Source organism: Amblyomma maculatum, chromosome 5 (assembly GCF_055883805.1).
Source record: "Amblyomma maculatum isolate TAMU_Amacu chromosome 5, ASM5588380v1, whole genome shotgun sequence".
Classification (NCBI taxonomy): Eukaryota; Metazoa; Arthropoda; class Arachnida; order Ixodida; family Ixodidae; genus Amblyomma; species Amblyomma maculatum.
The window spans coordinates 30226690-30515047 of NC_139348.1; the positions used below are offsets into that span (position 1 = coordinate 30226690).

Below are 288358 nucleotides of genomic sequence, written 5' to 3' on the forward strand. Positions count from 1 at the left end.
AATAGCAAGCCATCCGAAACCGCGCAGCCCGCTTATTTCCTCCAGCTATGACACCCGCTCTAGCATTACCAGTATACAATTATCTGTCGACATTGAGCCTCTTGCTCAAAGGCGTAAAATTGCCCGTTTATCGTTGTTTCATAAACTGTACCATTGTTTTCCCTCACTTCGAGACTCCCTTTTGATCCCTCCCCTCCGAACATCGCGCCGTCTTTTCAACTCTATGAGCATTTTAACACTCCATGGCTCCTCAATCGCATTTAACAAGTCATTCCTGCCTATTGTCATTGAAGGAAGGAATTCATTACCCGAATGTATTGCAATTGAACGAGATGCTTTCAAATTCCGGCAGATGCTGCTTTTACACTTACAATCCTAATGTGGTAACTGATGCCTTTCCGTTTTGTCATTGTATGATTCACTGTACCTGTCTGCTTGATTGATACACATGTATTTTTTTCCCCTTTGCATTGAAGCCTGCCTCACAACGATTCTTTCAACTATTTTGTTTGCTTTGACCTAAAATGTCATATCTTGTTCTGAGGTCTCGCTCCCCCCCCCCCCCTCCCTTATGTAATATCCTTCTAGGGGTCCTTAAGGGTCAATAAATGATGATGATGAGTAGAAATTACATGGGAAGGGATAAGTACGGAAGGATCTCCCCTGATGGGGCTGGTACAGGTGGGTAACCGCCGCTTGCGGCGGGCGCTACGCGCGTCTCTTTCCCTCTTCCTTTTCTTTCTTCTCTATTTTCTCTTCTGTCTGCACGAGGCAGCGGAGGTGGCTCAGCTACAGAGCCAGTAGCAAGCCCGTGTATTTTCTTTTCTTTCTTCCTACAGCCGCAACAACAACGGAAGCTGTTAAGGTATGCAAAATATTAAGACAAGGTTGTCCATCACCGCTGCTGTTCATGCTTTATATGATAAATATGGAACGGAGGATACAAGAACGTAACCTAGGTTTTAACCTGTCATATAGATTAGGCGTAAAGGTGGTAGAGCAGCGCCTCCCCTGTTTAATGTACGCAGACGATATTGTGCTGTTAGCAAATAGCCAGGAAGACTTGCAAACTCTAGTTAAGCATTGCGGAGACGAAGGGTATGCTCTAGGCTGCAGCTTAAGCGCAGTTAGGTCCGGTCTGATGATCTTCAACGGCTCTACTGATCAGAGTCTTCAAATGCAAGACCATGGAATAACCGAAATGGCAGAATATAAATATCTTGGAGTATGGGTAAACGAAGGATTGGCATGCATTGAAAAGCATGAACAATCACTTAGGCCAAAAGGGCGAAGAAATGCCGGGATGAAGCATAGAGCATTGTAGGGATACAACAGGTATCTAGTGTTGAAGGATACTAGGAAAGGAATTATGGTGCCCGGGCTTATACTTTCGGAAATGCTGTTTTGCGCCTAAAATCACAGGTACAGTCGACATTAGAAATAAATCACGAGAGCCGTCGTACGATCAGCACTGGGTGCCCACGGCAAAACTACAAATGAGGCGGTACAGGGAGATATGGGCTGGGCATCTTTAGAAGTAGGGGAAGCTCAGAGTAAAATATCATATGAGGAACGCCTGAGGAAATTGGACACTAACAGATAGGCAGCTAAAGTATTTAAATACCTATACCTAAAAAGCGTTGACTCACAATGGAGGAAAAGAACTAGGAAACTAACTAGTAAGTATGCTAGTCACAAGGAGGAGAAATAAAGAGCGCTTAGCAAAAGGTGAAAAACAAAGAAAATAAAAATTGGATAAATTCGATAGAAAAGAAACAGAGTGTGGAATTATACCAAAAGTGGAAAAGGCAGATCACGAAGGAGGCTTTCTTTGCTAACTGAAGAGGCAGTGCCCTACTTTTTGAAGCTAGATCACGGTGCCTTAGAACACGCAGCTACAAAAAGAAATTGAACTGTGAAGATGACACATGCGCAGTATGTGGTTAATCTATAGAAACAATTAACCATCCTATTTCAAATTAAAGGCGCCAAAACAGCACGCACACACACAAGAAAAGAACGGGACAGGGCGCCACTCACAACTGATTTCTTGTGTGTGTGCGTGTTGTTTTGGCGCCTTTAATTTATAATTAATAGACACCAACTAGCCTAACAAGACGTTCTCTTAACCATCTTATACTCGAATGTGATGCTATTCATCCGGAAGTCGATGCAGGCGCAGTAACTCTTCCTGAGGCCCAGGGTTTGAGATACCGGTGGCCGGGTGAATGAGCCTGCGATGGAAGCTAGCAAAAAAACGATTGGAAGATGGGTGGCTTAAAAGCAGAAAAGTAGGTAACGTAATGTTAGTACTGTAGAAACAAAAATTCAAAAAATGGAATTAGTTAACCGATCTAAAGCAGTAATTAATATATATAGGGAAAAAAACGAGCATGATAGCAACTGCTACAACCCCGTTTCAAAGGGGACGCTCATATATTCCATCCATCCATCCAATCCGTCTGCTATTGCGAATGGTGCGCCGGGATTTCTCGGCTCAGCGCCTTCCGCGAGATGCTTGACCAAGAAAAGGCAGGCCGCGCTTCCGCACCGGGTGCTTGTGACACTAGCGTTGCCACTGGAAATGAGAAAATTCCGCCTAAGGGAACGGATTGCTCGCAGCTAGTGAAAGCCACATGTGTGCAACAGACGGTTGCCGCAAGTGCCTCCGTGCAGCTGGCGGCGCCGTCTCCACGGGATGGCAGCTAGACAGAACAGCTGTGAGGCGCACGTTGCTATTCCTACCCAGTGGGTGTCGCGTCGGAAAACTGAAGCCGCAGCTGCTACAGAACCTGCATTCGCGATTGAATAGCAAGTACAAGACAGCTTACCTTCAGCCCATCCGCCTTCCTGGCAGGCAGCTTGGCGTGCTGGCACTCCTCATCGCAGAAGGCTTCCCCGTCCAACGGACAGAGGGATTCGCCATCTCGGACGCTGCCCCCTCGACAAGGCTCGCAGAGGATGTGCGAACAAGGCAGTAACACCGAACTCATGGCTACCACTCGGCACAGCGAGCACACACTCCACGGCGGCACATCATCAGCGAAACGCGTCGGCCTCCAGTTGACGCCGGCAACAAATTCCCGCGTCCGGTACGCCGACGCTCTCTCAGCCCCAGCCATACCTCTCCAATAACACAAGCGGCGACTAGAAATCCTCGATGAAAACTGAGCAAGCGCTCGAGAGGCTCGAGCGAGGGAACGCGTCATCGCATGACGCATGCGCAGATGAGTTTGTTTTTGATGCGGTCCTTGCATCTTGCTTCTTTCTGTCCCAGCTGGCTGCTTTCGCTCGCAACGTGATTCTGAACTTCACCGAGAAGTGTCTGCGCTTTAAAATATCTCTAACGGCAGTTAACACCGAAGCTTCTAAGGACCCGCACATTTCAGGACTCTCCTCCGCCGGCCAATGCCCGTGAACGCGGGCTCGACTGTGTATACAAAGCGCGCGTCCCGCCGTGTTTTGAGAGGAACGCTTGCATTCGACGAGTGTTTACAGTTCGCGAGGCAACTCCGCGTTGCTTCAGGAAACGCGCGTTCACATACGTTTCACTTGCAATAGGAATTTTCACAGTGGTGCAGGGAACGCATCCGGCCCCAATAGCATTGCTACATGTCATTGAAGGGTGTTCCACGTAAGATCGAACAAAGCATGGTCGGGTGATCTTTTATACTGACTTCAAAATTTTATGTATTGTTGCCTGATGACTGGAAAGAAGAAATATGAAATTAGTTTGGCTGGCAAAATGTCTTTCGAGGCGCAGGGAATTATTAACGATGAGGAGGTGGAATGCAGCGCTTATCTTCTTTTCTGTTTTGACCAAGTTTTATTATGAATTACTCAAAATTCATTGTTGTTACGTATCTCAAAATTGTCTTATCGCCTGAAAAGTATATTCAGGTAATTTTCGCTTTTCTGCATAGTTTAGATGTCCTAATAAAATTTCTCAAAACCGGCCAAAGGAGCCGAAATTTTACCAAGTTTGCAGGCCTTTCTCTAAAGAAAAAAAAATTATGGTAGAGCAGTAATAATTCCACACTATGTTTTCAGAATACTTTTCGATCAGAGTGCTAAATCTCATATTTATATAAAATTTCAATACAGAGATGAGATTGCGCTAATTTCAAGAAAACAGCGAACAATGAAAATTTCTGAGCACAATCAAAAAAAAACAATTTTTGATACTCTTTAAACTTTTGCCACTTATTCTCCTCTACCTCACCTTTCAGGATCATTAAAACACGGTACATAATTTTGTTGGATATCTAATTACGACCACCTCAATAGAGAGCTTTAGTTTAGCGTCAGCGTAAGTAGCGGTGCTAACGGAAATAAAGTTAGCGTGCCGCAAGACTCACCATCAGATTTAGTTTTAGTATAACGTTTAGCAAACGGCACACAAACATGAGGTATCAGCTATTGAGGATATATTGGATAGATGGATGGAATATAGGAGCGTCCCCTTTGGAACGGGCTGGTAGCAGTAGCTATCGTGTTCATTTTTCTCCCTATATCCTGATTATTGTTTTGGTTAACTATACCATCATTCTATTTATAGAATTTTTGTTCCTACATTATTAACATTAGGTCACTTTTCGGCTTTTCAGCCACCAATCTTCCAGTCGTTTTTTCCTACCTTCCACCGCCGGTTTATTCACCTGGCCATTGGTATCTCTAAACCCCAGAGCTTCATGAAGAGTGACTGCGCCTGCATCGACTTCCGGATGGATACCATTACATTCGAGTATATTATGGTCAATTGTTTCACTGGAGTTGCCACATACAGCACGTGCGTCATCTTCATTGTTAAATTTCTTTTTGTAGCTGCGTGTTCTAAGGCACCCTGATCTAGCTTCAAAAAGAAGGGCAAGATCAAGGTTTCAACGGAACAAATTTCGCACATGATCAGAAGAGTAACGAACAGAAAAAGAGGATTCAAGGAAGACGATGCACTGACGTTCGCCCAGGAGGAGGGAGGAGGAAACAACTTTAATTAACGCATTACATTAAGCGTTAAGAATGTCCTGGGCCAGGGTCACCAAGGCCAACTGATCTTGCAGCTGGTCAGAGGCTAACCAAGCCCGCCACGTTGGGGGAGGAGGGTGTGGAAAGTGAGGACATTGGAGGGCGACAGGGCATGAAAAGATGCAATGCTCCAAGTTTGCATAGTGTTCTGGGCAATTTGGGCATGCAGGGGAATGTATGATTCTGTATAGAAAACATCGGGCAGGAGTAAGCAGTGTATTTAGTTGTATGCGTCTAAGAATGCGGATTTGCGTGGTAGTGAGAGACTTATCTGGAAGAGGAAGTGTACGGAGAGTTTCTCTAATGTTGTCGTAGTGAACGTTGATTTCTTTTTTGTAGTGAAGAGTAGTGTCCCACGTTGGTGGATAAGGCCAGGGAATCCCAGGCGCCCGGTGTTGAAGTTCGCGGGCGAGGCGATTCACTACCTCATTGCCTGGGATTCCAGCGTGACCAGGAATCCACCTCAGTGTTACAGTGTGGGGACGTAGTTTGGTAAGAGCTCTGTGTAGATCATCGTGTAGTTCTTCAGGAATGCGACCCGTGTGAATGGCGCGTATAGCTTGTATTGAATCAGTGTATATGGTATATCCTGAAGGGTTAGGGGGTGCTTGTGCGAGGTCTTGAATACTGGTAACTATTGGTAGGGTCTCGAGAGTCGCTGTAGGAGGAGGATCTATGTATGGACCGAGGGTATGCGTCACTACATCGCTACAGCTCTGAATTGAGTAAGCAGCCGCTCCGACGTTAGTTCGTGATGCATCTGTGTAGATGATCGTGGAATCTGTTGGGTGAACATGGTTGGAAACGCGAGCGGAACGTCTGCCTGTGTTAGTGTCGGGTGCAACGTTTTTTGGAATGGGGATTATTCTGAGGTTATCCGGGAGCGAAGAAGGAAGGGTAATTATAGGGAGGTCTATAGATTTGAGTGCAACCTGCTGTAGTATCCAATGTCCTTGTTTGGTGCTAGAAAGACGTGCCATTTGCCGGTCGCGATGTTGTTGTATGAGGTCTCCCAGGGGCAAGAACAGCCCCGTAGAGTATAGGCGCTCCGTGGACGTATGTACAGGGACGTTAAGGGCGGCCTTGTACAATATGTGAAGCGCAACCTCAATCTGATGTCTTTGGCGACAAGTTAGTGTAAGGTAAGGAATCGTATATAAAATTTTGCTAAGTGCTAATGCGTGGACAAGCTGCCTGACTTGACCTTCGCGTAGCCCGGCGTGCTTATTGACTATGCGGCGAACTAGATGCGTAAGCTGATTGCAAACTTTAACGGTTGTAGATACATTGACCTGATTGGTTGACTCATGGATATGAAGTCCGAGGATCCGGCAGGATGATACACGAGGGATGGGGTGACCTGCCATTGTGAGATTGATCAGCTGGTTATGTTGGCGTTGATAGCGAGTTTTTGCAATCAGCAGCAATTCGGATTTTTCAGGTGCGGGAGATAGCCCTACTTTATCAAGGTAACTAGCGACTGCATCGATACCTTGCTGTAGGGTCTCCTCTACTGCTCCAGGAGACCCAGAAGTGCACCAAAGAGTAAGGTCGTCTGCATAGAATGTGTGTTTTAGGTTTGGGATAGACGCTAAAGTACGAGATAGGGGAGCCATTGCAAGGTTAAAAAGGGTGGGTGACAGAATAGCGCTCCGAGGAAGTACCACGTGTGAGGGGGAAAGGATCAGATATCGAATCGGGGAGACGGAACTTGGCCGTACGGTCGCGGAGAAATGCTGTGAGGTATACCCATACATCTTTGGACAACAGCCAGTAGAGGCAAGGATGTTTAATAGAGGATCGTGGGCAAGGTTATCAAAAGCTTTTCGCACATCAAGGGCCACTATTGCTTGGATCTGGGAAGTGGGCGGAGGGTCAAATTCGTGCATGAGGAGAAAAAATAGGTCCTGAGTAGACACACCTTTTCGGAAGCCAATTTGTTGAGGGGGAAAGAAATCTATGGATTCAAGATGAGTCTCGAGTCGATTGAGCACCATCCGCTCCATGGTTTTTCCCAGGCATGATGTTAAAGAAACTGGGCAGAGGTTTTGAAGCGCAGGTTTTTTGCCTGGCTTTGGAAGTAGGGTTATAAGTGATTGTTTCCAAGATGCTGGGAGTGTGCTTTCTTCCCAATGTAAGTTTATAATGCTCAGAAAATGTTCTTTGTCCTTGTCAGAGAGATTTCGAATGAGTGAGTATGTAATCTGGTCTTCACCTGGGACTGACTTCCGCTTTAGCTGTTTTAGCGCCCAGTCGAGATCCCAGAGGGTAAACGGCTGATCGATTTCTACATTGGAAGCACCAGTGTACGGAGTATAAAGGCTGGGTAGGGGAGGAGGAATGTAGGGATCGCGGAGTTGGGCTGTTAAGGCATCCGCGCCTAGTTGAGAATAGTGCTTCTCGAGAGTGGGAACAGGCGCCGGTTGAGGCCCGAGTAGTTCTCTGAGTAAATGCCAGGTTCTTTTTTGATTTAGTGAGCCGTTAATGGTGTTACAAATTTTGTTCCATTGATTGGTGTCAAGTGTAACGCAGTGTTCTTTAAACTGTCGCGTCAATTCGGTGACTCGGTCGGAGAGGCGAGCATTGTTGGGCTGAGTGCGAAGAGTGCGCAAGAGTCGTTTCCGCCTCTTCCAGATGCGTACAAGGTAAGGGTCCGGATTATCTGACGGGGCTGAAGTGGAACTCTCCTGCGTAGCTTGTTTCTGAGCATGTTTGAGTGCTTTTGTCCAGCTCTGAAGACTGCCAGTAGTATGAGAGGTGTCGCGTATAGTGCGAAAGGTATTACAGTTTGTGTGGGAAATTTTACGTTTACGCGGACGGGTACGGCTAGGGACAGTGATGTTAATAATGTAATGGTCGCTGAGCAATTTTTCATCTGTAACTTGCCAGGTGACCTCTCGCAGTCCGCGGCCCACTGTGAGGTCTGGCATGGTGGATTGTTGGTTCCTGTAACCTTCCCGGGTAATGGAGTTTGGAGTGTTATAAACAGCTAATTGAGCTCCGTTTAATGCGTCGTTGAGTATACGTCCAGGTCGGAAGGTGTGTGGGTAACCCCAGATAACGTGCGGGGCATTAAAATCCCCACCTATCAAGAAGTCGGAGTCTCGAAACAATCTTGAAGTAAAGTGCATTAGCGGTTTGAAAAGCGTGTACTCTGTAGGAGGGTTATAAAAATTTAGAATGGATAAAGGCGAGATAAGTGATCAGAATACAGTGTAAATGCAATAAGGTGACGTTCAAGACGACTGGGGACCTCAGTGGCCTCAAATCGGATGTCCCGACGAATATAAGTACTCACTAATGGGGCATAGTCGCTGTCATGCGCTGCATGCAGGGCATGGTAGCCCGGAATACCATTAAGAGCACGCGATTCTTGAATGAGAATGACGTGGGGCTGCGAGGGTAAAGTCAGGAGCCATTGGATAAAGAGTGTTCGATTGGTACGCAGGTTTCTGCTATTCCACTGTACAATGTGTATGTGATTGTTCCCTGCCATTCTTAAGCTACGTTAGCGCGCTTCTCGGGAGGGACAGAAGAGGATGCAGTAGTTGCTTCAGGGGATTTAGATGGACGGGGCCGTTTAAGAGAATGATTTAGGAAATCCATGCGTTCGTCATCCTGCAGGAGATTGCTAAGGAGGGTATGCATGAGTTCGAATGCTTGGCGAATGGTGGAAATTTCTTCTGCAGGTACCAGATAATAGGGTCATTTCGATCTTTTATGTGGCGCATATAATTCTCAGATGTGATAACTGGTGTGGAATCGGAAGATGTATAAGAGAAAGGTTTGGGAGGGGAAATGGGAAGTGGCGGGCTCGGCTTACCCGGTGGTGGGAGCGTAGCTGGCTTGAGAAGCGGACGTGGGGCAGCTGGCAGTTCTTGAACTTCTTGATGCCAGACATTGGTCCGAGGGGGTGGTGCCGTCTCTTTATTTGCATGTGACAGAGGGGGGAAGTCCTCGCGAGTCGGGGGCTGATGGGGTGGCGTATTCTTCTTGCCAGGGTGACCAGACATTTTTTGTCGTGTAGTCAATAGTCGCTTTGTAGTGGGACGCTGGGAATTAGATGGCTTTTTCTGTTCTTGGACAGAAGGTTCCAGCTGTTCCCTGAGACTCTTCCTTCGGTCATATTGTAGCATGCGTTGTAGCATGCATTATAGCATGGCAGAGTAGTTTGTCTCAGCCCTAGACAAAGCCCGACTAGCGTAGGCGATCACACGTTGTTCACTGTTCCGTATCTGTACTATGACAGCGCCCAAGCCGACATTGCTTGCATCCGTGTGGAGTTCGGTGTCTGCGATTTCATCGAAATGTGCTAGAACTGGAGGTGACTGCAGGCGACGTTGAAGCTCCTGAAATGCGTCCATTTGCTGGTCGCCCCATGTGCACGGCATATCAGCCTTAGTAAGAAGTGTAAGGGGGGCGGCTATTTTAGAAAAGTTTTTCACGAAACGTCGATAATATGCACATAGCCCAAGAAAGCGTCGCACCTCTTTCTGGTCCCGCGGCTTCGGAAAATTGGCGATGGCAACTGTTTTTTCAGGATCCGGCAGAACTCCCGCTTGGTTCACGACATGGCCCAAAAACTTCAGCTCTTCATACGCAAAATGGCATTTTTCGGCTTTCAGAGTGAGGCCCGACGTTTGGATGGCGTCTAGTACTGCGTCTAGACGACGGAGGTGCTCCTCGAAATTCGGGGCAAATACAATTACGTCGTCCAAGTATACAAGACATGTCGCCCACTTCAGATCTCCAAGAACGCTGTCCATGAGTCTCTGAAAGGTTGCGGGCGCGGAGCAAAGGCCGAAGGGCATGACTTGGAATTCGTATAGCCCGTCAGGTGTAATGAAAGCAGTCTTTTCGCAGTCCCTCTCATCGACCTCTATCTGCCAGTATCCAGACTTGAGATCCATGGAGGAGAAGTATCTTGTGTTGCACAGACGATCTAAGGCGTCATCTATTCTGGGCAAAGGGTAAACATCTTGTTTCGTAACGTTGTTCAGTCGGCGATAGTCTACGCAGAAACGAAGTGTGCCATCTTTTTTCTTCACAAGTACCACAGGTGCAGCCCAGGGGCTGCGGGAAGGGCGAATGACATCGTTATCGAGCATTTCCTTCACTTGGTCTCGGATGGCAGTACGTTCTTTAGGGGAAACTCGATAAGGCGACTGGCGGAGTGGTCGAACAGCTGCGTCTGTAATGACGCGGTGCTTTGCAAGGTGGGTTCGACCGACGCGTGATGATCTGGCAAATGCATTAGAGTAGCGACGGAGCAGGTGCCGTAGTTTCTCTTGGTACTTTCGAGGTAAGGCCGGGTTTATATCGTACAGAGGTTCAGTGTTGTCGGAGGGTTCTGTTGCTGAAGCGCTGGTGAAATTGCATTCATAACTAGTGTCAGTTATGGCGTCGAGATATGCGACAGTTGTCCCTCTGTTCAGATGTTGATGTTCATTGCTGAAGTTCGTGAGAAGAACATCAACTTTGCCATTTTCAACAAAAACAACTGCCCTGGCAACGGCGATGCCTCTTTCAATAAGCAGTTTCTGTTTTGTCTCGACGACACCTTCTGTATCTTGCATTGGGAGGGAACCCACGGAGATCATGATGCTTGAACGTGGGGGCACACTAACATGGTCATCAATAATGTGGAGTGCAGCGGGGAGCATGCTGTTGGATTCGATAGCATTCTCAACTGAGAATCTTACGGACTTATTCTGCCGATCGATAATGGCGCCATTTTCGGTTAAAAAGTCCATACCGAGGATGACGTCACGGGAACACTGAGCCAATACGATGAATGTCGCCAGAAAAGTTTGCCCTTGTACAGTGATCCTCGACGTGCACACTCCCGTGGGCATAATTAAATGTCCGCCAGCTGTGCGTATTTGCGGGCCACCCCATGATGTTGTGACCTTTCTGAGAGCTTTGGCGAAGTGTGCACTTAGAATTGAATAATCAGCGCCAGTGTCGACTAGAGCAGTGACGTCTACGCCATCAACGGAGATCTGCAGGTCGGCAGTTTGTTGTGTCGGGCGGCGACAGCTTCGTGGGGTTCGGTCTCGACTTTGATGCTCTGGAGGAGTGGTGGGGCGAATGTCGGCGTCGTGGTTACGTTGAGGATCAGCGGAATTTCGTAGCGGCGTCGATTCTGCTGGTGGCCGTATGTAACGAACTGTAGTTTGCAGTGAAGGACTTTCGTGGGTCTGTGGAGGATCTTGAAATTTTCGCACTGCAGCAGCCGCACCTCCAGAGGCTGCTGCATCTAGTTTCCCCTATGGGGACTTTGGAGTTGCTCCTGGCGTTCAGGAGAGCTGTAACGGCGAGGCGACGGCGATCGGAGGCGGCTTGGGCCTGTGTTGGAACGCGAAATGTATTCTGCGATTTCGCGTGGCTGCTGACCAGGCAACGGACGACGGGCATCAAAAGAAAACCCACGGAGGCCGAGTTCCCTGTAGGGGCAGCGGCGACACAGGTGTCCAGCTTCGCCGCAATGGTAGCACAACGGTTGGTGATCGGGCGTTCGCCAGATATCGGTCCTTCGGCGGCGTACGCTCGTCCGTGAAGACACATGGGCGACCGGTGCGCGAGGCTCGTAGGATGCTGTCGAAGGCGGCAGGTAGCGGCTGGTGACCGCGGCGTAGCTCAGGGTCTGGGGCAGCGGTGTTGCTACGACGGGTTCAGGCGCGGCGACGGGTGCGGGCCCGGTGACGGGTGCGGGCACGGTGACGGGTGCGGGAACGCCCAGCGCCTGTTGTACTTCCTCACGGATGATATCGGAAACTGTGGCAACCTGTGGCTGTGGAGGAATCCGCAGGTATTTGGCCACCTCTTCCCGGACTATCGCCCGGATCGTATCACGCAACGATTCTGACGAAAACTGTATGGCTTCACCTGCACTCGCGGCGTTCATAGACACTGCAGTGCGCTGGTATTGCCGGGCGCGCATGTCAAGTGCCTTCTCGATGGTAGACGCCTCACTTACGAATTCGGCGACAGTTGTTGGTGGACTTCGCACCAGGCCTGCAAATAACTGCTCTTTAACACCTTGCATCAAAAAGCGCACTTTTTTTTCTTCCGACATGGTTGGGTCCGCGCGTCGAAAGAGTCGCTTCATCTCTTCGGCGTAGGCCGTAACAGTTTCATTCGGATGTTATATACGGCTATTTAAAAGCAGTTGCGCTTTCTCCTTGCGAAGCGTGTTGGTAAACATACGCAAGAATTCTGCCTTGAATGTGTCCCACGTTCGGAGTCCGGCTTCTTGATTTTCGAACCATTCCTCGCAGAATCCTCCAGTGCGAAGTAGACATGGCGAAGCTTCGAGTCAGCGTTCCAGGCGTTGAAGGCAGCCACCCGGTCGAACTGCTCCAGCCAGTCTTCAGCGTCCTCATGGGGCAGGCCGTGGAAATGTGGTGGATCCCGCTGGTGGTTGAGCAGGACAGGAGTTGTCGATACCGGGGGATTCATCGCGCTGACAGAAGCGCTCCTTGTTGGTCTGTGGTCAGGGAGAGGACCACACTCGGGAGGCAGACCTTGCAGTCGGCGGCTGCTCTGGTGTACTGGGGTCTCCACCTTAGGGGTGCGTCCTGGGCTTGTAGGGGGCGTCCGGCTCATGAAAATCGTACCCCGCACCTCCACCAGATGTCGCGTAAACAGCGACCCTTACAGTTGCGTCCGAGGTCCAAGGCGTGGCAAAGGTTCTACGAACAGCGTCAGAGTTCAGGCTCGAGGTTAGCACACTTCTTCCTCTCACACTTCTGCGCTTCTTTGTCGTCAACGCATGCTATAATATGCAGCCTTGTGGCTCTTTTGGTCTTGTTGTTTCTGTACAGGGCAGGTGAGGTCAAAAGTTGGGTGGGTTCCACCGCAGTGGAAGCAATAGGCGGAGCAACGATGTGGTTCATCTTGTTGGCTGAGCTGGGCTGAGCAGGTGGGGCAGCGTTGATATGTCGGAGGGTGAGGGCAGTTCAGCAGCCGATGACCATATTCACGGCACCTGCTGCACTTCAAAGCATTTGGTCTTTCAGGCTTGCATCTGTACAAGACGCGGCGGAACAGAATGTGTCGAGGTACATGGGTGCCTTCAAAAGTTATTAATACAGACTCGGTCTGTCCCATCATACGAGCGGACAGGATCGTCGCATGCCACGATTCAAGGCTTTCTAAAAGTTCGGCTTCTGAGAGACCTTTCTCGATACCATGAATTACGCCCCGGCACGATGCCACCGGGGCCGTCATGTAAGATTGGATGTTATGAGTTTTGGCTTTGATGGAAAGCGAGGAAAGTGCTGCTACCTTTCGGGCGGTCAATTCGTTGGTGGTCTTCAGAAGGATGACATTCTGGTGGTATTTGATTTGTAGAGTCAGAGCCTGTCGCTCATGTGGCGCCAAGTCTGCTGCTGAGGAAATTTCTTGAAGAATTTCGTAGGGTTTAACCTGGGAGATATTGAACGTACTTGGTGCCCTGATTACGACAGTTTTCAGCGTTGAGAAATGTGTCGCCAGAATCTTTTGTTTGCCTTTCCTCTTTGGGGTAATCCAGTCGGACGCATCGAAATCTTCAGAGGTATGAGCGCGTTCTTCTCTGGCGTCTGAGGCATTGGCGCGTGCTTCGGCAGCGTGAGCACGTGTTTCTCCAGGAAATTCATCGACGGCACGTGGCGGCGGTGGTGCCGTTGCCATGGTAACACAATCGAGATCCGTGGCAAGGCTTAGCGAGCCTCGGGCATCATCGGAACCTATATATGGTCGGTTCTTAGCCAAAAAGCTATCAAATTCAGCACATGAGGAGTCAGAATGATCCCAGGTACTTGCCGAATGACGTGAGTTGGGCGATGGAGGTCCCAGGGTTGATGGTCTGGCAAAAAGACGGTAAATTCCGGAGCTCGATGTTCCGCCGTCTGTTCTAGGCGACGACACCTAGCGTCCTCCCTCGCCCAGGCCTTCGTGACGTCGCGCATCGTTTACGCGGCGTCGTACCTGAAGTTACTCAAGAAAGACAGGGACCAGTTGAACATCATTATATGCAAGGCAACCAAGATGGCGCTGGGCATACCGACGTATTCTTCGACCGACAAGCTTCTCGGCATGGCCAAGCACAACGACGTTGAAGAGTTAATAGAAGCTCATCTGTCTAATCAAAGAGTCTGGCTCAGTCAAACTTCGGCTGGACGTCGCGTTTTTGCCAAGTTGGCTGGCAAGAGGCAGACCGGAAGGAAACGGGACCGTTGCCCAGGTTGTGGGCGCATAAAATCGTGAGTAAGCCGCTGCCTCGAAACATGAGGCCGGGTCGTAACGACGGCCGCAGAACGGCTCGCATAGCGGCCTTGACAGATACATTAGAGAAAATAGAAGAAGAGGAACAGGGTGCCACTCTCTTCACAGACGCTTCGTTACCCATGTTTTCATCGAAAGCCACGCTGGCAGTTACGACGCATGCTCGTAACCTGCGCCTCTATTGAGACGTCTTTTCCAGAGGTGGCAGAAGAGGCCGCGATAGCGCTTGCACTCGCGCAGCCCAAAGTGGGAAGAATTGTCACCGACTCGCAAAGAGCGTATAACAATTACAGAAAGGGATGGGTGTCTCTTGCGGCACTAAGAATTCTCGAAAGTAAACGCGACTTTCCTGAAAGGAAAGTTGAGTTGATATGGACACCGGCTCACTGTGGGCTGGAGGGCAACGAGCTCGCCCACCAGTTCGCCCGAGAGATGGAACACCGGGCAGAGGAAGGTGAGCCATAGTCCACTACTAGTAATAAGGAAATTACGAACTATTACAAGACGGAGAGGCGACGTTACCCCGACCCTCACAAATCGCTTACCAGAGAACAGCAAGCGATCTACAGGCAGATAAGGCAGGATCCTTCCCGCACCCTTACCTTCAACGCAAACACAAGATGTACCCGGAAAGGTACCAGAGGGAATGTGATTTCTGCAAGACTGAGATAGGCATGCTCCAACATGTCATTGGAGTATGCAACTTCATCAAGGAAATCTCCGCACCTCTTACCTGCCCCACTACCCCACCACCCAATCCCTCATCCTCCCTTACCGAGCGATGGGAGACCTTGCTAACCAGCCCCGCCGTAGAAGACCAGCTCGTCCTGATCTCCAGGGGCCAGGCAGCCAGGGATGCATGTGGGTCCCGTGAAGAGGGAACCACTCCCATCGACGGCGTCTAAGCAGACGTCGTATTTAGCTCGAGCAAATAAAGTTGTTTCTCTCTCTCTCTCTCTCTCTGCCTCTTGAGTTATCAAAGAAAGCTTTCTTCCTGATCTGCCTTTTCCACTTTCGGTATAATTCCACACTCTGCTTCTTTTCCATCGAATTAATCCAATTTTTACCTTCTGTGTTCTTCACCAGTTGCTTAACGCTCTTTATTTCTTCGTCCTTGTGACCGGCATACTTACTGGTTAGTTTCCTAGTTCTTTTCCTCCATTGTGAGTCAACGCTGTTTAGGTATAGGTATTTAAATACTTTAGCTGCCCATCTGTTGCTGTCCAATTTCCTCAGGCGTTCCTCATATAATACTTTACTCTGTGCTTCCCGTACTTCGAAAGATGCCCAGCCCATATCTCCCTGTACTGCCTCATTTGTGGCTTTGCCGTGGCCCCCTTGTGCTAATCGTCCGACGGGTGTCTGATTTATTTTTAATGTCGACTGTATACCTCTGATTGTAGGCACAAAAGCGCATTTCCGAAAGTAAGCCCGGGCACCATAATTCCTTTCCAAGTACCCCTCAAAACCTCTCACCTGTTGTATCCCCACAATGCCCGATGCTTCATTATCCCGGCATTCCTTCTCCCTTTGGCCTCAAGTGATTGCTCATGCTTTAAAATGTATGCCAATCCTTCGTTTACCCATTCCGAGAGATATTTATATTCTGCTACTGCGGGTATTCCATGGCTTTGTAATTTAATACCCTGATCAGTTTCGCCGTTGAAAATCATCAGATCCGACTCAACTGCGCTAAAACTGAAGCCTGCAGCGTCCCCTTCGTCTCCGCAATACTTAACTAGAGTTTGCAATTCTTCCAGACTCTCAGCTAGCAGCACAATATCGTCTGCATATATCAAACCGGCGAGGCGCTGCTCTACCGCCTTTCCACCTAATCTATATGACAGGTTAAAACCTGGGTTACTTTCTTGCATCCTCAGTTCCAGGTTTATCATATAAAGCATGAACAGCACCGGTGATAGAGGACAGCCTTGTCTTAATCCTTTGCATTATACTTTGACATCTTCCGTACTTCTTATCCCTTCCCATGTAATTTGTTATCCCGGTATATTTCCTGTGGGAACTCCATTATCTCATAACCGATACCTTCTTCTTTTAAAATGTTCCACAGCAGTTCCCTGTTTACGTTGTCGTATACGCCCCGCTTATGTCCAGGAAGGCCAAATACAAAGGTCTATTTTCCACTCTAGATATGTCGATACACTGGGTAAGCACGAACAGGCTATCATCAAAGCGCCTACCATTTCTAAAGCCGTTCTGAAGTTCTCCGAGTATCTTGTTACTTTCTACCCATGCTTCCATCTTTAATTTCACCGCCTGCTTGGCCAACCTGTATATAACAGATGTTATGGTAATCGGCCTGTAGGATTTTATGTGCATCATTTCTCCTTTCCCTTAAAAATCAAATTCATTTTACTCTGCCGCCAGCTGTCAGGAATTTGCTTATTCGTTATGACTGTTTCCAGAGCTTTTAACAACGTTTCCTTACTTCTTGGACCAAGTTCATTATTCAGCTTGATCGGAATTCCATATATTCCTGTAGATGTGTTTTAAGGAATATTTTATTCTGCCTTTTTCCAGTTTAAATTGGTCAGTTCTAAGCTTCTTTGTATTCTGCTATCTTGTGCTGCTTCCTTATTTGCGGAAATTAACCTATCGTCGCTCTTAAATGACTCGGCTATAACTGATGTAATGTAGTTCACTGCGTTGTCTCCCTTTAAACAATTTCCCTCGTTATCTTGAATCCGATCCTGTGATCTTTGATTCTTTTTCCCTAGCCACCTTATATGGTTCCAGAATTTTCTTGCTCCGCCTGTAGAGGCCTCGTGTATATCAGCCATCCAGCGATCGGTGCACTGCTTTATTCTACTTTGGACGAGGGCCTGTATCTCAAGTTTCTTTTGTCGATATGATTCCCATTTTTAGTCGATTTCCTCCTGAGATACATGTGCTTTCTTTGCCTCTCGGTGTTCCCTTGAAGCAGCCCGTCGTTGTTCAATAGCTTCCCTGATTTACTTATTCCACTAGCTCCGTGGCTTCCTCTTTCTATTCCAGCGGCTTGCTACTTTAACCTCCTTAATTTTCCTCCTCATGAGTAGTTCTACCTGTTCATAATGAAAGTCTTCCAAAGGGGTTTTCTCTATTGCTTCCTCTATGTCTGCTGTTATCTGCGCTATTTGATCGTCGTTTAATTTTGCGTTTACTTTTTGTCTAAGTTCCATTTCTCATTTCATCAAGAGCCCCATCTGCAGACTAGTACGTTTATGATCACTTTTCAGACTATACTCCCCTTCTTCGTCTATTTCCATTTTTGTGACCTTGCTATAAATTCCCTGCGACATTAGACAGTAGTCAATGGTCGTCTGCCTGTTGCAGAATTCCCACGTGATTTTTCCCGAACATTTTGCTTCTCTATCTACAATAACTAGGTCGTGTCGCTCACAGAAATTTAGCATTAGCTTCCCGTTACAATCCGTGTATCCATCCAGATCGTTGATGTGGCCGTTCATGTCCCCCAGCAGCATGATATTGCCCCCGTCTTCAAACGTGCTCATATCGTCACTGAGACATTCAAAGAGATCCTTGTTTTCTTGCCTGCATTGGTGTTCTGTTCTTAAATAAACTACCCCTAGCCATGTCCTTATGCCGGCGATTGTTCCTGATACCCAGATATGTTCTTTACAAGATGATTTTATTCTTTGCCAATTTGTTTCTTTCTAGTGTATGAATGCGAGAGTTGGACTGTGAAGAAGGCTGATCGCCGAAGGATTTACGCGTTTGAATTGTGGTGCTGGCGGAGACTCTTGGGAGTTCCTTGGACTGCCAGAAGATCAAATCAGCCGATATTGTCGACCATAAACCCTGACTGGGTGACAAGACGCGTGTGTTTCGGCTCCGCCAATTTGCGGCTGGGGCCGCGTCTCAAATCATCCTACCCCGGCAAAAATGGCATCGATCGATCCGAAAAACCAAGCGGAACAACTGGATGCAAAAGTCGTCCAGGTAGGCCGATTTTCTTTAAATCTACGGCCATTTTTCGACCGACCACGTTGGCGCCGTCGTTAAGTCTAACGGCGCCGCCGACGCCTGGCCTGGCCGAATCGGCCCTCCGAGGACAAAATGGCGACTTCCGCGGATCAAATACGCGGCTATGACCCTGAGGCAATGTTGTGGACCTCGGTACCCACCACCGGAGACACAAATTCGACGGTTATCTTGAAAATTCGGAGTCAAGCTTTACTTCAAGCGGCTGCATGCCACTCCCAAGACAAAGCCCAGATGGCGGCGTTCGGCGCCGCCCCGGCCGCCATTTCGTTGGTCGGAAACATGAACGCTCTCGCGACGCGCGCCACGGGAAGCAAGGACAAAGCGTTCTCGAAGTGGAAGCCGCGTCCAATGCCCAAACCGACTCCCGAAGACTACGTTATAGTCATAAAGCCCAGAGAAAGTGTTTCTCTTCACGAGGCGTTCACGGAAACCGGCTACGGCACTGCCATTCCGGCGTACCTCGGGCTGAAACGGGCCCGCGCCCCCGTCTCCGTTCTACCCTCACGAGAACAAATCATCATCATTGTGCATACCCCGGACATCGAGGCGGCCGACCAGCTCATCGGGGACTTCGCAGTAAACACCGAGAAGCGGTCGGTCCCGATTCGGGGTTACCTGAGACAAGACGGCAGCAATATATGCCACGGCGTGATCGTAGTCCGTAACTCGGACACCACAGAAACTCTCCAAGACCGAGTGTGCTGGCGCGCCGGCACCAGCCTGGAAATCCGGAACATCCAACAAGGCATGCATCACTTTCGCGGGTAAAGAGAAGCCCCGTTACGTGCACTATGACAACATGCTCGTCTCTGTGCGAAATTAATACATAAACTATTCCTGCGTGCAGCCAGTGTGGGGCCGTCGGGCATCGCGCGGATGCATGTCCAAACTTGCAGTCGAACACCTGTGGACTCTGCGGATTCCAAGCTCCGTTAGTGGAGGGGGTGCGGGCTCCTCACAACTGTGTTCCGCGGTGTTCTGTGGGCGGTGGCTCTCATGCCACCAACTCTCGCGACTGTGCGGCAAAATTCCGCACACCCAAAATAAAAAGAAAAAAAATGGCGCCCAAGAAGAAACGCCGCCATGTTGGGCCTCCCGGCGATCAGCCTCGGCAGGAAATCTCCAACATCGAGAACTCATCTACAGGAGGTGCTGAAAAATGACCATCGAAGGTGTCGCCACCACACGGCGGACTGGCGAAACAAGCGACGGAAACGCGCGGTGATACCAGGGCCTGGGTCAACGCAGTCAAGAACGGACACCAGGTGAGCGATTCGGATGGGGCTGCTTCTCTCTCCTCCCTTTCCACTCCCTTCCCAAGGGCGCGTAGCGCCGAGCAAGATCAAATAGCAGCACTCAGGGCCCAAAACGAGATGCTGCTTAAGAAAATTAACGAATTGGAATCCAAAATTACCCAGTCTTCTCCGCCCTCGCCACCCGCGACTGAGGTAATGGAGAGTGAGCTCGTGGTGCCAAAGGCGGTAACAAGCTTGGAGGCAGCATTCGAGGCCCACTTCGGGGCCACGGAGGCACGATTCATTGCCATAGAAAATCAAATCTCAATGATGGTCAACGCCATCTCCAAATTGCAAGAGACCCCCGCGATGATTGCCAAACAAATTGCGCATTCCTAGCGCTCCTCGCGCAGGCCCAGCGGTCCCTTACCCGGTCGTCCTAACAAAACTTCTAGACGCACCCCTGAGGTAGACGATGACGACAACTGCTCGCTCTCCGGTATGGGGATGCCCCCCTTCCCGCGAGTGTTAGCTCCGGAGCAGCGTCACTACAACTCCTCCTCAGCCTAAATGACCATGGCGAGCAGCCCTAAGATCAGGCGCTCCCCAAGAACCAATTTGGCCACCCCCGTCCAAATTGTCCAATGGAACTGTCGGGGCTTCCGTTCCCGCGCAAAGAGGGCGGATCTCCGACTTTACCTTTAACTTTCGACTCTCTTCCCGCGGTGGTTGCCCTCCAGGAGCCAGGGAATGGCGTCACCCTCACAAATCACATCACCTTTCAGCAGGACCCCTCTTCCTGCGTCTGCGTGCATAAAAATTATACGGCTACTCTAGTTGACTTAGAACTTCACACTGAATATTCCTACGTGATGGTGACACTTCTTCCGCTCAAGAAACAAGATGCACCACTCCACGTACTCAACATCTACTGTTCCCCCAGACTCAAAAATGTAACGTTCGCAGCACTCTTTAGCCGCGCTCTAAAGGCTGCGGGCAGGGACTCCCTGGTGATTGTGGGTGATTTCAACGCCCACAGTACACTCTGGGGATACGTGCGTGAAGAGAAGCGGGGACGCAAGCTAGCGGAACTCGCGTCCACGCTGGGCCTGACTCTTCACACTGACCCTGCATATCCAACGCGGATGGGTAATTCAGTGACCCGGGATACATGCCCGGATCTCACCTTTACTAAAACATTGTACACGCAGAATGGATCAACACCGAGGAAACCCTCGGTAATGACCACTGCCTTATCAATACCACTGTAACAACTAAACCATTGGCAAGATTTCGCGCACAAGCTCGGCTACCCGACTGGAATAAGTTCCGGCAAAGCTACATCAATTCGGCCTCTATCCACGAACAAGGATACCACGCGTGGGCACAAGAATTGTTTACACATCTTCGTTTGTTGGAAACACAAATTCAGCTCTCGGTGGCCACTCCCGAGGTGGACAACCACCTTCTGCACCTTTGGGAAGCGTGGCACAGCCTCGTCCGCAGATGGCGCCGCCAAAAACATAACAGAAAGCTCAAAATTCGTATCGCCGAGCTCACTCAGCGAGCGGCAGAGTATGCGGCCCAACTCGCCGACTCGAACTGGGTAGACCGCTGCAACACGGCGGCCAGACAAATGTCGAGCCGGAGCACGTGGCGCCTTTTCCGTGCCCTAATTGACCCGACTCAAACCCGCGGCGAGACACAAAAACATCTCCAACGAGCTATTCATAGCTTCGATGGAAATACATCAAAATTAGCATGCAAACTGCGCGACCGGTATCTCTGCCCTAAGCAGGACCCCGGAGGACCCGCGTACTCGCATGCAGGTTCAGAGAACGCGGATCTGGATCAACCGTTCCAGTTACACGACCTGAAGGCGGCCCTGGCTAAAATGAAACGAGGAACGGCACCGGGCCGGGACAAGATAACTGTGAAACTGCTTGCCAATCTTCCCGACCCCGCCTACGAAACCCTCCTCGCTTTCATCAACTCGATCTGGCTTGGTGAGGCACCTCTACCAATTGAATGGAAGACCGCCCCGGTAACTTTTATTCCGAAAGCAGGCAAAGCCATAAACACAGACACCCTCCGCCCCATGTCCCTCACGTCTTGTGCGGGAAAGCTGATGGAGATCATGGTGCGGGACGGGCTGTCTGGGTTTCTGGAAAATAAACATACATTCGCAGACACCATGTTCGGTTCCCGCCCGCAAAGGTCCGCTCAGGCCAGCGGTCCGATACCCGTACACGATGAGATTAGAGTACTTGGTCTCCTTATCCACAAACATCGGCTGGCTGATACAACACTAGCAAAACTGCGCAAGGTGGGGGACCAGGTGGGCCGGATGGTGCGCCGGGTTTCCAACAAACACGGGGGGTTACGGTGCACAGACGCTTTGCGGCTGGCGCATGCATTCGTAACCAATCGAGTACTCTACTCGACTCCTTACCTCCGCCTGCGCAGGTTTGATGAGAACGCCCTCGAAGTGATTCTCAGAAAGATGTACAAGCGTGCCCTCGATCTCCCGATCAACACATCCAACCAGCGTCTTATGGGCCTGGGGATGATAAACACATTCGCGGAGCTCCGAGAGGCGCACTTGACTAATCAATACACAAGACTTTCAAAAACGCCGTCGCGACGCCGCCTATTAGCCCGACTGCACATCCACCACCCAACATTTACGGAAGAGCGCGTACGCATTCCTGAAATCTGGAGATACGCCCTGCACGTATGTCCTCTTCCGGCCAACATGACACGGGACGACCACGGTGGCAGGCGCCTTGCGCGGGCGGAGGCACTGGTCCGTCACTATGGGAACAAACACGGAATTTTCTACGTGGACGCCTCCGGCCCTCACCATGGGGGTTGGTACACAGCCGCAGTCGTCCATCAAAAAATCACGGTGAATGGCCTAACGTTCCGAGCTCATGACATAACACATGCGGAAGAAGTTGCCATCGCGTTAGCCGCCGCAGACAGGGACTCAGGAGTCATCATCACCGACTCGAGAGGGGCCTGCAGAAATATTAAACAGGGGTACATTCCTGTCTTTGCGCACCGCATCCTTCAAAACAGTGACTACCTCGGGGCCCCCGCGTCTCGAACGATTGTATGGGCTCCAGCTCACATGGGCCTCGAAGGCAATGAAACGACCGACGCCGCCGTCCGCGCGCTTACTCTCCGGGCAACGCCTTCAGACCCTTATGATACGGATCTGGAACTCAATCCGGCTCTCACTTTTCGAGAAATTAATGAATTATTTCATTTCGGCCATGCAATTTATCCTAAGCCTTGTAAGGGCCTTACAAAGGTGGAGGAACGCACACTCCTCCGTCTTTACACCAAAACGCTGCTGTGCCCGGCAGTTTTAAAACACTTTGATCCTGGCTGTACAGGAAAGTGCCCGCACTGTGCGGAGAAGCCTTCGGACATCTTCCACATGGTGTGGGCATGTCAGTTAACCCCGAACCTCACCCCCAAACCCAACCCCACCCGGGAGGACTGGGAGGCAGCCCTGCTCGGCTGCTCCGACCTGGCAAGCCAGGCCTGGCAAGCCGAGCCCGAGCCGCAGCGGTCGCCAATGGGCTCCTGTAATAAGGAGGCCACCTAGTGTTTGCGTCAGGTTGCCCCGGCTACCTCAAGCTTCCTACGAATAAAGTTTTTACACACACACACACACACACACACACACACACACACACACACACACACACACACACACACACACACACACACACACACACACACACACACACACACACACACACACACACACACACACACACACACACACACACACACACACACACACACACACACACACACACACACACACACACACACACACACACACACACACACACACACACACACACACACACACACACACACACACACACACACACACACACACACACACACACACACACACACACACACACACACACACACACACACACACACACACACGCACGCGCACACACACACACACACACACACACACACACACACACACACACACACACACACACACACACAACCCTGACTGCTCATTGGAGGGTCAAATTCTAAAGTTAAAGCTCAGCTACTTTGGTCATCTGATGAGAAGAGAGGAGTCGCTGGAGAAATATTTGATATTGGGAAAGGTTGAGGGTCACCGGAGAAGGGGTAGGCAGCGAACGCGGTGGTTAGATGGCATCCTCGAGGCGCTGCAGATGAAGTTATGTGATGTTAGAAAGATAGAGAGAGACCGGGAAGCGTGGCGTGATATGGTCCATAGGGTCACGAAGAGTCGGATACGACTGAACGACTGAACTGAACTGATATCAACATACCTACCCCTCTCCTCTTTTTTTCCGTTCTCGTTCTGTTGCACCCTTCCAAGACGTAGCCTTCTATTAATGGCAGACCTTCTAGATCCCTGCGATGAGTCTCGCGTAGAGCGTACATACCTATTTTGTCAACCTTCAACTGCTGTTCTATCTCTAGTCATTTCGCTCTTTTTCTACCTCCTTGCATGTTTATGTAGCTGATCCTAGCGTTAAATCTATTTTTTTACTTTTTTTTCTCGACCTCCTCCTCGCCATTTTTTTGGGCTGAGCCTCCGTTATTACGTTTTTTTCTGCTTCACGTCCAACTACCCCTGCACACGGAGCCCTTGCGGACGTCCTAAAAAAGCTACAGCAATGCCTGCCAGGCGCCATTAAAATGGATGCCATTTCACTGAAGAGCCCTGCCAAAACCTGCTCTATGCACCTCCCAGTTTACCTCAACCACTTCAAAACGCTTCTCCAGGCTTAATGTTCTTATGTCCTGATTAACTGTCACCACGTCCTCCTCAAGCTTTCCGTTCGTTCCCAGCACCTCCGGTACTGTGCATACAACTATCTGCGCTTGCTGTGTTATCGCCCTGATATCAACTCTCTTGGCTAAACTTTCCACCACTCCTACAGCTTTTTTTTCATCAGCCCGCCCCCTACCGGGAATAATAGAAAACGGACACCACTCTAATGCCATTTACAGGAGCTTTGTGTAGTTGTCGAACAGCGAGACGTTGCAGGGATAATCTGAAACCCAGCTGGCGAGAAGAATTAAGGTAGGTTATGGGAAACATTTTTGAGTTTTAAGCCAGGTTTGCACATAGGGATAGAGCGAAAGCTCGGAGTGTTGCAGTGATAGCTTTTAACAGCTTATCATTCCATGGTCTTTAATTTTCGTTAATAACAATCATTGCTTCACCAATTATTATTATTGTTGTTATTTTTATTATTTCTCGTATATTGTACATTGGTTTATAAGAAAAGAAAGGCGCCGTAACCTGCCTGACTTTTGTAAATTAGGTTTTGGGGACAGAAAGAAACCTTCTACTCTTGAGTATACGCCATGGAATTGTGGACATCTACACCTAACCAGGTCATCATGTTTTCATATTTTGTTTTCTTGCATAATGTACATTGGTTTATAAGAAAAGAAAGGCGCAATATCTGGCTGACCTTCGAGGCTGTTTATGGTGACATCCCACAATGCAGGGCTACCTCTCTGTTATACTAGGTTTTGGCACAACCAGTACTCCCCATATGGGGCTGGGACAGGTAGGTCCAACGTTACTATACCTAGTCTAGTAACGTTGGCACCGGCCACGCCGCGTTGGGTCACCGCTGCTTGCGGCGGGGGCTAGCCTGCCACCGAATTTTTATCTGTTGTAGGTCGTCATTGCACCCGCCATCGTTTCGGTGGTAGACGACTGCTGTTGTTGCAGCGCGCGTCTTTCGCTCCCTCTTCCTTTTCTTTCTTCTCTATTTTCTCTTCTGTCTGCGCGAGGCAGCGGAGGTAACGTGCGCTGACATCGCACAGCACACGACGCCTCTTCGTTTCGCTTCGATGGAGGCGAAACGAAGAAGCGTCGTGTGCTGTGCGATGTCAGCGCACGTTAAAGATCCCCAGGTGGTCGAAATTACTCCGTAGCCCTCTACTACAGCTCCTCTTTCTCTCTTTCCACTCTCCCTTCCCTTACGGTGCGGTTGCGGTGTCCACATAAAACAAGTGAGGCAGGTCCCCCCCCCCCCCGCTCGTAGAACGTTTCACATTCCCAATTTCATGCCCTTTGAACGTTACAGTACTACAGTATAATTCTGTCTGAGCTACTGATCACACTTTTTATCCCGGTAATGCGAACAGCTTAACAATAATATATGTTACGGAAGAAACCTGAGCCCGTATTCTGAGTTTAGGTCGTTATCGAAGCGTCGCTACACCGCGTGACCTCGAGTCATCTGATTGATGGAAACGCAAGAACATGATGCTGCTACCTACTCCGGTTCCGTACTGGCAACACCAGGTTTTCGGCGTTTCGACCAATCAGATGACTCGAGGAGGTCACTTGAGATAGCGGCACTTCGATAACGACGCAGACTCGAATACAGACCCTTATTTTGCAGCGAGTTTTGTCGCCCCTAGGATGGTCATCATCCACCAGTGTTCGTGAATCGGCTTAAAAAAAATAGTAGGACACTGGCTCTGCCATTAGAGACATTTAGTATTGCACACGACTTCTTCCCCCGTGGTAAAGCATAAGCAAACACATACAGAGAAATAGAGCGCGCCAAAGATATCGCGATGCGCAATGCGCTTCCGCTATACGATAGCCGGGCCTGAGCTCGGGTGTATGAGCGGCCTGTGCACGCCGAAAGTTGAGTTCATAGTAGCAGGGTTTAAATTGGTTCACAGGAAGGGAAAGGCGCAGTAACTGTCACACTTGCTCTGTGGACACCCGAACCGCACCGTAAGGGAAGGGAGGAGGGTGGGAATGAAAGTGGAAAGAGAGAAAGAGGAGCCGTAGTGGAGGGCTACGGAGTAATTTCGACCACCTGGGGATCTTTAACGTGCGCTGACATCGCACAGCACACGACGCCTCTTCGTTTCGCCTCCATCGAAACGCAGGGTACTTGATGCGTTGCAGGAAGCGATTGGACGCACCTTGATGGGCCCCGGCAACTTCGACCATGTACGGTGGGAAATCTACGAAACGAGATGAGAGGGAGACGCGGATACCATTTTCCCGAAGGTGGGAACCTTTTCTCGTCTTTTTGTGGCGAAAGCTACACTGGCCGCTGTTGGGCTCGACTGGTCAGGAATTTGGACAGTTGGCGCCAAACCGACTGAGTTATGGGAAAAACGGCCTGTTGCTGCAGAACAGAGTGTGTGTGCGTGTTTACTCGCCAGCATCCCGTTCGGAGAAGTGTTTTCGTCGCGCTAACGTATTCCCGAATGACGGCCCGTTTCTTTGAGGTCCGGACGCCGCCTGCGCACTCCCCCTTCTTGCGGTCCGGAAGCGGCCGGCGCCCCTTTTGCGGCAGCGAAACCGTCGCCGCCCGATCGGGAGACACTGCTCGCGGACTTGGAAAACGGCGGGGGCGTAAAAAGAAGTGGCCTACATGACCGCGAGGCCGGAGGATCATAAATCGACAGTCTGCTAAGACGCGGCCGTTTGAACGCTCAAGTTCACTTGGACAGCTGGCTGACAGCGCAGGAGCATGGATCACTTTCGTTGGCTCCGAAGAGCTTGCCAGTCCAAGGAGTGATGTTACATCAATCGACCTGCCGCGTGGTGGGAGGACCGGCGAGAGTGTGAAGGCGCCGCCTTATCGGGGGTGGGCTTTCATAAACGGGTGTGATTGATTGATAGAAAACAGTCAAATTTTCCCTTTTTTTTTTCCTGCTCCATTATTCGGTGTGCCTGTTTGCATACGCGTCCCAGGAGGAAGGCACGACAGGCCTTTTGGGAATCGCTGAGTGTTATGTGTTTTCTACCTTGGCTGCTGGCGTGTTTAACTGCAAAGGCGATTGCAACTTCCTCTGCATCTTCTATGTAGTTGTTGATCTTGATCGATGAGCTGGTCAGCTCTCTTCCGGTGTGGTCAACTGTGGTGGCTACCGCCACTTTTCTCCCCTGATAAGTACTGGCGTCTACATAGAGTATGTCGCATGTTGTTTCTGATGACGTTGTTTTGTATGTGGCGACTTCTGGCTTTTCGTCTTTCGCTGTTGCGTAGGGGGTTCATGTTTTTGGGAATTGGAAAGACCTGGTATTCAGCTCTGCTTTCGGGAGTGAGTGTTTCTTTTAGAGGGTTAGTTTTCTCGTCGGTGGGCCGTCCCATGATGATTGCTTGATTAAATGTCCTTTATTGAATGGGAAGACTCATGGCCATAGATGGGGATAAAGGGGAGTAGACAAAATCTTCATTGTTTAGGTCGTCACTCAAATCGCATTGCTCTAACCAGGCCACTAAGCGAATCATACCTGGCAAATATCTGTGTGTTAGCATCAGTTTCTAGAAGGGAACGGTAGTTCAAGCGGTAGGGTGTATCTCGGAGCGATATGTTCAGTAGGTGTCTACCAGTCCGACTTTGTTCTAGTCTCCGTTCTTAGCAGACCAGGATTTCTTCTTTGTGTTCTTCGTAGGTGGCCGAGATGCCCATTGCCATTAAAGCCTCATTCGATGCATGACTTGGTAATCCGAGTGCTAGTTTATAAGCTTTCCGAAACTGCGCATCAATTTTCTGTGATTCCGTTCTGGTGACGTTGTGGTACGGGAGGCTATAGGTCCCGCGGGGGACTATCATTGCCGTTACTATTCTGATCGTGTCCTTCTACTTTAACCCTCCGTTTCTGTTTGCTATTCTTCGAATCATGCCGCAGACCAGACTGGTTGCCCGAGTCAGTAGCTTGATTGTGTGCGTTCTTTGCCCGTGGCTCTGTAGCCACATACCTAGTATCGTCAGGTTTTTACTTCTCTGATTTCTGGGTTTTGAAGTCGGATTTGAATCGGCTCTGCCTTGAAGTTTTTCTTGTGGATTCTAATGAACTCGGTTTTTTCAGGGGCGCATTGCATGCCGTTTCTTCTTGCAATTTCTTCAATGCCATCCAGGGCTCTTTGCAATTTGTATTCCTTTTCTCCCGCTGATCCTGTCGTCGTCCGCACCGTAATGTCGTCGGCGTAGAGTGCGTGACGAATTCCAGGTATGCTTTCCAATTTCCTCGCTATCGGCACCATGGCCAGATTAAGGAGAAGGGGCGAGGTGATGGATTCCTGCGGGGTTCCTTTCCCGACAGTTGCTCTTTCGTTGGTCCTGATACCGCCGACACTTATCGTTACACTTAAGTCCCGGACGTAAGTGTACGTTCTCTCCCCGCACCCGGTTTCCGATATGCTATCGAGAATTGCTTTGTGGCTGAAGTCAAAGGCACCTTTTAGGTCCACCGCGAGGAGGATACCTTCGTTTTTGGCTGATATTCTGTCCAAGATGTCGAGCTTGATTTGCAGCATCACGTCCTGTGTTGACAGATTCTTCCTGAAGCCGAACATCGAGTTTGGCAGTAGTTTTTCGTCTTCCAGGTAGTCTGTGAGTCGGATATTGATGATTCTTTCGAGCCAATTTCCTATGCAAGATGTAAGCGAAATAGAGCGTAAGTTGTCCAGGCCTAGCTTCTTCCCAGGTTTGGGAATAGTTATAATTTCCGCATGTTTCCATTCTTTCGGTATATTTCCGCTAGACCAGATTTGATCGAAGAACTTCGTTATTTCCTCCATTTTCTGCTCGCTAAGGTTTCTAATGACTGTGTTGCTGACTTGGTCTTTACCGGGTGCAATGTTTTTGACGAAGGATCTAGTCGCTGCGTATACTTCCGCTACTGTAATGTCCGCGTCCAGCTTTGGGTTGGGCATTCCTGCGTATTTCTGATTGATGTTGACTGTTCCGTCTGGCTCTCCGATGTACCTATTCCAGATCTCATCTGCGATCTCAGAGTCTGTCGATTGGTTCAGGGGAAGCATCCCCTCTATTACCTTGCCATTTTCGTTCCTGCTTTGACTTGGGTCAATTAGGTGTCTAATTAGTTTTCAGCTCTTAGCATTGCCTAGATTTCCGTTGACTTCATTGCAGATTTGGTTCTAGTTGTTGCTGGCCACCGTCTGCGCGTAGCTTTGAAAGGTTTGCGATCCGAATTTTGAGTTTCCTGTTATGTTTTTGGTTTTTCCATCGTTTGGTCAGCCCTCTTCTCGCATCCCATAGGTTGAGTAGGGGTCGGTCTACTTCCTGTACGTGGTCTTGGGCTGAGGTCGTTTCAGTGTGTTTTTTATGTTTGGCTCTAATCTGATCTGTCCATTGGGTTAGGTTTTCTGCACTTAGTTTTTCTAGGTCTTTCCTGAACTCGTGCCGGTCCGTTACTTTGGATTTCCTTAGTGCACTGTGCAGCCTTCCTGAGTTCACCAGTGTCTCGCATATGAAGTGGTCACTCCCGAAGTTGAGGATCGTGTTGGTCCACTCCGCTTCTATTTCTTCGGTTACGTATGCGAGGTCTGGGCACGTATCTTTGTTTGCGCTGTTGCCCTGTTGTGTCGGGGTGCCGCAGTCGGTTAGCAACTTCAGGTTGGCCCTTTCCGTTGCTTTTAGTAGGAGAGTTCCTTTCGCGGCATTTTGTCGGTATCCCCATGTCTGATGTGGCGCGTTGAAGTCCCCCGTTATAACAGCCTGTTCTTTCCTGCAATCTTCCGAGTCTGCTCAATAATTGATCCGAAGTCCGTTATCCTGTCCGTTGGAGGGCTGTATATATTGAGTATAAATAGGCTTTTATCCTTTCTTTTTCTGGGAAGGACCTCTACTATTATGTGCTCTGCGTCTTGCGTTAACTTGTCGTGTTTAATCGCTGTGACTGTTTTTCTCGTGAGTGTAGTCACTGTGTCTGGTTTTCCTCTGCATGAGAGTCGTATCCTGGAGTCTTTGGAGTAATTAAGGTTTCCTGTAGAAGTATCACATGAGGCTTTTGGCTGCTGCCCAATTATGCAAGCTGAAGTCTTTCTTGTTCCTGAAACCTCTACAGTTCCACTGCCAGATGCGACACTTGCCTTTCCTCCTGGTGGTTACGCTGTTAGTGGCGTGAGAAATGTTGGTCTTCAGTTCTCGTTGGTCTGACTTTGTTCTTATTGTTTGGTATATTTTCTTGCGAACTTTCTCTTTTGGTTGCTGCGTTAGGTTGTAGCATTCGATCTTCTTCTATCTTCGTCAAACGTTGCCCGAGTTTCTCCAGAACGGCGACTATATGATTCAGCTTAGCACCAATTGCTGCGTGTCTCGCGTCGTGTACTGTGGCTACGTTGTTCAATTTTTCGTCTTGCTTTTAACTAATATTTCGGGTTTCTCGTCTACCGTTTCGAAATCATCCGTGCGCTCGGCTCTTCTGTTTTCTACCTCCATCTGTGTGCTTGAGCTGAGTTTTTCTCGCTCAATTTTTCTCATTAGATCTTCGAATCTGCCTCTCCACTCGTCCCTGTCTATCGCTATTACTCTAATTTGTAGTTTGTACTCCGCAAATAGCGTGCTCTTTTATTCTCATTTTGATTAATGCAGGCTGCGGGGGCACGGCCTGCGCTGCAGCGCATTACAGTGAAAACTAAATGCATAACTGCCCCTGTACAATGTGATAATCGCCCAAAATCTCGAGCTTGAAAGTGGTTGTGTACCACTAAATAAACAATATTTCAGATGCGATTGCCTCATCTACGTTTGAAATTATTGAAGCGCGTGTTATTATCAGCACATTTTAATTCGGGTATGGCCTTTATGATACTACATTCTGAATTGTTTACCTTATTTTTCTTTCGCAGAGTAACAAAAGTTCATTTACTGTTTGGATTTGGTTGTCATAGAGCTGCTTTCTCTAAAGAAGACAAGTATAGTTCCCTTGTAAGTAATTATTTGCCTTGTTTCCTTTTTAGGTCTGGGAATAAGGCCAAGGACTGCTGACGCCGAGGGCTCATATTTGTAGCTCTATTAATTCTGTTAATAAATTATTTCACTTTATTTTGTGAAAAGTTTCTTTTGTGATTGTTTCTGCACCAATTACATAACCATTGTAATAGGGCGTTTACTGACGCTCAGATGGGGAGCTGTGAGGAGAGGACCTTGCAACGGCGAGCCCAGCGTACTTCTTCTTTGTCTTCGTCGCACAACGCACTGGTACATGTCGATGGCTGAAGTGCTGACTATCACAGTACATTTTCCCCCCGGGTAAAAAAAAAGGAGCCATCCTGGCGACTTATGGCGCGGAAAGCACAGCGGGGTCATAGAATGGCTTCAATCGGTTCACGTGAACTGTTTCACGACCATGGCGACGCAAGTTCGCAGAGGGCGTGACGGGCTCAACTACGTAGTTGACTGCAGATGTTTGCTGGAGGACCCTATATGGCCCGTGGTAGCGAGCAAGAAACTTCTTTGAAAGGCCAGGGGTTGTGGAGGGCACCCAGAGCCACACCAGACAGTTCGTGAGATATGACGAAGTTTCGCCGGTGTCACGGAGGTACTTTTGTTGCCACTGATTTTCTGTTGTGAGAGAGCGGGCGAGCTGACGGCATTCTTCTGCGTACGTGCGTATGTGACGGCATCGGATAGCGGGGAAGATTCGGAAACGTCAGGGCGGTAGGGAAAAAGTGTGTCCATAGTACAGGGTGTCTCGCGCCCGTAAAGGAGAAAGAATGGAGAGAACCCAGTAGTGGTCTGTGTCGCGGTTTTATATGCGTAAGTTACAAACAGTAGAACTTGGTCCCAATTGGAATGGTCGGCGTTTACGTACATAGCCAGCATGTCACCGAGAGTGCGGTTGAAACGTTCTGTCAATCCATTCGTCTGAGGGTGGTACGAGGTAGCGGTGCGGTGTATGATGCGGCATTCTTTCAGGAGAGCCTCAAGAGCGTCTGATAAGAAAACGCGTCCGCGGTCACTGAGCAGTTCGCGAGGGGCACCATGGCGAAGAACCAGGTTTTTCAGAATAAAGGCAGCCACGTCGCGTGCGGAAGCAGAGGGCAATGATGATGTCTCAGTGTAGCGGGTTAGATGATCCACTGCCACGATAATCCAGCGGTTGCCAGCTGAAGTTGTAGGAAAAGGACCGTATAGATCTATGCCAACACGATCAAACGGACGGGCAGGACAGAGCAACGGCTGCAACGAAGCAGGAGACCTCAGAGGAGTTTTTCGACGTTGACAAGACTGGCAAGAGCGGACAAAATGGCGGACAATGCGGTACATTCCACGCCAGAAGAAGCGTAGACGCAAGCGCGTGTAGGTTTTCAACACTCCGCCGTGGGCGCACTGGGGATCAGTATGGAAAGCAGCACAAATTTCGGCGCGGAGATGACGGGGGATGACTAAAAGCCACTTCCTTCCGTCGTGAAAATAAGAGCAGCCCGTCACGAATTGAAAAATGGTGAGCTTGGCGGGCAAGCGCCCTAGACAAACGACCTGGAGAGTGACTTGAAAGAAAGTCCATAAGTGTAGATATCCACGGGTCGCGCCGCTGTTCCGTGGGCATGTCGATAGTGGCAAGCGAAGACAAATCGTAGGCGCAGATCTCATCAGACAACGAAGAGGGAGGCAGCGGTGAGCGCGAAAGAGCGTCCGCGTCAGTATACTTGAGGCCTGAGCGATATATGACACGAATGTCATACTCTTGGAGGCGAAGAGCCCAGCGAGCAAGGCGGCCGGAGGGGTCCTTGAGGGACGCCAGCCAGCACAGAGCGTGATGATCAGTGACCACATAAAATGGTCGGCCATAGACATACGGACGGAATTTGCCGATGGCCCAAATAATGGCCAAGCATTCTCTTTCCGTAACAGAATAATTGGACTCTGCCTTGGTCAAGGTGCGGCTTGCGTACGCCACCACATAGTCTCGGATACCAGGTTTGCGTTGGGTGAGAACGGCGCCTATCCCAATACCGCTAGCGTCAGTGTGAATCTCGGCGCATTCGGCTCGAAGTGGCGGAAGATGGGAGGCGAAACCAAAAGACGGCATAAAGTGTTGAAGGCGTCATCACAAGCAGGTGTCCATGCGGGGAGGTCGGAGCTGCCGGAGAGGAGCTGGATGAGAGGAGCAATAATAGAGGCGAAATTTAAGATGAAGCGGCGAAAGTAGGAGCACAGGCCGATGAAACTTCGTAGCTGCTTCACTGATTTTGGGCGTGGGAATTCGGCAACTGCACGAAGTTTGGTGGGACCGGGAAGAATGCCATTCTTAGAAACGACATGACCTAGAATAGTTAGTCGGCGAGCAGCAAAGCGGCACTTCTTCAAATTCAGTTGGAGGCCGGCGGTAGCGAGACAAGTGAGAACGTCCTTCAGTCGGAGCAGGTGGGATTGAAAATCGGTAGAAAAGACTACGATATCATCGAGATAGCAAAGACAGGTTCGCCACTTGAATCCACGAAGCACAGTGTCCATGAGGCGTTCAAATGTGGCCGGGGCGTTGAAAAGCCCTAAGGGCATGACGTTGAATTCATATAATCCATCTGGTGTGATGAAGGCAGTTTTAGAGCGGTCAGCGTCATCCATTGGCACCTGGCAATAGCCAGATCGTAAATCCAACGAGGAGAAAAACTCGGCGCCCTGCAAGCAGTCCAGTGCGTCATCGATGCGTGGCAGAGGATAGACGTCCTTGCGCGTGATCTTGTTGAGCCGGCGGTAGTCGACACAAAACCGGAAGGAGCCATCTTTTTTAGGTACCAACACAACTGGAGACGCCCAGGGACTGTGGGATGACCGAATGACACCACGACGGAGCATGTCGTCCACATGATCAGCAATTACTTGGCGCTCCGAAGCCGACACGCGATAGGGGCGCTGGCGCAAAGATGCGGTTTTACCGGTGTCGATGGTGTGCTCTTCGACAGACCTGCGGCCCAAGTCAGTTTGAGGTAGGTCGAATGAAGAAGCGAAGTTCTGCAAGAGGGCGACAAGTTGATCACATTGCGCAGGTGGAAGATCAGCATCAATAGCACGTTGTAAAACGTCGGAGGGCGTCGAAGCGGTCGCAACATCGCAAGAGCACAGACTAACGTCGAAGGAGGGGGTTGAGTCAGCAAGAGGGGTGATATGACCGGGATCAAGCTCTTCAAGACGTCCAATGCATTCGCCACGGAGCAGGACTGCTGGGCAAGAAAATGGGTTCGAGGCGTAAAGTGCACTCTTGCCGTCTTGAATTTCGAGAACTGCGAACGGAAAAAAGAGGCAGGGATGACGGGAGGCGGCTTCGCAGTTCCAGTTTTGATGGGATCGTTTCCGGCACCTCCACCAATTGTAATAGGGCGTTTATTGACGCTGTTGTGCCGGTGGGGTTATCACACAGTAGCCCACCGTCAACAGGGTTGTGCCAAGGATTTGGTAACGCAGCGCTCGTCACCCGTTTCGTGAACGAGGGCTGTCAGCTCCCTGGGCGGTAGCGATGAATCCGAGTCGGCGTTGGTGAGATGAAGAAAAGGCTTTATACACTATTTACATGTATTTACACAACAAGATCGGCTCTGGGGCCGAAAGCTAACATAGCCATACGCGACTGTTCTCGCGCAGCGACGGCCGGGGAGATTCCGCCGCGTCCGCACTGTCAGGGGGCGAACTGCTCCCGATGGACGCTCGTGACGAACTCACACTCGGAGTCTCGAACGGAAGCACTTGAGACTCCGTTGCCGAGAACCGTTGACGCTCAAAATGGTCCAATCCGATGGCAGCACTTTCGCAGGGCCAATGGGAGAGCTTGCCGCGCTCTCGCTTCAAATATGCCGCGGGGCGAGAAGGGGTTCACCGTCAGGGCCACGGCGCGCCGTGTTGTCTGGACGTTCAGCGCATGTTAAAACACGTCGCTTCTGTCCCTTTGGTACGGCTCGCCTCCAGTGCATTGGTGCTTTGCAGAGAAGTATCCAAAGTTTGTGAAGGAGGCGTTGGCCGAAGAAGTTTGGCGTCCGGCTGAATTTCTAGGCGGCTTTGGCCAGGCACAACAGCACCCCCGCCATCAGACAATGCGCCGGGAAGACGAGCTGCTCGCATGTGGCTCGGATGCCGGGCGCGCTCGTTCGCCAGGTTCCTCCAAGCTCACGTACAGTGTCCGGGCGCCAGGTAGCCTCACGTGCCTTGGGTTTCACTCGCCAGGTCAGGATCTTTGCCGACAGCCTTGTTGCCGGGGCACGCCGATCAACTTCGCTCGGGTCGCTCCGATGCCCTTGCCACTCGCCACTGGTAACGGTAGACTTTTCTGCGGCTTGCAAAACCGACCGACAACAGGCAACACCCAACACAAGCAAGTACCCTCGGTCACCCGTCAAACACCAGACAGAGGCAAAATTTCAAATTCAATTAGCTAAATTGTTGTCCCCTTTTTGCTCCCATTACAACAAGAGACAAGTGTATAGGATGCAGTACACAAGGTTCAAACAACAATTTTGCATATTAAAGATACATTAAGTAGCAAGGAAAATTATCAATCAGTAATGGAAAAGAGTCTCCTTGAAATCGCTTGGACCGTAGACCATAACTGAGGAAGTAAGGAGGTCCTTTAATTTTTCCCAGTCTGCCCGCGAACATAACAGTCTGTCGCGAAGCAAGAGAAGGTAAGCAACGCGGAGTCACTGCAGGAAGCGCGGCCTAGAAGGCCCGACTTAGAGCGTCTGCGTTCGCGTTCAACCTCCCCTTTTTATAGCGGACAACGAGATTGTGCTGCTGGAGTGTCATGCTCCACCTCAGCAAACGGCCGCTTTTAGATGACATGTTACTTAACCATGTCAGCGGGCAGTGATCCGTTTCCACAATAAACTTAGAACCGGAGACATAGCAGGCGAGCCTTTGAACGGCCCACACCAGGCAGGCGCACTCTTTTTCAGAGGTGCTGTACGCCTCTTCTCTACAACTGAGTTTGCGGCTCAAGAATAAAACTGGTCGTTCATGACCATTAGCATCTTCTTGGCATAGCACCGCTCCCATGCCGCGATCACTCGCGTCACACTGAATAATGAAGCCCTTGGAAAAGTCTGGCGCCGTTAGAACTGGCTTGTTGCTCAAGGCTTGTTTCAGCCTCTGAAACGCGTTCTCTTTCTCTGAGTCCCACGTCACTTTGACGGGCTCAGATTTCCGGAGTGCGTCTGTTAGCGGGCTGGCAAGGTCAGAGTAGTCCCTCACATAGTGTTGGTAATAACCAGCTAAACCCAAAAAGGCCCTTATCTCAGTCTTAGTGGTTGGCCGGGGATAGTTCACAATAGCTGCTACCTTGATGTCTGAAGGTCTACGCAGGCCGCGCCCCACCACATGGCCCAGATAAGTCACTTCCGCACAACCTAGGTGACATTTAGCCGGTTTCGCAGTAAGACCCGCCTCTTTCAACCTGCTCAACACGATTCGCAAGTGCTCCACATGTTCCTCCCAAGTATCTGAAAATATGGCCACATCGTCGAGGTATGGTAACGCGAAATCGCCCAAGCCATGAAGCACTCGATCCATCAGACTGGAAAAACAATACGGCGCGTTTTTGAGTCCAAAACTCAACATAACTGGGCGGAACGTTCCGAATGGAGAAACAAATGCGGCGTAACGGCTAGCTTGTTCTGTAAGAGGTACTTGCCAATAGCCTCTCACTAGGTCTAGCGTAGAGATGTAATTTGCCTTCGACACTGTCTCCACCCTTTCTTCCAGGTTCGGTATTGGATATGTCTGATCTCGGGTTATCGCGTTCAGACGCCGATAATCGACGCATGGCCTCGGATCTTTTCCTGGAACCTGGACTAGTATTAGGGGCGATGTGTAGTCGCTCTCACTTGGTACTATAACCCCCAAGTCACGCATGCGCTGGATCTCTTCAGCCATGATTTTCTTTTGCACAGGTGACCATCGATACGGTTTACTACGAATCGGTTCCTGCGATGTCAGCTCGATGTCGTGCTCTACGACCGTTGTTTTTCCGGGACGGTTCGAAAAAACCTCTTGAAATTCTGAAACGATTCCCTTTAAATCTTCCTTTTGGGTGGCGCCTAGACGTGCATCCAACATCAACTCATCCAACATTACCTCTAAACCACACGCTTTCATGTCGGCCGTCGTCAGGATTTCCTCCCCTTCCTCATCGGCCGCGTTCAAAGTCAAGTTTACAATTGCCTGACGCTGAATGTATGGTTTCATCAGGTTGCTGTGATAAATTTTGTTGGGCCGTCTTCCCAATTTCACTTCATAGTTAGTATCAGAAAGCTTCGATACAATCTTTGCGGGCCCTTCCCATTGAACTTCGAGCTTGTTTTTCTTTGATGGCCGAAGAAGCATCACTTGGCTGCCTACCTCAAAGGTGCGTTTTTTTGCCGACTTGTCGTAGTACTCCTTCGACAAGATTTTCGCCGCCTTCATATGGCTTTCTACAATATCCTTTGTTTTCCCCAGCCTCTGAAGTACGTTGAGGACGTATGAGACAACATTTGAGTCTTCATCGCCGCCTTCCCAAGACTCTCGCAGCATGCGTAGCGGAGTTCTCAAGCTTCGGCCATACACAAGCTCTGCTGGGCTAAAACCTGTGGTCTCGTGGGGAGCAGATCTCAAGGCGAACATAGCGGCGGGAATGCAGGCCTCCCAATCACACTTGCGCTCAAAACACAGGGCTCTCAATATTCGCTTGAGTACCGAGTGCATTCGTTCCACTGGGTTAGACTGCGGGTGATGGATCGAACTGTGCACCACTTTGATTCCGCATTTATCCAAAAAGGTGGAAGTTAGGCAGCTGGTGAATACGCTGCCGTTGTCACACTGAATCTCGGAAGGGAACCCTACGCGTGCGAAAATTGAGAGCAGAGCGTCCACGACCTGGGGAGAATTTAGCTCCTTAAGTGGTACCGCCTCTGGGAACCTGGTCGCGACACACAGGGCAGTCAGAACATACCGGCAACCGTTCGTTGATCCCGGCAGAGGACCTACAATATCGATTACCAGTCGCCGAAAGGGTTCTGTTATGACTGGCACCAACTTCATTGGCGCCTTCCATTTGTCAGTGGATTTGCCCACTTTCTGGCAGGTGTCACAAGAGCGCACGAATTGTTCAACATCTTTCCAACAATACGGCCAATAAAACTCCTGAGCAATTCTAGCTTTGGTCTTTTTCAAGCCAAGATGTCCTGCCCACGCATTTTCATGCGCGAGTTCCAGTAGCTGACCGCGCGACTTCCGAGGAATCAAAAGCTGCTCATATTTGAGACCCTGCTTATCCGTGTAGCTGCGGTACAATAAGCCTGATCTCTCATAAAATTCAACTCCCTTTTTCTTTACACCCAGTTTGACGCTCTTCATTAAATCGGCGATCGAGCAGTCTTCCTGCTGCTCGTGAATGAGAGTTTCCTTCTCAACTGCAGCCAGCGCCTGCCAGCCGGTGGAAATCGGAGCGAGAGTTGAGCCCGCGTCGCCCGGCGGCGCCGCGTCTACAGCGCAGGCATCACTCTCAGCCACGTCCAAACACGCCTCGCTCACACCTTCTCCCACGCTCCGCGTTCCCTGCCGTGCCGTCTCACCACTCAAGTTACCCTGCTCGTCCGGTGTGCCGCAGCGCGGTTCGCTCACCGATGCAAGATCAAGTTGCCTCGACAGATTTCGCGCTTTGGATCGCGTGAGGGCCATGTACGCCACGTCGGCAAAGAATGATTTGCCCTGTTCCTTTAGAAGCTGCTCCGAGCTGTTGGAGAAGAGGTAGGGAAATTGCTCCGGGAGGGCGGTAGACACAGCGGCTTCTGTGTTTAGTTTACCAAATTCTCCTTCAATGGTGACCATCGCAATCGGTAGACAGACGCTCTGTTGCTCGGCCACTTGCTGTATCCAAGCGCATTCTCCCGTAAACTCACTCGGGGATACCAAAGACTGGTGGACAACGTCCATAGTTGCTGCCGAGTCCCTAAGTGCTCTGCATTTTTTTCCGTTTACCTTAATGTCCTGCATATATGGCTCCAACAGACGCAGGTTTTTGTCTGTTTCCTGAATGGTCGCCAACACAACTCTCTGTTTGCAGTACGCTGCAAGGTGCCCTTCCCTTTTGCAGTTATAGCATTTCAAAGGTTTGCGTTTTTCAAAAGGACGTGTCGCATCGTTGCCCTGTTTGGGAACATCATTAGCCCTCTGAGACTCATTCTGCCCCTCCCTTACAGTTTCCTTTGTAAGAGACGAGTCTTTACGAAACTCACGACGAGTGAATGGCTTCCGTTCGTCGGGCCTCCTCGGAAAGCCATCTTTTCTGTCAGTTTTCTCTACGCGCACTGCCTTGTTGTGTAAGCTTCGGCGGGCGTAATATTCTTCCGCTAACTCTGCTGTCTTGTTTAGCTTAACCTCCGTTAGCTTATCTAGCAACCAGAGCCTGACATCATCATCGATACAACGGTAGAATTGCTCTAATGCGATGCATTCCACGAGCTTATCGCGATCGTTGTAAACCTCTTCGCCCTTGAGCCACTCAACTAGGTCGGCCTTCAGACGGAACGCGAAGTCAACATGCGACTCCTTACCCTTATGAGCATACCGGAACCTCTGCCGGAAGGCTTCGGGAGACAATTTGTACTTCCGCAGTAGTGCCTCCTTGACATCACTGTAGCTTTCGAAAGCCTCTTTCGACAGGCACGTGATTACGTCAGATGCCTCCCCGGGAAGCAAAGCCAACGAATTCTGTGCCCAGAGGTATGGCTCGATGTCATTCCGTTCGCACACATGCTCAAATTTCACGAGGAATTTAGCCATATCCTCGCCAATGGCAAAAGGCGGTAGTTGATCACGGATTTTGGGACTGTTAGAAAGGACTGTCGCAGAAGCTAAGCTAGGTGCTGGCGAGCGGTTGTGGAGCTCCAACTCTATCCTTTTAAGCTCGAGCTGTATCTTCGCCTCACGCTCCCGCATTTCTTTCTCGAGACGTTCCTTCTCCTCCTCTTTCTCGCGACGTTCACTGACATCAGCCCAGGCCTCTGCGGCTTCCTCAACCGTCACGTCATTAGTCTGCAAGATCTCAAGGATCGCTTTTTTTCTTTTCGTTGAGCCCACATCGATGCCCAACTCCTCACAAATTTGGAGAAGTTCTTTGACCTTGTAACTCTCCATCTTTTACACCGGCCTCTTGTTGATTGCCTTTTTAGAATAGTGTACTATACGTTCGCTATCTCGCTCCTAGCAAGAGATGCGCAAGCCTTTCTCACACTGATTCCCCTCTTAGCATCCCCTGGTTTTCAAAACACTTCCTGTAGGCTTGAAACACGCAAGGTTAACACAATGCTACGCTCAGCCTTTCTCTAAGCTACCCTGTGTGTTAGAGAAGTCTGGCGTTTGAGGGAAACTTCAGGTACTCACCGCGCCGAGGTGCCTGACGCCGGTCAATCCCGCAGCTGCCATCCAATGTTGTGCCAGTGGATCCCGCAACTGCCACCAATGTTGTGCCGGTGGGGTTATCACACAGTAGCCCACCGTCAACAGGGTTGTGCCAAGGAGTTGGTAACGCAGCGCTCGTCACCCGTTTCGTGAACGAGGGCTGTCAGCTCCCTGGGCGGTAGCGATGAATCCGAGTCGGCGTTGGTGAGATGAAGAAAAGGCTTTATACACTATTTACATGTATTTACACAACAAGATCGGCTCTGGGGCCGAAAGCTAACATAGCCATACGCGACTGTTCTCGCGCAGCGACGGCCGGGGAGATTCCGCCGCGTCCGCACTGTCAGGGGGCGAACTGCTCCCGATGGACGCTCGTGACGAACTCACACTCGGAGTCTCGAACGGAAGCACTTGAGACTCCGTTGCCGAGAACCGTTGACGCTCAAAATGGTCCAATCCGATGGCAGCACTTTCGCAGGGCCAATGGGAGAGCTTGCTGCGCTCTCGCTTCAAATATGCCGCGGGGCGAGAAGGGGTTCACCGTCAGGGCCACGGCGCGCCGTGCTGTCTGGACGTTCAGCGCATGTTAAAACACGTCGCTTCTGTCCCTTTGGTACGGCTCGCCGCCAGTGCATTGGTGCTTTGCAGAGAAGTATCCAAAGTTTGTGAAGGAGGCGTTCGCCGAAGAAGTTTGGCGTCCGGCTGAATTTCTAGGCGGCTTTGGCCAGGCACAACAACGCTCAGATGGGGAGCTGTGAGGAGATGACCTTGCAACGGGGAGCCCAGCGCACTTCTTCTTTGTCTTCGTCGCACAACGCACTGGTGCATGTCGATGGCTGAAGTGCTGACTATCACAGTACAGCATGCAATCTCATTATGTGGCTTAAAGTGATGTTAACCATTATGTTAACCCCATCCCAAAGAAAGGCAGTGCCAAAGATTGTTCCAACTACCGCACGATCGCGCTTATTTCGCATGCTAGCAAGGTGATGTTGAAAATCCTCCAAGGTAGGCTGCAGCAGTATGTGGATCGGGAGCTTCCGGACGTGCAAGCGGGGTTTCGCAAGGGCAGAGGAACTAGAGACCAAATTGCCAACCTTCGCTGGATCATGGAAAAAACAAGAGAGTTCCAGAAACCCATCTACTTCTGTTTTATTGATTATGCGAAAGCGTTTGACTGCGTAGATCACAGCAGATTGTGGCAAGCTCTCCAACAGATGGCAGTTCCAATTCACCTCATTCATCTCCTCAGGAACCTGTATGAAGGGCAAGAGGCCAAAGTCAGAACTGGGCATGGTCTTACTGATTGGTTTCCGATCGAGGAAGGAGTGAGGCAAGGCTGCATACTGCCGCCCTGCCTATTTAACCTATATGCAGAGTTCTTCATGAGGAAGGCCGGTCTGGACGAGTCTTCAGCTGGAGTGAAGATTGCTGGAAAACGTGTCAACAACCTTAGATATGCGGATGATACCACTTTAATGGCAGAAAGTGAAGTGGAACTCAAGAGACTTCTGATGCGCGTACAAGAAGAGAGTGAGAAGTTTGGGCTTAAACTGAACATTAAAAAGACAAAGATCATGGCGTCCTGGAGCATCAATGGACAAGAAGTGGAAGCTGTGACAGATTTTCTCTTCTTGGGCTCCAAGATTACCTCGGAAGGAGGCTGCAGCCATGAAATTAGGAGACGACTGTTTCTGGGAAAGAGAGCAATGGTTAGCCTTGACCGCCTAGTAAAGAGCAGAGACATTAGTCTGCCAACCAAGATCCGTATAACTCGTGCTATGATCTTTCCAGTTGTGATGTATGGATGTGAGAGTTGGACTGTGAAAAAGGCTGACCGCCGAAGATTTGACGCATTTGAATTGTGGTGCTGGCGAAGACTCTTGAGAGTTCCTTGGACTGCCAGAAGATCAAATCAGTCGATATTGTCGACCATAAACCTTGACTGCTCATTGGAGGGTCAAATTCTAAAGTTAAAGCTCAGCTACTTTGGTCATCTGATGAGAAGAGAGGAGTCGCTGGAGAAAGATTTGATGTTGGGAAAGGTTGAGGGTCGCCGTAGAAGGGGTAGGCAGCGAACGCGATGGTTAGATGGCATCCTCGAGGCACTGCAAATGAAGTTATGTGATGTTAGGAAGATGGTGAAAGACCGGAAAGCGTGGCGTGACATGGTCCATAGGGTCACGAAGAGTCGGACACGACTGAACGACTGAACTGAACTGAACCATTATGTACAGACCAAGCATAAGAAGCTAAAAATAAAAGCTGCAACTGGCGGCAGTGGAAATAAGGAATTTCATAGTAATAATGGGGACTAGAAGCGAACTATAGTTCCAGCGGGAACCACTTGGCAACTGCCACTTGGGACCAGCTGGCAACTGGTTCCAGCTGGGATATGTTCCATAACCCAGTTGAACTGGTTCCAGCTGGAACCAGCTGAAAACCAGTTCAAAATTTTCACCTGAGATGGGATCGGTGCAGTGCTGGCCCAACACCACGACGGCGAAGACCGTGTCATCGCCTATGCTAGCCGCCTTCTCTCTAACGCCGACCTCAATTATTCGATTACTGAGCGCGAGTGTCTCGCCCTTCGGCCGGTCTTTCTCAGTTGCAACTGACCATCACGCGCTTTGTTGGTTGTCATCCTTGAGAGATTCCAAGGCCGCCTTGCTCGCTGGGCACTGCGCCTTCACGTGATGTACAAGTCGGGGTGCCTTTATCAAGACGCTGACTGTTTGTCTCGATATATCCTGTAGAGTCCCCTGATCTTGGCGACACAGAAGCCGTCTCCTGCATATTCGCCCTCTCCAATTTTGCCAACATAGATGAAGAGCGCAGTGACCCATCTTTAAGACCAACCATTGAAGGTCTGAAATCTGGAAGATCGGATTCTTCCCTCCAACTTTTTGTTGCACAGGATGATGTCCTCTACCACCGTAACTTTCATAATGAATTCTGTTGGTGATCCCCAACCAGCGCCGCTCCTCTGTTATTGAAGAACTTCACGACCTGCCCACAGCTGGCCACCTCGGTGTGTATCGCCCTTACGACCGCGTAAGGCATCGTTTTTTTTTTGCCTGGACTATATACCGCAGAGCATCCGGCGCTACATCGCAGCCTGAGACACGTGTCAGCGTAGGAAACAGCCATCGACGCCACCAGCTGGCCTTCTCCAACCTATTGACGTGCCCCTGGAACCGTTTTATTGTGCTGGGCTTGACCTTTTTGGCCCATTGCCGATGTCAAGGTCAGGTCATAAATGTATCGCAGTGGCAACCGATTATATGCGGCACGCTACGCCATCACACAAGCTTTACCCACGAGCTGCGCTATGGATGTCGCTGATTTTCTTTTACACAGTGTCATTCTCCATCATGGCGCTCGCCAATTAATCATCGACCGCGGTCGCTCGCTACTTTTTGTCACGAGTTATCGAAGACATCCTCCGTTCATGTTCTACGAAGCATAAGCTCGCCACCGCGTACCATCCCCAAACCAATGGCCTTACCGAGCGTTTCAACCGTACACTCACTGACATGTTATCTTATATATGTCTCGCCCGATCATCACGACTGGGACCACGCGCTGCCGTATGTGACCTTTGCCTATATTCCAAGCACGACACGATGGGTTATTCACACTTCTTCCTGCTCTTTGGCAGGAACCCCGGCTTAAATTTGGACACGCTGATCCCACCTGCTGACCTCCCCATAACCACCTACGCACGAGACGCCATTGCTCAAGCCACTGCCAAGTAACCTGTCGTCGGCTCCTCGCCTCTCAAACTCAGAAGTCTGCCTACGATAGGCAACATCGCCACATATCTTAGGACGCTGGGTTCTTAGTTCTTCTATGGTCTTCTGCTCGCCGCGTTTCCTTCTCGGAGAAACTTTTGTCCCTACAGTGGCCCTTATCGTGTGGTGCGCCAAGTCACCGATGCGACGCACGAACTTGCTCCTCTTGTGTCTGCATCCTCCTCGTCTCGCCCTGCTCCTGACATTGTACATCTTTCGCGGCTTAAGCCATACCAACTCATCCCTTCTTTGGCAGTTTAGCACCGTGACGGCGCTTACACCACCGGGGGTCATGTTACACGAAGACGAGGATGAAGTGTTTTCCCTCCTGCCTCGCGGCAAGGTAGATGACGAAGATCGAAGTGGGACTGTTTTGCTGTGGTGCTGCTTGCTGCTATGCCAGTTGCAATCTTGTAAATATACTGTAAATAGATTGAGCCTTCACGTAGCAGTATTATTTACTACAGAAGCATAAATGCACCACAACGGGGCAACGACACGGAGAAACACGAACAAGTGTCTGAAGCAGCAGGAATGCCGCCGCTAGACGTTGCAGTGGCGCCACTCGTGGCTTCTACGCCAAAGAGCACGCCTGCGCCTCTCCGTTCGCGCCAAGAGAAACGCGCTCTCCCTCGAACATGGTGTCTGCGAAAGTGTTCGGATCTCGCCCACACAGATCCGCACAGGATGTCCTGTTCCAACTCGACCGCGAAATACTGAACCCCATCACATGCACAAGAAACGACAAAATCGTCCTCGCCCTGGATCTCAAAGGGGCGTTCGACAATGCAAAATGTAACACACGAGGTCATACTCACGCACTTGAGTCAAACGCACTGTGGTACGAACACTTTCAGCTACATCAAACAAATTTTATCACAGACAGACTGTCTTATATCCGAATACAAGATCAAGAACACGGACCTTTTTTGCTCGGCACGAGGGACACTCCGCAAGGTGCAGTGCTGTCCCCTCTGCTATTCAACGTTGCAATGATGCGCTTACCTGCTCTGTTGGGTGCGGTCGAAGGGGTGCAACACGCGCTGTACGCCGACGACATCACTCTTTGGGCCACGCAAGGGCGTCGGGGGACATGGAGACCAGCCTGCGAACGGCTGCTAGCATAGTGGACAACTGTAAGACCGCATTGAAAAGCGACTCGCACGTGGAGTCGAGCTGGCGGTCGAACCCCCCACGCGCCGAGGCCAAGGAGCGAGCGCTGGTGTTTTTTTTTCTCCTTTTCTCCCCTCTTCTTGGGCGCGGGCGCGCGCGAGGCTTGGTTTGTTCCGTCCCTTCGCCCCGAGGCGTCGCCAAGAAGCAAACGGCAGACGCATCTTTATCGGCCGGGAACAACAGCAGCACGCTTCTGCGAACCACTTTACGGCCAGCTCGTCCAGCGATGTCCCGCCGTGGCGCCAAGCATGGGTGCAGGGAGACGCCGTTAATGAAGCTTTTTGCACTGCCACAAGCGCTCACTAAATGTCCTGCAGAAGGCGACAATAGGCGCGACCCTTGGCCCTCCCAAGTAGGCAATCAGCCCAGCGGCCTCCCGCTGTGTCGCGAGACATTGGGTCCGAGCAACGGCGACTGTACACTGCTCTGGGACAGTGCCCCCCCCCCCCTTATTTTTTCCTCGAACGGGACGGCTGGGTGGCCTAGTCTCCAGATCCCCCGCGGCGTTTCTTTCACAAATGCGCCAGCTGCAAGGTCGCGTCGCAAACACGCTGAGGAGGGGAGGCAAAGACAGGCGCCGTGTGAGAGGGTTTGGGGACCAGCCAGTGGAGAGAGTGTGTGTTTTGAATGTTGTATTTTTATTTGACGTAATTAAGGACCTGAGTCCGAGATTATTCCCAACCCACTGGGGTTGTGGCATGTTTTTAAATAATTTGATTGGCTGCTTCATTTTCGGGGCGGATCACCTAAGGTGACCACCCTTGGGTCTTTGTTGATGTCTGGTATCAAAAAGCGGTCCTTGGACCATGTTCGACAGTCAAGATTGAGGCTCCGTGCTTAGCACGTATTTACACCCCCTAGGCTTTAACCGAAACGCTCGGTAGGAAAGTAAGGGCCTGTAAAGTGACTTCTCTGTGTGAGAGTCTTCATTTTCTTTTAAGTTACAGTTGTCTGTGTGACTTGTTGCTGTAACTTTGCCTATGTATACTATTTTGCTTCTGTAAATATATATCTCCTCCTGACCATCATCAGATCATCGTCTTCTGCTTCTTCACTGCCGAATGACCCCGTTTGGAGAGGCTTCAGCCCCTCCGAAGATTGGCAACGAACGAGCTAAACATCACTACCACTATACCCGCGGCTGTGGTCTCCAATGCTCACCGCAGGAATCTGAATTCGTGCATCTGCGCCCCTCGCGCTCATGCTCGACTCAAATGAATCTCACCTTGCAAAGCGGTCCCATTCGAGGATTTAAGGAAATCAGAGTTCTTGGACTCTTTATACACAACCAGAGACGATGCGACACAATACTCGCCAAGCTCCGGCAGGTGGCGGGCCAGGTGGGCCGCATGGTCCGCCGGGTTTCCAACAAGCGCGGTTGGTTACGATGCAAGGACGCCTTGCGGCTGGCGAACGCATTCGTGACCAGTCGAATCTTGTATTCGACTCCCTACCTCCACCTGCGGAAACAGGAGGAGGATACTCTCGAAGTTATCTTCCGTAAAATCACGAAACGAGCACTGGACCTCCCGGTCTCCTCCTCTACCAGCCGTCTCATGGCGCTAGGTGTGGTGAATGCTTTCAAGGACCTTCGGGAGGCCCACCTCACCAATCAGTACACGCGTCTAACAGACAGAGTCGGGTCGCCGTCGTCTTGCCCGAATTCACGTCCAACACACCCAACTGACAGAGGAGAGATGTCGCATTTCCGAAAAATGGAGACGCGCCCTCCATGTGCGGCCTCTCCCCGCCAACATGTCCAAAGAGGACCATAATGGTCGGCGCCTGGCGCGGGCGCAAGCCTTGGACCGCCATTATTGTAGCAAATCAGGAGTTTTCTATGTGGACGTCTCCGGCCCGAACCCTAGGGGTTGGTACACAGCCGCGGTCATCCACAAGGGCAAAACAGTAGATGGCCTTACGTTCAACGCCCAGTCACCAACCCACGCAGAAGAGGTTGCCATCGCCCTCGCAGCCTCTGACTCCTCCTCCAAATACATCATAACCGACTCGCGAGGGGCTTGTCGGAACGTCCAGCAAGGGTGGACGGCTCCCCTAGCTTACCGCATATACCAAAATTGTAGTCGAGTTTCGGATCCCGCGTACCGATCTCTCTTTTGGGCTCCAGGTCACGAAGGTCTCCAAGGGAATGAGGCAGCCGACGCCGCCGCCCGCGCGCTCTCTCCCCGGGAATTTCCCACGAGACCCGACGCGGACCCGGATTTTGATTTCAGCCCAGTTCACAAATTTAAAGAAATATATGAATATTACAGATCCACGCACCAAACTCTTCCCACCCCGTGCAAAGGGCTGAGGAAGGCTAACGAGCGGGTACTCCTGCGCCTGCTCACCAATACAGTGTTGTGCCCGGCTATTCTAAAACAGACAGGACACGCAGAAGTGACGTAGTAGCCCCACGTCACTTTTGTGTCACGTGATTGCGCGTTCACGGTGTGCAAAAATACCCTCTCAGGTACGTGAGCGCCGCGGAGAAAGAAAATGCGGAAAGTAAAGAAGGAGGAGAGACGTTGCAGCGTCCGGTCGCGGCGCGGCGCGCCGCGGCTTCAGAAAAATGACGTCAGGGCCTCTCCTAAGTTCTTTCCTTCCTCCATTACTTATACATTGTTTTGTATACATTGCTGTGTATACGTTGCTGTGTAAACAAATATTTGCTGATTTCACTCCAGATAACGAAATATAAGCTTTGTAATAGGGCGTTTATTGACGCTCAGATGGAGAGCTGTGAGGACAGGACCTTGCAACGGCGAGCCCAGCGTACTTCTTCTTCGTCTTCGTCGCACAACGCACAGGTGCATGTCGATGGCGATGACTATCACAGTACATTTTCCCCCCGGGTAAAAAAAAGGAGCCATCCTGGCGACTTATGGCGCGGAAAGCACAGCGGGGTCATAGAATGGCTTCAATCGGTTCACGTGAACTGTTTCACGACCACGGCGACGCAAGTCCGCAGAGGGCGTGACGGGCTCAACTATGTAGTTGACTGCAGATGTTTGCTGGAGGACCCTATATGGCCCGTGGTAGCGAGCAAGAAACTTCTTTGAAAGGCCAGGGGTTGTGGAGGGCACCCAGAGCCACACCAGACAGTTCGTGAGATATGGCGAAGCTTCGCCGGTATCACGGAGGTATTTTTGTTGCCACTGATTTTCTGTTGTGAGAGAGCGGGCGAGCTGACGGCATTCTTCTGCGTACGTGACGGCATCGGATAGCGGGGAAGATTCGGAAACGTCAGGGCGGTAGGGAAAAAGTGTGTCCATAGTACAGGGTGGCTCGCGCCCGTAAAGGAGAAAGAATGGAGAGAATCCAGTAGTGGCCTGTGTCGCGGTGTTATATGCGTAAGTAACAAACGGTAGAACTTGGTCCCAATTGGAATGGTCGGTGTTCACGTACATAGCCAGCATGTCACCGAGAGTGCGGTTAAAACGTTCTGTCAGTCCATTCGTCTGAGGGTGGTACGAGGTAGCGGTGCGGTGTATGATGCGGCATTCTTTCAGGAGAGCCTCAAGAGCGTCTGATAAGAAAACGCGTCCGCGGTCACTGAGCAGTTCGCGAGGGGCACCATGGCGAAGAACCAGGTTTTTCAGAATAAAGGCAGCCACGTCGCGTGCGGAAGCAGAGGGCAATGATGATGTCTCAGTGTAGCGGGTTAGATGATCCACTGCCACGATAATCCAGCGGTTGCCAGCTGAAGTTGTAGGAAGGGGACCGTATGCCGGGACCGTATGCCGACACGATCAAACGGACGGGCAGGACAGGGCAACGGCTGCAACGAAGCAGAGGACTTGAGAGGAGCTTTTCGGCGTTAGCAAGACTGGCAGGAGCGGACAAAATGGCGGACAAAGCGGTACATTCCACGCCAGAAGAAGCGTAGACGCAAGCGCGTGTAGGTTTTCAACACTCCGCCGTGGGCGCACTGGGGATCAGTATGGAAAGCAGCACAAATTTCGGCGCGGAGATGACGGGGGATGACTAAAAGCCACTTCCTTCCGTCGTGAAGATAATTGCGGCGATAGAGCAGCCCGTCACGAATTGAAAAATGGTGAGCTTGGCGGGCAAGCGCCCGAGACAGACGACCTGGAGAGTGACTTGAAAGAAAGTCCAGAAGTGTAGATATGCACGGGTCGCGCCGCTGTTCCGTGGCCATGTCAATAGTGGCAAGCGAAGACAAATCGTAGGCGCAGATCTCATCAGGCAACGAAGAGGGAGGCAGCGGTGAGCGCGAAAGAGCGTCCGCGTCAGTATGCTTGAGGCCAGAGCGATATATGACACGAATGTCATACTCTTGGAGGCGAAGAGCCCAGCGAGCAAGGCGGCCGGACGGGTCCTTGAGGGACGCCAGCCAGCACAGAGCGTGATGATCAGTGACCACATAAAATGGTCGGCCATAGACATACGGACGGAATTTGCCGATGGCCCAAATAATGTCCAAGCATTCTCTTTCCGTAACAGAATAATTGGACTCTGCCTTGGTCAAGGTGCGGCTTGCGTACGCCACCACATAGTCTCGGATACCAGGTTTGCGTTGGGTGAGAACGGCGCCTATCCCAATACCGCTAGCGTCAGTGTGAATCTCAGTTGGCGCATTCGGGTCGAAGTGGCGGAGGATGGGAGGCGAAACCAAAAGACGGCGTAAAGTGTTGAAGGCGTCATCACAAGCAGGTGTCCATGCGGAGAGGTCGGAGCTACCGGAGAGGAGCTGGATGAGAGGAGCAATAATAGAGGCGAAATTTAAGATGAAGCGGCGAAAGTAGGAGCATAGGCCAATGAAACTTCGTAGCTGCTTCAGTGATTTTGGGCGTGGGAATTCGGCAACTGCACGAAGTTTGGTGGGATCGGGAAGAATGCCATCCTTAGAAACGACATGACCTAGAATTGTTAGTCGGCGAGCAGCAAAGCGGCACTTCTTCAGATTCAGTTGGAGGCCGGCGGTAGCGAGACAAGTGAGAACCTCCTTCAGTCGGAGCAGGTGGGATTGAAAATCGGTAGAAAAGACTACGATATCATCGAGATAGCAAAGACAGGTTCGCCACTTGAATCCACGAAGCACAGTGTCCATGAGGCGTTCAAATGTGGCCGGGGCGTTGCAAAGCCCAAAGGGCATGACGTTGAATTCATATAATCCATCTGGTGTGATGAAGGCAGTTTTAGAGCGGTCAGTGTCAGCCATTGGCACCTGCCAGTAGCCAGATCGTAAATCCAACGAGGAGAAAAACTCGGCGCCCTGCAAGCAGTCTAGTGCGTCATCGATGCGTGGCAGAGGATAGACGTCCTTGCGCGTGATCTTGTTGAGCCGGCGGTAGTCGACACAAAACCGGAAGGAGCCATCTTTCTTAGGTACCAACACAACTGGAGACGCCCAGGGACTGTGGGATGGCCGAATGACACCCCGGCGGAGCATGTCGTCCACATGATCAGCAATTACTTGGCGCTCCGAAGCCGACACGCGATAGGGGCGCTGGCGAAAAGGTGCAGTTTTACCGGTGTCGATGGTGTGCTCTACGACAGACGTGCGGCCCAAGTCAGTTTGAGGAAAGTCGAATGAAGAAGCGAAGTTCTGCAAGAGGGCGACAAGTTGATCACGTTGCGCAAGTGGAAGATCAGCATCAATAGCATGTTGGAAAACGTCGGAGGGCGTCGAAGCGGTCGCAACATCGCAAGAGCACAGACTAACGTCGAAGGAGGGGGTTGAGTCAGCAAGAGTGGTGATATGACTGGGATCAAGCTCTTCAAGATGTCCAATGCATTCGCCACGAAGCAGGACTGCTGGGCAAGAAAATGGGTTCGAGGCGTAAAGTGCACTCTTGCCGTCTTGAATTTCGAGAACAGCGAACGGAAAAAGGAGGCAGGGATGACGGGAGGTGGCTTCGGAAGGTGTAAAAATCGCAGTCAAAGGAGTTACCCACTCACAAGACAGTGGTACGAGGGCAGCAGAGAACGGAGGAATGTCGGTGTCATGGGCGACGAGAAGTTTTGCAGTGCGGGGAGGGGTATCACAGAAGGGGGCATCACAGAGGGGGGCGAAGGCAATTTGTGCACGAGCACAGTCAATAACGGCTTGATGAGTCGATAGAAAATCGTATCCGAGGATGATATCATGCGAGCAGTTCGGCAGAACAATAAACTCGATGGGGTACAAGACGTCTTGAATGAGCACACGGGCTGTGCAAGATGCGGAGGGGTGAATGTGCTGTGATGAGGCGGTGCGGAGCGAAAAGTCGGAAATCGGAGTGGTCACTTTGCGAATTCGACGGCAGAGCGCTTCACTGATGACGGAGACGGCTGCACCGGTATCGACGAGAGCGAGAACTGTGGCGCCTTCTACAGAAACTTTGATAACATTAGCGGGACGGCATGGAGGACTTGAGGAATTCGAAACAAGCGCAGTTCTTGCCCCCGGAACTGCGACTGTTAGTTTCCCTCAACGGTGCTGGTAGAACGTCGCAGCATTGGAGAAAGCGATCGGCGCCGAGGAGAATGTGATCGACGAGTGGTATAGGTTTGGCGATCTTGTGGGACAAATTGAGAACCGGACGGAATCATTTGCGAGCGTGAGTCGGTATCGTACGGGTAAAATCGAATGTCAGGCTGTGAAGGTTGGAGGCGCTGGCGACAAAGGCGCGCAACATGGCCCGGCCGACCGCAGGCATAGCAAATCGGAAGGTTGTCCGTAGTACGCCAAGGTTTCATAGGATGTGGGCGGAACCTTGAGGGTGGGGCTTGAAACGAAGGCTCAGCATGCGGCGGTGAACGGTAGACAGGGACCTGCACATAGGAGCCAGACGTGGGCGAAGGTGGTGGCCTAGCCGTTACTTGGGCATACGTGAGAGGTGCCGTCACAGGCGGCACCACGGGGTTGGACGGCAAGGCATCAGCGACGTGTTCTTGCACGACACGGCGTATAGAAGGGGCCAAAGATGGAGCCAGTTCAGGAACGAGGCGGCCCGAGTCTTGAAAATGGGGAAGGAGTGAGATTTGACGTGCGACCTCTTCACGAATAAAATCTTTGATCTTTTGATTCAGCGGGCTCCCTTCAGAAGTTGTCGAACCACCCAGGGCTAATGCGGATACGCCTTCGTCGCACACACTGGAGCGGCGCCTAGAAGCGCGCCGCTTGCGGAGCTCGTCGTAGCTCTGGCAAAGCTTCACGAGTTCACTAACGCTGGTGGGATCTTTCGCTACCAGCATCTGGAAGGCGTCCTCAGAAATGCCCTCGAGGATGTAGCGGATTTTGTTTGCTTCCGGCATGGCCGGGTCGACTCGTTTGCAGAGATCAACGACGTCTTCTATGTAGCTGGTAAAGGTCTCATCAGCGCGCTGAACACGATCGTGTAAACGTTGTTCGGCACGAAGCTTACGCACTGCCGGGCGGCCGAACACTTCCGCGAAATTCTTTTTAAATGTCGACCAAGATGACAGGTCAGCCTCATGGTTGCGAAACCAGAGGTTCGCCACGTCCGTCAGATAGAATATGACGTTACTGAGCTTGTATGAGTCATCCCACTTGTTGTAGGTGCTTACTCTTTCATAGGATGACAGCCAGTCGTCGACATCTTGATCGGCCGTGCCGCTGAACAGGCAAGGGTCACGCTGGCGCACGACGCCAGCACACATGATCGTGGGTGGAACGGCCGGCAGCGTCGAAGTGTCTTGCATGGCGGTCGTAGAGGGTAGTGTACGGCTTCGCAGTTCCAGTTTGGGTGGGGTCGTTTCCGGCACCTCCGCCAATTGTAATAGGGCGTTTATTGACGCTCAGATGGAGAGCTGTGAGGACAGGACCTTGCAACGGCGAGCCCAGCGTACTTCTTCGTCTTCGTCGCACAACGCACAGGTGCATGTCGATGGCGATGACTATCACAGTACAGCTTTCACCAGCGAAGCAATCAGCGTGAGCACGCAGATATTGCAGGAGAAATACAGCCAAGATTGATAAAGTTTCCTGCTGGTGCTGTTATTCTTGTCTTGTGTAGAAAGAGACAGTTAAAGACTGTTGCAATGATAAAAATTAATAGCATTTTTTTTACTCTGGGTAAGAGTCATGAAATCTTCACTTAAGGACAGCACTAACATTGTCCACCTATTTTTCATCTTTCATTGTATATATATGGCACGTAGAAAAGCTGACAGATGAGATGCATGGTATAAAACCACATTTTGCTGTTCAGCAAATCAGTTTGATAGTGATATAGGTGCTGATCGTGTGCATGCGAAAATTAAATGAATGCATCTACATGCATATGCAAGGTGCTGCAGGCACGTGTTAGTTTCATTCGCTGCGTGGCCTTCAGATAGAAAACAAGGCGCTCGTGGCCATTGCTACCTCAAGGAGTGCAAAATTCTGCAAGGTAGGCAGAGGCTGGCCTAGCTATAGCAGCTTTTATGTTGAAGGGTAAGAAGTACGAGTCTTTCTGAGGAAAGACTTCTGTGCTATCCCTTACGGAAATCCCATATCCGCTCCAGATATGGAACATATGCTGCCAGATACAAATATATAAGGCAGCAAATAAGACCTTATCTGGGCCAGATGAGTTCATATATGTGCAAAATGTTGCCCTTATATGGCTCAGATTTGGCCATATCATGCAAAATATAATCCATATCTGAACTGGTAATGGGACCTTATATGGCTTGATCAGGGGCATATATGGTACCCTCGCGACCTTATGTGGCCTGATAAAGGGCATATATGGCATCGTCATGACCTTATATAGACAGACCAGGGCCATATATGCCTGGCGTCAACAGGACTTTATATAACCTCATCGGGGCCTTAATTATGTAGGCGCCATAGTGATTGTATTTTAGCAATATATAGCCTTCGTCTACCTTCTGCAAATATCCAATAATGGCATTATGTGGTTGAGCTTCAATTTTTCTACACTCAGCATGGCCTGCATGCTTAGTGTTAATTGTATCCAATTTAGAAAATAGCTACGACTCCTAATATTTCAAATATTCTGCAGATTTCGCTGCACTATAATTATTATAACATGTGTTCCTAATCCAGGAGGGCGCTGGGTTATGGCTACATGCTCCTCTTTCCGCCTACTAACTCGCATTTTCATTTAAAATGCGGCGGCAGTCCGGTGCACAAAAGCATGGTCGGGTAAGTTGAGCGATTCAAAATATCAAGAAAATGATGGCAGTTCAGTATACGGCCCCCTCCGCGCTGTCTAGACAGTGACTCACCCTCGGAGACAGCTGGCGGTTGCGGCGTCGAGGGCTGGCTATACAGTGACTCCTCCTCTCTCGCGTTCCCCTCTTCCCTCTCAGACAGCGGCTGCGTCGCGGGCTTGCATTTCATCTCTCCTCCTCGCTGCCACGCTCTATACCGCGTAGGCCGCGAGCTCTCCGTTTTTTTGTGTGCTTGCTTCTTTCCCCTCCCCCTTTCAACTCCGTGCGCCTAAGCACTTGCTGTCTCGTTCCTTTTCGGTGGCAGACATCGGAGTTTGGTGCGGCTGGCGGGCGTGCTGCATCTTGTGTATGCTGGTGTGTGTGTGTGTGTTTGAGCCAGCGCCTGTTCGCTATTAGCTGTGTGCATGTAACAAATATGCGACAGCAAACCTACAAGAGCTTCAGTATGACCGTCGGCACACAGGAAATTACTGTGTCCCACTGCGGGTGGAAGCTGCCTCCCAGCCTTGGCAGTAAACCTGATGGTCGATTGAGCTTTTCAGGGCTTCTGCCCTGGGTGGCCCGGCCAAATCTTCACCATTGTTTCGGATCGCACCCTGATCGTGCCGCGTCATCTTCACGCCCGCGATCACCAAAACCGTGAGCGTGAGACTTCTTGTCGGGAACTAGCACTTGCCAGCCTCAGGATATTGTTCAGTTTATTATTTTGATGGAAAATTAATTTTCCAATCAGTAAATTGGATGGTAATTGCCAGTATGTGATATTTTTTCGTACATTTCGTTGCTAATTTGTCTCTCGCTCCAACAATTTTGACAAATTTCAGAGGATGGATAGGGTCCTTCATTGTTTATTATTATTATTATTATTATTTGCATTACCTAAGTAGCTTCATGCTTGATTTGGTTTAGGGGCAGAGCTGTCGCTGTCATGACAAATGCCATCGGACATGCTTTTTTCTGTTTTCTCTCTTAATTTCAAAAGCAACCACGAGTTTGGCGCGTTCGCTCATTTTGCACGGCAGTCTCTGCTTAAGGTAACACCAGTACTTCCTGACAGCCTATATGTACTTTGCTAAGGTTTAGGTATTATCAGCAGTCCCAGCAGTGTGTGTTTTATCGCCCTACGGTTTAGCGGTACCTTTTCCGGGTATCGACAAACCTTTAAATTCCGTTTCAACAGTCTAGTTCGATTAATAGCCATTTATTTTATTTATCTTCGCAAATAAACCAGCTCAAACTAAAAGCATTTACTGGTTAAAGCTCTGTGTGTAAAAGAGTAGAATAAAAATGTAATATCTAATTTAATAGGTTAATGTCTTTCAATTTAGCTTCTCGTGTAGACAATATTCTGTTCAGATATCTCATTAGTTTGTTATAGTATCGCGCGTAAATGAGTAGAATCTCAATATTTAACAGATGAGCATGTCTTTGACCCTCGGTATATACGCACGTAATTCAGGCCTGTATTTGATCGATTCCATATAGGCAGGGAAAAAAGAAAACATGTGGTTTCAAAGCTATTTTTCTGTAAGGTTTTAAATAAAAGGGGAATTTCAGGTTTCCCTTGGCAAACTTGATTGAGTGGGCGTTTAGCTGGAATACTAAAATTGTCTTGTGTGTGTTGTAATTAGGTGTTATGAGGATATTATAGATCTATACTTCAAAACCTACATGCCATGCGGGCTAGATCTTTAAATCAGGAATTGGGAAGATAAGGCATATCTGGTCAGATATGCCTTATCTGGTACTCGAAATCAGGAATTGGGCAGATCAGGCATATACAACCAGATATGCCTTATCTGGTACTCGAAATCAGGAATTGGGCAGATATGCCTTATCTGGCCTTAATCTGTCCTAATATGCCATATCTGCCCAATTCCTGATATACCTGATCTGGATTTTTTTTTATAAGTCCAGATATGGCATTTCCGTAAGGGATCCCTTACAGAAATGCCATATCTGGACTTATAAAAAATCCAGATCAGATATATCAGGAATTGGGCAGATATGGTATATTAAGACAGATCTAGGCCAGATAAGGCATATCTGCCCAATTCCTGATTTCGAGTACCAGATAAGGCATATCTGGTTGTATATGCCTGATCTGCCCAATTCCTGATTTCGAGTACCAGATAAGGCATATCTGGTTGTATATGCCTGATCTGCCCAATTCCTGATTTCGAGTACCAGATAAGGCATATCTGGTCAGATATGCCTTATCTACCCAATTCCTGATTTAAAGATCTAGCCCGCATGCAGGTAGGTTTTGAACTATAGATCTATATATCTGCATATCAACATAACACTTTATTACAACACACACAAAACTATTTCAGTATTCCAGCTAAATGCATGCTCAATCAAGTTTCCAAGGAAAACCTGAATTTCCCCTTTTATTTCAAACCTTATAGGAAAATAGCTTTGAAACCACAGGTTTTCTTTTTTCCCTGCCTCAAATCGCTCAAAGACGGTCCTGAATTACGTGCGTATACCGAGGGTCAAGGACATGCTCATCCGTTAGTAAATATTGAGATTCTACTCATTTACGCGCGATACTATAACAAACTAATGAGATACCTGAACAGAATAATGTCTACACGAGAAGCTAAAGTAAAATACATTAACCTATTAAGTTAGATATTACGTTTTTATTCTACTCTTTTACACACAGAGCTTTACCCAGTAAATGCTTTTAGTTTGAGCTGGTTTACTTGCGAAGCTAAATAAAATAAACGGCTATTAATCGAACTAGAGTATTAAAATGGAATTAAAGGTTTGTCGACACCCGGAAAAGGTACCGCTAAACCGTATGGCGACAAAACACACACTGCTGGGACTGCTGATAATACCTAAACGTTAGCAAAGTACATATAGGCTGTCAGGAAGTACTGGTGTTACCTTAAGCAGAGACTGCAGTGCAAAACGAGCGAACGTGCCTAACTCGTGGTTGCTTTTCAAATTAGGAGAGAAAACAAAAAAAAACATGTCCGATGGCATTTGTCATGACAGCGACAGCTCTGCCCCTAAACCAAATCAAGCATGAAGCTACTTAGGTAGTGCAAATAATAATAATAATAATAATAATAATAATAATAAACAACGAAGGACCCTATCCACCCACTGAAATTTGTCAAAATTGCTGAAGCGAAAGACAAATTAGCAACGCAATGTACGGAAAAATATCACATACTGGCAATTACCATCCAATTTACTGATTGGAACCTAATTTTCCATCAAAATAATAAAGTGAACAATATCCTGAGGCTGGCAAGTGCTATTTCCCGACAAGAAGTCTCACGCTCACGGTTTTGGTGATCGGGCATGAAGATGAGGCGGCACGATGAGGGTGCGATCAGACACAATGGTGAAGATTTGGCCGGATCACCCAGGGCAGAAGCCCCGAAAAGTTCAATCGACCATCAGGTTCGTTGCCAAGGCTGGGGAGGCAGCTTCCACTCGCAGTGGGACACAGTAATTTCCGCTGTGCCGACGGTCAGACTGAAGCTCTTGTAGGTTTGCTGTCGCATTTTTGTTACATGCACACAGCTAATAGCGAACAGGCGCTGGCACACACACACACACACACACCAGCATACACAACATGCAGCACGCCCGCCAGCCGCACCGAACTCCGATGTCTGCCACCGAAAAGGAACGAGATACCAAGTGCATAGGCGCACGGAGTTGAAAGGGGGAGGAGAAAGAAGCAAGCACACACAAAACGGACAACTCACGGCATACGCGGTATAGGGCGTGGCAGCGAGGAGGAGATATGAAATGCGAGCCAGCGACGCAGGGGCCGCCGCTGTCTGAGAGGGAAGAGGGGAACGCAGGAGAGGAGGAGTCACTGTCTAGCCACTGCGGCCCTCGACGAAGCAACCGCCGCAGCTGTCGGTGAGGGTGAGTCACCGTCTGACAGCGCGGAGGGGGCCGTATACTGAACTGCCATCATTTTCTTGATATTTTGAATCACTCAACTTAACCGACCATGCTTTTGTGCGCCGGACTGCGGCCGCATTTAAATGAAAATGCGAGTTAGTAGGCGGATGCGAGTAAGTAGGCGGAAAGAGGAGCATGTAGCTATAACCCAGCGCCCTCCTGGATTAAGGAACACATGGTGTAATAATTATAGTGCAGCGAAATCTGCAGAATATTTGAAATATTAGGAGTCGTAGCTATTTTCTAAATTGGATACAATTACACTAAGCATGCAGGCCATGCTGAATGTAGAAAAAATTGAAGCTCGACCACATGATGCCAATATTGGATATTTGCAAAGGTAGACGTGCCCCGCCGGGGTGGTGCAGTGGTAAGACGCCCGACTACTGTGCCGGAGTTCCCGGGTTCGAACCCGACCTCGGCGGCTGCATTTCGATGGAGGCGAAACGAAGAGGCGTCGTGTGCTGTGCGATGTCAGCGCACGTTAAAGATCCCCAGGTGGTCGAAATTACTCCGTAGCCCTCCACTACGGCTCCTCTTTCTCTCTTTCTACTTTCATTCCCACCTTCCTCCCTTCCCTTACGGCGCGGTTCGGGTGTCCACAGAGCAAGTGTGACAGTTACTGCGCCTTTCCCTTCCTGTGAACCAACCAACCAACCAACCAAAGGTAGACGAAGGCCATATATTGCTAATATACAATAACTATGGCGCTTACATAATTAAGGCCCCGATGAGGTTATATAAAGTTCTGTTGACGCGAGGCATATGGCCCTGGTCTGTCTATATAAGGTCATGACGATGCCATATATGCCCTTTATCCGGCCACTAAGGTCGCGAGGATACCATATATGCCCCTGATCAAGCCATATAAGGTCCCGTTACCCGTTCACATATGGATTATATGTTGCATTATATGGCCAGATCTGAGCCATATAAGGGCAACATGTTGCACATATATGACCTCATCTGGCCCAGATAAGGTCTTATTTGCTGCCTTATATATTTGTATCTGGCAGCATATGTTCCATATCTGGAGCAGATATGGGATTTCCGCAAGGGATATGCTTTTTCTTACAGCTTGCTATTACGTACTCGCCCACAGGTAAGTTCATTTCTACAGCCTGCACAAGGCATTTTGTCACAATTTACTATTCCTCACTCCCAGCGCCTTGCTTGGAGGTCATTAATCACATGCTGTAAAAAATTTGCTGCAAATTAAAGCTCTGCTGGAGAAAGTAATATGAGGTGTAGTTACAGTATGAGAATGGTTTCCCATTTCCAAGAACCTTTGCTCTTTCATGGCTGTATAATAAAGACTATCACTTTTACCTTTGGCTATTTCTTTGTGCCTGTAGCAAAGCTGTGCTAATTCGCTGATACCTCCTTTGTACCCCTGTCACACGTACACGGACAGTTTCAATCCTCATTCGATCTGCTCAACTCAATGCAGATTGAGGTTGTCACACGGCAACTTTCAAGTGCAATCGAGCTCGATCCTGCTTGACTTCAAGCTGCTTCCTCAATCGATCTTGAGATTTCAAGCACACTCGAAAACGGTCGCGTCGACACCAGCGTTGACGAGTGTGACGAGCATTCTTTGTTCGACGATCGACCAACACGTTTGCTGCTATCACCGCCGCCGAGTTGCTTAGTTCTTTTGCGGGCGCAAGTCAGCCCAATAAAGAGTTAATTTAAGTACCATCAAGCCTGTGTCTTCATTTGTGTCATCGACCCTGGTCACCACCACGTGACATCTGGTGGAGGTGCTGCCCTTGATCCTTCAAGCGAAGACCTCAGCCTTATTCCTGTCGCCCTGGAAGACCAACCTACAGGTCACCGAGCCAGCCACCGACTCCAAGGCCTACAACCCGAACACGGTCTGCTGCCTGATCCCATTCGATCTCGGAAGGCATCGACGCTGACAATGGCCCAGCCTACAGCACCGGTTGTTTTCGTCCAGCCCCGTGAGCCCCCCTGCTTCCATGGACCACCGGATGAAGATGCGGGAGACTGGATGGACCTTTTCGATCGTGTGGCATAATTCAACGGCTGGAACGACGCCGCGAAACTTAGGCAAGTCTACTTTGTTCTTCAAGGACATGCCCGAGTTTGGTTCGAAAATCATGAGGCAAATATGAAGGATCAGGAGACTTTCAAGGAAGCGTTTCTGACTGCCTTTTCAAGCGTCGTCCGAAAGGAAAGAGCCCAGGCCCTCCTTCAGTCAAGACTTCAACTCCCTAACGAGTCTGTCCTGGCGTACATTGAGGATATGAAGCGCCTCTTTTGCCGCGCTGACCCTAATATGACCGAAGGTGAGCGAGTCAAACTTTTATTGCGAGGTGTTAGAGTCGCTCTTTGCGGGTCTTGTGCGAAATCCGCCAAGAACTGTGGCGGAATTTTAAACAAGCATCTACCATCGAGAAGACGTTGGACAACCGGATGCGCCATTACGAGCGACCACTTCAACCGGACTACTCAAGCCACTACCCCAGCGCATCTACAAGCGGAGATAACCTTCGGGACCTCATCCGGGAGATCGTGCGAGAGGAGCTCCGCCGACTGAGGCCATCATCGCAACAACCGCAGGTGGCGACGCTCGCGGACGTCGTCCGTGAAGAGTGAAGAAGTCCAGCAGGCGCTGAGCGTTCCTCAAGCGACGGCTGCGACTGTTCTAGCACAAGAGGCAACAGCGATGAACTACGCTGCTGTATTACGTCGCCCTCCGCCCCGACGTGATGATTTTCCGAGCCCTCGCCGCTACCGTCCTCTTCCTGAAAACCGCCCCTTGGCCCCCGCCCGCCAAGCCTACCAACGACCAACAAGCCCCAGGAAGTGCGACGCATGGAGGACAGCGAACAACCGGCCATTATGCTTCCACTGCGGTGAGGCCGGCCACATTCTGCGGCACTGCCCGTACCGACGAATCGGTCCCCGCGGATTTGCAGTCGACGCTCCACGACCACGCCCAGGTGAACGACCGCAAGAAATCGACAACTATCTTGTAGCGGTGAGATTGCGCCACCAAGCCGGCGATTCAGGTCTCCATCGCCGTACAGGGCCCGTTTAGCGTCGCCAGGACGTAACTATTAGGATAGTGTGCGCGGAAGGGGAAACTAAACACAGCAACCTTTAGAGGTGAGGTTGCTCAACAGCGAAAAGACGAACATCCTCCGACGCCGACGACCACTAACGACGACGCAGCCATTTCACCGCCGCTCCACACGACGTCATCGACGACAACACGACCAGAGTGCAAGCAGACACCGCCGCCCAGCGAAATAACAACGGTATGCCCCGGCCATGACCTGAAGAAACGACGGAGCCGAGATCGGACACAGGCCCACGTGCAATGCGAGGACGCGAACAAGTGACCTTGAAGTTGATATCGACGGTCGCAGAGTCACTGCCCCAGTAGACCGGAGCTGACTATTCACTCATTAGTGGACCGTTAGCCTCTCAGCTCAAAAAAGTTACCACCGCTTGGAATGGCCCGCTAATTCGCACCGCAGGTGGCAACCTGATTACTCCATCGGGACGATGCACTGCAAGAATAACAGTAAATGGGCGTACTTACCCCACCAGCTTTGTGGTCTTGCAGCAGTGCTCCTGCGACGTGATTTTAGGCATGGAATGAACATATTGCTATCATCGACCTGCGATCCAAGCTCATCAAGCTCTCTGCAGACAAAGCCATTCCTGCTACGACGACGTCGGCGCAACACATCGCTCTAAACGTCCTCGATGAAGAATTGATCGTCCCGCCCCGATCAAACATCGCAGTCTACGTAGGTAGCGCAAACATCGAAACCGTTGAAGGCATCGTCGAAGGAAATATCCAATTGCTCTTAGAACGAGGTGTCGGCATCCAAGAGGCATCGCGAAATTTCGGAGAGGTCAAACTCAGGTGTTGGTAACAAACTTCTCCGAAGAATACCGGCATCTCAACAAGGGCACGACGATCGCTTTTCTCGACGAATTAGCGGACCTTAAAGATGTATTCGCCCTCCACGACCAAACGCTGGAAGACGCACCGGACCTATTCCGTCCGCCCACATTTGACATCAACCCGGCATTGACTCACAGCAGGAAAGACCAGATTCTCAGTCTTCTTCGAAGCTACGCGTAGTGCATCTCGTCATCATCGAAGGTGCGACAAACACCACTGGCCAAGCACCGCATTATAACGGACGAACACGCCCGACCTCTGCGCCAAAGCCCATATCGTGTATCGCCGCGAGAACGCCAGGCCATACGCGATCAAGTTCAGGAAATGCTGCGTGATGACGTAATCCAGCCATCAAAGAGCCCCTGGGCGGCACCAGTCGTTTTGATGAAGAAGAAAGACGGCACACTTCGCTTCTGCGTTGATTACCGCCGCTTGAATAGCATTACTAAGAAGGATGTCTACCCGCTTCCCCGCATCGACGACACTCTCGACCGGCTCTGCAATGGTACTTCTCATCGATGGACCTGAAGAGCGGATATTGGCAAATTGAGGTCGACGAAAGAGATCGCGAGAAGACAGCATTCATCACACCGGACGGTCTTTTTGAGTTCAAGGTGATGCCATTTGGCCTCTGCTTCGCACCAACCACATTTCAACGAGTAATGGACACAATTCTGGCAGGCTTGAAGTGGCAAATTTGTTTGCTATATTTGTACGACGTTGTTGTCTTCTCGTCAAGCTTTGAAGACCACCTAAAACGACTACAGACAGTGCTGGAAGCCATTAAGTCATCGGGACTAACGCTAAAAGCAGAGAAGTGTCACTTCGCCTACGAAGAGCTCTGGTTCCTAGGTCACATCGTTAGCAAGGACGGTATTCGCCCAGACCCAGAGAAAACAGCTGCAATAGCACAATTCCCACCGCCTGCAGACAAGAAAGCTGTGCGCCGATTCCTTGGACTGTGCGCTTATTACCGACGATTTGTCAGAAACTTTTCGCGGATCGCCGAACCGTTGACGTAGCTTACATAGGCTGACGTACCTTTTAAATGGGAAACGCCGCAAGGAGAAGCCTTCGACGAACTTAAGCGCCGCCTGCAATGCCCTCCTGTACTTGGCCACTTTGATGAAAACGCAGAGACCGAAATTCACACCAACGCGAGCAGTGTGGGCCTAGGAGCCGTTCTCGTCCAGAAGAGTGCCGGACAGGAGAAAGTAATCGCCTACGCGAGCAGGTCCCTCACCAAAGTTAAATTGGTTCACAGGAAGGGAAAGGCGCAGTAACTGCCACACTTGCTCTGTGGACACCCGAACCGCGCCGTAAGGAAGGGAGGAAGGTGGGAATGAAAGTGGAAAGAGAGAAAGAGGAGCCGTAGTTGAGGGCTACGGAGTAATTTCGACCACCTGGGGATCTTTAACGTGCGCTGACATCGCACAGCACACGACGCCTCTTCGTTTCGCCTCCATCGAAACGCAGCCGCCGCGGTCGGGTTCGAACCCGAGAACTCCGGCACAGTAGTCGGGCGTCTTACCACTGCACCACCCCGGCGGGGCGCCCTCACCAAAGCCGAAGTCAATTACTCGATGACCGAGAAGGAGTGCCTCGCGATCATCTGGGCGACTTCTAAGTTTCGTCCATACCAATACGGCCGACCATTCAAGGTGGTAAGCGACCATCATGCGCTCTGCTGGCTGGCTAATTTGAAAGATCCCTCCAGCCACCTTGCCAGATGGAGCCTACGACTTCAAGAATTTGACTTGACTGTAGTCTATAAGTCGGGCCGGAAGCATTCCGACGCAGACTGCTTATCACGCGCTCCCGTCGACGCTCCCCCGAAGGACGATGACGACGACGCCTTTTTAGGACCGGTAAGCGCAAGCAGTTTCGCAGAACAGCGATCAGACCCTGAGCTGAAAGCGCTAGCCGATTACTTAGAAGCAAAGACCACTTCCCCTCCTGGTGTACGTGTTCAGGCGACATTTATCATCGTTCGCGTTAAGCAATGACCTCCTTGTGAAGAACTTCGCAACCAACAAGACCGCGCAGCTTCTTGTAGTGCCTAAAAACCTCCGGCAGGAAATTCTGCAGGCGTTGCACGATGAGCCCACAGCAGGCCATCTCGGATTTGCGCGCACGTTGCGTCCAATCCAGGAGAAGTATTACTGGCCGCGACTGCCTGCCGAAGTTGCCCAGACATGTCGTGAGTGCCAACGACGCAAGACGCCGCTTATCAGACCAGCAGGACTACTAAACCCGATTCCGTCCCCAGACCTAGCCCTTTCAACAAATTGGAATGGATCTCCTCGGCCCCTTTCCAGCTTCGTCTATGGGTAACAAGTGGATCATCGTGGCCACTGACTACCTTACCCGTTACGCCGAAGAAAAAGCACTACCAAATGATACCGCGGCAGAAGTCGCCAAATTTTTTGTCGAACAAATTCTCCTGCGACATGGCGCCCCAGAAGCGCTCATCACGGACAGGGGAACGGCGTTTACGGCAGTGTTGAAGCAAGCCATCCTGGAATACAGTCATACAAGCCATCGACGAACAACTGCGTACCATCCCCAGACCAATGGCCTTACGGAGCGCCTGAATAAAACGATCGCGGACATGATCGCTATGTACGTCGATGCTGAACACAAGACCTGGGACGCCATCTTGCCGTACGTGATCTTCGCGTATAACACGGCAGTCCAGGAGACGACCAGATCGACCCTGTTTAAGCTTGTGTACGGCAGGGAGCTCACGACGACGCTCGACGCTATGCTGCCGCACGTAACCAACGAAGACAACCTGACGTCGCCGCCTACCTGCAGCGTGCAGAGGAAGCCCGACGACTTGCACGTCTGCGTATTAAAGACCAACAGCGCACCGACAGCCGACGATACAACTTACGACGACGCAGATCGAGTACAACCCAGGAGACCAAGTGTGGATTTGGACACCCATTCGCCGTCGCGGACTAAGTGAAAAGTTGTTGCGGCGATACTTTGGGTCGTGCAAAATCATTCGCCACGTCGGACCCTGGACTATGAAGTCATTCCCGACGGAACGTCAGCATCACAACGGCGACGCGCACGCCCAGAAATTGGATATGTTGTACGACTGAAGCCATATTACGCGCGTTAAAGAATCTGTGGTGTTTAAACTTCGCAGTGTTTATGGTTAAGTTACTTTGTTTTGGAACATCGAGGCGATGTTTTTTTTTTAAGGGTGGAGTAATGCCGCGAAACCTTCAAAACAGTATTTGTTGTTTTTAACAGCCGCCGGCATACGGCCTTATGTGTACATTGACCTTGGCCTTATTACTCTGATTCTGGATAGCGTAGCAGTTCCGTATTCTTTGTTTGTTAATGCTCGATGGCGCGAGTCACACCTTTATCAGTTTTCGTTGTAGCGTTGTAGATAGAAAGCGTGCAGAGTGGGTCAGAGAAATAACTCAAGTTACCGACATTCTAGTGGAAATTAAGAAGAAGAAATGGACATGGGCAGGACATGTAGTGCGAAGAGAGGATAACCGATGGTCGTTCAGGGTAACAAACTGGATTCCAAGGGAAGGAAAGCGTAGCAGGGGGCGGCAGAAAGTTAGGTGGGCGGATGAGATTAAGAAGTTCGCAGGGGTCAAGTGGATGCAGCTAGCACAGAACCGGGTTAAGTGGAGAAATATGGGAGAGGCCTTCGCCCTGCAGTGGGTATAATCAGGCTGATGATGATGATGTAGCGCAAGATGCACCGAGATCTGTCCCGAAGATTCCGGCCACTCGTGTGTCTTTCTACAATGTTCCAGCCTGTGCGGGTAGCTGTTTGCGAAGTTATCTAGATTGTTCTGTGCAGCCTTTAAATTGAGCGTTGACGAGTGTGACGAGCATTCTTTGTTCGACGATCGACCAACACGTTTGCTGCTATCGCCGCCGCCGAGTTGCTTCCCTAGCAAAAAAAAATCCGATAGAAAACTAATAGCCTATCAGATTATTGATATTGGTTTTATCAGTCTGCCAGAGTATTGGTCGTATGGGTATCCTAGCCTATTGGTTTTACAGGTCTGCTGGAGTATTGGTTTTATAGGTCAATTGTTTACTGGTCGTATAGGTTATGGTTTTATCGGTCCTATGGTATCTGGTAAAACAGATAGGTCTGTAATGCTAGTACACCCATAGCTGTCAATAATCTGATAGACCTACAAAACCAGTAGGCTTCCTATTGGTTTTGTAGGCCCTATGGAATATTGGTCTCATCGAGTACCTGCGTGTGTTTACCTCTCCGGACACCTGAAGGGAGAAGGCAGCTATGTTCCACTTTCTAGGGATGAGTTACGCAGCAGGTGCATGTATACACATTTTATTCCGCAATGACAGCGGCAACGCATACTGGCACATAATCCAAACATTCACTGCATCCAGGTAGCCCTCGATTCCAAGATTGCGGACTTCGGCCTGAGGATGTAGTCTCTCCAATACTAAGGCACCTGAAAGAAATAAAAAATTGCGGTACAGCTTGAAAAATAAGCGATTTCAAGAGCGCGACACCACCACCACTTCAAAAAATCGGCACACATATATACCGGCAACCGCGATTGCGCGCGTATTCATGCGGAGGCAGATAGGGGACGCGCCGCCATTATTGAACGCCGAGGTACCTGCTGAACCAACCTTCCGTCTTGCGCCTCACCACAGGTTCTGCCACTTGAACACAGTGCGCACGACATTCAAAAATAGATTAACGCTAAAAAGGTTCATCAATACTTTCAAGAAATCGTGCCGACAACTTTCAAACTCGGCGCTGCGTTATATCACACCGCGCGATTCAAATTCCTTTGTTGGCGTGCAGGCAGCGGCATTCTGCAACGCAAAGCCACATCATACACTGACAAAGTATAAACGTCAGCCTGAAGTTGCAAGTGATGCACACGCACCTGATCAAAAGCTGAACGTGCGCAGGAACGTTGATATCCTCGAGAAGCACCCCGAAAAACGGCGAAAACGTATAAACACAGGGCACCGACCGAACTGCCGCCAGCCCGATCAGCGATCGCGCCAGCGCCAATGCCTCTATGGAGCTGCGCATGCGCGCGCAGAGAAGAGATGGAAAGGAGGATGAGAGAGGCCAGCACGGGAACGCTTGCGCGGGAGTAGGAGTGAGAGAAAGGAAACCTACCTCTCCGCTGGGAAGAACCGCCGGCATCGCGCTACCGCGGCGGCAGCTCGAGCCGTACTCGTCTTGAAAGTAGCGACACTCTCCTCCGCGCCGCGCTTTCCTCCTCTATTCTCCTCGCGCGGCGGCGGCGAGCGCTGCGCACGACACGCTTTTTCCCCCTGACGCCCGCCGGCCGGCCGCAGCAGTGAGTGAAGCGCGAGCTTTTGGGCCAGGTCTGCGCTCCAGGAGTGCACAAAATTTTTGAAAAATTGCGAGAAAAGCATTGAGAATGCCGATAGTAAAGTTCATGAATTGATTGGTTTCTTCTTAGAACTGTTTGAATGGGGAATACTGATAAACAAAGCTTTCAGGCGAGTTCTGTGCTACAAACACTTTTTAAGTCTCATGATAAGGTTTTACTTTGTGCACTTAATCTAGTACTGCCTCTGACTTTGTGTTTGTTTTTTTTTAGAGCGTGAAATCTGTCACCGCGGTAAAACTTCAGAAAACGATCCAGGCTGGTGCTTTGAACTTCAAGATTAGAGACGGTTAAAGCAGGACTTAGTCTATTTCGCTACTGTCAAGCTATCTCTCTAAGCATAGTATATGTCACGTGATCAACCATGAGATTGGATTATTGGTTAATTGTACATGTATTTCAATCAATTACTGGGCCAAATTAATTGATATTTAGTAAATTGCAATTACAATCTAAATTTTAGCTGCAACACCGAACCGTATACCGTTGGAAAGCTTAGGCCAAGTGTAATGGCACTGTGCTAGTTAGCGATCCGCGATAATCTGCGTTCATTAGTTAATTTTGTATAAAATCAAATTTTGAGCTGTTCCTTGCGGCTTCGAGGCAAGGAACAGGTTTGCCACGGCAGTCTTGATATGATGCTGATGGAGGAATTAAATAATTTTATGAGTACGTGGCCCCTCACTGACTTCGCGTGTGGTTAAAAGACAGCAGGGTACACTGGGAGAAGTGGTGGGCCCTATTGCCGATACACTGAAGTTCTGGGGCAAGCATGCTGTGGTCTCATGCGCTGTGTAACAGAGCTTGATTTCACTGAACGCAACAATCAAATAAAAAAATTACAAGGTGCACATAGGTCTTCAACGTGCGGAAATGAGAAAGCATATAACTGCCAATTCATTAACTATCGCTATCCTATCTTCACTATATCTACTAATGCCAGAGACCTATCGTAACTGTCACTATCCGCAACGAACACTATCACCTCACTATCCGGGCCTATTACTATAATTTACTATTATTATCCGTAACAGTCACCATCATAAGCTATCACTATTCATAACCATCACTATTTAACCTGATGCCGTCCCATGACCCATTGATATACTTCAATTTTCATTGAGTTACGTTGTCAGTCATATCTCTATTATCTCATAATATCTGACGAGACAACTATACATTGACTTTTAATTCTTATACTTTCTTGTTTTCTCATAAATGGAGGTGGGAAAAGAGCAAGCCACAGAAATAACTGACTACTATCAGCGCGAGGTTCATGTCTCTGTCGAGGAGGCTTCCTTTACTTCAGGACAGGTCGGTGAGAGAAAATTGATGGAACTGCGTTTGGTCTGTTTTTTTTTTCGAGTTCGTGTAATATTGGCGGCTCAAACTGGTCTTCAGTGAAATGTAGCTAGAACATAGAGCGATGAGATAATTACTCAGGCTAGATGAAAAAAAAAAAAAATCTTGCATACAATTGAAATGAGTAATATGTTACAGTGCTAAGAATTGTTGCTCGCAAAATGTTCCCCTATTTTTACATAATAACTATAATCATCATTGATTGTTTAAGTTTCGTAAATACAGAAAATTGATGCAATGATTCCGGCTGATTTGACATCGATGGAGTTAAACTAAAAAGTGCGAAGGCTTGGGGAATCGATGGGCTTCCCTATACAGCAGTTGTTCTTGCTGTTTCTTCTGCTGCCTTCGCTCGTACCGAGTGGTGTTGGTGACCACCGCTGCGTCCATGGCTCAGTGACACATTGCAGTGCGGAGATGATGACTTCTCTTCTCGGACTGTACACGTTTATTTACACTTTTTACAATTGGCGTATTTACACAAATGTCGTCGGATACGACATCAAACGTAGAGGGCTAACTGCGACTGGTGAACGATCTGAGGTCAGAGGCTAGCAGAATCAGGCCTTGGCCTCCTGCTACACTTTAGGCCAGAGTCCCTTGAGACCTCCGTCAGCCTAGCCTCCCTCTCGAACAACCCGTCCGCTCTCCACTCTCGTCCGAGCCCAACTCTCTTCCAAGCCCAACTGTCCAACCTCCTTTCTTAGCGTTACCCAAAATTCCAGTTTTGTCCGCTGACCAATCACCGTACGCCACTCTGTGGCCAATAACATGCAGTCCTTTAAAATGGGCTGGCCAATCATTGTGCCACATATACCCTCTCCTACGCATGTCTATAAAACACACACAAAGCACGCACTAAGTGGCGAGTGGTTGCGCACACAAACACATACATCTGCAACTTTTCCCTCTCCAAAATCCTCCCACGCAAGAGGCGCCAAGCAGTCGCAAAGACAAACAGCGTGGACGGTTACACTTCCGAAAATACATAAAAACACACCCGCGCAAACCTCAGGCCCAAACATTCCGATCCCTGCCCTTGGCCGGTTACGCGCGGGCGGCGGATTCAAAGGGACACACAGGCGTCTTCAGCGCGTTCTCCCAAGGTCCGTGTTACGCCGCGTTTCGGGGTTTATGGCCTCCGCGCCCTCTCCACTCAAACCGGGGGACATAGCAGTTAGCGCTGAACTCACAACCACTGCGCTTATGCTGTCCGCTCTAACTGCACTGTTCTGCCTCCCTCGCGGCACGGGACGGAGAGAGCCGGCGGCGTCGCCCGCTGACATGTGTTCTGGGCTCACTTCCGAGAAGCGGTCGCCCGCGCGACCGTCATAAATCTGCCCGCGTCAAACTGCCCCTTGACCTTGGTCGCCCCTTCGGAATCTCGCTTCTGTGTGAAGCCCGCTAAACTTAACTCCTCCCCATCGAGAATGTTGCGCGTACACTTGCTGTACGCTCAACATAAAACTCCTCTAACGGGGGTGCCCCGCCGGGGTGGCGCAGTGGTAAGACGCCCGACTACTGTGCCGGAGTTCCCGGGTTCGAACCCGACCTCGGCGGCTGCGTTTCGATGGAGGCGAAACGAAGTGGCGTCCGTGTGCTGTGCGATGTCAGCGCACGTTAAAGATCCCCAGGTGGTCGAAATTACACCGTAGCCCTCCACTACGGCTCCCCTTTCTCTCTTTCCACTTTCACTCCCACCTTTCTCCCTTCCCTTACGGCGCGGTTCGGGTGTCCACAGAGCAAGTGTGACAGTTACCGCGCCTTTCCCTTCCTGTGAACCAATTTAACTTTAACTTAACTAACGGAAGAAAAGGGGGGGGGTCATTGTTGTGTGGCGTACACCAAACAAAACAAACGCAGCATGCAAAACAATAGTGCAACACTCCGTACAGAAGCGTGCGCGCCCTGAACGACAATAGTCCGTGTGCACGTTCGCAAACGGTGACTAAACCATACGCCATACTAGGCGACACAGCTTGGCATACGTATACCCCAAATCAAGCAATAAACACTGCATAATCAAGCACAGAGCAGAAGTTCACATAAAACACATAGTCCCGCACAGGAATGACTGTCCACTCCGTGCCCAAAGTCTCTTGGATGAGTCAACGTTCCCCCACTCCCAGTCACTGCCTCAGCGCGTGGTCGAGCCACAGAGGCCTTTACGCCTCTCACAACTGGCAGTGGCAGAGTGGGTGAAGACTGCGAACATTGCTCGGCGCTTACCGCCGGGATCAAAAGGCTGGACGGCTCGCACGACACAGACGAGCCGCAGCATGGAAGATAATGGCACGCGCCGTGCTTTTTGGCTGTACCGCCTTCCTGCATCGCACACAACGCTAGCTGCCTGCGTACACGACACACGCGCTTCCTCGGAAGCACGAACAAGAATGCACCCAAAAGGCGCCTTTGAGACTATTGTGCCTGTCTCTAAAAGCTCATTCTCCGGAGGCTCCGCCTTAGCAGTCCTTCCTTTACGAAGATGCGCCCCGAGGTCCCAACGTTGGTCGTGGTCCATCGCTACTTGTGGCGATATTACTTCGCTCTTTTCAACGCGTGGGACGCAATTTCCGTCACCATCGCTCAGACCATGCCTCAAGCTGCGCTCATCTGCATCTTCACACGACCCCGTGTTTTCCGGGTCGGGATCGCCTTGTCTAACCAGCTGTGCGGCTGCAGGCTCCTCGGACGCTACTACTGGTGTAGCGATCACTGTTTCGACTGTCGCGCTCTCGACACAGTCTGCCTGACACTCTGCCGCTTCGGTCGGGAACACAGGTTCAGCGCGCGCGCCAACCAAGCATTTCGCGTCTTTGCTCTCATTCGCGTCATGGTGAGCACATTCGGCTACTTCGCCAGGCTCAACCTGCCCATTTTGATCGGTGAAATTCAGTCATAGGCGCCTCCGTAGAGCCCACCTTTACCTCAGGGATAGGAGACTGCTCCTCTCTCTCAACATAGGTTGATTCCACAACCCGAGGTCCCTCGACACCAACTTCAATTGCTCTCTCAGCAGCAGAGCAAACCTCAACACTCTCCGCAGGAATCTGGCATTCCTCTTTTATGTTCTCTACAAGAACGGGCTCAATACCGCTGCCTCTCTAGGGCGGTAGCGTCGATTCACGGGGCACCCCGACTTCAAACTTCTTCTTGGTCAGCCTTGGCTCACCGAGGTAGTGTGCCACCCTCCGTGTACATCAGTCCGCGGCGTCATCGATCTCTCGCCACTCCGCAGGAAGTCGCTGGGCCGATCCTCTCTCGACTGCGCCAGTTAAACTAAAAAGTGCGAAGGCTTGGGGAATCGATGGGCTTCCCTATACAGCAGTTGTTCTTGCTGTTTCTTCTGCTGCCTTCGCTCGTACCGAGTGGTGTTGGTGACCACCGCTGCGTCCGTGGCTCAGTGACACATTGCAGTGCGGAGATGACGACTTCTCTTCTCGGACTGTACACGTTTATTTACACTTTTTACAATTGGCATATTTACACAAATGTCGTCGGATGCGACATCAAACGTAGAGGGCTAACTGCGACTGGTGAACGATCTGAGGTCAGAGGCTAGCAGAATCAGGCCTTGGCCTCCTGCTACACTTTAGGCCGGAGTCCCTTGAGACCTCCGTCAGCCTAGCCTCCCTCTCGAACAACCCGTCCGCTCTCCACTCTCGTCCGAGCCCAACTCTCTTCCAAGCCCAACTGTCCAACCTCCTTTCTTAGCGTTACCCAAAATTCCAGTTTTGTCCGTTGACCAATCAACGTACGCCACTCTGTGGCCAATAACATGCAGTCCTTTAAAATGGGCTGGCCAATCATTGTGCCACATATACCCTCTCCTACGCATGTCTATAAAACACACACAAAGCACGCACTAAGCGGCGAGTGGTTGCGCACACAAACACATACATCTGCAACTTTTCCCTCTCCAAAATCCTCCCACACAAGAGGCGCCAAGCAGTCGCAAAGACAAACGGCGTGGACGGTTACACTTCCGAAAATACATAAAAACACACCCGCGCAAACCTCAGGCCCAAACATTCCGATCCCTGCCCTTGGCCGGTTACGCGCGGGCGGCGGATTCAAAGGGACACACAGGCGTCTTCAGCGCGTTCTCCCAAGGCCCGTGTTACGCCGCGTTTCGGGATTTATGGCCTCCGCGCCCTCTCCACTCAAACCGGGGGACATAGCAGTTAGCGCTGAACTCACAACCACTGCGCTTATGCTGTCCGCTCTAACTGCACTGTTCTGCCTCCCTCGCGGCACGGGACGGAGAGAGCCGGCGGCGTCGCCCGCTGACATGTGTTCTGGGCTCACTTCCGAGAAGCGGTCGCCCGCGCGACCGTCATAAATCTGCCCGCGTCAAACTGCCCCTTGACCTTGGTCGCCCCTTCGGAATCTCGCTTCTGTGTGAAGCCCGCAAACTTAACTGATGGGATAACTTTTCTCGCAATAAATGAATACGCGGAATCGCGCTTTTAGAGCTCCAGCTTTCAAAGCGAAGGTAACCTGCCAACGCCTAGTAGTCATGGTCAAAGTGAAGCGTGTGTGATCATATGAACACCTCCTGCACATTGGCCGTATCCCTGATAAAACGAACGCATATTTTTTAACCCACGCGTGCGTCGAAGCATGGCAAGACACATTCAAGAATTGAAAAAAAAATGCCATACGACCTAACTAGTGCAGATTACCCGCAATACCTCGGGTTTACTTGCCAAAGAGTTTTTCAGGGCCAGCATTCATTGCTCCCGAGTAACCGACGCACACTACAAGTAAAAGCTGGAAAGGCTAGCTCCTCTACAAGCCCGAATTTTGATTTTTAGTGAAGGAGGCCAGGGATCCTAGCATAATCGCGACAAATGCAATCGAGAGACTGTAATTTTCCAGTTATTTCTGACAGCAAAAAGCAGATTATAGCGCCCTGTTTCTGACTGTACAGAAGTCGAAGCGTGTTAAATGATGGAGCCTTGGAGCCTCGCAGAATATTCAGCATGCTGCAGAGGACAACCTTATTTTTATACAATGAACATGCTGCCCCCGCAAAAATATTGAGCAGCAAGCAGGAATAAAAAACGCAGCGTCAGGTGACGCGTTATTACGGGGAGTGAGAAAGGCACTCGACGTCGCAAACAACTCTGTTGTTTCTAGGAATAAACGTCTTTCGACTAATCTTGTGAATCCATTGACTCGTGCGCAAGCCGTCACGCTTGCCTTGAGATATCATGAATACCGCATAACCATCTTCAGGTCGCTTGCTGCAGTTGTACGCGCAACAGCACGGCATAGAGCTTGCACGCTGCAATAAAAGCACAGCGCGCAATATTCGCTCGCCGAGACTAGGAGAAAAATGGCGCGAAGGAAAAAGAAAACACAAGGAAAACGCCGGACGCGCGTCGGTTTCCAATGGCAACGGCAGGGAGACCAATCGTCGCTCAGGAAATCGGGCGGAGAGCCGGCCTTCAGCAAGGGGCGAGGAGGAGGCGAGGAGGTAGCGCGGCGGCGGCAAAGTTCAATCGTTGGCTATAGTGCCTAGAATATACTGGCTAGTGTGCCGAGGGCGCGCGCTGGCGTGTCCGCCGCGGTGATGCCTTCCCGCCGCCACCGCGGGGCGGCGCTACCAATAGCTAAGGTGCTATCGCTCCGCGTTCGCGGCCTCGGCAGCATAGGCGGCATATAGGTCCGGATAGCGCGCTGCGCTTTTCACTGCGAAACCTGTCTCTTGACGGTTTGAGCGCACTTTTTGTCTAAAAACAGTCTTGGTGGAAGAGAATCGTACCGTCCTAGTACTGTGCGGAGAAAATCATACGCTCAAATAGCGCTCGAGGAAGCGTTTAACAAATACTGTCTGGTCCATGTCTGCTATATATCTGTTTTATTTATTCAGCTGAACCGGATAAGGTCTTAAGCAGAACACATACTGACTTCCTGATATCCAGCGAGAGAAGAAATTTGAGAAAACCACCTAAAGTTGACACGTCGGTTGCAATAGTTTGTTAATCTTTGATTAAACGATCGAGTCCGGGCCAGATTCAATATATTGCTATGAAATATTCCGATGACGATTTTATTTGATCTAGAGCCACTCGATTGCGATCCACGCATCGCGATTGCGGATGTAAGGTATCGTATGCATCTTCCTTCTGAGTGAGCGCTCAGTCAGCCCAGGTGGTTGTCCCGAATTATGGGAACTATATATTCTCAATCGCGATCTAACCCGGAACGGATCGACGACGACTGTTATTGTCCGTGTGACACAGGTATCAGAAAATAACCTTAATATTTTACTCTGTTCATTAATCCAACTTTGAATTTTTATTTACTCTTCGGTCTTTTCTTATGGTCCATGGTATATCGCGATGCCGCAGTCAAGTGCTACGAACGTCATACGTATACGGGCCTCATGCTTTCGGATAGGTTACGTCGACGTTCCTGCAATTCAGTCATGCTTATTGCTAAGGTGATATATATCAGGTTAGTGACGTTTTATAGCGTCACATATATGCTACAGAAAAGAAGGGCGATCTTGCTTTTTCGTAACATATATTGCACGCGCGCATGTTTTCAAAGATCGCATGCGACAATAAACACAAGCATTCTGAATCTGACTTCAGTTTTTGTTCTTACTCTTTATTCATTTGTTTTATTAGGAAGTCACTTAATTGTTGCTTCATACATAAATGATTATTATGCGGTGTGCTTTCTTTTGTAACAGAAGGAAAGGCAAGAAACAAAAGTGGTGATTGTATCACTGATTCTTTTTTTTTTACAATGTCTACAATATAGTAAAATTTGAGCAAAAAGGCGCAGCAACAATAAACAAGTAAAAATATAGAAATGCACCGCTAAAGGTTTTGGAGAAAGGCCGCACATATGACACCGCAATAATTTTAAAGTAGTCTGATACCAATTTTCGGTGGTATTTTTTTTTTCACTTGCTAATGATGCGCTAGATATTCCTGTATAATTCTCCACGTGGTTTCTCGCTTACCACCGCTAAGTAATTTATATATAATTTTACTTTCTTCACCAGTTTCGGCTTCGCGGTTTCAGCAGCCGAGCGGTTGTTGTACGGTCACAATTGTCTAGGTCACGCGCGTGATTAAAAAAAAAAAAAAAAAAAAAACAAGCTTTAACCACAGACTCACTTATTAGCTCCTCATTTTGCGCTTTCAATAGAGCCACTTGTTCTGCGCTCCATGCCAGTTTTCTCTTAGCTCTTCTCAGAGCGCGAGAAATGTTGCAGCATTTATTTGGCTAGTTGCATGCTTTAATTTTCCTTCTTTCTGCGCATCTTATGTAAGCCTCCGCTGGTATTTGCATTCAGCGCAGCTAATCCCTTCAGAGTTGACGGTCAAGCGACACTTTTTCTGCAAAATATATTTCCATGAATGATATGTGCTTCCTGAATCAGCTGGTTGCAGGCCACATTCGGAACAAAGACCCTCCAGTGCACTCTACATAGCTCTATCTTCAGCTTTAGATATTGTTGTATTGTACGCGCTTGTTTTTTTCTTTTCCGAGAATATACACTGTAGTGTCCACAGAACTGCGTTCAGGCTTCCAAAAGTTATCACTTTTTCTATGTACAAAGTGACAAAGTTCTTTTTCTTTTTTTAGGCCCGATAACGCGCGTAGGCTTCAGATCCAGCAGGTGCTTCGGTTAATTTGGTCCAAGTTGCAGGTATGTAAATTGAGTCAAACGGATCCCGAGGCTCAAAGCTGCACGTCTGCTGCTGCGGGCATGAGTTCTCGCTCGGCTCTTCTGCTGCCAGCTCCTTGGAAGCATTGTCAAACATCCTTGACGGTGCGTGCATGGCTGTGTCGTCTGCAGTCGTTTAGCGGCCGGTTGGTCACAGAGGTTCCTCAACTTTCTTTTCGATGTCTTCTTAGGCAGAAGATGGCTCGGATAATGGTCGAATAGCGTTGGCACGGTTTCGGGCTTAATTCGTGGTCTATCTCTAGCGAGCTCGTTGACGATGCCGTTTACTGTCACTTTGAACGTTCTCTCGATGTAGCTCTCCTCAAAATATTTTTCGCAGACAACACACGTTGAAGTCAACTTGCGATCCTGTCTTTTAATCAGCCGCTTCCACTCAGCAAGCTGCGCAGGGTCCGATGGCACACCGCACATAGAAACCTAGTCCTGATTCGAGCGGTAGCCACTCCGACAGAGCGACACGAAACATGTCTTTCCCTGCCCTGATGCTTTATTTTTAGCATCATTAGTCGTTGCAAATTTAATTATCTCATATGAATGCAAGAAACAGAACGACTAAAACAAAAGAACAGCGTAGACGCGTCCAAAGCGCTCGAACCCAATGATGGCTCGGCCAGCGCAGCTGCGGCAAATCAAGGGCGCGCCGGCGGCCGACGGCGTCGACGGCACCTTTACGATGAGCAGCGCCCCTAGCGGCCAAAGTTGGAAGGCATCGCCGGCGCGGACACCTCCTCCCATTGAGAGAGCCCTCCGCACGGCACACTAGCCAGTATAGCGTAACTTTCAAAGTATCAAGGGGTTTTATACTCGTCGCGTGCTCGATGTCGACTCCTCTCGCTTCGGCGGCGGTTGCAGTTGCTTGGACGCGCGTCTTGCGGCTCCAACCGTACGCAGTTTGTTGAGACCTCGCGCAGAATTAAGTGAGAATATTTTGTGTCGCGGCGTTCTCAATTGTTATTGCGGCTAATATTGTACATTACGGCAACACTCAATAAACGGAATGAATGCGTGAGTTTTGGGGATGTGTCCGAGATGGAAAAGAAAACAATGAAAAAGACCCTAAAATCTCCAACTGACTGATCCTGCATGTACGACCCATAAACAAAGGCATACTGATGTATCAGACACATGAACCAATATGTAGTGGTCTATAAGACAAGCATGTATCAGCCTATAAGATGTATGGGCTTCTGCACTTGTCTGATACTTTTCTTATACAACCCACAGATAAACCTATGAAACCAATACTATTGCCTATAGGACAAATATGTACCCGTCTATAAGATTTATGAGTTTCTGTATAAGTCCCATAGAAATGCAGATACAACACATAGAATACCTACAGAACCAACACCGATTCTTATAGAACCAATAACGCTCCCTATTGGTCTTTTTTGCTAGGGTTAGCTCTTTTGCGAGCGCAAGTCAGCCCAATAAAGAGTTAATTTCCGTACCATCAAGCCTGTGTCTTCATTTGTGTCATCGACCCTGGTCAGTGACAATATGGAGAGCAATCCCACAGTTGTATGTGAATATCGTAAAATGTCCCACATATTATGCTAGTTAATTTTGGTTATGAATAGGGTTTTCTCGCATGCACTGCAGCCACGGCAAGTGGATATATCTCTCTGACTGCCAGAATAGCTACGTTCTCAAAGCATCGGAGGTTTTTGACCGTATAGTCTTGGCTACATACATGTTGGGGTATGATGCATGCAAAATGAATACAGCACTGCTAAAAATAGAACTCATATGATGCAGTTGCATTTTCTAACTCAAGTAAAAATAAAATGTTTGAGAGAGATTTTTATTATTTTTTCATGATCCTCCTAATGTTTTCATTGATTGACATTATGATGTTAACCATGATACAGTTCTGTATACCTCTTAAAGTTTTAAGAAAAGAAGAAAAAACAACAACTAGAACACATATGTTAACAAAATCAGTTGAGCTATAGCTGTCAAGAGCATGTAACCTAAAATAGCAAAGATTGTGCATACTGTTTCGAAGCACTGGTAAGTAAATCGAGATCTTATGAAGGAATAGCACAACAGTCGTTAGAATCGCATGTCACAATTTTAGCCGATCGAAACTAAAACGCGTGTACCGGCCGTACTTGCACAAACCTGCAGTACACCGCAAGAAAAGAAACTCTAGCTGCTCTGATTCTCTCGGGCAGTGCAGCATAAACCGATAAAGCTTTGTAAAGTTTGCAAAAAAAGTGCACTATGTCGTCCTGGTATTTGCATGCTTTCAGCTGTCCACCGTCGTAGCTACAACTTGCGTGACAGTCCACTCCTACGTATCGCTTAACTGCGGCTGCCGGCAGTCTAATTATCCGGCTTCTGTTAGCGAAATGCCTCTAAAGAATGCTTACTATAGTATATTTTAGAGATATATGTGGCGACTGCATGATAACATCAACGAAAAACGAACTTTCGCCGAATGAATGACGCATGCTAAACTTCAGCGCGAACAGACGACACACGTTGTAATGGTTGCACTTGCAATACTTTTTCACCCGTTTTCTTAAAATACGAAACGTTAAATAGGGTAATAACATATGTGCAGATCATTATAACCTTTTCTACGACTTCATTTGCGCTTACGAAACGCGTGAAAAGTCGAATTTAACTTCTCGATGCCGAGTTTCAAGCACAGCGCAGCAGACGCGCATCCCGCCGATGGACCCAAAAGTCGGAATTACCCAGCGTGCTTTGCGGATGGATTGCAAGCATAGAGTTAATACAAAGACTCTAGAGGGAAAGCTGCCCGTTCAGCCAATGCATTCGAGTAGTGACCGCGTGATTGCCGCCATCATCACACTGTTTAATGGTTGCCAGATGATTTTTACTTGCTAAATCAGGCACATGAAGATGGTTTGAAGCTGGCAACGTAGATCGTGGGAAGATGGCGGCGTGCAGTTAACTGGCGGCTTCGGTGTTACTGTAGAGTAGGTGCTGTAAACAACGGCAGAATCGTCGCGTCTGGAGTATTTCTGGTGGTATGTTGCGTCGTGTACCTACTGTAACATCACATAGGTGTCCTGCCTCTTCCGAGTTGTTATCGTAAGGCGGGCTATCCCTGCAATTGTTACGCGCTTCGCATGCATTTCGTCTGTCGAGAACACATGCATCTCCTCTGTGCCCGATCACCTGAAAACACGTCAGAAATTTGCTTTGGTGCAAGACGGCGACCACAGTATATTAACAAAAAACAGTGACGAATTCCACAGCTAACGGCCCTTCTTGATCTATCCGGGATGGCTAGTGCTGCATACAGCAAACGTCAAAGGGTGCTCGTGTGTGTTTATTGTTGATTTGCCTTGTGTGCGTATTTTTTATTTTGTTTCCTTTTATAAATGTCAAAGGTTTCTTAACTCCTGTGGATCTTGTGCATTTTTTTACCTTGCGTTTCGCATAGGATGAAGTCGACGTATCTTTTCTGGCGCGGGACGATGTCGCAATGGGATTATCTCACCACAGCATCATCTCCAGCCATTTTAACAGCTGTTTGTTCTTCAGTATATGGAGTAGCAGTTATGAGGAATCAGAAATGCGCTAAATAATATCGTCTTTATTACCGCATGTATTAGCGATGCAAAACATTAATCTAAAACAAATTTAGATGCCACTGAAAACACTCGATCATTCACCATTTAAAATTAGCATAATGTGTCCCCTAGCAGGCTGGGGAAATGGCGATAAGGAAGCTCAATATACTTAAAAATAAACGGATCATAATGGTCTTTGTGCATCTCATGGCAAGACATGCACACAGTGGTAAGGCATATCACTGAAGACCTTTTATTCGAGTTGCAGCCCGAAGTTAGGAACTGAGCATTTTAGTCATCTCATAGTGTGCAATTTCACACCCATGTAGCATTAAACGAGATCATGCAAGTATACCATAATAATGATTCATTCGTGGAATGCCATGATGCATATATGGGCCTGCCAAAGCCAACAGAAGGCTTGTAGGGCAGTTTTTAGCAGCGTAAGACAAGTCTGAGCATACATATGCTGTCAGCTGACTTAAAAAAAAAATAATGTAAAACTAAAGATTAAGCAGGAAAAAAGAAAGAGGAGAACGAGAGGGGAAAAAATCAAGCATACAAATCTAATCTAGCATAACTTGACTTGCTTGAAAGAAAACTCTAGTTGGCACAGGTATAATTATGAACACCTATTATGAAATTTGCAAATATAAAATGTGGCACGTCTACTCACACGTGAAGTGATGTGCCGGATCCTTTTATAGCTGTTGCCTTGCATACAGCGCAGGAAGGCGCCATCGCGATGCATGAAAGAGCAAGCACCTGTTTGCTATAAACTTCTCGTTGTTTCAAGAGTCTGTCCTCGAGGCGCTCGAAAAGTGAAATTTGAAACCGAAACTCAAAGGGCGTCTGCTAAGTCTGCTCGCAAACATGGTTTCCAATAGTTCTACATCATTCCTTTACGACCAAGAAGGTGCCAAAGATCATATAATGTGCTTGAAACTTGAAAACATTGTATGGAAATTTCCTGCAGTTGTGTTATCTGCAGCAGTTTTTAAAACTTTTGTTCGAACCTTTATTCATTTTTGACGCAGTGAGCAAAAATTGTGCTGGCCACAATGAAAATTTGATGATGGCGACCAACCAGTGGGAAGCTCGTTTCCCTGCCCAGCTTTCCCTCTAGAGTCTTTGTATTAACTCTATGATTGCAAGGTCAATGTGGATTGTGGATTGGACACCACACAACCTCTATTCATTTATTTGACCACACCTTTTATCCGTCATAAAAGTTTTATGCCCTGAAGCAATAAACATTGCAAAACAAAAAAACTGCCTTGTTTGGAAAGTTTGTGGCTAGCAAATACATGCTAGCCAGCACTAAAAGTAGCCAGTGGTAGTCAAAGCAGTTGCTATAGCAATTCTCACGCCTGTTTTATTGGTAATATGGCCGCTGCGTGATGCCACCCTTATTGCAACTTATTGCGCTCCGGCCTCCCCGCAGTTATCCCCTTTCAAAATTCTTGAGATTGGCTAGCGTTCTTTTTTTGTTTGCATGAATTCGCTACGTGTACTGTTGATGAAATTTATAAGGGGCAAGACTTCGGGCGACATTCAAGACGCAGTTCCATGTGACTTAAGCGCCGGATACCGAATCGGTCACACAGCTGTGCGGATTGCTCGCTCTGAACGTATTGTTTGGCGATGAGCCACTCTGGCTTCAGCGAAAGCATATCCTTCGCCCTTTGACGACAGCGGAGTGCGTTTTGAAGCAGTAATGGCGCTCAGGAAACGTGGCGATTCGAGAAAACCCACGGTCGAGGCGGCTTCGTCGGACACCGGCTCCACCCCGTCCACATCGTCTGCTGCGCCCGTGTTTCCTGCTCGGCGGATCGTCGTGCGAGTCGCCGTGTCCGTGGCGTTGCTGGCAGCCCTCTACATTCCAGCAAGGTGGAAATCTGAGACGGTCACGGTGTTCGCGTCTCGAAGCGAAGTCTTTCCGATCAAGTCTGAAACGGTGGAGTGCTCCGACGACTACGTCAAAGACCGCCGCCTCTTTAAAGGTACGTTTTTGAAGGCTTTCTGTTGGCTTTGGTGAGATCAAGGAAAGGTACCGCGAGCAGACAAGTCGGACAGTAAATTCATGACAAGTTGCAACAGCATAATTTCAACCCACCGTGTTTTCGAAGCTTTTTCTGGTTCTTTGCCCGAGTTATTAAAGTGAAATATATACTATATCAGCATCTATCCCATTCAACCGAGGTGTCATATATATCGCAGTTATCCACGCCTGTTAATGGCCTTCATTATATCTCTGTCCACATTTATCATTGGTATATCCAGGAAATTGGCTAGTATTTCATTGTTTCATTGTGCGTAATGTATACGTTCTCGTTTCTAAGTTATCTGTCAATATGCCAAGCAGATGTCTTACAACTTTGTGCGCCTTTGCGAACTACTGCCTCTACCATTTGTAGAGTATATCTTTATTTTAGATAGAAAGCGTGCAGAGAAATTACCTAAGTTATACTGACATTCCTAGCCGAAATCAAAACGAAGAAATGCATGAGCATGTGCATGTAGTGCAAAGAGAGCGTAGCCGATGGCCTCTAAAGAGTAACCAATTGGATTCCATATGAAGGAAAGCTTAGCATGCAGAAAATTAGGTGGGCAGATGAGGTTAACAAGTTCTCAAGGGTCAAGCGGATGCAGGTAACACAGGATCGAGTTAATTGGAGGAAAATGGGAGAGGCTTTCGCCCTGCACTTGGTGTATTCCGGCTGATGATGATGAGCGTTTATTTTCAATTTGTTTATTTACTTTTCTAGAAAAAATAAAAACCAGGGCTAAAAACTGCATTGAATATCTTATATTTAAATTTGCATTTTATAAGTGTGTGATCGGCAAAAACTCGAAAAGGACATTATGTTATGCCACTCACAACCATTGCTGACCCTATTGTAATTATATGGTTATACTGTGTTCTTTTAATTTTTCATCACTTAGACTGTGCACCCCTAAAGTGTGGAAGAGTGGTGTCTGGCAGTGTAGTCACAACCGAAGAGAGCAGTGCATTATTGAGGTGAGTAAGTTTTTCGGTTCAGTTCAGCATTACGCCCTAAGACCATGTTCTTCCTAAGGTTGTGCTGATATTTTGTGTGCACACAATGTCATGGACAGGGTTTTAAGGTTGCACAAGTTTGTGCCTTCAGGCACAGTTGTGAAATATTTTTCCTGATATTTTGCAGTAGCGAGCCATAGTTATGCTGCAAGCCTACAAATCAGTAAAATTTTTTGTAATTGGATTTCCTACTAGTAGACGAGCTGAGAATTAATAACTATCGGTTATGTTATGTAGCCGTAGTGTATACGCATGATGCCACAAATAATTTGCATTGAAACTTCACTGCTGTCTAAAATGGACAACTCTTTCACTTCTTTTTCTTTCTGCCTGCCTTCCAGCCTAGCAAAAAGGGGCCTGGCACTGAGCCGTTCTGATGGCGGAGCATCAATTTTGGACCTTCATTCTGGATCTATTTCTCTTGGGGAGAAGTTTGTCAATGTCTACAAGCAAGTTCATTTCTTTGCTTTGCCTCCGAGTAGTAAGCTGATTGATTCTCCAGAATGATCACATATTGTATTGGTGTTCAATTTCGTTATTTCAACATGCTTTATATGTTTTTGTGCACAGGCTTCTTGAAAGAAAAGGCACTACACTATTCTCTGACCAAGACTTGAAAGTCTACAAGTGAGTTCATCCTCAGTCTGTTTATACAAACCTAGTTCTCACTTGTTAGAGTTCATACCATAATACATTTAAATGGGCTGCTCTGTTGAAGTGGGTTTGAACTACTTATAACTTTGACATGTTGCAGTTAGTCATGACGCACCTTGCTGGCTGCTACTTTTAAACTTAAGTGATATGGTTCATTTTAGCCCTCTGCCCTCAGTTCTTGAACAGCTACAAGAAACTGACATATATTGCAATATTGTCGCTAGTTGTGACGTGTATATGTGAGGTACACAGACTAAATTTTGGTTGTGTATTTTGTCTTTGGAATGATGTGCAGTACATTACTGAACATGAACAGGCATGCGAATTGTGTAGAAGAGCAGTAATAATTTATAACTTAATATTTATTAGTTTGAGTTTCAGTTTCAATCGTTGAACTGCAACTATGACATCACTTAAAGGCCCACTGTCCACCCTCCGATCGAAAATATTTTCTTCCCCGGTGACTGTGAGACTTCGCCCCTGGAACGCAAGGCCGCAAAATGTTTTTGAAAAGAGTAACTAATAACGCAGTTACAGCCACCTCAATCACCCGATTCTATCCTGCCTCTCTCCTTCCGTTCCCTCGCAAAGGTTTTTCACTCTCCTGCCTGAGGTCGTCTAGCCTCCGCAATACAAATTCCCCTTCCTCCTCCGCGTTTGGCGGGAGGCGGGGCGTGGCTCTCCGCGAGCGCGAAAAAAAAAAAAAAACGGTCGAGGGAGCGCGCGCCGCTGGATTCAGTCTGGCCGTGGCGAGGGAAAAGCGCGCTGCGAGCGGTAGACACCCATCCTTCTCCCGTCAGTCAGCTAGACGGACCAATGGACGTCGTTCCCGATACGTACGTCGTTATCGGGGCCCGTCGGGCCAGCGCAGGGAGCGGTGAAGCTGGCTTCTCAAAGGAGAGCATGAGGGAGCTTTGAATTGTATTTTCGATGCTTTGCGGCGCGCGTGTCGCTGTAGAATTTTGCACAGACTATCTCCGGTACCTGATCGAAACACTGGGCTCCTTTGCTTAAAAGGTCCTTCCCTGGACAGTGGCCCTTTAAGAGTTAGCGTCTCTCATAGCTTGAGTCGCGTCGTAATTTTAAACCCTATTAACCTGAAACAACATAATCTGAGACATAAAATAACTGTATCATGGTCACTACTTTGTTCATTTAATTTTGCACCACTTGCTCTGCAAGTCTGTATAAAAGATAAAATCACACACATATAAAAAAATCTGAATAAGCAGTGGCAATATAGCAGTTTTCTTTCTTTTTTTTTTCAAAACTCACATGACCAAAACTTGTCTGTGATGTCACAGTGATTGTTCAGCAGCTGAGAAGGTGGCAGAGCCATCTTGCAGATGGCAGGCTTGCAGTCTGACCGCCTCAGAGATAAAGAAGAGGTGGCAGGAATACAAAGAAGAACTGTACAAGAAGGACCCGAATGTGCAAACGGGACGGTTGTGATTACTGATCTCGAGCCGGGCATCCTGAAGAGTGAAGTTGAATGGGCCTTAGCCAGCCTTGCTAAGAACAAAGCTAGCGGAATTGATGGCATTCCAGCTGAGTTGCTTCAAAACCTCAACCATGACGCTGTTAACATTCTGCATACATTATGTCAGAAGATTTGGACAACTCTCAGTGGCCACAGGATTGGAGGAGGTCAGTTTACATCCGCATTCCAAAGAAAGGCAGTGCCAAAGATTGTTTCAACTACCGCATGATCGCGCTTATTTCGCATGCTAGCAAGGTGATGTTGAAATTCCTCCAAGGAAGGCTGCAGCAGTATGTGGATCGGAAGCTTCCGGACGTGCAAGCTGAGTTTCGCAAGGGCAGAGGAACTAGAGATCAAATTGCGAACCTTCGCTGGATCATGGAAAAAGCAAGAGAGTTCCAGAAACCCATCTACTTCTGCTTTGTTGATTATGCGAAAGCGTTTGACTGCGTAGATCACAGCAGATTGTGGCAAGCTCTCCAAGAGATGGGAGTTCCAATTCACCTCATCTGTCTCCTCAGGAAACTGTATGAAGGACAAGAGGCCACAGTCAGAACTGGGCATGGTCTTACTGATTGGTTTCCGATTGAGAAAGGAGTGAGGCAAGGCTGCATACTGTCGCCCTGCCTATTTAACCTATATGCAGAGTGCATCATGAGGAAGGCCGGTCTGGACGAGTCTTCAGCTAGAGTGAAGATTGCTGGAAAACGTATCAACAACCTTAGATATGCGGATGATACCACTTTAATGGCAGAAAGTGAAGTGGAACTCAAGAGACTTTTGATGCGCGTACAAGAGAGTGAGAAGTTTGGGCTTAAACTGAACATTAAAAAGACAAAGATCATGGCGTCTTGCCCTATCAAGTCCTGGAGCATCAATGAACAAAAAGTGGAAGCTGTGACAGATTTTCTCTTCTTGGGCTCCAAGATTACCTCGGAAGGAGACTGCAGCCATGAAATTAGGAGACGCCTGCTTCTGGGAAAGAGAGCAATGGTTAGCCTTGACCGCCTAGTAAAGAGCAGAGACATTAGTCTGCCAACCAAGATCTGTATAACTCGTGCGTGCTATGGTCTTTCCAGTTGTGATGTATGGATGCGAGAGTTGGACTGTGAAAAAGGCTGACCGCCGAAGAATTGACGCATTTGAATTGTGGTGCTGGCGAATACTCTTGAGAGTTCCTTGGACTGCCAGAAGATCAAATCAGTCGATATAGTCAACCATAAACCCTGACTGCTCATTGGAGGGTCAAATTCTAAAGTTAAAGCTCAGCTACTTTGGTCATCTGATGAGAAGAGAGGAGTCGCTGGAGAAAGATATGATGTTGGGAAAGGTTGAGGGTCACCGGAAAAGGGGTAGGCAGCGAACACGATTGTTAGATGGCATTCTCGAGGCGCTGCAGATGAAGTTATGTGATGTTAGGAAGATAGTGAGAGACCGGAAAGCGTGGCGTGATATGGTCCATAGGGTCACGAAGAGTCGGACACGACTGAACGACTGAACTTAGCACCCTAGAACTAATGTCCCCCCCTAAATGTAGGGAGAAAATAGTGCTACCTCCACTCCTGACGAATATGCATCCGGAGCATAATACCGAGAGGAAGAATAAGAGAGCCGAAGCGCTAACAAAATGCTTCGGAAAAATGGATCCTGAAGAGGTTGCCTACGTGGACGCAGCTAGTGAGAAGTCTGGCGCGGCGGTGAGCAGTCAACGGACTAGGAGCCCCCAAGTCGGCAGCCACTATTCGCAGCAACAGCATAGAGACGGCCGAAGAAGTTGCTATAGTGCTCTCGCTTGCATTGGAATGGAAGCAAAATTTGTAGTCGGCGATAGTAAAACTGCTATCGGGAATTTCATGAAAGGCAGAATCTCGCCAGAAGCGGCGAGGATCCTGGCCGGCAAAGAGTTGACCCCCAAAGTCAACCTAATATGGATCCCAGCGCACGTGTCGGTTCCTGGCATTCACGACGCAAGCTGGAAATTTCGTTAACCCAGTATTGGCTTTTCACATACTACCGGGGGACAGGAAAATGATCTTTGTAAAGCATGTGGGGAGAAGGGTACTCTCGACCACATTATATGGGAATGCGTTGACTCTACTGGAGTCTAAGAAAATATCAATAGCAGAGAGAGCTGGGAAGCCGTGCTGCGGAGCGAAGACCCCGCTCGGCAGCAACAAGCCGTCCGCCTGAGGGCCGGGGCCGCAAAGAGACAAAATCTCTGTTAGCCTTTAGATGCGGAGGCTCCAGCCCCCATTCCCTAGGCCTGCGTGCCGGGGGTGGGGAATAAGGGGTCTCTATTTAAGGTGGACAGTAAAAGTTGTCATCCATCCATCCATCAGCAGCTGAAACCGAAACTGCACAAGGGAGAAAATTCAATTAGAGATTATTCACCTAATAAAAGTGATTTTCATGATTCATGAACACTGTTGCAAAGATGTGCATCATGTAGTACTTTGGTGCCCCTCAGGTCAGTTCAGTCGTTCAGTCGTGTCCGACACTTCGTGACCCTATGGACCATATCACGCCACGCTTTCCGGTCTCTCACTATCTTCCTAACATCACATAACTTCATCTGCAGCGCCTCGAGAATGCCATCTAACAATCGCGTTCACTGCCTACCCCTTCTCCGGTGACCCTCAACCTTTCCCAACATCATATCTTTCTCCAGCGACTCCTTTCTTCTCATCAGATGACCAAAGTAGCTGAGCTTTAACTTTAGAATTTGACCCTCCAATGAGCAGTCAGGGTTTATGGTCGACACTATCGACTGATTTGATCTTCTGGCCGTCCAAGGAACTCTCAAGATTCTCCGCCAGCACCACAATTCAAATGCGTCAATTCTTCGGCGGTCAGCCTTCTTCACAGTCCAACTCTCGCATCCATACATCACAACTGGAAATACCATAGCGCGAGTTATATGGATCTTGGTCGGCAGACTAATGTCTCTGCTCTTTACTAGGCGGTCAAGGCTAGCCATGGCTCTCTTTCCCAGAAGTAGGCGTCTCCTAATTTCATGGCTGCAGTCTCATTTCGGGGTTATCTTGGAGCCCAAGAAGAGAAAATCTGTCACAGCTTCCACTTTCTGTCCCTTGATGCTCCAGGTGTCCCTACTTCTTTAAAAACATCTGTTGTATGTATGAGGCAGATGTGCAACAAAATATCATGCTTTTGCTAACTGCTTTTTTTTGTCTGCCATTTTTTACAGTCACAACCATGTGTGATGGCCTGTCATGTCTTGCAGAAATGCACACATGACAGCCTAAAGGTCCATTGTCAAAGAGTACTTGGGACAGCTTTGGAAGTGACTGGCTGACTGTTCTGCAATGATGTTTCTATGGCAGTTCTTGGGAGCAAAACATTACTCTTGGTCTCAGTTGCTTGAGCCTTGGAGCTGTTGCAACATTGCAGGAGGCTCACCATGGCCCTGATGACTGTGTGCTGGCCTACCTACTTTTCACGCGTTGTATATTCACAGTCTAGTGTCGACTACCATTGGGCTTTTATTTGTATTTTTACTTTGCACATCGCAGGCAGGTCAAGGACAAAATTCGAAGCCTCATCGGGTTCCAGTTTGGTGTGAAACCAGAGTCCCTGCATTTGACGCATCCAACCTTCTTCTCTGAAATGACAGCTCGGCCAGCTATCACTGTGCACGACGAATACTGGCACGTCCACGTTGATAAGGTAAACTCATGTGTGATATAATCTCTATTCTTTGTTTGTATCTACATTTAAAGGAGACAGAAGTGGTGTGGATGATACTAGTATTACAATGTGACTGCACGAGAAGCTGCTCAGCAGGCATTCAAGGTGCCCTCCAAGATTTGAATGCCATCACTCTCAGAGAGCAGCTTTGCAGTGGAGGGCATGCTGCTAATTCATTAATTTCCACTGGTTTGCTTCACCTTACTTCACAATGGAAGACTAACAAACGAGGGGAAAAAGGAGGAGTTGGGGTTCATTCTTTATTTTTTGTTTTTCAGTTCGACCTTGTTTTACTATTGTTATGATAGGTATTAATATGGGACACTCAAGTGCACCCGATTGTTTCGAACACAAAATTCCTGCCGCCACATGGTGCATAGGCAACTGACTTCATACATCTGTCCACTGTTGTCTTCTGGCAGGAGCAGTATGGATCATTCCACTATACCTCGCTGCTGTACTTGACGGACTATGGAACGGACTTTGGTGGAGGCCGTCTGTTTTTTGTGGATAGCGTCAGGGGTAATGCTACTGTGGAACCTAGGAGCGGTGAGTAACTGTAGCTTCATTTTTGGTGTGCATTTTAATGCTTTTATCAGAAGCATCAAGCCTTCTGCGGCCTGCACTGAACGATTAGCAGTATATTATGTAATGGTGTTTACTTGGTGCCTCTGGTAGTCCAAATGGCCCATCTTCTTCCATCACTGAACCTTTGGGGGGAATGCCCCTGAATTGTGACATTATTATCAGTCAGCAGTTGCACTTCACAGTGGCAGCACTTGTTAAAGAGCTTCGGTAGGTCTAAATAAAACTGAAGCTCTCCTCTTCATAGCCCATGTGTTGCTTCAGGATACCTCATGGACACCTTTATGCCGCTTCTTCAAGTTGTGCCATTGAAAAACTGGCATGTGGTGGTGTAGTATAGCGATGCCAGGATGGCAAAATTATTACCTTGCTGCTGTGGAGTCCTTTATAGGGCTTTTGTTATCATAACTCATAAATTATAGAATACTCTATCAGTATTGTGACGATCTCTGACTTACTGTCATTAATAATGGCAACCCTTTCCACGACCTCTTTCGTGGTCACTGCCGTGCTCTGTCTGCCATGGTGGTGCAGTAGTTAGGGTGGTTGAATGCTGTCTGCCCAAGAATGTGGGATCGAATTCAGGCTGCAGCGGCTGCTTTGTGATGGAAGCAAAAAGCAAGGTGCCCGTGTGCTGTGCAATGCCAGTGCACGTTAAAGAACCCCAGGTAGTCAAAATTTCCGGAGACCACCACTATGCTGTCTCTCATAGCCAGAGTCGCTTCAAGCAGTTGTGTGCACTTGTTTACAACAGTAGATCTTGGTGTTCTTACTATTCCTGAATCAAAGCACACACCTCACACCTGCCCTGTGCACTTCTCTCAGGTCGTGTCCTGGCCTTCACATCTGGTTCGGAAAACCCACACTTTGTGGAGAAAGTGGACAGGGGCGTACGCTATGCACTGACTGTATCATTTTCCTGTGACCCGTCGAAAGCCATTCTGGACCCGGGCAGACCGAAACAGAGTGCCTGAAGTGCACCTAGCCGCAAATGTGACACGGTGTGCTACCAGGACAATGCCGGTGCACATGGGACAAGAATGTGCGGCCAGCTTTTTCACGGCAACATTCCATGGTGTCTGGCATTTGTGCTAGCTGTTCTAGCGATGTAAATAATGGCTGGTTTTAGTGCTGCTACTGCCTAAACCGTTGGCTGACAGTCCTGCACAGGCGGCTTGCTGTGGTGCTCAGGGTTGCAACTAGTACCATGTGGTACCAAATTGTGATGCACTTTATATGAATATATTCAATTGTTAACATGCTGGTTGTGTAGGAAAGAAACGTGGTATAGTACCTGCTGGTGAGACGCTAAAGTCATGGCCAAAGAGCTTCCGAGGTGTTTGGCCTGCCTGCAGATGGCACCAGTTTATCGAGCTGAAAAATGCTGGAGTTCACTGCTATGCATCTATACGCATAATTTATTCAGAATACACTATGTTCTGGTAACTTTTATGTCTTAATAAGCATGGCGGCGCACACCTCCGAATGTGATCTCTGTGCAAAATCCAAGTCATTGGAGTAGTTTGCGATGTGCAAGCCTTTATATTTGATGACACTAGTGCTGCTTACCAGAGGAGATGAAATGAAGTGCTTTTCTTTATCTGTCCACGACCAGTGAGGCCCGATGGCTCGCTTATCTGGAAGGGGATGAAGCCGTTTGTTGCTTCACAACACACTTTGTTTTAAAGCAATGGGTGCATTGTTCTGCTGACCTCAGTCTGCATTAGGGACTGTGCCACATTTCTTTTGTTACAAGCCTTTACTGGACTTTAGAACATCTGTTGAAACTTTCAGCATTTTGTCCTCAGTTGGTTTTATTACTACAAGTTGCAATAACGATCAAGCAAAATTGCATGCATACTCTGTTTACTGAAATTTAAGTAGTACATTTTACATTAATAAAAGCATTTTTTACTTGTTCTTAACTGGTCTGTAGAACAACTGCATGCACATAACTTTTGTCACAAAAATATTTTTCTAACTGGCAAGTACAGTATTACCAACCAGTGCATAGTATAGGTGGTCTGCCCGGAATGGTTTTTTCTTTGCCTACATTTTTGTTGTAAGGTGCAGTTACAGGTGTTTGGCTGTCAGCTCTATGTACCCGTGATAGTTCAGAGGTAACCTTAAGTTCATGAGCACAAATCAGTGGTAAGATGTGATAAGCATCCGTTAATGAAATTTTGAAACTCCCTGCTCAGAATTCAACATCCTAATCTTTACTCTTCCTGTATAAGAGCTAGCAAATAATCACATTTGTGAAACCTGTAGAAAATTATGAATCACTTTTCAAAAATTATTTAAAACAATTTAAATAGTGGGGTGTTTGTACCAAATCAACACACGACTGATGGATGCTGTGTGGAGAGCTTCGAATTTAGACAACCTGGGATTTGTTACTAATGTGCATTTATATTGCACAGCCGAGTGCCAGAGCTACTGAGCTACCAGGGCATGTGTGTATGTCTGTCACAATGTGTTCCTAACAGCCCACATGCAGCTTTAGGAGGTAAAGACATTCTAACACGCCTTGTTGACGTGCTACCAAGAGCAAGTAGAACCACAAGGATTATCATAAGGAAAAGCCTTTATTTTACGAGTTATATCAATATACACAGCAGAAATAAAGCAGCTCCGATATACGTACCTATATACTTACAAAATTTGCCATTGCACTATTTAATTGTTCTGTTTCTGCACATTCAAGGAGCATCAATGACATTTGAGTAACTATACATGATTCAGGGAGACGGTCATATGAACACGTGTGCTTGGAAAACAAAGCACTTTTATTTTTTGGGGGGCATGAAATCAACTAGTTAGAGATGCTGTGCTTGCAAAGAGGCAACCGACTCCTGTGCTTAATGGCCAGATTGTTTTCTTTTCAAATTTCCACAGCAAGACAGCATTTTAGTTCTACGTCGAACTATGAAGGCAGTGTTAACAAGCCAGCAGTATACAATTTAATGATGTGCAAGGCTTTAACATCTGCTGTATTGTGCACACAGAGATTCGACTGTGAGCAGTAAGTGTTAGAGGGCACTGAAGAAATTAAAAAAAGATTCCCGTTTTTTTTTCAAACTTTCTATATGAAATACATGATGTGCCAACACAAAATTTAAGAGCTTCAGTATTAAAAGCATCTGAAAGCCAAGTGGGAGCAGCGACAGGTGCACCCTATTCTTGTCAGTTAAAAATAAGACGTTGAGTGCTTAAGTGCCAACAGCTTTGCATGCTGTCGTGAGCGGTTTTTCAAAGCACTCGAGTCTAGCATTCTGCAAGATGGTGGAACATCCACTGAAACGCTGCTAAAGCCTCCAGGCAGTCCGTCTGCGAGGTTAAATATGCAACCAGCAAAACTACACGTTACGGGTGACTTGGAGCACTGCTGCATAACCGTGGCATGAAGTCTGCATGGCACTATAACCGCAGAGCCTCGATTTCCTTCTCCAAAATATAAACTTCCAAAAAATTAAGGTTTTCTGATCCACGCCCACAGCTCTATTTCCTCTTTTATCACTGAAGACTGCTGGCAACGACCACTTTGCTGAAGAAAGACAGAAGAGCATCAATTCTCAGTTAAGCAATGAGAAATACATGCACAAACAAACGTCCTACAATGCTCGGACTGTACAACTGCACATGGGACTTGCTAACGAAGTCTGTCTCTTGCCACAATGTGCAAAGCTTTCTCTCGATCAAAAGCAGTTAAGACTGAAGTGCCCACTGACTGTCTGCGCTCAGTCAAAGCTTATAAGGGCAGCCTCCTGCACTGGCGGAGCAGCGGTGTTGGACTCTGTTGATGGACTGCTGGTCGGTGGACGATGGTGCTGTGGTGGGGAGGCCGGGTTCTCTTGGGCTGGCATGCCGTGCATCATGGGCATGCCCATCGGCATAGCTGGAAAGTGGCAAAGGATCGTTTGCACCAAATGTAATGTGCACAGCACTAGCAGTGCAAAATGCATGAGCTATTGAAGACTGCAATTTTCAAAGAAGATATTCACTGTATTACTATTAACCTCAATCTAACAAGCTTGGTTGGTTTGGTTTGTAGAGTTTAATGTCCCAAAGAGACTCAGGCTATGAGAGACTAGTCAATATTGTTAGCTACATCAAATTCTATATATCGAATGCAATTCGCCATTAAATTGAACTCCCAGCGCCAAGCAGTGCTTGCTCAGACTGCAGACAGCAGGCTGTGCCGTAGTACACAAATGACTGGTGGTGGTGGTGCGGTCAGTGGTTGTGTGACTGTTAACACAGTGTTCTTATTCCACATTCACCAACAGCACTGCGGAAGATGCAGCTGCATTGATGGCTGTTAGCTTGGTGGTCAGCATGAGTCGGTGCCTTTCGAACCCAGCTACAGTACCAAGGAAGCAGCAGCGAGGTGCATTCATGTCAGATGTCACAGAGCCAGTGAAAACGACAATAACTTTTATTCTGACGCACTGCTTTCAACACCACACAGTTGTGATGCGGAAAAGCCAGCCTTGCTGGTGCTTGGTCTGCTGTGTGAAAAGGTAGTTGCAGACAGTCGCCGACCGATATTTCGGACGGCCAATTTTCCGGACCTGCCTGAAAATCCAGACCTTGCCATGGCACCGCCACACACTCCTTAGAGTCAATGTATAACATCGACCAAAATACCAGACGTTTGAAATCCGTCTCGTTCGATTTTCCAGACTTTTTCTTTCGATTCGTGACTCAAGAGCTACCGAAAACGCAAACAACACTGGTGCCATTTTGGTTTTCTGGCCGCTGCCATTTTGGTTTTCTGCAACCTCGACCCACGTAACATATCTTCCGCTCATCATGCCATCGGAACCTCGCATACCCGGTATAGCCTCGATAGCAGGCACCGCTTGCTGCACCGTGCCACCAGTGCCAGCTCTGCCGTGCTGCTGTCGTGCACAGTTACCAATCGCCGCAATCACCATTCATGTGTGGCGTGTTGTGCTGTACGACATCCCTGGATGCGTAATTCAGTCTCCTCAACGGTTGGGTCCTGCAACTTTTCTCCTCACTGATTGCCTCTCGGCAGGTTAAACGGTGATAGTTACCGAAAGGTGTCTCTGAATGCAACCTAAAGGTAACATACACTCACTGAAGGCAGGAAATGAATACGGTGAAGGTAATTGATTAGTGTTATCATTGTCATGCCATCACCTCGTGGCTCTGTTCACGGCTGGTTTTGCGGCTATTACAAAATAAAAACACTACATATTGTAACCTAAAGGAGAACACTCCCCAGGAATGAGCATGGCAGCTTATTTTAATGTTGCGGTAAAAAATAGACGAAAAATATTGCTATTACAGGTTTTGAACAGATGTTTTATTCGCTTAGTGCTCAGGTAAGTAGTGTCAATCCATTGCGCCACTGAAGCAACGAGTGCAGCAAGCTTTAAACCTGCTATTATTCCTTTTTACAATATTTCCGCTATCTATTGGCAGGTGACGCTGCTCAGAGGTCCCTACCGTTGAGGGAACGGAATCACGCTCCATGGACCAAGGCGTTATCCAGACACTCAAGCACCTCAATCTGTCACGCATGCTCAGTCGCATGGTCTTATGCGTGAACAGCGGCAAAACCTACAGTGTCGACTTGTCTGCACTCTGCATGCTTTCCGATGCATAGAAGGCAGTGACCGAGGAGACACTGCGGAACTGCTTTCGCCACGCTGGTTTCGCCACCAGAGGTTAAGTGCCGTCGTCATCCGATGATAGCGTCAGTGAATCCCATCAGCAGTCTTCATCTGCTGACCTCATCGAGCACTCTCCTGCCTGCTTTTTCCTACCTTGGCATTGAAGTCACCCATTAGTACAGTATACTACGTCTTTACTTTTCGCATTGCCGATTCTACATCTTCGTAGAAGCTTTCAACTGCCTGGTCATCATAACTACCTTGTTTATACCGCTTATTAAGCCTAATTGTGAAGCCTGCCAGCCTCTCATAAATACTATAGAGTACATCTATATTATCCGCTATATACTTATTGACAAGGAGACCTACTCCTAGTTGTCGCCTGTCCGGTAAACCTCGATAACACAGTACATGCCTCGTTCGGCCTCCTGACCTTACTAAGCCCAATGACATCCCATTTCATACCCTCTAGTTCTGCTAACAGCACTGCTAAACTAGCTTCACTAGCTAGGGTTCTAGCGTTAAACGTTGCCAGGGTCAGTTTCCAATTGCCTGCCAGCCTCTCATAAATACTATTGCCACCTGGTGTCTCCATGTTCTTGCTACACCTGGAAGAAGAGGACACTGAAGTTGACTCGCGTGCTGTGCGCCGAACGTTTTGCCTGCTGGTACGGCTTCGTCTTGTCGTCTGTTACGTCTAGCCCTGTTGTCCGTGACATATTTTGGTGTCGGCGCAGGGTATCGATCCCAGTATATGTCCCGCACTCCTCCGCATACCCAGGATTCAGGTCCTGTGCCAATTGACACGCCTGTTCACCGTGCTAGCCGGAGGAACCTAGGCCTACCACCTGAGCACGGGCCGTTGGAATTCACCACCGCAGCTGCCCCTCGACCCGTCATGCAAACGCCAACGTATTACACTTTCCAGAACCCACGACTGCCTAAGGTTTTCCACGGCTGTCAAACGGAAGACGTCGAAGACTGGCTCACCCAGTTTGAACGCGTCGCCGCATTTAATCAGTGGGACGACACCGCAAAGCTCAGGAACGTCTTCTTCAGCCTGGAAGATGGCGCTCGTACATGGTACGAGAATCGCGAAGGCGCCCTAACATCGTGGCGCGAGTTCTGTCGCTGCATCCTGGACACCTACACCAGCCCGGATCGCCGAGAACGAGCGGAAAGGGCTTTACACTCTCGCATACAGATGCCGAACGAGACCATAACCATGTACGTGGAGGACATGACTAGGCTGTTCCGACAATCTGACCCGGCCATGCCCGAAGAGAAAAAGGTACGCCATCTCATGCACGGCGTTAAGGAACAACTGTTCGCTGGGCTCGTGCGCAATCCGCCGAGCACAGTTGCAAAGTTTCTTTCGGAGGCAGTCACGATGGAAAGGATGCTCCAGCAGCAGTCTACGACAGGCCGGTACTCGCCGCTTCGCTCACGGAGCCGCATTCGGCCTTCGGGGCTAGTCCGGATCTTCTTCGCGACATCATCCGCTCCATTTTGCGTGAAGAGCTCCAGACGCTCTTCGGTGCTCCCCAGCCGACGATCGGCTCTATCGCTAGTATTGTCCGAGAAGAGCTCCAACAAGCATTTCGGCCTTCGGTACCATCCGCTAACCCGCCATCCTTCTCCACCGAGCCCTGTCGGCAAACCTATGCGGACATCTTGCGACGTTCCCCAACCGATTCCACACAATTACCGCCACCCGACCAAGGCTCGCTGTATTCAGCCCACCCCGAGCCGTACATCAACAACCGCCGACCACCCCACCGAAAGGCAGACCTGTGGCGTGCCCCAAATCGGCAGCGCCTGTGCTTCCACTGCGGAGAACCTGGCCACCTGTATCGACAGTGCCCATATCGACAACTGGGACTGAAGGGTTTCCCCATCGACATGCGTAGCCCTCCTTTAGGCCAACGACCCCGGGATATTGAGGACTACGTATCCCAGCAGCGCATGGCGCCAACTTCTAGACGACAGTCACAATCTCCGTCTCCACGCCGACTATCCTCGCAGGCCAGCTCCTCCTGGATGGCGCAGCGACGGCCGTCTAGTCCGAGCCGGGAAAACTAAAGACAGCGACCTCAGGGGGCGAGGCCGCTTCAAATCGACGTGACGAAGACCCCCCGACAACGCCACCTGTGAGCGACCGCGACTTGATGGCCCCGACGACAGTTTGTACACGTGAAGATAGACTCTCGCTGGATATACCCGTGGTCCTCGACGGCTATAAGGTTAGCGCATTGGTAGACACTGGTGCTGATTTTTCCATTTTAAGCGGGAAGCTAGCGGCGCTTCTAAAAAAAGTGATGACGCCATGGTCTGGCACGCAGATTCGAACCGCTGGCGGGCATGTCGTAACTCCGAGCGGTCAGTGCACGGCGAGAGTCCAAATTCGCAACTCCACGTTTGTTGTAAGTTGCCTTGTAATACCTGACTGCTCCCGTGACTGTATCCTTGGTGTCGATTTTCTTCGGGAGTATGGGGCCATTATCGATCTCCGGAAGCGTACCGTGACCTTTTCAACTGAGAAAGCGGATGATACTGACACCGCAGACCGCCAAAGCCACGCCCCTCTTCGAATTACCGCCGAGAGCGTTTCTATTCCGCCACGTTCCAGTGTTTTTGTGACCGTTAACTGCGATGAACTGCGTGACGGAACAGCGGTCACTGAGGGCAACCAGTCCCTTTTGCTCACCCACGGCATCACCTCGGCGCGGAGTCTCATCCATCTCCGTAACTGCCAATCTGAGCTCCTGGTGACTAACTTCACGAACGAGCCCCGCCATCTTTTCCGCGCTACCGCTATCGCATTCGCCGACGCCTTAGCGGACATTTCTGAATGTTTTACGTTCGGAGAAGTTGAAAATGTGCACCCATCCCTTGATCGTCTGGATATTAGTGCAGATCTCTCGGAAACACAGCAGCACGACCTACGTTCTCTCCTTTTAAAATACAGTGCTTGTTTCGCGACATCATCGAAAATTCGGCAGACGCCTCTTGTGAAGCACCGTATAATTACTCCCGACGATGCCCGCCCTATACGCCAGCAGCCGTACCGCATCTCAACGACGGGACGTGAAGCGATTCACACACAGGTTCAGGAGATGCTTCGTGATGGTGTCATCCAGCCCTCCAACAGTCCGTGGTCGTCCCCTGTCGTGCTTGTGAAAAAAAAGGATGGCACCCTTCGCTTCTGTGTTGACTATCGAAAGTTGAACGACATCACTAAAAAAGACGTCTACTCGCTGCCCCGTATCGACGATTCGCTCGACAAGCTTCGTCGCACCCAGTACTTCTCCTCCATTGACTTGAAGAGCGGGTACTGGCAGATTGAGGTTGATGAGCGGGACCGCGAAAAAACAGCTTTTGTTACCCCAGACGGACTGTATGAGTTTAAAGTGCTGCCATTCGGCCTATGTTCAGCGCCGGCTACTTTTCAGCGCATGATGGACACCGTTCTCGCTGGCCTCAAATGGCAAATCTGTTTAGTTTATCTCGACGACGATGTCGTGTTCTCTGAAACCTTTGGAGAACACCTTGAACGCCTTCGAGCAGTATTAGATGCCCTCCGGTCAGCTGACTTGACGCTCAAGCCCGAAAAGTGCCACTTTGGCTACAAAGAGTTGAAGTTTCTTGGTCATCTTGTGAGTGCCGCAGGCGTTAGGCCAGACCCCGACAAAACTGCCGCTGTCGCAAAATTTCCCGTTCCTACCATGAAGAGGAGTTTAAAACGTTTCCTGGGTTTGTGTGCGTACTACCGCCGCTTCATCGCCGACTTTTCCAAGGTAGCCGCACCCCTGACCCGCCTCACACGGCATGATACACAGTTCGTGTGGGCCGCCGAGCAACAGGAGCTTTTGCGGAGCTACGCAGACGACTGCAAACTACTCCTGTTCTTGCGCACTTTGATGAAGACGCTACCACCGAAATCCACACCGACGCCAGCAACATCGGCCTTGGCGCTGTACTCGTACAACACCAAGCTGGCGTGGAAAGGGTCATTGCGTATGCCAGCCGCACGCTCTCCCGCGCTGAAACAAATTATTCCACTACTGAAAAGGAATGCCTCGCAGTTGTGTGGGCAACTATGAAATTTAGGCCTTACCTCTATGGACGCGCGTTTAAAGTCGTTACTGACCACCATTCTCTGTGCTGGCTGGCCAATCTCCGTGATCCATCAGGGCGCCTAGCACGATGGAGCCTTCGCTTTCAAGAATTTGATTACTCCATTGTGTACAAATCTGGTCAGAAGCACGAAGATGCTGACGCGCTGTCGCGGGCACCCGTTGGATTTGTCGATAACGCCACGGATGACAGAAGTTTTCTTGGACTACTGAATGCCTCAGATATAATGACCCGACAGCGAGCTGACCCAGACCTTCGACCTGTCATTGACCATCTGGAGGGTTGCGCTGCTGACGTCCCCCGCCAGTTTGGAAGGCACCTTTCTGCATTCTGTCTTCGGAATGGCGTTTTATTCAAGAAAAACTCCAGCACTGTTGATCGAGCGCACCTCCTTGTCGTGCCGGCCGACCTTCGCGACGACATCCTTTTTGCTTGCCACGATGAGCCAACCTCCGGCCACTTAGGCTTTGCACGCACACTCGCTCGAGTTCGTCAAGCCTATTATTGGCCTAAACTTTCTGACGCCGTCCATCGCTACGTCAGAGGCTGCCGCGAGTGTCAACGTCGGAAGGTACCACCTCTCAAACCCGCGGGTTTGCTCCAACCTATTATTCCACCTCGGACGCCGTTTGACCAAGTCGGCATCGACCTACTGGGCCCATTTCCGCTGTCATCGACGGGTAACAAATGGATTATAGTCGCGACCGACTATCTCACACGTTATGCGGAAACCAAGGCAGTGCAGCGGGGCACATCAATTGAGATCGCTCAATTCTTCATGCAGCAAATCGTGTTGCGTCATGGCGCACCGTCCTTAGTCGTAACCGATCGAGGCACCGCCTTTACGGCACAGCTCATGCACGACGTGCTCGAGCTTAGTCATACCAGCCACCGGAAAACTACTGCATATCACCTGCAGACGAATGGCCTCACGGAGAGACTCAACAAAATCATCGCCGACATGATCGCAATGTACATAGACTCGCAGCACAAAAACTGGGATGAAATTCTCCCCTACATCACTTATGCCTACAACACGGCCACCCAAGAGACGACGCGTTTTACACCATTTCGCCTAGTCTACGGACGTGACGTTCAGACGATGTTGGATGCTATGCTTCCGAGCTGCACAGATGATCATCCACTCATGCCAGACGCCGAACAGTTTGCTCAGCGCGCTGAGGAAGCACGTCTACTTTCCCGAATTCACATTCAGCAACAGCAGGGCACGGATGCACGCCGCTACAACCTCCGTCATCGACACGTCGCCTACCATCCCGAAGAGAAAGTTTGGGTATGGACCCCAGTGCGTCGGCCCGGATTGTGTGATAAACTGATTTCCCGTTACTTCGGACCTTACGAAGTTCTGCGCCGAGTCACGGAAGTAACATACGAAGTTCTCCCAGTGGGTACTGTGCAGCCCTCGCGTCGACAACCACGCTCCGAGGTCGTGCACGTCGTCCGCATGAAGCCCTATTTCACGCGGTAGTGCGCTATGCACTTGTTTCGTTGTCGCGTAGGACACCTTACCTCGCACTCCGTCCCTTATTTCTCTTTTTTAAGAGAGGGAGTAATGCCACCTGGTGTCTCCATGTTCTTGCTACACCTGGAAGAAGAGGACACTGAAGTTGACTCGCGTGCTGTGCGCCGAACGTTTTGCCTGCTGGTACGGCTTCGTCTTGTCGTCTGTTACGTCTAGCCCTGTTGTCCGTGACACTATAGAGTACATCTATATTATCCGCTATATACTTATTGACAAGGAGATCTACTCCTAGTTGTCGCCTGTCCGGTAAACCTCGATAACACAGTACATGCCTCGTTCGGCCTCCTGACCTTACTAAGCCCAATGACATCCCATTTCATACCCTCTAGTTCTGCTAACAGCACTGCTAAACTAGCTTCACTAGCTAGGGTTCTAGCGTTAAACGTTGCCAGGGTCAGTTTCCAATGGCGGCCTGTCCAGCGGAGCCAAGAATTCTTAGCACCCCCTGCTGCGTCACAGGTCTGACCGCCACCGTGGTCAGTTGTTCCGCAGCCGCTGGTGACTGAGGGCCGGGGTTTTTATAGGCCTAATCATGGGAGGTTGCGGCCAATTATTGCACCAGGGTGGCCAACTTTTGTTCTGGTGAGGGAGTGCGTTGCCGGAGGGGTTCACCGACATCAAGTCGCACCATAAGCCTGCTTATGCAATTCCGTCGACAGGCGGAGTATTTTTTTTTTCATCCGGTGGAGAATTGTGCGGCACCGGGATTCGAACCCCGGTCCTCTTGCATGCGAGTACCGCTATGCCATCGCTGCAACTGGTTTGATGTACCGACGATTTAAGAGGCAAGAATATAGCGTGCCCGCACTTAGTGGTGTGCCATCTCAAGTGACATGCCGTCCACTGCAGAATGCTTTGGAACTGGCCGTATTTTATAAGAGGTCTAATCCCATTGGAGGTATACCGTAGATAGAACAATATGATTAAAATTACAACACCGTTTGTTTCCATAGTGCCTTCTGGCACCCAAGCAAATGAAGCAGGCCAGGGCTCGTATCTTAACGTGCATCGCATTCAAAAGAGCAACGTTAGACAACTACTGATAGGCTTAAAAGAACGAAAGTAGCCGTAAGGCATTCAACCTGCTGCATACACTTCCAGTGTTTTGGGAAACGAGATGCCGTTGAAAAGAACATTTTGCAAAGGGATGGAAGTTGACATACAAGCCTATACGAGAGCCAGTGGTACCTATAGCGCGTTGCAAAATTAGAGGCGTGATGTAGAATGCTTTTCCCAGCTAAACCGCGGAATCCTCGCAGTTCAAATTTTGCGCAGAAATTGTATTTTGTTGCTAGTATTTTTAATACCAAATTTGTTTGGGGTACTTGTCTGATTCGATCAAAAGAAGTCAGATGTTCCCACCTTATGCAGCAGCAACTACGCCAGACGAGCCGCTGCCCCAGCGATGGTACTGGTGTCGCCATCTAATGCTGCTTACAACAACTCAAACCTTTTGCCAAAAACGTTCGCCCCCTTTTTTTCCTGCTACATAGTTGTTGTAAGCAGCATGAGGTGGCGCCACCAGTACCATCGCTGGGGCAGCGGCTTGTCTGTCGTCGTCGCCGCCGCATAAGATGGGAACATTTAACTTCTTTGATCAAATCAGGCAAGTACCCCAAACAAATTTGGTATTAAAAATACTAGCAACAAAATACAATTTCTGCGCAAAATTTGAACTGCGAGGATACCGCGGTTTAGCTGGTAAAAGCATTCTACATCGCGCCTCTAATTGTGCAACGCGCTGTAGGTCTGTGGAACGACATGACAAAAGATGACAGCAATCATCACCATCATCAGCCTGACTATACCCACTGCAGGGCGAAGGCCTCTCCCATATTTCTCCACTTAACCCGGTTCTGTGCTAGCTGCATCCACTTGACCCCCGCGAACTTCTTAACCTCATCCGCCCACCTAACTTTCTGCCGCCTTCTGCTAAGCTTTCCTTCTTTTGGAATCCAGTTTGTTACCCTAAGCGACTATCGGTTATCCTCTCTTCGCACTACATGTCCTGCCCATGGCCATTTCTTCTTCTTAATTTCCACTAGAATGTCGGTAACTTGAGTTATTTCTCTGACCCACTCTGCACGCTTTCTATCTCTTAATGTTACCCCTACCATTTTTCGTTCCATAGCCCTCTGGGTTGTCCTCAACTTAAGTAGAACTCTGCTGGTTAGCCTCCACATGCTGTCACCCTCCACCAAAAGGGTGACAGCAATGTCGCCTGGAAAATGCCAGTTCTCAACAGTACACAGAGTTTGGCATGCAGAAACAAAAAAATGCTTGCTACAGATAACTGCACACCATCAAGGTGCTCAGCAAAAACGCTTTGAATACAATCTTACTCTACTGTTAGACAGCCATTAATGCTGTGGAAGCATTCCATACGGATGGTGTATCCGTGCATTAGGTATCCAGTTCCGATTTTATACTGCTCGTTGGTGCCCCCCACCCTAACTGCGATACAGCCTGACCGGTTTCAACTTGACATGAAACTCTTGCCTTTGTTTCACCAAAATGTGTCCACATTTTTTTTCTGTTTACCAGAACTGAATGTGACGGCCATACTATGAGCCCTACCTAGCTCCGATGTGCATTCCATTGCCCACCGAGATCATACAACTACGGGATGCATACTTCCACTCTGGAGAGCGGTCACTCTCTAGTCTAGCTATATATAATGCACATTGCTCAGCAGGTAAGTGGTAACACCATTTACCAAGGACATAGATCCAGTCATCTTTTAAATAACTCATGCACAAGACAGGTGGGCTTACCCTGCTGCATGCTGTAAGCCTGGAAGTCCATAGGATGCCCCATGGGACCGGGCATGCTCACGGGGCCGTACTGGCCCATCATGGCATGGGGTGGTGCCGTCCCCATCATGTACGGCACGGTGCCCGCTGCTGCATGGGTCGGCGACCGGTATGGCGGTGGTGCTACCGGTATGTGCACAGGTCTCGCCTGCTGTGGTGGCATCTGCGAGGGCAATGACATTGGTCCCGACTGTGGAGGTAGCGAATGCATTGAGAGGTGTCCTTGTGGTGGCATGGCGTGTCCCGGAGGTGGGACTCCATGCTGTGCAGGTGTCCCGTGCTGCTGGGCTATGGAGTGCCCCTGTGGTGGAAGGTGCCCTTGTGTCATCACGTGTCCCTGAGTTGTGGACATTGGCAAGCCTGGTTGGTGTGGCATGGGGTGACCTTGAGGCGGTGGTGGCATCATCTGGCCTGGTGGCATTGGCCCTCCATGAAGCTGTGGTGGAAGGTGCATCTGCGGATCCTGCGGTGCCCCCATGCTTACGGGTGGTGGCTGCTGCGATGGTGCCATGCTGACAGAGTGTGGTGGCATCCCAGGTGGTGGCTGGTTCGAGAATCCGGCACCCCCGTGGTGGTACTGCTTCTGAAGCTCGTGCCGCATCTGCAGTTCCCGCTCCTGCTCTTGCATGCGCTGAAGGGCAAGCTGGTGCTGGTACTGCAAGTACTCCTGCAAGAACAAAAACATGAAACATGAGTGAGCAAAAAATGTTTCAAATGAAGGTACTTGCCAGACAAAATCTCAATCTCCTGCTACTGCCACACAATGGTGCCACAAACAATTCTAATCTTTATTTGTTCTTTTTCGGCAACCGCTGGCAAGTGGCATTATCACTGTGATTCTAGTGCACAGATCAATCCTGTATTCCTTGTTTGTTCATGCTCATTGCCATGTGATGCAACTTTATCATTTTCTGTATTGCGCAAGATGCACCGAAGATGTATCTCAAAGATTCTGGCCACTTACATGTGTTTCTACAGGTGAGACGGGCATTCTCAGTCCGACAACCAGGGAGCACATTTGTTGCTATTGCCACCGCCAAGTTGTTTAGCTCTTTTGCGGGCGTAGTCAGTCCAATAAAGAGTTGATTTCAGTACTATTACGCCTGCCTCCCCTTTTGGTGCCTATGGCCGTGTCACCACCATGTAACAAAAGTGTGCAGAGAAAAATCGAACACCTCACATAAGCCGGCAGTACCACTATGTTCATGAGCTTTTTGAATTCTTTCCCTGCTCAGTGAGTGACATGGCAAGGAAATAGCTCAGCCTTGTTCTATAACATTCAAAACCTTCAAATCTTGTGTAAGACCCATGTGAGACATGCAAGGTCAGAAAGGACACCATCAATGCTGTACATGCTCACCCCACACAAACAATTAATGAATCACACTGACTGCAGCAATGAAAATGAGCAATATGTTAGGTCAAGAAATTCTGCACTGCAAACAAAAATATTTGAGCAAGCAGAGGCTAAACAGCATTTCGTGTATGCAGTAGAGAATAGTTATAGCATAAAGTAGTTGGCAATAAGCTAGTGACCCACAGGCTCCACACACACTCAGACTGGCTTGCACATGGCATGTGGCACCATCTGGTGCCTTCAAGGCGATCTGCACATGTGCAGTGGCCCCCAGTGGAAGCAAATCATGGTATGCTATGACTATGTCTAATAATTTCACTGAAACTTCTCCTTTAAGGCACGTAAAATCCATTGCTAAAAAATAAATAAGGCTTGCACAAATAAGAGCATGAGACATAATGTGAAAGATTCCTCCATAAAAGTAAATTCTTTTCTATGTAAACTTAGCGAGGCTTCACTAATACACCTGTCTTCTTTCTTCTGTATCCAGAACGCCTCTAAAATTTCGCGCACCATCTTACCCCAACTCTTATTAAGCCTGCTAAACAATGGCTCACACTTGCACTTCTGACAGTGCAGGGGTAAATTTGACCCCTTCCCATTTTCTATGAAATTCTCATATTCCCTTATTCTATCGTTGATACATCTTCCAGTCTGCCCTATATATACTTTACCGCACGTCAGTGGAATCTCGTCAATCACTCCCACCACACATCCAATAAAACTCTTTACATGCTTCTTATCGCATTGTGCTTTCTTTCTCCTTCCTATTAATGCACACAACCCACCCAGTTTTTTTGGTGCAGAAAACAAAACTGGCACCTCATACCTACCTGCCACCTTTTTCAGGCAGTGCGCCACTCTATGAATATGAGGTATCACTTGTGGGCGTTTATTTCTCAACTTATCTGCAGTCCTTTTTTCCCCTTTCATTTTCTGAAGCAGAGACTCTGCTACCCCACAAATAATCGTAACCAGGACACCAGCCACCTGAAGCCTTTGTAATTGGTTATTGAAGCTATCCTCAGCCATATGTTCACATGATTTTAACAGGGCCGACTCCAAACAAAGGGAAGCTATTCCTCTTTTAACAGTCTTTGAATGGGCTGAACCATATGGAAGTAGCTCTTTTTTAGCCCTGGGAAAATACTTCCAACACACTTCCGCATCACAAATTTTCATATTTAAATCTAGAAATTGCAACTCGTCCACAGGTAGTTCATGAGTAAAAGTAAGTCCTTTTCCTTGTATCCTAAAAATAGAAAGAACGCGTTCCACACTTTGAATCACTGCAGAGCCCTTATCCAAAATAACTAAGAAATCATCAACATATCTAAATATTTTAAAACCTAAGGGGGGAGGCTACCCTTGAACACCAACTTTTTTATTTCTTGAGGTATTCGAATGAAATTGTCAGGGTATGCTCATAGTACACACATTTGAAGAACTACCAAGTTTCATGGAGCTGGGCTCATCGGTTCTCAAGTTAGAGGAGTATATCGAGATAGTTTACATAGGTCCCTAGGGGCGGGCCTGGAGAATTTGCAAAATGTGCTAGCAGTGTGAAATTTGTTATGGTCATTCCTGGATAGTTTTCCCAGGGCAAGACAATTCCCTTTTTCCAAATTTCTTCTCTGAAAAATTTTAGTACAGCCCCAAATTTAGTGTTAAAATTTACACCTGACAATGATATTTTAATTGACTGCCCCTAATTACACATGAAATATTTTGAAGAAAACAAATTGTCTTGCCCTCAGAAATTTACTGAGGTATGTAACAAAAAAAACCTCATGAAAATCCAATAAGCGGTTCTCTAGCTATGACTTTCCCTAGGAGCCACACCGTGCAAAAAATTGATTCTGAGAAAACGGCTCTCAAAGGTTGAGAGAACAATAACTTTTTTGTTTCTCAAGTTATCATGATGAAATTTTCAGGAGAGGCTCATGACATTAACAAATGAAAAACCACCAAGTTTCATAGAATTGTGCATGCTAGTTCTCAATTTATAGAAGCATATCAAATTGGTTCGAATAGGTCCTTATATCAAGGCTGGAGAAATTGCGATGGGCACTGGCATTGTGCAATTTGTCATGCTGATTCCTAGATAGGTTCCTCAGGGCAAGACAAAGCCCTTTTTTCTGAATTTTCTTGCTGAAAAATAGCATAGCCCACTTATAACGGCCCCACTTGAAACTTGAAGTCCGGTGCGATCGTCAAACTATACATGAGGGCTATGGCACTCCGTCTCGGCTACAACGAACATCTGTGTGACTAGCCGATCGGCTACAGTGAACGCCTTGGTGCCGCGGACCACTTTCCACATGTTGAGATCCGTCGATCCTGTGCTCTGCAAGCCGCGACAATCGACATTCCCAATTCCCCCGCGGCATTTCGCCCTAGCATGATGGGCGGCTCAGACGCAGCAAGCCGCATCCCGGTTTATCTCTCGCGGCATTTCGCCGGAGGAACGAGGAGCGGCCACGGTGTAAGCTACTTCTTACACCGTGGGAGCAGCCCAAACGCGGTAAGCGACTTCCCGGGTTATCTTCCGCGACATAAACGCCGGAAAAAAAAGCTAGCCAAGTCTGCACTGAACGCGTGCCGCATCTCAAGGCATCGTGAGCGACCATGCAACATTTAACATGTTGCACGAAACCGTTCAGAGGGCACGACGAGAGATCGTAAATCCGGCGATCGCAAAAATGACGAAAGGCGAACAGATCGCACGAAGTACAAAGACAGCCAACAACGACAGCAAGCAAAGTGCCGTAGCAGACGACGCAGGGAGGAGACCGACGCGTCAGCAGCCAATAGTAGTCGCCCGATCCCCCGCGTTCTCGCGGAGCGCGCGCTTTGCCCAATCGCAGCCTTGAATTCGAGCGCGGGGAACTTGAAAGCTGCTACGAGGCTCCCAATCGGAAGCATGTCACGCCTCGACCGCGCCGCCGAGGGTGGCAGAAGAAAGCGCAAGAATTCACAAACAAAACAAAACCAAGATGGCGGCGCTCAGTTCGGCGGGAGAGGAATGGCGCGCGCGCTAAGTTTGGGAATTTTCGGCGCTTGCTCGCTGCTCCGCAGCTGCCGCCGCTTGTTAAATAATTAATTTTGAGTATTTCTACGGCGAGTTGGGCATTGATAATTACAGAAATGGTAGTTTATAAGACATACTACCGGAATATATAATCTTCAAAAAATCGACTGCTTTGCGATTTTTCGGTTTTCAAAGGTCGCGTCCCCCCTTAAGGGATGCATAAATTGCTCTGTGAACAGAAGATTTTGGATAAGGGCTCTGCAGTGATTGAAAGTGTGGAACACGTCCTTTCTATTTTTAGGACACAAGGAAAAGGACTTACTTTTACTCATGAACTAAACCCTGCCAGAAATCTTGATCAATCTGCTGTTTCATCTAGAGAGCTGTCGTGCCTTCTATGTGGGCTAAGCCATCTTCCATGGATGCACAATCGGCGATGGCGATACGGCCGCACCCTTTGCGCGGCAACAGACAGAGATTGCGATGATGATAGTGCTCATATCTCGCGGATTTCTAAGACAGTCCGTTTTCACCGCATATGTCGAGTTTTCACGTAATTTTATAAATCAATCAGACAAATTTTCGTGGTAAACATCTACCGGGTGGCGATAAAACTATCACTGTATCCGATTCACCACCAATAATCGATCGTTATAACTGGTTTATTTTTACATGGTACCAATGGGAAAATTGATAAGTCCCAAGAATTTGATCGTTATAAGCAATATATTGTTATATCTGATATCGTTATAAGTGGACTGCACTGTACTGAAACACAAATACCACTTCTATGGCCAACGAAGAGATGGGCCAATGACTTCAAATGGAAAGGAGTGGAAAAGCCTGTTCCAGTCTGCCCATAGACATTCGCAGAGCAAGAAAGCAATGTCTTAAAGTAGTACATTTGCACAAGTAGAAAGCCTCAATACAGAACAGCAGCATGCAACATCGTGTGTCTGTGTAATGCTACGAGCCTTGCTTGGCAGTGCAGTTTTGCAAGTTCATCAAGTGTGATGGAACTGTGGATAAAGTTCTGCATACACATAACTGCACATGCTGTGAACTAGTCAGGTAGGCTGTTTTCAGGCACATGGGAGCACAACACACTTGAAAGCATATTTCTCAGGCCTTATCCAGATAGTGGTTGTAACAGGAGCAATATATGTAAGGCAGCAGTGATGGGTTTCCATTTGCAACTTACAATTCATCATCACTGCATGTGACAATGCGCGTCAGAAAGAAACAGTTGCGTGTAGGGTAGCCGGTGCGCAATAGTTGACGCTAGAACTGCTTGCACAACTACAGACTTTTAAAAAGAGGCAGCACTGCAAACTGCAACTTCACCAGAAATTTGTACATTTCCGAAAGTTGACCAATGCAGCGAAAGGAAACCTAGAAACTTGCACATTCTCATTTTTTCATTCCCCGGCATTCATGATGTGGAATTACAGCCGCCAGTTGTGCTCAAGTGTCAGCACTGCTTTTACACCTGCTGTGCTCTTTAGTCGTGCAAGTGCTCCAAGCTTCAGTTGCTGATGAAGGTACAGTAGCGGTCTAGACAATAGGATAAACCATGTATCGCAACACACAATACCACACGACAAAACAGCGGCAACAATCCCCACCTGCTTCTTCTGTCGCATAATGTGCAGTTTCTGGGCCATCTGAATCTGGCGCTGCCTCTCAGCTTCATCGGCCTCCCGCCGCAGTTGCTCACGGTGCTCCTCCCGAAGCGCATCCAGGGCCGCCCGTGCGTCTCGGATCTGGGCCAGTTTGTCCTGCAGGCCTTCATAGTACTCTGCGTACACAGGCGTCAAGACGGGCGGCGGGTTTACAACAGGCAGCGGCTTTGTGTTCAAAAGAATTTGAGAGAGGCGGATCTTTAAGAATGTGAAAGTGCGAAGGGATTTTGGGCGATGAAATGCAATAGAACCTAGGTGAAATGAATCTCATAGCGTAACAAAAAAATAAGCATCATCCGAAACTTTACACAATAAAAAGCAAAGAAACAAAATCTATAAGTAGAAGCATGGGAAATGCATTTGCACATATCTGTTCACAGGTCAGAGGATTTATTTATGGCCATTAAGCCAGAGCTCGCTACTTGCAAGAAGTACAGTGCGACAGGTGGTCACCAGACTGTTTACTGTGCGTACAGCATAACTAGCAACGTTCAAGCCAAAGATGAGCGGGATAGAGCTCCAGATTGGGGTGGCAGCTCATGCATTCATAGTATCTGCAGGGACGTGGGAGAGAGTTCAGAACATCCAAAATTTTGCACATTGTACACAATGAACTTTGAGTGGAGAAAGAAGATTCATATCCAGAAATTTAATTGCATCAAACGGGTTCGTATCACTAAGAGTCTACAGTACTTTTGAACTTTGCAAATTCCATTCTTTCTGTCTGTGCCATTCCATACGCAACGCACTGACATCTCACTACTGCCTGAAGACCAAAATTTGCTGAATGGCTAGAATATATGCAATGAAAACAAACTTAGTGACCTGTTCCTTTTTTAATTTAGTATAGTGCTTATTGTCTGACAGTGTAAAGTGACAAAGTAAACTAATGGAGAAAAAGCATGCACGCATGCACATCGTTATGAAGACCAGGAAATATGGGTACACTCATATCCCCCAGCCATTTTTAGAATTTTCCACCTGTACCCTCATCAGGAGAAAAATTACCACACAACTACAGTGAAACCCCAACAAATTCAGGGAAAGAATTTATTATCTGAAAAACATTTTATCTAAACTACACAATTTTGAAAAATCTAACTAACATTTTTAGAAACAGCAGAAAGAAATACATATACACATCGAATTTCGTTACATTATCTCTAATAATAAAAAGTTTTGTTTTGAGACCAGTGTCTCCCCTTAATATGCGCGGTAGTCCTCTCAGAGCGAGGGAAGCAACAAGGGAAAAAAAAAAAAAGCATTGAACGTAAACACATCATGCTGTGTAATGCCACAGCCCTGTGATAGCCATTATGCTGTCCTGCCGTCCCCTCCACCTAAACCACACTGCACTGCCAGTGCAAATGGCCCCACTTTCTCCCACTTCACTACACTCCAGATGTGGTGTAGCTGTGAACCCTCAGATACGTGAATCCATGGCACAAGATGTGCTCACCACGCAAGTCCTCCTGTTGCTGCAGGTGGTGCAGCAGCTGCGAGTGCATGTTGCTGACACTCAGGAAGAGGCTCTGGACGTATGAGTCGTTGCCCACGGGCCGCCCGCGCGCTGCATTGCTCTGCAGCCGGTTGACAAACACCTCCAACGTGGAACGCAGCTGGGTCACAAACTCTTCGAGCTGGGAGTCCGCTTCACCACCATCCAGTTTCTGGGAAAGACACAGTCACAGATGCCCAAGCGCTAGAGAAACTGACACAAGGGCGCCTGGCAATTCAATGAAGAAAACAAGCAGAGCTAAAGGAAATGCTGGGATGGATTATAAGAGCATCCCCTTTGAAACGGGGTGGTGGCAGTTTCCACCATGCTCAACTTCCCCCCCCCCCCCCCCCCATTTCGAATGCTATTATACATCTCTCCACTATTTTGTCATTTCAGTCATTAAATTTCAATTTAAAAAAAGAAATCCACATATTAAGAATTTTATGAACAACAGTGTGTGAGAAGTTGCACAGTGAACTAAGCTGAGATATTCTTTGCCACCAACTGGTGCATTCATGCACCACAGCATATCCTAAGATGCCTCTGAGGACCCAACAGGCCCCGCCGTGGTGGCGCAGTGGTTAGGGCGCTCGACTGCTGCGCCCAAGGATACGAGAGCAAATCCCAGTCATGGTGGCCGCTTTCTGATAGAGGTGAAAAAGAAGGTGCCTCTGTGGTGTGCGACATCAGTGCAAGTTAAAGAAATTTCCAGAGCCCTCCACTACGGCGCCTCTTTATAGCCAGAGTCATTTTAGAATGCTACACCCCATAAACCAAACCAAATCAAATCTCATGTCCCAACACATATGAATCATTAGACCTCTACAGGAGCCCAAGCAACATATAACAGTTGCAGCTAGCAAAGCATAGTTCAAGTACAGCCTGCAACTCGCCTCTGCATTCTTTAGGGGCACAATGTATGGTGACCCCGTGGATGTCGGTGCGCTGGGTATGGGGCTCTGCCGCGATGGTAGCCCGTCAACTGCGGCCCCATCCTGTTGCTGCTGCTGCTGCTGCCGCTGCTCCCAGTAGGCACGGTTGAGGTAACGCGCCAGTTCGGGATCTCCGTCTGCCAGGTCCTTGCGACGTGTCTTGTCGAGCGTCTTGTCAACAGCCTGTTTTGCAATTAGATCACTCATGTATTGCAAGTCCTGAAAGTGAGCTGCGAGTATTATTTGCTCAGCATAAAATGGAAATTTGTAATCTGACATGTCCACTGTTTACCACAGAAACAAAGCATGACTGGGCATGTTCTACAAGCACTGATGGCATTTTAGAAATGGCAAGTGTATTCTATGTTATGCACATGCTGTGCATTTATACTTGATGCCGGCAATCTTGAATAGAGGGCCAAACACTGGCTCCCCCCATTAAGAAAGAAATAAACATATAACAAACATTCTGAAAAAAGCATAAAGCAATAAAAGTACTCTAGAATAAAGAGCGGGTAGCCCTACAAGCAATACTTCCTCATAATTGGGTACAACAGAACACTGCTGTCTTCCACCTAAAGGAAGAAGGCACAAAAAATTTGAAACCTGACATCACATATGTAGCAGTTTTCGACATCAACATTTAAATTTTGATTCACATTTAATTCGCGGCAGGGCATAACGAAACATCCTATATCCCTGGTTTAGCAACATGGAATTTACCAAAAACTGTGGCTTCTGAAATAATCAGGAATAGCATGATGATGTATGCACCTTCCCATTTAAGCCTCCAATGCAATGCAGTCATTGCAGCTTGGATAAATGCACAAAAGGTAATCCCTTAAGTTGCAGTACCCCTTAAATAGCAGTAACTAACACCATACACAACATAGAATGTTCAAGAATAGGAGGAAAGTCCTTTTTAAGTGACAATTCTAACAGCGACGTTGCTGTGTGCTCGGTCGATGTCAAAGATTTCTAGTCCATACCGCAGGAGGAACTAATGGTTTCGTTAAGAATGCAAATGCAGACAGGTACGGGGCAGTCGCTTTTTCAAAACACCTGCGGGACGTCTACTCGGGGGTTGACTTTTGTTCTTTGGGATGAAAAAGCAAACATTTAAAAATGCGGTGTGTGAATTGAGTCATGCATTGCGCCTTTACTCAGTGATTTGTATCCGACTAGAAAAGACGGGTTCCTTAACCTAACCCTCGCTGGCTCAAATGTTAAAAACGTGTTTAGGTATGTTGATGACTACTTTGTAACGGCCAAGGTGTGAGCACTCTAGATATAGTGATGGAGGTCATGGGTCACTTTGCGTGAGCTTTGCAGCCACCTGCCGTCACGCATGAGCTTCCTGCCCAAGGGTCTCTCAGGTTTGTGGACTCGAGTTTACAAGAGGGCATGAGGAGAGAAAGCGCCACTCATTTTATTCGGCTTACTTAAAGCTGAGCAATTTGTTCCTGACAAAGGCCTTGAGGAAGTCATGTGTCCACAAAATGGAAGTCAGCTTTCTTCTTCAAATAGATTGGCTTGGCAGTGTGGGAAGTTACCCCCCACACTTGCTGGTATCCGTTGCCAAGCAGATGAAAAAGCCCATGATGTGGGCTAGGCGAGAGCAGCAGGTTGGTCCAAGGAAAAAGAAAGAAAGGAGACAACAGTAGGACTATCTAATATTCGCAATGTTTCACATCGCCTCAAAAGAATTGGGCGAAAAGCTGGCATGAATGCAGTGATGACCGTCCCTATCAAACTCAACAGTCTGCGTAGGCGAGCGAATGATAATGCTGCAACAAGAAGCAGGGCTGCACGATTAGGCACCAAACCCCCGAAGGTCTCGTATATTCGTTGCCTGTGACATGTGGGAAAGAATACATAGGACGGACTGGCAGGTGCGTGAATTAAAGACTTCTAGAACATAAAACGAAATTTGAGCAAGCATTCAGAAACCTTGGGATTCATTGCAGAGACTGTTCCTCAAAAATTTGTGCACTGCAGCTCAGTTAACGCAAAGCAATTGTCAGCCACAAAGAACAGTTGGTCCAAGCAACTATCGAGGTTGAGCGATGGCTTTATCAGCACGCTGTCTGTTGCATTAACAGACAAGGAACTGCACATGTTAAGAATGTCATTCACCTTTTTGATTACAACTCGTTGCCTGTCACTTGAGATTGCCTCAATGATATGGTTGTGATGCATGTGATTTGAGGTGTGGTGCAGATGTTATAAGAAGACGTGCTTCTTCGAAATAACTGAGCTGTAAGTCGGCGCTTGTTTCTTGTCCCATTATTCCAAGCTGTTCTGCCACAAACTCCTAGGCAAACAGTTCTTCTTCTGGTGACAAAATTTCCCTCAGAATTTCAAATAAAGACAGAACTACCTCCACGAGACAGGCAATAAAATTGATATGACAGGAATGACAAAAAGGCAAAAGTTTGAAAAGGTTCAGAAACGAGTGGTATACTATACAGTTATCTTCTACAGTGCACGGCATCACAGCAGTGAGCAACTACCTTGTACCTCACAAGATGTGATCCAGAATGATTCTGCTCATTTCACCCTATCCAAAAATACATATGGCACCTGGTGTAAAATTAACAAAATCTAACTTCTATTGCTGTTCTATGAGGCTATCAGCGTACAACTTGTCAATGACCCTTCCCGAACTGTACCATCATTCCCAGCACCAAAAATACCTCTGCTTCCTCAAGGCATGGGTAAAGCTATCAACCAGCATCCTTCAGTTGCTGCTTGACCATGCAATATAAAACCTGTATATGAGTCTCTTGCCCCACGCATCACACAACAGCAGTTTTCCTCTTTTTGCACTGCATTAGCTAACACCATTAATGATTGCGCTCCCAAAATTGATGTCATGTTACAGCTAGCACAATCAAATATGAGCAAGGAATTGAGAAAAAAAAAAAAAAAAACTACAGGTGCTGTTTTATACATAAACGTTTAGTAGCCAATAAGATAGGACAGCTGCTAAGCATCAATGCACGCATTCTGTGGCATCACAAACACGGTGCTTTGGGACGAGGAAGTATCCGTGCTGTAACGGACCACTTGTAGGACTTTTATTGAAATGAGACCATATATTATTTCACTGCAGGTTCCGCTGCCAGAAGCTTCACTTCCCTTTCACAATAACTTCATTATCATTATCACACTGGACAATGTCTTCAGTATTTACAATGCCACCACAGGTGACAAGGCAGCTTCCAGGACATTAGCAGGTACAAATTTCATAGCGAAAGATTCAAATTATTGTTGTTCCCACAAGCGACCCAAAATTGGAATAAGTTGCCGAATAATATCACCAGCAGTTCTTTAGGCGCTTTTTTGGATGGCTTGTCAAATACAGAATGGGAATAAGTGCACTGCCTTAGGATGTATTTTTGTCATGTTTTCTACGTGCGTGATTTATCTTATCGCATGCCATTTTCTTTGCACTAGATATTTTGCAACCAAGAATCTTTTCTATTTTATGCAGAAACATGACTGCATGCAATTACTTTTTCTGTGTACATAAATTTGTCCCTGTCATACAAAAGCCTTCAGCATGAGGCCAATGGTATGTTGCAAATAAATAATAAACAAATAAATAAGAGCAAACACATACAGTACTGGGACATTAGAAAGGCACTGGCTCATGATTACAATACTCAGCAATGCAAAATTGTGTGCAGCTGCTGAGAGTGTGCAGTCATCTATGGTAGGCAAAATGGGCCACTTTTTCACATTACTATATTTGAGTTCACTAACTACAGAGGGGGTACTGCGCACAATTCACTGCATCTGTGCATTTCTTGCTGCCTGTAATCACCGCCCCTTTTCAATGCCTCAAGGCTCGAGTGTTCTAGTAATATACATATTTTTAAATGCTAATTTACCGAAGTCCTAGTTGTGTACTACGTTTACACACGTCCTACAGGGCAGCACAGTAGTTCACTCACCACAGTTGGGCAAAACGAGACCACATGCACACAAATCCTAACTGCTCAAACACAGCAACAACTGTTGGGAGAGTCGGTCTTGTTAAACTTAGCAACAGCACACTTAGACAGAAGGGAAGAGAAGACGCAACACAGCAGACAAAAGGCTGTGCCCCTTAAATGACGGGGCAAAGTGGTGGGCTATCACTACAGGCAGTGCGTAGCGCTCTCAAAACATGCTGGAGCCTCGGATAATACGAAGAAAAGTACCAAGGAACCCTGGTAATGTAAAAATGGACAGGGAACACTGCTGCTAGTTAATGCCGTCTCGAGAGAAAAGAAGGCAAATACTGCACTCACATCTGTAGCCGAAGGCAGTGTGCTCGTCGCATTGGTCGTGGTTGTGTTCTGCGTTGTGCTGGCAGGCTGCCAAGACCTCCGCTGAAAGCACAAGAAGGAAGCACAGGTAGAGCGCACAACCATGCATCAGCTAGAACATGTGCTTGCCACCAGGAAGAGCTGCCGCCTTTCACACTGCGAACCCTCCCACGAAGAATGCATAGGTTGCCAGGAAACGAAAAAGCTCACTTCCATGCTTATGGGCATGAAAATACTATGGAATTCATGAACTCCTTTTCTTTGTTGTGATAACTTGCTCTTCAAGGTAACAGGTAAAGCAATTTTAAAACCGTAAGAAACAGCAAGCAAAACAGAATCGAGGCAGTGCTCACATTCAAAGCGAGGCAGCGTTCTGCATAATGCCCCAGCAACACGAACATATTACTGGACGAAGCTTTCCCCTTTTTTTATTGATGTCTGTTTCTGTGGGGTGTCACCAAGCGACATTAGCAATGAGGGAGACCACAAAGTAGCGATGCAAACAGATTTTGACCAAGTGCTGCTTTATCTGTGTCCTGCATTCGTCTTCATTGAAATGCTGCCACTGAGGCTAGGATAGATCCTGCATACTCGGACACAGCAGCTGAGTGCCACCATGGCAGGCTAGGGGAGAGAACCTTCACTATGCACTGCCCTTTGAAAGCAACTGCAAATGACGACTTCACCCATGAGATGTCTGAAGTGAGCAAATACAAGCCTGAGAAGACTTGTTTGCCGAACAAACTGCAAGTGTTCATTCCTGGGGAATGTTTGCAATGTCACAAATGCAGTGGTGTCTGTAGAAATTGCTCAAACTGAGGTCATGAAAACGGAAAACTTTATAACGGACAAGAGCAGACACAAAAAGCTGCACAGCCGCTTAACTAAGCAAAACCATTCAAGATGTAGAAGAGAATCCAAAGTAAATGTTTTAATGAAATATGCGATCCCCCTGCCTCTTTTACATCCAATGCCACTTGTTCCTTTCGCTGCTGTTTAACACTTTCCTGTCTGCGCCTATTCCCATCGACAGCCCGCTATTGATGGTTTCACAATTTGAATTTCCCCCCTTTCAAAGCGCTCCTTGACAAGCGGCGTCATCCAATAGGAAATAGAGGAACCCTCCTTTCAGTTTTGCTTTTGATTTAATTTTTCCGCCGTGCCGCGCCCGTCCAGATGGCATGCCAGATGTTCTCCGGAGTCAGGTGATCGGTGCTCTTGTTTACATCATGGTGTCGACGTCGCACGCTCCTGCTGTGCAGAAACGGGTGTTTCCACGAAAGTTGACGCATCGGAAAGCTCGTTTTTGGATGCGAACAGCAACTGTGATGACTCGGAAGACAAATTCAGCTCCTCTGATTTTAGCATTGACAGCAAAACTATGTCAAACTGACACGGAATGTCGAAAGCCATGCCCCGATAAGTGTCACCCGCTACCACTATCGATGGTCGAATTTTCCCGCTTCGAAGCATTTCTTGATGAGTGGCATCATTCAGTGGTAAATAGAAGATCCCTTCTTTCAGTTTTGCTTTTGGTTTTATTTTTTCCGCCGTGCCCCGCCCATCCAAGATGGTCTCTGGAGTCGAGTGATCGACGCTCCTTGTTTAAATCATAGCGTTGACATCGTGTGCTTCTGCTTCCGTGCAGTTCCGCGGAAGTTGACTCATCGGAAAGCTCGTTCTTGGATGCGAACAGCAGCAGTGATGACTCGGAAGACGAATTCAATTCTTCAGACTTTAGCAATGACAGCGAAACTATGTCAAACCAACCCGAAATGGAGACAGCCATGCCTCAATAAGTTTCGCGTTCGGTCCCCCCAAAATTTCCACTTTTGCTGCGCGCTGATTGAGAGATTATTGTCTGAAGGTCACAACTGTTATCTGCAGGATGACGCCTTTTGGGTAGTATTACGTGCCTCCGACAGCGCAGAAAGTCGTGTTTTCCGCTAGACGACGGCCAGGGTTCGACCTCAACGTAGTCTACCTCGACTACTGTTCTCTTTCCTAACTCAGCGAATACTGTACAGAGAAAGCTAGAATTTGCTGCAACATTGCGTTGGTCCCTGTTGTAAAAAAACGTATATTTAGAAAAATTTGTTTTACTTGTATTAAAAAAATTTTGATATATTTGATAAAAAAATACTTATAAAATAAATATATCGATTGTCACTAATAACATTGTGAAGAGGAATTCCTCCTCTACAATTTTATACTAGACACTCCTGTACCAAGCAAGTTTTCTTGAAAATATTAATGACACCATCCAAAAACCACCCCTTTTCCAGCGGACGGGAAAGTGTTAACAAACAAAGGCAGAACTTTGTGTCTAAAAGTAGACAGCACTGCTAGAGAGAGGCTCCATCTCCTGTACCTTAATCCCGAAGCCCCCTCATTAACTTCTCTGCTATTAAATGCCAACGGTACTACAAACACTGGTGTCTCTCACGTTGGAACGCTGGTTGGTTTCTACTTCGCTCTTGGAGAGGGCCAAGGCAAGCTGAAGCTCCTCTTCCTCCTGCAGCTCCTGCTCGGACTTCCCACCAGCGGGCTGCACAGCATGCATAGCACACTTCATGTTCACCCAATTCAGTCAATCTTTAGTGGGCACACTGTGGGAGTAACTCCGCAAAAGGCCAGACAACTTCCAACAGATGCGAGCCCAAGGTTAAAAATTGGGAGAAAGAGAGGAGATGTTGGAATAATTTTGTTAGCGGTTAAAACACGGACACAAAGAACACGATACACAGGGGACACCCACTAGTGTCCCTTCTTACGCCAGAGAAGTCCTTTTCTTACGAACCGAGAAAAGCAAAATTATAAGCCAGTGTGTGCGATCTCTAAATTGATTAGAATGAACATTCAGTACATAACACACATGTAGACACAAGCATGACTAACAGAGAAGTGTCTGGCTGAATATCAGGCCAGGTTGCAAAAATGTGCCTGGCAAGAATCTACCCAGTGCGTGCAACAGAATAAAGGCACAAAAAAAAGGAGGAAAACAGCTCCAGACTGTTAGACAGGCTTCAAAAACAAATAGTGAATCTCTCCTTAAGCGTTGGGGCTGTCGCAGCATGGCAGAAGATGTAAATTGGAGTACATTTCATTCCACTGCCTAGCACGCTCACAACAAAACTTGAATAGCACTCAGCCAGAAACACATATGCAGGAATTTATGCTCTCATTTTGTGTTTCAGGAATCGACCCTGGAAGGCCTTAAATCTCATACTTAACTCAGTTACGAATTTAAAATTTTCAATCAATTGAATCTACTGACTTGAATTGATAATGCAAATGAATTAAATGCAAGCCACCTGCTGCTGTGGGCAGGTGGCAAAGTGTAGAAATGGAAATCCTCCCTTCAATCATAGGGAGGAGGAAGAGAAGGGAGACACGACATAGTGACTGCCACAGGAAGATTGGTTTGGTTTGTGGGGTTTAACGTTCCAAAGCAACTCAGGCTATGAGAGACGCCGTAGTGGAGGACTCCGGAAATTTCGACCACTTGGGGTTCGTGCACTGACATCGTACAGCCCACGGGCACCTTGCTTTTCGTCTACATTGAAAAGCGGCCGCTGAGGCCGGGATCCGATCCCGCATCCTCGGGCACAGTAGTCGAGCGCCGTAACAACTGCACCACCCCGGCGGGGTGCCACAAGAAGAACCCACAGGGTGTCTGTCAGAGACAGAGGGGAGGTGGGTGCTGCCATGGAAACAACCCAGTAGGTGGCTACAATGGAAGGCTGACATGCTTTACAATGATGGCAAGGAAGACGAGAGAGGAAAGCAAGAAGTGAAGAGCACGATACGATTTCGGTGTCCAAGGACCTTGCCTTGCATTGTGTGAACAAATGAGCTTTTTTGAAAAATGTGTGCAGCTAAATGGCTAAGCCAAAGCTATGACAACTTTCTCTAACTAATACAGCAAGCAAGGTCACCTTAGCTCTGAAGTTGTTTTTTAAACCGCTGATACGATTTCGGTGTCCAAGGACCTTGCCTTGCATTGTGTGAACAAATGAGCTTTTTTGAAAAATGTGTGCAGCTAAATGGCTAAGCCAAAGCTATGACAACTTTCTCTAACTAATACAGCAAGCAAGGTCACCTTAGCTCTGAAGTTGTTTTTTAAACTGCTGCTTGAACAACACATGCTTGAACTGAACCTATTAGGCGACACTCTACACAATAAGCAGCAGTGCACATTGCGAGATGTGAGAATGATTAAGTTTTGCAGTAAACTTACTGCCGATGCTGTCTGGCTAGGAGAAGACTGCTCCGATCCGCTTCCCTTTTGAGACACCTTAGCCGTTGCAACTTTGCTTGCGCTATGCGGAGGAAAAAAAAAAAGCATGAAATGAGGGGAGCTGAGGAGGTTAGCCCTTCAAGTGCAAAAAGAGCATTGTTACCAGTGATAAAAAAATGCCATTCTATCTTTTAACTAATCTATTTTTTTCAGTACCACTGCATATGAGCAAGATAATATCCTAACATGCCAAGTGTTATACTTTATCATTTGACATCCAAATTCAGAAGTGTGAGCTATAGTACTGTCAACTAACGACTACAGCAGTGACTGTTAAGGAAATCACATGTCCAAAGGTTCCAGACACCACAAAGATGCTTCTAGAAATTTGCGATGATAGGCAAAGGACCTTTCCATTCCCTGAGGTTTTGTTTGAAGGGAGAAGGAAAACTTGGGCACTGAGAATCCCACGTGAACCCATAAGTTTACATTATTTAGTCTTTGCCTCTCTATCTGAACAGAGTTGACATGTTCGAAACATAACTCAAATTTCATATACTAAAGAAAAAAAAAAAAAAAAGTGCACAGGCAGAAGAATTACCAAACTACCACAGCCAATGATAAGCACTTCCAATTCTCTGTGTGCACTTAAGGGTTCCCACAGTACCACTGCAAATGGAGGGCCACTTACGCCGACAACTTCTCAAAGCAGGCCTCGCAGACACGCACTTCCTTCTCGATGCCGAAACGGGGGATGGGTGCATTCTGTGAGGAACACTTCTGGCAGAAGATCTGGCCACAGTTGCGGCAGTGGTGCTGCATCGGTGAAGCAGGAATGCAACAACAGGGTATTTGTTAGTGCCCGTGGTGCCCGCTTTCTTGTGTGCATCTGTGCTGCGTTAAATGCCTTGTTATTAGGTCTGACATTCAACCAGCTCAGCTGTTAGCTCTCTTAAAAGGAAGCTTGAACAGCATGACCAAGAGCTAAGGCCTAGTTGGACGCCTGAGCCCACACTTCCTACATTTCCCATACAGCAAAACCTTGATGCGTTTTCTTTTTAATGCAGGAAGACGTATTAAATTATCGGAGAAAACATATGATCCAAACTGCCTGACGTTGAAAAATTTAACTGCTGAATGAGTGACAAAGGCGTTTAGAGTTGAGACTTTCACTGCATAAAAGTGTAGATTAGCATTTCATGACATCAAGTCCAAACAGTTCTTTTTTTTTTTTTCGTTTGTGCAGAATTCCGTCCATATTTGTGCTGCCCTAAGCGCGGATGCGATTTAGTAACAAGTTTGGTTCATCGACGGCAATAATGAGCCGTGATTACTTCCTTGAGTGTTTACACCAATGACACGTGGAGAAGCCATCATGATAGACTACAGTCACCACGTTTTTGCTCCTACTGCATCCCCCACTAAAGATTAAAAACCAGCGGAAGGACGCAGACAGAGAGAGGTACACAAGTGACAACTAAGTTTATTTCTAAGAAATTCACATTCATATACACCCTTCAGCGAAGAAGCAACGCATGCACACATGGCAAGTGAAAAGCATGCAATGATAATCACGAGAAAAATGAAATGCCCATCATAGCACGCTATCTATGTGTGCTGTAACACTGCCGGAAGCATAAATGCAGGCTATTGCTTATGGAAACCATCATTATGGGCGGGGTAAAAAGAGTCAATGCAAAATCCTTCAAGCATATCATATCAAAAATGATGAGAATTGTATCAGTGACACGTCTGTGACCTTGCATGATAAAGAATTTCAGTTCTTAAGCTCCTTACAGTGCACATCGATAGCGTGCTGTGACGGGCATTTCATTTTTTTTATGATTATCATTGTTTTTTTTTCTCTTGGCATGTGCACATGCGTTGCTTCTTTGCTGAAGAGTATACATGAATGTGAATTTCTAGAAATACTCAGTTGTCAGTCCAGCGTTGTCATGTGTACCTCTCTCTGTCTGTGTCCTTACGCTGGTTTCAATCTTTACCAATAGGTACCAAATGGCCCAGCTGATCACTCTACTACATCCCCCAGACCTGGTTCTCGTGTCCACCGCTTCTCTCCTCAAGAAGTCATGCTCCCACGGGAACGAGCTCCTTATATGTTGGCTAGTTAGCTTTCTTTGGTGCTTCGCCCGTTTGCACTTAGTCACTGCAGGAAAGCAACTATGCCAGGTGAATGCCACTGATCAGTTTTTATATATTGCATGTGCTCGTTAGCACAAGTCCAGTTAATCACAAAATGTATTTATACGACCCTGATTTGTTGAAATTTCAAACATGATAATTGGGAAATTGTGTTATCCAGGAACCTATTAACAGGGAGAAAAATAGTGTAATTCTATGAGAGAGCTTTACTGTCCCCGATTTTGAGCGTTTGAAATGAAAAATCACATGAACCTAGAACATACGAGTTTTCACTGTATTTGCAATCGAAGTTTTAAAAATATTGCAAATGCTTAAGTACAGTAGAACCCTGCTGTTCCGTTCTCGGGTGCTGCGTTTTCCCGGCTGCTACGTCCTTGTGGTCGAGTCCCAGCATGACTCTCATAGACTTCCATGTATTAGAAACCCCGCTGTTACGTCGTAGCTTGGGACACGTTCCCGCATGATACGTTGTGAACTCGCACCCCAAGCCAACCCGAAAAACAAGCAGCGACGGCCATGTTTACTTTTTCGGCGAATTGACTTGGCCTGGCTTGGCCTAGTGTTGCTGGCGTGTCTACAGAGGGCACTAGTGACGCTTGGGCAGGCTGTGTCATCATCATCAGCAGCAGTAGTTGCGCTTTTTTTTTTGCGTCTTGCTGTCTTTCATTACTCCATGCTCCATACTTTGTGCGGTTGGTGTGTGTGCGACTGACTTCACGATTGCCGAGCTTAGGACTCTTTCCGCGTGTATTTTCCGGCTGTGAATTCGTTCCGCGGTCCTGTGCACACGCGTCCAGCGCACTCAATCGCCCACCTGGCGCATGCCAACCGTTCAGCACGTAAATACAGCAAGATGGCATCAAGAAAGCGCAAAGCGCTATCCTTGGAGGATAAACTGAATATTCTCCGCACTGTGGATGCAAACCCAACGCGGAAGCGGGTGTGCATCGCTAAGGAACTGGGACTTACGCCATCCACCCTCAACTCTATTGTTTCGAAAAGAAACGAGATCGAAGCAAATGCCCAGTCCTTTGACATCAAAAGCAAGCAAGCCCGCGGTGCAGAGCACGTGCAGCTTGGCGAGGCGGTGTACAAATGGTTCAAGCAAGCCAGAGCTCCAGGTGTTAATTTTGATGGCACCATTTTGCGCGAAAAAGCACTGGAGATAGCAGACAAGCTCGGGATCGTCGATTTCAGTGCGTCAAACGGCTGGATCGACCGATTTAAACGAAGGCACGGAATTTGCTACCGAACCGTGAATGGGGAGGCCGCAAGCGTGGACGTGGCTACTGTAGGCAGCTGGAAAGAGACCGTGGCGCGTATTATTGACGGCTACGAACCTAGGGACATTTTCAATGACGATGAAGCGGGCCTCTTTTTCAAAGTACAGCCCTCGAAGACGCTTAGCTTGAAAGGCGAGGCTTGCCACGGCAGAAAATGCAGCAAAGACCGTCTCACCGTTTTGTTGTGTTGCAACTCGGATGGCTCCGAGATGATGAAGCCGTGGGTCATCGGCAAATTTCGAAACCCACGTTGCCTAAAGAATATACGTTACCTGCCCTGCCACTACAAGAACAACAGCAAGGCTTGGATGCCGTGCGCAAGTTTTGACGAGTTCCTCGCGTACATGGACTCGAATATGGGCTGTGAGGACAGAAAAGTCGTCCTTTTTTTAGATAACTGCTCCGCGCATCCTAAGGACACTACGTCGCTGCGGAACATCAAGGTGGTTTACCTTCCGGCCAACACGACCAGCCACCTTCAACCCTTAGATGCTGGCATCATCAAAAACGTGAAGCATTTTTACAGGAAATGCATCGTGAAGCGATCCCTGGCCTCTGTGGACCGCGGGCAACAGCCAACTGGCATTACGATCCTGGATGCCATGCACTATCTGGCCACGGCATGGAGTGCTGTCACCACCACAACGGTCAGGAATTGCTTTGCGAAGTGCTTCGGCGACGCAGACAGCGCAGCAGAACCAGGAACCGTGGACAACCCCGGAACCCCCGAGGACTGCGAACTGGACACGGCCATGGAAGCGGTTGGCGCGAACAGGATCGTGTACAAAGATTACGTGTCTGTGGATGATGCCGTTGCCACCTCCGAGATGATGACTATCGACCAGATCGTGGCAGAGTGTGTAGACGCGCACAACAGTGGCGACGAAGAGGAAGAGGAGGAGGAGGATGCGCCGCAGCCGGAACCGACGTTTACATCGGCTGTGGCGGCATTGGACCTTCTCAGAAGGTACATTCGCGACGATCGCGAGAGACACATGGCACTGCAACTTTTAGAGAAGCGAGTTGTGCTCACCGGACGTGAAAAGATGCGACAGACAACGCTGCATGACTTCTTCAAGCGATAACATGGCAATAAATGCATTCAGTTGCCCACTACTGTCATTTTTCCATTTGTCCTACTTCCCGGCTCTTACGTTGTTTTTTTTACGGTCCCATGAAAAACGTATCAGCGGGGTTCTACTGTAATAACCTGTTCCTGCTTTCTCTTGGCGAGATGTAAGACAACTGAATAGCCCATGCTAGGTACCATAACATAACCAACATCATATTGTTGCAGGCAGCAGCATGGCGCAGATTTGAGAAAACTATGCACAACATAGATTCAACGAATCCAGAGTACTGCAAAGGACAGAGGAAGGCCAAGAAAATATTGACAAAGCACTGTCATTAAAGCACCATAATCCTTACAAGCAAAGCTAAATTTTGCAGTGGACAAAACATTACAACAATTAATAGCACTCACAGACATGTGTCAAAGTGAGAAGTTATATGTGAATACTCAAAGCTGTATAGCCCAACTGACAAATTATAATCTTCCATAGAATTGGTGAAGGTCAAGATGAACACAGTAAACCCTTTCAAGTTTGCACAAGCCTACATTTTTTTAACCTTTCGTGGCTTTGCAGACTCACCAGAGCAAGGTGCTTTCGCCGGCAAGAAATTTAGAGATACGAAATTAGAACATTCTTCCCCAGTCTGATTCAAACTTGTGATGCACGTTGGCTGTAGAATACATTCCATTCAAGCGAGCTACCAGCAAAAGCTGTGATGATGATTGCGAGGGGGCAGCATGGTGGCCGGTCATAATCATATGGAATGAGGAGTTGTGTAACAGGCTAGAAATTCATGTTTTCACTGTGTGTACCTTATCATAATAAAGCTATCAATGTAATGTAAGTTGGTTAGTAGATAGGAAATTACAATTACAGAGACTCAAGAGACTGAGCTCTACGCCAATATCAATTGTAGCCCCTTGGGTAGTAAAGGATTTTAAATGGACGGGATGACGCAGAAGAAATACACAGATGAGACAGTATATCTATTCTGTCCTTAAGTGTTCCTTCTGCGCTGGCCCGTCCACTTAGCGCTTTTTTGAGGAGACCCTAGGTTGAGTTATTATAACAGATCAAAGTACAGACAATTTTCAAAATTTCTGCTTGTAAAATTGAGCAAAAAAAATGCTTAAATGCAATTTGAATTAAAATGCGAAACAGCCGGCAGCTTCAGGTACCTTTCTCTGGACCAGGGAGAACTGCACGCGGCACCGATGGCAGCAGTCACCGTCCGCCCACTCGGGAGCCTGGTCTGCCAAAAACATGGCATCGCTCTCCTTCAAGTATGGGAACTTATACCCTGGTTGCAAAAACCAAAAAGTTTAGAGAAAAAAAAAAGAAAAGACTCACTCAGAGGCTCTACAAAACATCTTAAAAGAGCTGCAGCACAATCCAATAAGCCCACACCGTTAGATTTGCAACAGCTTTACAGTATGCTCAACCCGTACAGCAATGCGCAAAGCTTAGTATTCAATGCCTCCAGTCCAGCTTTGTTTATGGCATCATCATCATCATCCTCTGCCTGACTATATTCACTGCAGGGCGAAGGCTTCTCCCATATTCTTCCAATTAACCTGGTCCTGTGCGAGCTGCATTCACTTGACTCCTCTGAACTTCTTAATCTCATCCGCCCATTTAATTTTCTGCCGCCCCCTGCTACACTTTCCTTCCCTTGGAATCCAGTTTGTTGCCATAAGCGATCATCAGTTATCCTTTCTTCGCGCTACATGTCCTGCCCATGCACATTTCCTCTTCTTGATTTCCACTAGAATGTCAGTGACTTGAGTTATTTCTCTGACCCACTCTGCACGCTTCCTATCTCTTAATGTTATCCCTACTATTTTTCTTTCCATAGCCCTTTGCATTGTCCTCAACTTAAGTAGAACCCTCTTTGTTAGCCTCCACGATTCAGCCCCATAGGTAAGTATAGGTAAGATGCAACTGTTGTATACTTTGATCTTGAGCGATACCGGTAAGCTGCTAGTCATAATATGGGAGTGCTTGCCAAATGCGCTCCATCCGTCTTATTCTCCTTGTTATTTCCTTTTCATGGTCCGGATCTGAAGTTACTACCTGTCCTAAATAGACATATTCACCTACTACTTCCAGTGCTTCGCTACCCAACGTAAACTGCTGTCCCTTCCCTAGGTTATTGAACATTACCTTCTGCATATTGATTTTCAAGCCTACCTTTCTACTTGTCCTGTCTAGATCATCAATCATTCTTTGCAATCCATCCCCTGAGTTGCTTAGCAAGGCAATGTCATCAGCAAATCGCAGATTATTCAGGTTTTCTCCATCTGCTCTTATCCCTAACTGCTCCCATTTCAAGTCTCTAAATACTTCTTCTAAGCAAGCTGTGAATAGTACTGGGCAGATTTTGTCTCCTTGCCTAACACCTTTCTTTATGGGAATTTTGTTACTTTCTTTACGCAGAACTATGGTTGCTGTGCAGCCACTATATATATCTTCCAGCACTTTCACGTACGGCTCGTCTATCCCCTGATTTCGCAATGCCTGCATCACCGCTGAGGTTTCTACTGAGTTAAATGCTTTTTCGTAATCAATGAACGCTATGTATAAGGGCTGGTTATATTCTGAGCATTTTTCCATCACCTGATTGATGGTATGGATATGATCGATAGTAGAGTATCTTTTTTGAAAACCTGCTTGATCTTTTGCTTGGTTGCAGTCTGAAGTTGTCCTGATTCTATTAGCGATTACTTTGATAAATACCTTATACGTAACAGACAGTAAGCTGATTGGTCTGTAATTTTTCAAGCCCTTAGCGTCCCCTTTCTTATGAATGAGAATAATGTTTGCGTTTTTCCATGGTTCCAGTACTGTCGATGACACCAGGCACTGTGTATACAGGGTGGCCAGTTTTTCTAGCACGATTACCCCCCCTTCCTTCAACAAATCTATAGTTACCCGATCCTCTTCAGCTGCTTTTCCCCTTTTTCATGGCGTAACATTACACCAAGTGTGATAAGAGTACCCATTGATCAAAGCAATGTAAATGTAAATGCTAACTTCTACAATATTACTACGAACTAGAAGATGACAAAGCAGGCGCTGGAACAGTTGGAGTGCTCCCACTAGGCCGGTTAACCATCATGCCATCTCATAGTCATTTTGTGATGTAGTGCTACTGCTCTTTGGCTTGCCACTAAGTATCAATAGCATGGCATAAGCAATGAATTTCACTTGGGCAAGATTTCACTGCAGTCATCTCCGTGAAGCCAATCAGCCTGTGGCACTTTCAATTTCTTAACCTAGTCTTAGAATATCCACAACTACAGGCATGCTTAAATAATTATATCAATATATCAAGTCAGATACAAGGAAGAAAAAGCCTGGTGCACGTTTGCAACAGTTTAAGCTTTTCCACAAATACAATGAAGACTGGAAAGCAACCAAAAATGTCGGTCATTATGGTATTTCAATTACATCACCCATTCATTTAACATGTATGGTTAATAATATCCAAGAGCTTAAAACCCTGTAAAACTGTCCAGCTTTGCCAGTGCTATTGCAAAAGGCCTGAAAGAGCCTCTCAGACAGCAAAAACAGCAGCTTGTCAGAGAATTGTTTATACTACTAGGCTCCAGGACAATGGCACAGACAGAATTATTAAGATAGACACAAACTGGGACATGCTGTGTCCACCACTGACTCACCCTCCATCTTCATCAAATTGAGGGTGTCCTGGACTGCCCTGTAGTTGGGATCGTTGCGGAATGCGTGGGCCCACGCCTGCACCAGCTCTAGCACCTTGTCCCGCACCGCCTCGTTCGTGTTAGCCTACAAAGCGCATTCACTGTTAGGGCAATGAGGCAAGGCACCAAGCACAGTGACGTGCTTGCAAGAGTAAAGACCAGAGATGCCTGTGCAACAGAAATGTGCACAGACCCCAAACTTCTGTTATGCCTGTTATTTGCAATAAATGTGCAAGAGGGTAGTGAACATTAATCCTCCTGTGGAGGTTGCTTGCACCCTGTTAACAATTTATAACTGAGGTTCTTCGTTTCTGTTGTACCTGTTTGAAAAGTTGCTGCCACGTGTTCAGTGGATCTGAGGTGATGCCAACTTAGGAAAAAAACTGGAGGATTATCACTAATTGTTTATTCACTCTCATTCCAGTTCTTGGAGTAGTTTGGTGGAATAGCAGTGATCATATTGCATATTTTTTACGCTTCATGCAACCTCGTTTTCAACATATCACAGCTTGGTATAGCTGTTAAAATTGGTTTATAGGGTTTAACATTTCAAACAAACTAAAACTCAGGCTACGAGAGGCACCATAATGAACGACTCTGGAAATTACTGCTGCCGGGGGTTCTTTAACGTACAACAACATTGTGCAGTACGCGGGCACCTAACAACTTTTCGCCTTCATTGAAAAGCGGCCACCATGGTCAAGAGTGAACCTGCACCTATAGGATCAGCAGTAAGGTACCCAAAATTGTGGTGCTAAAATTGAAACTGAAACAAAAAAGATGAAAGTGAATCACAACCTACTTCGCTACGTATAGGAGGATTCTAAGTGGAGGTCACACTTACTTGCGCACCACTCCAAAGATGTAAACAGGTGACTAGCTTTTGTATAACAGCATAGCCTGTTGTGCCTTTTGTAAAAAATAAAAGCTTGTTGTCAGTACTACTAACTCCACAAGAGATATTTCATAGCTCAAAAACAATCTCAAACTTCTAGCAACAAGTGCCATTTTTGCAACACAAGTACCACCACCTAAATTTAGGCAATTGTCAATTCCTACTCTGTGAGACAAAAGTGCCGCTCGGTGAGCAGTTTACATACACTGCCATACATTATATGTTGTTCCCATTAATGACACAGATGTCAGTAAACCTGAATGTGCCATGAAAGGTGAGCATGCTTCATTGGCAAGTTCAGTAACCTATCAGAATATCAACTGTGCACAAGACAATGAGCTGGACTAGATCCACCCAAAAAGAGTGATAATCTGCTTCTTCAGAGCTCAGTCATACAAAGAGTAAACTGTAAACTGTGGGGCTTAATGATCTGAAGACACAAAAACGCTACCTGGAATGCCATAGTGGTGAGGGGGGTCTGGATTAAGCTAGACCACTTCGGTTTCTTCAACGTGTGCCCACACTGGAGCGCACGGGCATTTTTGCATCTCTCCATTATGCAACTTCAACTTTGTTAATCAGAATCAATCCCCACACAGACAAATCCCAACAGCTGTCCACAGATCTTTTGCTTACAGCAAAGTCGTGCAAGCAACGAGACATGCACAAGCATGGCAGGAGACTTGAGAATTCATGTTCACCTTGACTAGATCCCTCAGCTCTTCCATAAAAGGTTTCGTGGCGATCTCATTGTGAACCAAGGCGCCGCAGTTCTTAACGCAGGACTCCAAAACCTGCAAGCGAGACGTGCAGTCAGCAAGGCCAGATTCTGCGCTGTTTTGAACAGGATAAGTTTTGCATACGAAACTGGCTGGACTGGACACAGCAGGAAAACTGCTTCGGAACAGATCGAGATTTACAAATCACCTGAAGGGCAAATAGTGTCACATGTGGGTTTCGGGTGTACAGTCTCTTCTTGATCGCACTGATAGCATACTTTGGTCTGCAATGGAAACAGGACAGCACTATAAGCAAGCACACGGCGATTCACTTGTGAGTGAATTCTGAAGTGCTCACAACTGAAAAATGAAATTAACGTCTCGGCGTCGGAATTAAACCTGTGAACTTACTGCACGTCTCCCTGGCGAATGCAGTCGCATATCTGAATGATGGAAGGCCAGTCGGGTTCCAAAAGCAAGTGGCTCGTAGCCTTGTCTGAAAACCACGCGGGACGAGCCGTGAACACAACACCAAGAACACTTCACAACTTTTTTACGAGTAAAGTAGTCAGTGAGCAACAGGAGTCAAGAAAAGAAACAAATCGCTTCGTAGCAGCAACAAGGATATGCGACGATCACTCGTGAATGACGTCAGCACGCAAAGCACTTGCACGGCGTCGAAACGATTGTCGAATGGATGGTATCAAACAAATACGAGATAAACCCAACTGGAGTCAGCATATATTTCTTGCGGTTCTGATGCGACGCAACGCTGTAAGCCGATGAAGGCATCCAGCGAGGAGTACGTAAACACGCCCGATAAGGTTGAAGGCAGTGGTACCTACTGCTTCTGTTGTGCAGCGCGATAGAAAGCAAGGATAGTTGTACACTGGCGACTCAGAGCCACTGACGTCATCGCACTGTAGCAAAGCTGGCTTGGAGAACGCACGATCGTGACAGAGAAACAGAGAAGCGTAGGTGTAAATGAGCAAAGAGGCACACTCACCCAACAGCTTGTCGAATGCCGCCGTGGACCAACTGAACATCGCGAATTTCGCGGGGCACCGCTGGGGCGGCTCGAACGAACAATGTAGAAAGGAGGTTCTTTTTTTTTTTCTCGGGGTTTGAGTCCGCCTCCAAGCGACCCTAAAGTGCCGAATGAAATGTCACTTTCTTTGCTGGACACTGCGAGGTGCGGCTGTTCTGCAATCAGGTGACAGCAAATGGCCTTTAACCGGAAAGAAGCGACGTCTTCCTGTTTCTGGACTGACCGATGCGTTACCTAGCGGGAAGAAATATATAAGTAGTAAGGAGTAGTATTAGTTTCGCCTTTGCAGCGTAGTTTTAAAACTAACGCAAAAATAAAGTTTCTGCTAAAAACAACGCGCAGCAGAAAGTTTTGCTTCAGCAACAAAAAAAAATATCAGATAAATACATAACAGTTAGTTTCGGTTCTGTCATTGTTGGCATGGCCGCGCTTATTTGATACCGCGTTTGATACATCGCTGCTGCCTGTTGCTCCCGAAGTTTCTTTATGAACGCACGTACAACAGTTGCAGCAGTCTATACTTTTTCTACCTTTCGAAGTTGAAAGCACGGTACGGTTGGAAGGTTTGTAGCGGAGCGGCAGGGCCTGCCTCTTTTCCGCGTTGATTGATTTCCATCACCATGGTTTCCACTGTGGTTTCCATGCAGTGGTAGGGTGGTAGTTTCGTTTCCCATTGGTCACGCAGGTAGCGCCACATGCGAATGTAATGTAATGTTGCTGTGCTGAGCTTCTGGACTGTACGCGTTGATGGAGTATCAAGCCACGGGAGGTGTGTTTATCTGCTGTATTAACAGCTTCTATTGTTTTGTTCTGAGGCTTGAACGGCAGTTTTCGTGTGCTGCTTGACGACGGTAATCGGGATCGCACGAGCGCTGCGAGATGATTCGTGTAGTACGTTCAACAGTGACTCGCTTGCGTCCTGTGTTAACGCAGAAGTTTGTGCATGCAAGATCTGTGAGTCGTCTTCAAAAGTCTCTCTCGTGAGTATATAGGTTTATCTCACATTGTTGTTTGGTGTTTCTTTGATATAACGTTTGGTATTACTTTGTCAGTAACAACGATACTGATGGCTGTTGGCAAGTCGTGGATAACCCGCCCCGTGAATTCAATTTTTCGAGGGACATCATCGAGTTTTGGGCGGCGGAAAAACAGGTAAGCTAGTGCGTGCGCGTGCACTTGAACGATTTTCGGATCTTGCGTGTGGGTACCACTCCCGAAATTGTAGTATGTCACTATTTTATGTGGACACCTTTATCGCTCCGGACCACTGACTGGGCCGCAGACCAGTCACGTGGTGTCGATCGCGCACGGTCCAGCTAGGTCCGGCCCGTAACAGCATCCACACAGCGGGCCAAAATAGCAGCCGACAAATAGCAGCTCACCACAGCTGCACTATAGCTGCACAGCGCGCAACCGTTGCCCTTGGTTCAACCAGTGTGACGACCGGCGCCGGAGAGCGGGCCGCTTTTGCGATGACAGGAACCGACTACCGCGAGAGGGCGCGACGTGCAACACGGGTGCCACGTTCGCCGCTCGGCGCGTAGCGGCCGCGGGGATAGGGGGGTACCAGGTATAGAGTTAATACAAAGACTGTATTCACTCTATGGTACCAGGGGTACAGAGGAGGGGCGCGGTTCTGTTTGGAGCTATTTTGACACCCCACGCAAATGGTGCGATATTTTATAAAGGGGCTACACTTATTACAAGTGCTTAAACTCATCCCTGCCATGCCATTATGTTAATCTGGAGACGCCGTGCTCGCTTGGGCAATCCTACGGAGCAGCGCGCGATGTTTGAATCGCTATTTCAAACTCTCAACATTTCTTCCTGCGGACAGCCATAAATCGCCCAGATGAGCTTGTACTTAATGTTTTCAACGAAGCATGGTGTTTTGCATTCTTTCTTCCAGTAAGGGAATAAAGGCTACTGCCGAGGAGCGCTACTAACACGCGGAGAAAAACAGTACATGCGAATCACAGCTTGTGCTTCCTAAGGTCTCTTAGGAACAACTTATTTTTTACGAACCTTATTTACGAACACCTGCTTACATTTTGCTGCTTGTGCTTATTAATACATAACAACGTTTATCTTAAATCGTCAGTAATTTGTAATATATCTCTTTAATAGGTGTTCTTTATGTGCCCTAATAACCGCTTATAGAAATTACAAATACATTGTGCGAGCAAAACACATTTATTTATTACCGTTCTAATATAAAGCACTGCGGTATTTAGCGGTAAAAAGAAAAAAAAAAAGAAAATATGCGCGACTCAAGCATTTATTCTCTGTTCGTGATTAACAAATACATATATCGCGGACATTTGTTTATGTGTCGCTGACCAAAGGGTGAACCAGCTGTTTAGATTTCAAAAATGTCAAGTATAGCTGGGACAAAACTTCAGATAAAATATGAAAAATTAAACCTGTATATACGTTCATACTGGGCACTTGAGAGCGGACGCTTTACTGGCATCAAATGGTACCAGAGCAAAAAGAAAAAAAAAGAAAACACTTATAATTGCGCGTCGTATTGGCAGATATGATGCAGTTCTAGGCGCGCACCGCAAGAAAACGAAAAATGCGAAAACGGTGACGGGCGCCAAATGCACATGCAATTAATATAAGGCCGATTCAGATGCAGTCACTAATGCGTGTTTATTCTTCGAGTGTGTGGCATTTGGGGGGGGGGGGGGGGGGAATGTTAGTAATCGACTGGATATACTCTCCAATACTGCTTGCCGGACTATAATCGGGCTACTTGCCGCGGGTACTCTTTGCAGAACTAATCAGACTATAATTGTTAACAAGGTTGATATTACACGTGGAATATTTCCAAGGGAATTCAATTATTTTCCCTTTGAGAATTCTTGTCGTGGTTCGCTTGCTTCGCAAAGAGCGAAGCCGCAAAAACACATTAAATTTCATTATTTCAAGTGTGAGCTTTCTGGTGCTCTAAGTAGGTAGAATTTTTGAACCTCCGCATTTTAGATGAAGGTTGCAAAATCTGAAGTGCAAAGGCGTCCAAAAGGATCGTACACCCGAGCCAAATTTTTGGGTAAATAGCGACTATGGCTTGGAGCCTATGGCGCAGTTTCTGTTCGTGGCGAAAAACCGTGCTGACCTCACAACTTCTCTTTCGCTGAAGAATTATGTAGCGGAAGCGAATTAGGCGTACACTATAGCCTCTGCGTCCTCTATTTTCCATCGTTCTTTTTTTTTTTTCAAAGCTATTATTTTTTTTTTTTCATTTTGTATGTGCACCAAAACAGGACTAGAGCGATCTTCTGGGGTAAATGACTTACATATTACCAGTTGCTTGAGCTTGCAGAATAAAAACTACCTAGAATGAAAACATTTTCTGGAACAATTAAGTCATTGTCAAACTATAATGCATTGAGATTAAATGTCGTATAGCGCACATCTCTGGGTACTTAAAGCTACCCGTTACAACAATGTTCCAACTTATGAAAATAAAATAAAATGGTTTGTTCTTATATTAGTGTACAGTTTTACAAAGTTGTTTACTTAAATTTCGACGCTTATATCTACGCGTTCGATTGCAGCCTTTTTGTTCACTGCTTTCTTAATTTTCAGGCCTCCATTTGGTTCTTAAGCTCGATTGTTTCCCTTTTTTTTTATTTCCTGTCATATTTCTCCATTTTTCTTAGTCTTTAGCTGCCTGCTTTCTTCTCCATCGTGCGTTTGCTGCGCCGCACGGCAATTCCAAACCTTTGTTCACATTCGCGGTCACTCTTTTCACGGCGCTGCGTGCCTCCTTTCTTCCTCTCTTGTAGGCGACACGTTTCTTTTCTTTTTTTCTACGCATCCTTTACTTCCCACTTCTTCCACCTTTCCTGACCCACTGTGTTTAGTTATTTAGTAGCCGTTTACCTGGTGTAGTGTCGTTCGTTTTTCATGTCTCTACATCTATGCGGGGCAGTCCATATTTAATTAATTCGAACTTAATGCCGACTTTTCTTGTGGCTTCAGGTAACTTACTGTAGCCGGCATAGTCTGCGCGTGAAACAACGAAATATACCATTTTTGACTATTTTGATAATGAGGTTACTGTGGCCAGCTTTAGTCAGCGCTCGAACGCACATGTTGCATGTTTGACTTCTTCATACATCCTGTCCCCACACTGCCCTCTTTTCAAAACGAGTGCATTTCTGGACGTCAATTAGGTGCTTCAGGAATGCTAAAGCAAGCTGTGCGGCGAGTGAAGCGTGGTGTGTGAGTCTGAATTTGTACGCCCTCTCCAAGCTGTTTTCTTCGGAGCCCAGCTCCTGTCATGTTGCTTCCGCAAGGTGTTGCCAACAGCCAAAAGGGAAAATAAATTAGGTGATTGCTAACAGTACTGAGCCCCATTAACTGGCATATTTATAAAATCTTGTCGCGAACAGCTCGAGACGACGCACAAGCAAACAAGCACGCACAGTGGGCGTGGTATCCACCCTGCTGCACAGTGCGCATACGCAGGCGCCCGGACGGCTGACACACCAGTTGCTGGTGGCGCCCTCTGCACTGCGGCGCCTGCGTCATCGCAAAAGCGGCCCCCCCAGCTCCCATGCATTTTGCGGCGCGGTCGACACACTGCCCAATCTTCTAGAGCACTATAGCTGCGGTAGCTGCGGTTACCATAGAGTTCATACAAAGACTTTGTATTAACTCTATGGCGGTTACATGACGGTTACAAATCAGCGTTGCCAAATGTCGGTGAGCAAAAGTGGCTAGATGGCAACGTGAAAGTAGCTAAAAGTGGCTAAAAAATCTAGCAAGGAGCTAAAGGTAGCTAGATTTTTTCCCAAGAATTGTTATTTTATATTTTGGATATATGACGCATTCATTGGTAGCCCTATTATTGTAACATAGTTTCCTGCAGGTGACTACGCATGACAAGTGCTAACTAACGAATAATGAATGATTAATATGCTCAGGTTTGGATTCCAATAATTTAGGGAGGCCTAGTTTTCGCAAAGCGTTAAGGTCAGTGTGTTAAGAAAAGACGAGCTGCTAATGCATCACTCCTCTGTAAACATGCAAAGAATGGACTTTTATCTACTTTTTGCGCGTACACAGAGGCCTATGAATGGAGAGTTATGAAAGGTTTAATTACTGTCCAGGCGATATCTTTAGTCCACGACTCGGCGTAACTCGGACCGGTGGGCCTCTTGGCCTCTTTCATCCGCTCGGCGCCCACCGCACATGATCCGCAAAGAGAGTCCAATCAGACACTCGATTCCAGGCGCCGTATGTTCGCCGCGCAGGGAACGTTAACAGTTTAAGTAATAGGAATGCGTACACACATGCGCAATAGTGAACCGCGAGCACGATTTCAATGCTCATCGAAGCCCCCGCGCTGCATGGTAGGCGACAGCCGTCAGAAGCTGCGCTGGCGCATCAGCCGCATCACCTCGCCTCTTTACTTTGTGAGAATTTTTTTCTTTTTCCCGTTGAGGCAGACATGGAGGAAGCTCCATGGCACCATGCTCCATGGAGGCAGAGGCAGAGAGTCTCAACACCCGCTAAGTGGCGCCTTGTATTGTATCTCTCTCTCTCTTTTCAAGTGTTTCCTTCTTTCTCTCAAGATATCTTTGTCTGGTTTGCGTCTTGTTTAAAAACTACCGGATGGCGCTGTGTGCCTGACGTCAGTTTCATCATGTCTAGCGTCCGTGGAAAGATTTTTCACGCCAGAATAATAATTTTCCGAAATTTGGCCAGATTTAAGCTAGATTTGTAGCTAGATTTTGAAGAAAGGAGCTGAAACAGCTACTCGTAGCTAAACTAGTAGCTAGTTGAGTCCAAAAGTAGCTAAATCTAGCTGAAAAGTAGCTAAATTGACAACACTGTTACAAATATCCTAATTATTTATAACACCGTGTGTGGAGCTGCTTTTGACTCGAGAATAGTGTGCTCAAGCATCGTTCTATCCGCCGCGTCGAGGCGTGCTACGGCAGCAGCGGATATCTTTTATGTCAGCGTGCGTAGTGAAATATCCTTTCCTAGAGTAATAAGCCTGACATAAAGGTGTATCCGAACTGACCACTTCTTGCGGATCACTGTGATAACAAGCAAGTTTCTGCATAACAGCTGCCGCATGTGCAGCGTGCCGGCTCACCGGCCTTCTTGTATGCTATCTCCACTGCTTTTTTTGTTTTTTTACAAGACAGTCGGCAGACCTTCTCTTTTTTTTTTTTCACTGGGCAGGCCATTTACAACAGTGCAGGTGAAATCGAAGAGAGATGTATTTGGTTTGGTCTTGGGGTTTAACGTCCCAAAGCGACTCAGGCTATGAGAGACGCCGTAGTGGAGGACTCCTGAAATTTCTACCACCTAGGGAAGGGAGATGTAGTAGCGCTGGATTTGTGACAGTAACGTCTTCTAGTTTCCTCCTACTCCCCGCTCCCTTTTCACTATGCCTGATGGCAAACTCATTGAATAAAAAAACAAACAAAAAGTGCAGCATTTGCATTATTTCTTTCTGCCCTCTTTACGGGGCACTTGCATCAATTCAGTGCGCCGAGTCATCTTCGTCACACTCTCCGAAGTGATCGAGCAATGTGAGCTGCAACGCTGTCTCGGGCGCTAGAAGATTGCGCTTATTGCTGTCGCCGGCTATGCGTGAAGGAAGTTCAGTGGTTCAAAACGTTTCATGCGTGCTCAGCTATGAAAAATGAAACCAGAAAAGATGTCAAGCCCGCTTAGCCCCTGTCAGCAAGCCATGTGCTGCACGCTTTACTTTTCAGGCCATTTTTTTGTCGCTGAGATTGTTCGAAGGCTTTTCGCGATCTTTTCATTTTAAGATGAAAGCTTATAGGCTCCATAGCAGTGAATGCGAGCTCCGTCCAAAGACAAGAAAACGTGATCAAAAAGCAAAAAATTATGTGACAATAACGTAACGGTGATGTGGTTGCTTTGGTCCATCAAACAGATTAATGTGTGAGGTGTGAAAAGCCCTACATGTTGGATAACTTCAGTGAAGGGTGTATAAATTTAAATCAAGAGTGCATAGCACTAAAAACAAATGTGTTTTGCTGAAAAACAGATTAAAAGCGTTGGTTTAGACTACGGTTTATTACGAGTAGAATCTGGCTAGTTGGGATGAATTACGCATAGATTAGAATAGATCAAGTTACAATGGGGTAGGATAGGTTATAGTGAAGGGTTAAGGGTCGACAAGACAAGCATTTCGTTCTGCAGAACACAAACTTGTCTGCTAGGCGTCACATGCTCTAAGACAGAGTGCCATGGAAGCCTGCTGATAAAGAGACCACAGTATGACGAATATTTGGCCTATTTTCTGAGCAGGTCCGGTTTGTTTGTACTCGTTCGCAATGAATTTGAGCTCGTGGCAGAACACTCACAACATTTTTTACTCTGCTTTTGGATGGGTGAATGTAACGTGTTGAACACATGACCTTAGTTTTATCAAGTTGGCGGTAGTAATTGTGGCATTATTTTTTGTAGTCCAGCAAGGTAGTCAGCAGATGTTTTCAAGGATTGTGGACGAAGTTTAGGGAAGTAAATTTGGCACTCTTAGAACTAGTGATGAACTGTGAAGGTATGAATAATGAGCACATTTATGCCAGCAGAACCCACCCCCAGTCTATCTTAATAAAAGTAATCTACCCCATCAAAACTTAATTCACTCTTTTGCACCTCCATCCATCAGAATGCTCCGTAACCCAACTCAGTCTAGCCAACCACAACCAAATACAATGCAATACACTCCTCTAGTATATCCCTATAATCCACAGTACCCAAAATAATCCACCCTAATTCAACATATTCAACCCTTAATCTTCTTGCATATACCCTTAATTTACTGTCATCTGCCTTAATGAATGCTAACCGAACAAATAACCCTTAATCAAAACGCACCTATCATAATTCAAGCAATCTATTAGAATTCACACCTATTGCACTCAGATTCGATCCACATTAATCCAGTCAAATATATCCTTAACCAATTTGATGTAGGCGAAAAGCAAAGAGCACTGTGTGATGTCGGTGCAGGTTAAAGAACCTAGGTGCTCGAAAATTCTCGAGACCTTGGCTACGGCATCTTTGAAAGCCTGAGCCTAATTAGGGCATTAAACCCTGTGAACCAAACCGATTTAATCAAAAGCGATCCATATTTAGTCCAACATTACTCATCATAACCCACCCTCAATACTAATTTGTCAACACAATAAACTATCGTAATTCAACGTCTTTGTTTCAATACACCCCAAACATTCATTAACATTCTGATGGATCACAGCTGTGACCACTTGACTGTCTCGGTGGCATCAGGGCGATATTTCAGGACCATATTTTGCAAGCCGGATGCTACTGGATTTTGCTGCTACTGAGAGAAGTTCATCAACGACTTGTAACAGTTGCAAATCACGGAAAAGGAGCCAGAAAAGAATCGCAAGGAATGCAATGCTTGCGGCCAGCACTAAGCTCTCTTCGCGCCTTTTCTTGTTTCTTTTCTTAATGGCGAAGTTCTCTTAAAACGTTCTCGATCACTCCATGCAAAGTCGGCATTGCGGGAAAGCGGCTGCCACTCTTTGGCCCTCGAGCCGCGCGCCCACTTCGGAGTGCGTGCCAAAGGTTAGTCTGCACTTTGCATCGATGCAAGCACCTCCGCAAAGGTGACAGGAATGACGCAAGCACCTCACACACTGTCACACACCAGAGCGATACCATCTCCTTCACCCTCCCAAGAGCAAGGGAGCTGTTCACCCTCACCCTCTTTACCCTCGCAGCAGGCGTGCCAAGAAAACGGGTGCCACCTCCCAGCCCCGCATCTGCTCCGTGTCCCTTTGCAGTGGGCTGTATATTTATGACGGGGGCTAGTTAGCGGAGCGAATTTGCAGTATACATGGTTGTGTGAGAGTATAAATTTTTCAATTGCATAAATCTAGTCAGCTAGCCACCTGGAATGCACGCATATATGAAGGGCACATGAGTGCTCCATCTACAGTGCTACATTAAATTTATTCCTGTGTACGCAGACCCCATAACTTTTTCTGCAAAATGCATGTGATCGCTTGTATGCTGTGCTTTTTTTTACTCCGAATTATGCTGTGCGATTGTGTTGAAGTCATCATAATAAACTAAACCTCTATCCAGAATTGCCTTTTGCAGGCCTGCATTTATGCGCCGGTCTTGGAAGCCTTCCCAGTTTTTTTGCTAGAAGAATGGCATCGTAAGTCCAGGCGGGCAGTCCGCTACACCTGCCATCGTAGCTAACACAATAATTTTAAGCCTAACCAGCTAATTTGTTGTTTCCTGTTGATTCCCCTTCAAGCACCTCATAAAAAGTAATACTACAGTGATAAATGTCCCTTCTCAAGTCACTTCTTTATCTCCTCACTTACTATACCTTCGACTTTTTTTCCCACGTCACCTTCACACTCCTCTTCTTGGATAGATATGCTTATACCAAACCAGCAGTACTTCAGGTTTTAACTTAACTAGAAGAGGTTTGCATTGTTGCATGTGCCTATAATGTATGAAAATGCTATTTGCAGTGCTTTTTCCTCAGTTCTAAGCTCAGCGCATGAACGCAAATTTCTAAGCTTAACAGGTGGATAAAATATTCCTCTTAGTTGTGAAACTCTCATTTTGTACTGCTAGGAGCGCTGAATTCTAACAACATTCCCTTTGAGCTACACTTATAGCAATGCAATTACTGCTTCTTCCAGGTCTTTGCCCTTTGATGGAACAAGACACCTTTGTTGGAAAGGACTGCTATATGACAGGGGCATAGGTTATCTTCTAGAATGCTACCTTATCTTAAACCATTGTGCAATTTCACTGATAACCGAGCTCGTTCATGGCTATCCTGCACTTGCTTCTTTGTAGCTGTTTGCATTGTTATTCTGTAAAACATCAATGTTACTGTTACGATTTGTGTTATCACTGTTTTCTTTGAAACCCTCTTATCTCGGGCTTATCATGCTGCCGCTCCAGCTACCCGAATGACTCCAAGGAGTTTCTTATGCTTCCATACTCTATCTATGGCCCTCTTTTTATACTTTTCTGTCATCTGCGCTACAGCTATATCCATAAAATAGCCATGAATCAGGTACTGAATGCTTGTGCTTTGTGCGCATGTGGAAAACAGAATGCAGGCTGCATCCATGTCTCCTGTTGTTGTTCTACATTGCGAATGGAGCTCTTGCGTTCGCTGTCAGACATGCTTATCTTTTCATGCCTGTTTTTATAACTTTTAGCCGTCTATACAAAGTTTGCAGCATTGGGCAGCAGTCTCTGTTGGAGTGGAAAGTGCTCGGTTCCGAAGTTATTAAGCCTCACATCTCATATCTTTGTTTAGTTTATTTGATTGTGTGGCCTGCATATACAGTTAAACCCCTATGTAACAAACCTCCATGTAGCAAATTCCTCAATACTATTACGAAGTTTTTCTATTCTCCCTTACCGCCCCAATTGAAATGCGTGCATTTGAAAATTTCATCTAATGAATATGTCGTGGCAGTTGACCTTGATATAACAAACTCGTGCCGCCAGCTATCTCTCAGCTAGTGCTGAATGACAGGAAATCTAGCAGAACCCCACAAGTTTCGGGACAATAAAACACGATCTGACATGAGAGGAATGTCTACGAGAGCAATGAGTGACCGCAATTGATACAAAAAGCCGTGTTCAAGCACTGATGGTCCATCTACGTGGCAAATGAAGCAGTCTCGTTGCTTTCACTTTTGGAACGTGGCTCTACAATGCTTCATGCTTAAGCAGCAAAAAATAACAGATCAAAGAAAAAACACATGGTGCAAGCAGTGTGTGTCCACCGCTGCAATGGTGGTGGGCAGATGGAAACATGTGTGAAGGTGTAGGTGCCTCCTTGTTTGGCAGCGGTACAAACGTGCACCCTCTCCCTAAGACTGACTCTTCTGCCATGCTCCTTTTCATGCTCTCTCATAGGCGCGTCATGCGAGCTGAGGCGGAGATGGAGGCTTCCGTTGCTGTCGCGCCATGCCCTCGGCATGATTGCGAAATGTTTCATCACATCTATAGCATCGAATAATTCTGATTTACTGCAAACGTTTTAAAGGTGGTTTCCCTTACAATCAATTCTTAATCTGGTTTTCGTTATGCACGGTCATTTTGAGTCTTTGCACAAAAACTGCATATAACAAAAACCTGGATGTAACAAAATCACGGATGTTTCACCATTCCATTGTAACTAGTTTAACTGCATCAAGTATTCTTTTTCTGCCCTATATACATATGCAGTTCTTTTATTTTAGTGTAATTATCCTGTTCATGATAATCTACTTGGCCTTAGATTTCGCTAATGCATTCTGTTTCATTAGGCCTATTACCAAACTTTCTTCTTTGCTTCATTCTTGTCACTCATACACTATCCATAGCAGTACTTGTTGGCTGGCATTATTACATTTCATCTGTGAGTTCTCTGCACATAGTTTCTTTACTGTATGTCAGTTAGCCGCATTGTTATTAAATGTTTCTGTGACCTTTGTGGTCTCCACTTTCTGCATTGGCACTCTTGCTGCCTGCACCTTCAGATAATTAGCATTTCTTCAAGGTCTGTATGGTGTGCTTTCATAAATGCCTATATTGCTTCGAACTGCTGTCTGCCTTCTTGCTTGCTTGCTGACGGCAGTGTTATTATTCTTCACCCCACTTCTCTTTTCGTGCTTAGCCTATATCGCTTTCCCTGTTTCGTCCCATTTCTCATGCTTTAGCCCCCCCCCCCCAACACACACACATCTGCACTCATCACGGGGTGCTCACCATCTCTGGGATTCGCGGAAGTCAACAGCTGGCCATCGTCAACTGCTCGCCCGTTCTGAGTGCTTTGCGACCCCTGTGTAAGGCTACTGCTGTCAGTAGGGCCAACTGTCATCAGACCAATCCTAGCCTTCATGCTGGTATGTGTGGGAGGCTATGGTGTCCTTTTGGCTAGCTGCCTGTTGCACCCCATAATTGCATCATCTTGCGCGCTTATTACTTCCTTCTCATATGAATTCAATGGCTGCTTCATGCATGTTCATTAATTGCTTTCGGGGTGGCCAGTTAACAAAAATAGTTTTCTTTATTACTTATTTAATAGTTATTTTGAGAGTTTAGTATAGCTGGTGCCATTTAAATTCTGGTTGAAGCCTGCGAATAGCAGCTATTCTGCACTTACAGTGTGGGACCTTGAAAGGCATATTTTGCATCTTTTATCATTGGTGAGACATGTATTTGGAAGTAGACCGTGTTTGTGTTGACTACAGTTCCAGTTAGCTCTTCTAGGGGCGGCTTGCCTTTTCTCTTCAGAGATTTTAATTTTCCATTTAAGCACGCTATGTAGGTCTCAAGAAAGACAGTTTTGTTTGCGACAAATAAAACCAAAGCTAATTGTTTTACAGGCACGTGAAGTTTCACACAGAGCGTATCTCACAGTTGTTGAAAACTATCATCAAAACATCAAGATTTGTATAATGGATACTCGAGCGATCTGGGAATCCATGCAGTTTATTTTGTAGATGAACATAGTCCTAGAAATGTGGAAACAAAAATTACGAAGGGCAACAGAACAAAAATGGCAGGCAATGTGCTACCAGGGTCTCCGTATCTCTCTTTTCGGCGTAAATGGTGCTAGAGCTGTCCAAAACAAAGATAATCATTGATAGGTGTTCCAAAGTCCTAGAGAAAGCTTTAAGCTGCGCAATTTCGTACAAAGCACATTAAATGGAAAGACCAATTCGAATAGGACAAAACCCAACTGAAGCTGATTGAAAACGAATTGGCACCCATCTTTGGTTCGAATTGTTTTTTGGCCTGTTCTGTATTGGTCTTTTTTAAATGGGGAAGTCTGACAGGGAAGGTGGAAATGATGATGCGTAGCTCTCTGTGTATATATTATCTATCGCATGTAGGCCAGGCATGTTTTTTGCGTTTTCAGCAAGGACTAGAGCTGTGCGTGAAGAATTCTGTGCCTAAACTTCTAAATCTATAGCTGTTCTGAAAAGACACATTTGCTAGCAGCCATGATGTTGTCAAGGATAGCTAAAGACGTTGATGTCTGCACAGAATTAGTAGAAAACATGCATTACTAAATTAATCTGGACACAGGATTTTTTATTTAACTGCTGAAGATCCTACTGCAGGAAGTAATCCTTGGTTGTTGAGCAAGGCTTTAAGTTGCAGGCACCTGGGGAAGAGAAGGGAAGGGTAGGTTGTGCGCAAATAATAATAATTGAAAAATAACAAGCTTTTTGCTCATGGATGGTTTTAGTTGCATGATACGTATTGTAAAGTTATGTGTCCTCAAGTATACTTTCGTACATGTTTTGTACTAGTGTAATTTTCAGTGTGCAGGCACTGAAATTGCTGTTTGCTCATGACTGCTGCCGTTAACTTTCATGAGCTGTGGTTACTTGATCGACTGTGGTAAAAATGAAAGAGGTCCCCTCATTGTGTGTTTGCAGAGAAAAGGGCACAGCGACAGTCCGGCATTCTGGTTCGCTAGGGAAACAAGTAGTGAGCCAGACACCATGCTCACTTTTGCCGACCTGAGCACTCTGTCACAAAGGTAGGCTATTTTACATTGCATAATCTGGGAATTTTGACGTGAATAATTGTTAACTCAACGGTTTAATGTCCTCAAGCGACAACGCATAAACTATGAGAGATGCTCTAGTGGAGTGCTCTGGGTTAATCTGGACTACCTCAGGCTCTTTATTGTGTGGTGACACTGCACAGCACATGGTCTTTTTTTGTATTTTGTGTCCAATAAAATGCGACTGCTGTGACAGGCATATCTTTTATGAGATCATTATTCATTGAGAGAGTAACCACCAGCATTTTTTATCTTAGATAAATTTACTATGCTAGTAGTGCAAGTAACATGCAAGTATCTTTCAGGGGCAGGATAAATGTAGAAAGAGGGTTCAGTGGATGTGAGCATGATGTCTTGGCAGTATTACTTTTTGGTCCTGGTGGACATCGAAGTGAATGGTAATGAGACAGTCGATTTGTTAAGTGATAGAAATTTTATAATGAAATTACTTTGTACTATTAGTTTCAAGGTCAGTCTTGCCATTGCTTTTCTGGAGCAGGACAGTCCTAGTGCTTGTGCCGTTTGTGTTTTCTCGCGTAGAGGGTCTCACTGAGTGGCACAGCAGATTGCGTATTGGTCTATTCAGCTCCGCAAACAGCAGTTGCTGATTCGTTGAACAGGCATTATAAATAGGTATATGCTAATATTGACATTTTCGAATATGAACCAAACTTGAATATGGAGAAAAAATTATGTTTGAATATCGACTATCCGATCAGTGCAAAATAAAAGAAAAATTAGTCAAGGGGAAGCATTTTTAATTTTGTTTATTTCAGAATTCACATGGTATTTGCAAATAAAATTAAGCTAGAGTTGCACAGAAGTGTATGCACTACTGAAATATCTAATATGAGTTTTATACAGGATTCTGTATACCGGATTTTGTACAGGAGGGATTAGCATGGGGAGACTGGATGGAGCTGTCATATTGTTGCTGAATAGAGTAAACGCTCTCATCAATTTAGCCTTCAAGATACCCGTAAAAGGGCTTGTATGAACTGGAAGCTCTTATTATCAGCGGGTCTGAAAAAACTGCTGAGAACTCTTTGCATTGCAGTTAATTTTGTTTCGTGAACGCCAGCACCATAGTTGTCTGCATTTGGGATGAAAAAGAAGTGAGAATGATCTTTTATCTCAGTTTCTTCTTCAAGTGCTTTGCTTTGTACAGACTGTCTGGAAGACTCTCTTCACAAAAGGGAAAGTCCGTCTTCACAAAACGACTCTATTGCCTTTTGATCCAAGTGGCCAAGCATTGTGACGAAGTGCACAGTGCAATGAATCTGAAGTGAATTCTAAAACGTTTGGTGTGTTAAGTAATTTTCGAATACCTGGAAAATTCTGAATATCAGTTTTTCGCTGAGTGATGAAAGAACTGCGCAAAAAAAAATGAGGATGAAGAAAAACACTCAAACACAGGAAGAGGGCTCGCCCAGGCAAAAATGGTGGTGGTATTGGTTTGTTATTAAATAATCAAAACGAGAGAAAAGGGTGTTGCCAGCTGCTTCAACTGCTATCTGAAAAATTTTAAGCACCTGAGCGGCGGCCGGAGGGAAAGAAAAGGGAATAGGGAAAGGATAGCGAAGGGAAATATAGAGGGAAGCGATAAGAAAGGACAGGGGGAGCTTTATACATTATTTACAAAAGGTGAACAAGTTCGCGTCACTCGCGCGGAAGTGTCTGAGCACTGTCCACAAATGCCTGCTCGCGAGCAGCCACTACAATCCGCCTTTTGCGCGAGTTTTCTGCGCATGCGCGAAGCCCCAGCGGCGACTGATGAAAACACACTGAGCGGCGTCGACGGCGCTTCTCGTCACCGCACTCATAGCCAACGCACGGGGGCTGGAGGCGCGGTCACGTTCACAGCCTCGGTAAAACGATGCCAACCACCTGTGCCGCTTACGGCTGCCACTCTCGAGGCGTGCCGGGATGCAAGACGTGTTTTGTTAGGTTTCCTTTGGCGAGCCGCGACCTGCAACGGCGTGAAGCTTGGATTAGGGCAACCAAGCGTCAAGACGTGAATGGGCGACCTTGGCAGCCGACTGCGTGCTCTCGACTGTGCGAAAAACACTTCGTTACAGGTATGTATGCATCTAAAGGAAATGTGCATGATGAAAAGTATCTACCGGAGTTTGCACCAAGCCTGTAACCCACCAGTGATAGCCGCAATGAGCATTTGTTCGGCGCGTCTGATGGCGATGTATTTTGTCGTTTGTTTTATTTATGTGCGAAGGGGCCGGGTAGCGCAGATATCACAGGTGGCTGTGTGCGCTAGACCGTAATATTTAGCATGTTTTATTGCGACTGCCGCCTGACTAAAAAGAAAAAAAAAAAGGGTGTTTGTTGTGATGCACCGCCATTAGCGAGCCGAGTGGTTGAGCTGGTCATGAGGCTCGCGAACGGCAGTGCATTAAAACGCCGTATTTTTTTTTCCTTGTTAGTGAGGTGGCAGTCACGATAAAACATGCTAAATATTACGGCCTAGCGCACACAGCCGCCTGTCATATCTAAGCTACCTAGCCCTTTCGCACATAAAGATAAGAAGGGACAAAATACATCGCCTTCAGGCCCCGGTGCAACTGAAGCAATCACGCACCGAAGAAATCCTCATTGCAGCTATCACTGGTGCGCTACAGCCTGGGTGAAAACTCCAGTAGGTACTTTTCGTCATGCCTATTTCGCTTAGATGCATACATACCTGTAGTATCTGTGTTTTTGCCGCTCGGAGCATATGACGCACTTGACACTCTTGCACAACGCACAGTATTTTTTTTTTTAATTAAAGGCTCGCCTTCGTGCACGCCAAAGCATCCGGACTTTGTTCCTTTAATGCACGCTATCAGATGCACTTCGTTAGGGAGCTTGATAATCGTCGTCTTCGTCCAACCGTTTGCAACGGCAAGGAAACCGCCCGGCACAATAAATGAGTCTCCTGGAGGGTTCATGCTCGTTCACTTGCAGAGTGGATCGCTCTGGACGTAGAACAGGGTTGGTTCCTGACCGAGATGCGCATCCGATATGTAGGAGATTCACATGTGTCACCAAGTTGTTGATTCCGCAGAAATCGCGGCGGAGGCAGAAATGAACGTTGGAGATTTTTTCACAACAGAATGACCATTCTCTGCGCACCGAGAACCTTTTCACCACTGCGACCACATCCGTTCTGACTCCTGAGGCCAGAAACCGGCTACAGCTCTGAATCATCCATTGCCAGAAACATGCAGCGCGTTTCCTGCAGGTGTGCATTCCGGCCAGGACAATGCCCTTTTCACAGGGTGTGTATATGTGCCTCTCTGCCGATCTTCGTGGATGAAATCCTGTAGCTGCACGGTTGTAGATGACGCGAGGAGGAAGTGACGCCCATTGCACCATGCCAGCGCCGCGGTGACCGCATTGTGCTCGGTAACTCAAGACACCCCGCGCATATGCGCCGCTCAAAGTCACGGGAGACGATTCCACCTAGCTCTGCAGCATCAACAAACCCCTGGCTGCTTTGCCCTTTGAGATCCCTCTCTCTCTCTTTCTCTCTGCCCCCACGCTCTCCTGTCTGCCGAAACCCTGCACGCTGAGAGCGTCTCATTCTGCCACGTCGAACACGGCCCGCGCTACACGCTCTTACAATACGAAGATAGTATATGCGTACGTGCGTTATGAGTGGATTGTGAAAGCGCTCTACCTTCCCCCATACTGCGTGAACATGATATGCTGCAATCACTGTCACTGCTTTCCGCTCCGAGGCCAAAAAAGGGGGGAAGCTTTCGCTTTCTACCAGCGTTGGCGTGGCCATTTCGTATGGTGCGCTTTCGCGTCGTCTGCTACACTGCCGCTCAATGTGTTTCCCGCCCGCTCCCGCATGATGGCGCCACATCCTCGCGCAAAAGGCGGATTGATTACAATATAGATGCATGGGTGTATATACATAGTCGCGCGCACATAGCGTTCTAATACAGGCATATCGCGTGCGCGACACAATGCACAAGCTGCTGGGGTGGGGCGCTCCGCAGCATATGTCCAAGGTAGCACACACAGAGCGTTAGGGTCACGAACGCACTGCCTGGCAAAGAGCAAGCTAGGCTTCAAGCCCGCCTGCTCGATGAACGCACAGAGGCTCATCATTGTCTGTTACGAGTTGGTGGACCGAGCAATGCTGTGAGGCGGACCGGCTCGGCGGTCGCCGTCAACCGCTAGGCTCCAAGAAACGGACAATAATGCACCGCGCTCCACTGCGCAACGAACAGCGACTTCCCGAGGCGTGTCCTTTTTATTGCCTTGCTGCCTCGCAAGTTCTATCGTGCTGGCACAGGGTGGCGCCACGAACAAACACGAACCGAAACTGTAACAGTCCTCTCCCATTAGTTTGTTCAAGAAGAGCATTATGGAGAGTAGTGCTGCACTGGCTTGCGGCTTCTCGTGCTTCTTCGCAACTGAGGCGTGCTGCACGCTGACTTGGGAGAGTTCATAGCAGTCTCTTCTGTGCCACTAGTAGCACTCACGGTGGGGTCAGAGTCCACAGAAACAGCCAAGCTGGTGTCACGCTCAGTTGATGGGTGGCTGGAAGTGCCCTGTGTTCCAGTAGGTCCAGGCCTCCATAGTCCAGTTGTTGGCTCAGCGATTTCTTCAACTTGAGGACGTAGGTGGTCGCCAGGCCTATGCCAGAGAGTACCGTTACTGAGACAGACTGTAGCTGCTGACTGTCCTGTGGTGCTCGTGACACGTGCGGGTACCCACAGTGGCCCCTGACGAAAGTTCCTTGCGAGTACGTTGTCTCCCACATTCGGCAATGGAGAAGAAAGGCACCCTTTATCGGCCTGTAGTTTCTGCTTCAACTGTCTCAGCAGCACTGAAGTGTGTAGATTTGGGCGAAGAACATCCAAAGGTGTCTTGAACATCCTTCCCATGAGCATTTCACACGATGCTCTGCCTGTGACTTCATGTGGCGTGGTTCTGTAATGAAATAAGAACTGTGAAACCTGGATTTGGAAAGATCCGGATCCACTCTTCTGGATTTTGTTCTGACAGTCTGTATGAAGCTCTCTGCCGCACCATTCGAAGCTGGAAGGTAGGGAGGCACAAGCATGCGACGTATTCCATTACGTGTCAAGAATTCCAAGTACTGTCCACTTGCAAAGGCAGGCCCATTGTCGGACACTATGAGATCCGGCAGCCTATGCTGCGCAAATGCTGTTCTCAAAGCACTGACAACAGCATCCGCTGACGTTGACGCAACTGGAAAAACTTCGACCCACTTTGAATAGGCGTCAACAATTTCCAGGAATGTATGACCCATGAATGGGCCTCCAAAGTCAACGGGAAGCCTTGGCCAGGGCCTCTGTGGAAACAGCCATGGCGTGTGCTGAATGCGTTGCAGTGCACGCAGGTAAGCTTGGCGGGTTTCACAGCTCTTTACACCCTTAACGATATTTCCATCAATTCCCGGCCACCAGATGTGGCTTCTGGCAATTGTTTTGCTTTTCTCAATTTCAGGATGCCCAGCATGAAGTATCATTAGGACTTGGGGTTGCAAAGATTTTGGGATAATAACTCGGGAACCCCACAGCAAGCAACCTTCGTGGAGGCTGATTTCGCTGCTCCTTGCTGTGAATGGATTTCCTTCTGGTCCTGCTGGATGTTGTTCTCCTCACAGGACAGGAAAAGCTACATGGCTCAGGAATGGATCATTTTCTTGTAGTTTGTGCCACAATGGCAGGTGACAACAGTCCTGGGTATGCTTGTTCAAGCATGAACATTTCAGCAGGTGTAGGTAGATCCACGTTATTTGCAGGCAATGGCAACCTACTGAGAGCATCCGCATGACCTAAGTCCAGACCAGGCTTGTACACAAGCTTGTAATTGTATGCCGAAAGTTTCAATGCCCATCTGACTAGTCGTAGTGATGCTTGCACTGGAATGGGTTTGTCATTATTCAGTAGTCCTAGTAGTGGCTTGTGATCCATATAAGCAGTGAAAGGAGTGCCCCACAAGTACTGGTGGAACTTTTAAACACCAAATACAAAGGCTAATGCCTCTTTGTCAAGTTGGCTGTAGTTTTGTTCTGCACGAGACAAACATCTGGAGGCAAAAGCAATGGGCAGTTCTCGACCATCAGATTCTCGGTGTGCCAAAACTGCGCCGATCCCATACGGAGAGGAATCGGAGCTGAGACACAGTGGCTTCGCTGGGTCGAAATGTACTAGGACTGGGGCGGATATTATTAACTGCTTCACTGCATTGAATGCATTTTTCTTGTTTTTTCCCCACACCCATTTCTTCTCGTTCATCAGAAGCAAATGCAAAGGGCGGAGGCGTCCGGAAAGGTTAGGTAGAAACCGCCTGTAGAAGTTCACAAGTCCCAAAAAACTTTGAAGCTTCTTGACGTCCCGAGGTGCAGGTGCATGAAGGATGGCAGATACCTTGCTCAAACGGGGAGACAGGCCTTGTTTGCTTATGATGTGCCCGAGGTATTCAACTTGTCGGACGAAAAGATGACACTTGTCGAACTTCAACATAAGTCCAACATCACAGAGTCTAAATAGGACCGCACTGAGGTTGCGAAGATGCTCCGAGTCATTCTAGCCAGTGACAAGGATGTCATCGAAATATACTGCAACATGTGGCAGCCCTCGGAAAAGGTTTTCCATCTCCCTTTGGAACAAGGCTGGTGCCGATGACACGCCAAAAGGAAGACGTGTATATTGGAATAATCCTATGTGTGTGGAGATTGTGACATACTTTCTAGATTCTTTGTCAAGAACTATTTGCTGGTAGGCGTCTCTCAAATCCAGCTTCGTGAATGTCTCACCTCCTGACAGCATGGCCCACAGGTCCTCAATTCTTGGAATTGGATACTTTTCCACCGTAGCCACTGGATTAACGGTAATCTTGAAATCTCCGCAACTCCTGAAGCGTCCATCCTTCTTGGCCACTGGAACAATTGGTGCAGCCCAAGCTGAAGAAGTGACTGGCTCCAGGATGCGCTCTTGTGACACCCCGTCCTTCAGGGCAAAGGGCAGTGGGCGTGGCTTGAAAAACTTGGGTACAGCATCTTGTGGAACATGGATTGTGGCTTCTGGACCCTTGAAAGTTCCCAGGCTCTGTTCAAGCACCTCAGGAAATGCTTGAAGAAGGTCCTCAACATCAGAAATAGCATGAACGTCTGCTTCCACACGAGCAATATCAATGCCCAGTTCTAGAATCCAGTTCCGGCCCAGAAGTGTAGGTGAATGTTCCACAGTCAGGAATAAAGGTAGTACTGCTTTTTTGTCACTGAACTGTACTGTGACATCTGCTCTACCTTGAACTTGTGTTAGCTCACCCGAGTAGCTTCGCAGGAGTACATCAGACGGCATGACAGGTACTGACGGTAGCAGCTTCTCAAGACGATTTTTTGCCATGACAGAGACACTCGGACCGGTGTCCAGCTCCATACAGAGCGGCTTACCACAAACGCTGACTGTCACAGTGAAGGGTGGTGACGGCGCGACGGAGTTGATTGGCCACATGTCAAACACGTCGGCAGAAACGTCGTCAACAGTGTTGACTGGATGCGTTTCAGGCGCGGACGCATGTGGCTTTGTGTGTTTTTCCTTCCGTGATAAAGCATGCTTTTTCTTTGAGTTGCACACTCGAGCAATGTGTCCCTTCTTCCTGCAGTAATTGCATGAACTACTGGTGCGCTTGCACACGGACGCGAGGTGTTCGTGCCCGCAGCGGTAGCATGTGACAAGCCCCTTTGATGCCGCAACTTGATAAGTGGGCAGCGCACTTCGGCTTGAGCTCGCTAGCTCGCCAGCATCTTTCTTCGCAGCTTCCATGGCAAGTGCAGTTGCAGTTTTTTCAGCGTATTCATACGTAAAGTCTGCTTTCTCGAGCAGCCTCGTCTGCACGGCTGTGTCGTTGATGCCGCAGACGATGCGGTCCCTCAACATGTTGCTAAGCTCAGCTCCGAAATTGCAATGTTCCGAGAGGCTTTTGAGCGACGCCACTAAGTTACTGACTGACTTGCCCTCTGCGCGAACACTCGTGTTGAACCTAAAACGCTGCGCGGCAGCAGATGGCTTGGGGCAGTAATGGTCACCAAGAATAGAAAGAACTTCTTGCAAGGTTTTGTCTTGCGGTTGGCCGGGCTTCACGAGATCCCGCAAGAGAGCATACGTTTTCTGCTCACAGCAACTAAAGAAGACTGACTTCTTTTTCTTTTCTGCGATGTCATTTGCGATAAAAAACGTTTCAAGGCGATCAATGTAGCAAGGCCACGCATCTCCCCCTCCTCCGTCGAACGCTTCGAGGGTGCCGAACATTGGCATGACTGAATTTTTGCGCGTTGACTCATCAGAACAACCAAGGACTCATGTGCACAGAAGGGGGTGGATGAAAGACGAACTTGAATTTGAATTTTTTCCTTGTCGCCGCCACTCCATCCAGTTACAGTTACAGTTACGCGAAAAAAAATGAGGACGAAGAAAAACACGCCAACACAGGAAGAGGGCTTGCCCAGGCAAAAGTGGTGGTGGTAGTGGTTTATTATTAAATAATCAAAAAGAAAGAAAAGGGTGTTGCCGGCTGCTTCAACTGCTATCTGAAAAATTTGAAGCACCTGAGCGGCGGCCGGAGGGAAAGCAAAGGGAATAGGGAAAGGATAGCAAAGGGAAGTATATAGGGAAGCGATAACAAAGGAAAGGGGAGCTTTATACATTATTTACACAATACAAAAGGTGAACAAGTTCGCGTCGCTCGCGCGCAAGTGCACTGTCCGCAAATGCCTGCTCGCGAGCGGCCACTACAATTGATTACAATATAGATGCATGGGTGTAATATAAATAGTCACGCGCACGTAGCGTTCTAATGCAGACATATTGCGTGCGCGACACAATGCACAATCTGCCTGGGTGGGGCGCTCCACAGCATATGTCCATGGTAGCACATACAGAGTGTTTGGGTCACGCACGCACTGCCCGACAAAAAACAAGCGAGGCTTCAAGCCCGCCTGCTCGATGAACACACAGAGGCTCATCATTGTCCTGTCACGGATGCGCGCACTGCCTCGCGGCCATAGGAGCGTCTCGATGTTGTCTGGAATGATTCTGAGCGCCCTGTAAGCCACGAGCATCTCGCGATGTGGCTCTGCGGATGCGGTACAGGGAAGCAGCGTGTGCTCCAATGTCTCCACTGCACCGCAATCATCGCACACGTCGCTCGATGAAAGTCCATGGTGCAGCAGTCTTACTCCGGGCCACACGCAGCCGACGCGCACTTGTATGATCATTGCACACTGTAGGTGCGACCCCAGGCAAAAGGCTTGATTCCGTTTTTTGCATACGAATACGGATCGAATAACAAACATATTTGATTCGAAATTTTGAATATTCACACATTTCTAGTTGTACATGTTATGTAGTTTTGTTTTTTTGCTGATTCCTACTGCTGGGCTGCACCAACGTTTATAGGTCCTTATCAGTTCAGCATCTCCTCGGTGCGCCCGCAGGGAGCAGGCGGCCCGCCGTTGCTCCCACCACCGCAGGCTAGTGTCGACCTTTGTGCCAGGCAAAAGCTTCGTCTGCTACAGAAGCGCCGCACTCCACTCTGCTTTCGGAACTGCTCTGAAGCGTTGCTCGCGTTCTGTGGTATCATTTTCTGCACTTTATAGGTTTATTAACCTGAGTGCCATGACAGTAAGAACGATTGCTGCTTACAAAACAATGGGCGTCTGCGATAATTATTGCTTTGGGCAGAACAGTCACCTTTTTTGCATGTGCATTTTGTCATTTGGTTTTAATGCCTGCGTACATATACATGTACAGATACGTGCAAACAATGACAGGTACTATCGCGTGTTACAACACTCAATGGTGTTTCAGTCTTGCCAGTCGCGTTTACGCGATAGGTTATGCAAGTACTCCAGTCGAAAATTCGTCGGCATAGTAGTTGTAGTCCGCACCGCACTTCGGAATTAATAGGGGGCCTGAGCAAAAGAAATCGTACTGTGGTAATCTTTAGTTCTAGTGGTTGATGACCGATTGGTTTGTGGTAGACGATAGGGAGTTATCGAAATCACTGAAGCTAATTGAGCGGGGAATTAAAGGAATTGAAAAAAATATGAAAAAGGGATTCAATGATGTCAGAATGCTCAGAATGGAAGCCAATGCTCTATGATGTTAATAAAGTAAATTTTAGAGGGTGCAATTGAGCAATTAAATGATTAAATAGTTGAAAAAAATGAAACCTGTGTTAAGGTGTGTACTACTCAGAAATAAAAGGCAATGTTAGCAGATGCTAAGTATCGGTGAGTAAAAATTGTAAAAATAAAAAAGTGAAAAGTGACAAGCATTGTCTGTAAGTGCGAAACACTATAGCGTCTTAACAGCGGAGCATCAGTGTCACCCTTACTTTTAGATTTTCCGGCGTGATCTGGGTAGGTTGCTTTGGAAGCAAGTGCGTTCTTGCTATGCTCAATTCTTTTTCATCGCATTCCATACAAATTAACATTTTCGTAATCATTATGTGTTTGAGCAATAGCAGACACGTCACCTGCAAAAAATTTTGTGAGGCGTATGTGTGAAGCCTCTGACAGTTGATGCCATCTGAACCTGAGGCTTGAGGCGATTAAAGGACTGCTTTATAAAGGATCGACACACCTCCTGTTATTGGGATATATTCTAACCTGACAGGTCTTGTATACTTTCATAAGAGCTTTTGGCGCTTTCTTCGTCCCTTTCCTGAGTTGGTTAACGGTTTGTTTTTTCTGCTGGCTAAAACGGAACGAATCAGCCAGCCTCTTCAAATTACGGCCGCGAAGCGCACTTTTTTTATGGGTTAATGTAGTGCACTTCATGTTTTCTGAACCATCCTTTTCAAAAGCTTTAGACACCTTTTATCGTTAAAAAGAAATTCATCCTGTTTGTAGCAGACAGTCCCTCTGCTGTTTAAGGTCCAACGAGCCTTGCATAGTTTCCAAAACGTGCACAATCGCATCTATATCTCTTAGCAAAGTGGTTGTCGGATCCATATGGGAAACTTCGACACGAGTTGTCTGCAGTTAGATATTCCGCAACTAATGATCATCTTCGCGGACTGCGCCACTAGCTCTTAGTAATATTCCTGCATGAAAAAAAAAAGCCTATGATCAATGCACATTTTCATCCAGAGCTGCCGATCTGTATGTAACCATGAAGTGGAAATTGTTTTCTCAAACAGTTGATTAAATTTCACTTGTCGGATTTGCTCGGTATCTTTCGCACATCGCTTTGCGTTGTGTCACTGAGTGCAACTTTGGTGGTTCTTATGTTTAGATTTTTGCCGTTCCTGATGTAGACAGATGTATGATTAGGTCATATGCTAGGAAATGTATGATGCCAGAGGGACCGTGCCGGTAGCTAAATTTTGACCACTTCTTCGGTGAACGCATGTTTGTAGAATTTAGCAATATAACCTCTTCCCAGTACCGTGTGTTGCACACGCTTCATGTTGTTCACAACAATTTGGCTCTCCGGGGTACCGTTGTCTCCCAGTTATGCCGGGGCCTGCTGAAATATTATAGCTCAAAACACATTGTAATATGCTTCCTCAGTGCTGACTCATTCTGAGAAAGATAACTGAAAGTCACCACCTACTCTCTGAATGATTATTCTCAAACTTTTGCACTCGATAAACGTCCGACAGCGCGAGGTACTTGTAAATTGATTAATAATTCATGGCCAATGCCAGCACCTACATTGAACTGCAGGGTAACATGTGCAGTACAGCTGAGGGTTTGCAGACACTGATACAGAAAAACAAGATAGTTGTATGGAAAAAAAAGAACACTAAATTAGTGCACACATGTTACCACAGCATCAGCCGCGCTGCCGTATCTGCGTGTAGTCGGCGTGGAGCAAACTTTGACCGCAGTGCCATCTCAGTGCCTAGGCCCAAAGCGCGGCCGCTTTTGGAGGCGCACTTTCAGAACTAAAAAGGATCTATAAATGATGGCCTAAACTGCATTTACACAAGGCTGGACTACAGAGTCATTTATTATGAGAAATTTTAATTGAGTGTTAGGAGAAAAAAAAAGGTTTTTATGTCCAGTTCCCTTGGTCGCACTAAAACCTCACTGGTACTCGGGAAAAAAAATTTGAAACAAACTGTACTGTTCGAGAAAACATATGATGAAAACTGCTCCACTCGGAAAGTCCTAGTCTGAAATGATGTGTATAGTGTCATTTATTGACAATTACCAAATTGAGATGTTATGCCAGTAGTAAAAATAAGCAATATCGTTAAAAGCTAGAGCCGCTGCTAGTGGCTGAGAGACATCACAATATTAGAGAGTTTAACATTGCACAGTCTGGATTTTGCTAACAATATCTGCATGCATGAGGTCCTCGGCACCTCTCGGAAGCACCCATGCACAGGTGGCCCTTCATGAAACTGGGAGTGGTAGTCGAATGTAGGCCATGCTTTGCTAAAGCTTTCTATTTATGCAATCTAGTATCAGCTCAATAATAATCAGCACTTTCCTCTTTCGCAAGTGATGCTTGCTTTCTGTTATTTCCCACGTGGTGTCCATTTTTTTTTTTCGCATGCAACTGCTTTGAAGCATGACTTCTCGCATACTTCTTCAAGAATTACTTATACAGTAAAACCTTGTTACCAGAGACATTCAAGGGACCCGAAAAACATGTCTCTTGTAAGCAAGGTCTCTTGTAACCAAAAACTCTAAAATCACTGTGTTGATCAGTTTACTGCACATCAGCATATAGTAAATGCATTCACACGCATTAACAGGGAATTGTTCAGGAAAGCTTAAAGAAGTTATTCATACTAGTATGTATTTTTGTGAGTGCAGAGTGTATTTCTTGCCAACTTCTGGAGGTAAAGCACTTCACTTTGCAAGCCTTCCTGTTGCTCTACTACCTTTGAGGCACTCTTACATGCTCGTCATCCTCAGATGATTCACAAAGAGGAAGACGTCAGGATTCTAAGCTTTCATCTTGTGATCAAATTTTAACAGTAAGGAGTTAAAAATGCTGGATGTCATTCATGCATTTTGATTTGCTTTCTAGGTAACAGTAATGCGATGCCGTTTTGACTTTCCAATCATGGGGAAGCACTCCTCAGTTCCTGACATACATAACAAAAAGGACACTGATATGGAACAGAATTTAGCTAAGGGTATCTGATGCGCATCATGTACGAGTTGGTACGTTCCAGATGCATTGCATGAGCACACCTGGGTTGTGTCTCTTCTAAATAGTGAAGAATTTGCTCCATGAACCTGAAAATGTTGTCCTTAGTAACCAAGTGTATCTTGTAACCATGTCTCTTGTATGCAATGTTGTTAACATGGCAATTATAGGAAAACCAACCAAACCATTTTCAAGTGTCTCTTATAACCGAGTATCTCTTGTAACAGTGTCTCTTGCAACGAGATTTAACTGTATTATGTACTACTTCTCTTCAGCTGTTCACACTGTAGACACCAGGTATAGGTAATTGTAATCTAACTGATGCAGCTCAGCCCACTGACTGTTTTGCTTGCAGCAGCTGCCCATATAGTAGTACTTGCTTTTAGGTGCGATGATGTTTTGTAATTGTGTATTATGCTTAGTTTGTGGTCATTTTATGCTGCTGCAGAGTAGCTGGCTTCTTTAAGCAAGAGCTTGGTCTGGGAAAGGGCAGTCGGCTCATGGTGATGCTTCCCAAGACTACAGAATATTGGCTGGTCCTCCTGGCAGCGATCCGATGTGGTGAGTTGGTGCACCTAAAAAGACATGTCAGCAATGTGTTCATGCATGTAATTGTCATGGCACGCTGTAATGACTACTTTTCTCAATAACGATCTTTGTCTATCACCATTGGCTCATCGGTTTATGGTTGTCTGCTTACTGTGTAAAGCCGCGTCCTGCTCTCAGGCTCGGTAAATTCCACACCGCTTCAAGTTCAGATAGGGTCCCTAGAAATTTCTTGCAAAGTTGTGCCTAAATGAAGCATTACAAGCTAGACCATCATTCTGATCCCAACGCCTGGTTCCTAATTCCAGACCTGTTATTGACCTTGAGTGATGTTGCCATATTCTTCATGTGCTTTGAATGCCCTTCTATACCTACTTTATATATGCTGTTTGCCTTTCTCTCCTATTGATTCACACTTGCTTGGCTTCTAGCGCTTTTAATTTGTTTGCTTGTTCCGTAGTGCTTCTTTTTTCCTTCTGACGTAAGCAGATAGCTCTCTGTAAAACATGAGCGTATTCACTTATAGCACACATAAGTCAAATCTCGATATAACGAATCCCGCGGGACCGCAAAAAATTATTCGTTATTTTGAAATATCGTTGTAATGAAAAATCTGCGATTATAAGCCAGTGGTCAAACCTAGGTAGGAAAATGAAGTACCTTCGCAGTAGGCACATGCGTAGACTAGCAAAACATCAAATCAAAATGTTGCACTAACTCCAAAGCTGATTTATTTGAAGAAATCAATTATTTTTTTTCTGCCGCGTGCGCAAACACGATCGCATATTACATTACACCACTACAGCACATACACCTTCCACTTTGCGGAACACCTCATTGTGTGCGTAATTGCACCGAGCGGTGAAAGTAGGACTTTCTCTATGCAAAAAAAAACAAAAAAACATCAGTTTGATATGACCTCATCTTTAATGCTCTTTAAAGTTTAAAAATCTTGTTTCGGTCTTTCAAAATGATCGCGGCGGTCGATGGGGCAATGCTAGCTGTCTGTAGAGGCTGAATCGCTTTTTCTCTGCGTTGATTTCTTGCAGTGAAAGCAGCTGCGTTCTTGTCTTCTTGGCACTTCGCTGGCTAGTATTATCACCAGTCTCACACAGACTTCGCAGTAAGATAATCCGCGGTAAAAAAAAAAAAAAAGTACCGTTCCACATGCACGAATGACTGACCCGCGTACGACACACAACACAGGAAGAAAAAAAGGCAGGCGGCTAGGCCTGCTGGCTTTTGCATTATAAAGCATAGCTTCGTGGTGACGCTAGGAGCTGGCACTAGATGTGTTGATGATGATAGCTACAGCTCACGGACCGTACACAGAGAAGCGGCAGTTTCACATGAGAGTAACGGCGCTGTTAATTTTAGCCGAATTCGTAATACTGATGTTCCTAGACTATAGAAGAAGAACTAAAATATGTTCGTTATTCTGAAATATAGGCTATTTTGAAATTCGTAATTCTGAAATAGTTTTACATTGAAAACATAGGAAATCTGTCGGGGATTCCTAAAAAATTAATTAATTTGAAAAATTCGTTAATGGTATTCGTAGTAACGAGATTTCACTACTGCTTCAATTGTTGCATCAGGCTGTGGCTTCTTCAAGGTTCATATTAATGAAGTGCTCTCACGTCCAGAGAAGGCAAATTGGTTCTCTCGAAGCAGTCAAGCACGCAACATGCAGTGTTCACAGGAAAGATTCTGCCTCACATGTTTTGGCTGCTACTACTTGCTCAATGCGGTGAGAATTTTATTGGTTAGCCCTGGGGCTCCTGCAGTCATTGGGTTCCTTGGTGTGCTTCTTTTGGGCTTCCCACCCTGCACATCTTGACCCCCCATATCATCCTGCACCATATTTTAGGATTAATGCTGCTGTACTTTCTTGTAGCAGACCGTTTTGCTTGGGAGGCGGTTATATTGGACTTTTCCGTTTTTCTCAGGTGCCACAGCAGATTGTAGCAAGCTCTCCAAGAGATGGGAGTTTCAAATCACCTCATCTGTCTCCTCAGGAACCTGTATGAAGGGCAAGAGGCCACAGTCAGAACTGGGCATGATCTTACTGATTGGTTTCTGATTGAGAAAGGAGTGAGACAAGGCTGCATACTGTCGCCCTGCCTTATTTAACCTACAGTCCAGCCCACTTATAACGAACTTGATCATCACGCGGCATTTGTTCGTTGTATCCAAAGTTCGTAGTAAGTGGACCACCTATAATACGGGCAAAAAGAGCAAGCGAGACGAAAGTTAACTTTATTTTTGAAAAAGTCTGTGATGCATGTCTGCTTCTTCAAAGCTGATCGCATCACTGCCGTTTCTAATTTTTCCAGCGCGGTAATATGTTCATCGCCAAGGCCTCTGCTGCACACGAGTTCCTTAAGCGACGTGATGTAACCGATCGCGGTTGAAGCGTTCACAGCAACCGGCGGTAGAGCAGCATCCTCGTCATCGTCCTCGTCGGTCTCTGGGCAGTCAGGAAGGGCTCGCACTTCACACGCAATAGCTTCGTCAGTGCATGGCTCCGCAATGTCGGCGTCCTCATCAGCAGAAACGAAATCGTACCAGGCAACGTCAGGTCCGGCCAGCTGCATGTCAACAACGTTTTGCCACAAATCCTCGTGCGACCGGCCTTCCGGTGGGTGATCTATGGCGTCCTCGGTGCCTGGGCCCATAAAACCCGCCTTGCGGAAGCAATTTGCTATGCACTCCGCGGTGAGTTCCATCTACGCCGCTTTCAACATCTCCACGGCGGCAAGCAAGCTGATGCGAACTGGCATGGCAGCATATCAACAAGCGTTGGATGACGCGCCGCCGGTAGCACACCTTGAACGCATGAATGATGCCCATATCCAGTGGCTGAAGTTTGCAGGTTGCATTGGGAAGCAAGAAGAGCACTGCCACCGCGCTTAAGGAAGGCTGCACATGGTACGCTGCACAGTTATCCAGCACGAGCAGGACCTTCCTGTTTTTTTGTGCCATGTCGCGGTCGAACTCGACAAGCCACTCGGCAAATAAGTCACGACTCATCCAGGCTTTTGTATTGTTCCTGTAGCGTACGGGCACGTAGCTTCCAAAGCATCGCGGCTTACGTGACTTGCCAATGACAAAAAGCAGCCGCTGGTCACTGCCGTCCATATTGACACACAGAAGAACTGTTATGCGCAACTTGCTGTTCTTCCCTCCTGCGCACTTGTCGCCTTTCAAGGCATGCGTTTTAGATTTCAACATCTGATAAAACAACGCAGTCTCATCGGCGTTGTAAACGTCCCATGGAGAATAGCTCGTGATTGTTGGGAGGTTGTCGGAAAGCCACGCATCAACGTCCTCGTTGAAAACAATTCCGTGGCGAGCCTTAAACCGGTGGAGCCATCCACTGCCTGGGCTGAAATCGGGAAAGTCCAAAAGGAAGGCGAAGTCTTTAGCCTTGGAGAGCATCAGCGGTCCACTGATCGGAACATTGCGAGACCGGGCATCAGTGAACCACTTCAGCAGTGCGTCCTCAACGTCCGCGTAGGTAGTCTTCCGAAGGCGCTTTCTAGTCGTCGAGTCGGCATTCACGGTAGCACCAAGAATATTTTCCTTGCCCTTAGCAGTGGTTGAAATGGTCGATTTCGACAGTCCGTACTTCTTGACCAGTTCGCAGTTTTTTGCACCTTGAGCAAGTTCATTAACAATGGCCATCTTCGTTGCGATGTCGACAGCTTTCCTTTTAGCACCTGAAGAGGTCGGCGTACAGTCCTCCATCACACCAGGTGCAGGTCAAGCCCTTGGGCTCGCGCGTTGAGGCAGTCTTCAACTCCCCGATCTGGGAAAGGCACGGATGCGGCAACGATGTGAACGCATTGCCATCGCACAGAAAGAAACGACGGCGCAATGCCCTCAGCGCGGGGCGGCAACGGAGCAACAAATGGAGAACCCGTTTGAGCCGGTAGAGCAGGCGCCTGACTTTCCGTTTTGGCCGACGCAGATCACGCGGATGCATCGCAGCGACACGGGCGGCGCCACTTTCTCTTTCGTCACCGCACACGCGCACTTTTTCTTTATTTACTTTATTTTACCCGTAAAGGAGCGCCGGGGGACGCTTTGTGCGCTCTGTGTTCGCGTCATGTCAGGGGAACACAAAGTGTGCGAAATTCGCCTGCCGCGGGTTTGCAGTCGAGCGAAACCACGCCAAACACCGCTGGCTCGGTCAACTACGGGGGCCCGACAGCTTCGCGTTCGCTCTAACCGAGTGTTGAGGCCACAACAGTTCGTTCTATGTGAGACACTGTGCCATTGCCCCAATATATATTTTGACGGTAGCACCGCCCTTGCTCGTACTAAGTGAGCGTTCGGTATATCTGCGGCTGTTATAAGTGGGCTGGACTGTATATGCTGAGTGCATCATGAGGAAGGCCGGTCTGGACGAGTCTTCAGCTGGAGTGAAGATTGCTGGGAAACGTATCAACAACCTTAGATATGCGGGTGATACCACTTTAATGGCAGAAAGTGACGTGGAACTCAAGAGACATCTGATGCGCATACAAGAAGAGAGTGAGAAGTTCGGGCTTAAACTGACCATTAAAAAGACAAAGATCATGGCGTCTTGCCCCATCAAGTCCTGGAGCATCAAGGGGCAAGATTACCCCGGAAGGAGTCTGCAGCCATGAAATTAGGAGACGCCTGCTTCTGGGAAAGAAAGCCATGGCTAGCCTTGACTGTCTAGTAAAGAGCAGAGACATTACACTGCCAACCAAGATCCGTATAACTTGTGCTATGGTCTTTCCAGTTGTGATGTATGGATGCGAGAGTTTGACTGTGAAGAAAGCTGACCGCCGAAGAATTGACGCATTTGAATTGTGGTGCTGGCGGAGAATCTTGAGTTTCTTGGACGGCTAGAAGATCAAATCAGTCAATATTGTCGACCATAAATCCTGACTGCTCAATGGAGGGTCAAATTCTAAAGTTAAAGCTCAGGTACTTTGGTCATCTGATGAGAAGAGAGGAATCGTTGGAGAAAGATTTGATGTTGGGAAAGGTTGAGGGTTGTCGGAGAAGGGGTAGGCAGCGAACGCGATGATTAGATGGCATCCTCGAGGCACTGCAGACGAAGTTATGTGATGTTAGGAAGATAGTGAGAGACTGGAAAGCGTGGCGTGATATGGTCCATAGGGTCACGAAAAGTCGGACACGGCTGAACGACTGAACTGAACTGAACTGCCTTGCAGCTGCATGCTCTTTTATGCTCATATGCTTTCATGCTCAAGGATGCGCGAATATCAAGACAAGAAGAGTTCCTCGATGCTTTTTGACCGTAGCCAAGATTAACCGAAGGGTACAGAGATTTAGAAGCCATGACATGCCTGCCAACCCTCCTGATTTTCACGGGAGACTTCCGATCTTTTACTAAACTTCCCGGTTGTATGATCACTGTCCTAAATTTCTCGATAATTGGCCTCTGTCTATGTAAGAAAGAATTGATTTTGTGAAATCGTCACTGAGGAATGCAGTCGCATCGTGATCACCAGAATCGCCATCAGAGGCCTCACTATCACCAAAGCAGCTGACTAAGGCCAATTTGACATAGAGTTCAATTTGAGCCAAAGCCAAAGTAGCTGCGGCTGGTTGCTTAAAAACGATGCCATGCCTGTTTTGGGCGATGGGGGCATTGCGGTCATTTTTTATCCACTGCAGTAGATGTAGAAGCTTCGCTAGCTTTGCCTTCGATCTCAGCTAAAGGGTGGCCCCCTGCATACTTGACATTGAAGGGCTGTTGCCGCAGCTTTGCCCAAGCTTCGCGCCATCCGATGCTCCTGTATCGTGCCCAGCCTCATGCCTTCTGTTACCGAGCTGTGCTGGGCTGTGCCCGACAATGGCGAAATGGCACATCTTTAGGAGCCATCTCAATTAGCAATAATGGTTACGGACGGAATTGTGCATAGTGGGGCTTTTGCTTTCAAGAACAAACTGTGCATTGATGGTGCCGACAGAAAATGTCAGTGGACATTTTTTCTACTTTATAAAAATTGGCTATAGTAAAGTGCGTCTGGCTGCGGTGACGACTTTCTACGAAATGACATTGCTGCACGCCTGCTACCAAAAAGTGCGAAGCAAGTTATTTTTCTTGAAAAAAAAAAGAAGTTTTTTTAAATGGCTTTACCACTAGGCTTAGTAGCACTCAGGGGAAGCCAACTTTTTGTAAGCCTTGGAGCCACGAAAGCATGCAGTGCTTAGGAATAAAAAAAAAGTAAAACTGTCTACAAGCATGGAAAGAAGGCGATGTGATCTATTCAGAAAGTAAAGGAGAGTAAAAGTGCAGCGAGAAGTAGGAAAGGGAAGAAACGACCGAACATTCACAGCACTGTGCAGCACGAGGCAGCAGTGACAAGAACTGGAGACTCGGCATGTGTGGTTTTGCAGCGCTTGACTGCTGTGCGCATTTCTCATCCATTGTCTTCTTACTGACAGAAACAGTAAAGATGACGCAGGGTAGATGCAATGCTTTGGTTTTCACATGAAATCAAACTCAGTTGTATTCATAGCCACGTTGCCCTCATGCTTAAGAAGTACTTCCACAAGGTGTAAACAAAAAATCTTATTAACTGAAAAAACAAAAATGGGATGAAGAGATGATAAGAAAGAGATAAAAGGTATTTAAGAGTGCTTTTTCATTAAGCAACAAAACATGCTTCGTAAGTAGCCACTTAGTTATCAAGCGGCAACTTCAGAACCATGTAATCATCAACCACTGATATAGAAAAGACCCTGGTATAGTAAAGTCCCAGTGACTTTGCTACAAAATAATAGTGTTAATAGTTAATAGTGCCACTAGTTAATAGTGTTAATAGTTAATAGGGCACTGTTAATAGTGCCCAGTGGGCACTATTAACAGTAACCTATGGTGGTGCTTTTGTTTCCCATTTTTTTTGTAGCCAGTCTCATGCATATTTTAGAGCGCAGCTGTTTGGCACCCGTTCCTTCGTTTCGCATCGTCGCCGTAGGGCTCGTAACCAGCTCAGCACCCCCCCTCTTCCTCCATGGCACTAACCAGTACTAATGGCTAACTAGTCACTGACCAGTACTAACTAATGATTAACTAGTCATTAACTACTTCTAATTAGTCATTAGTCATGACGAAATAGTAGTGAGTAATGAAATGATTAACTATGACGCCATCACATGGTGACGTCATCGACTATGACGTCGTCATGATGTCAAATCCGGCCATGTCTGATAACCGGAAGTGATAATGACGTCACGTCTGGTCATGACGTCATGACCAGTGATGACGTCACTGGAGATTCACGCATATACGAAGCTGACCCCGCCGGGCGTTCGAACCAGGTGTCTGTGCAGCGCCTTTCATTTGGCGCTTCCTCGTACGCCGCAAGACACAGCATATAGAAATAGACGCAGTACAGCTGGCATCAGCGGCGTTTAAAATTGGTTGACAGCAGAGAAAAGGCCCAGCATCTGTCATAATTCTGTGCGGACACCTTAACCAAGCTGTAAAGAAAAGGAGAAAGGTGTCAGTGAAAAAAAGTGAAAGAGGTGCTGGGTAGTGGAAGGCTTCGGACGGCCACAAAGCTTCCTTCATGACAGTCAAGAACTGTTAAGGGAGTGTTTCTTGAAGGAATATGTGCGAAAAATTTGAAAAGTTGTCTGCTTTGCCTCAATCTATCTAAAAGGTGAAAAAGCTGATGAGCTGCACTCAAATTTCGCATTAGGAAGTACAATGTAGACCACTTATAACGTAAGTCGCGGGAGTTATGAAAATCTGCGCTATAAGCAGTACCGCGTTATAACCAAAACGTCGCGTTTTTAGGCTCTTACACATGTGAAACGGGCAACCTACCTTTTAAGGACAATTCATTGCACATTTCACGCACACACACGCACACGCATATACAAAACAATTGCAACTCAGCATGAACACTGTTTATTTCACTAGGGCATTATCAGCGGAAGAATGCTGTAATTTTCACCTAGTGGTGTTTTTTCACTGCACTCCGAACTATCTCACCCTCAACAAAGCTTAAACACTGAAGCGCCTTGTCGCTCAAGCTGTTTCTCGCGCAGTACATTTTCACTTTGCTCAGACATTCGAGCGCGTCCTTGCATGGCACACCTGGCATCGGGTCTACATCGTCCTCGCCGTCCGACTCATCTTCGGTTGCAAGCTCCACGCGCTGCTCACTGTTTTGCAATCGCATCGTCCGTGTTAGCTTCCTTGCAGCCAGCTAACGTCAACATATTCTTCAAAAGTGTCTGTCGCAGAAACAAAGTTGCTCTCAATGAAGCCGGACCACACGTCGTCAGCATTGACTGCCTCATCGACAATGTCGCCCTGCTCCTCAGTTTCAAGAGCCTCTGCATTGCGTACGAAGCCAGCCTTTCGAGAGCACTTGCTTATTGTTGTGTTCTTCAACTACCACCACGAAGCAACAACCATGTCAATTGTGCCCCTTAGATGCACCTTGAGGGGCTGCCGCTGTATGTTCAGCAAAACTCCTTCGCAAAGGCGTTTCTTGTAGAGTGCCTTTACCGTGGCAATGACGCCCTGGTCAAGGGGCTGACTTTTAGTGATAGTGTTGGCTGGTAAAATTTCAACTTGACTGCAGTCAACTTTGGCTGGACATTATGAGCTGTGCAAATGTCAAGGATAAGCACAACCCGCCACTTTTCTGCTACCATATCCTCATCAAACTTGCAAAGCCAGCTTGCAAAAATCTCTTGCGTCATCCACGCTTCTTTGTTCGCTTTGTATGTCACTGGCAGGTATTCCCTCTTTTTGGAGCAACGCGGCCTTGCCGATTTGCCAATTATGAATAAGCGACGCTTATCAGTGCTATTCATATTTGCGCAAAACAACACTGTGATAGGTTCCTTCGAAGCCTTGAGGCCAGAGCAGGGTTCGCCTCTCAGCGCGAGACTACTGTTGGGCAGGAGACTATAAAATAAGCCAGCTTCATCAGCATTGTAGATGTCCATATATGAAGAGAGCATAGTTTCCAAATTTAAGCGGAGCCAGGCTGTGATGGACTCATCGTCCACTTTTCCTCTTTCACCGCACACAACTTTGCAGCTGATGCCATGGCAGTCTTTAGAACGTTGGATCCACTCACTAAGTGGATTAAAGTCATCGTGGCCTAAAAGAGCACCGAGGCACCTAACTTTTTGTTGGAGCATGGGGCCACTTATTGGTATATTCTGAGCTCTCACTTCTTGAAACCATCTGAAGAGTGCTGCGTCCTTGTCCTCGTACTTCGACGCACGAATTCTTTTTCATGACAGCTAAGAAGAATCTTGCTGCAGTTGCTGCCGTACCTTCTCCCCAACTCTTGTAAATAGTCAACACGTTTGTGTTGGATATGCCGTACTTTGCCACCACCGACGCTTTCTTCAGCCCGCTCTCGACGTCCTTTATAACACATTCCTTGGTTTCGAGCAATAAAGCATGCCGCTTTTTCACGCCGCTGGAAGATGCCGACAACATGGTGGCAGAAGCTGACAGCACGAGTCACGACGGACGTAACAGAGACACTGATGGGCCACAAAATAAAGTAAAAACGCCGGCAGCACTACTGCTTCTACCCCGCACTCCGTGCTGTGCACGCACGGATTGGGCGCTGCCAGCATGACGTAGGTACATGCCCCATGGTAATGTACACGCCTGCCTTCCTTCGGGTACTCCTTCTCCCTCTCTCTTTTCGTCGCGCACGTCTGCCACGGCTCTCCACCGCAGACTGGGCTCCCTTGAAGGGCGCGGAGTGCACTCTTCAAATTCCAAAAAAACCCCACTATAACTGGTATTCTGGTTCGCGCGCTTGCGTATGAAGCAGTCTGCCTATGCATTGAGTTCTATGGTACGAATACGGGTGATCAGAAAAACTCTCATTATAACTGCTTCTGCGCAAAAGCGGTTACATTATAAGTTGTCTCCACTGTAACATAATCGTCGGCAAATTTTTTTTGCTGATAGCAGGCAAACTTAGCAAGAGTACCAGTGTAAAAACATTAAAATAAGTAATACTAACTACTAATAGTAATCTATAAGACTTGTGAACAGACAGGAAAGGGATGTATGATGTTGAAATATGTCCTTAAGAATTTTGATTAAAAAACGCAGGTCCTTCCATTTGCATCCTCAGGTTAATGTCCTTTTCTAGTGGGGTCAGTGCACTAAAGTTTTATTTTTCAGCTTTTTTGCTGAGTAACCCAGCTGATTGATGAATTCAGTTAACCTGCCCAGGCGGCCATGACTTGCTGTTCCCTCAATACATTGGTAGCAGTGCCCTAACTAAAATGAGCACATTTCAGGAACACTCCTTACCACCTGCACTCCAATGCTGACAGCAAAGGATGTCGAGTTCCGGCTTTCCAAGTTTCAGCCTGACTGCATAATAGCCGGTCTGAATGAGATGCCCACCGTAGATGAGGTACTACTGCAGCATGGCCTTGTTTGCTTGCATGCTTCAGAGCTGTGTTGTTTGTTCTACTTCCGGATGTGTCACACAAGACTAGTATAAACACGTAATTTTTGGGTTCGTGCTTTATCCTTTTAATGATACATACATAATATGTTACTGTACACGAATCACCATGTGATATTTGCCTACGACATCAGAATAATTTATAACCGAATTTCTTTTTTCCCCCGTTTCAATTTGAACAGCCTCGCAATGACTGCGATGTCAGATTGAAGTCTAGGTCAAGTGAGGGATAAAAAAACAACGATATAATCTTTCCTGTGTCGCTAGCATTGACTGCAATGCTAAAGCCAGCCTGCCTCAAGAAAAATAATCACAACAAGTGAAGAGTCGGCTATTATATCTCTGTCTTTTCATGCCGCACGTGACCTAGACTCTATCGTGACGTCACAGCCATCTCTCCTCTGCTGAAACCGAAACTGGTGAGAAAAGAAAATTCACTTAAAAATTGTATAGTGGTTGTAGGTGAAAACCGTGGGGTGATCCATTTTACAGTAATGTTTTATGCATCATTAAAAAGAAGAAAAATGCCGCCAAAATTTGGTGTCTACCCTTTTAACAGGTCATTTGTACTCCATTGTGTTCTCGGCACATTATTTTCAGGAACCTTACTTGTGGTTTTGACTAGTGGCCAGCATTGGCTCACATTCCAGTTAGCATGTATTTGCCTCTCGATAAGTAGGCATTTCCTTTTGTTGCACTGAGACATACTTTTACTCATTTATTTCTCAAAACCAGCAACGATTTAAACCAGCTGCCCACCTCAGTTGCCACAATTGCCGAAACTGTTTTGTTCAGACCTGCTGTTGAAGAACATATTCTTCGCCAGCAATCTATTTTGCTGCCTTTTTGTTGTTTTTCTTGCTTGCCGCACTTACTGTGTTATATATTTTTCTTGTGCATTCCACTACCTTCTGTAACGCCCCAGCGTGCTCTCGAGGTATTCAAATAAATAAATAAATACATAAATACACTCAGTGCTGGCTACCTGGGTTGGAGTGCAATTGCCTTATATGGTGGCCTAGTACGAAACTGGTCACCATGGCTGGTGTGGCTTTAAACTGTTCTTCATAGGTTACTGTTTCAAGTTGTTGCTGTTGTTCCCACAAGATGCTGTGAGGTTGTTCACAAGTTCTCTTCCTGCTGCAGGGAGAATTTTTTCATTCAATATAAATTTAACATACTGCAAGAAGGTAGAACAGCATCTGTTGCTTTGCGCCTGAAATTAATGCTCATTGGTTTTTGCAGGCACTTAGGAGCCTTGATTCTGTGCCACGCAAGGTGCTTGTGTCGAAAGACCATGCTGGGTGGGTGCAGTTTTAATATTCATTTACATTATATGTCTATTCTCAGGGCCAAAGGGATTAGACTGGGGTTTGGTTACAGTTAAACTAAAATTGGTTGTGGTTTAGCTTCGGTTAAACCTTGTGAAGCGACAGCTGAAGCATGGTTACATATGGTAAAGCTCTTTATTGAACTGAAGGTTTTTCTTTGGTTATGGCTATGAAGGGACTCCGGTGATTCCTAAAGAAGTTCGTCTTGGTTTCAACTTGGTGTACTCAGAGTCCATGGTACGTTGCAGCCAGGGTGCTCAGCGCGCCTCTATATATACTTGAGATTGACGTCAGTGATCATGTGTGTCGCCACGCATCTGCTCATGCGTTAAGCTACTTCCCATGTCTGTTGACCTTTGACCTTACTTTGACCTTGACCTTTGGTAGGAACATAGCTACCCAAAGTGGTTGTGGCTTAAGTTGCAACTTGACCTCGCAGCTGTTTGAAGGTCGTCGGAATCACATAGCAACCTTGGCTTTACCTCTCGTAGTGAAGCTATTGCGTCAGAAGAAGGAAAGAAAGAAAAGAACAAATACTGAATGGGGCTGTTGCTGTCAAAGCACTTAGATGTGTCTGCTCAAATATTGTAACCTAGAGTCGCTGAAGAGGTGGTAGTGTTCGATGGTTGCTGTCAGTGTGGAGGAAGGTATTTTGCTACTGCAGGTAGGAAAAATAATTGGAAGTGAAGGCTGCAGTTTGCGAAACATGCTTTGCAGGCAGGATCTGATTGGCGCCCAAGGGGATGTGGTAAAAGGAGCAGTGACAAAACTTGCTAATGTTTTAAATGACATGTGGCGGGCAACTGTTGAATATTTGCATTATCTTTTCCAATGAGAACTTGTTTGCTGTTTATTCCAGAAATGAATGGAAGTTGTTCAGTTCTCTACTTCGAAGGTCTCAAGAATATGAGGTATGCTCTCAAAGCACTCTGCACTTAATTTATAGAGCGGTGATCATTCACTTGACAGACAAACAAAGCAAAACAAAAAATTGGCAGTAAGTTGATATTTATCGATATTCGAATAGTGCGAAAAAAGACGAGGATGGAACTTTCACAGCAACACAACCTTATGTTTTCAACCATAAGAATCGGACAAGACAGAGTTAGTATAAGCATATCACATTGATAAGGGGGTTCCGCATACATCACAAAACCTTCGTTGTCACTGGTTAGCGGGGATTTCGCCCTTCTTGATAAAAACTTGCCTGAGGATTAAGATAAAAAACAGTGGGCTTTGTGTGTGTGTTTTGATGTGTGGGAAAATCTATAAATATCATTTCTGTTAATGAATCTTCAGTTGAAAGTCGGCACTCATGTTGTGCTTGTCCTGTCCTTGTCATTTTTCATGCTGCTGCAATACAGAGCTTAAAGATCCCCCCAATTATTACTATTACGATTATTTTTCAATTATAGCTGCATGAGCAAGAAGTAGTAATGACAATCTGTTCCTTAGTTATATGTGAGCTATTGATTTGCCCCATGATTCATGTCCATGCAGCTGACAGCCGTGTGATGTCAGACTGATGTTAATGTGACAGCACTGAAGGCCCTGTTCTGCTCAAAATCACGATCATGCCCTTGGCAGTTGGCAGATGACATGGCAGGGCTTTGATTGGCCGGTGAGTTGTGGGAAATCACGAGGCCTGACGACTTGGTCAAGTTGGCAGGAGCTGCAAACTTGGGCAACTTCTTTGAGATGGGAGACAAACCTGGGAACCCTAGATACAGAGTCAGACACGTTGCTTTAGGACCTTCCTGCTGCTTGATTATAGCGGGTGGTCTTTCACATATTGTGGTCGCTTACAACTGTGAGACACGAATGAAGGGAGTAGTGATTGAGTGAGGAGCAAAATGCATGTCCGTGAGGGCTGAGTGTCCGAGGATGAGGATATGTAAAGGGGATCCCGCAAATGTGAGCCATTAACGCTATCGTGTTAGTATACATTTAAGGTGCAGCTTAAGTGTCCCCCAAATCATTTAGAGAACTTGTCAATAAATCTGTAGGGATTGCAGGAGGCTGGTCATCAAGAGCTTCTGAAGCAGTTATCTATTGCTGCACTTTGGTGGTGGGAAGAAGCAAATTGCTTCTGTATTGGTTTTCTGCCTGTTCCAATTGGAGGATCAGTTCTAACAGGCCAAATGGAAACTTGATTGCCTGATTACCTCTGTTGGTGTGTTGGCTTGTGTTAGTTGCCTTTTAACTGGGCTGTACAGCAAGGAAAAGCATGCGCCTGAAATTTGTGCAAAGCTCCACACTACAGACCTTAATAGCTTATGGTATGTACTTGGGGGTAAGTACCTGCTGATTCCTGGAGCGTCTATTGTGCTCTGTTGTAAATAGGGTGAAGCAACATACACGGACGACCCTGCCCTCGTCTTCTTCACCAGTGGTACTACGGGACCACCCAAGATGGTGGAGCACACGCATGGGTATTACCTTGGCCACCTCTCAACGGCATGGTGCGTACTGTCTCCTCTTCTAACTACAGTCACTTTCACTTCGTCCACACCAGTCACTGCTCAACGCGTGACAACTCCTCCTTGCAGACGAAGCTCGTCCTCGAGCAAGTCGAGTTGGACGACGAACAGAGCGCTTAAGACGAGCCACATGAGCTACTTGTGTGGTGCGGGAGTGTCGATTGTGACCGGAAACTTTGGCAATCACATAGTTGAGTTCGCTTAACTTAGTGACCACGACGAAGGGGTCAGTGTACCTAAACAAAAACTTCTGGTACAAGCCTCTCTTCCCTAAAGGCGTCCAAAGCCACACAAACTCTCCAGGCGCATATGTGGCCTCAACGTGGCGCTTGTCATAGCGTTCTTTGGAGTGGAGCTGTGAGGACAATGTGTGCAGGCGGGCCAGGCTATGAGCTTCCTCAGCACAACATACCACCTGATAGACAGAAAGGTCATCGTTGGGCAAGAAGGGGAACATGGTATCTAAAAATGTGTGGGGCATTCTGACGTAGAGCAGATAGAACGGGGAATGCCCGGTGTTTAATGCTTCATGGTGTTATTCCGCATATGTTACGAATGGCAACACAGTGTCCCAGTTCCGGTAGTCCGATGCGACATACATGACAGCATGTTGGTGAGGGTGTGGTTTATATGTTAGTCAAACCATTGGTTTGTGGATGGTAAGATGTGGAGTGGTGGTAGTTAGAGCCACACAACCGTAGTAATTCTTCTACGATGTCAGCAGTGAACTGACATCTGCGGTCTCTGATGATGACACGGAGAGCACCATGACGGAGAACTATCGAGTGCAGCATAAGCGTCGATACATCCCTTGCCTTGGCTGATACAAGCGCTGCAGTCTCCACATATCTTGTAAAATAATCCACACAGATGATAACCGAGCTGCGTCCTTCTACAGACTTGGAAAATGGGCTGATCAAGTCGATGCCAACTTTTTCAAAAGACGCTGATGGTATCCATACCGGTTGCAGAAGACCTGCAGGCGGAGTGGTGCCAGACTTGAGGCGCTGACATTGTTCACAGCTGGAGACGTATAGTTTAGTGGTCTTATACATTTTCGGGCAGTAAAAGCGCTGGCGAAGTCTGCAATGTACGGGAAAACCCAAGGTGACCCAACGGGATGCTGTCGTGCATGGCGTGCAGCATATAATTGCGCAGATTTTCCAAGACAACCAAAAGCACGGTTGCACCATCGGCCAAGTAATTCTTCTTGTACTGGAGTCCATCTTTCTTGATGAACGGTGTGGAACGTGCTCCTATATTGGCCGCAGCAACAAAAGGGTGCAATGTGAGGTCATTTTGTTGCTCTTGACGGAAGGTTTTTGTGCTTGGGAATGGCATGGAGAGCGAGGCCAAACATCCCTCGAAGTCTGTCTCTACAGTCGTCAACGGATGGCGTGACAAGCAGTCAGCATCACTGTGGTGACGACCACTTTTGTAGGTGATAGAAAAGTCATATTCCTGCAGGCGTAATGCCCAATGCGCCAGACAACCAGATGGATCGCGTAGGCCTATGAGCCAGCATAAGGAATGATGATCAGTCACAATCGTAAACGAACGCTCATATAGGTATGGGCGGAATTTCTGGACGGCAAAGACAACAGCTAGGCACTTTAGTTCAGTTATGGTGCAATTGCTCTTTGACGTCGTTAAGATGCGACTGGCATACGCAATTACATGCTCACCACCGCCACGAATCTGTACAAGTGCCGCCCCGAGACCGACGCCACTGGCATCAGCGTGAATTTCTGTGGCTGCAGCAGGACCAAAGGGGCGCAAAAGGGGTGCCGTGTCGGAGCAAATTTCATCTGGTTGAATGCCGGATCACAATCGGGGGTCCAAAAAAACTGGGAGTCTTTGTGCAGAAGGGCCGTTAGCGGATGTGGAAGGTGCGCAAAGCCAGTGATAAAGCGGCGGAAATACGATGACAGTCCAAGAAAACTCCGAAGACTTTTGACCGTACGTGGCTTCTCAAAGTCTCTAACTGCAGCCAGCTTCTGCGGATCAGGTCGTATGCTGTCCTTATCCACGAGGAAGCCAAGGACAAGAGTTTGTCGTCCTCTGAAGTGACACTTTTTAGAATTTAAGATAAGCCCAGCTTTGCTGATACAGTCAAGGACGATTTCAAGGCATTTGTTGTGCTCTTCAAATGTCTTGCCAATGATAATAACATAATCCAAATAGCATGTACAAATATCCCATTTGAGGTCACAAAGAATTGTATCTATGAAACGCTTGAACGTTGCAGGTGCATTACACAAGCGAAAAGGCATTACGTTAAGTTCAAACAAGCTGTCAAAAGACACGAAAGCAGTTTTTTCTCTTTCGCACGGATGCATCGGTATTTGCCAATGCCTGGAGTGGAGATCAACGGACGAAAAGTAAGACGCCGAGTGCAGACAGTCGACAGCATCATCAATGCGCAGCAGTGGGTACACATCCTTTTTCGTGACTGAATTCAAGCTACAGTAATTGACGAAAAATCGCCATGAATTGTCCTTCTTTCTCACAAGTATTATGGGCGCGACCCAAGGACTGGAAGATTCCTGAATCACTCCATTCTGCAGTACTCATGGACTTGATCGTGAATAATTCTGTGCTCAGCTGGAGAGACTCAATACAGTTTCTGTCTGATGGGATTGGCATTCCCCGTGTTAATTGGATGTTGCATGCGAGAGTCCGGCACAGAAGAAAGAGATGATCCTGTGCTGGCAAAGTCAAATACAGAAGTTCGAGATACAAGAACGTCCTGCAGTGTACGTCGGTTGGTAGAGGATAAGGACTTGCTGATCATCACTCGCAACTCATCAGAATCGGCGTCTTGGGTGAGGTTCGAGGAAATCAGAAATGGCCGGGATAGCTTCGGTAACATAGTGTTGAAATCTTGCGAGTTTAGAGCCAGCCAGCAAACGCAGCTGTGCAGATAGGTTCAGGGCCCACACGTGTGTACAACAATCTTTTGCGTCGACAACAGCATGAAGGACCAGCACATTTTTCTTCAACATATTGCAGGCGTCCGGTTCAGTTACAAGCTGACGAATTCCGGAAGACTGCGTGGGGTCAAAAGCGGCTGTCTGAGTTGGCAAGACCATATCTTGTGTGAGAAAAAGCAAATCGTCGCGACTCGAGGACGAATCTTCGACTAAGGCAGACAGCACGTGTCGCCACACAGAAATTTTGCCGGCTCCAATGTCAAGTGTTGCACCACACTCGCGCTAAAAGTCGATGCCCAGAATGACGTCATGTGTGGCACAAAGTAACACAATACATTCGGTCCTGAAACTTGTGTTACCCAATTCAACAGCAGCCGAGCAAAGGCCAACTGGAGTTAAAGTTTCGCCCCCAACACCACAAAATATGCTCGCTCGATCCCACGCAAACATAACTTTCTGGCTAAGACGATTTCTAGATGAAAGTGTCATCACAGATGCAGTGGCACCAGTGTCCACCAAAGCAATTGTATTAACATTGTTCACACGCACACACACACTTTGTTCTTAAGCATAACAATAGGAAGAGGTATGGGCGAAGTTGACCGGCCAGCGACCTTACCTCCATCGGTCACATCAGCTAGTTTCCCATGGGTGGCGGATTGGAGCGGCGACGCGGTGATGGTGAACATCGCGGCCGGATAGGAGGCGGAGTCACGCTGCGCTTGAAGGCAGGAGAATCAACATTGTCGGTACAGGAGAACGAGGATTGCCGAAGAGAAGCAGGCAGCTGCCATGACGCATTGTCTTGAAATCGAGATGGACGTCGTGCAGAAGTTCGCATAGATTGACGACGCTGGCAATGACGGGAGATGTGTCTGCTGCGGCCGCACCTGTAACAGACCAGCACCTCTCGGTTATCATAGAAGTAGGAGGGACGACTCCGCGTCGAACGAAAGTATCCGGTGGGCATGTGTTGAGGTGGTTCAGATGGAAACTCTTAGTAATACTGATCTGGTTGAAGTCGGTGTTTGTAAAATTCTGAAAGAAGGGGTTATTCGTGTCCGCCCTGGCCGGCGCGTAGCTAGTTGGTACATTCAGTCCAGAGAGTAGGCTGGACTATACGTGGCTCAAGCAATGAACATGATTGGTGTTCTTTATCGTGGACAGCACCTTGTAGCTGAGAGGTTAACTCCTCATACACGATCTGCCGAACCATTGAGGCGATGTCGTCTGAAGTAGGAAGGTCGACGCTGGCAACACTTGTGGCGTTAGATAGCTGACCAAACTTTGGGGAAATTCACCGCGACTTGAGTGCCTCAAACGCACGACACTGCTGCATCACGTCAGCTGTAAAGGCAAGGTTGTCTTTCTTGATGAGAAAGTTGTACACGTCTTCGGCGATTCCTTTCAAAAGGTGACCCACCTTGTCCTGTTCAGACGTGTTTCTGTCGCAAAGCTGGCAAAGTCTGAGCACTTCCTCGATGTACTTAGTGCATGTCTCACCTGGAACTTGAGTTCTTGTTCTTTGAGCAAGGGTCTGTTCGGCTCTCTTTTTCTTGGCCGAACTGTCGCCGAAGCACTTGGTGATTTTGTCCACAAACTGGGTCCGTGCGATAGTGTGTCCTCATGGTTTTCAAACCACAGGAGAGTGTTCCCGGCGAGAAAGAAGACAAGATTACCGAGCTGAGCAGTCGGATCCCAATGGTTGTATTTGCTGACTCGTCGGTAATGGGTCAGCCAGTCTTCAACGTCGTCATCGGATTCCGCTGTAAACGTGCAAGGTTCCTGATGGGGTGGCCAAGACCTGGGTTGTTCGGAAGATTGTGTCTGAGCCTCCTGAGTTGTGATAATGATGGTTCTGGCTGAAGAGGTGGCAGAGCAGCTAAGCGGTGGCTGCAACGAATGGCTAGCGAATCCAGGGCTACATACTCAGCCGATTTCTACCAAATATTGTTGCTGATGGGATGGGTTTATTAACAGATGAGGGGGGAATGAACTCGAGGCAGAGCAGGTGGCCAGGCCAACATTCTTCGCACTTTATCAGCCTCCTCTTCTAACTATAGTCACTTCCACTTTGTTCACACCAGTCGCTGTGCAGCACGTGACAATATTATACAACCGCAATTTGTTGAAATTTCGAATGCAGTAACCAGCAAATCGCGTTAAGTGGGAACATATTGTCATGTGGTGGTGACAAGGCAGTTGGCACAAAAGAGAAGACAAGGCGTTATAACAATGAGACCAACGCTTTATTGGGCTGTTCTTGATCCCGCAAAAGAACTGAGCAACTCGGCGGTGGCGATAGCAGCAAATGTGCTCGTCGGTTGTTGAACAAAGGAATGCCCATTTGACTCCTCAGCGCTCAATTTAAAAGCGGTGAAGAAATATCTTGATAAAACTGCGAACATAGTAGAAATACAAGTGCGCGGCTGGAATTTTTTGAGATACATTTCGAATCATCTGCCACAATAAAGAAAATGATAAAGCCACGTCTTTTGAAAAGCATAACAAGCAAAGAATACAGAATTGTTCTGTGCGGTAGGTTCACAATGATAAGACCGCATGCTGGCAGCTGTCGAAAAAGAACAAATAAAGTTTTGAATGGTTCGCGGCAATATTAACTGGGAACAAAATCGTGTAACTCTATGGGAGATGTTTTACTGCCACTATTTTGAGCCTATGAAATGGGAAATCGTATGAACCGTTCTACTGTATTTCTCATTTGTTACAATAAGCATGTTGCACATGTTACTATGCTGCACATTGATGGCTCAGCTAGATTTGCTTGCCTTTGCAAAACGTTTGCTATGCAAAGGCAGCTATTTTAAATGGCACAATGCAATACTGGTGCAGCATGTTGTCAGTTTGAATGGCCTTGAAATATTCGTAGCACTAAGACTAGCAGTCAGTACAGTGTCTCGCCTCAGGCTTCTAAAATGCACTTGTTTTTAGATTGATGTGTGCCCTGGATGACAACATTTAAAATCAATTTAAGATTAGAAGTTAGTATCTGAAGAAGTCAGTCTAGTATAAGCATATGCCAGTTCTTGTTTGGTATCTTAAGCTGCAGAAAGAAATGAGCAATCCTAATTCCACTCACTTATTGTCATGGTGTTGGAGGACTGGGGCTAGCTGAATAGAGCCGGTACAGCTGGTAATGCGCAGTCACAGTTTAGAAAACGTCCTCCGATTGCGAAGCCAATCCACAACGTAATTCACTCCGAGCGCCCCCTTGCATTCCTCCCTCCTTAAACGGAATGCACACAGGCACATGTGCACATAAGTGAACAAAAAAAATGTTTGAAGATGCTGTTTTTCAGTTACCATGCAAAATATGGCTTCATTTGTAAGACATGGACTGTCTCTGGACGAGGTAGCTGGCAGCCTCTCTGCTCTGGGCCTTCCAGGAGCACCTCTTAGTTGACGTCGCTAAGGCACCGCAAGATTTTATATGGCCCGAAGTACAGTGCAGTCCACTTATAATGATACCAGATATAACGATATATCATTTATAACGATCAAATTCTCGGGAGTTATCAGTTTTCCCATTGGCTCAATGTAAACATAAACCAGATATAACAATCGATTATCACATACAGCGATAGTTTTATCGCCGCCCGGTAGATGTACACCACGGAAATTTGTCTTAATGTTTAATAAAAAAAATTAGCTGGGACTTAGCTTTAGTTAAGCCCGGTAGGTTGCGAAAGCAATAATAGCATGGCTACGCTATAGTTTAACTCGTAGTGTAGCCATCATTGCCGTTCTTCTTCTGTTTCCTGACCGCGTCGTTTGCTGCCTAGTTGCATTCCTACGTTCTTGACTGCTGAGTGAACACGTTGACAACACGTTGTTCAAAGCGTCCATTACATTCTATTCGGAGTCGTCACCGGTTGAGGACAATTCAAGAGAAGCGCAACGCGCTCGTCAAGCTGCATCTTGAGCACGTCATCGAGTGAGATGCTGTTCCCATTCTTCATCTGTCTCTGTAGCCCGCTGTCGTTTCCTGGCTTCATCGAGACTGCGTGACTTTTCTTTCTGTTTATCAGGATGCATAGCGAGTGCTTCAGCTGAACAAGCGTGAGCATTTATATACTCATCATTTTCCTCCTCCTCCTCTCAACTGCAAGAGAAGAGGTGACTGCAGCGCCTCCACCTGGTAGCAGCGCGGCTCCAGCTGCAGTGCACCGTGCCTACCGACCGCTGCCACCCGACGACTCGACTTAGTAGCCCATCAGACGCAGCTGGTGACGTCACAGCCATCTGGGGTAATTAAAGGTTAAACGTGCCTACCGACCATGGCTACGTGAAGGGCTGAAAAGGGGAGTAGTATTGCTTTTGCAATAAAATAAAATACGAAGAACAGAATGATGTGAAAGCTTCACATATGCGGCGAAAACAGGCTATCGTCGAGGAATCCGCGTACGGCATTGCGTGCGGTTAGGAAATGAGCGCTATCATAATCGCAATTGTTGCCTGTTGCTGCGCAAAGGGTGCGACCATATCGTTATTGCCATCGCATCCATGGAAGATGGCACCGACCACATCGACGGCGTGATAGCTCTCGAGATGGAAACAGCAGATTCATCGGGATTTATGGCAAGTTTTCAAGGTTGGAAGCCTCATGAAAAAATATGGGCATTCGCAGTCTACGATTTTAACGATCATCAAGGCTGGGGATATCATGCCTGTAGTTCATCCAGTTGCTAATCGGTTTTGTGCGCGCAAGGAGGACTGCCGCCAGCGTACGCGCTACTGGAAGCGATTCTCACAGCGATTGTCAAGCTTCAGCTGCTGCTCAAGCGAGCGCGAATTTCCAGCTTTTTTAGGTATGCTTAAGGTATTTTATGGCTATTGATGTATCCTGCAATGAAATGTTTAGTGCTCTCTACGATGATTAGCATTGTTCAACCCGATTTACTCATTGCCGGTAAGGAGGCAAGCCTACATGCAAGGGAAAATACGTGGGTGTGCGCTTTTTTTTCTTTTTTCTTTTCTTTTTGCTGGTCCAGATATAACGATAATCGGTTGTAATGATCGGATTTTCCGGTTTTTCTCAAAATTGTTATAAGTGAACTACACTGTAGCAGAAAATTAGCTTTCCTGATAGGCCGTGGCGTCGAACAGGTGTCCACACCCACACCTGGTCCCCAGTGCTGTAGGAAGCTTGTTTGTGGCGTAGGTTGTACCGGCGTTAATCCTTGTCCTGTTGCTCGGTGATGTGGACATGTGCTAGTTGGCATGCTTGCTTAGCATCTTGGGCAAACTGCTTGACGTCAAAAGAAAGCTCGCTATCTTTTTGCAAGGGAGCATTGCATCCAGCATCGTCTGAACCTCCCTGCCATAAACGAAGTGAAACCGCATGAAAAGTGTCGTCTCTTGGACTTCCGTATTGTACATTAAAGTCAGGTATGGTAGGATTGCATCCCAAGTCTTGTGCTGGACGTCGACATACATCGCCAGCATGTCCACCATGGTCTCATTAAACCTTTCCGTCAGCCCGTTTGTCTGCGGATGGTAAGAAATAGCTTTTTGATGCGACTTACTGCTGAGATGAAACACTTAGGCCATCTTTTCCAAAGTAAAGGCAGTCTCTCTATAAGTAATAACACAGGTAGGAGCACCGTGCCGCATTATGATCTGGTGTACAAAGAAATGGGCAACTTCAGATGCTGTACCACTAGGTAATGCTTTAGTCTCAGCGTATCAAGTCAGATAGTCTGTGGCGATGATTCTCCAACGGTTGCCACACAGGAGGACAATGGGAAAGGACCTAGAAAGTCCATGCAGACTTGATCAAACAGTGCACTTGGTGGTGTGATGGGCATGAGGAGGCCTGCGGGCTTTGACTGCGGAACCTTCCGACACTGACACTGCCGACAGCTCTGAACGTAGCGCTTAACAACAGGGGCAAGGTTGGACCAGTAGAATGTATGTCGTATTCTAGCAAGTGTGTGAGAATTGCCCAAGTAGCCAGAAGTTGGTTCATCGTGACATGTGAAAAGGATTTCCTCTCGCAGAGCTATGGGTACCACGAGGAGGTAGGTTTTCAACTCGTAGCTAGAGTTATGCTTGTAGAGCACACCACTTTTCAGGCAGAAAGCCGAGTGGCTCCGAGAAAAGCACTTAGGTATAGTCGCTGGCTGATCTTCTCAATAATCGATCAGGGGTTGCAACTCTGGATCGGCACGCTGCTGGTTAAGCATACCAGAAGCATCGACAGCTCTGAGGAAGCTGCGTCATTCGTGTCTGGTGAAGCGAGTTCGACAGGCGCACAAGAGAGCATGTCAGCGTCTTTATACTTATGTCTGGACTTATAGATTATAGTGAGGTCGAACTCAGGAGCAGGTGAAGGCTCAGTCGTGCCAGGTGGCCGCATAGGTCACGCAGGTTGGTCAGCCAACACAAGGAATGGCTTTGAAAGGGCGACCATAAGAGTATGGGTGAAATTTCGCAGCAGCCCAAATAATAGCGAGGCATTCCTTTTCACTCGTTGAATAGTTCATCTCAGCGCGTAACAAAGTATGGCTGGCATAACCGATGACTCATTCAACACCATCTTGTTGTTGCACGAGAACCGCTCCAAGGCGAATGTTACTGGTGTTGGTGTGTATTTCTAGAATCGACGGAAAACCTTTGAGGCCCAGTCGACAGTAGGGACAGCGTTGATCGATATGACCTGGTTTGCCGCAGTGAAAGCGTCGAGGGTACGCCACTCATCTGCTTTCCCTGTAGATGGTCGGTACTGGATCATGGGGGCTGGTGGTCTCGGCACGGATACATTAGCAAGAATGAAGGATGCCAGTAGGGACGGAGGGTATCACAGAACCTCGGCATATGTGGGGCGGCGACACTCGGGTAGCGTAAGAGGAGGAGCAGGGCGAGGTTCACTCCTTAGAAACGGCGGCCGGAGTGCTTGCTGCACCTCGTCATGGATAACGCTCGCAATGGAGGGGGGGGGGGGGGGGGGGGGGGCGGTTGAGGTGTGCCATACAGCAGTCGGAGTTCATCGTGCACAATTGAACATATGAGCTCCTGTAGTGCAGATGCGTCAATGCTGTGCAATGGTAACTCGGCAGAAATAGAGGCGGCGTGCACGGTACGGTCGTGTGCCAAAGTTCGCTGCTGGAGCATTGTCTCTATTGTGGATATTTCCGCAAGGAATTCTGCAGCAGTTTTCGGAGGGCTGCGGACAAGGCCTGCAAAAAGCTGCTCTTTGATGCCACGCATGAGGTAGCACAGCTTTTTGTCCTCAGACATTGTAGGGTCTGCATGCTTGAAGAGACACATCGCCTTTAAGATATGCCCCAATATTTTCGTTAGGCATCTGTCCGTTCAGTCCGTTCGCGGTGATCTGAGCTACCATTTCACAAAATGACGCTTGAACTCACTCCAAGAAGACAGCTGCTCTTCACGTTTCTCGAACCACGTCCGAGTACAGTCCTCAAGGCCTAAGTACACGTTTCGAAGCCAGGCGGCATCATTCCAGAGGTTGAACATAGCAACCCTTTTGTAGTGCTGCAACCAGTCGATGCTTTGAAAGGTGTCCCCGTGAAAGGTCTTTGGGACACGGGGTTTCTCAAGCGTCATGTAGGTGGGGGTCGCGCCAGGCATTGCGATGACGTCATGTCTCCCGGTAGACATGCCTGATGGGGAAAACTCAGGTGGTAGGCCTCGTTGCAGGCAGCTGGGGCAGTGAACAGGCGTTTCCACGAATATAGGACTAGCACTCCGGCTTAGCGGAGGGGTATGGGACATCAGACCTCATCTCCACCAGATTTGTCATGGTGTTGGTGACTGGAACTAGCTGAATAGAGCTGATACAGCTGGTAATCCGTGATCACAGTTTAGAACAACGTCCTGCAAGTGCAAGGCCGATCCACTTTAGCGATGGATGGATGGATGGATGGATGGATGGATGGATGGATGGAATGGATGGAATGGATGGAATGGAATGGAATATAGGGGCGTCCCCTTTGAAACAGGGTGATAGCTGTAGCTATCATGCTCATTTTTCTCCCTATATCTTAATTATTGTTTTAGAATGGTTAACTATACCATCATTCAATTTATTAAATTTTTGTTTCTACATTACTAACATTATGTCACTTCTCTGCTTTTAAGCTACCAATCTTTCAGTCGTTTTTTGCTAAATTCCACCGCCGGTTTATTCACCCGGCCACTGGCATCTCTAAACCCCAGAGCTTCAGCAACAGTGACTGCGCCTGCATCAACTTCTGGATGGATGCCATTACATTTGAATATAATATGGTCAATTGTTTCACTGGAGTTACCACATACAGCACATGCGTCATCTTCATTGTTAAATTTCTTTTTGTAGCTGCGTGTTCTAAGGCACCCTGATCTAGCTTCAAAAAGTAGGGCACAGCCTCTTGAGTTATCAAAGAAAGCTTCATTCACACTTTGTTTCTTTTCCATCGAATTTATCCAATTTTTACCTTCTGTGTTTTTTACCTTTTGCTTAGCGCTCTTTATTTCTCAGTCTTTGTGACTAGCATACTTACTAGTTAGTTTCCTAGTTCTTTTCCTCCATTGTGAGTCAACGCTTTTATATATATAGATATCTAAATACTTTATGGGCCCATCTGTTACTGTCCAATTTCCTCAGGCGTTCCTCATATAATATTTTACTCTGAGCTTCCCGTACTTCGAAAGATGCCCAGCCCATATCTCCCTGTACCGCCTCATTTGTGGTTTTGCCATGGGCACCTAGTGCTAATCGTCCAACGGCTCTCTGATTTATTTTTAATGTCGACTGTACCTCTGATTTTAGGCACAAAACCGCATTTCCGAAAATAAGTCCGGGCACCATAATTCCGTTATCTCTGCATTTCTTCGCCCATTGGCCTTAAGTGATTGCTCATGCTTTCCAATGTATGCCAATCCTACGTTTACCCATACCCCCAGATATTTATATTCTGCTACTCTGGGTATTTCATGACCTTGTATTTTAAGACACTGATCAGTTGAGCCGTTGAAAATCATCAGACCCAAATTAACTACACTAAAACTGAAGCATAGAGCGTCCCCTTCATCTCCGCAATACTTAACTAGAGTTTGCAATTCTTCCAGACTCTCAGCTAGCAGCACTATATTGTCTGCATACATCAAACCGGGGAGGCGCTGCTCTACCACCTTTCCACCTAATCTATATGACAGGTTAAAGCCTAGGTTACTGTCTTGCATCCTCCGTTCCAGGTTTATCATATAAAGCATGAACAGTACCGGTGATAGAGGACAGCCTTGTCTTAATCTTTTGCATTCTTTGAAATCTTCTGTACTTACACCTTCCCATGTAATTTCTACTTTGTTATCTCGGTATATTTCCTGTAGGAACTCTATTATCACATAACCGATACTTTCTTCTTTTAATATGTTCCACAGGAGTTCCCTGTTTACGTTGTCATACGCCCCGTTTATGTCCAGGAAGGCAAAATACAAAGGTCTATTTTCCGCTCTAGATATTTCGATGCATTGGGTAAGCACGAACAGGCTATCATCTAAGCGCCTGTCATTTCTAAAGCAGTTCTGAAGTTCTCAGAGTATCATGTTACTTTCTACCCATGCTTGCACCTTTAATTTCACCACCTGCATGGCCAACCTGTACATAACAGATGTTATGGTAATCGGCCTGTAGGATTTTATGTGCATCCTTTCTCCTTTCCTTTTATAAATCAAATTCATTTTACTCTGCCGCCAGCTGTCCGGAATTTGCTTATTCGTTATGGCTGTTTTCAAAGCTTTTAACATCGTTTCCTTATTTTTTGGACCAAGTTCGTTAATCAGCTTGATCGGAATTCCATCTATTCCTGTAGATGTGTTTTTAGGAATATTTTTTTCTGCCTTTATTCAGTTTTGATTGGTCAGTTCTAAGCTGCTTTGTATTCTGCTACCTTGTGTTGCTTCCTGATTTGCGGAGATTACCCTATTGTCGCTCCTAAATGACTCAGCTATAACTGATGTAATGTAGTTCACTGCGTTGTCTCCCTTTAAACATTTTCCCTCGTTAACTTGAATTCGATCCTGCTTTCTTTGATTCTTCTTCCCTAGCCAGCTTATATGGTTCCTGAATTTTCTTGCTCCGTCTCTTTCACTCCGAGCGCCCCCTGGCAGTATGTTGTCAAAACAAACCAGCCGCCGTAGTTCATGCATGATAGAAATACCAACGCAGTTTCTCACAAATTTATTCGGACTTCAGGATAGAGAATGGTGTATTTTTATTTCTTCCTGGTGTTAATCAGAAATGCGTGCACCCATGCTGGAGGACCCACTTCCCCTTAGAAACGTTAGACATGCCACTTGGATAGGAACAGATGCAGTTGCAAAAGTGGAGGGTGCTTTGTTTATGCTTGCTCATATAGGTATGTGCTTTGACTGTACTAGTTGAATGGGTACATGAACAGTGATTGCATACACCAAAGCATTCATGTGCTGAGCTTTTACTGGCGGGGTTTAAAGGGGTCATGACAGCCAACAACTGAGCATAAACTGATTATTGCATTTCACTCCACACACGTTAAATTATGAGTGCTCGAAATTTGACCTCATTATGTGGACTAGGTAGTTTTAAAATTAATTTTTATTATTTATATCGATACCAGCTTTCTGGTCTGGCAACCATTGACCGCTGACGTCACAACGTCAACACTGAAGTCCCCATGTTTTCTGCTATTCGTGGTGCCGGCTGCACTCTTGCATGCACGTCGTAGGTGGTGGTCACTGAGTTTTTTTTTTCTTCAGCAAAAATATTGTATTCACATATTCTCTTTTCTTTGAGAAGCCTTCACTATAACACGCGACCTTAGAGATCCTCGGACTTGTTTTGGGCTTTGTCTAGAGATTGCCAAGGAGGCTGAAATCGACGGGCCCATGCTCAATAATTTAGGCATACAATCAGAAGCATATTATTCTTACGTTATGAGAGTTAACTTGTTTTAGAAACAAGCGCTCCCACATATAAAAAGGCACTTGTGAAATCTGGATTTAATGGTCGGCTGGAACGTCTAGCACTGGCAGTACTTTGGGCACAGCAGGGTCGAATACCAGCCGCAGGGCACAGCTTCAGCGCGAGCGAGATGGGCGCCGGAGACAAGCGATGGTGATGGCGATGCCGCAGCGTTTTTCTGTTCTTTGTCTTCTTTACATTTCCCCCGCGTGAAGAAGTCGCCATCCTGGCGACTCAAGGAGAAGAGACGACCAGAGGGTTGTAATATGGCTTGAGGCGGCTAACGTGGACAACCTCGCGGCCGCGACGGCGGTGGTCGGAAGAAGGGGTGACTGGCTCGATGACGTAGTTCACAGGGGATGTGCGTTCCAAGACGCGATAAGGTCCGTGGTATTTGGTGTCTAGTTTGTTGGTGGCAGGAACGCATAGCCAAACAAAGCTGTCGGCCAGGAACGTGGGAGCAGGGGTATCGATATCATGCTGATCTTTGCGATAGCCTTGAGTGTTGGAGGTAAACGTGCGAGCAAGCTGACGGCAATCCTCGGCCTTCTGTGCAATATCTGACAAAGCACTGTACTCAGAGGCATCTGGATGGTATGGCAAAATTGTGTCCAGAGTACAAGATGGTTCACGGCCATATAAGAGAAAGAAGGGCAAAAACCCAGTTGTTGCTTGGGTGGCAGTGTTGTACGCGAACGTTACGAATGGCAGTACCTGGTCCCAGTTGGAGCTTCCCGATTCAGATGTAACATACATTGCGAGCATGTCCCCAAGCGTACGGTTGAAGCGCTCCGTGAGGCCGTTTGTTTGCGGGTGATACGCGGTTGTAGCCCGATGTATCGATTTGCAAGACGACAGGAGCTCTTGAACTACTTCGGAAAGAAAGACACGACCTCTGTCACTCAGTAGCTCGCGAGGGGCGCCGTGTCGAAGAATGAAGTGGTGTAGAAGAAAATGGGCTACCTCTCGGGCTGTCGCCGCGGAAAGTGCAGCAGTCTCGGCGTAACGGGTTAGGTGATCGACTGCGACGATGACCCATCGATTACCAGCGGCAGTGCATGGTAGCGGACCATAAAGGTCGATTCCCACGCGATCAAACGGGCGAGCTGGACAAGGTAAAGGCTGGAGAGGGCCAGCGGGGTGGCGAGGAATCTTGCTTTGTTGACAGGCGGTACAAGAGCGAATGTAGCGCCGTACGAAATTGTACATTCCCCGCCAGTAGTACCTCTGACGAATTCGATCATAGGTTTTGAGGACGCCGGCATGAGCGCTTTGAGGGTCAATGTGATGGTGGGCACAAACCTCGGAGCGGAGGTGGCGCGGAATGACAAGAAGCCACGTTCTGCCGTCTGAGTTGTAGTTCCTGCGGTAGAGAAGGCCGTCACGAATGGCGAAATGGGAGGCCTGTCGGCGGAGTGCCCGAGGATGCGTAGCCGCGGAAGTAGTGCCAAGGATATCCAGCAGGTTAGAAACCCAAGGATCTTGTCGTTGCTCGAAAGGCATATCCTCAATGGTGAGTGCTGACAAGAATGCTTGAGGAGGGGACGATGAGTTAGGCGAGCGCACCGGTGACCGAGAAAGAGCGTCGGCGTCAGAGTGCTTGCGGCCAGAGCGGTACACTACACGGATGTCGTATTCCTGAAGCCTGAGAGCCCAGCGCCCGAGACGGCCAGACGGATCCTTGAGAGACGCGAGCCAGCAGAGAGCGTGATGATCTGTAACTACCTCGAACGAGTGGCCGTATAAGTAAGGGCGGAACTTCGTTACAGCCCACACGATTGCTAAGCACTCCTTTTCGGTAACGGAGTAGTTGGACTCGGCTTTGGTGAGAGCACGGCTTGCGTAGGCGACAACGTATTCGGAGAAGCCAGGCCTGCGCTGGGCGAGGACGGCGCCGAGGCCGGCACCACTGGCATCGGTGTGAAGTTCTGTAGGTGCAGTAGGGTCGTAATGGCGGAGGATTGGTGGTGACGTCAGAACATTGCGCAGTGTCGCGAATGCATCATCGCAGGCTGGCGACCAAGAGGAGAGGTTAGGGGTGCCTTTCAAGAGCTGTGTAAGGGGGGCTATGATGGTTGCGAAATTCCGAACAAAACGACGAAAGTACGAGCAGAGGCCCACGAAGCTTCGCAGTTGTTTCAAAGTGGTCGGTTTCGGAAAGTCAGCGACGGCGCGCAGCTTCTCAGGATCAGGCAGAACGCCATCTTTACACACAACATGTCCGAGTATTGTGAGCTGGCGGGCACCAAAGCGGCACTTTTTGAGGTTCAGTTGAAGACTGGCGCGGGTTAGGCAGGTGAAGACCTGGCGAAGTCTAGTCAGGTGGGTCGGGAAGTCGGTTGAAAAGACGACGATATCATCGAGGTAGCATAAACAGATGTTCCATTTCAGGCCGCGCAGTACAGTGTCCGTCATTCTTTCAAATGTGGCTGGGGCGTTACAGAGTCCGAATGGCATAACAATAAATTCGTATAGTCCGTCTGGAGTAATAAAGGCGGTCTTAGGACGATCCGCCTCTGCCATGGGCACCTGCCAATACCCGGAGCGTAAATCAAGTGAGGAAAAGAATTCTGCGCCTTGCAAACAGTCTAGGGCATCGTCGATTCGTGGGAGGGGGTACACATCACGACGAGTGATTTTGTTGAGGCGGCGATAATCAACACAAAATCGTATGGAGCCATCCTTCTTTTTAACTAGGACCACAGGAGACGACCATGGGCTACAGGATTCTCTAATTACTCCGCGTTGCAGCATGTCATCGACTTGTTGGGCAATAACACGGCGCTCAGTCGGGGACACCCGATACGGCCGCTGATGGAGAGGTGGATGAGCGCCAGTGTCGATGAGGTGGGAAACGGTCGTCGTGCGGCCCAAGGAAGATTGCGGAATGTCGAAGGAGGCGCGAAATTGGTGTAGAAGGTCAAGAAGTTGCTCGCGGTGGCGCGGTTCTAGAGCGCTGTCCACGGAATGGTCAAAAAGGTCCCGCTGTAGCGGATCTGAAGCCACACGAGTTGGAGTCAAGGCGTCAACTTGGCAAACAGGGAATGATACATCATCAAAGGTGAACAGAAGGTCCACGGGCTCGATGCGGCCGAGGCACTCCCCTTCGATCAACATAGCGGGAGACGGAAGAGGATTGGCTACCAGAAGTGTGCTAGCGCCGTTTTTCATGTCAAGGACGGCAAACGGCAGCGGTAAGTGGCGGCGGCGGCAGACAACGTTAGAGGGCACAAAGAGGACTGTCGCGGCGGTGGTAAAAGAGGCAGTGAGGGGAACCAGAATAGCGCTAACGGGTGGGATGGTTGTGTCATGTGCTACGAGGAGTTTGGTCGCAAAACGAGGACACGGCTCGTGGAGCAGGGCATCAGACGGTGCATCACTCGATTCAATGAGCTCTACTTGAGGACTGGCGCAGTCAATGATAGCATGATGCTGGGACAGGAAATCCCAGCCGAGAATGACGTCATGAGAACATGTGGGGAGAACGACGAATTTGATGATGTACAAGGCTGCAGCAATGACGACGCGAGCAGTGCAGATAGCTGTCGGCTGTATACTGTGAGCGGATGCGGTACGAAGCGATAGTCCCTCGAGAGGCGTAGTCACCTTTCGGATGGAGCGGCAGAGTTTTTGGCTGATAACTGATACAGCGGCACCGGTGTCGACGAGCGCAAGAGTATGAACACCTTCAACGATGACAGGAATAACATTCGCGGGATTAAGACGAGGACTTTGAAATTCGGTCGGATACGCAGTTCGTGCCTCGCGAACTGCGGCGGTTAGTTTTCCGGCTGGGTAGCGGGTCGTCGGCGCATTGGCGAAATGGAGCGGCGACGTGGTGATGGCGAACGACGAGGGCGGAAGTCCGGAGGTTCAGGGGTTGCTGTTGGAGGACCCGATGGGACTGGGAACTGGGGGGCCAAATAAGGTGGCGCAGGCCGTGCAGCAAAGGCCATATTTATTCGGCGCCTGCAGTAGCGTGTAGTGTGCCCAGGGATGCCGCAGTGGTAGCAAATAGGCCTGTTGTCTGATGTGCGCCATGGAGATCGTGTCGGAAGCAAGGGGGGAGCAAAAGCTGTTGGTGCCGACCGCATGGGGGGCGAAGCATAGGCATATGCTGGCTCAGGCGGTGGACTTGAAGTGACTTCGGCATACGTGCGGCGCAATACTTGAGGAGGAGCCGGCGCGAATGCTGGAGCGTAGCTCAGTGGCGCAACGCCGGACGATGAAGCTGTGGGCGTGAGTAACGGCATTGAAGGTGCGACCGGAGCTGGTTGAGGAACAGGATTAGGGAGGACTTCAGATACATGCTGTTGGATTGCATGGCGAAGCTCCGGAACAAGGCCAGTTGTTGACGACTCCTTAACATAGGGCTGCAGGGACAGTTGTTGCGCGACTTCCTGGCGTACAAAAGCCTTGATGTCTTCAGAGAGGCTAGATGACTCCCTCTCCGCGGCTAGTCCAGCAAGTGATGTATGAGGCTGGCGAATCAAAGCACGCTCCCTCCGGAGCTCGTCGTAGCTTTGACAGAGGTCATAGATTTCCTTGACCGTAGTGGGGCCTTTCGCGATGAGCATGTGAAAAGCGCCGTCATCAATTCCTGTGAGGACATGACGTATTTTAGCGGCCTCGGTCATGGTCGGGTCAACGCGACGACACATATCAACAATGTCCTCAATGTAACTGGTGAACGTTTCACCGGGCAGCTGCAGTCGCGACCGAAGACGCTGTTCCGCGCGGAGTTTTCGGACGGCGGGGCGGCCAAAGACATCAGAAAATTTCGTCTTGAAATTCGCCCAGGTGCCAAAGTCCGACTCGTGGTTTCGAAACCACAGATTAGCGACGTCGCTCAAGTAAAAGATGACATTGTTGAGCTTACGGTTGTCGTCCCAGTTATTGTGACGGCTGACCCGTTCGTAAGTGGTCAGCCAATCGTCGACGTCGTCACCGCTGCTTCCACTGAAGGTAGCCGGGTCCCGTTGACGAACGGCACCTGTGCAGGTGACTGGCGGAGGTAGGTGCAATGAAGTCGGCTCCGTCATTGGGGTAGTCAATGTTCTGCTGCAAAGTTCCAGGGCGAGATTGGTACAGGGAACCTCAGATTGACCTCCACCAAGTGAAATGTGGATTTAATGGTCGGCTGGAACGTCTAGCACTGGCAGTACTTTGGGCACGGCAGGGTCGAATACCAGCCGCAGGGCACAGCTTCAGCGCGAGCGAGATGGGCGCCGGAGACAAGCGATGGTGATGGCGATGCCGCAGCGTTTTTCTGTTCTTTGTCTTCTTTACACTTGTCCAATGTTTCCTTCGGCTGTGTACATGTGCTGCGAAAGTGGGGAGGGGATAGCGTTATTTTCCTGATTGTTGAGCTATTGCCGTCACTCTTTGGGTCCAAAAACTAAGAGTAAATCTCAAACAACCATACCTTGACATGAAAGCATACCTTGTGACATTAGAGGAGCAGACAAAACTTTTGAATGAATCGCTACCTCGTGACTTGCTGTTATATGCGCGTGTTAGTCAGACAATTATTTTCGGCTGGTAAAGCATTTTTACAAAACTATGTTCAGTCTGGCTATGGTCAGCGCATGAAAGCATGCCACCGCATATGTCAGTCCCGTCATTGCAACACCCAACACGATTTGATTGCTCTTCACTGCATGCCTGCATCGAACAAGAGCCTCGCAGTCGCTTTCGTCTCGTCTCCCCTGCAGCCGCGCGCACGACTGTGACGGACTCCCGAGCCTCACCTTGCGTATTTATAGTGCTTCTAAAGCAAACGACCCGTGAGTACTTCAACGTAATCATACACCATTGAGTATTTAGTGCATGAACCCTAAACTCCCGCAGGAATGTGCCGATTCGTGGACTACGACTGCATCCCCATCGTGTTTGTTTACACTGCTTTTGCAACGACTGGATGTATGCTGCTCGTTCGCACGGCATAAAATGCAAGCTGAGCTAGCAATACCAAAACTATTCGCTTCTTTTCGCATCGGTTGCGCCATTATTTGTTCACAAACTACAACTGTGCTGCAAGAAGCGCCACAAATGCTATGTCCCCTGCCTGCGCCGGGTATCCACACAAGTGGCGCTGACAGCTGCCGGCTGCTCTCACTAGACAGGGTCACATATATCGACGCTTCCCGCTCAATGTGCACTCGCTTTGTGATGTAAGCAGTCGTCGATTTGAGGTCGCTACTGCCAGAACTACACTCGATGGCCACATGCAACCGCTAAAGCTTGTGAGTGCGTGCTCCGTAATCGGCAAAACTCAAGACCCAAACCCCGCGTGCTTGCACTAGGCCTAGTCGTCGTTGAATGAGCCAGTAGTTTGACGCCAACTAACATTCCTGGCCAAGGTCATTGCTGATGAGTGTAGCTTCTTGTTTTCCTTTTTCTAAAAGGGTTAAGCTACATACAAGCGCAGCTGTTCAGGCTGTTCACTCATCGGGTGCCGAGTTATCGATTGGCCTCCGATCCGACCAAAACAGATTGGGCGACCGTCCGCGGATCAGTTCTGTCGGCGTCGCAGGGCCGAAAACCTCACACTATGGTGATAGGTGACCGTTGGCCATGCTGGTGTTGTCGCCGGTGTAATATGAAAGATCAATGTGTCGATAAGCTAACGAACCTATAACCGTTCAGCCCACTGACTGTGACTGTGCCTTATGCTGAAGAAAACATACCTTATTCTATTGATTTCGCGCGGTAACATCTTCATCAAGAACTTCTGCATGAGGGATGACCACTGTGTCAATTGTCCCATGCACTACAGGCGACGCTCTGCCGCGTATCCTCTGTGACATCACACGAGAATTTCAAAATGGCGGTCGCTCTCGGTGGGAGGAGCTCCCCAATTCCGGTTTCTATCGCGTTTTTTTTTTGTAACATGCTCCCCACACTAGGCACTAAAACTTTGCGAGTAGAATCACAGACCTGTATATTATTCACAGAAGTATGAAACGACAATACACCGAACGACCTCGTCATCGCCCCTTTAATGCCTTTTTGTCGCTATCTTTTGCTTATAACTGTATTTCCTGTGTTTTCACTTTACTTTGCCCTTGATATTGTGTAGAATACTCTATTACTGCTTATTTCATTGTGCATTTATTTTAATGCACAACATGTGTTGCGAAGCACATAGCGTGTAGAATTTTATTTTGCGTATTGCTTTTTCAGTTTAATTGAAGCTAAGTCTTCTGCTATACTGTCATGTTGAGTATAACTGTGTCACATGTTGCTGCAATGCAAAAGTCTCTTATGTTCTGTATGATGTCAGTGTAGAGCATAGTCCCAGCCATAATTATACAGAGCATGTCTCGGCGATAAATCACCTAGTGAATATTAGAGGAAACTTTACATACTGTCACATGTTAGCATTTTCCGCTGATATGCTTCCATAAGGACACAAGTAACCATTATGTCTTTTCTCTGCACGTAAAGAACCCCAGGTGGTCTAAATTTCCGGAGCCCTCCACTACAGTGTCTCTCATAGCAGGAGTTGCTTTGGAACATTAACTGCATGGACCAAACCAAACCTTCTTTACAATGTGCTTGAGAATGCTCAAACACTAGGAGCATGTTGTGTAATATTTTAAGATTTCGAAGATCCCTAGGAGATTGAAAGTTCCTTTTGCAGCCCTCAGATATTTTGCCATGTTATCTCTCTTTCACTCCCTTCTTTGTAACCCTTCTCCTGTAGTATGGTTGAAGCGTAGACTGAGAGATAAAGCAGTTATTGCCTCTGGAGCAATAGCGTAAAAAGACAAGGGGCTAAGAACGAGTAGACACACGCAGCGCTAACTTCCAACCTAACTTCCATCTGCCTCTTTCTTTTTCCCAAAAGTGAGTTTTCATTTTTTCTCGTTCATGTTTTACAGTGTATTGTGATATCCTCCTGTACAAAATGCCCCACGGTTCCTTTTAAGACGTTTTAAATGAGGTATTTCAGGCTGACTGGCATTGTTGTCTCTTTCCCTTGACGCAGCCATGTGCACCACCCAGAGCAGCATGATGTGTCGTGGTGCGTGTCGGACACTGGCTGGGCCAAGGCTGCCTGGGGCACCTTCCCCGTGTGGTTCAAGGGTGCCTGTGTCTTCCAGGCCGAGATGCCTCGATTCCTGCCCTCCACAATGCTCGCTGCAAGTCCATGATTTTGTCCTGTGCTGACAAACTTTGCTTACTGTGCTTGCGCTTGACATAGCATTACAGCTGTCCAACATTTTTGTGTAGGTTCTCAGGGATTATCCAATCACGCAGCTGTGCGCACCGCCGACAGTTTACCGTACCTTGCTTCACCAGGACCCTTCCCTGCTTCAGTTTAGGAGCCTCAAGGACTGCATATCAGCGGGAGAGCCGATGGTACGCTGTGTTCAAGTCATGCCTCTTGTTGTGTGTATAGTTGGCCGGAATTTCCCGCCTACCTATAGTGAATTTCTTTTGGAACTGGTTGCTTCTCAATGCAAGGCATGAAGCCATTCTCATAGCCTTTTGAGGTGAGGAAGTAGGATGTGCTGCAACAATGGGAATAATAAAAGAGTGCAGGAAGAAATGGTGCAGCCAAGGTGTAACAAGGCTACACAATTTAATATTGCGAGTCAATAGCGTCATTGATTGCTTATTATTAGCATGACTGAACATTCTGAGAGCAAACTGAGATTGAAGGAACAGTACTGCATACTGCTTAAAAAAAAAAAAAAGAAAAGTGGTCTAGATTTGAACAAGTCATTTGCACTAGGGACAATGCTTTTAGGCTGTGCAGTGATAATGAGTACCTGCCGAGAAAGCTGGATGGAAATCGGTAGCAACTTGTTTCACCTTTAACCTCTTTTATCATTCTACATAATACAACTAGCACAACAAATGCAGTGCATTGGAGCAGGACATAACAAGTGTCGCAGCACTACACGCGAACCTTAAAATGCTTGTATCGATTGAACCGTTCGCTTATTTGCGCTGAAATTTGACACATAGATAGCATACAGCTGTCAATAGCTTTCAATACTGGTTTAGATGATGTACTTGCCTGATTCGATCAGAATTCGAAATCTGTGTCGACTGCAGCATTGACAACTCAAAAGAAGCTGCTTTCGCATAGGTGATTCTGGTGGCACCATCTGGTGAATGTCCGCGGAACATAGGAGATAGGGATAGGGGAGGGTTAAGTGGCTCATTTGAGTGCAGAAAACATTATTTGCACTATACTGAAGATCGATGAATGTTTTCTGCGCTCGTTATTGTTCAAACAGTCTAGAAAGCATCTTCAAATAAGTTGCTCAACTACTGCCCCCCCCCCTCCATTTTTTGCCACGTTTTGTTGATATTCACCAGATGGTGCTTCCAGTATTACCTACGTAAAAGGGCTTTTTGGGTCTTCATTGCTGCAGCCAATTCAGATTTCAAATTATATCTTATCAATCAGGAGAGTACATCGTCCAAACTGGTATTGAAAGCTATAGATGGTTGTATGCTATCTGTTTGCCAAATTTCAGCTCGAAAAAGTGAGTGGTTTAATTAACTGATACAAGTATTTTACAGTTTGACATTGCAACACCCTTTATGACAACATGTATCTGTGCAAGGCTGTACTACCACTCGATTCCAAACTGTGATCACAAACTCCGTTTTGGCTTCAAGAGTAGCGAATGACAGGAATAATTTTAAATCAAATTTTTCTTGTCTATGAAAGCATCTTTTGCTACTGGACATAAATCAAAGTAGCCTGAAACTGCCATGGAACCAGTGTTTGCGAAGAACATCAATTGGATGGTGTTGTCATAATTGTCATTTGCTTTTGTTGAAGTGGAATGATTCATCTTAAGAATTTAATTTAGAGTGAGCTCACTGCAGCACTGTGACTGATGGGATTGTGCATGCATTGTATTCTGATTCTGAAGTCCATGCCTGGCTCGTCTTTTGGTGGCGCAGTTGTTTTGTTAATGTCAATTTGTCAGCTACTTGTCAATTTATCAATTTTTTAAAATTCTGACATGCAAGGAGATTTTTTGGAAGGAGGAAGGGGAGATGTTGAGGAGAACAATTTGCAAAGAAGGAAAGAAAAAAAAAAGAGAGGGAGGTGGATTTAACATTGATTATTGAAAACAGTATTTCCTATTGCACATGTGAAGAACTGAACTTCTGGTGTTTATTTCAAGCTAACAGGCAATGAGAAAAGCGGAATGTAACATACCTCGAATTCTTATTTCTCTCAACAGTCTTTGTTCTCAACAGACGCTTCCTTCCCAGGTAGGTTTCTTAGTATGTAGTATATAAATGTATGGAAGGCACTGGATTCCTTATAATACTTGCCGTTGTAGCATAGGCCGCTTCTGTCTTTTTTGTTTTGATTATCAGCCGGTCGTTGCATTTCTCTCCTTTTCCAGAATCCTGAAGTTATGCTGAAGTGGCACAGTCTGACGGGAGTTCAGGTCAGGGAGGTGTATGGCCAAAGTGAAACAGTACGTCAGTACTTCACCTTGTTTTCTTACCAGATGAAATCCTATTACAAGCAGTTCGCTTTCGTTTTAAGCACATCACTATAATGTGAAGAAAAACTACACCTAAATGATACAGACGTTCAGAATGCTATTTCTAGCTGAAAGCTCTGCTTTTGAAGTGCTGCTGCGATAGCTGAGTCTTCATAACAAGTGAGCAATGTTATAGATCAACATATATATATATATACTTTGAAATAGAAGTTTGGAACCAAATTCTTTGAACATAAACATAGTGGTTAGAGATGCCTTGGCAAGTAAGTCCTGACAGTGAGTATTCATGAAGTTTGAGCCTTGAAGCATTCTTTACCTGCAGATATTTGAATTCTGCTCAAGCCCGAGTGGGACTGATATCATAAAGATAGTTTAGAAGAATGGAAACTTTGTGCTGTAAATGGGGATGCTAAGAATGAGTCTTTCACAGTGTGTGCAGTGCATTGCAAGCTGGACTAAAGCTGCTTGTAATTTTGAAGCGAAAAGCTTCACTACGAGGGTCGGAGCCGAGCTTCGCATATGCCGTATGCCGCGACCGAGTGACGTCACAGTCACGGCCAGCTGCGCAGCCCCCTCGCCAAGCTCTGCCGGCGTTGCCTAGCAATGCTTAAGAGGTGCGCGACTCCATCCGGGAATCGAACCTCCATCCCTTGGATTCCCAGCCGAGCGCTTTACCGCTGTGCCACGCCTTGGGTCGGGAAACGCTCTTCATAATTCCGCTTGTTGACCGTGAGGATGATAGCGGGATTCTGTGAGTGACAGACACTGCGATTGGTGCGCAGTTTGAAAGTACCAAAGACTAAAATAGTTGAGTCACTCAATTAGGGTGATGTCAAGGATGTGACGTCACTCATCTGCCATCAGCTATGACGACCAAGCAGGAACGAGTGTGCTCCAACTCCGGCGGCGGCGCTTTCTGCCTTCCGCGAGTGACAGATGCTGCGCCTTTCCTTTCTTGTAAACGAATTATAGAACGCCGGTGAACTTAGACGCGCTCAACATGGAAGCCAAGGAGAGTTTAGCTGCTGGCGAATGATGCAGAAGACTGGAGAAATTAACTTCTTTTGATCCCGAGGTAGTTACTGCTTGTCACTACGTATATCCAGGCATAGCAGAGCTAAGCCATCTTTCTTTTTCTTTTTTTTGCTGCTTCTTTTAATAGAGGATATTTGCGTCTGCAGGTTGTACTGTGCGCTGCGCCGAAGCATCATCCAATCAAACCTGGCTCCATGGGAATTCCACCGCCAAACATTGCACTGCAGGCTAGTATCTTTGGCCCCATTCTCAAATCGGATTATGATTCTGGCAGGACGGGAAAAGTGTTCACCTATTTTGTTTGTTTATATTAGAGTGTAATTCTTGTAACAGGAAAAAAAGTTTTGTCATGGCAAAATTGCAGTAGTTCCTTTTCTCAGACAGGCATGCCATACAAGATTGGGTGGCACTTCCAAGCCTTTTGCAGCTCTTAGGCTGTCAGCCCACTCAGGTGCCTTTCCAAAATAATTTATTTTGCAATGGTGACAATTTTTCGAGTATTCAAAAATTTTGATTACAGTGAAAGCTCATTAATTTGAACCTCAATATTCGAATTTCAGTATAATTTTAACTACACTGCTTGGTTCGTCCAAGCTCCATAGAGGTCTGTGTACAAAGAAAGCCCGTTAATTTGAACACGAGTCGGTTCCACTACGGATAATTCGAAATACGCGGCACTGCATCTGGCGGCCTGTCCCCAACACATGGCCAAAGATGCCCCGTGATAGGGCGGTATAGTTAAGAGGCTGTATGCGTCCAAAGCGGGGACAAACATAAAACCAGGTAAAATCTTGGAAGAATGGGTAAAGCCTAAATCCCATGACCAACGGGGCGGCCAGCAGCGCTGGAGGGTAGGGAGGTGGTGGCTGTGGCAGCGGCTGCTTGCTGTCTGTTCCGTGAGGCCGCCGAGACTTGCAACTCAATGCTTGTTAATTTTACTCTTGTTAATTCGGAAGTACGGAAAAGTATTTCTGTCGGCGCATGCCTAGCCGACGGCCATGTAAAGCAGGCATCGAACGGGTGCTAAGGGTCTCACACCAGTTAGGCTGTGTCCGGTTATGATTGCATGGTACCGTAAGCGATAATGAAAATAGCACTCTGAGCTCAAACCTGGACTATATGTCGCGCAGTTGACTGCACACCTGTGACGTGTGCGCAACGGCAAATGTAACGAAACACAAATGGCCTCATCCAACATTACTTTATTAGGCTGACTATGTTTCAGTTTCGCTTTTTTGAGCTTCGCGTCGTCTGTGCCGGTTCGCAGCAGTGGTGCTCATTGGCCGCACAACAGTCGCTAACCGGTCGCAGTTGCGCATTGATTTGGATAGTGGATTTTTAAGGCAAAAGCCTTTGTAAGCTCATGGAACGAAATCCCGTACACGAGAGTTGTGCGCGAAGTCTGTCAATGCCTCCTATTAAGAGGTGTTATATCTGTGCACGAGATTCTGCGTGATGTGTTCTCCTTGTCTAGTGTTCCTGCCATCTGCAATCCCACACTTAAACGCGCGCTAAGGAACGCCATGCGACAGGAGTGATGGTGTACCGTCCAAACACACTTGCCGGAGATATTGTGACTGATACTGTGCCTTTACTTTCCTGTGATTGAATTATTATTATTATATTGATGGACAGACCACATCGAGCCTCATCAGTGGGCACGGCAGCAGCCTCAGCGGCAGTATGCTAAGGAACCCATTCTGTTTTGTGCTGCAGGTTAGTCGATACTTATCTACTAAATGCTATCGAAGCGATAACCGCTTCTTAGTGCTGCTGCCCTGCCCGCTAACTTTGATGAGTGTCTTCAGTTATGTCATTTCTATATCGAGAGACATGTTGGCGTGTGGGGATGTTGAGGCAAATCCGGGCCCTACTGAAAAAGAAATGCTTTTAGAATTACTGGACGGCCAGGGAAAGTTGACCGCTGCTATGGAAGCCTTACGTAGTTCTCAAACCGATATTGAGCGGAACATTTCAGCTCTGACCGAACGCATAGAAGGTTTGGAAAAACAGCTGACAGATTTGAACGCTTTGAACAGCCGTGTGAGTCTAATAGAGGACACTGTCGAGAAAGTTGATAAACAGTTATCGGCACTACTCTCCAAAGTCGATGACTTGGAAAATAGGAGTCGCAGAAACAATTCAGTTATATACGGATTAGTTGAGGAAGACGAAGAAACAGCAGCTGAACTTGAAAGTAAACTGATTACTGAGGTGTTTCAAGATAAATTAGGGTTAACTGTCTCTGGCATTGATAGGTGTCATCGACTTGGTCGGAAAAATGGAGATAAGGAACGTCCTGTGATAGTGAAGTTTATAGATTACCGAGAAAAAGCATCAGCATTAAAGTCCGCCTACAAGCTAAAGGGATCCTCAATCTCAATTTCTGAAGACTTTTCTACCAGAATGCGGGAAATCCGAAAGCACCTGTGGAAGAGTGCCGCCCAGGAAAAGAAAAATGGAGCCAAGGTGAAATTGGTGTATAATAAATTGTCCGTTGACAGTATAATGTATGGCTGGGATGAAGTGAAACATGCCCGTTTCAAGCTAAACAGCAAAAACAACTGACAGCAAAAGCCCGTTCCCAAATCGCTAAAAATATTGAATGTAAACTGCAGAAGCATATTAAATAAAGTTAGTGAGTTAGAAGGAATTTTACTTTGCGAAGATCCAGATATCGCGGTTTTAACTGAGACATGGTTAAACGAAACCATTTACGATAGTGAATTCGCACCAGCTGACTACAGTGTACTTAGAAAAGACCCTGGTAGCAAAGGAGGAGGTGTCGCCATAATCTTCAAAAATTATTTAAATATAGTGAGCATGCCTGGAGTGCCTAATATCGAATGCATTTTCTGTAAGGCTTACCACAACAATGTCCGGTACATTGTTGGATCTTTGTATAGGCCCCCTGGATCACCTGTCAGTGTTTTAAATAATCTAGCAGATTATATGAGAACATTTATTAAGCCAAATGATCAAATTATTTTAGCAGGCGATTTCAACTTACCGGACATTGACTGGCCAAATTTCGCAATCAAAACCTATAGCGATGAATCAAGTGAGGCCATGCTTGATATAGCGTTCTCATATGACTTGACACAAACTGTAGAGCAGCCGACCCGAATACAAGGGAGTTCAAAATCCACACTAGACCTTTTTTTTGTTTCTGGCACAATTTTAGATACAGCTAAATGTGTAGTCATACCCGGTATCTCTGATCACAAAGCCGTTCTACTTACTCTTTCCGGCTTAACTGTTGATAAAAATTGCTCAGAAATGCATTTTAGAAACTTCTCTCGAGCTGATGATGTTTCCATTGTCGATGTTCTTTCCTTCAACTTTGATACATTTTGTAATAGCACTGACAGTGTTCACGAACTTTGGGACCGGTTTAAAGCTATGATACATGAATGCATTGAATGCCACGTGCCGGTCATTGTTAAAAAGATAACAAAAAACCCATGGATTTCTCGGGCGACACTGCAGTTAAAAAGAAAACTGAAACGGATGAAAAAGAAAAAAGCAACTAGTAATTCTCCGGAATTAGAACAAAAGATCAGTTTGCTTAGCTCCCAGCTCAAACAAAACACTATCGCTGACAAACAGCGTTACTTTGAAGAATCGTTACCCAAATTTATCTCGGAGTCTCCCGGGAAATTCTGGCGTTTGGTCTCCCCAACATCAAAGGTTAATAATGAGTTTGAAATCAAAGGTGTTTTGGTCAGTGATGCAAAAACAGTATCTAATGAATTCAATAAACATTTTAAGTCCGTGTTTAATGATGAAAATAACATTTTTCCGAAATTTGAAGCTTCCCTCCCGCCTCTGGATGACGTTGTAGTTAGTGAGCATGGCATTTTAAACATGTTACTTAACCTTGACATAAAGAAATCACCTGGACCAGAGAACATACCTAACGCCTTTTTGAAAAGATATGCACAATGGACATCTAAGTACTTATTTGTTATATTTACAAGGTCCTTACATGAGGGTCAGGTGCCGAGAGACTGGGGGACTGCTAGAGTGAAACCGCTTCATAAAAGTGGAGACAAGCGATTAATCAAGAACTACCGCCCTATTTCACTCACATCAACTGCTTGTAAACTACTTGAACACATAATTCACAATCACATATCAAACTTTCTTGAAGCTAATAATTTTTTTACTAAATATCAGCATGGATTCAAGAGGGGTTACTCAACTTGTACACAGTTAGCAGAAACTATACATGATTTCGCCTCGTCAGTTAACAATGGAACGCAGATTGATGCCGTATTTATGGACTTCTCGAAAGCTTTTGATAAGGTTACTCACGAAAAGCTAATTTATAAACTGGATACAATACTTCATAACAAACAATTAGTAAAATGGATATCAGCCTACCTTTCAAATAGAGAACAATTCGTTGTCTTTAACCATCATTCTTCTGACAGGCTTACAGTTAATTCTGGCGTCCCTCAGGGCTCTGTTCTTGGTCCTCTGCTATTTTTAATATATATTAATGATATTGTTGTTAACATTCCTGTAAAAATTAGACTTTACGCTGATGACTGTGTTATTTATACAGAAGTGAGAAATGTGTCTGATCAACAACTACTTAATAGTGCGTTACAAACAGTTTTCGCATGGTGTGAAGCATGGCAAATGTCCATTAACTTTGAAAAAACTGTACTAATGAGAATCACTCACAAAAAGAAAGTCTTACCCTTCGATTATTGTATTAACGGCATGACACTAACTGAAGTGGCAGAATATAAATATCTAGGGCTCTGGGTCAGTAACAATCTTAGTTGGAATAAACATGTTGATCTCATAACGTGTAACGCTTTCCGTAAACTCTTTTTCTTGAGACGGGCATTGCGGTTGTCTACCCCATCTGTACGCCTGCTTGCTTACAAATCTATTGTTCTGCCTACCTTAGATTATGCTTCAATCATTTGGGATCCATTCACGCAAACTAACATGAATAAATTAGAGAAAGTTCAAAAGAGGGCGGCACGATACATATATAATAATTACCGGCGTACATCAGTAACACACCTTTTAATTCAAGCTGGCCTTCCGACAATAACTGAGCGAAATCGTTGTGCACGACTTAAATTTCTGTACCAATTAATTAAAGGACACTACAGATCAGAACTCACCGATTTGCTTGTTTTTTCGTCCGGATACACAACCCGACAACGACACCAGCTAACTTTAACTCCTTTTCGCGTTCGAAATAACTGCTTTAAATACTCATTCCTTCCACGAACTATTTCCGATTGGAATAACCTCACTAACAATGAAGTGCTGCAGCCATCACTGACGTTGTTCTCGCAACATATAACCTAGTTTCTCTTTATTGCTTTTGTTATTTCACTGCTGTGTTGTATATGTTTGGTTTTATTATTAATTGTTCAGAAGAGCTTCAACTTGCACTGTAATTATTGTTTATTTTTTTTGCCTGTTTTGTTAAACTACATAGCTTGTATTCCCACCCTGCTAAAATCCCAACACTGGGATTGCAGTATCAATGAATCAATAAATAAATAAAAAATTGTTACGACGTGGATTTGACATCGGAGCGCTGCACAGGTCGACGAGGCAGAGAACTCAACTGGTCAATGGCTGCAAGTCCGGCACAGGCACGAGAGTCTCCACGTCTTTCTCAACGTCTTTGTCCCTGCCTTCTTCTATGATTTTCCTCTTCTTCAGGATTGCTACATTCCCCCCCCCCCCCCCCCCCCCCCCCGGACAGCCGAAGCCCCCCTGGGCAAGGGAGTTAGTTGTTCCCACGGGATTGGCAAGACTTCATTTGGGGCGACATGAGCGACTTCTGTTGTGGCTGAGCAACGACCACTTGTGATCATGCGCGCGATTTTGTAATTCAGGTCACTGACGTGGTCGAGGATAACGTAAGGGCCAGCATAATGCACCAACATTTTCTGGGCTAAACCACATTTCCGGAGAGGTCGCCAAAGCCACACTAAGTCTCCAGGTGCGTAAGACACATGACACTCGTACCGAGCTTTGGAACGCTCTTGCGAAGCCAGAATCCGCAAACGGGCGAGACGTTGAGCTTCTTCGGCCCGACGAATTTTGGTGATGCAAGGTTCGTTATGGGCGGCATAGGGAAGAATGGTGTCGAGAGAATACCGCGGATCACAGGCATAGAGAAGAAAAAAATGGGCTGTAGCCGGTCGTCTCATGTGTTAGGCAAATGTTCTAAATGGCAGTATTGTATCCCAGTTCTTGTGGTCTGATGCAATGTACATAGAGAGCATGTTGACGAGTGTGCAGTTGGTGCGCTCCGTCAAACCGTTGGTTGGAGGGTGGTATGGTGTGAAGTGTCAAAAATGTGACGAGCACAAACGGAGAAGCTCTTCCATAACATCTGCCGTAAACTGCCGACCTTCGATCACTGATGATCACTCGTAGAGGTCCATGGCCCGACGAAGAATTTCGGCGATGCAAGGTTCGTCATGGGCGGAATAGGGAAGAATGGTGTCGAGAGAATACCGCGGATCACAGGCATAGAAAAGGAAAAAACGGGCTGTAGCCAGTCGTCTCATGTGTTAGGCAAACATTCTAAACGGCAGTATTGTATCCCAGTTCTTGTGGTCTGATGCAATGTACATAGCATGTTGACGAGTGTGCGGTTGGTGCGCTCCGTCAAACCGTTAGTTTGAGGGTGGTATGGTGTGAAGTGTCAAAAATGTGACAAGCACAAACTGAGCTCTTCCACAACATCTGCCGTAAACTGCCGACCTCGGTCACTGATGATCACTCGCGAAGGTCCATGGCGCAGGATGACGGAACTGAGCAAGAACATGGGCACGTGGTGAGCGGTGGCTGAAGGAAGAGCGGCCATTTCGCAGTAGCAGGTGAGGTAGTCAGCACAAACCATGATCCAGCGATGTCCGTCGGAAGACTTCGGGAAGGGACCTATAAGGTCGATTCCAACTTTCTCAAATGCACCATGTGGTGGAGTTACAGGATGCAGCAGGCCCTGTGGCGTGGACGTAGGACGTTTGTGTCGTTGGCACTCAGTGCAGCTCGCCATATATCGCTGAGTCGTCTGGCGCATTTTTGGCGAATAAAACCAGTCGCGGGCACGGTGGAGCATTCGTGCCGAGCCCAGGCGACCAGAAGTGGGGTCGCTGTGCATGGCACGCAGGATGCACGAGTGGTAGCTCTCGGGAACCACAAGTAGGAAATTCGTGCTGGTGCTTGAGTAAGCCTTTTTGTACAGAAGGCCATCCTGAGACAAAATCGGCTGGGAGCTGTTTAATCCCGCGCCGCCGCAAGCAGTGGCTCAAGGCTTATCTTGGTCTCTTGCGCAGTCCGTACAGCCGAGGTGTCGAGAAACTCGGGCACGACGGAGGCAATGTAGTGATTGAAGTCAGCAGAGTTGCATTCGGTCGTAGGAAGGGGAAGATGTGACAGTCTGCATCGGCATGTTTGCGGCCACTCTTGTACAAAACAGTGAAATCGTACTCCTGCAAATGAAGGGCCTAGCATGCCAGATGACCAGATAGATCATGAAGGTTGACCAGCCAACACAAGGCATGATGGTCCATCACAACATGGAATGGCGTCCATATAGGTAGCACCGAAACCGCTGAACAGCGTAAACTGCATCGAGGCACTCCTGCTCCGTAACAGTGTAGTTGCGCTCAGGTTTGCTGAGGGAACGGCTTGCATATGCAATTACATGCTCGCCGGTTGCTGAACCTTCTACAAGCACAGTGCCAAGACCAATCCCACTTGCATCAGTGTAGACTTCCGTCGGAGCAGAGTGGTTGAAGTGCTGTAGTATGGGATGTGAGCTAAAACTTTAGCTGTTGGAAAGACACGTCACAATCTGAGGTCCAGTCGAAAGGGACATCCTTTCGCAGAAGGGACGTCAGAGGGTAGGCGACGTTGGCAAATCTTGGAATGAATCGTCGAAATTAAGAGCACAGCCCTAGAAAACTGCGGAGCTCCTTTTGAGTCTGGGGTCGTTGAAATGCTGCAATTGCTGCAGTCTTCTGTGGATCTGGCCGAACTCCATCACGGTCGACGAGATGTCCGAGTACTAGCGCTTGACGCTTGCCAAAACGGCACTTTTTAGAATTTAGGACAAGGCCAGCCATCTGCAGGAAATCTAAAACAATAGCGAGTCGCATGCTGTGATCTGGAAAAGTGCGGCCAAAAATAACAACATCGTCTGAATAGCACTTCCAGATTTCCCACTTGAGGCCACGCAATATTGTATCCATAAATCTTTCAAATGTGGCCAGTGCATTACATAGGCTCAAGGGCATCACAATAAATTCAAATAGGCTGTTTGGCGTAACAAATGTAGTTTTTTCCTTGTCAGCAGGGCCCATCGGAATCTGCTATTACCCCGATCGCAAATCAACCGAGGAGAAATAAGACTCAGAGAAAAGGCAATCTAAAGCATTGTTGATGCGCGGGAGAGGGTACACAACCTTTTTAGTGATGGAGTTGAGGCGACGGTAGTCAATGCAGAACTTCCATGTTCCGTCCTTCGTTTTTACCGATATCAGGGGAGCAGCCCAAGGACTGGAGGACTCCTTAATTACGCCGCTGTTCAACATATCTTTAACTTGCTCGGTGATCACCTTGCGCTCTGACGGCGATATGTGGTATGGCTTTTGACGGATCAGATGGGCAGATCCCGTCCGTGTCAATCCTGTGGCATGCGCGCAACAGCGGAAAACGTTGTGAGCCGTCGGACTGCGCGAAATCAAAGACGAACATGTGTTTGGACAAGAGGTTTTTCAATATCTGTCGTAGTGAGGTGTTCAATGATGCGCTGATCATCGAAAGAAGCTTCTGGTCAGCAGGTGAGTTAGTAGCAGGATTATCAAGGGAAGGAGTAACGAGAGACATAATTCGAGAGTTGCACTACATGAAGCTAGTTTAGAGCCCGCTGGAAGAACAACCGGTTCCGGTGAGCAATTTATAGTCCACAGTCTAGTACAGCCCTCTTTCACGCAAACCAACCAATGCAGCAATAACACATTTTTCTTTACGCACTGCAAATTAAGAGGCACCATAGTAGCCTCAAAAGAACTGTTACTAGCACAGGAGCAGGATACCTGGAGGCACACTGCAGAATGTAGCGGTACGACGACTTCATCATACACACATAAAACGTCTTCATAATTTGGCATCTCTTCCATATGTTCATGAGGAAGAGAACCACTAACACTTAGTGCTCCCGTTCGACAATCAGCTGTAGCGCCGCACATACATAGGCAGTCAATTCCCAAGATTACGTCGTGTGTAGATCGGGGCAGTACTGCAAATTCCGCCGAAAATACTGTGTCCCCCAAAGAAACTTTAACGGTGCATACTCCAACCGGATACAATAACTCTCCACTCACGTACTCCATAAAAATTAGCAGTTTTGTCCCAAACAAACATAACTTTGTTCTTCAAAAGGTTCCTAAAATTACTGAAACAGTAGCACCAGTGTCTACCAATGCTGTCGTAGGCAAACCATCAACAAGCATATTAACCTTGTTCTTTAACATGCACACAGACAGAGGAATAATAGGTAGCAGCGCACATTGTCCAGCGACCTCACCTCCATTCGCTACGCTGGCTAGTTTTCCTGCAAGGGTAGCGGAGATCGGCGCCATGGTGACAGGGAACGGCACACGTGAAATGACTGAGACGTTGTCACACTATGGTCGGGGACTGGGGAGTGGCTGCGGAGCCCTTCATTTTGCAAACGGCATCTCCGGGGAGGATGTTGTGGCCGATAGGTGTCGCTGCAGGGCTGGACGGGTGTTGGTTCGATGCCGTCGGAGGATTCCTGAACAATGCGAGCCGATTGCAGTAGCGGGAAATGTGACCCACGACACCACACCATTAGCACACGGGCGTAGGCTGATCAAAAAGTGGCGCTTCATCGGACTCTTGCAAGGTAGGACACGATGAATATTCAAATGTAGCTTCCTGGTGGACGTAGCTTTCCCGCGGTAGGCGCGGTGTACAGTTGGAGTAGGACCGAGGGTCTCTGCGCTGATAAGAGAATTGCCGGTAAATCTGATTGGGCCTTGGTCGCGGGGTGTCCAGGTCTTCACGGCAGGCGAAGTTGGTGTCATTGGCTGGTGTATAGCTGGATGTTGGTGGGCACGTACGTGCATGGGCTGGAAAAGCATATGCTTCATCCGTGAAGCCAGAGGGCCGGGCAGGCAGCTCATGTCATGAATTTTCATCCCTAGCTATTTCACGAATGGCGCACAGGAGACTGGGATGGAGATTCTTCGACGCTGGCCACGGTAGTGACATTTTCCAGCCGCCCAAACTTTGGTGTAATGCGGCATGTCTTGAGGGCCTCAAATGTCTGGCAGTGTCGAATAACGTCGGTGACCAAACCCAAATTGTCCTTGGCAATGAGCAAGTGGTAGACGTCTTCTGGAATGCCCTTCAGCAGATAGTCTTCCTCGGTCATCTGGCTGTTGACGATCTTGCGTAATTTCAGCACTGCCTTGATGTATGTGGTGCAAGGCTCACCTGCTGTTTGAGCTCTCTGAGCAAGTGTCTGCTCGGCCTGCCTCTTCTTTGTTGTTAGGTCGCCAAAACATTCCTTGGTAGCTTCTACAAAACCCTCCCAAGTGGTCAGAGAGTCTTCATGGTTTTTGTACCACATCAAGGCGGTCTGCGTCAAGAATACCACCTTCGCGAGCTTTGCCACTGAATTCCAGCATTTGAAGTGGCTCACACGTTCAAAATGATTGAGCCACTCATAAACATCTTCCCCTGCTTGACCGGCAAAAGAACGAGGCTCTCGAAATAGTATCGTCGCGTTTGAGGTGGTAGGTAGTACATCACCAGACGGGGACAGAATGCTTCGCGTTGATGTTTGGGACTGCTCAGTTGCCTGTTGCATTCTGAGAGGAACGGGAGGAAGACCAGCGAGGCAATGGCTCCGGAGAGGCTCCAGCGGCTGAATATGCGTCGAGAGGGTATTCATACTGTGCACCTCCACCATGTTGTTACGACGGGGGTTTGACGTCTGACCACTGCATAGGTAGAGAAGGCAGAGAACTCAGCTGGTCAACGGCTGCAAGTCCGGCACGGGCACGAGAGTCTCCACGTCTTTCTCAATGTCTTTGTCCCTGTCTTCTATGTTTTTCCTCTTCTTCAGGATTGCTACAATATGTAGCACTGCAACGAACATTGATAAAAGGCAAACTATAAGAGAAAAAGGGTAGGCTTTCGCCATTCTTCTCTTAAGAGACACCCCTTGGCGGAGGCAACACATCACTTTGGCCCCCACTTCCCATAGACGGCATTTCCAGCCTGATCCGACTGGGAGAAATCTGCAGTTGCCTCTTCCCATCCTCCCCTCCATCTTTTGCTTTCTATCCTCTTTCTTACAACTGTCCTGTCTCCTGCTATTTTCTTGGATTTCCCATTTTCCAGGCAGCAAGGGTTAACCTTGTGTGGCTAACTACCCTGCGTTACGCCGTATTTGGTTATAAGAGAGTTATAGCTGAGCGGATTTGCATTCCGCTCCGCTCAAAGTTTCGAGCGGTACCCCAGTGTAGCATAGCACATAAACGTAGTTTTAGCCAAACGGTTGTTCGCTTACTTGAGCGTAAGGTATCGGTCGCGCCATCTATCGATAAGAGGTGGAGTTATAACAAAAAAGTTATGAATCAAGACCGCATTTTTTTTGTAGTAGAGCTGCTAAATAAAGTCATATTTTGTAGTTTCACTACATTATTCGATAGCAATGAGGCTGTAACCTTGGAGTGAGATTGACAAGAGACCAGAAGGCTTTGCGAGGCCCGCTCGCCGCGTCGCTCTGGGCTCCGCTTGGCTCGCGCGGGAGCAGGGACGAGGAGACGTTACGCTTGCACACTCCCATCTGAGCGTTCTGCGCATGCGCAGTAGCGCTCCTGATAACTCTCTGAGCGGAGCGGACGTGAAAACCCGCTCAGCTATAACGCTGTATAGTCAGGATGTCTGGCTGGCATGGGCAGGACGTTCTTGCAAGCTCCTGTCCTGTTCTTTGTTGAATTCCACAGGGGGGGGGGGGGGGGGAGGGAGGGGGTAGGAATTAATTTATGGCTCCTTCCTTACCCTCGAATGATCGCTACCAGAAAAGGGGACGAACCTATGAAACAGCTAAATTCTTTCCAAAACATGCCACCAACTTTCCGCAATTCCACGTGATCCACAGCGAAGACAACGAAAGAACTGCTAGACTGATCTCACCATTCCTTGTTACTAAAGCACTAACAGAAGCAATAGGTCAGGGATACAAAGCAAAGAAGCTGCCAAACGGCCACCTGCTTTTGGAAGTCCTGTATAATCATCAGTGCAAGAAACTGTCAGGAGTGACATGCTCTTGAAATTGCCAGGTAACTATCACTCAGCGTCGATCATTAAACACAGTTTGTGCAGTCATTTCCGATGACGACTTAAAGTATGTAAGTGAAGAAGAACTTCTCGAAGGTCTCGAAGACCAAAATGTCACTGCTCTGTATAGAATAAAAATCAAAGGAAAACAAGGAGACACCGACCAGGCACATAGTCCTTACCTTTGCATCGAGCACATTGCCCGAAGATGTAGAGGTTGGGTACACGAAAATGAAACTGACACCATATATACCAACCCCGTGATGGTGTTTCAAATGCCAGAAATATGGCTATGGCTCACAGACCTGCAGAGGTCAACTGACATGTGCAAAGTGTGCCTCCCACGAACATCCCTCGGATAACTGTCCAGCTGAAACACCTCTTTGCATCAACTCTGAGGGCAGCCATGCTGCCTATTCACGCACATGTCCAACCTAGAAATAAGAGAAGGCTATCCTCACACTGAAAGTAAAAGAAAACTTAACCTACAGGGAAGCATGCAAGAAGCTTACCTCAGATCAGAATGCAACATACTCTGCTGTGACGCAACAGGGGGCGACATCACAGCAGTCCTCGGCACCCGCCCAGGCCACACATGGTGTGCCTCGCACAGGGCCATCTGCCCTCCAGGTGGAGGTAACTAGTGCTGCCCCACCACCTTCAAAGCAGGCTGTGCAGACCCCGAGGTCAGCCGGCCCCAAAGTCTCTCTAGTAGAGGTGGGGCCTAACTAAACCGTCTCTGTGCGTTCTGCCGAGTCGTCCAGCACGTTCGAGGACGCAGTGGACACAGCAGGCAATGATCGTGCCATGCCGTCGACATCCGGCAGGCGGCGAAGCTCCTTAGAGCAAGCCAGAACAGAAAAGGCCCGTATCGCCGGGCCGGAGAAGACCTAGTGTCCCTACTTTCCCTATACAAGATGGCGTTCCTAGTCCAGTGGAACTGTAGAGGACTTTTAAGTAACTCTAATGATATAAGAGAAATTCTCACTTCACTCTCACCTGTAGCACTATGTGTACAGAAAACAAATCATGGTCCGCACCATAAAAATATACTGATAAAATATAAAGTTTTTTGCCAGGACTGAGAGCAAGCCAGCAGGCTCTCGGATGGCGTTGCCATCATTGTTAAAAATAACATTCCAGCTAATGAACATAAACTGAACACTCGGTTTGAAGCAGTGGCAGCCACCTTACTTACTTTCAAAACAATAACGGTATGCTGTGTCTATATTGAGCCACACCGGACTGTAACTCTTCATGACCTTGAAGATCTCCTAAATCAACTGCAGAACCTTACATAATAGTTGGGGGTTTTAACGCACACTCTTCCTTTTGGGGAAGCGAGAAGAGTGATACTCGCGGACAAATTATAGAATATTTTATTGTATGTAACAATGTTTGCTTACTAAACACCGGCAAACCGACCTACTGCTCACCGAAAAATGAGTGCTTTAGATCTATCTTTTTGTTCACCCTCAGTTTTTAATGATTTTAATTGGGATATTTTAGATAATCCTTATGGAAGCGATCATCTACCACTAGTAATTAATTAACCTATCATCATCACCTGCAGTCATTCCATCGAAACCACAGTGCTGGAGGCTACATCTAGCTGATTGGGCAATGTTCAGAGAAAAAAACCAGGTGACACGAAGCATTTTCCGAAAATTTGTCGATTGATGAATTAATGGAAAGTTTGCAGCCTGTATGCTCACCGCCACAGAAATTGCAATCCCACAGTCCTCGGGAATAGTACATCAAGGCCATAAGTTCTGGTATTCCCCAGATTGTAGGAAAGCAAAAAAGCAACAAAATAAACCCTGTGGAGTGTTCCGCAGATACCCAACCTATGAAAACATAATCAATTTTAAAAAAGCGAGAGTGAAAGCACGCTACATCTGACAAAATGCCGAAAAGACTCATGGCAAAGATATGTATCATCAATAGCTCAACTGCATCAAAGAAAATGTGGCAATAGGTTTCAAAACTAAATGGCAAATTTTCACTGTTTACAATTCCTCTTTTAACAGCACCTGGTATTCAAACCACTTTAGTGGAACAGGCAAATATATCAGGGGAGCACTTTGCTACAGTTTCTAGTTCATCCCACTATATGCAGGATTTCCTAAAACACAAAAGTATGGCCGAGAAATATAGACTCTCAACAAGTGGTGGTGCAAATGAACATTACAAGAGAAGACTTACTATCCATGAAATAAACAGCGTGCTCTCTGCTGGCAAACAAACAGCTCCAGGACTTGACAGAATACATTATGAAATGTTAGCACACCTTTCCGATTCTGCAGTAGAAGCATTTTTGAAATTTTGTAGCAAAATATTCGCACTGGGAAGATACCCAAGGTTTGGAAAAGAGCTGTTATAGCTCCATTCCTTAAAGGGACAGAACACTGGAATTTAGGTCTCGATTTTTTTTTCGCCACAGTGGAAAGATTGATGTTTAAAATGTTTGATTTTATAACGGTTTTGTTAGAAAAGCTGTAGAAAATTTTTACCGGGAATTTTTCGATGAATGCGTGTGCCCGTTTTTATGTAGTCCGATGCTGGAAACCATGAGCAGTGACCGCAATAATGACTGGTGGTCGACAAAAAAGACGCATCGAAAACAAATATAACTTTCACTCGCCAGACAGTAATCAGACATTTTTTGCGTAGAGTAACGTCATTTTAAGCTTCACACTCAATGCTGTTACGGAACAATAACGCACGCCCTCGTCGACGAAAGTTTTAGTAGGCACTGTCATTGCTTCATTCACGAAATTGCAAACACTGTGGCGCCATCTAGTGGCGAAACCTGAAAGCATACATCTCGCGGTGCGAAAGCAGGGGTGGTTTTTATTTAAGGACGCACTGGAGAGAGCACAAAATATAATAAATTATGGGAAGCATTTCTAGAAGAAAAAAGAACAATGTGCAGTTACGAAAATCGGCGATATTTTGCTGACATGTAATCACGGGGTGGGCTACACTAAAGTACTAGGGTTTTTCCGCTAGATAGCACCTCGGTTGTTTTTATGCGATTTTCAATGGCAAATTAAAATTGTAAAGCCTCTTTTCTTTGATACTGTAGTGCTCGATCTGTACTATATGAGGCAAGATCTTTATATCTCCACCATAATCTCATGACATATTTTGTCCAGTGTTCTGTCCCTTTAAGCCTGGGAAGCCCCCTACCTCCCCTTCTAGCTACAGGCCCATAGCCCTTACGAGCTGTGTGGCTAAATGTTTTGAAAGTATATTGAACATTAAGTTAACTTGAATCATGTAAACTTCTCGACATTAATCAGTGGTGGTATAAAAAAGCATGCTTCACAACAGATCATCTCGTAAGGCTTGAAAATACAATTCGAGAAGCATTTATACACAAACAGCACTGTTTCGCCATCTTTTTCGGCATGGAGAAGGCATATGACACTACTTGGAGGTTTGGTATTCTGTGTGACCTAGCAGATATAGGCATCTGCAGCAAGACGTTGAACTGTCAAATGATTTCCTTTCAAACCGTTCATTCAATGTACGCCTGGGCTCAACCCTCTCAAGGATCTTCACTCAAGAGAATGGGTTGCCTCAAGGATGCATTTTCAGCACTACTCTGTTTGTTGTTAAAATGAATTCATTGTCCTGAATAATCTTGAAATCTATTATGTATTTACTCTACGTTGACGATCTCCAGATAGCATGCACATCTTCAAACATATCAATGTGTGAGCGGCAGATACAGTTAACAATAAACAGATTAGTTACATGATGTTGTGACTGGGGCTCCGGCTGAAAGTTTGAGCAGCTTCTCCAGCAGCTGAGGGCAGAAACAGGTCTAGCAGACGCCGGCGTGCGACCGCTGCCAAATGCGTTGAAGCGGCTGCGATGGCAGGGGAGTGACCCTTTGTCTACTGCTACTGCGGTCAACCATCTCCTCCTCTCTCCCTTCGGGCAGAGACAGACTGCCTTTCGGGCCTTAATCCCCCTTGGCGTCCACGGCGGCAATAGCAGAGAACCTTGTATGTCCTTGTGTTGAATGGACCAGAGGCGCGTCACCGGGGAGCATTGACCCCACTCGCCGAATTCTCGGAGCAGGCGGGTGACCTTGGAATTACGCGGGGGATATGACCGCCGCTAGCAGGCGACTTCGCGGACTGTTTCGCCTTGGTGCAGGATCTCCACCACCATCAGCACAAGATCATCATCAACATTGGAAAAGTTGGCCCTCGCCATCGAAAGATGTGGCGGCCGGCATAGAGTTATTTCTTGTACCCCAGTGATTGGACTGCACCGACTGAACTTTGTATCCCCAGCTAGGGAAGTGAGGATAACCGACCGTATTTAAGCGGTGACAATTGTCTCCACAGAGAGCTCCATTTTCTTCCTCCTACCTGTAAATATCTCATCATGTAAAAAGTTGCATAAAACGCTTTTCTTTGCCTCGCCTCCCTGACTGCTTCTGCTCCTTCATCTCGGCTCCTCATGGTTCGACTGCGGTGAAGCCTAGGCCCCCGAACCGGAACAACATCAATGGGCAGACAAAAATGGGTTCCAGTTCCAGTTTTCTCCTCAAAAATCAGTGGTCGTCCTGTTCTCACTTGGATGAAGCTCGCATACTGACCCTTACCTTCACCTAAAGGAAACTGCACTACCCGTCAAAAAGGACCACAAGTTTCTAGGCATCACCCTTGATAAAAAGTTAACCTTTTTACCTCACATAAATACTCTCAAAAGGAAAGCAACACACTCACTAAACATACTTAAAAGTACTCTCACGAAAACGCTGGGGTTCCGACAGGACATGTCTTTTACATATCTATCGGTCTGTAACTCGCTGTATGTATGTTATGGATGTATAGTATACGGTCAGCGAGACCCTCATATTTGAAACGCCTGGATCCGATAGACAACTTAGGTTTACGTCTCTCAATTGGTGCATATAGAACATCCTCTGTAAATAGCCTTTATACTGAAACAAATAAACCACCCCTCATAGCCAGAAGAACAATGCTTACATGTACATACATACTCAAAATAAGGTCTCTGCCAAAACATTTTGTCGCCCATTAATAATTATGAGGTATTATTAACAATGCGCTCTTAACGGTGCGCACACTCCCAGACACCCTTAGTGTGAGTGGGGGTAGCTGTTCTGGTCGCAAAGGAGATGCCCTCGACCTGCGTGGCAAATTCAGCCGGAATTCAACTACCTTGTAGTGACAGAAGGGGGTGGCCGTTTGGTGCCCAGCTGTCGCCGGTTCAAACCAGAATAAGGATCGGAGTCAGAAGTAACAAACAAAACACAATTTATGCACAGCAAGAGACGATACAAAGGAATACACAAGATCACTTGAAATGCACAGACGAGAGGTTCACAGAATACGAACGCTAAGCATGCAACTACAGTATGACTCAATAACATAGAGGCTTTACAACAGATCAAACACAAGAGAGTTACATAAACAAACACCAAATTGTTCACCGGCACTGTTGCAGTCCGATGCCTCAAGAGTCACGATGTGGCTGCCATACGAGACGAGCGCCGCTCCCTTGCAGATCCGTGGGCTTGCCAGCAGTGGGTGATCCCCAGGAGTCCAGCCGAAGCACTGGCGAACACGCCGCAACCACTGACTAACTGACTGACTGACTACACAAGCGGCATGGTCTCTTTAAATAGGGCGCACCGCATCTGTCTGTTAATATGCGCCAAAGCTAGCGCGCACACACACTTAGTTTCGTTGGTTAGAGCGCTCCCTTCTCCTCCCGTCGAGCCGCGCGTCGTCATTGGCTAGGTCCCATAGAAGGTTCTGGAGTTTTCTGGCATATTCCAGCTTGATGAGTCCGCGTGATCGCCGGGTGATGGGAAGAGGGCGGCGGCGACGCGTACAAAGCTATGCGCTCTCTCGCACGGGGAAGGAGGCTTTTCTCGAGCTATCCATGCGACGCCGCGCGGGCCTCGCGCCGTGCTGGCTTAATAAAAATGTGCGCTGATTTCGTGACACATGTCTGTTACCCTGCAGTCAGCCAGTGCACATCTAGAACACTCTGAGAACAAACCTCAAGCAATCAGACTTAATTCTTCGCTTCGAGCAGATATGTCAAGAATTAGACATACTTGATTCTATTCCAAATATTGCCAGAAAACCCAGTCCACTTGCCCCCTGGTACAATTTCCTTGATGTGCACGACTTTATGTTGACACATGCTATAAGAAACAAACACCACATGAGCACATAGTACGAGAGTTCTTGGCACTAAATAAAAAATAGACATTACACAGCATTCTATACAGATGGATCTAAGACAGCGTTTCACGTTGGAAGTGCTGTGATGCAAGAAAAATGGGAAAAAATAGATTTACCAGAGTTCTCATCAATGTCCACAGCTGATTGCCACGCTGTTTCTTTGGTGGTAGAAAAAATATTAAAGGTATTGAAAACAGCATCATTTATACAGATTCTCTCAGCACTATCGTAGCATTACATCAAAGAAATGCTACCGAACCTTTAATTGGAGACATCATACATGATATAATAGCTGCAGAAACACAGGAATATACGATTAAATTTTGTTGGGTGCCAAGCTACGTTGGAATTAGTGCAACGAGAGAGCCGATGCATGTGCTGTGGCAGCCCGTCATTTAAAATTTGACCAGTCAGCACCGCATAAAAATGTTACAAGACTTGTTAAAAGAAAGCTGAGGCTAAAATGGTAGACTTCATGGAATAACAAAGTAAATAACAAATTACACCTTGTCAAATCGATCACTGAAGAATGGAAACCATGCAGTCATCAAAAACGCTTCATAGAAGTAATTTTGTGTCGTCTTCGCATCAGACACATTCATCTGACACACAGCTTCATTCTAAATAAAGGAGACAGACGTCTGTGTGAAGGATGAGGAGTTGAACTAACAATAAATCATATCTTAATTTCATGCACTGAACTAGAGAAGTTAAGGAAAAAATATTTTGCATGTTTTTACACAGAACATACCCCTTTCCATCCCAGCCTGCTGGTGGCAAAAGATGCACTGGCCGAGGTTCACAATGTTCTCTGTTTTCTAAAGGATGCAAAGCTCCTGAACAACCTTTAATGAAAAAAATATCAGTCCTTATTCACAAAATAAAAACAAGCCTTGTTCCTGGCACACAATAGCCTGAGTTGCTTATGCACCAAAAAACCCAATAAAATACAATACAATTCTCTTAAGAGACATATAAGAGACTCTGTCATTTTTTTTACGCGCTTCTATCGCAGTTCTTCCGCTGCTCCCAAAATGTGTGCTCATCAAAGGCCATGCAGGGAATCGTGCAGTGAAGCTACACATGCAACGCAGGCTGCTTGTGAACGGCACTCCCGCTACCATGTCTCAACGTGAAAGATGAGCGAGGAGTCTAGGCTAAATTTTTAGTCAAGGCCACTGGCATTCTGCCAAGTTTGCCCCCCTGGCAGGTCCTCCAGACAAAGAGGAAGTTCATATTTTCTGTGAAATTCATGTTTGGAATTTTTTTATTTTTTTGGATACCTGTACTCGGTTGCCATTGCGAGTGGCCACGGCATGGAAATTAGCCATTTTTAAATTGTGCAAGTCTGGGACAGGATTGGTTATTGCTTTTTCTCAAACAGTTAGCAAAGTGCTTTTTGTAACTAGTTGGGCCTAACCATTGGATTTTACCTGTGAAGTGTGTTACCATTATTGCATAAATTTTTATTGATGTGCCTTCTGCCTTGCATATTTCACCGTTTTTACTAACCCCTTAAGCTCTTAGAGAGGTTTGTAAACATTTCAGTGGCACTATTGGAAAAGAGTGGTTTATTAAGCTCAGGCACTTCCTGTAATCTTTTGTTTACATGTCGTCCTCTTTAAATAAAGCATGCTTTTGTCTCATTTGAACTAAATTGTGTCAAAATTTTCTTTTAGATTCATGATGAAAATGGAAAAGAGGTTGCTGTTGGTGAGACTGGTCTCATAGCTGTTGCTGTTGGCAATAAACGACCTCTAGGGCTTTTCTCATGCTACATGGTAAGGTCACAGTGGTTTGTGTTCAGCCATATGTTTTATAGAACTCAGTGTGAAAGGAGCATTCACTCAATAAGCTTGAGGCTTTGCTGCTGACCTTCTGTGAAGAAAAAAAAAAAGTCATCATGACTAATGTTCAATAAATTTTTGGTCCCAGGTTGTAACTGCTTTTATGAATTGTGAAACTCAGAGGTACTGGACTGAAGGGAATGTACTCTTTGTCAGAAGTGTAGAGTCCAGGGAGTCTGCTTCTGAGCCACTTTGTGCGTCTTGTAATGCATTTTCAGTGTTACAAATCTCCTGATGGTAAGGAGATCTTTTGTCCTACCATCTCCAATTTGAAGTACCTCCACTAATACTAAATCAGCGCTATGACAGAGCTCAGAAGCAGACCCCCTGAGCTCTACACTTTTGACAAAGGCTGTATATCACTATTCAGTACGCAGCCGCTGATTGATTTTTTTTGTACTCGACGCGATCTGAAAAATGGGCGGAATAATAGAGTAGTCCGAAAAATCTATGACCTCAAAAAATGTAATTCGTCTGAGAAGAAACAGCTTGAACATTAGAAATTTTGTCGTTCCTTTTTTTATTTACAGTTGCCGACCGTATTTTCAGACTTGGTGGAACCCGGGAAATGGTCCGAATAATCGAACAATCCGGAAATTCCGTCAGCTCAGTAATCCGTCGAAATCCGATAACGGATTTATAGCATAGCGCAATCTGCTACTGTGATTGGCTTCAGCGCACCTCCCATGCGCACACGCTCGCGTGATTCGATATGGCAGGCGTGGCCGCCAGTGCGCTCGTGCTTGCTGTTGCAGACGCAGAAGGTGTGCGCGCCACCAGCTAGCATGCAACTCGCTCAAGGCTGTCACCACGTGTGCAGTGGTGCTCCGCAGAAGCGGATCATGCTAAGCTGTAACCGCTATAACCCTTCAGTTAGAATATTTTGGCCAGTCATGCTTTCGTCATGTCCATACTACTTCACGACGCACTGCGACATAGTCTATTATGCCGTGAATGAATGCACGTGCCAAGCAAAGCAATAACATTCACTTTCCATGGTTAACGACGATAGTCAAGACTTTGAGATGGAACTCGCGGCAAAAATGTGAGCGGAACGAGAGCCCCCATGAATCAGGATTGCACCGAATCTTCCCTTTCCCACAGGTGGCGGCGGTGGCAGAAGGCAGAGCGAGCTGTGGCAGACGGTGCTCACGTTCGATTTTCAATCTGATTACGCACTCTTTCTTGGCTGCCACGATGAAAAGGTCGAGCATTTGCTTATTGCTACTGCCTTAAATGGTGACGATGAACAAAGAGCCTAGCTAGTCTGTCCGAATGAATGCTTCTCCTAGCGTTCATGACCACGCAAAACCGGTTGTTTGCGAAAACAATGCGCCCGCTCGCGTTAAAGTGGTGCCAAGAAAACGAACCTTCGGCCAAAGAAAGATGTCCACAGCATTGCTCGTGGCAAATTTGGTCCAAAAAATTGACACCATAGAGTCCAAAATATCGATCATGAAAATGTACACGCTCCTATGGGCTACGTGACGGTTCCTGAATGAAGTTTGAAATATTGCACAAGTTCAAATTATTCGAGTTTGAAAAATCAGTCTGCTATTGTATTTTATATTCTCTCATGGCCCATGCAGAGGGCATGAGAGAGGGGGTGAGAAGAAGCAGCAGCAAAGTTTCATTTTAAATATTGCAATGTGTGATTAGCTGTGGCAACAATATGGCTTGCATGATCATTACAGGAGAAGTTCAGGGTTAGAAAGACATCAAGATGTTCTTAAGATTAGAGTAGTAGTAAGGTCTCATTGCTAACCAAATAGATTGGAAGATTTGTGGTGTTGTGTGACATGAGAACTGCATAGCTTTGCGTTTAGTTGAAATTAGGGTTATTTACTCACCACAAGGTAGTGACTGAGTCCAGGTCAGTTTGTCATAATTCAGTATCATTAGTACCCTTAATCACACACTAAACAGCACATTCATCAGAAAAGAAAGGGACCTTATGAATACCTGTGCTGTCTCAAGCTGATGCTGTTATGGAGAAATACTGTGCTTAGAAACCTGGTTATTATAATTCCTTAGAATTTAGTATTCTTTTGCAAGCAGGATGAAAACTAGACTTCTTTATTCCAATATCTACTTTACATGTATATTAAGTACACTGTAGGGCCTAGTCCTGCCCTAGAAAATTTTTGCTGCCTAAGTAGCATGCTGCTAACTTACCATTAGGTGTGGGTAAATATTTGAAATTTCAAGTATGAGTGGAATGATATTTGGAATCTTCGAATATTCCTAAATTACCGAATAGACCGAAAATTCAGCACAGATTGCCCGCACTGCATGCTTCCCCGCAATGCTTCACCGCGTAGACTGCGCAGTGAAGCATCCTCAAAACGTGAGGGGGTCATTTTATGAAAACGACAGTGTGCGCGAAGTGAAGCATGTGACAAAACCAGGAAATAAAACGTCACACTCACTTTGATTTGATCTCAGATGCAGACAGTCACTGTCCAGTTGTTCATCGTATATATTACTGTTATGCGAATAGCCTTCGGCAGTTTTTTTCAGGCCCATTCGAAATTTTGAGCTTTCGGCTAGTTTGGACAATTTTTTCTGGTTCCTTGAAGGTCAAATTAATGAGTTTACTGTATTCAACAGGAATATGACAGCTGTAGCGCCTGCAGGTCCTTCCTGTACAAAAGAAACTACTATATGGAGTCCTGTATAATAAATGCACAGGATATTTCAGTATGATATACACTTCTGTGCAAGGGTAGTTCAATCTTATTTGCAACTACCATTTGACTTTTGAAATAAGCAAGTGATTGTTATTTCTAATTTTTTTTTACTGGTCAGATGTTCGATATTCAGAGACGTTTTTTTCGTATATTTGTATTTGATTCATATTCAAACATTTCAATATTTGCACAATATTGCAAAATTTGCAATATTTGTACTTACAATACATGATTACAATACATACAATACTTACAATACATGATTAGGTATTATGCAGTGTCATCTTCTGCATTACACTGTGGTCTCGTAAGCATGCTACAGTCTTGTTAGGTGATCTCTTAAAATACACCAATTAAAGTTCCTTTACATTGGAGTCCAGCCACACAGTGCATTTCTGTTGTGTGTTTCTAGGATGACCCTGAGAGGACCGCCAGCGCATTTCGGAATGGTTTCTACTACACAGGCGATCGTGCTTCTGCGGATGTAGATGGCTACTTCTGGTTCTATTCTCGTGCAGATGATGTGATCATCTCAGCAGGGTGTGTTTTCTTGTCATTTTTAGCACTGCTTTAACCCATTATACAACACAAGCTGCTCGCATGCACCTTATGCATACAAATGGTGAAAATGCATTCGCAATAGCTTTAGAAACTTAATGACATCACTCCCAAGCTGCTTTGACAACTGGGTTAGTAGGAAAAATTCCTAAACATTGGCACTAATGTGTTCATAAAAAGACCAGAAATGTGGTCTGTATCCCTGCCTCAGTCTTTTTGACGCATAAAGGAATGTGCATCAGAATTTAAAATTGCTTCAAAAAATATTATACAGCAGCTGGCTTATAGAGAAGACTGAAAGTTGGACAGTTTTTTTAAAAATGAGGTTTTCAAACTCATTTTCTTACCGCAAAAAGATTCTTCAGAATGTACACCTGTACTTGTAAGAACACATAGAGCATCAGGCAGGCCTATCAGCGAAAGGTAAAGCACACTGAACAGTTTGTGTCATAGTTTGTTGTATTCAATATGCAAAAGTGTGATACATATAGTTGCAAGGTGTGCAATTGTTGACATGTTGGCATTTGAAATACAGTAAAACCTTATTGATATGTTTTAAAAAAAATGCCAGAAAAAAATATCTGCAAAAACGTATGATCTGAACTGCCTAATATTAAAAAAGTGAATTGCTGAAAGGTATAAAGGTATTTAAAATTCAGACTTTCACTGCACAAAAGTGTACATTAGTATTTATAGACATCAAATATGTGCACCACCTTTTTTAGCTCTCGCAGAATTAAGTTCATATTTGCGTTATCCAAAGGGAAGAGATTTTCATAGAAGGAATGGCGAGCCAGGATCGCTTCCTTTATTGTTTCAGGATGCTTCGCCCATTACACCAGTGACATGTGGAGAAGCCATCACAATGGCTTTTACAGTTGCGGCGCTTGCGCTCATGCTGCTTCCCCAAACCCGGCCCGCTCGTATGCAGCGAGTACAGTAAAACCTCTTTAATTTGAACTTCACGTAACTTGAAAAAAAGTTTGAATTATCGAATGGCCTCGAAAAAACTGACAAGAACGACTTGCACTACAGTAAATTCACCTTATTTACTTGTGTCGCATAACGAACCCACCTCCCACATTTGCTACGAAGAATTTGAAGAAACAAAAATGCATTTGTTGCCCCGCCGGGGTGGCGCAGTGGCGCAGTGGTAAGACGCCAGACTACTGTGCCGGAGTTCCCGGGTTCGAACCCGACCTCGGCGGCTGCGTTTCGATGGAGGCGAAACGAAGTGGCGTCCGTGTGCTGTGCGATGTCAGCGCGCACGTTAAAGATCCCCAGGTGGTCGAAATTACTCCGTAGCCCTCCACTACGGCTCCCCTTTCTCTCTTTCCACTTTCACTCCCACCTTCCTCCCTTCCCTTACGGCATGGTTCAGGTGTCCACAGAGCAAGTGTGACAGATACTGCGCCTTTCCTTTCCTGTGAACCAACCAACCAACCAACTGCGGCCCTCCATTCCACACCAGAAATTTTGAACATATGAAATGGGAAATTATATGAACCAGGAATGTATCATCGAAGTTCTACTGAAAAATGTGCTTGGCTGCCATATGAAAGCTAAAAAAAAAAGAGGAACTCAGTTCTGAGCACCGTGTCTTTGCTGAGCAGGGTTTACTCACTTTACCAGTGAAAACGTTTATTTCATGTTGGTAAAAGAATCTTTGATGGAAGAAAAAGAAAACCCTACGATGAGTTGAAGTCGGCGGATTTGCGGATCATTAACGAGGGGGCTTGCGATACCCTAGCCGGGGCATGCTTTCTGCAAAGGGGCAGAGGGCAGTGTCATTGCGTCTTCTGGATTACGTGCAGTGCACATTCTTGACAAGGCAGTTGGAGTTTTAAAACTGAGCCATACTGCGCTGAATATGCTGGCTGCACGCATACTTGTAGGAGTCGTATGCTGAACATTGTGATCTCAGGTACATGTCGTGTGGAGAGGGTGATTTTCCTTCAAATCATTAAGCGTGCCCTATAGAGTATGACCTGTTGTTTGTGCACCCTGATTGTGGTGTAGCTTCTCATTGTACCTTGTTAAATGATGGAACATATAGTCTGAGGTTTTGGGAACCTTTGGAATTTAGGTTTTGCGAAGTAGTTATCCCTGAAGCACTGTTTTCTTTTTTTTTGTACATGGAATGCACCTTGCGCATGGAGCTGCTGCTAAGTATTGATGGCATTGTTGTGTGCTCAACTTTTCTGCGCATTTCCTGTGTCGTGCAGGTACCGCATTGGGCCGTTTGAAGTTGAGAGTGTTTTGGTGGAACACCCCGCGGTTGTAGAGTGCGCTGTGGTTGCGAGTCCGGACCCTGATCGCGGAGAGGTTGTCAAGGCTTTTGTTGTGCTGAGGCCAGACTACAAGGCGACGGATCCCAGCCGCCTGGTTGAAGAATTGCAGCAGCACGTCAAGAAACACACCGCACCATACAAGTATCCCCGAAAGGTCAGCTCAACTTTCATTCTAAACATATATGATTGATCTCTCTGACTGATGGCTTTGTGAGACAGTCTAGGGTAATTTTTCAAAATATTCAGAGAATAATCCCCAAAGATGGAGTAATAGAGGAGTAGAAGGTGGAGCAACTGCCCCAGAAAGGTAGTGATTCCGGGTTCGAGCCCCGGACCAGGACAAATTTTTCTTTATCTACACTCTCATGAAGGAATAGTTTAAAAGGCATCCTTCAAAAAGAAACTCTGTTTAGTTGAATTGCAATTGTAGTAGCTACATTTTCGTGGAGGCAGAATGCAAAAAAGCGCCTATATGCTGAGCAACATTGGTGAACATGGGAGCACCCCCAAACGGTCGAAATCAATCTGGGATGCTCCATTGCTTTGTGATTATAGACCGTAAGAATGCAGCTATGAGGCATTAAGCCTCATATCCCATATCAAACCGTGCCTTATTCCACGGCCTTCTGTTGTGGTTCAGTGGTCAGGGTACTCATCTGGTGATAGCGAGATCAGCAGTTCAATCCCAGCCATGGAGGCTGCATTTGGATGAAAGCAACTTGCTGGTGCCTCTGTATTGTGCAATGTCAGTGCACAGTAAAGGGCCTGTGAAAGGCTACTTGCAATAAAAATCTAATGCAAGAAATCCGTAGAGGTGGTATCTGTGAGTATTCGAGTCAGAATTGAGAGCTTTGCGAGGAGTCTATAATTTACAAACAGTTGTTTTATAAAGTGCTCCTGGCAGCTTGTTAAAGCCAGCTTAAAAATTTCTGCGTTGCAGAGAGGGATGACGAAATACCACAGTCGAACCCGGATATATCGAATTTTGGTTATATCTAACTCACGGAATATCCCCTTGAAAATCCCATGTAAAAGTATAGGAAAGCCGGGTCTTATATCAAACTCAATTTCACCGGTCGTTTGATATATCGAACTCTGCACCACGCACTGGAAAGTGTGCCTTCCCCAAAGACGATCGCATCACCCTCGTCCGTTTGCCACGTGACATTTTCAAGTCACGCGCGGAAGTAATGAGAGGAGACAGTTCGGCTAGGGCAGCGGCGCGCCCATTCCCTGAATGCTCGCGCATTTGCGGTTATCGTATCCTGCGTGCCAGCACATGACGTTTGCGAGCCATGTGCTTAAATGAACCAGAGAGAACCGGTGGGAACGAGAGGGGAAAAATGTGACAGAGCGATGCGCAAGGGTGTGCCCATTCTTTTGCCGAGCTATCTCACTCCTTCCTCTTTCCCGGCCTTCGTTCGTAGTAGCACGCGCTACGCATGCACCAAGCCAGCTCAGCCCGTTTTCAGACAGAACGTCGGACGCTTTCTCCAGCGAGTGTTGCGAACCCTCTGCGCGTGGCGGCTGACGTGGCTGTATCGATTTCTGTATATCGAACTAGTTCGCGATCCCCTTTGAGTTCGATATATCTGGATTCGACTGTATTACTTATGCACACTTTATAATTTTAGTATATAGCTTTTCATGTGCCCTTCAAAGAGCCACAAGTGGTTGTAATTAATCCAGAGTCCTCCACGATGGTAGCTCTTATAACCTGAGTTGTTTTGGTATTTTAAACTATATGTACCATACCATACCGTAGCATACGGTGCAAAATTTTTTCTGAGTAGTTTAGCAACCTTTTTGTGTCCCATTGGTGTAATGTTAAAAACATATTATTGAATGAGCACCATGCAGTTCTATCTTGACATAATCGCTATCATGCATTTTGCAAGACCGTCTCACCAATACGTTCTTTTCCGCTTTGCTGCATTGCTTAATTAAGAGAAGCGACTGTTCCCGATCATGCTCATTGACCTTGGTGTGTGTGTGTGTGAGAGAGAGAGAGAGAGAGAGAGGGGCTAGTAGAGACTGATGGCTCCGGGTGATTGTGAACAATGTGACAAAGTATGTGAACCTGCACCCTGGGTGCAGCACATTCAAAAGAAGTATCTGTGATCTGCACAAAACCATGTCACATGATCTGAGGGCAAAATTATAGATTGTGGCATTTTACGTCATGAAGAAACATCGCTTGGTACGCATGGTTTTGTTTCCAGAGCTCCACTGTCAGCCTGTGGTGGCAGCTATCGGTTGCATAATCAGCCAGTCAGATTAGCCTGCAACTGCATGCAATTTAAAATGGTAAATGCCTAGTTTTGGACTGTCTTTCTAATCTCGTTGCTATGGCACAAGTGTGAGTTTCGCTTGCTTTCACGTGCGTGCTGTTACCATTGTTTCAACGTAGTGAAACTTCGCATCTTGTTTGTCACATGCTGTTTATGCAGTGAAGCCAGTACGGAAAAGCTCCGGTGCTGCTGCGTTGCACTTGCAGAACAAGTCCTTACCATTATGGCAATTCTGCTTTCCACTTTCCAGATAGTGAGCGTAAATTAAAGCCTTTGATAGAATTGGGAGAAAAACAGCCACTGTCAAGCTGTTTTCACTTAAAAGGAGGCAAAATTTGCATCGGTTTTCACACACCAGAAATTTAATGCAGTCAACGACCGATTTTTCGGACTCTAAACGGGCCGCGAAAATGTCTGAAAAACCAAATGTGCACAAAAAAAGCCCAATTTATTGACCTTGAGGCAGGAAAAAGTCATGAATGCTTTTCTGCACCACGCTCCGCTTCCATGACAACAGGTCCCTGAATTTCAGCGAGAGTCGTAGTGTCGCCATAAGCCGATGAAAGGGTTGCGACCGCTTGCATCAGCTCAGCTTGCGTCGGCTGCGCTGCTGCAGGTGAGTCATCGTTGTCGTCGCTCTCAGACTCCGCAAGCACTTGGCGAATAATTTTTGCATCAGTGAGCCCAGCGCACAGTTCCAACTCGTGGTCCACGTCTGTGAACTCTGAAAACGGGGCGCTCGATGGAATTTCAACAGTGCGAAGGTCGTCAATGAGCTGCTCACTGCCCGACAGCTGCTCGATGACGCTCTCCTCGTCCAAAGCAGCTGACTCGTCTTTCAGCACAAATCCCGCGTGGCGGAAGCAATTGCGCAGCATTGAGAGTGCCACTGACTTCCACGCATCGTCGAACATACTAAGTGCTCCAAGCAAATCGACAGAGTAGGTTTTCCCACTGTCGAGGCACACCACCACACGCGAGAGTAAGTGTGACTGATAGTTGACGTTGAGGTTTCGGATCACACCTTGGTCCATCGGCTGCAGGACACTTGTCATGTTTGGTGGCAAAAACTCGACGCGCAGAGCCTTCAAGTTGTGAATGTGCCTGTGTGCAGTGCAGTTGTCAACGAACAACAAAACTCGGCGGCCTTCTTGGTTAAACTTATGGTCCAGTTTTTGCACATAGCTTTCAAAAAGCTGCTGCGTTATCCACGTCTTCTTGTTAGCCTCATACAAGACAGGCAGGATCTTTACGCCTTTGAAGCACCTTGGGGCTTTCGACTTGCCGATGATGAGCATCGGCAGTTTTTCTGTCGCCGACATGTTGCTGCCGATCAAAACTGTAACCCGCTCCTTACTGTGTTTTCCGCTATGGCAGGGGTCATCAGCAAAGGCAAGGGTCTTCTCCGGCATAAGCTTAAAGAAAAGTCCAATCTCGTCGCAGTTGAACGTGTCATTCAGCGAGTACTCTTGTAAGAGCGACTGTAGTTTCTCTGAGCGGTAGTCCGTGACAAGACTCAAATCAACAGCTGCACATTCGCCGCACAGTTTTTTAGAACTGAGGTCGAAACACTTCTTGAAATTTCGTAGCCAGCCGTCGCTCACCTTAAAACCTTCAGTGTTTATTTGAAGCGCCATCGTCTCAGCTTTTTGTTTGAGAAGGCCACCGGGTCACCTTGCTGGCCACTGTTGACTTGAGCCATACGATGAGGGCCTCCTCGAGCTTTGGGTAGGTGCCTTTGCTTACATGCTTCTGATGACACCCAGTTGACTTCTCCGCTGCTTCCAAAATATTCTGCTTGTTCTTGATAGTCCGAAATAGTTTGTCTCGAAACCTAGAACTCTTTCGCGACGTCTGCCTGTGATCGGCCACCTTCCACGAGCTTCACAATAGCCGCTTTCTTCGCCATCGACATGGTGAGGTACTTGCCTCGCTTCATGGGTGTCTTCGAGGCCGACGACAACATCGATGATTGCTTCTTCATTACGAACCACTGGATCACAACACTGACTCCGTTGAGTGCCTTCTCGCTGCCGCGTTGCACGCAAGAAAGAAAAAAGGCTCCTTATAAAATTCGGAACAGCTTCAGAACTGAAGCCGATTCAATTAAATGCGAGCCACAGTAGCGACCACGGTAGCAACAGAGTGCAGAACGATCACGGATAGGCCTACTCGCTACGCTCGGCAACGCACGTGAAAGGCACAGCAAACACACAGAGGAACACGGCGAGAACATCTTCGGCGGAACTCCGCCTTTTTGGGTACTTGAAACAGAAGAGAAACACTTATCACAAACGGGTTCTAATAAATAATATGGTTGGTGATAAGTGTTTCTCTACAGAGGAACAGGCAGTCAAAGCGACCAAGCTAAAAAAAAAAAAAAAAGCACTCCGGCAGCGTTGTTGTTCCGGAAGCGGAAACTCCTAGGCGAATAATATAGCCTCGATCCAGCGTCAGCTTAGCAGAGGAGCGGCACGCAAGGCTGGCACCGGTTTCAAGGCTATAGAAGAAAAAAGTAAACAAACAAGATGGCGGCGACACCGCTCAAAATGTGTGGCAGTTAGCCCAGCTGACGCTTGAAATGTCCGAAAAATCGAATAGCCCTCCCTAGAGTGTCCGAAATTTTGAGCTGCGTAATACATTGACTTTATAAGGTACATACTGGGGCCAGCAAAAAGTCCGAATAATCAAGCATGTTCGAAAAATTAGGTGTCCGAAAAATCGGTCGTTCTGTATTACATGAATGGTCCTTAGAAGTTCTTGGGAGCAATTTCAAAAGTCAACATTGCGATAATCCAGACATATTTTTTCGCTCCCTTGAAGTCCGAAATGATGATATTGTGGTGTTTTTTTACTATTTTAAGATCTTACCATTGATTTTGTCCATCTTGGGACCTGTTTATGGGACAGTCTACTGACTTCCTCAACAATTTTTTTTTTCTTCATTGAAAAGCTTCATCCGCAAATTAATGAACACCCAGCTGTGAATCTGAGAAGCATGGTAAAATCATTTAGAACTATAAACACAATCACTGCCACATCGCTTAAGTCACATACAGAGTGTGTCATTAAACAAGATACACAGATTTTGTTAGAGCTATAACAGAGTACTAAAATTGCTTGGAATAAGATTAAATGAATAAATAAACCCGTTGAAATGTACCGCAGATACGAAGAACAATTTTTGCTTATAGCAGCGCTACTGACGGCAGCGCCGCTACAAGTGTGCCGGTGTGTTTGGTTGAGCGGTTTTCTGTTCTTAACACATTTTAAAAGCAAATCAAGGAAAAATAAAGGAGAAAAGTAGCTGTAATTTAAAGAGGAAAAGTAGGCTGCTTCAAGCTGATATGAGCATGAATACATATATTCCTGGTTAAAAATCCACAGAAATGGTCACCAAGAAGGCTAAACAACACCTTAACACTGATAGATATTGAACCACTCATCATTCTCCCGCAAAAAATTTCGATGTAGCTTCTGCAACACCAGAGATATTGGCGATTAAAAATGACCCTTCCAATTTTCCCTCTCAACTCTTACGCCGAAGAAAGTCTTTAAAAAAAATGAATACAAGCAAGTTCAACGCTCCGCCCAGAAATACGTCACTTCGACGAACTTCCTGTTGCCGCGCGCTCGCTCGCTGGCGTACTCACGTTAACCCGTCCTCACTAGCCAGTTCGCACAGCCCCTGTTCACGGGCAGGGTTAACCACGGTTAGCATAACCGCGGTTACGTGAAGTCGTGGTTAGCCCATGTTACACGGCGGACCAAACCACGGTTACACCACTAACCGCGTGGTTATCACAAACCGAGCTTGGCGACCTCAGTTTGCGTCGTTAACCGAGGTTATGGCACTGTCTGATGACGGAGGCTACTCGTCGGCGCCCGAGTGCGCGAAACGTACGAGTGGGTCTGCTTCACAAAGTTATTCATTTGCCCACTGTATCAAGTTTAAAGATCGATGTATAGAATATGCGGTGTCTACTGTGCCATCCGACATCTTTGATTATGGCTGACAGCGCACCGATTGCGTACTGAAGCCTTGTCCTGCCTGCAGTATTGTTTTAACGGCTTGTTGCTGAGCAGAACGTCAAAAAATGCGCGGCCTTAGCTGTAATGAAAGTACACGAGTTTGCAACGCTTGCAGCATGGGATGCCGCGAGCAGGCTGAGGTACGTTATACAATTACCGTGAGGGTGGGGCGCACGAGCGCGGCGAACGACGGCGTCGTGCATGACCATCCGTAGTCGTCGCTAGGCCTAAATTGTTTCGCTTCGAAGCCACGGTTGTTGGCTTCACGGTGGAACTGATCAACGCTGTCGTAAATCGTCTACTTATGAAACTGCCTTGTTGTGAATCCTATTCTGTCATAGTAAAATAATCATAGGATTAACTTTGGTGACGCATTAATCGCAGAGCTAGTACAGTCGAGTCCACTTATAACAATATTCAAGTGCCACAAAATTTCCATTGTTATAACCGATAATTGAATTATAAACGGTTTGCACGAAAAAAAGCATAACAACTGGAGAGAGGGGTCACGGATGGCAAGTGACATGCGAGCTCCGCCGAGACATTTTGGTGACCCCGAAAGGGGTCTTGTAAAAAATATGAGAAGGTTGCCGCGGCTGCCCGTCAGCTTGAGAAATCCCAAAGTAATGCTGGGGTGAAGAGAGAGAAAGACGTAACTTTTATTTAAAAGCAGAGGAGATTGGAGCACGCAGGCCCCTGGGGTGAGATCGCCATAAGCATCTCACCATGTACATCTCACTGGCTTGCAGGAGAAAACCCTATGTCCGTTAACCTTGCTTGTCTCACGCGAAGCGTGTCAACATCCTTCTCCATGGCATCTAGGTACACCACGTAGTGCAGCGGAAGGCCCCTCGCAAAAACAAAGCGCCAGAGGGACTGAATCAACTGCAGGGCCTCTTGCGAGAATGTTGAGGCAGCCTGCCCTACCGCGTACTCGTCGCTGTCGTCGCCATCACTGTCGTCGTCAGGCGCCTTGTCGAACGCGTTTGCGCCCACTGTTAAGCGAGGAATTTTTTTTGTTGAACTTCTCAGAGGAGCGGATGATCGTCGGCACCATCGGTTGCGATAGTGCGTACTCCTTCGCAATACTGCACTTGTCGTCTCCAAATCGATAGCCGTGCGCTTTCTTTTCACCGGCAACGTTGTCCGATAATCAGTGGATGGATCAGCCATCTTACGTTTCGGCGGCGATTCAAACGAGACGAAGAAACTGCGTGGCCAGGAACAACTTCGACCCAATCAACTTGCACAAACAACCAAATCTGTTTGCAGAACTGCGCAAAATGAGGGGCGAGCGGGTGAGTGAGCAGATCAGCGGATCAGCGCTGTCGGCGCGTTGGCGAAGTCCATTTGTGTTTCGGAGGGTGGTGCAGCGCAGAGCTATGGGTGCAGTCTATTTGTGTTCCGAGGGGTGGAAGGGCTGCGGGAGAAATGCGGAGAAGGCCAGAAAACAGGTTCGATTGTACGAGCGCGCGACGGGTGCAGCAGCTGGAATTTTTTTTTCTTTTCTTTTCAAGGATTTTGCATTCAACTACCTTTTCGGAATTGAGGAGCGAGACTTCATTGTTATAACCGATAATGTGGCAAAGGGGCATTGTAGTAAGCGGGTTATTTTACCATAGAAAACATACAAAAGTGGGCGGTACAGCAGGTTTTTTATTGTTGTAACCGATATATTGTTAAAACCGGTATCGTTATAAGTGGACTCCACTGTACAAGCAAATCGGATGAGCCGAAATGCACCAGCGGCAACTGGCTTGAGCAGAAACTCGCTTTTATCGCGGCTATAGCTCTTACCAGCAATTTCCTGCTGGTCAGCGATCCTCACGAGGGCTTCATACTTGATATTCGGCTCAGTATTCCAGACGGCAACAAATTTTAGCACGGTTTATTTCGGACATCGCCGCTAACAATTCGCCGTGTCATTCGCGTATGGTATGCGGGAGGAAGGGCCACAGCGGCATTGTTTACGGCAGTCGAGAAGGTGCTGCCATCGTGTGGTGCTTGACCGTGCTGTTGACACCTCGTCGGCCGAGACTCCGGTACTCCTGAAACCTCGTTATATAAATAAGATATTTGTAAATGCAGCTTCGTTCCGCCGATCACTGCGTCGCTTCGGTTGTTGTACTTGATGGGCAATGGCTGACTAACCGAAAAGGACGGCAAGCTGTGTAGCAACAGCCTGCACACGCCTGAGTTCGCGCAGCGCACGAGCAGACAACTTTCGCAGCTACCGGAAGTGTGTCTGTGATGTCATGGCTGCAGTGGCCGCAGCGAATGGCAGCTTCTAGCAAGCTTTGCCAGTCAACTCACCCGTGACGTCACGGGTTAAGGAAATAGTTTCATGCGACACCGCCAAGTGACAACTTCTCTGACCGCAAATTTCAAAACGCGCTGTTTTTAAAAATTAATAATAAATCGCTGGCTTTGTTCCAAGGAGTTATACTTTGGGTTAAGGGAACAGGGTAGGTCCTATTCTTGCCATGCATTTTAGGCTAGGTTCGTGACCCTTTTTCTCATGATCTGCTGGGGTTAGAACATTAACATTGATGGCATTGTAATCAGCAATGTTAGGTAGTGTTACTGAACTAGGATAATTTCTTTTTAACCCTTTCACTGTCGGCTGTTTCTGACTGGGACGCACCCCCAGTGTCGGCTTGGTTTCAGAGAACGAGCATATCAGGGAACGAGCATAAAGATTTATTTTGCATCATGATGGGTATACAAATAAATTAGTCAATGCAATTTGCACATTTCAGTGTTCTGCAGGTGTTTAAATAAACATCATCATCATCAGTCTGACTATAAATGATATATGATAAAATAAAAAAAAAACACGCTCAATACTTCTTCAGAGTGTGGTGGATCCTGAGTCCGAATCCGAGCTTGGCTGGTAATCAGAACCCGAAGAGCCATCGCTCCAGTCAGCCGTCGAAGGTCCCGCGCGGTCCGCCATCCGAAAGTAAGCGCGCGCGGAGGGCGCACATTCAGTGGCCAGCACAAGGGAGAGAAACGGCGCGTAGTGAAGTCGAAAGAGAAAAAGATGGAAAGGGGCTAAAACACTCGTGTGCTGCTGCTGCTAACGGCAAGCTGTCCTCAAGCGAGGGCGCGTGGAGAGAGCGAATGCAGCAATCGAGTCATATGTCAGTCGGAGAGAGGCAACCGCGTGCGACCCTGAACTTGCCACACCGTAGCGGAAGCGCGACAAAGAATAAAAATAAAAACCTCCAAACCTGCCGCAGATGGCAGAACAAACTTTGAACCCATAAACGCACGCGCGCGCCGAAGGATCGCTCGCTCGAGAGAGTAGTGTCACGGAGCGACCACGCCCCCTCTCACGAGCAAAGAACGGGCGGGCGTGGTTGCACCATACTCTTCCATATATGTGTCTTATCGGCGCGGAGCGAGCATATCAGCTTGTAGAAAGATTCAACAGATGGCGGAGCAAGTCCAAGCGCGGCAGCTTTACGGTGAGGCGCGAAGATTTGAACGCAAGATAGAATACGTACGGGTACGTTATTGACACTGCGGGGAGGAAACGCGAATACGTACCGGTACGTTCGTGACAGTGAAAGGGTTAAAGGTTAGTTTTTTTCTTATCTTTTTTTTACTGGACCCACCAAATTTTAGAGCCATAATCTGCAGTAAATTGCCTGTAAATAAAAATCGTCTGCAATAATATTTATAATCCTAGTTCAGTAGACTATCCGTAATGTTTGCTCAATGTCTGGAAAATTTTATCTCCCTTGCGCCTGTAGTTTCTTAAAAAAAGGGTCAAATGCAGCAAAATTTGGTGTTTTGAGATAATTGGCTTTGAAGTGGAAGAAAGAGCTTTATTGCAATATAGGACTATAGAAACAAATTCTCACGCATTTTTTCAATAGCCACCAGCCTGGTAGTCCCCTCCATCATCAACACTTATTTTCTGCACTAGCTGCCTTGTTTTCCAGGCCTCCGTAGTGACCAGTCGTGGCGCCCACTCCTGGGTTGTGTTGCGGAGAATTGGCGTCATTGGAGATCGACTTATGCCGGTTTCCGTAGAAGAGACGTATTTTTAAGCACTTCTTTGGCTTTGTCATTGCATTACCGCTAAATAACCAGCACAAAGGTATAAACAAACTCGTATGTCCGCGAAAACAACTCGTATGTCCGCGAAAACACGCCGAAACACGAGCAAAATGCCGTGCGTTGCGAGTAATCCAGCTAGTTCACTGCAATCCAGCTGCGTCTTAGGATTCGTTTGGCTAAGTGAAGTATGCTAGCTAGGTTTTCACTGTTGCCAGATGAGTGACTGCCATTCCGCTAAACGTGACAAAAAATAGGCGCTGAAAAGTTTTTTTTTTTTTTTTTAGCTTAGGAAAAGCACAGATCCCGAGCATGTGTCAATGTGGCTGGATGCTGCCTAGGTTTCGAAAAATGTTGATTTTGAGGTAAATATTTCGCGTGCGCGCAAATGAAAGAAATTACACAGAAACAAAAAATCGATTTTTTTTTCGGAAATTTTGACTACCCTGTTCCCTTAATGCTCAAAAAGGATTCGTTCTACACACTGAACACGTTTATCAGTGGCTTCTTGATGATCGTTTCTGTGGACCTTTACACCATGAGTTCTTTCCCTGATACTGCTAATGAGTGTAAGATCTACCAGAATATGCCAACATTTTTGTATTCATTTCTGGCAGTAGATTGTCCCTTTAAGGGATGTGACAGGCATGTCAGCAGGGTGGGCAATTTCAGTCATCTGGCATCCTCGAACATATCTTTAGGTTTTTACGTTGCTGTCTCCATGAGAATGTGTCTACAGTGGCTAGATCTGTAACTAGTGACACCTTAGTTGTTTGGAAATGACGATGTTGATTTCTGCAGTGCATTTTGCATTGAAGTTTTATGCCCGTTGAATGCTGTCCAGCCTGCATTCTGATAAATGGTGAATCTCGTTATCTTAACAGGTGGAGTTTGTTGATCAGCTTCCGAAGACAATCAGCGGCAAAATTCTTCGGCACCAGCTTCGTGAAAAAGAAAAGTTGGTTGCCAGCATTCAGCATTGAAGGCTACTTGCCACCAAAAAGAACGCCAGACACAGCAAACTTGCCGGCACCTGTTGAAGGCACTTTACAAGCGTACGCACTTCTGCAACAGTTATGCATGTGAAACGCAATACATTTCATGACAGTTTGCAATTGAGGAAGCACATTTAACAACGTTCGAAACATGGTCAAACCCGTCGCAGCACACAGCAACCATTTTCGCGAGAGCAGCACAACATTGGAGCAACGTAGCCTGGGTGTTGGCCTGGGTAGCTACCGGTAGCCCTCTGGCAGTGAAAGCATAGAGTAACACGGTGAAAGTTTGTTTCAGTTTCGTTATAAAAAAAATGTTTGCATGTATTCTTTGCTTTAGTGTTATTTATAGTGCTGTATTTGGGCATTTGGGTGTATTGGCGACAGTAGTAACCGCAGCAATACCCAGGAAATTTCCAGTTGAGGACAATGCGGAATAATGACCTGCTGCTTGCTTTGGACTGAGTTTGGAAACTGTACGTACGAGTTCAGATGGCAGCATTAATGCGATGCTCATTTTTTAGTGATGGATCAGCCAAGCCTAAGTGCACATGAAAATTGTTGAACATCGGTAGTTTCTAATACGAGGCAACTCTCAAATTTTTGATCGGCAGCAAGACGAAACCCGTGTGGAAGTTCGTTGTCTATTGTACGCAGCCATGTTTCTCTATGCGTGCAGATAATGTGGTGCTGAGCAATGCTCCCTCGTAGATGTTGCAGCAAAGATTAGGCAACGCAGATCACTTTCTGTGTTCCTTCTTAGTGCTGTGCATCGTTCGCCACGCATTCTAAAAGGTCTGTATTGGATGTGCTGTAAGGAAATCGAATGCAGCCCTTTTAAAACATCTATGGAGTACGTGATTTGAAGAGTCACCGTGCTGAAGTGCAGAGACTGCAAACACACTGCATGTACATACTCAATGTGCCAATGAGATGTAGGCACTATCGGCGGCGAACATTACCGAACACTTTGCAGAATGCCCAAACATAGTTGAATCTGGGCAATATTGAACCATATGTTTGACAGCTGCAACGACAAATGTTCAACCACGTAATTATACGCAAGTATCAGTCAGCTGACTTAGGTTTAACAGGAGTTTTACTCATTACTTCGTCTCACCTCTCCAAGCCTTGATTCATTGTTCATTGTCGCTTAACTCTAAGAACCCACAAATCTCAAAATTTCTGGCATCGACCCAGCAAGCTCCCCAGCACCACCACCATTGCTCCTAGCCTCCACCACTGTATCAGGTATCCCTCCAATATGACCAAATATTTTTTCCATTCTCTCCAGCAAGTTTCTGTCACTGCCATCAATTTTATAATCATTACTTTTCTTCATGCACTCTGTAAACTATTACTGGTTCTATTTTGCTACTGCAAATGTATGTGAATGGTATGTGCATGCTAATTGCAATGTATTTGGAAATATCAACAATGATGCTGTGTACGCCATGAAGGCTCCGCCTTCTAGAATACGGGTCCACGAGCGATGGTCTCGCCGGACGAGGGAAAAGCCAAGTCTTTCTTAAAAACACCGGTTTATTCTGGATCAACAGAAAAGTATTAAATAAAAAAGAAACAGCATTGGTCAAAACTATGCAGAATAAAACTATGCGACAATGGACTATGCAGAATAAAACGGAACATGGGTCAGGGCTTCACCACGGTAACACAAAACACTGCGGCGCAGATAGGGTAATAGAGCCAAAGCGTTGACGACTGTACAAAAGCATTGCTTCTCGCGTGGCAGCACTCACGCTAATACTCCTAAGACATTCTTTTAGGCACCGCTTCAGTCTTTGTCTGGCAGGACCCTGCTTCGTCGTCTGTGTGCATCCCGCCGGCCTGGGACGCTGCCTAGCCGCCCTTCGCTGGCTGGCCGCCCGGCGAAAAAGCCCCGAGCCATGCTTCCGACCAGCCTCCTTTATACTCTCTGTGCCTGGGAAAAGGAGCGGAGAACAATGGGAGCCGGCCGTCGGCGCTAGTATGGCATTTCGCCGCCACCAGAGTAGAATTAAGGTCGCCCCGGCGCTCATGGATACACCAGCCGCGGCTACGTTTCCAGCTGTTCGGTCGCTGATTTTTCGATGGCATTCGTGCTTTATCAAGTGCGATCAAAATGGTTATTTAAAAAGGAACCCTGATGCACTTGTCGCGCTTTGCAACGAGCCCATTTTAGACATGTGTCATACTCTGCTACTGCTGTGTAATGCGCTCGCGCGTCGTCTGCTGCGCCGATATGAAAGCGCGCGCCTATTGAAATGTAGGCTTCTAAAATTGTTCTATCAGTGTTAGGTGCCTAATCCAGCGTTCATTCCTTAACATTTTTGAGAGTTACAATTGTCGCCAGTGAACGGAAGTCATAGTTGGCGCCAGAAAATGCGCATATGTGCCGTGTTTTCTCATCATTTGAGAGTTTAAAGCAGGTTAAATTGTGATGGTAAAAAACAGCGCGCCCTGCCACGTACTTCCTGCAACACTAGCCTTTGTGTGCGTACAGACGCCGCATGAAATGACACATGCACAGTGAAAAATAGAAATGATACATACAAAGCACAAATACACGCTAAAAAAAATTGTTGCGTGCGAAAAATGCGTCCTGCCGTCATTGCTGTCAGTTACATAACAATCTGCATGCAGATATCACTGCGCAAAGAGGATTTTTTTTTAAAGAATACTGAATTGTGAGTCAAAACAGCTTTACTCGAAAAAAAAGGAACCATTTATTGTGGAGGCTATAACTCCCACATGCCAGTGAAAGGTACTCCATTGTTTAAAAAAGAAAATACTCATATATAGAAAATACCTATATAAAAAGAAAAAAAGTATATTGTAGTGTCACACCAATGCTCGGTGACTGTCGACGGTGACAAAGACGACAAGCGTATGTCGAAAAGGCGCGTGCTACGAAGAAGACTACTGACAAAGAAGACGCAAGAGACTGACGCGCTAGTTAAACGTTCGACCAGAACATCGACCTTAGACTGAGCATACTCTTACAATATATATATATATAATACACACACATATATATATAGTGAAAAATGAAGACCAACGTGTGAAACAATTTATTAATAAATTGTTTCACACGTTGGTCTTCATTTTTCACTACTATTGACCATGGCCAAGATTTCATTTTGCAGGGGTGGAAGTGCTGCTCCATTTGCTCCATTCTGCTCCAAACTGGCTGCCTCGATGTTCGGCCATCAAATTTAGCAGAACACGGGAACAATGTCACAGCAATGGGCGCAAAGATATAACGCATCTAGCACTGGCCTTAATGGAAATAAAATTTTTCTAATGGAGGGAAGCATGGAGTACAATAATACTTGTTCGCAAGTAAATTTAGTATGAACCACCGGTAATTGAAGGGAATTAATTGTGAAAAAATGCACTGTGCTTGTGACATAACACCACCTCTCATCCTTTTGAATCGCCTGGTGAAGCAGCAAGCAAAGTAGATAGTGCAAACTACTGTGAGCCATTAGGAAACTTGTCCGATTGCAAAAACTGCACGAGTTATTCTAATGGTTCAGCTGTGAGAACAAGGAGGCACTCATCGAGCCTCTTTGTCAGTGACAAGCTTGTCAGGCTTATGGCATTCAAAATCATACTTGAATCATTATGGGTTGCCATTCCAAAGGTGCCAATCACTAGGAATCTTCTCAAGAGTGTTGGAAAGCCATACAGACCTATTGCCAAGATGTTGAAAATGAGCCCCAGTATTGCTCAAGCAAAGAATGATAGAACTATTGACAGGAGGCAGTGAAGTAAAAATGCTGAAGGACGAAAAGGCTACCCTTCAATGCTATCTATATTTCCTGAAGGCACTACTGCTCAGGAATTTATCAGCACAGGCATAGGACCAAAAAGGGTATGCACAAGATAGCAGAATGTCATGCCTATTAATTTGAGCTCCAAATAGTGGCACTGCTTGAGTGCATTGAAGTGGTAGACTACATTTGAATCTGATATTAGGCAAATGCTTTAGTCACACTAGGTGTTCAGTTATGAAGCGCACCAGCAACTGTGCACGCTGCTAGTCTGTTCCAAGTTGTTGGCCGCTTGTCTTGTCAGAGATGAGTGCGAAGTTGGACAGGCATTTAACTTGCATAAAAAGGAATCGGATTGGAGATTTCATATTTTTCTGTCACAAAGAGAAAACCACAATTATCAGAGGCATTTGACCTTAGAAAGTGGCTCCAAAACATAATTCAAATGCTCAAAAACTCTTATTACAATGCTCCAAAGCTGCTCCAAAATGGCTTTATTACTGCTCCCAAAGCTGCTCCAAAATGCTTGAGCCTGCTTCCACCCCTGATTTTGGTGTACATATATATATATATATATATATAATGTGTTGAAGGCTTTGATTTGTTGAATCAAAGGGCTGTCCTCTGATGGAGTAGAACCGCCCAGAGCTAGTGCAGAGATGGTGTCGTCTCTAATACCGGACCGCCGCATAGAAGTGCGCTTCTTACGAAGCACGTCATAGCTCTGGCAAAGTTTGATTACGTCACTGACTGTGGCAGGATTTTTCACCCATAGCATCTGGAACGCGTCGTCAGATATGCCTTTCATGATGTTTTCTATCTTATCCGCTTCGGACATTAAGGGGTCGACACGCTTGCACAGGTCAACGATGTCTTCTATGTAACTGGTGAACGACTCTTCGGCCTGCTGAGTGCGCTCGCGCAAGCGTTGTTCTGCTCGGAGCTTGCGAACTGCAGGGCGGCCAAACACTTCCGCAAAATTCTTCCTAAATGCAGACCAAGACGGCAGGTCTGCCTCATGGTTGCGAAACCAGAGGTTTGCCACGTCAGTCAGGTAAAAGATTACGTTACCTAATTTGGTAGTGTTGTCCCATCGGTTGTAAGTACTGACACGCTCGTACGCCGACAACCAATCGTCGACGTCTTGATCGGCCGTGCCACTGAAGAGGCATGGGTCACGCTGCCGTAGAGCTCCAGAACACAGGACCATGGTTGGGAGGGGTGGCGATGTTGAGGCAGTATCGTCCGGCATGGTGGAAGCAGATGGCAATGTGCGGCTTCTTAGTTCCAGGGTGGACGGGAATGTACCCAGCACCTCCACCAATTGTAGGGGTGTGTTTATTCGGTAAACCCAGATGGATCCAGCCGCTCAGGAGGAACTCGCTGCAGAGCGTCAGGCGTGGCGAATCAGCAAGGCAGCGACCAACTTCTTCGTCCTCGAGTGTGTCAGCACGCGATGCATGGCAGTGGCTATGAAGACGAAGATTACCACACTACAATATATATATATATATACATACATACATCCGAAAAAAGAGATGATCGAGGAGAAGTCGCCCTATACGCCACCCTCACAATTTCATGTACTTTCGAGAAAGGGACTTTTTTGCAAAATGTTTAACTGCATCATGCTTGTCGGTGACATTAAATGCGTAGTTGCAGAGAAGCGGACGCAAGAAACGAACCGATATAAGGGTCATGAGCTTATGCCTGTGCTCACCGCTGCGATCGCTCTTGCACATTAGCAGTTTTCATGCACAAAGAGCAGGGAAGGCGTACTCGAGCAATACAGTCAGTGGCTTCTGCAAGGTCGGAGCTTCCTACAGTGCGCGGTCAGCAAAAGCTCCTAATGAGTCAAGAACGAAGAGAAGCTGATCCGATGGATAGAGCAGCCCACCTCAGTCTTGACAGCGGGTGAATTGAAGGAGGGGCTGGTTGCTAGTTGGCTTTGTACACAAGCTGAGGCAGTCCTCGCAATCCATCTGCTCGCCTCGTCCAATGCAACCGCCTACATAAACTGTAGCCGAGATCTGAAGCGACGGCAGATGTTGCGGCAACATTGTAGTAGTAAGCCTCTCAGTTCAGTTCAGTCGTGTCCGACTCTTCGTGACCCTATGGACCATGTCACGCCACGCTTTCCGGTCTCTCACTATCTTCCTAACATCACATAACTTCGTCTGCAGTGCCTCGAGGATGTCATCTAACCATCGCGTTCCCTGCCTACCCCTTCTCCGACGACCCTCAACCTTTCCCAACATCAAATCTCTCTCCAGCGATTCCTCTCTTCTCATCAGATGACCAAAGTAGCTGAGCTTTAACTTTAGAATTTGGCTCTCCAATGAGCAGTCAGGGTTTATGGTCGACAATATCGACTGATTTGATCTTCTGGCAGTCCAAGGAGCTCTCAAGAGTCTTCGCCAGCACCACAATTCAAACGCGTCAATTCCTCGGCAATCAGCCTTTTTCACAGTCCAACTCTCGCATCCATACATTACAACTGGAAAGACCATAGCACGAGTTATACGGATCTTGGTTGGCAGACTAATGTCTCTGCTCTTACTAGGCGGTCAAGGCTAACCATTGCTCTCTTTCCCAGAAGCAGGCGTCTCCTAATTTCATGGCTGCAGTCTCCTTCCGAGGTAATCTTGGAGTCCAAGAAGAGAAGAGAAAATCTGTCACAGCTTCCACTTCTTGTCCCTTGATGCTCCAGGACTTGATAGGGCAAGACGCCAGGATCTTTGTCTTTTTAATGTTCAGTTTAAGCCCAAATTTTTCACTCTCTTCTTGTACGCGCATCAGAAGTCTCTTGAGTTCCACTTCACTTTCTGCCATTAAAGTGGTATCATCTGCATATCTAAGCTTGTTGATACGTTTTCCAGCAACCTTCACTCCAGCTGAAGACTCGTCCAGACCGGCCTTCCCCATGATGCACTCTGCATATAGGTTAAATAGGCAGGGCGACAGTATGCAGCCTTGCCTCACTCCTTTCTCAATCGGAAATCAATCAGTAAGACCATGCCCAGTTCTGACTGTGGCCTCTTGCCCTTCATACAGGTTGCTGAGGAGACAAATGAAGTGAAATGGAACTCCCATCTCTTGGAGAGCTTGCCACAATCTACTGTGATCTACGCAGTCAAACGCTTTCGCATAATCAATAAAGCAGAAGTAGATGGGTTTCTGGAACTCTTGCTTTTTCCATGATCCAGCGAAGGTTGGCAATTTGATCTCTAGTTCCTCTGCCCTTGCGAAACCCAGCTTGCACGTCCGGAAGCTCCCGATCCACATACTGCTGCAGCCTACCTTGGACGATTTTCAACATCACCTTGCTAGCTTGCGAAATAAGCGCGATCGTGCGGTAGTTGGAACAATCTTTAGCACTGCCTTGCTTTGGAATGGGGATGTAAACTGACCTCCTCCAATCCTGTGGCCACTGCAGGGTTGTCCAAATCTTCTGACATATTGTATGCAGAATGTTAACAGCATCATGGTTGAGGTTTTGAAGCAACTCTGCTGGAATGCCATCAATTCCGCTAGCTTTGTTCTTAGCAAGGCTGGCTAAGGCCCATTCAACTTCACTCTTCAGGATGCCCGGCTCGAGATCAGTAATCACAACCATCTTATGTTGGGTTTGCACTTTCGGGTCCTTCTTGTACAGTTCTTCTGTGTATTCCTGCCACCTCTTCTTTATCTCTGAGGCTTCAGTGAGGTCTTTGCCTCGTTTGTCCTTTATCACGCCCAGCTTAGCGCAGAAGCTTCCTTTGATATCTTTGATTGTCTTATACAGAGTTCTTGTGTTTCTTAATTGGCTGGTGTCCTCAACTGCTTGGCACTGTATGTTCAGAAAGGCACTCTTATCTCTCCTTGTTATTTTCTGAAAATCCGCAATGAGAACCTTGTATCTTTCTCTTTCCCTCATAACTTTTGCCATCCTCCTTTCCTCAGCTATTTGCAAAGCCTCTTCAGATAGCCAGTTTGCTTTCTTGCATTTCTTTTGCTTTGGAACCACCTTAGTAGCAACTTCTTGTATTATATCACGAACATCAGTCCACATCTCGTCGGGCTCTCTGTCTTCTAGATCTGATTCTTGAAATCGATTCCTCACTTCCACAGCATATTCTAATAGAATTTGATCCAGATCATACCTGAAAGGCCTTCTAGTTTTCTGCGTTTTCCTCAATCGAAGCTTAATTTTGGCAACAAGAAGGTGATGATCGGTGCCACAATCGGCCCCAGGCCTTGTTTTTACTGCTTGTATAGCGCTTTTCCATCTCTGCCGGCAAAGAATATAATCGATCTGATTCCTGTACTGACCGTCTGGTGAAGTCCATATGTACAGGCGCCTCTTGCGCTGTTGAAAATGAGTATTTGCTATGGTCAGGTTGTTTTCTTGACAAAAGTCCACTAGCCTCTGCCCAGCTTCATTTGGCTCACCAAGACCGAACTTGCCTATAATTCCGGATATTTCTTCACTCCTGACCTTAGCATTCCAGTCTCCTATGAGAAAAAAGACGTCTGATGATGGGGTGCGGTCTAAAAGGCATTGTAGGTCCGCATAAAATCTCTCAACGTCAGCTTCTTCAGCAGTAGTGGGTGACCTTGGATCCGAAGTGAAATCATTCGGTCGTTTTTGGGGTTGTACCCTAGCAGTGCTTTGCCCATTCTTCTGTTTACTATGAGAGCGACCCCATTCCTTCTCTTGGATTCGTGCCCACAATAAAAAACATAATGGTCGCCGGAGTTAAATTCTCCCATTCCGGTCCACTTGAGCTCGCTGATACCCAAGATATCAATGTTCAATCTGTCCATTTCTCGCTTGACGACATCCAGTTTACCTTGCGTCATAGATGTTGCGTTCCATGTTGCTGCGTGATATATCTCCTTGCAACATCGGACTTTCTGGTCGCTTCCCGACACATCCACAACTGAGCGTCCCTTTGGCTTTAGCCCAGCCGCTTCATTCATCCTGGAGCTACTAGGAATCGCCCTTTGTTCATCCCCAGTAACATGTGGGACGCCTTCCAACCTGGGGCGCTGTGAGGTTCTTTTCTTTGAATCTTCTGGCCACCTTATTCTGTGGCTTATTCCGAAACAGCAATCTAAATAGACGACCAGGCTGACCAAGCTAACAACGAATACTTTTATGTACAGACATGGACGGGACGAAAGTAGAACGAGCAAGTGGGACGATGGCAAAACACAAATTGTCAAAAAGTCACCAAGTTGTTGGATGGAGAAGCCGGTGCAGACGCTCCGGGTAGTCAGAGTTTTGAAGGGTCGGTGCAGTAGGGCCTCGGTAAGCCCAGCGGAAGGCTAGGCCACTGGACGGGGCCCAGTAGAGGCAAGAGGCCTCGAGTTGCCTTTCCACGGCCAATGCGTCAGGCCTCCCTGACGTGCCTGGGCTCAGCACGGCGCCGAACGCTCGTGCCAGTGAAGAGCTGGCGCTGTGGCACTCCCGGGCCCGACCACCGTTCCGAGTTTCGTGGACGACAGGAGAACCGGACAGGATACGGCCGGCAGGCCCCAAGTCTGGATCCCCGGGTCAGGCCTGGCAGAAGACGCACCGCTCCGAGCTCCTTGAACAGCCGATCGGCTCCGCTGCTCGCCTGTTCTCCCCTGCTCGTGTCTCGCGTTCCTCGAGCCAACCTTCACGTTTTCCTCTTCTCCTTTCTTCAATTCTTTCTTCGTCTTTGATCAAATTATCACATGTTCTTCACAGGGGCTCATCTTCCTGGCCATATCATTAATGGTATTGAGACTGGCCATAGGGTTTTCTTGGCAGGAAATACTGGAGTGGGTTGCCATTACCTTCTCCAGTGAATCACATTTTGTCAGAACTCTCTGCCGTGACCTGTCCATCTTGGGTGGCCCTACACAGCAGAGCTCACGACTTCATCGAGTTTCGCAAGCCCCTCCGCCACGACAAGGCAGTGATCCATGAAGGGGAGTATGCCTCTGCAGCACCAATTTTGCCTTCAACAGCTTCGGCGCTGCTTGCACAGTCGACGTCAGGGGAGGCTCTGGAGCGGAAGTAGAAGTTGGTGCAGAAGAAAGGGCATCGGCGGGTCCCGACTTTGATGCGCATTCTTTGCAGGCAATTTTGGATGCTGCATTAGACGCAGCAATTCCTGTCTTCAATAGCTTTTCGAGACCTGACAGTGCAGCCCGAACGTACAACATGTCGTTGCACCCAGACGACATTCGCAAACAACCAAACAGGGATTCAATGTGATCGCTGTTGAATTTTCGGGTCAGCACAAAAATGAACTTTTCTTCGGTGAGCAGGTATTTGACGCACGCCACTATGCTATAGGTAGGTATTAGAATTGCCTGATAAGCTTCATCTCAGAAATTCACGGGCGTGTCCAGATGATTTTTTTAGCCCTTCTAGATACATGGGGAAAGTTATCTCAAGCCATTCAAGACGCGGGTCAGCAGTGTCGTTGAACTGACGAGCATCCGAAAAATTGTGGTGTATGTGCTGCGTCGTGTTGCTGACATCATGTAGCACGAACCACCGATAAACGTTCTGCATGAACGTAATTGTTGGGCCTGCGGCTGAAAATGATAAGGCAGCCTGCCTGGGTGAGGTTGCTTGGGTCGTTATTTTTGCCGCAGTTCCTGCGATGTTCATCCAATCTTACTTTTATGCAACTTTCAGTCTGGCCCAAGTATCTCCTGCCGCAAGACAGGAATGCTGTACGCAACACACTTATCACAGTTTATGATCTTCTTTTGGTGGTCGATTCCGCATGTTGTGCTAACTCTCTTTTTCCTATTCCGGGAGTTAACTTTTCTGCGCATTCAGGTTAGTTTTTTTTTTGGGGGGGGGGGGGAGTGAAAAGACAAGGGGGGTTTCATGTTTTGCTGCAATTTTCTTAAGTCGGTGCGATACCTTGGTGCGATACCTGCCCAGCCTGGTCCCTGAGGTGTTCCAAGGCAGCGGTGACACTTGGAGACATGAGTTGGACTGCTTTTGCCACGTTCATTTTTTCTATGTTCGTCGGATATACGTGCTTCTTGCTCAGATACCGAACAGGTTTTACTGACAGGCCCTTCTGCAGCTCGTAGAGGTTCTTTAAGTGAGAAGAAGTGAAATTTCGCCTCTCCGGCCGAGGTCGCGCGACAGAAACTGTGACCTCACATTCTTCAGCACGTGGCACGGGTCAAAGCTAAGGAAAAGAAGCCTGTTGCGGTCACAGGAGTGTTCGATACGGTGAGCAGGCCATCTCCTAGCAGTTTCATGCAGTTCACGTTCACCGTATGGTTGTCTGTTACTAGACGAACAATCCTGAACCCTCAGGCTTCAACTTTTTCCATTACAGAAATTAGCAACCTGTGAAGTTGAGACCCAATTAGACCTTTTGTAAAATAATAAGCGACTGGAATTCGAAATATTGTTGACAGTCCACTGATGACAAAGCACAGGAGTGAATTAGCTAAGACAAGGTCGCCACTTTGCTCTTCCGGCCCAATGTCAACTTGCCCAACAAAGCAGTCACGTTTTGTAAAATAATAAGCGACTGGAATTCGAAATATTGTTGACAGTCCACTGATGACAAAGCACAGGAGTGAATTAGCTAAGACAAGGTCGCCAGTTTGCTCTTCTGGCCCAATGTAAACTTGCCCAACAAAGCAGTCACGTTGCTTGTGGTATTCTAGTTTCTCGTCAACAATCAGTAAACAGACCTTTGAGGTTTATCCAAATTTTGGGCTTCAGATATCAGTCGAGTTTCTACTAGTTTGCTGAAGCCTGTCTCCCCACTTGTAGTTCCAATGTAGTTGGTTAAGGTCTTTCGGTCTGGTAGCTTCAACAGCGTTTCCCCTCGAATGTGTTCATAGGCTTTTGTGGACAAATGCCTCAGTACCACACAACGTCGAGTGGTTTCTGCAGACCAGGAAGGCCTCTTTTTTTTTTTTTAATTGCTAATCTGATACATGAGAAACAAAGCTGAAGCCTCCCTTTGTGCTGCTCGTTCTCTAATGTAAGAAATATCTGCTGTTAAGGAATCCTCATGCAGCTTTTTGAGCTCCGCCTTATACCTGTCAACGGTCTGCTGCAGTCTTAGTATCTGACTCCGCAGGTCTCTTTCTTTCCTTTTTCACTTGGCCTTTTCGCTAGCAAGCAAAGTAGAGGATGAACTGCTGTCAACCTGGACGCTTTTGTCACATGTAGCAGTATGACCAGCCTTGGGCACGCATTCATTCGGGCACTGCATTTCAACAGCTTGGTGGTCTGTTGCTCCGTCGGCAGTGCTTGTAGCGTCCATCGGCTCGAATGCATCAACATCGGAACCTGGTACTGTCAAAGTTGTGCATGGCAGCGCTCGCGAGGCAGCGTTGTCACTGTTGCAAGCATTCGTTACCCGTTCATGCGCCGCACGGTCACGTTTAGTAATACTGGCCGTGCTCCTTTCAGCTGTTGTCTTGGGCTGCAAATGTGAAGGGTAGTCTTCAGAGACTGATGGCACGGCATCCCTCTTGAGCCGCCGCTTTTTTTCCTTCTATGAAGTCTTCAGCTCTGAAATGGCGGCTGCATACTGGAGTGTAGTTTGATGTCGTATTCGGGCTCCAATTATCCCGCCGAATTACTTCAAGCCACTTTTCTCGTATGTCGGTGGCGGCTGGTATTTCATGGAAGGACAGCCCGGCAACTTTTCTTTCCGTTCGATGTGCACAATGGCACAAAACAGTACCTACTGGGGCATGCGGGGCACGTTCTTCAAAAAGCCTGAAAAAAAAATATAAGGGGATGTTCAAATTTCACCTTAGCCCATTTAACACCTCTTCTTCATTCCACGATATTTTTATATTTAGGTTTAGGTTGATGGGCGGAAAGCTGCAGTCGGTGGACGCGTACACTTACATCAACGACATACAATTGGAGGTACATATGTCGCAGGTTCAAATTCCTATCACAAACTAGTCTCCCATGTTGTAATAGATTCATGCTAAATGGGATCCAAATTGGTATGACAGCATTCTGACCGCTCACAAAGAACGGTTACGTCATTTCGAAACCACGTGCGTAAAACGCGAGTTCGATTCCTCTAAGATTCCAAGACTTCTTATTCATTTGCTTCCTGCTGATTTTCGCATTACAACAATACCAACGCCAGCTTTTCTGCGACGTGTGCGCGTAAAACACAAATGCAAATTTCTCAATGTTAGCCTGACCGGACAGACTGCATGCGGGACACGGGCGTGCAATAATTGCCCCGAAAAAAGCACGAATGTAATCAAATATAAATAAGTTTCACGTTTAAGGCACAATCGAACAGACAGCGTTCGAAATACGTACTTACAAAAGCTTGAGATAAGCGCGAATGCAGCCAAACATGAACGCATACACGTGAGCAAGCTTCGTACTGCGCGCAGCTGATCTCCGCCGGTATGTGCTCTAGAATATTGGGCAATGTGACGACCGGCGCCGGAGAGCGGGCCGCTTTTGCGATGACAAGAACCGACGTCCGCGAGAGGGCGCGACGTGCAACAGGGGTGCCACGTTAGAAGCGTTTAGGGGTAGCTCGGCTGGAAACGCTGATTGGTGGACACGCCGCGGCCTGGCGTGACATATTTTGCGTCGAGCGCGATGCTTAACCGGACGTGACGTAGTCAAAAACTGGGTTTGCTTGTTTTTTTTTTCGTCCCTAGACGCTCTAGGGAATCGCTAGGTGCCCCGCGCTCTGGCAACGCGCGCGATTCCGGCATTCGGTTCGTGGATCTCGCTGCTGCATGGCACCGGTGCGTTCGGTCACCGAGGTGCTCGACGATGGCGGGCCTGCGCGTTTACGTGAATGCGCTTTCGGCACGCCGATCCGTGCTTTACGTTGGGCGGAATGACGTTGATAATGGCGACGACTTGCGGGAGATCGCAAGCACCGTCAAGGTAAGTATAAATTGCGCAAAATTGTCTTGCATTTTGCTTATTCATAAGTGCTGTGTCGCTTCTCTCTCCCCACGTGCTTCCAGGACCTCGTGCAGCAGCAGCTCGTGGCATGGGCGCTCCTCGTGTTCAAAAAAAAAAAAAGAAAAATCGGCCACAGCAATGGAAACGTCCACGAAAACATCCGCCGTCGGCAACTAACCGCTGCCTGACTGCTATGCTGAGGCGCACGTCTGCCGTGCGCATTCTCAACCCTGATTGAGGTACAAGAACGCAGATTTCTTTGTCGAAAGTTTTGTAATATTTTGCGCATTCATCAAATCGCTATGTTCATAATGCAACTTTTTTCTACTGTTTTACAGCACCGTTTCCTGTATGCTGCGAAGAGGCCGAGGATTTTCTTTGTACGCAGCAGCCCATGTCAGGGATCGCGGCATCGATCAGCTCTCCAAGATCATCGCGGCAACCCTCGTAAATGTCTACAGTGGAAGCATCGCTACAGCATCCAGGGCAGCATATAACCAGGCACTGTGTATGACGTAGTGCACCACTGTTAACGGTGCACGGCAAAGGGCCACGGACGAGTGCAGGGCGTTGTGTTCGCCACGCCGTCACGTCGCTGCGCATCCAAACGGCCCTTTTCAGGGCCGCCCCAATGTTTCCTGGCAGACCGCAGACCTGCGCATCCCGTACTCCTCTTCCCTCTCTACGTTGCACGTGGCTTCGTATCAATCGCCGCGGCCACCAAAATAACTTGCGCGCTAGGCCTCTTTACCAGGCTATACGTAAATACACGCATGCATAATCGTGTCAAATTTGATTTAATAAAGTGCTACAGTGCTTATTACCTGCTTCCCTCACGCATTCTTCCGAGTCTTCGTGCAGCAGCTGCAGAACACGTGGCAAGCGTCACTCTGCTGCCGCGACGAATGCTAACTAAGCCCATAAAACAGGGTTAACAGTGTGGTGCGGCTTTGTTCAGTGATGTTAATGGAAGTATCGACATTTTATATAACAACTGCATAATCGTCTTGAATATTGCTTCATAAAGTACTGTACTGCCTAATTCTCACTTACCTCGTGCATTCCACAGCTGCTGCAGCTAGAACGTGGCCAGCGTCGTTCTCTCCAGTGCTGCAGTGACGACAAACTATAGGTATAGTGCTCTAGAAGATTGGGCAGTGTGTCGACCGCGCCGCGAAATGCATGGGAGCGGGGGGCCGCTTTTGTGATGACGGAGGCGCCGCAGCGCAGAGGGCGCCACCAGCAACTGGTGTGTCAGCCGTCTGGGCGCCCGCGTATGCGCGCTGTGCAGCAGGGTGGATGCCGCGCGCACTGTACGTTCTTGTTTGCTTGTGCGTCGTCTCGAGCTGTTCGCGACAAGATTTTATAAATATGCCGGTTAATGGGGCTCAGTACTGTTAGCAATCACCTAATTTATTTTCCCTTTTGGCCGTCGGCAACACCTCGCGGAAGCAACATGACAGGAGCTGGGCTCCGAAGAAAACAGCTTGGAGAGGGCGTACAAATTCAGACTCGCACACCACACTTCACTCGCCGTACAGCTTGCTTTAGCATTCCTGAAGCACCTAATTGACGTCCAGAAATGCACTCGTTTTGAAAAGAGGGCAGTGTGGAGACAGGATGTATGAAGAAGTCAACATGCAACATGTGCGTTCGAGCGCTGACTAAGCTGGCCACAGTAACCCCATTATCAAAACAGTCAAAAATGGTATATTCCGTTGTTTCACGCGCAGACTATGCCGACTACATTAAGTTACCTGAAGCCACAAGAAAAGTCGGCATTCAGTTCGAATGCATTAAATATGGACTACCCCGCATAGAGGTAGAGACATGAAAAACGAACGACACTACACCAGGTAAACGGTTACTAAATAACTAAACACAGTGGGTCAGGAAAGGTGGAAGAAGTGGGAAGTAAAGGATGCACAGAAAAAAAAAAAAGAGACGTGTCGCCTACAAGGGAGGGAGAAAGGAGGCACGCAGCGCCGTGAAAAGAGCGACCGCGAATGTGAACAAAGGTTTGGAATTGTCGTGCGGCGCAGCAAACACACGACGAAGAAAGCAGGCAGCTAAAGACGAAGAAAAATGGAGAAATATGACAGGCAATAAAAAAAAGGGAAACAATCGAGCTTAAGAACCAAATGGAGGCCTGGGAATTAAGAAGAAAGCAGTGCACAAAAAGGCTGCAATCGAACGCGTAGATATAAGCGTCGAAATTTAAGTCAACAACTTTGTAAAACTGTACACTAATATAAGAACAAACCATTTTATTTTATTTCCATAAGTTGGAACATTGTTGTAACGGGTAGCTTTAAGTACCCAGAGATGCGCGCTATACTTAAGACATTTAATCTCAATGCATTATAGTTTGACATGACTTAATTGTTCCAGAAAATGTTTTCATTCTAGGTAGTTTTTATTCTGCGTGCTCAAGCAACCGGTAATATGTAAGTCAATGACCCCAGAAGATCGCTCTAGTCGTGTTTTGGTGCACATATAAAAAAAAAAAGAACGATGGAAGGTAGAGGACGCAGAGGCTATAGTGTACGCCTAATTCACTTCCGCTCCATAATTCTTCAGCGAAAGAGAGGTTGTGAGGTCGGCGCGGTTTGTCGCCACGAACAAAAACTGTGTCATAGGCTCCAAGCTATAGTCGCAATTTACCCAAAAATTTCGCTCGGGTGTACAATCCTTTTGGACGCCTTTGCACTTCAGATTTTGCAACCTTCATCTAAAATGTGGAGGTTCAAAAATTTTACCTACTTAGAGCACCAGAAAGCTCACACTTGAAGTAATGAAATTTCATGTGTTTTTGCGGCTTCTGCGAAGTAAGCGAACCACGACAAGCGTTTTCAAAGGAAAAATAATTGAATTCCCTTGGAAGTATTCCACCTGTAATATCAACCTTGTTAACATATATAGCCTGATTAGTTCTGCAAAGAGTACCCGCGGCAAGTAGCCCGATTATAGTCCGGCAAGCAGTAGTTGGCGAGTTTATCCAGTCGATTACTCACATTTCATACCACACACTCGAAGAATAAACACGCATTAGTGTCCGCATCTGAATTCGGCCTTATATTAATTGCATGTGCATTTGGTGCCCGTCACCGTTTTCGTATTTTTCGTTTTCTTGCGGTGCGCGCCAAGAACTGCATCATATCTGCCAATACGAAGCGCAATTATAAGTGTTTTTTTTTTTTGCTCTGTACCATTTGATGCCAGTAAAGCGTCCGCTCTCAAGTGCCCACTATAAACGTATTCCCTCGCATACGTATGTGACAGGTTTAATTTTTGATATTTTATCTGAAGTATTGTCCTGGCTGTACTTGACATTTTTTAAATCTAAGCAGCTGGTTCACCCTTTGGTCAGCTGCACGTAAACAAATGTCCGCGATATATGTACTTGTTAATCACGAACAGAGAATAAATGCTTGAGTCGCGTATATTTTCCTTTTTTTCTTTTTGTCGCTAAATATCGCAGTGCTTTATATTAGAACGGTAATAGATAAATGTGTTTTGCTCGCACACTGTATTTGTAATTTCTATAAGCGGTGATTAGGGCACATAAACAACACCTATTAAAGGGATATATTACAAATTACTGATGATTTCAGATAAACGTTATGTACTAATAAGCACAAGCAGCAAAATGTAAGCAGGTGTTCGCAAATAAGGTTCGTAAAAAATAAGCTGTTCCTAAGAGACCTTACGAAGCACAAGCTTTGATTCGCATGTATACTGTTTTTCTCCGCGTGTTAATAGCGCTCCTCGGCAGTAGCCTTTATTTTCTTACTGGAAGAACGAATGCAAAACACCACGCTTCGTTGAAAACATTAAGTACAAGCTCATCTGGACGATTTATGGCTGTCCGCAGGAAGAAATGTTGAAAGAGTTTGAATTAGCGATTCAAACATCGCGCGCTGCTCCGTAGGACTGCCCAAGCGAGCACGGCGTCTCCAGATTAACGTAATGGAATGACAGGGATGAGTTTAAGCACTTGTAGTAAGTATCCCCTTCATTAAATATCGCACCATTTGCGTAGCGTGTCAAAATAACTCCAAAGAGAACCGCGCCCCTCCTCTGTACCCCCGCTATCTCCGCGGCCGCTACGCGCCGAGCGGCGAACGTGGCACCCCTGTTGCACGTCGCGCCCTCTCGCGGTAGGCGGTTCCTGTCATCGCAAAAGCGGCCCGCTCTCCGGCGCCGGTCGTCACAGTGCCCAATATTCTAGAGCACTATACTATAGGCCTCGCGATAGGCTACAATATACACCGCGGCTTTGTGCCGATGTGTATTTTTTTTTTATAAATGCATCACATTTCGAAGGTTATTGTCGCCATCCAAGGATCACTTAACTCGAGAGCACGGGAAAAGGCAGAGGTGTACGCACCTGGATTCGATGTTGTGTACAACGCCGTGTTTTTTTTTTACGAAAGCATTCTACGCACTAGGCATCCTAGACAAGGTTGAAGTGCAGTGTGCCTTTGTATAGTAACCATGTATGGGGTGAGCGGTTGCCATGTTTTCAGTTCACTTTTGTTGGCAGTTTCTTAAATAAAAATTGTCATTGGTCTCTGTCTGTCACTGTGTCTAAAGAGCTGCTCTAGCCGAACCACGTACGTACGTAGCGATGGATTGCACCGTGGCAGTATGGCTTTGTTCCAAGTTTAACAAAACAGTTGAGGCCAAATCAAAATCGGAAATGACCATTTCCAACTTGGATATCAGCCCCCAGTCAACAATTTGGAGTCCAATTCAATGGCGACACTTCAGCTCTGTGCCAACATTTCGTACAATTAAGGGAGTCGAAATTATGGAAGTGGCATGCATTTGTGAACATCAAACATGCTTCACATCCAATTAACATGTCATGCAATGGTAATATAAAAGCTCAATATTCTATCGGGGAACTATAAAATCTGCTAGAGCATGGAGCACACGTTCGTAGAGATATTTTTTAATTACCAGCACTCGCAAAGGTATTGGAAATAATTGAATCAAGTCCCATTCAAGGAATCAGATGAACAGTAACAAAAACAAATCATCCTTTATATATTTTGTTTAGTACCTCAATGAAGAGTATTAGGCACACTTTTGCTGAATTTGTACATAAATGACATAATTCATATTGACAACAGTGTTCAGCTCATCGTGTATGCTGATAATAGTGTGTTTATTACTGGCTTTGATCTCAATGAGACAGTTTTACATTGAAATTATTTACTTGAAAAATCGTTTGCCTGGGCCAATTTCATGAAAAAATAAACACAGACAAACTATTTTGTTTTGAGTCTCAAATAAGAAAATGATGTAAGAGATGGCTTCCGATCTATAATAAAAATATTGACCTTGTAGAAACTCGCATAAGTGTGAATTTTTTTCATTTGAGATAGGAAATTCATATAAACAACACTGCAAATAAAAAAAAAAAGATTTCTTCAATGAGTGAGCTTTACCTTGATGTGCATGGTACTGTCCTTGCCTTTAATTATGCAAGTCCCCACAGATAAGGTATTGCAGTTTTATGTGGGCAAGCACCACAAGAGCAAATATCAATAAAATGATAATTCTCAGTAAATTAAATGAGTGTTTCTTACAGAACCGATATTGACTGCCGGTTTACGACATGACACCTCCGTGCAGAATACAGTATAATTATCTTTAACTATGAATGCCACTTGTTGCATGTTTCCTATTTTTCTTAGCAGGACAGTAAAAGCTTTCTTTACTTGATGGCACTGCTGCAATTTAGAGCCACTCCGTTTTTAACTCAAAACTCCAACCTCTGGTTTCTCCCGCACTTTCACACTTGGTGCAACCTGCAATCAATAAAACACAATCTAATGGTCTCACTGAATGAACTTAAACAGGTATTCATTCCTGAAATTGTGAAAACAGCTATGAATACACTTTTTAGGGTTGTAAAATCAGAAATGTTGCAAAGTTAAAGAGCACTGCAGAATCTGCATTGGAGCAATGCAAAAGAACGGATGCTGCTGCAACATTACATCACCCTCCATCGATTGACACCACTCATTAACCTCCACCACTTCTCAATTACAACTGCTGCGGACATGATTTTGCAGACACGTTCTGCGGATGCGGTGTGCGGACGCGGTCTGCAGACAGAAATCTGTGAAATCTGTGCGTTTGCCAGCGCTATGTTAATGTATTTTATGTTATCACTTATACTACTTGAGAATTCATTTAGTGTTCTATCAGTGTGTTGTGTTACCTTGCTAACAAGTTTCCTTATATCCTCTTTGCATGTGTTATTGTATGTAGTTGTATCCCCCCTACAATAATGCCTCATGGGCGCTGTAGGTACTTACAATAAATAAATAAATAAACATAGCGAAGTAATACTTTCGCATTAATAGATCTTCTAGACATAGGGTCTCTAATTCTAGCACTTTTTTTTAAACAATGTGTAAAATTTTTTATCCTACTCAGCAGCTAACGTCTGGTGCTCCTTTGTAAATGGGTCCAGGACCTAAGTGCATGAGTTGCTCTCTGAAACATTTAATTTAGCTCTCGAGACTATCTAATATGCTCGAATTGAAATCATTGACTCCAGATTGGACTTTGAAATTAGTTGCAAAATTTTTAACTGCAAAGCCTATTGAAATCTAATATGTTTGGGTGTATTTTTACTAGGGAGCGAAATGCACCAGCTTCCTTTAACATCTTAGCCAGCACACACACAATGCATCATTGAAATGTAGTTTGAATTCCAGTTTCACCATGCATAACAATTGTCCATTCAGTTTGGATGTTCATTAGGAATATCAATTCTAACCCGTAAGATGACCATAACTTAGCAGCCCATAATAAAAATAAATTGCTTCTTTACAGAGAGTTAAAACTATGCAGTTGGGACTAAGTACTTATTCCAGCTGGGAGGTCATCTGGAAACTGGAAGACATTTGATTATGGAAATTCAATTAGAACTGAAAATTCTAATTGGAAAGAATGAAAAGATGCCTAAATGGAATGAGGGCTTCTAGAAAAAGTGTAAATTCTGGAAACTCAATTGGATAATACAAGACTCTTTAGCAGGATCTAGAACACATCTTTTACAAATGAACACTTGAAACTTAGAGCACTGGCTGATGCTCACCGCCGCAGCTCTCAGAATAACTGACAGCATGGTCAAAACTACAGTAGGTGTTAGTGCAGTATGCACCAGTGTTGTCACTGCGAAGTGAAGAGCCACAAAGCAGAGGACTGCCATCCTTACTACTGCCAATATAAAAGTCCTTCTCAGAGCCACCCCATTGTTTCCTGGCAGACCATGGGCCTTCAACTTCATCGTCATGTTGTCTCATTTTTAGTCTTTTGTAGGATGTATTGGGCCTTCGGTGGTCTGTCATGCAACACTGCATGACTAATCCACTGAGTGTGAAGCTGTTAACCAAAAGAGATATCTTTTCACTTCATGTGCGGCACACAAACATCATGCATAAAGGAGGCCACATATGTCACTATTCCATCTTTCTTTACACTTTCTTTCTTTAGCACACTCTAAAACCATTCCTGTAAAAAGCTATAGCTTCTTTTATGCAAAGTGACATGGCAATTATTGTAGCTTGAAACATTTTCAAAACGAAAAAATAAATGCATGAGGCGGCTCACAACCATTGTTTTTTTGTAAAACTGTGTTGCTTTATAGGCAGTAACTTGAACAACACTGGCATTTCTACATTACTTTGAAACAACCCAGGCAAAAATCCTAACTGATGTAAATGGTTTAAGGAACAAACTTCCAGTTCATACCAGTCGGATAACAATGGATCCCCAACTGGAATTCAACTAGGATCAACGTTCATGAGTATAAGGTACTCGTTGCATGCGAGCCTTGCTACCTGTTGATGGTTTACAACTCAGAAAGAACACAAAAACGAGGGCACAAGTGCAGATAAGGCGCATGTTTGCAGTCTCCATGACCGGTTGTATTCGTTCCTCTGTATCCCATGAAAGCACTCCATTTCTAACCCCCAATGGCGTAGGTCTGCGACATCCGGTGCAATAACGTGGGGCGAACCCCCCCCCCCCCTCCCCTTCTTCATGAACACACCTGAGCGCAATACCATCAACTACTTTGTTGTCAAGGCTTTCTTCGATTGGGGAAGTTCGTTTTTCGTATCGCACAACATGGTGCAAGCCGAGGCATTTTTTTTCATTCGTTTCTTAACGTAACAAGCATACCCCACAACTGATATAATAAGCTATATTACGAGGGGCATATGCCATATTTTTTTCTTTTCTTAAGAAAGGTGCATTTGTGAAGAACTAAGTAGAGGTTTTTGACAGATGAATTTCTAGATTGGGACCGCTCAAATAAAAGGGCATATAAAAACCACAAGAATTGCAAACTTTGAGCATGTAGAAATACTTGGTAACACACACAGTAACTAAATAGTGGCAAACTGGCAGATGCGACCAGGATTATAACACGGTGCCATTGTGAACAATTTCCTTTACATCAGGCATAGCGCAGTGCCAGCAAAAGCCTTGAGAACTGGCCAATGTGCTGTATTGCAGTTCATATTTTTTATGCTTCCACAAACTCTTCATAAGGACTGTTGAAAGCTTTGAACATGCACAAGACAACTGTAATTACATCGGCCACAGTGACAAAGAATAAAGTAAATACGAACCAGCTAGAATGTTAGACTGAGCGTTCACATGCAAATATGGGCGTAGAAATGCCATTTGAGAAGTAAGCATGCTAATAGTGAAAGGACAACTCGAACACGCAGAAGAGAACTGAAGTTACAAAAACAAACAAGCAGTCATAATTCAGGCCTTCAACAACTACGCTGTGAAATCAAATTTTGCAGAGGGACAAGTGCATAATTAATCTTGCCGCACAAATGAAATAAGCATACCCCTCGATCAATTATAGAAATCGCTTGTGTACAAAAAGTGGGAAACACTGAAGTCATCTTGCTTTGAGCAACTAATTTCAGATATTATAAATCTTGTTTTGAAAGCTGGTATTGATCTAAAGAGCATAAAGCAAAAAAAAAAAAAATACGACATGCCAACATTTTCATTTTCCGGTCTTTAAGGCTTCAAAGCTGCTACTCGGTTTGTCAAAATCAATGTTTTTTGCCAGCTCACCTACGAGAGATGATAATGCAAGTTCTGAAAGCGTGCACTGACCCATCATAGGTCCTCTTCCTCACAGGACACAACCTCCTCCTCTCATAGGATACAACAGACACTCATATATTAGGAATAGTTGCAGGCTGGGGAGAGTCTCTAGAAAATCTCAATCTGGGGAACTCCAATGCTGCCCAACTGTTGGCCTCTTCGAGTCCAATGCTTGCCACTTTAATTTGAGGTGTCTCCTCAGCCAAGGCATTTCGATGAAATGTGTTCTATCAGACAGCTTGTTGTAGAAGGATGTAAGCTTCGGAATACATACTTTAAGGCTTGAGAGGTCCCTCAGTAGAATAAAGAAATCTCTTCACTTCAAGAGTACCAGATATGTTCTGCGGCTTCTAAAATCGCTTTTGATTTAATGCAGAGCTCGGCATAAAATCTACCAGTGCAGTCAAGCATCACCCCTTTTATTTTCTTCCTGCAATGAAAACCCTGAACCTCAGACACATTCCCCTACCATACTCTTTTTGAAGTTCTGGGGCCTGTATACTGATATTCTGAGCTCATTTGATTTTATGAATTTCTGCTCAATAGTCTTGCGCACTGTGGCCACACATCATCTTTGAGAAAGAGCTTTAAATCATCCAGCTTTGCCACCACTTTGTAAAGGTATAGGTGCTTTGTCTGCAAATGAAATTGTGCAGCATTTACTACTTCAAGTACTGCATGCTATAGGTGCAAGCAACATAGAAAAGCAATGGCACAGACTACTGTAGCCTCCATGCAAATAAAAAAGGTACCAACGAGCAGTGATGCCTTGCTAACAGAATACATTTAGTCTCAAAGTGGTCTTCAGCAGCGGAGTGATAGTGGGGGTCATCAGGTTTGATTTCATGATGGACTGACTTGTATCTCTCATTTTAATAATAACCTTCTCTTACAGCAACAAAAGAGAGAAAGCATTCTCTTGAGGAAAAGAACTTAAGGCCCACAGTATTGCAGCATGTGAATTGCCTTGCATATATTTCTCTAACTGCACTCTTTGCATTACCACCCTCTACCCCCCCCCCCCCCCCATTCCCAGCCACACTTTCCTGAGCGCTGCACCAAGTGCAGTCCTCACACCCCTATAGGGACAGCAAGGTTTCTAACCCCTCCTTTATGCTAAAAAAATGCCTTTTTATATCCTGAAAAGCAATCCCACAATGTCTGGACAGCCCGAAATTCAGCAAATACTCGTTTTACTCATCTTTGCACCTTAGTAATGTATAAAATTTTGTTTTTTTGCTGTTGACATATTAGTAGCATAAAAGGTGGCATATGCACAGAAACTTTTGTTAAAAATTGACTATAGTGCATGCTACCTTTCTCTTTCATAAGTCTTTTGCAAACTGAAGTGGTGGACCACATTAACTTATTCTTCATTGCATTATGCCATCATTGTGCAATTAAAAAAGTGTCCACTTAGATATATTCACAAGTGCTCTTTGATAAATAATTGTCTTTAAACTCTGAGGCTGTGTGAAAGAGATACTAAATGGAAGGAAAAATAGTGTAGAAGATATATAACTTTATATGTGTTTGTAAGTGTAAGGTATAGCTAAGTAAGAACGTAAAGAATTTCTGGACTGCATGCAATCAATGTAACGAATGCCAAACATTTACTCAAGGCAATGAAAGTTATTAAAGCATTTCAATGTTTTTATGAACGAAAATAAATGCAGTGTTTGAATATATAGCAAACAAATTTGTGATGGCAGTCAGCAGTCTGTTTCAGGCTACAGGTCCAGTTAAAAATCACATTTGACACATATGATGGATGCAAAACTTGTTGCCGTGAAAGAAATGCAGAAGACGTAAGACGCTGTTTATTACATATTAGACATGCGAAGGCATGACAAGCTGAAATGGTCCATGCGTTGCATTAGAAAAAGCACTAAGTCATTAAAAGATGCATGCATCACATGGATCTCAATTTGACAGCAAACATATGCTGACACAAAACATACAATGCCGTTACTCTTCATGTGATATACGCTGCAATATTTTCATGTTTTCTAAAGGCTACGCACAGTTCTGCACTACTTAAAAAGTACACATCTTGTAATGCTCCTATAGTTACCCATATATAACATGACCTTAGTAACAATGTACAACATTTCTTCTTGTTAGCCTGAAATCCTGAGGCTGAATGTTCTGAAATACAGTTGTATTAATTGCGACTTTATGATATGCTCCATCAACTTTATTTAAGGTATGAAGGCATTATGCTCCAAGTGCAAGATGGGGATTTGCTTTATTAAACTTAATCTAAAACAAGCCCTGATCAATGTGAAATGACTTACATAGTTTTATAATAATCATAGCCCAAATGAGAATAGGATATTCATTAGGCACCTAATTGTTTTTAACAACAGGGTAACCAAAACAGTGAGAGGTCATCCTGTAATACTACAGCTTATTTAGTTGTTTTTTTTCCTAATCAACATATCACTCCCAGCATCACAATTCTGACCTAAAAAATTTGTAGAGTCAAATGACCTAGTACGTGTGTCTATTCCCTTTGTCCTCAAAGCTTTTTTTTTTTGCCCCCTACAGTCATGGACTAGCTAGCTAGTGCAGCTAGGATGTGCTTATAATAGCGCCGGCGCCGCGATGTTGCCGACCGGCATCATATGCATTCGCCGGCGCATTAGTTTGGAGTGAGGAAATTAGGCCCTTTTTAGCCAATAAGAGCGGTCACCGAGCGCATTTCTGGTTAAAACAATTCATAATGAACTATTTCGCTTAGAAAAAGACCGAATTATATCGGGACGCGTGGCAACGGGACGGACAACCGTTGCCGACAGCCTGCGCGCCTGAAAGACGTCGCACCGAGAAAGCTATTTTGCAAGGAAACGTTTTGCAAATATACGAAATGTGCAGAAGAGCGGAATCACTGCAAACATGGTGTGCAGTTGTCACTGAAAAATTCGCCCGGCCGGCCTACGAACAGGTCACACTGCGTTGGCGAACCTCGATTGTTTTTATCGCCGAGAGGTCTCACACAGATCTAGATAAAGGAAAAGCAATTAAACTGTGATTTCCCCGGCAATTCGTGTGGTGTGACAAGCTGGTTCGGAAACCTCTTCGCGGCTCGAAGCGTGCATATGTTATTTGACATCGCTGCCGTTTCCACGGTGTCCGCACTGCATGCAAGCTAGGCCTCGTGCCTCTCCGCCGACGGCCATCGGCTGGGCAGCTGCCGTTTGCTTGCGGCGCGCCGCCGACACCGCCGGCCATGCCGCCGGGTCGCGCCTGGGCGCTCTGAAAAGCATGGGGAATCCAGGGACAGTCTAGGGAAAACACGTGCGCCCTACGTCCGGACATGACATCATAAAATATCACGTGACCCATGACGTTATTTGTGACGTCATATAAGACGTCACAAATTTTGGGCCAATCAGCGTTTCCAGCCGAGCTACCCCTAAACGCTTGTGCCATGTTCGCCGCTCGGCGCGTACCGGCCGCGGGGATAGTGGCGGTACAGATGAGGGTCGTGGTTCTCTTTGGAGCTATTTTCCACGCTACGCAATCGGTGCGATATTTAATAAAGAGACTACTTATTCCAAATTCTTAAACTGATCCCTGCCATTCCTTTACGTTAATCTGGAGACGCCGTGCACGCTTGGGTAGTCCTACGGAGCAGCGCGCGATGTCTGAATTGCTATTTGAAAACTCTTTCAACATTTCTTCTTCCTGCGGACAGCCATAAATCATCCAGATGAGCAATTTGCACTTAATGCTTCCAACGAAGCGTGGTGTTCTGCATTCGTTCTTCCAGTAAGGGAATAAAGGCTACTGCCGAGGAGCACTACTAACACGCGGAGAAAAACAGTATACATGCGAAGCAAAGCTTGTGCTACCTAAGGCCTCTTTAGGAACACCTTATTTTTTTACGAGCCTTATTTACGAACATATTTTGCTGCTTGTGCTTATTAATACATAACAACGTTTATCTTGAATCGCCAGTAATCTGTAATATATCTCTTTAATCGTTGTCCTTTATGTGCCCTAATCACCACACAGAAATGACAAATACAGTGTGCGAAAATTTAAAGGACTGCGGTTACCGGCAAAAAAAAAAAAAAAAGAGAGGGAGCGTATACACGACTCAAGCATTTATTTTTTGTTCGGGATTAACAAATACATATATCGTGGACATTTGTTTACGTGCCGCTCACCAAAGGGTGAACCAGCTGAGTCAAGTACAGCTAGGGCAATACTTCAGATTAAATATGAAAAATTAAACCTGTCACATAAGTTTACGAGGGAATACGTTCATATATTGGGCACTTGAGTGGGGACGCTTTACTGGCATCAAATTGTACTGAGCAAAAAAAAAAAGCACTTATACGCCTCGTATTGGCAGGTATGATACAGTTCTTGGCGCGCACTGAGAGAAGAAAAATGCGAAAATAATGACGGGCACCTAATGCGCATGCAATTAATATAAGGCCGAATTCAAATGCGGACATTAATGCCTGTTTATTCTTCGAGTGTGTGGTGTGAAATGTGAGTAATCGACTGGATATACTCGCCAACTACTGCTTGCCAGACTACAGTCGGGCTACTTGCCGCGGCTACTTTTTGCAGAACTAGTTAGGCTATAATTGTTAACAAGGTTGATATTACACGTGGAATACATGCAAGGGAATTTAATTGTTTTCCCTTTGGGAACTTTTGTCGTGGTTCGCTTTATTCGCAAAGAGCGAAGCGGCAAAATCACATGAAATTTCATTACTTCAAGTGTGAGCTTTCTGGTGCTCCAGGTAGGTAAAATTTTTGAACTTCCACATTTTACAGGAAGGTTGAAAAATCTGAAGTGCAAAGGCGTCCAAAAGGACCGTACACCCGAGCCAAAGTTTTGGGTAAATGTCTACCTAGCTACGAGCCTATGGCGCAGTTTTTGTTCGTGGCGAGAAACCGTGCCGGCCTGACAACCTCTCTTTCGCAGAAGGATGATCTAGCGGAAGCGAATTAGGCGTTTACTATAGCCTCTGCATCCTCTATTTTCCGTCGTTCTTTCTTTTTCAAAACTTTTTTTTTTTTTCATTTCGTATGTACACCAAAACAGGACTAGAGAGATCTTCTGAGGGCAATGACTTGCATATTACCGGTTGCTTAAGCACGCAGAATAAAAACTACCTAGACTTTTTTTGGAACAATCAAGTCATTGTCAAACTATGTGCATTGAGATTAAATGTCTTAAGCATAGCGCGCATCTCTGGGTATTTAAAGCTACCCGTTACAACAATGTTCCGGCTTATGGAAAGAAAAGAAAATGGTTTGTTCTTAGATTAGTGTACAGTTTTGCAGTTGACTTAAATTTCGACGCATATATCTTTATGCGCGTTCGATTGCAGCCTGTTTGTGCACTAGTTTCCTCTTTCCAGGCCTTCATTTGGTCCTTTCCTTTTTTTTTTATTGTCTTTCATATATCTCCATTTTTCTTCATTTCTTCTCCGTCGTGCGTCTGCCGTGCCGCACGAAAATTCCAAACCTTTGTTCACATTCGCGGTCGCTCTTTTCACGGCGCTGCGTGCTTTCCACCAACCTCTTTCTCCCTCCCCAGCTGGTAGGCGACACGTCTCTTTTTTTTTTTCTGTGAAACCTTTACTTCCCACATCTTCCACCTTTCCTGGCCCATTGTGTTCCGTTATTCGGTAGCCCTTTACCTGGAGTGGTGTCGTTAGTTTTTCATGTCCTTACTATGTATACCTCCATGCGGGGTAGTCCACATTTAATTCATTCGAACTGAATACCGACTTCTCTAGTGGCTTCAGGTGACGTAGTGTAGTAGACCGCATAGTTTGCGCGTGAAACAATGGAATATACCATTTTGTACTGTTTTGGTAATGGGGTCGCTGTGGCCAGCGCTCGAACGCACATGTTACATATTTGACTTTTTCATATGTCCTGTCTCCACACTGCCATCTTTTCAAAACGAGTACATTGCTGGACGTCAATTAGGTGCATTAGGAATGCTAAAGCGAGCTGTACGGCGAGTGAAGCGTGCTGTGCGAGTCTGAATTTGTACGCCCTCTCCAAGCTGCTTTCTTCAAAGCCCAACTCCTGTCATATTGCTTCCCCGAGGTGTTGCCGACGGCCAAAATAGAAAATAAATTAGGTGATTGCTAACAGTACTAAGCCCTGTTAACCCGCATATTTGTAAAATCTTGTCGCGAATAGCTCGAGGTGGCGCACAAGCAAACAAGAACGTACAGTGCGCGCGGTATCCACCCTGCTGCACAGCGCGCATACGCGGGCGCCCGGCCGGCTGACACACCAGTTGCTGGTGGCGCCCTCTGCGCTGCGGCGCCTCCGTCATCGCAAAAGCGGCCCCCCGCTCCCATGCATTTCGCGGCGCGGTCGACACACTGCCCAATCTTCTAGAGCACTATACCTATAGTTTGTCGTCACTGCAGCACTGGAGAGAACGACGCTGGCCACGTGCTAGCTGCAGCAGCTGTGGAATGCATGAGGTATAAGTGAGAATTAGGCAGTACAGTACTTTATGAAGCAATATTCAAGACGATTATGCAGTTGTTATATTAAATGTCGATACTTCCATTAACATCGGTGAACAAAGCCGCACCACACTGTTAACCCTGTTTTATGGGCTTAGTTAGCGTTCGTCGCGGCAGCAGAGTGACGCTTGCCACGTGTTCTGCAGCTGCTGCACGAAGACTCGGAAGAATGCGTGAGGGAAGCAGGTAATAAGCACTGTAGCACTTTATTAAATCAAATTTGACACGATTATGCATGCGTGTATTTACGTATAGCCTGGTAAAGAGGCCTGGTGGGTATTCTGGACTTTAGGTGGATAGATGGATGGATGGATGGATGGATGGATGGATGGATGGATGGATGGATGGATGGATGGATGGATGGAATATAGGAGTGTACCCTTTGAAACGGTGTGGTAGCAGTAGCTATCATGCTCATTTTTCTCCCTATATCGTAATTATTGATTTAGATTCGTTAACTTAACCATTATTCTATTTATTAAATTCTTAGGTATTCTACTCATACAGCGCCGCTCCGCGGCAGCTCCGAGCGGCGGCGGCGCCGGCGCCCGACGGCCTGAGGAGAGCGTTCTCCCAGGCACAGAAAGTATAGAGGAGGCGCTGTTCCGACGCGCTTATCTACCCTCGGTCTCGTGCCGATAACATGCCACCCCCGCTCCAGGCAGCTCGCTCATGCGTACTCGCGCTGCCCTGGCGGACACCAACACAAACAGAAAAAAGCGCGCGCGGTTTGAAACACTAAAAGGGGCTGTGGGGCCCCACAACCATTAGAATATTTACTTGCAGCACCCATTTGTTGCCGCATCCTTTTGTACCATCGTTTGTATCCTCCTGGTAAATGCACCCTTAACTAGAGTTCCAGCCAAAATGAGGTGAGGATTTGGGGCGCCCCCTTCGCTACATCCTTAAAGGTGAGATACTGTCAAACAGGGTGCTCTAAGGGTGTGATATGGGGTGCGAATCCGTGGCGCACCCTATTTTATACCCTTAAGGGTGAGATTCTGTTTTGCTGTGTTTGTACGCAAACTACTGCACTGCAACGTTTCCAACTGCAGTGATTCAGAAATTTACAATTTACTATTAAGTGCAGTTAATATATATTTCAAAGTATAATAAATTTCACTAAACGGACGTCTGGCAAAATAGAGCAGTCTTTACACCTACACGGCTTGCCTGTGCGTAATTATTAATCTTCTGTGGCGGATGATATCGGCGTGTTCATGTGAGCATATGCACACATGAACACGCGACTAGACTGTCGCAGCGCGTTGAACCACGCTTATATGCTCCCGAGCCGAATGTAAACACACCCAATGAAACCCGAAACCACATGCGCGAGAAACGAGGAGTTCAGCGATTATTCCCGGTGCCGAGCTTGCAAAAACAGACAGCATCATGCAGAGAAACCCAAACAGTTCCCCACTAGCAGTGCTAGTCTCTCCAAGATGTCAAAAATGCCGAGAAGTTGTGCATGTACTTACGTCGTAGGTGGTGTCGCTCACCTGGGGCATACACTTCGCTTCCAGAGAAACATTGCTGTCTTGTATGACTTGTTCCACATTGTACACATTAGAAGGTAGTCTTTCCTCTTTTGTAAGATTCCCACATCGAAAATGTCCTTCAAGGCTGCGCATTTTTTAAAACCGCACTTTAGTGGGTACATTGCGAAATGGGGCTCCTCAGCCGGCCGTCTCCCGCGATATGAAATTCCCGCTGAAACGGGCGTCGATCGCTTTAAGCCTTAGATCGCTTGCTCTTGGAGTGCCACCTGGCCTACGTTGGGATCCCTATAACTGATAGGCTGCGGCAGTACTACCGACCTTGAAACCCAGCAATGGCGGTAATCTTCCAAAACACAGCTGAGAATGCGACGGTTGCTACTGCTGGCTGAATAAGGCCACGATTACATGGCGGTCGAGAATTCAAAAGGGATAGAAAGAAGAGATAGAAAAGGGATAAATATAGAGAGGTGAAGAAGGAGAGACATTGATTTATTCTTCGTGCATCTAGCTGAAAGGAGGTTCCTCGAATGATCAGGGAAAGAAGAGACTTGCGGTTCCCTCTCCCTGCTGCGACGGAGCTAACCAAGAAACCCCCTGCAAAACAGTCGAGTTGGATGATCTGGATACTGCCCTATTTGTATCAGATCGTCAGGAAGGCACTCGACAGCATGGCGGCCAGAACAAGAAAAGCAGATGTTTATTGATGGCCATCGTATTTATAGGTTTCCATAGCGCGGCGCACGCACTGCGCATGACATGTGCTCCGTCATCAGGCTATCACACAAGCCTGATACACTATTGATCTCAGACAAAATGTTGGAAATATGATGGCAAATTCGTTTTTCGAAAATTATGGTCGGTTGGCAGGGACTCCGGAACCGGGGGTGCCGGGGGGGGGGGGGGGGCGGTCGCCCACCCCCTTAACTTTTACTCCAAGAAGGCGGCGTCCCCCCCCCCCCCCCCACCTTCCTAATACTCATACTAAAATCACTTTTATGAACGCACAAATTCTAGGACGTTAAAATGTAGACTGTGTTGAGATGAGCTAGCATGGACTGTCACCATTTTGAAAACTTTGTCTGAGAATAGTTCCTTTCGGTCGAGCTGAAAGTACGGGAACCGAAGGTAATAGGAGATTCGTGTCCGGTAGTGTCCTCGTGACTAAGGAAAAATCCTATGTTGTAGGCAGATGCGTCGCAGGCAAGCGTGAGCGGCTTGTGCATGTCGTAATGGACTAAGACATCGGATGTCTGTATGAGCTCCTTGGCGCGCTTGAAAGCGTCGTCGGCTTCTTGGCGCCATCTCCACGTCTGTTCCTTTGCAAGCAGGCGGTATAGAGGCTCGAGGGTGTGAGCTGCACCGTGCAAGAATCTGTTGTAGAAGTTTAGCAGTCCGAGAAAAGACTGAAGTTGCTGCTTGTTCTTTGGACTAGGAGCTTCTTTAAGTGCTTCGACCTTTTCTTCGGTCGGATGAATACCGGCGGCGTCTATTCGGTATCCAAGGAAGGTGACTTCCGGCGTGCCGAAGGTGCATTTCTCTCGGCTCAGACGAATGTTGTCGTCCCTTATGCGTTTCAGCACAGCTCGCAGGCGATTGTGCTCGTAGGCATCGTGACCTCCCACTATAATATCGTCCAAGTACACGTGGACTCCAGGTAGTCCCAAGAGGAGCTCTTCCATGTAGCGCTGAAATATGGCTACGGCGGACGACACTCCGAACGGCAGGCGAGTAACTTAATAGTCCCAGATGCTTTTTGACTGTTAGGAGATCGGTTGTTTCATTGTCCACGGCAAGCTGCTGATAGGCTTGATTGAGGTCTAGTTGTGAAAATACAGTGCATCCAGCAAGGTTCGAAAAAAGCTGATCGATGGTTGGAAAAGGATACGTTTCCATCTTGATTGCTTGGTTAACGGTGCTTTTGTAATCACCACAAAGCCTGATCTTGCCGTTCTTCTTAACGACGCAGACTACCAGTGTCGCCCATCTGGAGGATCGCACGGGCTGATAGACGCCTTCCTGTACGAGAACGTCGATGGCTTCGTCCACTCTGGGCAGTAGAGCCACCGGAACTTGACGTACTTTTATGAAGATGGGACTGATTTCAGCTTTGAGCTCGATGCGAACGGATGGTCCCTTGCTCTTCCCTTGTCCTACAGCAAAGACTTCTGGGTATTCAGAGACAGCGTTCAACAAGGTTAGCGGAACTTCGATTTGAGACGCGTGGTTTATCCCGCAGAGTGAAATGCCCAATGCCAAAAACCATGTCTCTCCCTAACAGGCTGGTGCCATTTCCTCGGACAACGAGAAGGTGTAGGCGAGCGCTCTTCGTTTTGTATGAGACAGTGACTTCCAATGATCCCGCAATCCCTATGAATTCCCTTGTATAAGAGCGCAGCTGTAGAGAAGATGGCTTTAGGGCCTTGACAGCCGAAGTTTCTGCATGGTGTACTCGCTGATGATGCTGCAGGCGGCCCCAGAATCAACTTCCATAGTCAGAGGCCTACTGTTTATCAAGATGTCCACGCAGACTGCCGGAGAAGTGACGTTGTTGTCACTACCCGTAGACTTGTGGTCTTGAATTTCGCGATGAAAACTGACCGAAGTCGTAGAATTTACGTCTTGAGCCGGATCAGCTGATTGCAAGATTTGGTGGTTGCGTCCACGAGAGTGCTTGTTTTTGCGGGAAAACTCCTTTCGATGCTGAACAGGCTTGGAAGTTTTTCTTTTGCAGCCTTTTTCCTGCAGGCCTTCTCGAGGTGTCCTTTGTTTCCGCAGTAGTCACAGATGGCGGAATGGTAGGAGGAAGTACGAGCGTCATGCTCGCCGGTGCAACGCCAACATTGCTGACTCGGAGGATGGTTGACTGTCTTGACGTCCGGGCGCTTGGGATTCCTTTGCAATTGATGCGTTTCCGAGGGGACTCTCGAGCGGCGCACCTCTTCTGTCTTGGCGGCCGCTTCCTTGCAGCACGTGCCAGTAGGATGGTCTTAGAGAACTTTAGATCTGGTTCAGCCAGGAGACGTCTTTGAATAGGCTCTTCACGCAGGCCACAGACTAGGCGGTCGCAAAGAAGTCGATCCAGTCAATCCCCGAACTCACAGAATCCGGTACCGATTCGCCAGGGTGCTGGTCTCGCTTGTTGAAGCGGAACCGTTCCATAGTGACGGAAGGTTTCCCGATGAAGTGGTTGTCGAGCTTGGAAACAATTTCTGAGAAGGGAACCTCTGAAGGTGCCTTGGGTGCGCAGAGCGAGCACAGCAGGGTATACGCGTCGACACCGCATACACTGCAGAGGAAAGCCCGTTTCTTCTCATCGGACTGGATGTCGCGGGCTTGAAAGTAGAACTCGAGGCGTTCTAAGTAAACTGGCCAGGAGGAAGGCTCGGCGGGCGAGAATTCTCCGATCGTGGCCGAAGGCATAAGCGCTGCCATGTCGACGGCTGTGCAGGGCTGGAGCGGATCCAGGAGCTTTGCTGAGGCGGTCAGTATTTACTGAACTTGCGCACTCGGGATCACGGCGATCCCATCCTCGTCGCCAGTGAAGTGTTCTCTTGTCGGAGTTTGAGGCAAAACTTTATTCCAGCGAAAGCGTACAAGCAGGGTAGACAGTCCAGACAGAGAGAGAGAGGGAGCAAAGAGAGTTCAGTGTCCTTCGTACATGCTAGGACTGAAGAGCCGCGGGGATGAGGTGTTGAGCGAAATACAACGCTCAGGCCAGACAAAGTACAGCATGGGAAGCGGCACTTGGAGCGGAAGCAGTGCGATACACAGTTGGAGCGGCAGTACCAGGATGCACAACAGTGCTGGCCCAGTTTTGCTTCTGAACACCTCAACAAAAACATTAGCCGAATCATACACGCACACCCGCTCGAGGACGACAAACTCCTCGAATAGCTCAGAGACAAGTACCTAGTCACGTCCGTGCCAAAAAAACTCCCAAAAATACGACAGGTCGCCAAATCCAGAAATGGACGAGGAGATCACCGTAGCGGAGGTAAGGGCGGCGCTGCTCCCGCTGCGCACTATAACCGGGAGCTGACGGGGTAACCAATAAGCTAATTAAAAATCTCGACAGCACCTCGATCGAAGAAATCACCAAACGTTTCAACAACTGCTGGGAAAAAGGGGAACTACCAGCCTGCTGGAGGTACGCGAAAGTTATCTTCATCCCAAAGCCGGGCAAGAGCCTGGAAATTCAAAACCTGAGTCCCATATCCCTCACATCGTGCCTAGGCAAACTCCTAGAACACCTCATCCTAAACCGAATACAAACATATATGGACAAACACGAACTCTTCCCCAACACCATGGTAGGCTTCAGACCACATCTCTCCACGCAGGACATTATGCTCCGGCTGTCAGAGGACGTGGTAAGCCAAGGGTGTAACAAAGGGACGAGAGCAATCTTAGCCCTCGACTTAACTAAGGCTTTGGACAATGTCGAACACGAGGCCATAACGGCAGCACTTTCAGACTTGGACGTAGGCGAGCGTACCCACAACTATATCAAAGCCTTCCTATCCAATAGGACGGCGGAGATACGTTTTGGGCCGCTCAAATCGGACTCCTTCAAACTGGGCAGCAAAGGCACCCCGCAAGGATCGGTGCTATCACCCCTGCTCTTTAATATCACACTCATACCAATGACTGGAATCCTAGAGCGAGTTCCGAACCTGTCGCACTCCCTCTACACAGACGACATGACGCTATGGACGACTAGAGGGAGTGACGGCGACATAGAGCAGACGCTGCAAGCGGGAGCTGACATTGTCTTGGAGCGGGCGGAGGCGATAGGCCTGTCCTGCTCTCCGACAAAGTCGGAGCTCTTGGTCATGCGTTACAGACCGAGAGGATCGGCCAGAACAACTTCTATCCCCATAGAAATCTACGTAAACAACACCTTAGTCCCCGAAGTCCAAACGATTCGATTATTAGGCATGCACCTTCAAAGCAATGGCAAAAGCACAGCGACAATCAACAAACTCACGGCATGCTTAAACCAGACGAACCGTCTTATTCGACGCATTGCCAACAAGCATGCGGGAATGAAGGAGGCGGACCTCAGACGACTGGTTCAGGCCTTCGTGCTAAGCCGCTTCATCTACTCCCTTCCGTACCTAAACCTTTCTAAAGCAGAAAAGGAAAAGATCAACTGCTTAATAAGACAAACGTACAAGGCAGCCCTACATCTGCTGAGATTCACACCAACCAGGAAACTCTTGAAAATGGGCATCCATAACACGCTCGAAGAGCTAATCGAAGCGCACAGGATCGGCCAATACGAGAGGATGTTCAACACAGGGAGACACATTTTCCGGGAACTAAAAATATGTTTCGAAACAACTAAAACGAACGAAAGATCCGTACCCCGCGATATGTTCAAGCACCTCGTAACGCACCCGATCCCAAAAAGCATGCACCCGGAGTACCACAAGGAGAGAAGACAGGCCAGAGCCAAATCTCTTCATAAACATTAGGGGAACCGCGAGGAGGCAGTCTATGTAGATGCGGCCGAACACGAAGAGCGGGACGCCTTCGCGGACTCCATCGTAGACCAAACATTTAAACACCCCTCCGCCGCTACCGTCCTCGGCAGACGCGCGGAAGAAGCCGAGGAATCCGCGATAGCAATTGCAATCGCCAATACTGCCTGTGGAATTATTTTCAGCGACTCAAAAACGGCTGTGCGTAACTTTGGAAAAGGCAAAATTCACAAAACGGCATATAGAATCCTAAAAAAATCACATTTCTCTCCCCGCCAGATTAAAATTATCTGGGTCCCTGCGCACTCGTCCCACCCGGGGAACGAAGCGGCCCACAATATAGCCCGAGGATTCGTCAACCGGGCAGTGGACCAATCGTGCCTGCGAGGGGTGAAAGAACGCATGATAACATACCAAGAAATCACCATGCATTACAGGAATAGCAGACTAGAATACCCAGCCCCGGATAAATCCTTCAGTAAAATCCAGCAAGTGACGTGGAGGCAGCTCCAATCGGATACCTTCCCTAACCCTTTTAAACTATCACTGGTGAACCCAGGGTTGTACACCACCGAGTGCACGCTTTGCGATGCCAAAAAGGCCGACCTAGCTCATATCTTACACATGTGCCCTGAGCGCCAACCCCCCAAAGCCGAATGGCTATTATCTAACCCACTACAATGAGAGGCTGCGGTGACCAGTTCCGAACCTGTGGTACAACTGCGGGCGGTGAGCTGGGCTTTGGAAGTCGCCGAAAGACACGGTCTGACGGCCACATCACGGAGCCAACGAAAAGAAGCCCATTGATCGTCTGACAAATGTCTTTCTTTTTTTTTCTCTCTTTACGGAAATAAAGTTTTCACCACCACCACCACCACCTCAGTCATTACCAATCAAGTGTAGAACCTCGCCTTAAGGAATTCGCAGAGACTCACTATGATGTTTTGTGCGCTGTAGCATAAGCTGTTGATAGGTTTACATAGACCTTTATATCATTCTTTCATGGTACTGATTGCAGAATTAGCTCTGTACATCTGTCTACACATAACCAGACGTCCGTTCGGGTCATCTAGGCTGTTAAGGACCTTCCCCGAAGCAACATGAAGCAATAGGATGCTTCCCCGATGCGACATGGAAGCAATGGAAGATACTTCAGAATGTGTAGTTGGCACATTTGGACTGATGACATCATTTCGAGTCACAAAAATTTGGGACTGATGCTGAGTTTTTAATGCTATAACAATAAAGGGCCCGTTCTGAAGAAAATCATGCGTTGCCGGCATTTTGATTGAAAAATAACGAGCATGGCTCCGGCAGGCAGTCGGTGGGTTACGTGGCCAAGAACTGATTTTTCACATTTGGAACCCAAAGTTCTCAATAATTTCCTGGGGCTTTCTACTACATCGTCCGTTATTGTCTAAATAACAGTTTGTAATGGGCTAAATAATTCACTGTGAAAACCTCTATCTCTTGTTTTGCTCAATCGCTTATTTTGGACTTAACTACCCTGAAGTTTCTGTGTCGCTATGATACACCATGCTTTGTACAGCGTTACATCATGCGATACAACGTTACGCTGGAATCCGGCGAAAAAAGCCAACCCCAAGCGCTGGACGCAGACATGGACCCAAGACCAAGAATGCTTTGTCACCATGCGTGACCTTGCCCCAATCTCGACCCCACTGAACATTAAACCCACGTAATGCACCCCCAACCTCGGAAGATGCTGTGACATTTGCATACTTTCTAAGATTATAAAAGATCATAAGGGGAAAACTGAAAGTACAGTATCATAAAGTCAAGAAAAGAATAAATTAAATTACTGGAACAGAACGCTACCCCTCCCCCTGCACCAAAAATGGAAACTGTAGGGCGTCACTGAAGGAGGAATTGGTGCTAGCGCTGTAATAACCAACTTAAGTTAGAACCAGCTAAGAATATTTTGTACTTTTTTTCATTCGCTGGATCAGTACAAAGTTTTACATTTTGACTGGCAAAATATGAGGCTGGCTTTGGGATTATGGACACCATCTGACGAATAGCTCTTCAAACATTCAAATTTGCGATATGTAAGCTCTAATTTTATGATAGAAAATCAGGAAGATGATGATTTGAATATTTTTGTCCCAGAGCTCGAGGCCCACACCATTTTTTTAGCTCTCGGCGAGCCCCTGAGAAGGGAGGGCCCGGTTCCTTTGAACCCTGGATAATCCGACCCTGACCTCGCGTTGCGGCTCTTTGAGAGAAAAGCGGGCTCGGCGCTTTCTGGGGCAAAATGGCGGTGTTTTGCGTTTCCTTGTGCAAGAACCAGTCACGAAATGACTCGAAGATGTTTAGATGTCGAAATAACCACGAAGACGACTTCTCAGGATGGTAAAAATCAAGCGCGAGAAGTAGCAACCCATGAACTGTTCGTGTATGTGCAGCGTATTGCCATTTCTGCATTCGTATAGTCGTTCATTTACGGATTGGCCAGGGTTCAGTGTGGACTGCCAAATGTCCTACACAAACTGAATTAGTGCATTAAAGCAATTGTCAACTAAACAAAAACATAAGATTTAAGATCACAAAATTGATTGAAAGAAAAAATACGAAACAAAAATTTGGAAGTTTGTAAATTTGGAATACAATTAGCAAGGGAATCTGTCCGTAGCTGTGATGTATGTATGTATGTATGTATGTATGTATGTATGTATGTATGTATGTATGTATGTATGTATGTATGTATGTATGTATGTATGTATGTATGTATGTATGTATGTATGTATGTATGTATGTATGTATGTATGTATGTATGTATGTATGTATGTATGTATGTATGTATGTATGTATGTATGTATGTATGTATGTATGTATGTATGTATGTATGTATGTGTGCATGTATGCATGTATGTATGCATGCATGTATGTATGTATGTATGTATGTATGTATGTATGTATGTATGTATGTATGTATGTATGTATGTATGTATGTATGTATGTATGTATGTATGTATGTATGTATGTATGTATGTATGTATGTATGTATGTATGTATGTATGTATGTATGTATGTATGTATGTATGTATGTATGTATGTATGTATGTATGTATTAGGGAGCCGGCAAACGACGGGTTAAAGCGTCGTGACGCTGGCCAAGCGTCTACCCGGGGTTAAGCCCTACTCTGCACTACCTCATTTGGTCCGTTTGTGGTGGGTTGTGAGGCTTGTGCTTTTCGAGCGCACCCCGGGCCTGCTGGACGGCCCATAGTTGAATGTCCTTGTCTGTATTCTGCACAGCATTTTGAAATTCCGGCGAGTATGTCCTTGATGCAGCTTCGGTCGGGAACCTAGCTGGCACAGTCCCACATGTGCCATTGGTCCGTCGGACCCACTTGACATACACTGCACATATCACTCGAGCTGTGATGTCGCTAGCTGTGATGTAGTTACGTAAGTACTGACAGATTTGAGGCAACGCAAATCCTTTCGCACTCGCACCGAAGGAGAGTAGAAGCGGGACCGACAACGTAAATCCCAAGCGTGCAATTGGAGTTTCTAAATGCATCCTTCTCTGATGTAAAAACCTTCGGCAAGCGAGAAAAAAGTGATCAATACTTGCAATCTCACCGCAAGCCTCACAAAGGTTTGTGGGGCTGATGCCGCATCTACATAAATAAAGATTTAGGCGATATGAATCCTTCATCTCATGAGAGTAATCGTTACCCCACACTGCCGTGATTTACATAAACGAACTTTCCATGAGTATATGAGATGCTGGTTGTTGCGGGCGCCACTGACGACAGCGCCCCAAGCGGCAAGCTAACCAGGCGGACTTCCGGGAGACCCCGGCATGGGCGGACCGCCTCAAGGAGAGCGAAAATGGGCGCCATAGAGGCTTTACAAAAGTTAGCGCCATCTAGTGAAAGAAACAAAAACTGTGCGCGGCGGCTATGCTTTGCTCAGTCCGCCCGCGCCTCCCATCGAGTACGCTGTCAACGTGCGCCTTCGTAGAACCCGTGCATGCACCGCAAGGTGCATTGGAATGCTCACAAGCGATTGTTTCATTTTTTAACATCACAGCAGTCGCTGTTAGCTCCAAGCTCTACTCGGAATGATGCCAGCATGTTGTTGCGTGCCCTTCTGCAGCCAGCGCACCGTCATAGACGCGCACGGAATCAAGGTATACGTGTATGCGACCGTTCGTTTGCAGTCCTAATCGGCTTTACAAGGGTCACTTGCATCATGTAAAGCATTACTGCACGTCCCTCTAACTGGGAGCAAGCTCACAGAATGTGCTATCACCTAAAACAGCAAGGTTAATTGTTTTGCCCGCTATGGAGCCTTGTGAACTTGAAGGATAAACTTATGCTGCGATGGAGGACACGGGAGAAGGAGCAATGCATGTGTAACGAATGCTATTGTGCAAATATGTTCTTTGAAACATTTTGTACGTAGGTTACATTTACCATTGTGTATTTGATTTAAGACACGCGGGCATGATTACCGAAACTACTTTTCACAGTCGTACGAAATGGTAGTGCTTGGTGCAGAGAGCAATACGGTTTTCTAGTGCGCCCGAGGTGCGTGTTTCACGCTGCAAAAGCAAGCGGCTGCCAAACCCGCGGCGTCTAGAAAAACAGGAAAAGATGACATCCCACTAGTGTGTTGTAACATGCTCACGTACAGCCTGTTTCGACCGGTCCTTGTCCAGAGCGCGCAGCTCAGGTTTTATACCTGCCAGCGCGGCCGATAAAATAACGAAGCGTGCGCTTCACTTTTGTGTTTTTTCGAGTCACCCGATGGTTCGCTAATTCACAGCTACCTGAAATTCACTGGAATTTTTAAATATGACGATTTCTTGTTTATTCCCTCTGTCAGAAAGTAAACGTTTGAAGCCGTAATCTCACATGAAAGCGCTGACATTGGAAGCTTCGACAAACTCGGGGGAGGAAGAACTCGGCTGAAACGAAAAGAAATTTGAAAAGTCAACTCACATTACTGCGAAGTGTTTTTGCTTTGTGCAACTGGCTGTGTTCATAAAATCAGATTTATATTATATCATATCGTTATAGAAAAATTAGGAGGTCACTTAAGCTCCGCCGTTAAAGGTATAACGCGATAGTGTCTCTCTCTCATACACACACACACGATGTTTTTCTTCGCGTGTTATATTTTAGCTCTTTTATTTATTTATTTATTTATTTTACTTACCAAATACTGCAGGCCCTAACTGAGCCCTAGCAGGAGGGGCGAAAAGTATACAATGCAGTGAAATATGAATTCATCAAAAGTAACATACTACACACAAGTGTAGTATCTTATATGTTGTTATGTATGTTATATTTCTATGTTATGTATGTTATGTTATATTTCTATCATTTCTTTATTTATTTTTATTTGACGTTTTATATTTTTATACACCAATACGCATGCGTCAGCAACAATCGGCTTTCCATTCTGAGCAATTTTACACCTTTGAACACATTCTTCAATTATTTCAATTAATCAATTACACATTCTAAATTTTCTTCCTTAGCATCACCAAGCACTGGTTTTTCATTCTGGCACCTTTAAACCCTTACTTTCCTATTTTTCCTTTTTTTCGTTTCTTTATTTCATCAATTGATCAATTAATTACAAATATTTTATTAACTCGTCATCGCCTATCGCACACCAATCAATATTCAAACACTGGAAGCACAAATTACCATGGGACTTTTTTTTTTACGCAGCCCCCGATTATTTCCGAGACTCATGCAAACTACTGCGTCGACTGCATGGGAAGGAAAGTGCTAAGCGCCAGTCCAACTTACGTGAAATTACGCACGATCCTTTTATCATAAAATAAAATGCATTCTCGCTCATTTCATCAACCAAGTATCTTCCAGTGGGATGAGCCACGGTGATTGCGCAAACCAAGCAAACTCGCGATGATCTCTCATAAGCATTTAAGTAAACAGCAAAGGCGCACAGACAAAAAAATCCACATTACAGAATTCTGGATACTGTACCTGGGTAGGGATGACGCTGCGGATTGCCGAGGGGGGGGGGGGCATGCACGACTCGTAGAGCAATTTGTAACTGCGCTCGGTAGCGCGGCCGGTGGGCCACGCAACGTCTCGGCTATCAAAATACGCTTCTAGGCGTCTCTAACAGAAACCGCCAGGGACCGAACAGAGGTCCAAGCACAGCACACTAGGTTAAAACTCGAAAAGCGCGAACAGAACGGCGAGCGCTGACGGACGCGTACACGAAGCGAACGGATGGAGCGAACAAAATATGGCGGCCAGCGCGGGATCAGGGTTCCGCTCACGGTTGCCAGACGTACTTTTGTAAACCCTCTATTACCTAATGTATAAATAAACAGTTTTGGCCCCGCCGGGGTGGTGCAGTGGTAAGACGCCCGACCACTGTGCCGGAGTTCCCGGGTTCGAACCCGACCACGGCGGCTGCGTTTCGATGGAGGCGAAACGAAGTGGTGTCCGTGTGCTGTGCGACGTCAGCGCACGTTAAAGATCCCCAGGTGGTCGAAATTACTCCGTAGCCCTCCACTATGGCTCCCCTTTCTCTCTATCCACTTTCACTCCCACCTTCATTCCTTCCCTTGCGGGGCGGTTTAGGTGTCCACAGAGCAAATGTGACAGATACTGCGCCTTTCCCTTCCTATGAACCAACCAACCAACCATAAATAAACAGTTTTGCTTGTTATACCGTCTACGTCTACCACATGGCGGCAGCGACGGGATGACCAACGCAGCGTGACACCCAGAAGGACAGCGAGCCCAACGTAAGCGGCCGCAGCGTCATGCCAGACACTCGCGGCGCGAAGAGCGCGCGAGCGGCACTTCGAGAATGACGTTCAACCCGCTCGCCGTGGAACTGCTGACAAAGCTCGATTTCCGCAAGCCCGAAGATTGGACACGATGGCACCGCAGGTGGGAACGCTACCGACTCATCTCCGGTCCGACAGGACAGGACGAGACGACGCAAATCAACACATTACTCTACGCCATGGGCGAATAAGTGGAGGACGTGCTCGCTGCTTTGAAACTGACAGACGAACAGATGGCATCATACTCCGCAGTGGTGAGTGCTTTTGAAAAGCATTTCCTACCTCGAAAGATTGTCATCTATGAGAGAGCGCGTTTAACTCTCGGAAACAAGAGCAGCATGAAAACGTCGACGCGTTTGCGACTGAACTGTTCAAGATGGCCGAAAGATGCGATTACGGAACTCTCAAAGACGAACTGATTCGGGACAGGCTCGTGGTCGGCTTGCGAGACGTAAAACTCAGCGAGAGCCTGCAGCTTGACGCAGAACTCACTCTCGAAAAAGCAGTCAAATGACTGCAATCGCACACGATCAGTACGACAGAACCGTCATGGGACCCATCAAGTCAACGCAACAGCTGTTGATAGTCCCAGGCCAGACAGCGATAGCCACTGTTGACTACATCGATGCAACAGTAACCTGGCGCAACACTGAAGTCCAAGAAGCAGTCTTCATCATCAAAGGATTAAAAGAACCGCTGCCCAGTCGACCAGCTGTAGAATCACTTGGGATTCTACAGCGCCCTCTTGAACTAGACGAAACCATCGCACAATCAACTGATGTCCACAACTTCTTGGCGTCACACCAAAAGCTAATTAATTAAATCTCGCGATCATAGAATTAGTAAAAGTTTTCTAGATCAAGTCCACAGATTGAGTAATTCTGGTTATCCGCCCACGTTAATCAGTAGCAGGTGTGATAAACTCCTGCTTTGGGTGAAGGGAAATGACACGAAAAAGTCAAGGTTGTGCAGCGATAAAAGGAAACCAGTGGTTCTGCCGCACGTGCACCGTTTTTCACATGGGTTGCGGAATGTCGCTAATCGGCATGATGTAGGCACAGTAATGGCAGCCCCCACGAAATTTTCAGGTGTGTGCTTTGGTTAGAAGAAAGGCAGACGCGTTAAAAAGTGAGCACCGCTGCTATGTTAACCATAAATCTAGGAATGTACAGTGCAGAACGCAGGTAATTTACAAAATTCCTCTTTCTTGTGAAAAATACTACGTAGGGCAGACTGGCCGTTGTTTGAATGTCCGGCTCTTTGAACATAGAAATTCTTTAACATCAACAGCACAAGACAATTTGCCTAAATATATCTTGAAATGTAAATGCCACCCCATTTTCGATAAAATTGTCGTGCTCGGCACATCGCGCAATCAACGTACAAGAGAAATTATTGAGGCATTTCATATCACGAAAGGAGGGGATAAGTGTGTTAGCGAAGCACCCATTAACTTAACAAAAGTAGAGATTACATACCTTGAATAAGTTGTCAAGTAGTTTTTTCACGTGTTTTGTGTATGTTTCCAGACTTGCTTTTTCCACAATTTTGTCGATTCACCTCCTTTATTTCCTGTCTTTGATATTTTTTTTTTACCCTATATATTCTGTTAGCATTTCCAATAAAAAATCAGTTGTGAGTAAGCGCTCGTGTGTGAATCCCTCATTTTGTCCTTGTCTTCTTTGCGCTACGTTTCCTAAAAAAACATATCAACTTAGCCGACAGGAGAGCACTCGCAAGAATTTTCTTTATTTACTGCATTCCAGACAACTCAGCATGAATCCTGCTCCATATCTAAGGTCCCCGTACACACGACAGACGTGTTGTACTCACAACCATAGCCTTTGCCCATACTTTGCCACACCAACACGTTCAAACACTCATTCTTTCAGCGCACTATCATAGCATGGAATTCATTGCCTGCATGTGTCTTTACGGCTCATGACAGCATTGCTTTTGAAGAATCTGTTTTGTCACATGCATCGAGGTAACGCGGTTCGCCCTCCTTTTCTCTGTGTTCTTTGATTGTTGCCCTGGGACAATGAGTTTGCTAAGGTAATGTTTATTTTACGGTTTTTGTGTAGCTTGGTCTTCTCGACGGCAGTGTTCGTAAACAAAAATAAAAAATAAATATTTGTTCACCGGTTGTTGATCCGAAACAACGGCTGCAAAAAGTCGACCATGAGACGATTTTCAATCTCTGCATGGGACACCACACGAAGCTTCGAAACGTTCTCTTTGCCTGGAAGGATCTGCGCAACTCTGGCATGGAAATTAGCAGCTATGCCTGACAACGCGACAGACGTTAAATCATAAGTGGGTGAGAATATCCTCGACTGCCGCGCCGCGGTGGTGCAGTGGTTAGGGCGCTCAACTCTGTGCCCAAGGATGCCGGATCCAATGCCAGCTTTGGCGACCGTTTTTACGGATGCGAAACTTAAGACAGCCGTATGCTGTGTGATGTCGGCGGATTTTAAACAACTCCAGGTCGTCGAAATACCCGGAGCTCTGCGCTACGGCGTCTCTCTTAGCCCGAGTCGCCTTGATATGTTGAACCTCGCAAATTAAACTAAACGTCTACGAATGCCGTACGCAAGCTACTGCCGGCCTTCCGCATTCAACGCCCTTCCGCATCTCTGCCTGATGAGGCAGATCGGACACCGAGGCCAACGAGAGCACGCAATCAAATGGCAATGGCTTTGAAGTGGCTGCTTACGGTTACACGATCAGTGTCATACACGGCACTGGAGCGGACTATTTGGTCATCAGTGGACCATTCGCCGCCCCGCTCAAGAAAGTAATGACCACGCGGGGTGTCAAGCTGATTCGTACTGCTGGTGGGAATCTCATTATGCCGCTTGGGCGTTGCACCGGGAGAGCAAGAGTTAATTGACGTATTAAACTTAAAATCCCGGGAAGTACTTAGCAAAGTGTACTGCAAAAAACAAACAAACAAAGCGACAGATAGGCTGACAATCTTGTAAATGCGGCCAAAACCGTAAACAGTTTCTCTACGATCTACTTGATACTGATAGAGGTTTTCTTTAACATCGCGCGTTTTTTAAATTCCGAGCTGTTGTGCGAGCGTCTGTTGCCACCTGGAAAGTAAATTTCGAATACTGAGCCATCTGGCGTCAGATGAATAAATACCTTATATACAATCGTTAATAACTAGGCGTTTCTAGCAGAATTGACTTTAGATGTTTTTTTCACTCCGTCAAAGTGTAGACTACAGAACAGGTAATGAAGAAGACGATATTGAAGAGCTAGTGCCGCTTCTTACCTGCTCGAAGGATTAGAAGGGCTGCTCCCAATACCACAAATAAGTGACTGTTCCAAATAGAACCAAGTATTTGACCTAAAATTGCCCCAAGTGCCTTGTGGCTATTACTAATGTACATACATTACATGCAGGAACCAGACTACTTTTACTTGATCCGAACATACTGCAGTGTGAGCTGAAAGTCACGAAGGGGGTGAATGCGTCTCGGTTACATATTTCTTAGGTGAACGGTTCTAAAGAGCTATTTGCTGCAACGGCTCTCCAATATTGGATCTTATGACCTCTTTCGCTTACTGCTGAAGCTATTAAGGAAGCATGTGAGCGCATACACTAGTGCGAAATTTTCAGATGCCATTGCTACACGACAACCCTCTATCAAAAAGTCGGAAAACACAATTTCCCTCAAAGGGCTACTTCATTGGAGCCCTGAGGATTCTGTTCAACTTGCAAAGGACGACAACAGGTCAAGGATCACAGGTTCATGTGCGATGTTCACTTTCGCACTGTTCCCTGCTTCGCAAGCCTTCACAAAAGGCAGGACACCAATCTGAGCCTACAGGGTACAACATTCCCATAGCTGTATTTCCTTCTTCATATACGTTCATGTAATATCTGGCTTGAAAATGTAGGAAGGTACTAATAGAGAGCCTTTTTTAATTTTTAATTAATATAACAATAGAAGAAAGACTATTGGCTTTTAAGGCTTAAGTGATAATAGACTGATGTATGAATAAGCGGAATCAATGAATCTAGTGGCACCATTTTGTATTAATGCAGATGTGCTGATGAGATATGTTTGTTGCAAACTTCATAGCAGAGGCGTATTTTAACTTACGTCTTATCAGTTCTGATTTGTACATGAGAGGGTAGTAACCGCAGTTCCGGAAGATGAAACGGAAGTAACTCTGATAATAAGATTGTGATGGAGTGTATTTGGCAAGTATTCACCGCTTATGACTAGTAGCTTACCGTTATCGCTCAAGAAGAAATTAAACAGCAGTTGCATCTTAACTGTGCTCACCTACGGGGCTGAAACGTTGAGGCTACTGAAAAGGGTACTACATAAGACGACGACAACGCAAAGGGCTATGGAACGAAAAATGGTAGGGGTAACATTAAGAGATAGGAAGCGTGCAGAGTGGGGCAGGGAAATAACTCGAGTTAACAAAATTCTAGTGGAAATTAAGAATAAATGTGCAAGGGGAAGACATGCGCGAAGAGAGGATAATCGATGGTTGAAAACGGGTAACAAATCGGATACCAAGCTTAGGATGCGTAGCAGGGGGTGGCGGAAAGTTAGGTCGGCGGATGAGGTTAAGAAGTTCGCAGGGGTGAAATCTATGCAGCTACCACAGGACAAGTTTATTTAAAGGGATATGTGGGAAGCTTTCGCTCTGGGTAGGTATATTCTGGCTGTTAATGCTGATGATGTGAGAAGCCTAACATTTTGGGGTGCATGTCGCAGATAGTGCTTCAACATTGTTGATGATTTATGTGACGACGAATGTGACGACGTTTGTTACGTGTGTGCGCCAGTTAAAATCCTGGCCCAAGATGAGGCCTAAATACTTGAAAGAATGAGTGTATACTGATTGTAGCGGGATGTTAGCAGCTGAGTACGGTAAGTGATGGAAAGCGTCGGCTACGAAGAGACATGTGTTTGCATTTGGTGGGGGGAAAGGAACATTACCCACTCATCACACCATGCCTGCAGGTGGTTAAGATCAATTTGGAGCCGCGTTTCATTACAAGTGTTAGTAATAGTACGATAAATGACGTGGTAGTCGGCAAACAGTCGAACCTTACAAGCTTGTGTCAAGGGTAAGGCATTTATATATGGATTAAGAACAAGAGGAGAGTTAGTACAGAGCCCTGGGAGCGCCTGATGTAACCAGGAGAGGAGTCGAACATTGGTCAGCAACGAGGACTGAGAGCGATTAGTGAAGAATTCTTTGATCCACGAAAGGACAATAGTATGCCGTTTTAGAAGGGACATATTTAGCAGTAAACGCTTGCGATGTACCTTGTCAACGGTTTTGGCAATGTATAGAAAGATAGCGTCTGCCTGTGAATTTAGGTCGAGATTACAATGCGCGTAATGAAGGAAGATGGCCAATTTCGTTTTCATGACCTGGGAGTAATGACGTGTTTCGTGTTGAAGTTGGACAGCAATTTAGTGGGGTATCTTTGTTGCCAGACTTATATACGGAAATTACATTTCCAACATTTCAGTAGCCTTGTATGCATCGCGTAGTAAGCGACTGAAACAACAATGAGCACAAGAACACTGCGGAAATAATAGTACTTCGAAATAATTTGGAGGTAATTTCATCTACGCAAGCTAATCAGATGATGCAATTTTAATTCTTTTATGATAGGCGAAATGCCGGCTTCGGAGAACGTGACAGCGTGCATAATGAATTGTGTGTTAGCGACAAACGCAGCAGTAGACGGCGGATGGGTCCCATCGTAAAGACAGACGAAAAGGCGTCAAACATCACAGGCCACTCAGTATCATTGGCTGCTCCTCTAGTTTCTTTAGTAAGAGAGACTCTGTGCTTTCGGCGCTGATCGTTTATTATCTACCAGAAGATTCAAGGATTGCCAGGCAGAATGTTTGAATGGTCGGCATGAAGAAATTAGTGTTAAGCATTGCGGACTGCAGTGTCTAGTCTTTTTATTGTTCTTTTATACCATGGCATCTATTGGTTTGCGTTCAAACGTATTTTGGCAATGTGTCCTCTGCCAGTTCGTTAATTGTTTTTAGAAAGTAGCCAAATATTTTTTAATGACTGTTTGTGAATGGACGCCTCGAGGGTTATGCAATATGGGCTCAGTTCATGATGAAAGGCTCATTTTCTTATCATATATACGAATGGTCTTCATGTAATTACGACATGGTGTTGGGCGAAATTCAGATGTGGAGTGGATAATCTCGCGAATATATGTGATCGATGAGAGCGTATCGGGGATTAGATCTTGGGTGTTTGCACACGCTTCTAGGACGCGGGTAGATCCAGACACCAAGTTGAAATTTAATCATACGTCAATGAAATTATTCGCTTCCCTATTGCCGATTCCTGTTTGGATCGGCCAGCTAATTTCTGGGAAGCTGAACTCTCCAAAGAGTGCTATATCGGCTTTCGGTTATTTGATGATCAATTTGCTCATGACGTCATTTAAGGGACACTGCAGCAGTTCTTGCAAACATCGGGCTTTCAGCAGAACCGTAGGTTTTTATGCTGAGAACTCAAATATCAGATTAAAATATAGTGCCGCGGACTGTTTAAATCTTTATTTGTTCCTGTTCGATAGCCGCTGGCATGCGACCTTATCATTGTGATTCCGGCGCGCTTATGGATTCTGTATTCCGTGTTTGTTGCGCCAGAGGACACGTTATCATTTTCTTTGTCGCGAAAGATGCGTTGGGACGTATCTCGAAGTTCCATCCGCTCGCGTGTGTTTCTACAATGCTCCAGGTCATGCTAGGACAGTTTGGGGCTTTATCTAGATCTTTCCTCGCCGCATTTAAATTCAGTACTGACATTCAGTACGGGCATTCTTTGTTCGGCGACCGCCGAGCACGATTGTTGCTATCGCCGTCACCGAATCGCTTAGTTCTTTTGTGGGCGCAAGTCAGGCCAATAATGAATTTCTTCAGTGCACTCGCCGACCCGACTCTTCCCTGTGTCATCGACCTTGTGACCATCTCCTGACATCTCGTGGAGGTGCTGCCCTTGATTCTTTAAGCGAAGATCCTAGCCTTGTTGCTGTCGCGCTGGGAGACCAGCCTACAGGTCGCTGAGCCAGCCGCCGACTTCAAGGGCTCCAACCCGAATACGGTCTGTTGCCTGACCGCGTTTGACCCCGGAAGGCATCAACTTGGGAAATGATCCAGTCAACAGCACCGGTTGTCTTCGTGCAGCCCCGGGAGACCCCCATCTTCCACTGACTGCCCACTGAAGATGCGGAAGACTGGACGGACCTTTTCGACCGTGTGGTAGAATTCAACGGCTGGATCGACGAAGTGAAGGTAAGGCGTCTATTTTGCTCGTCGTGGATCTGCCCGTATGTGGTTCAAAAATCACGAGGCAGCTCTGAAGGACTGGGAAAATGTTTTTGACTGCCTTTGCTAGTGTCGTTATGAAGGAAAGAGCCAAGACTATTCTTCAATCAAGACGTCACCTCTCAAATGAGCCAGTCCTGGTTTACGTTGAGGAGATTAAGCGCCTCTTTCACCGCGCCGGCCCTAAAATGAGCAAAGGTGAGAGAGCGAAATTTTTAATGGGATGCGTTAAAGAATCGCTTTTTGCAGGGCCTATCCGAAATCCGCCAAAAACTATGGACGAATTTGAAAGTGAAGCGTCGAATATCGGGAAGAAGATGGAAACCCGGACGCGCCATTATGACACACCACTGCAGCCGGTCTGCACAAGACCCTACAGCATCGCATCTACGAGCGGAGAAAGTCTTCGAGACCTCATCCGTGAGATCGCCCGAGAAAAACTTCGCCGGTTACTGCCATCATTTCAACAACTCCAGGTGGCGACGCTCGCGGACGTCGTCCGTGAAGAAGTCCAGCAGGTGCTGGGCGTTCCTCAAGCGACGGCTGCGACAGCTCCAGCACAAGAGGCAACAACGATGAACTACGCTGCTGCATTACGTCGCCCTCCGTTCCAACGTGATGACTTTCCAAGCCCTCGCCGCTACCGTCCTGTTTCTGAAAGCCACCCCTTGGCCCCAACCCGCCAAGCCTACCAACAACACCTAAGCCCCAGAAAGTGCAACACCTGGAGGACTGCGATCAACCGGCCAATATGATTCCACTACGGTGAAGCTGGTCACATTCTACATCACTGCTCGTACCGACGAATCTGCCTCTGCGGATTTACATTCGACGCCCCACGACCCTGCCCCGGTGAACGACCTGAAGAAATCGAGAACTACCTGCGTAGCGGTGAGTTTGCGCAACCAAGCCGTCGGTTCAGGTCCCCATTGCCGTACAGGGCCCGCGTTTCGTCGCCAGGCCGCAGCTACTAAAGGTACCAACCTTTGGAGGTGAGGTTGCTATATTGCGAACCAACGAAGATCCTCCGCCGCTGACGACGAGTAACAACATCGCCCCTATGGCGCCGACATTACTTGTTAAGACGCCCTCGATACGCCCAGACTTCAAAGTGACACTGCCACTACGC

General features: G+C 47.0%; 5 protein-coding genes and 1 pseudogene across 9 annotated transcripts in view; 2 read left to right on the forward strand and 4 right to left on the reverse strand.

Annotated features, from left to right (window-relative positions):
• LOC146187941 (uncharacterized) overlaps nt 1-3354 on the reverse strand; it is a 22744-nt gene extending 19390 nt beyond the window's left edge. The window contains exon 1 of the mRNA XM_084603569.1: nt 2832-3354. Within this exon, the coding sequence (XP_084459695.1) occupies nt 2832-3257 (426 nt within the window). The 5' untranslated portion in view covers nt 3258-3354. The remainder of the gene's footprint in view (nt 1-2831) is intronic.
• Nucleotides 3355-38215: 34861 nt separating this feature from the next.
• Nucleotides 38216-40963, reverse strand: LOC146187942 (uncharacterized). The gene is made up of 2 exons (XM_084604959.1): nt 38552-40963; nt 38216-38247 (listed from the first exon to the last, which is right to left on the reverse strand). The coding sequence occupies exons 1-2, from the start codon at nt 40464-40466 to the stop codon at nt 38216-38218; spliced, it is 1947 nt and encodes a 648-aa protein (XP_084461085.1). The 5' UTR covers nt 40467-40963.
• Nucleotides 40964-82073: 41110 nt separating this feature from the next.
• On the forward strand, nt 82074-96646 carry LOC146187943 (2-oxoglutarate and iron-dependent oxygenase domain-containing protein 3-like). 2 transcript variants are annotated; one of them, XM_084603573.1, is made up of 7 exons: nt 82074-82755; nt 83699-83774; nt 84155-84262; nt 84384-84440; nt 89478-89631; nt 90075-90201; nt 95692-96646. In XM_084603573.1, the coding sequence occupies exons 1-7, from the start codon at nt 82470-82472 to the stop codon at nt 95814-95816; spliced, it is 933 nt and encodes a 310-aa protein (XP_084459699.1). In that variant the 5' UTR covers nt 82074-82469; the 3' UTR covers nt 95817-96646. The 2 variants fall into 2 exon arrangements, with proteins under 2 accessions (XP_084459699.1, XP_084459698.1); XM_084603572.1 differs by lacking the exon at nt 95692-96646 and adding an exon at nt 91063-92162 and having other exon boundaries at nt 82097-82755.
• On the reverse strand, nt 92807-132477 carry Hrs (Hepatocyte growth factor regulated tyrosine kinase substrate). Of its 2 annotated transcripts, none has more exons than XM_084603571.1 (15): nt 132293-132477; nt 131698-131782; nt 131495-131570; nt 131269-131361; nt 129634-129757; nt 127132-127205; nt 122126-122250; nt 121435-121516; nt 119641-119742; nt 117177-117257; nt 112840-113061; nt 111905-112115; nt 110389-110561; nt 104337-105042; nt 92807-94135 (listed from the first exon to the last, which is right to left on the reverse strand). In XM_084603571.1, exons 1-15 carry the CDS (start codon nt 132330-132332, stop codon nt 93978-93980), a joined length of 2352 nt encoding a protein of 783 aa, XP_084459697.1. In that variant the 5' UTR covers nt 132333-132477; the 3' UTR covers nt 92807-93977. The 2 variants fall into 2 exon arrangements, with proteins under 2 accessions (XP_084459697.1, XP_084459696.1); XM_084603570.1 differs by having other exon boundaries at nt 127132-127253.
• A 295-nt stretch (nt 132478-132772) lies between these two features.
• Nucleotides 132773-238343, forward strand: LOC146187945 (acyl-coenzyme A synthetase ACSM3, mitochondrial-like). Of its 3 annotated transcripts, XM_084603574.1 has the most exons (16): nt 132773-133314; nt 133387-133486; nt 145786-145889; nt 159522-159634; nt 169925-170043; nt 171343-171401; nt 172288-172339; nt 173772-173890; nt 195801-195954; nt 196046-196174; nt 198196-198270; nt 199482-199562; nt 219629-219730; nt 222899-223026; nt 225270-225489; nt 236608-238343. In XM_084603574.1, the coding sequence occupies exons 1-16, from the start codon at nt 133214-133216 to the stop codon at nt 236704-236706; spliced, it is 1755 nt and encodes a 584-aa protein (XP_084459700.1). In that variant the 5' UTR covers nt 132773-133213; the 3' UTR covers nt 236707-238343. The 3 variants fall into 3 exon arrangements, with proteins under 3 accessions (XP_084459700.1, XP_084459702.1, XP_084459701.1); XM_084603576.1 differs by lacking the exon at nt 145786-145889; XM_084603575.1 differs by lacking the exons at nt 132773-133314; nt 133387-133486 and adding an exon at nt 144111-144240.
• Nucleotides 238344-242065: 3722 nt separating this feature from the next.
• LOC146187946 (uncharacterized) lies at nt 242066-242584 on the reverse strand (annotated as a pseudogene).
• Between the last annotated feature and the right edge of the window lie 45774 nt (nt 242585-288358).

What these genes read in the sequence shown, in the direction of transcription:
- LOC146187942 (XM_084604959.1), bottom strand. Translation starts at nt 40,466, where the DNA reads ATGGAGAGTTACAAGGTCAAAGAACTTCTCCAAATTTGTGAGGAGTTG. An exon ending in GATTCCTCGGAAGTCGCGCG is followed by an intron (nt 38,248 to 38,551) that starts GTCAGCTACTGG and finishes TGTCGCGACCAG; the next exon opens with GTTCCCAGAGGCGGTACCAC.
- LOC146187943 (XM_084603572.1), top strand. Translation starts at nt 82,470, where the DNA reads ATGGCGCTCAGGAAACGTGGCGATTCGAGAAAACCCACGGTCGAGGCG. An exon ending in GAGAGCAGTGCATTATTGAG is followed by an intron (nt 83,775 to 84,154) that starts GTGAGTAAGTTT and finishes CCTGCCTTCCAG; the next exon opens with CCTAGCAAAAAGGGGCCTGG. An exon ending in GGCACGTCCACGTTGATAAG is followed by an intron (nt 89,632 to 90,074) that starts GTAAACTCATGT and finishes GTCTTCTGGCAG; the next exon opens with GAGCAGTATGGATCATTCCA.
- Hrs (XM_084603570.1), bottom strand. Translation starts at nt 132,332, where the DNA reads ATGTTCAGTTGGTCCACGGCGGCATTCGACAAGCTGTTGG. An exon ending in TGCTTTGAGAAGTTGTCGGC is followed by an intron (nt 121,517 to 122,125) that starts GTAAGTGGCCCT and finishes TCCTCCGCATAG; the next exon opens with CGCAAGCAAAGTTGCAACGG. An exon ending in AAACCAACCAGCGTTCCAAC is followed by an intron (nt 117,258 to 119,640) that starts GTGAGAGACACC and finishes TTGTGCTTTCAG; the next exon opens with CGGAGGTCTTGGCAGCCTGC.
- LOC146187945 (XM_084603574.1), top strand. Translation starts at nt 133,214, where the DNA reads ATGATTCGTGTAGTACGTTCAACAGTGACTCGCTTGCGTCCTGTGTTA. An exon ending in AGATGCCCACCGTAGATGAG is followed by an intron (nt 170,044 to 171,342) that starts GTACTACTGCAG and finishes TGGTTTTTGCAG; the next exon opens with GCACTTAGGAGCCTTGATTC. An exon ending in GGCTTTTCTCATGCTACATG is followed by an intron (nt 219,731 to 222,898) that starts GTAAGGTCACAG and finishes GTGTGTTTCTAG; the next exon opens with GATGACCCTGAGAGGACCGC.